At 36.9% G+C, this 288,358-nt stretch overlaps 2 protein-coding genes across 4 annotated transcripts in view; both read left to right on the forward strand.

Annotated features, from left to right (window-relative positions):
• The first annotated feature begins 65,792 nt into the window (after window positions 1–65,792).
• Window positions 65,793–192,036, forward strand: KYNU (kynureninase). Of its 2 annotated transcripts, none has more exons than XM_007539668.3 (14): window positions 65,793–66,058; window positions 74,827–75,006; window positions 86,174–86,294; window positions 103,828–103,910; window positions 113,837–113,898; window positions 120,696–120,767; window positions 122,230–122,304; window positions 124,987–125,133; window positions 143,898–143,996; window positions 145,198–145,271; window positions 177,884–177,936; window positions 180,304–180,389; window positions 190,337–190,567; window positions 191,521–192,036. In XM_007539668.3, exons 2-14 carry the CDS (start codon window positions 74,838–74,840, stop codon window positions 191,656–191,658), a joined length of 1,410 nt encoding a protein of 469 aa, XP_007539730.2. In that variant the 5' UTR covers window positions 65,793–66,058; window positions 74,827–74,837; the 3' UTR covers window positions 191,659–192,036. The 2 variants fall into 2 exon arrangements, with proteins under 2 accessions (XP_007539730.2, XP_016040385.2); XM_016184899.2 differs by having other exon boundaries at window positions 74,830–75,006.
• Window positions 192,037–235,587: 43,551 nt separating this feature from the next.
• The window catches only part of ARHGAP15 (Rho GTPase activating protein 15), a 785,763-nt gene continuing 732,992 nt past the window's right edge, over window positions 235,588–288,358 (forward strand). Inside the window, exons 1-2 of one of the 2 annotated variants that reach the window (XM_060178060.1) lie at window positions 235,588–235,712; window positions 273,415–273,596. In XM_060178060.1, coding sequence (XP_060034043.1) covers window positions 273,432–273,596 — 165 coding nt within the window. In that variant the 5' untranslated portion in view covers window positions 235,588–235,712; window positions 273,415–273,431. The remainder of the gene's footprint in view (window positions 235,713–273,414; window positions 273,597–288,358) is intronic. The other variant, XM_007539658.3, reaches the window with a different exon arrangement.

Below are 288,358 nucleotides of genomic sequence, written 5' to 3' on the forward strand. Positions count from 1 at the left end.
CTAAAAAATGGTAAACATTTTATCATGTCAACACATTATGTATTGACTTTCTATAACATATTGGTATATTTTAATAAAAAGCCTTTTAAAATCATATAAAAGAACTTAAGCCAATTCTAACCATTAGATCATCAATTAACTTGGTACAAGTTCTCTCCCTAAGTAAATAATTATAGGTACATCTGCACATGAAGAACTGACTGCTCATATGGTAAGATTTAAAACTAAACATTTTTCTTTTTTTATTTATGGGTGTGTGATGACTCCTAAAGTCACTCATATCCTAAAATTTTTCTCATTTTTTTACAAGCCTCTTAACATTTTAATGCTTGACCTGCCATAGTGAGAGCACTTTACTGACTCCTGCATTGTTTAATTATGATCCTGCTATTCAGACGTTTAAGATTAATCCCCATTGATAAAAGCCAATGCTCTCTGGCAGATTGATGTAATTCACCTGCCCATGTTTAGTAAACAAAAACATTTTTTTTCTCAATTGGTACTTTTTCTAAATTTATGTGGGCTACAGCTCAAACAAGAAAAAGCTCAAAAACCTTAGGAGTCATATGCTCTGTTTTGTTTCAATATACATCCAATCCATGTATTTTTGTTTCCTTTAGAACATTAAAAGCTCAATAAATAAATAAAGAAAGAAGGGGAATGCACCCCCCAATATTCAGTTGGCTAAAGTGTCAATGAAGTAACTATACTAAACCTTAATATTTACAAAAATTTGAATTGTCCATTTATTATATCTCATTGACAAAGCCACCCACTCTCCCAACCATAGAGACATATTTCTTCTTTTTCTCTTTTTCAACACTGGATGTCCATGTTTTGTTTTCCTTTTATTATGGTGGATAACATTATTTCTCTTGCAAAATCCGCAGAGTCCCTGTTGGCAAGTCCTTACCACAAAGGATGCCATGGCAGTATATAGTCCAGCTTACCACACCAGCCTATCCAAGTCTTCTCTTTCTGATGACCTACCACTGCTTACTTCATCCTTACATGTTTATTGACTGCTCACTTTTCTCAAAATATTCCTCATGTTCAAGGAACCTCACCTAATGTGTATGCACCTCCTCTGTTTGTGTTTTGGTACAACACCACCCTATATTTTCATGTCAATTCTTCTCTACCTGGTCCTTGCCTCCTAGTTTTGCTTGTTCCATAGCTGACCCTCTATGAAGAAGAAAAATTTCATCAGTTGACACTGACAACCACCAGAGGACCAGACGTGCTGTGTTTCTTCCCCTGGACATCACATCCACTGACTGCTTCCCTTAGACTTTCTGGTGGCGCGCTAGGACACTTTGATGCCCCTTATGGGACCCTTGATTAGGCTTTTGTTAATGATTACCTTGGGACCCTTTATTTTTAATAAGATTATTGGCTTTATAAAACAACAAATTGACTCCTTGGCACCGAAACCCTTACAAATATATTATCACAGACTTGATTTGGCTGACAGAGGCTTGGCTGAACCTGAGGGTGACAGACCTCTTTTAGGAGCTGCATAAAACTCAGATTTATGCAAGCCAGCCTTGGCATGGTGTGGGCACCGGTAAGGGGTGCAGGGCAAAGCACTGCAGGGGGAGGACCCTATAGTCCGCCTCTGAGTCCCCCGTGAAGCAAACCTGATTTGCATGGAAGTTGGTGTCGGTCATCAGAGCTCTTCGCCGTGAGTTTTCCTTACCTTAGAAATAGTGGCTCTTCCTCCCATCCCCAAAAAGACACCAAGAGCCATATAAGATGTGGGAAGATCAGTTCTATATTTACCCCGCGGGACAAATCAGGTCTTCCCTCTGGTTAATGCCCGCTTATCTCTTGATAAGATTCCTAGCTTTTACCCTCAATTTCCCGCTTCACTTAAATTGTAAAAAGGGAGGACATGCCGGGAGCCAAGACCTTAGCTAAGACTCTCATATAGCCGGTGAGAGGACATTCCGATCATTGGAACTGAGATTACCATCTAGCTGTTTGGAAAGTTGCTCACCCACCTCCCTCCCCCACTACCTTAGCAGAACTTCCTCATGGTGTGTGTTTAAAATGCGGCTACAAAATAAAATTTTCAGAGCTTGATCAGATCTCATGACGTGCTCTTGTTCTTCGTGTCTCTTGTCCCCTCCATTCTCTTGTCCCCTACCCTAGGTTTCCATCGATAACCCCGCATGCCGGGGCACTATATGTAACGTTAAATCAACATTTCTATTAAAATCATAGCCTTTAAAGGACTTATGGCAAATGCATAAAGATTCTATTTGATAGGTAAAATTCAAAGTCTGTGTAGAGACCATTTTCTTCCTATTTCATATAAAATCAGCCTACTTGTTTGTTTGCTTGTTTGTTTACTCCTGGAATCCAAGCATTTTGACAGAACATAGATTCAAAATAAATATTAATCTGTTAAGGTATACCAGCACTCTAATAATATGAGAATTTGTGAGTTAGGCATACTGTCTGGAGTCTTGACTATCCCAAAGTTTGTCCTAAATATTTTTTTTTAAGTTTCATTAATATGAATGGATTCCAAATCCAGACTATTCTTGAATTGCTCTCCCAGCATTTGATATTGAAAATAAAATTGAAATTGTAGGTTTTCTATGTTATTGTGAAAACCCTGGTAGATATTTTGTCTTGAAAAGGTGACACTGTCTGACAGCTATCAATAAGAGCCAAATGTACTTGAAAACTGTCTTTGAAAGTTTTGCTTATAGTAATTTTAGAATAGGAAATAGAATTATTGAGATGACTCTGATAACTCTGGGCTCAAGGTGCTATCAATTTCAGTGGGAAAATGAGATTAAACCTCTAAGGTAGTGTAATTCAAATACATATTGGTAATCATCATGAAACATTCCCTAAAGAAAGATGGAAAGTCTTGAGCTATTAAATAAAATTTAACTGGCTGTTGCCACACTTCTTAAGGACTTTATAACTAAAAACAAAGTATGATGAAACTGTATGCATAAGAAATATTAGGAAATTGATAGAGAACTATTGATCAAATGGGGCTAGATTTCTTTACTCTCACATGAAAATTAGCTGTGCTCAGTGTTTTTCAAAATTAAAAGAAAATTCCAACTTCCTTTAGTTCTCATAAAATCAATTGAATGGGTAGTATCTAGAATTCTATAAATGTAATAGAATAGAAGAGATAAACTAAAACTTAAAAAAAAACCCACCATCTTGTGAGGGTAAATATTCTAACATGAAACTCTTCTTGTTTTTTGTATTTTATTTTTCTTTATTATTTGTTCTTTTTTTTTTCTTCCTATTGCCACCAGCACTTTATTGCTCTAAGTTTTTCCAGTAAAAGAGACAGAGTCAGAGAGACAGAAGGAAATATACCATAGTACTGAATTTTTTTTCAGTGGGGTAAGAGCTAGCTTCAAACTTAGCTGATCATATTTATGTAAGTCAGCATAAAGTTTACCTTATTTGTGGGTCATAATAAAGTTTAAGCTAAGATAAATTAGTTTTGGTCCATATCATAAAATAATCAGTTTTTTATACTGTCTCAAAATTTCATCAGGTTATATAGTAGCCTATTATCACTCTAGACATTAACATTTAGTGGGTTTAAATGTTCAAAAGTGTAAGCAAGAGAATCATCCCTCTACAATTTTTATTCTCCCTGTATAGAAAATATGAAAGTTGGTGATATTTACCATTTGCTGTGACTTTTATAGTGCAATTTTATATACTTTGACATTGTTTTCTAGCCTTTAAGACATATCTGTTCTGGTGTCAGGCAGTGGCACATCCAGTTGAACACATATGTTATAATGCTCAAAGACCTGGCTCAGGCCCCCAGTCTCCATCTATAGGGGAGAATTTTCACAAGGGTGAAGTAGGACTGCAGGTGTCTATCTCTCTCCTTCTCTACCTCTCCCTTCCTTCTTGATTTCTCTCAGTCTCTATCCAATAAATATATAAAAAAAGGAAATGAAAAGATATCTTTAAAGAAGACACATTCGTTGTGAGCCTCATTACCAATACTGGAAGTCTTTGCAAGTTCTGCATTTCATGCATAGTACTGTTGATCTTAAAACACAAGGTTAATTTTTAGAATCTTATAGTGCAGGCTGGTCACCATATGAATTCTTTGAACATCTAAAATAAGTGATTTTTTAAATTTTATTTGCTATAAACCAAGAGTCTAACACAGTACAGCTGACTAATAGGGCAACAAAAACTGTCCCATTTTCACATTTTATCACTTCTCCTCTCCCTAGATATCATTAAAGAATACTTCTGTATTACCCCAGCCAAAAAGAAAGCTTTATGTTTAAAGTATTTGCCTATCTGCTGGTGGCCCCCACATTCCAATCTCCCTGCCTCTGCAGTTCATTTTAAGACTCTTTGGTCAGAGCATGTTATTTCCCAAATTCCTTGAAGACTTTACTTTTTGATGAGTCTTTATCTTTAGGAGAAGAGAACAAACAAGAAAACAAAGTGAGTGGAAGAGGGGTACCTCCTGTTTATAACTCCTTTAATTGGATAGTTGTGAAAATTTTCTAGAGATGCAGAGAAAGGGATTTAGATTTCAGCAGTCTAGGAAAGGACTTTCCAGCATCAGTCTTAGTCAAGTTGAAGTGATTCTGATATATAAAAGAACTGTTGTAGTTTCCTATGCGACAACTACAAGTGTAAGGTCACATTACAAGGATATGCACACCTGGTACTCTTTGAACATATAACTTTTCCTTCTTTGGGGAAAACTACCCTTCTTCCATTCTATTATTTATATAATTTCTATAATGTATATCACACCACACATTATATAACCTCTATAAATGCCTTTTCTTTGAATTGCTAAAGTTGACCTGCATCCCTAATTAAAGCCTGATTACCACTGTCTTATACATGTTAAAGTCATTTTTTCATGTTTTATAAAATAAAAATATTGACAAGATCATAGGATAAAAGGGGTACAATTCCACACAGTTCCCACCATCACAACTCTACAATCCATCCCCTCCCCTTTTAGCTTTCCTATATGCTCCCTCGGGGAGCATGGACCCAGGGTTATTATGGGGTGCAGAAAGTGGAATGTATGACTTCTATAATTGCTTCTCCACTGAACATGGGCATTGACAAGTTGATCCATACTCCCAGCGTATCTCTGGCTTCCCCTATAGGGACAAGGCTCTGGAGAGGTTGGGTTCCAGGACCAGAGCACTGTTCAGCTCTGGTTTATGGTGGCTTGGGGGATTTATGTTAAATTCTTAAACTAAATTAAGAGGTAGGAGACCTATCACTGAAATTTCTAGAAATAATGTAATTTTCCTAAACACTCATTTCCCAGAAGAAACTAAGTTTTTGTTCTACTGAATCAGAGAAACACATGAATTATTGTCAAAAATAAATATACATTTTTTAAATCTCAGTCTTCTACAAGTACATTTAGGGAACTAAAATAAAAATTCTGGTAGCAAACATTTCCCTAAATAATTTTGTAGAACAAAAACTTAGTTTCTGCAAAGACTAGGCAATATGGAGCATCACAAAAATTATTAGTAGCATAATAAACCCCTATTGGAATTTCTGACTACTAATACTACAAAAAAAAAAAAAGAATGTGTCTGAGTTGCTTTTATCCTTCAAGCCTAAGATCTTAGAATGAATATACAAGACGTAGAACCATCTCAGCACATTTGAGGAACTTCAACATGAAGCTGAACTGCCATTGTCAATGCACAGAAGCATGAACTTGAGGATAAAGATTATCATTTACTATGGATTTTTCTATATTAGTTTCTCTGCAGACAGAGACACTAATGTAATAGATTTTCACCACATTTTAATTTTTGCTATTTTCTTGATGTCTCTTTACGTAATTGCTAGTATAAATAATCTCTGTGATCAATATCTGTGGAACTCTGACCTGCTGTTCTAACCCACTGTGACCTGCTCCAAACCATTAGGAGATTTCACTTAAGAATCCTAAGAAAGGGAGTCGGGCTGTAGTGCAGCAGGCTAAGCGCAGGTGGTGCAAAGCACAAGGACCGGCATAAGGATCCCGGTTCGAACCCCGGCTCCACACCTGCAGGGGAGTCGCTTCACAGGCGGTGAAGCAGGTCTGCAGGTGTCTATCTTTCTCTCCTCCTCTCTGTCTTCACCTCCCTCTCTCCATTTCTCTCTGTCCTATCCAACAATGACAACAACAATAATAACTACAACAATAAAAAAAAAAAAAACAAGGGCAACAAAAGGAAATAAATTTAAAAAATTTTTTTAAAAATCCTAAGAAAATGAAAATTTGATTTCTTTCTCAGTACTTGCATAACGCTGAAAGCAATGAACACTTTACAGAATTATTTCTTTTAAAAAAGATATTCTGTTCTGCTTGAACTAAAATGCATTGCATTGTATTCATTAATTAATTTATCATTGTTTTGGGTATAAGTGATACAACAACAAATCTAAAGTTTCCTACTTTCATTTCAGAGGTGCAGAAAAGCACCAAAAGGTCAACAATTAAATCTATCATATAGTATCATAAATGGTTTCATGGAGGATGACCAGTGAAGACATTCTACCAGGATTCTGGCACACATGGTAGTGCTTCTATCTCTGTGTGAGTATGTTTTATTTTGCCCATACATTTAGTCTAGAAAAATATTATTTTGTTTTATTCCATATTAAATAAATTAATTCTTCTGTATTGAATAATGTCTAATGATAAAAAAAATAGTTGATGGGTTCAAGTCCCAGGTCCTCACCTACAGAAAAGTTTCATGAGAGGCAGAGTCAAGATGGTGACTTGGAGGTAGCTGCTGACGTGAGCTCCGACAACAACTGCTGGAAAGGGTAGAATACCCAGCCTTCAGCAGGATGGTGAATAAGGGGTCCTAAGTGTGACACCAAGGAGGTGACTATAGCTCAATTTGGGTTAGAAAACAGAAAAAAGAAAGGAAAATTTTTATTATTTCTGAAGCACACCTCTTTTCCCCACCCTATAACCAGACCCCAGTGCTGAGAGCTGCTACTAACAGGCTCCCCACTGAGATTTATTCTTTACCAAGATTCCTGACTTACTAAGGGTGTAATTCCAATACTTTTCCTTTCTGATTCCCTTTGCTCTTTTTTTTATTTCTAAGTGACTCAAGCTCAATTGGGATGACTAAATATCTGACCAATCAGAGCTTCATCCCACCTAGGAAGGACTACTGGGAGGTTTTGTTTTTGTTTTTGTTTTGTTTTTTTAACAGTTGGCTGTCTTTTTTCAGGCTGCCTGAGCCAATCAGGAGCCATCCAAGCTGCAGACTTGACTGTTAGGGTTTTTTACTCTGTTCTATTTTATTATTACTATTATATATACATGTGTCCCTCCCCCTTCCCCCTTTCAGGTTGACCAAAATTAACTTTTAGTGTATTTTCCATTGCTAGGTTACTGGGTGTCCTATCCATTGGGAGAGGAACTTGTTTCACTCTACCTACCTCCTCTATCCACTCTTTCTCTTATCCCCCTCCTAGCTAATTAAAAAAAAAGACTCCTTTCACTGCTCTTTTTTTTCCCTCATTCTTCTTTTCTTCCTTCCTCCTTTTTCTGCTTTCTGAATTCAATGATACTCATTTGTTAATTATTTTGGGGAAGAAATCTGACTCAGAGTAGACTCTTCTTGTGTGTGTCTCTTCTCTACTTCCATTTCTCCTCTTGCTACCCCTAGTACTTACAGTGGACAGTAGATTTGCATAATTGTCTATAATTAACATCCCTTTTTTCCTGTCTCTTTCTTTTTCATTTGGATTTTGTTGCTAATTGTTCTTGGAATGGAGGCATTGTTTGGCTAACTGGTATCATTTAAACTGCTTCAATCCTTGCTTCAGTTACTATTGTAATTTCTGAGGGTCGTGATTTCATTTGTCATAAAGGTATTTAGCATAGCGTGGTTTGTACTCAAAACACAAGAACTGAAGAACAACAGAACATAAAAATAAAAAACACATAAAAAAAGGTTCAACCAAGAGCAAATAAAACTGTTACTACAATGAATAAAGACAGGAGCCCAGAAGAAACTACAAATCAGCTAGAAGTAACCATAGATAAGAAAAGTATGCAAGCAATAGTAAACATAATCACAGAACTGAAGACAACTATGGAGGAAAGGACTAGAAGAATTAGGGAAACAACAGATGAGACGCTCAAGGAAAATACTAACTACCTTGAGGTAATTAGAGAACTGAAACCTGAAATAGCTAAACTGAAGAAAGAAGATGAGAAAAGGGAAAGCAGACTAACAGAAGCAGAAAACAGAATTAGTCATACAGATGATGAGTTAGAGAAAATTAAGAAAGAGGTAAAAGAGCTCAAAAGGAGATTGAGAGACACTGAAAACACCAACAGAGACATATGGGATGATCTGAAAAGAAGTAACATTTGTATAATTGGCCTGCCAGAGGAAGAAAGAGAGGAAGGGGAAGTAAACATTATAGAGGAAATTATAGAAGAAAAATTCCCAGACCCAAACAACAGAAAGGACATTAAGATTCAAGAGGCTCAGAGAGTCCCAAACAGAATCAGCCCAGACCTGAAGACACCAAGACACATCATAGTTACAATGAAAAGAAGTAAGGATAAAGAAAGGATCCTAAAGGCTGCAAGAGAAAAGTAGAAAGTCACATACAGGGAAAAACCCATAAGACTACCAGGAGACTTCTCCACTCAAACTCTAAAAGACAGAAGAAAATGGCAAGATATCTACCAAGCCCTGAATAAAAAAGGGTTTCAGCCAAGGATACTATATCCTGCTAGACTTTTATTCAAACTAGATGGAGGGATCAAAACCTTCTCAGACAAACAGTTAAAGTAGGCAACCATCACCAAGCCTGCCCTGAAAGAGGTTCTAAAAGACCTCTTATAAACAAGAACATCACTATAATACTTGTCATATGCCAGAGAAAATTTAAAAAATGTTGAATAATGGCACTACAATACATTAAATCCATAATATCAATAAATGTCAATGGCTTAAACTCACCCATCAAAAGGCACAGAGTGGGAAGATGGATCAGAAAACATAACCCAACCATATGCTGCTTGCAAGAATCCCATCTGACCCAAAAAGATAAACACAGACTTAAAGTGAAAGGATAGAAAACTATCATACAAGCTAATAGACCACCAAAAAAAAGGCAGGAACAGCCATTCTCATTTCTGATACAATAGATTTTAAATTAAACAAAGTAATAAAAGATAGGCAAGGCCTACATAATGATTAGCGAATCAATCAGCCAAGAAGACTTAACAATTATTAATATCTATGTACCCAATGAGGGACCATCTAAATATATCCAACATCTACTGAAAGAACTACAAAAATACATCAATAGTAATATAATAATAGTAGGAGACTTTAACACCCCACTCTCACACTTAGATCAACAAAGCAGAGAATCAATAAAGAAACAAGAGAATTAAAGGAAGAGTTGGACAGATTAGACCTCCTGGACATTTTCAGAATTCTCCACCCCAAAAAACTGGAATACACATTCTTCTCGAATCCACACAACACATACTCAAGAACAGACCACATATTAGGCCACAAAGACAACATAAACAAATTCAAGATCACTGAAATAATCCCAAATATCTTCTCAGACCACAGTGGAGTAAAGCTAACATTTAACAACAAACAGAAAATTACTAAAAGTCACAGAATTTGGAAACTAGACAACATACTGCTTAAGAACCTTGGGTCAGACACTCAAGCAAGAAATTCAAATATTCCTGGAAACAAATGAAAATGAAGACACAACCTATCAAAATATTTGGGACACAGCTAAAGCAGTATTGAGAGGGAAACCCATAGCCATACAATCACATATTAAACAACAAGAAAAAGCTCAAATAAACGGCCTTACTGCACAACTCAAGGACTTAGAGGAAGAGGAACAAAAGAACCCTAAAGCAACCAGAAGGACAGAAATCACTAAAATTAGAGCATAAATAAACAACACAAAAATAAGAGAACCATACAAAGATCAATGAAGCCAAATGTTGGTTCTTTGAAAAATTAAACAAGATTGACAAACCCCTAGCCAGAATCATTAAAAAAAGGGGGGAAACACTCATATTAATAAAATCTTAAATGATAGAGGAGATATCACAATGAACACCACAGAAATACAGAAAATAATGCAGAACTTCTATGAAGAACTATATGCCACCAAGCTACAAAATCTGGAAGAAATGGAAGAATTCCTAGAAACATATGCCCTTCCAAAACTGAACCAAGAAGAACTACAAAACCTACAACAAAAATCCTGTACCAGATGGCTTCACAAATGAATTCTAGAAAACCTTCAGGAAACAGTTAATACCCATAATTCTAAAGCTTTTCCACAAGATGGAAGAAACAAGTACACTCCCTTCCACCTTCTATGAAGCCAACATCACCCTGATACCAAAAGCAGATAGAGATAAAACAAAAAAAGGAAAACTATAGACCAATATCTCTGATGAACATAGATGCCAAAATATTAAACAAGATCTTGGCTAACCGGATACAGCAGTATATCAAAAAGATTGTTCATCAGGACCAAGTGGTATTTATTCCAGGAATGCAAGGCTGGTTGAACATCCGTAAGTCAATCAATGTCATTCACCACATCAATATAAGCAAAGCCAAAAACCACATGATTATCTCAATAGATGCAGAGAAAGCCTTTGACAAAATCCAACAAACATTCATGCTCAAAACCCTACAAAAAATGGGAATAGATGGGAAATTCTTCAAGATAGTGGAATCCATATAAAGCAACCTACAGCCAATAGCATACTCAATGGACAGAAGCTGAAAGCATTCCCCCTCACATTGGGGACTAGACAGGGCTGTCCACTATCACCATTACTCTTCAACATAGTATTGGAAATTCTTGCCATAGCAATCAGGCAAGAGAGTGAAATCAACGGAATACAGATTGGAAGGGAAGAAGTCAAGCTCTCACTATTTGCAGATGATATGATAGTATACATAGAAAAACATAAAGAAACCAGCAGAATACTACTGGAAGTTATTAGACAATATAGCAAGGTGTCAGGCTACAAAATCAATGTACAAAAATCAATGGCATTTCTTTATACAAACACTGAATCTGAAGAAGAAGACACCCAGAAACAACTCCCATTCATGGTTGCAGCAAAATCAATAAAATGCCTAGGAATAAAGTTTCCAAAGAAGTGAAAGACTTATATACTGAAAACTATTAAATCTAATCCACTGATGGTGAATTGAGCAGCTTCATCAACTGCTATATGTGTTCCTTGTAGGCAGATAACATCTGCCCGATGCTGTATCGCCAGTTGACCAATAAGAACACGTTTGGCAAAGGACAGCCCCTCAACATTGAGTTGGAGGACTCGAAGAGCAGGACCAACAGCTTGAAAGCTGTCAGGAGCTGCTTGTTGCTGGCTTTGAAAGTGACTGGGATCCATGTGGATTCAGTCGGCTAGGAAGGATCGTCAGTTTCCCCAATAAATGGGTACTCACGGGATTCACCACGAGAAGGTCGATCCAATGCATCCCATGGGATCAAGGAAGTTCATCTACGCCGATGACATCTGCTGTGCAACTCAGGCATCCAAGTTGAGGAAACACTCACGAAAGACATGTCTCTGATATCTGATTACTGTAAAAAATGGCGACTAATCCCTAGCACTGCAAAAACGGTGTCATCTGTTTTCTATCTACACCATGCCTCGGCCTCACATGAGCTTAATGTGCAGCTTGGTGGTACGAGAATCCGGCATGAAGCCCAGCCAGTCTATCTTGGCGTTACTCTCGATCGCACTCTGTCATTTCACAAACATCTCATAAAAACTGCAGCAAAGATGGGCGCGAGGAATAACATCATTGCAAGACTGGCCAGCTCCTCATGGGGTGCGAGTGCTTCCACACTACGATCATCATCTCTGGCATTATGCTATTCCACTGCAGAATACTGTGCCCCAGTATGGTTCCATAGCCCCCATGTCCACTTTGTCGATTCCAAATTATATTCCTCCATGAGGATAATTTCTGGAACCATCTGTTCCACCCCGGTTCCATGGCTGCGAGTCCTTAGCAATATCGCCCCGCCAGATATTCGTAGGGATGCGGCATCATCTAAGTTCATTTCCCACGTCTATGCTCGACCGGACCTGCCAATATACGCGGATATCTTCGCCTACCCTGTCCAACACTTGACGTCTCGTCACCCAATCTGGTCCCCTATGCCTACACTGAACTTCTCTGTTCCAGTCTCTTGGAAACAGAGCTGGCAGTCAGCTGAGGTCAAGAACAAACACCTCATCACAGACCCCTGTAAGCGTCAACCCAGCTTTGACCTAGCACGTTATGATTGGGTCCTCCTCAATTGCTATCGAACAGGCCATGGCCGGTGCGCTGCTATGTTCCATTGCTGGGGAGCCAGAGACGACCCGAATTGCCCCTGCAGCTACAGACAGACTATGACCCACATAGTCAATGACTGCCACCTCTCCAGAATCAAAGGAGGTCTCGAAACTTTACATCAGGCTCAACCTGATGCTGTTGACTGGCTACGGAAGAAGGGCAAACGCTAGAAGAAGAACTGAAAACTATGAGTCATTATTCAAGGAAATAGAAACTGACACCAAGAAATGGAAAGACATCCCATACTCATGGATTGGAAGGATAAATATCATCATAATGAATATTCTACCCAAAGCCATATACAAATTTAACTCAATACCCATCAAAGGTCCACCAAGCTTCTTTAAGAGAATAGAACAAAAACTACAATAATTTACCTGGAATCAGAAAACACCTAGAATTGCCAAAACAATCTTGATGAAAAGAAACAGAAATGGAGGCATCATACTCCCAGATCTCAAACGATATGATAAGGCCATCATCATCAAAACACCTTGGTACTGGAACAAAAATAGGCACACTGACCAGTGGAAAAGAATTGAAAGCCCATATCTAAACCCTCACACCTATGGACATCTAATCTTTGATAAGAGGGGCCAAAGTATTAAATAGAGGAAGGAGGCTCTCTTCAATAAATGGTGCTGGGGAAAATGGGTTGAATCATCCGGAAGAATGAAACTGAATACCTTATCTCATCAGAAACAAAAATCAACTCCAGATGGATCAAGGACCTGGATGTTAGACCAAACACTATCAAATACTTAGAGGAAAACATTGGTGGAACAGTTTCCCACCTAAACCTCAAGGACATCTTTGATGAAACAAACCCAATTGCAAGGAAGACTAAAGCAGAAACAAACCAATGGGACTACATCAAATTGAAAAGCTTCTGCACAGCCAAAGAAATTATCACACAAAGAGACCCCTCACAGAATGGGAGAAGATCTTCACAAGTCAGACATCACACAAGAGACTAATAACCAAAATATACAAAAAGGTCAGCAAACTTAGAACCAAAAATGCAAATGACCCCATTCAAAAATGGGCAGAGGATATGAATAGAACATTCACTCCAGAGGAGATCCAAAAGGCTAACAAATGTATGAAAATTGCTCCAGGTCGCTGATTGTCAGAGAAATGCAAATAAAGACAACATTGAGATACCACCTCATTCCTGTGAGAATGGCATACATAAAAAAGGACAGCAGCAACAAATGTTGGAGAGGCTGTGGGGACAGAGGAATGCTTCTGTGCTGCTGGTGGGAATGTAAATTGGTCCAGCCTCTCTGGAGAGCAGTCTGGAGAAATCTCACAAGGCTAGACATGGACCTTCCATATGATCCAGTAATTTCTCTCCTGTGGATATACCCCAAGGATTCCACAATGCCCAATCAAAAAGATATGTGTACACCTATGTTCATAGCAGCACAATTTGTAATAGCTAAAATCTGGAAGCAACCCAGGTGCCCAACAACAGATGATTTGCTGAGAAAGCTGTGGTATATATACACAATGGAATACTACACAGCTATTAAGAACAATGACCCCACCTTCTCTGACCCATCTTGGACAGATGTTGTATGCTTTACATTGGGTTGTTCTAGTTCTCCCCCACCAAGAGAATTGGATCAGTCCTGCTAGTTTCGCGGGCCCGCTTGGCCCCGCCCCTAGGAACCCCGAGAGGGTTCCTGAGTTTCAGAGTAAGAGAGAGTGCTTGCGCCGCCACAAAGAGACAGCAGAGTTATGTTTGGTGATTAGTTTGGTTTAGTTTATGAATCGTTGTTCCTGAATAAAGAAATACAGCTTCCTTCCCCAGCCGTGTGTCTGGTCGTCTCTGTTACCCACCCGTGAAGCTAGCCCGGCCAGCTGGAGCCATCCGAATTTTAATAACAAATGGCGCCCAACGTGGGGCTGACCTGCGCATCTCTCAGATAAGTAAAGACAATTTGGCTACCTATGCACTATGGCATTCTCTTCTGCTTGTGAAGAGATCTCCAAAGGCCTCTGCTCTTTCTTCACGAGACTGTTTTGTTGTTTCTGGAACATTTATCTTTGGACCACTCTGTGGTTTCCACTTGCTCGGGCGAACTCAGAACAGCCAGCGGGAATAGCCAGCGGGCAGGAGGCGAGGTGCGGAGCTGCTGTTTCCACCTGGTTAAGCAGCCAGCCAGCCGGCTGCACCCAGACAACCCCACGCTCCGCGCCCGCAGCCCCGCAGCCCCGCAGCCTGCAGGAGGCTGATGCCACCACGCAAGAGCCCGATGCCACCACACAGGAGCCCGACGCCAGCAAGCAGGAGGCTGACGCCACCACGCAAGAGCCCGATGCCACCACACAGGAGCCCGACGCCAACACGCTGGAGCCCAATGCCAGCATGCAGGCCAGCCCACAGGAGCCGGCTCTCCACCGCGTAGCGCAGGGCACTGGACGCGTGATCCCTCCATGCTGCTCAGCCACTGCGATCAGGGTAGCAGACATGACAGGGCCATGGGGCAGGGCCCTAGCAGCCTATCATGGCCGCCACCCCTGGAAACCTAGGCCCACGCCTTCTACAGTGCTGGCCCACCCGCCCTTATGCTATAAATTCTGGAATGATCCCAGACCTCCCAGACCCCTGGGCTCCCTGCTGAAACTGGTCACACGAGATCTCCAGCTGCCGGTCTGGTCTGAAGGCAGACAAGCTGGAGTACACAGAGATTTGTGCAGAGATGGCAACCTGCAATTCCTAGAAGTGAAGCTGCCCAAGAGACCACCACTGGACAATGCACCCCCCCAACAACTAAGACAGTACAGATTTAAATTCGTGTTTAAAATGACATGTCTTCGTAACAAAGGTTTCTCTCCTTGTGTATTAATGACCATGTTTATGTGTATGTTTAAAGTTTGGTAAACAGTAACTTTAAGGCTAAATTCTTACTAGTCAAAGTTAAATGAAAAAGGTTTTCAACGTAATTCTCATAAAATTAACTTACATTTAAAGTCTGAGGTAAAAATTAGTAAACAATCAATATATTTTAACTAAGTTCGTCTAAACAAAAGGTTAAATAGACTTGTTGATGTGTAAAACTCTCCATTACCTTCTCTATTAGAAATGGTAGATTGCACAATGGCTATGCTAATCATTCTCATGCCTGAGGTTTCCTTTCCTGCGCACACCTAGGGTGTGTCTCCATCTTGAATGGGTGTAACAAAAGGTTAAAAAGACGTTGTTGATATGTAAAAGTCTCAAATTCCTTCTCTATTAAAAACGTTAGATTGTGCTTTGGTTATGCTAATAACAAGTTTTGTTTCATAGTAAGTAAATTGCAGCCAGCTGCCTTTGAGACTCTAGGCCGTTCCCCACCCCCTTGCAAATGTCCGTCGAGACAAGTACGCCCCCCAGAGGCAAGAAATGTTTTTTTTTAATCTGATAAAGTTTTGCCCACAGAGGCAAAAGAGGCCCCCTCAGGCCTTCCCTTGGCAGCACACTGGTTCTTGTTACTTGCTTACATGTTTCTCCATGTTTGTGCCAGTTTCTTTTTAAAAAATGCCTGTATGATATATGTTTCTGTTCACCCCACACCCTTGATACTGTAGTCATTTAGTTAAAAAGAAAAGGGGGAATTGTTGTATGTTTTACATTGGGTTGTTCTATTTCTCCCCCGACAAGAGAATTGGATCAGTCCTGCTAGTTTCGCGGGCCCACTTGGCCCCGCCCTTAGGAACCCCGAGAGGGTTCCTGAGTTCCAGAGTAAAGGAGAGTGCTTGCGCCGCCGCAAAGAGACAGCAGAGTTCTGTTTGGTGATTACTTTGGTTTAGTTTATGAATCGTTGTTCCTGAATAAAGAAATACAGCTTCCCTGCCCAGCCGTGTGTCTGTCTCTGTTACCCGCCCATGAAGCTAGCCCAGCCAGCTGGAGCCATCCAAATTTTAACAACAGACAGAGCTAGAAGGAATTATGTTAAGTGAGCTAAGTCAGAAAGATAAATATGAGTATGGGATGATCCCACTCATTAACAGAAGTTGAGAAAGAAGAACAGAAAGGAAACTAAAAGCAGAATTCGACTAAATCTAGAGTATGGCACCAAAGTCAAAACCCTGGATTGAGGGAGAGATGGACAATTGGCTTCTGGTGGCAGTGGGGGGAGTGGGGGAATTTGAGCCCCTGGTTCCCCACCTGCCGGGGAGTTGCTTCACAAGAGGTGAAGCAGGTCTGCTGGTGTCTGTCTTTCTCTCCCCCTCTCTGTCTTTCCCTCCTCTTTCCATTTGTCTTTGTCTTGTCCAACAACAAGGACATCAGAAACAACAACAATAATAACTACAACAATAAAACAACAAGGGCAACAAAAGGAAAAAATAAATTTTTTTTTTAAAAATTAAAGAAAAGTTGGTATTGACCTAATTTCTAAGATATACATTTACATGGTAGATTTACTTATTCAGAGGTAAATTCAGTTATTTCTGATGTTCAAAGAAAGAGGACTATTTTTGTTGTTGTTGTTTTTCTTTCAAACTAAAGGATAGAGCAAGGTTTAAGATAATCAAACTTGATCTCTAGTTTATTCTCTGGCTTCACCTGCTTTCCATCACTTCCTGACATAGTTTAAGAAGAATTTTAATCTCATATATTCTCTGACATGGAACAATTTGATGATAACTTTAAGAAGAATTTTTTGAGAGTAATTTTTATATCACACTTGCTGAAACTTAAATTACTCTGTTTTCCTTTGAATTGCTATGGTTATGTATTTCTATTATAAACTCTTGTAAGATTTTTTTTTTACTTTTTATGCTTCTAATTCTTGCTTAAACTTGTAATATTTCTTTTAATTCTAACTGAAAATTAGTGATCTATTTTCTAAATAATTTAAAAATGCTGCTGTTTCACATTTTCTGTAGTTAGTCCTTATGCTATTTATACATAAAACAATAAAATATTTTATGACAGAGGACCTAGTTGGGGTTGTATTGTGATATGGAAAACTGAGAAATGTTATGTTATGTATCTTATGCTTTCATGTTCATATTACACACCTGAATTTAAGCTAAACAAGTTTTAAATAGTACACATATAAATGGACATTTAAAACAACTTGAATATTTTTATGAAAAAGTGTTGATTCTTTTGCAACTAATGCTGGATATATATATATATATATATATGTATATATATATACATATATATATATATCACTTTTGTTCTAGAACTTATCAAAAAATTTAATTGTCAAACAAAACTGTTTCCATGCCTTTATAATGGCAATTGAATTAGTTGGTCCTGAAGTTACTCATAAGTTTTGTTCAACATAACACATTAGAGAAGCTAGTGACCCTCTACTCAAGTTTTAATAATTTATTAGAAGGACTCACAGAGCTCAGAAGAAGAAGAAATATATATATAAATTTTATTTAAGGATGGTATGAACAATACTAACAAGCAGATGAACAGTGTGGAATCTGGGAGGCTCTTGAATACAGATTCTTCTGCCCTAGAGGAGTCGAGAAGTATTACCTCCTGTATCCTATATGGAACCAACCTGAACAATACTCATAACTCCTACTCTTGGGATCTTATTAAACCTTCTTCACACAGACAAAATAATTTAGTATCTGCATTTCTGGCCCCTCTCCTCTCACTGACGTATGGGGAGTGTGAATCACAATTTTCCAAACATCTAATTAGGGATTTATCTTTATTGTGATCAATTCCCTCTGAAAAGCCCATTCAGAGCTGCCATCACTTGACATGCTGCCAGTATTATTTATGACTCAGTAAATCATTACAGTTTGAGAAACTCCATGCCAAGAACCAGGATCAGAAAATACACACACAAGACACATACACACACACACACACACACACACACACACACACACTCACACACACACTCACACACTCACACATATGTATATGTGTTCCATTTGCTCTTTCAATTCTGCTACAGGTCTTTCAGCTAAAACAAATCTTAAATTCAGCTCAAAGTTTTCATTAATGAATAGGATTAAAGTCTTTTCTATACTGTATTTTGTAAACCTAATATGACCAACAATTTATATTGTAATGAAATATATTCAAACAGACCAAAATCTAGGAATGAAGCTCTAGTAACTTTTGAGTATGTATGAGGCCAGAAAATATTGAAAGTCAATATTTCTGTATGATTTTCTATCATTAATGGTAACTTATAGCATATTGTCACCAATTTAATAAAAAGTGTATTATCAATAAATTGTGTAAGACACTTAAATAACTTTTTGACAAAGAATTTCTGAGATAGGAACACAAATAAGGTCCAGTAGCATACAGTTAATCAATAGCAATTTTTTAAAAATCTTTGTGAAAGAGGTGTCAACATGTTCTCCTGAATATGAAGTCACTGATAATAGAGAGGCTGGTGATAATGGTTCTGTGAGTGCAATTCTGATTCAAGCAAGAATCAAGTGTCAGACTGACCTTTCAATATTATGAATATTTCTAATAGAAAATGCTACACCTCTTTGTAAGTATAATTGAAAGAACTTCCATTCTTTTCACTGACAGATGAACAGACATGCCTACTGGCTGCTCTATTTGATTGCATCAAATGTTTTTTTCATGTCTTCAGTGTGAGAGCCCTGCATTAGGGATTCAGAAACTGTGTATTCTTGTTATGCTTTTGTTGCTAGTTTAGGACAACACTCATGTCTTTAAAGATAAAGAGATGAGTCACGTGGGCTAAACATAGATATTATAGCTATTCCAAACAGACCAGAAAATCATTTTCATGTGTCAAGTATGTATATATGCTGTGACTTTCTAGAATCCAGAGATGTTGTTATAGATTCCACAATTCCAAAAGGAGAAAAGGAGTTGCTGAACAGGAGGGTTAATTTTTTTTTTCCGGTGAAAAAAAATAAATGCTAGCTATAGTATAAAATAAAAGTCAGCTTTTTCAACACAGTTGTAAAGATAGTAACAGGCTACTGTAGAGGCAGAACAGTCCCACGTGGTGCTACTGTCTCTTTCCTAAGAATTTCTTGATCATTATGCTAAATAGAGCAATATCTTGAGCTTTTCTAGAAAATGGTGGTATTTTCTTGGAATTTGGGTACCATCTTTTTTTTATAACTAAATCTGGGCATATTCTGTCAGTTCCATGGAATCATATACTATCATGGCACAACTGACAATGGTTTTTAGTATGCTAATAAGGAAATAATGAGTCTTTCCATTACATAGCTGCATAGCGGCTGCCATCTTGGCTCACACTAGACCAAACTGATTCCTGGAGATTTCCTGATTTTATCTCTGATGAGAAAGAGTTGTTGCTTTTCTTTTTCAGAACAATACTTTATCTTGAGCTTAAATAAAACTTACTTCAGAATGATAAATACTTTAGGCTGAACTTAAATAAGACTTAATTGAAGAATTTTTGTCAAACAGCTAAACTTATTCAAAAAGTAATTACCTATTATTGTTCTCAGTTTTGAATGCTAAGATGTATTTTTTTTTTCCGAAATAGTATAATACTGGTTGTTAATTTTAATTGTGTGCTCATGACTAAGGAAATTAAATTGTAATTTGTATAAGTCTGAAAGATTAGACTCTATTAAAATGTCATTTATTGCAATTTCTAGTTTTTTTTACAGGTAAATCCAATTTAATGAATCTTAAAATACTTCATGACAATAGTCAAGAAAATAGTTCAAGGTGAAATAAGAAATTTAAAAGCTAAAATATTAAAATTTTGAGAGAAAGTAGTTATATTTGTAATGTGAGAAATAAAAGTATTTCTACAGAAAACAAAGTAAGCTAAGCTAAAAATAATAAGGCAACAATAACAGCATCATAGCTGTGTGGTCCTCAAAAGGAATCATTTAAGAAGGTGGAAAAATAAACCAGATATGAATATTTATGCAATACTTATCAATTATAAAGATCTTGTATCTTAAAAATATAGTTTAAAAAAACCTAAAGCTCAAAAAATAGAAAGACAGAAAGAACAATAAGATTGGCAAAGGACTTGATGGACGTATCTCCAAAGAACATACAGCAAACATATGTTCAATATGAATTAGACATCATAAAAATGAAAATAAAGATCATTTCATTCTATTCAAACTATGTCTTCTTTTTCTTAAATTTTCTTTATTTATTATTGTATAAATACAGAGATAAATTGAGAGTGAGGAGGAGATAGAGAGGTAAAGAGACACCTGCAGTCCTGCTTCACTACCAGTGAAGCTTTCTCCCTGCAGGTGGGGATCAGGGGCTTGAACCTTGGTCCTTGTGCTCTATAATGCTTAACCTGGTGCATTACTTCCTGGCCCTTCAAACTGTGTCCTCACCTTCTTCTTCTTTTTTTCTTCTTCTCCTTCTCCTTCTCCTTCTCCTTCTCCTTCTCCTTCTCCTTCCTCTTCCTCTTCCTCTTCCTCTTCCTCTTCTCCTTCTCCTCCTCCTCCTTCTCTTCCTCCTCCTCCTCCCTCTCCCTCTCCCTCTCCTCCTTCTTCTCCTCCTTCTCCTTCTCCTTCCCCTCCTTCTCCTTCCCCTTCCCCTTCCCCTTCCCCTTCCCCTTCCCCTTCCCCTTCCCCTTCCCCTTCCCCTTCACCTCCTTCTCCTTCCCCTTCCCCTTCCCCTTCCCCTTCCCCTTCCCCTTCCCCTTCCCCTTCCCCTTCCCCTTCCCCTTCCCCTTCTCCTTCTCCTCCTCCTTCTCCTCCTCCTCCTCCTTCTCGTTCTCCTTCTTCTTGAGTTTGGTGAGCTCTTTATACCTTTTGGTCATTAGCCTCTTGTCCGATATATAGCATGTAAAAATCTTTTCTCATTCTGTAAGGGGTCTGTTTGGGTGGTGGTTTTTCTTGCTATGCAGAAGCTTTTTAATTTGGTATAGTCCCATTGGTTTGTTTTTTATTTAATCTTCTTTGTAACTGGATTTCTATCATTGAAGATGCCTTTAAATTTTAGACAGAAAAGGGTTCTGCCAATATTTTCCTCTAAGTACTTGATATTTTCTGTTCTAACATCCAAGCCCTTGAACCATTTGGAATTTGCTTTTGTGTTTGGTAAAATATAATGGTTCAGTTTCATTCTTCTGCATGTTTCAACACAATTTTTCCAACACCATTTCTTGAGGAGACTCCCCTTTCCACACTTAGTAGTCTGAGCACCTTTGTCAAAGATTAGATGTCCATAGGTGTAGGGGTTTATGTATGGTCTCTCAATTCTATTCCACTTGTCAGTGTGTCTATTTATGTTCCAGTACCAAGCAGTTTTGATTACAAGGGCCCTATCATACAGTTTGAGATCTGGGAAGTATGATGCCACAAACTATGTCTTCTAGTGGTAAATTTTATGTGTTAACATAGAGGTCATTTTTGATGAGGTTATTAATTAAACTGATGAGCTTTAAATAAAGTTTATTCTCCATAATCTGAGTACATCTTTTTCAACTAACTGAAAGTCTGACTAAAATAAAAAGATAGGCCTTCCCAACAAGACAGATTGCTTTCGGACTTCATCTGCACCATATGCTCTCCTGGGTATGCAAACTGTTGGCCTATGGGTTGAAACTACACCATCAGCTCTCCTGTGTTTCACCTGCGTTTAACCCGCTGCGCTACCGCCCTACTCTCTCCTGTGTTTCATGTCTGCTGGCCTACACTACAAATTTGAGTCTTGTCATCTTCATAATTATGTGAGTCAATTCTTTATAGTAAATATCTTTCTATATATACATTATATACACACATGCACATTCTAATGTTCCTATTCCTGGCAAACACTAAATACTGTATGCTTCAAATATTAAAAAAAAAAAAAGTATAGAGACAGTTCCCTAGTAATGTTATACACTGCATTTTCAAGGAAATCTTCCCATGTAGTTAGATTTTATTTCAAAGATTCAGAATGCATATTTCAGATATTTCCACAAGTATTATATATTTTTCCTTATGAAACTTGAATGTTCCTTCTACTAGGAAAATCAGGATTGAGGTGGCTTTTAGTCAACCCCACCAATTTATCCAATTCAAGCTTTACCCTCCTGAAAATTATGTCAATAGTCTGCATGAAATCATTCTGGTTACATGCAGGATTCACTACTCTGTGCTGACTTTGCTCAGATAGGATGGGATGGAGGGTGTTGGAACATCCAGAAGAGTAGATAAATTACCATGCATGAGACACTGTTCAAGTAAGTCCCTAGTCGCCACCTGTGCTGTTGGGGGGTGGCAGACTCACAGAGATAGAACTGTCTCTTTCTCTCTGCTACTTTTTCCTTTTTTAAAATTTCTGTCTATTAAAAAAAAATAGCCTACAGGAAAACTGGATTTCTTCTCCAGGCCATCAACCCCATTGACAACCTTGGTGGTACAAAGGGCAGAAAGAGTGTAGTCCGGGAGGTGGCACAGTGGATAAAGCATTGGAGGTCCTGAGTTCAATCAGTGGATAAAGCATGAGGTCCTGAGTTCAATCCCCAGCAGCCCATGTACCAGAGTGATGTCTGGTTCTTTCTCTCTCTCTCCTCCTATCTTTCTCATTGATAAATAAATAACATATTAAAAATTAAAATTAAAAAATAAAGAAAGAAAAAAGAGAGAGAAAAAAATGCAAGAGAGGGAGAGAAAGATGCCACAGCACTGAAGTTTCTTTCAGTGTGGTAGAGTCAGGGCTAGAAACTGGTTCATACACATGACAAACCAGGCTCATTATATAGAAAAACAACTTGAAGGCCAATTGCAATCTATTTCTAAGCAAGTATTTTAGTTTGCCCCATCTCTTAGAACATGGTCCTTATTGCTCTGCCACTAAATAACCACTTTTGTTAGTATGAATCTTCTGTGGTCTCAACTGGAAATGCATGGAGATTAGTAAGAGTTTAATAAAACATGGGAAATACATACATATATACAACATGGAGTTAGAAGAGTATAAATCCAATCCGCCTCTCACACATGATAGTTATGTGAAATCTCAGCCCACTTATTTTTTCCCATTGTTTTCTACCAGATTTCTTGGAATCTTGTTCTACACAATTTTTAATTTTTTTTTTACTATTTATTTTCCCTTTTGTTGCCCTTGTTGTTTTTAATTGTTGTTGTTATTATTATTGTTGTTGTCATTGGATAGAACAGAGAGAAATGGACTGAGGAGGGGAAAACAGAGAAGGGGAGAGAGAGACACCTGTAGACCTGCTTCACCACTTGTGAAGTGACTCCCCTGCGGTTAGGCTCGAACCGGGATCCTTATGCTGGTCCTTGAGCCTTGCGCCAGGTGCGCTTAACATGCTGCACTACCGCCCGACTTCTGGTCTACACAAATTTTAACCGTATTTGTATGTGGATTTTTATGTCCACTTTTCTGGTATTCCCTCTGATTTTTTTTTCACACTGCTATCCATATTTTTAGTATCAACTTTAATTCAGTAAGATCACTCATTTTCATCTTGGACTCCAATTCCATGATAACAGAAGAAATAATGTAGATATTAAGTAATATTTTATCCCCCCCACCCCACTGTAGGAGAAGAGTCTAATCTCTTATCTGTTTCAGATGCTCATCAATGTTTCCCAATAGTTGATTTACATATTTTGTACATGTTAAATAATCTTTCTTTAGAGACACTAGAAAGAGTGAGTCTGCTGGTAGCGCAGTGGGTTAAGCGCACGTGGTGTGAAGCCCAAGGACCTACATAAGGATCCTGGTTCCAGCCACTGGCTCCCCGCCTGTAGAGGAGTCGCTTCACAGGCAGTGAAGCAGGTCTGCAGTGGTCAATCTTTCTCTCCCATCTCTGTCTTCCCCTCGTCTCTCCATTTCTCTCTGTCCTATCTAAAAAATAAAAAGTAAAAAATAATTGTAAAAAAAGTACTAGAAAGACATTAAATATGAATCAAGTCACTCTCTAACCTACAGATCCTTTAATGTCTCCCTACTAAATGTTGAACAAAATTAGATGTTATTTTTAAAAAGCATTGTATAATCTTAATCTTGCCTACTTCTTAATTCACCTAGAGTCTCTGTCACACATTTTCCACAATTATCTAGTTACATGAAACTTTTATTCTCATCTCATCTGTCTCTATGACTGAACTAAACACAATCTTCTCAGATCCTACTTGATCAACATATTCAATATTATATTCTTTTCTTATAAATCATTATTATTTCTGCACTTAGTTTTTTTTTTACATTTACTCTGAAGCACTGAAAAAAATCATACATAAAGAATTGGAGGGGTGGTAATGGTGCACCTGATTGAGTGCATATGTTACAGTGTACAAGGATCAGTGTTCAAGCCCCTGGTCCCCACCTGCAGGGGTATACTTCCCAAATGGTAAAGCAGGACTACAGGTGTTTCTCTGTCTCTCTCCTTCCCTATCTCCCCTTTCCCTCTCAATTTCTGGCTGTCCAATAAATAAATTAAATTAAATTAAAACAATGAGCTGGGGGAAGTGAAGGAGAACAAGTAAGATTTAAATACACAAAGGGAAAAATTGCTAGCAGAGACAAGTAAGACTATTCAAATCAGGTGGAAGATGTACAGGAAGGGATAGATTTGGATCATGTTCTAAAGTGTTTTCTTTGTGCCACTAGGTGGTGAGGTCAGAAATGACAGGAAGTGCATATGTTCACCAGGCACATGTGTCCTGTACATAGGACTGTGGAAGAAAACTGTTGCATGGGAAGTGGGAGTGGTAATAGGTGTGGGCGTGGCTTAGAAAGGAGGTGAAGCTTGGATGTTCATACAGTGTTATGGCATAGTCTGGTTCACTCTCTGTTGAGGTTTATCTGCTAACACGTGAGTTAATGGCTCTTGCTCATTCTCTATCATCTCTCATGGCCCATGTGTGTTCTAATATATGGGTGTTTTCAATTGTCCTAAATAAAGTTTAAAATCCCCGACAATCATGCTTTCTCCTCAGTTCTCTGGTGGATTTATGTGTGACAAACTTTCAAACATGTGGGGAATGATATTAGTCCAATTCCCCCCAATACATAGTGATTTTTTTTTAATGGAATCATTCACCCAAATGACTATTACTTAAGACCTGAAACCATTCTTTACCAACATTGTAACATTATACTGACTTTATATACACAAATGAACAGTGTTATACAATGCAAGTCTTTCAGGGGCTATGCATTGGTGCAACTGGTAAAGTGCACATATTATAATGTGCAAGCCACTGGTCCAGCCAGCAGAGATGAAGTTTCTTTCTTTCTTTCTTTCTTTCTTTCTTTCTTTCTTTCTTTCTTTCTTTCTTTCTTTCTTTCTTTTTTCTTTCTTTCTTTTGATATTTATTTATTTATTCCCTTTTGTTGCCCTTGTTGTTTCATTGTTGTTGTTACTGATGTTGTTGTTGTTGGATAGGACAGAGTGAAATGGAGAGAGATAGGGAAGACAGAGAGGAGGAGAGGAACAGAGACACCTTCAGACCTGCTTCACTGCCTGTGAAGCAACTCCCCTTCAAGTGGGGAGCCAGGGCTCAAACCAGGATCCTTACCCTGGTCCTTGTGCTTGGCTCTACTTGCGCTTAACCTGCTGCGCTACAGCTGGACTCTCAGGGAGGAAGTTTCTAAGCAGTGTTGGGTACTGCAGATATCTCTCTGCCTCTCTCCCCTTTATTTTACTTTTACTCTTAATATCTGTCTTATCAAATTATAAAAAAATAGAATTAAAACAGTATAAGTATAAATATAGAATACTACTGTTTTGTCACATCTCAATATGTCATTGCTGCTTTTAAATATTTTTGCAAATTTTATGGGAAATGGCACCTCATTTTTATTTTAAGAGAAACTGGACATCTTTAACAATATTCAGAAGTTGTATATCAATATGTGTGAACTATCTTTTCATGTACCTTCAATTACTTTTCTATACAAATATGATCTATTTTTTTTTTACTAAGTTCAACTTGCTTTTAAATAATGTTTCTAGTGTTGACAGAGTTTAAAATGGTAGCAAAGTGAAGAATAATATGTTTATCAATACTTAAACCAAATATGATCTTTGTTCTTTATCTCCTGGTTTAAATATTGATAAACATATTATTCTCCTGAGTCCATAATCCCAGAGGGATAAGGAATAGGAAAGCTTCCAATGGAGGAGATTAGATACAGAGTCCTGCTGGTGGGAATTGTGTGGAACTGTACCCTCTTATCCAACGGACTTTCCATTCATAATTAAATCAATAAAAAAAACACTAGTTCTCAACTCAATTGTAATTTATCTTTCATGCCAATTAAATCTTTTTTTTTTTTTTCCAGTTAGTTAAGTCTATGGCGTTTTATTTATGGCTCCTCTTCATGTTGAAGCCTTAGGTCCAAAAGGACAGGGCAGCCTTTCATGGCCCTAGGGAAGGAGGTTACCAAGTTACCTGGAATTGACAAATTGCTTTTGGCTCAAGAACGGTTAATATGTTAAAACTGAATTTGGAAAACAAAAGAATGACAATCAGAGACTCAAGCACCTCTCCACAGTGCCAATTCTTTTAGTTGCTTCAAAATAACAAAGAATAGATAAAATCTGTTACAAGATTTGCCCAAGGAAGAAACTCACAGCAGGTCCAGAACACTGTGTTTCAGGATAAAAGAAGTATTGATGGTGAGAGTTCCCTATCCTGTTTACCCAGGAATCCAGGTTTTCCAAATACAACCTGTGTAAGTGCTTCCTGAAAGCAGAGGGAGAACAGGTTGATTAAATTACAGATCCTATATCCACTGCCACAGGCTCATGTTTGGTTTCCTTGTACTTAGATATTGATCAATATACACTAAGGCGTAAAATATATAGTATAAATACCTCCCTACCATAAGATGCATTTCACTTTTTAAGCCTACTCAAAATTTTATTACTTGTATATAAAATTGTATATATATATATATGTGTGTATATATATATATATATATATATATTAAATGCACCTAGCATTTATATTAATTTATCAGTCAAGCAACACTACATTTTATTCTATTTTATTTCTTTTTGTTTGTTTTTTAAATATTTATTTATTTATTCCCTTTTGTTGCCCTTATTGTTGTCATAGTTGTTGGATAGGACAGAGAGTAATAGAGGGAGGTGGGGAAGACAGAGGGGGAGAGAAAGATAGACACCTGCAGACCTGCTTCACTGTCTGTGAAGCGACTCCCCTGCAGGTGGGGAGCCTGGGACTCAACCCGGGATATTTATGCTGGTCCTTGAGCTTTGAGCCATGTGCATTTAACCCACTGTGCTATCGCCCAAGACTCCCTTTTATTTTATTTCTTAATATATTTTATTAGTGATTTAATAGTGATTTACAAGATTATAGGATAACAGGGTATAATTCCACACCATTCCCAACAACAAAGTTCTATGCCCTCACCCCTCTGCAGCAGAAACTGCCATAGTTCCCCCAAGGTCAAAGAGATGGACTGATATACATACTTTTTTTTCAAGTGCATGTCTTTCAATTCTCTATATTCACTTATGAGTGAAATCATGCCTTAGTTATCTTTCAATGCTTGATGTCTCGTCACCCAATCTGGTCCCCTACGCCTACACTGAACTTCTCTGTTCCAGACTCTTGGAAACAGAGTTGGCAGTCAGCTGAGGTAAAGAACAAACACCTCATCACAGACCCCTGCAAGCGTCAACCCGGCTTTGACCTAGCACGTTATGATTGGGCCCTCCTCAATCGCTATCGAACAGGCCATGGCCGGTGCGCTGCTATGTTCCATCGCTGGGGATCCAGAGATGACCCGAACTGCCCCTGCGGCTCCAGACAGACTATGTCCCACATAGTCAACGACTGCCACCTCTCCAGATTCAAAGGAGGTCTCGAAACTTTACATCAGGCTCAACCTGATGCTGTTGACTAGCTACGGAAGAAGGGCAAACGCTAGAAGAAGTTATCTTTCACTTCCTTATACTAAGCATAATCATTGCTAGTTCCACCCATTTAATTCCGAACACATGTTATAGTCTTTATTAAACTGTAGTACTCCACTGAGTATATATCCTATAACTTTGTTATTATTATTATTATTATTTGTATTTATAAGACTCAAATTAGCGATTTTATTTCATTGTAAAAAGCATTTTTTTCTCCCTAGCTTTATCTAAGTATCCCTCATAAAGATCACCCCTCCACCACCACCCCTTCACTCCCAACCCTCTTCCCTGGATATTTTAAACTCAATCAGGAAACTGAAAAGGCAAGAATCAAAGAAGCACATAGGCCATTTGGGAGGGAATGGTTGTTCCCATGTGGAAGCTGATGCCCATGTCCATTTTTATTCACTTATACGGCTCTGCCTGTCTCTCTTTCTTTCTTTTACTTTTTTTTAGTGATTTAATATTAATTTACAAAATTACAAGATAACAGGGGTACAACTTTGCACCTTTCCCACCACCAGTTCTGGATCCTCAATCCCTTCACTGTAAACTACAGCAGTTCTCCCAAGGTTGCTGATATGGGTTAACTATTATTTCTTTTTTTTAAAATATTTATTTTATTTATTTATTCCCTTTTGTTGCCCTTGTTGTTCTATTGTTGTAGTTATTATTGTTGTTGTTGTTGTTGGATAGGACAGAGAGAAATGGAGAGAGGAGGGGAAGACAGAGAGGAGGAGAGAAAGATAGACACCTGCAGACCTGCAGTTGTACCCCTCTTATCCTATGGTTTTTGTCAGTGTTTCCTTTTTATAAATAAAATTTTTTTTAAAAAGTTCAACTAATTTATCAAATGCAGAAAGTAAACATATATTACCCACCTAAGAAAATGAAAGCAAATAGGCAGATTTGTGTATTTGTGTACATACACTCTTAAAGCTTTGTATATTCTGCTTTCAGGTCAAAGTGAGAAAAAACAGAAGTAAGCACACCTAATTCAAGTATCTTCATTATGCTGTTGGTTTTGACATGTGATAATGCCTGGAAAAATGGTATAATAAGGACATCTAGTCCTCAAATCTCAATCTCCTTTCTCTCTCTCTCTCTCTCTCTCTCTCTCTTTCTCTCTCTTTCCGCTATGGTTATCACTGGAGCTTAATGCCAGCAGTACAAATCCATAGATCTTGGCAGCCATTTTTATTTTTTTATTTTTTCTTTCTATCATATATTCTTTTATTCCATAAGACAGAGAGAAACCAAGAGGTGAAGGAGAGATAGAGAGAAACAGAGAAAGATAAAGACTTGCAGACCTTCTTCACAGCTCTTGAACCATCCTCCTCTGCAGATGGAGAGCAGAGGCTCAAACCTCTGTCCCTGAACATGGTAATATGTGTCCTTAACTAAGTGGGTACTTGTCCCCTTCCCCAGATATCCTTTATTTATTTATTTATTCCCTTATTTATTCCCTTTTGTTGCCCTTGTTGTTTTACTGTTGTAGCTATTGATGTCATCATTATTGGATAAGAGAGAGAGAAATGGAGAGAGGAGGGGAAGACAGAGAGGGGGAGAGAAAGATAGATACTTGCAGACTGGCTTCAGCTCTTGTAAAGTGACTTCCTTGTATGTGGGGAGCCAGGGACTCAAACAGGGATCCTTCTGCTGGGCCTTGCGTTTTGAACCACATGTGCCTAACCCACTGCACCACCGCCTTACTCCCCCCAGCTATCTTTTTAAATTGAAGGTGAATTGATTAGCATGGTCCATCTCCCCCCTGGAAGTTCCTGTGAACTAACAGATAGAAATGCTTGTTAAAACAATTTTATTTCATAAATTATAGTCTTGGTATGAGTAGTTAATTTTATGAACAGTTCACAAGATAATTTTTGAGAACGCATGGTACGGAACATGTCATATTGAAAAAAAATAAAACTTCTGAGAATGTTGCTTGGGGTTTCTATATAAGTGGATTTAGTAGGTACATAAAAACTAAATTAACAAAACAAAGGAAGAGGGGAAAAAACAGCCAGCCATGTGCTATGGGTCTTAGTCCTTAAATATTTTTTACCAGTAGCTACAACACCTGTGGGTCCTGGTAGAAAGGGCATCTCTAGGTCCGTGGAGAAAATAAAATAAAATCAGATAGAATAGCAAGATTTGAAGGGGGCAAAAAATGAAAAGGGAAAAAAAGCTGAACTTCTGTCAGATGCTTAAGTAACATTACATACCCAGAATCCTTTATGAATTTACATACTTTGCTATAAGTCATGATGTCAGCCAGATGTTAATTATGTACATAGCCCATAATTCCTATTGCTTATGGTCAGTGTATTCCCAACAGTCTCATAACTAGCAAATAAATGGTCTTCATCAGCTAATGAGAACATATCCATGAGTTACATATACATCTACTAATATCAACATTGTAATGACCCTGAGTCACAGATTAGAGTGGAGTGACAGCCCATTATTTGATGCCTTTAGGATTTTACTCATAACTTTACTCATATATTAATAACTGCACAATTTGATAGTTTTGGAAGAATTAAATGAGTTTGTACTTCTATAACTATTTTCGACAGAGCAATCATTAAATAAAGTCATTATTTTACTCTTGTGCTTCTTCTTGTGGCAGTTGCTCTAGTCAGTTCTATTAAATTTCTACATGGAAAACTGCCCTGCATTCTTGCTCCCTCTCCTAAACTCAGTGTCCTCTGAACCACTGTATCTTTGAATTAGAAGAAGGTGGGAATAGGGAGAGGTGAGTCAAATATGAATATAGCCTTCCTTTTCATTATTTTGATACAAGTTACATCTGCAAAGCCCTCCTACCCTAATTGTTCTGCAGGATTGTAACATAATTGGAATTTTTGGGTAGATTTAAATGAAAGTTCATGATTAGCATCAAGATCAGCAGGGGTTTTGTTTGTTTCTCCTCCTCCTTTTTGTCTTCCTACTCCTTCTTCTCCTCCTTCCCCCCTTCTCCTTTCCCCTCTCCTTCCCCTTTTCCTCCTCCCTCTCCTTTCTTTTGGCAAATGGTAATTCCTGCGGTTCATTTTAGAATCTACTGTTCCAGAATTATCCTCAAAGAGTCTGTAACAAGCTAAATAACAACTTGACAATGACTTACAAAGTCACCTTAAGTCTTACCATCTACTAAGCAGTGGAGCAGGGAGATAGCTCACTTAGCCATGTACCAGGACATGGGTTTCAGCCCATGACCACCACACTTGAGAACTATGCACGAGGGAAGTTCATGAGTACTGAAGAATATTCTGGTAAATCTTCTCTCTTCATAAGCTTTAGCCATAGAGCCCCAGCAAATCCACAGAAGCCAATAGAGAGAACATTTGAAATGGGACATTCTGTTCTAGATACAATTATGAGATTCTCAGTGGAAAAAAAAATCCCCATTAACCTAACCAAAGATTTGTATTTTGAATTATTGCTTCTCCCCAAATCTCCCCTTTCCTCTAAGTCATTTTCAAAAGAAAATCCAATCTCTATAATATAACAGTGGCTGGAAATACTTTAACCCACTCTTAATCCTCTATAGAAAACAACTGTTTCTACCTTCTGTCTCCTCTTGCCTTCTCATTGAGACAAAAACAGTCACAACTTCACTAGAGATAGAAATCTATCTCAGTCAAATGTGCATAATTATTTATAGCAACACTGAGTCTTAGTATTTTTGTTGATGGAAGTTCTTTCCATATAAAAATGACTGTCTTCATTATAGATATCAAGCCATCTACAGATACACTAATTTATTTAAAAAATCGCTGTGACTTTGAATGATATCCTTATTACTGGAACATAATCTCAAATAAATTTTTTTTTTTTTTCATCACGACATTTTGACATTCCAGGCCAGATAGTTCAGATATTATCTTAAAAAGGGAGATACACTATAGCTTAGAAGCTTTCCATAGTGTGGTGGGAGTCAATTTCAAATCTGGGTCACTACTTATCAAAGTTGGCATTCACTCAAGTGAGCTATCTTACTGACCCCCAAGCAACATTTCTTGTTAAATGACATTTTCATAAACCTCAAAATCTGGTGTGCGAAACATTTTTTAATTATTACTATTATTAAAGAAACACTGATGCACTATACACTCTCTTTCACATGGGTCCAATATCTTATCTTTCAGTGATTGGTTGCCATGCATCCACCATCGCCTTCACCCACTAAGAAAAATAAAAGTTTTTAAAGGAGAATAAGGATTATGAAAGCAGTGATCACTGCAGAATAACAACAGATGGCATTAGTTATGGTGTGGTTTGCCCTCTGCAGTTTGTCCTATAATACACTTCCTGGGTATGATATTGCTTTTAAGAATACCACTATCTGTACTGCATCTGACAAGTGTAGAAGCTATTTAAGTGTTGAAGGTCCTAGTAAGAAATTCATTATTAGTTGCATAACTGAATATGCAAAATAAGTGAAAATGACATATGAATATATATATAATGAATCCTTGGAGAAACAAGCAGCAAAGAAAGTATGAGAGCACTGCTATACTTATGAAAGTCAATAGCTAATAAGAGAGTAGCTCCCAAATATGGGGAAAGTATATAAATATTGTTGACTGTACACCCCATTGATTTGCTGTGATCTAGGACCTATATTCAGTTTAGGAGCCTATGTGACCTCTCTATCCCTGTAGATCTGAGCTCATTCTGTGGTCATTAGTAGGAATGTTCCAAGCTGCCTCAATTTCAGGATCCATCTTCTTTAGATGTAGCATAGAGTATGTTGTCCAGCCTCCCTTCAGGATGGAACATTCTCTACCTTGGTTGATCCAAGTTGAGAGCAAGGTCCTATGGGGACCCACAAAGGGTTCTATTGTGTTGTTCCTGATAGAGATAACCTATAACAATGGAGAAAGGAATTTATTCGAAGTCTAGGCCCATCATGTCTGTTTGGGAATCTCAGGACTCCCCAAATAGGGCCCCAGCTGGTGGGGTGGCCTGACAGTAACTAAAGAGTCATCATTAAAGTATGCCAGTCTCTTGTCCTTATTCAGCTTTTGCAGTCCTTGCTTTGATGAGGTAAGCTTTGGAGTGAGTGAGGGAAGTGTAATAGGAAGCAAGTGAGGAGGGTATTTAAGTCTAAGTAGACACTATTTCATTATGAATTTTATACTGACTCACTACAGACTATTGTGTACGTTTGCTTTCGGGTATATATTTTGCCCTAATTTATGGATACATGTGAACATTTGCTCTATCTCAGGGGACCTGGTCTATATCTAGGTTTTGGGACTTTGTTAGGAAGTGAACCACCTGGAATGGAATTAGAGAATCCTTTGAAAGAAAAGGTCTCACCTGAATAATGATGCTGAAGGGTTGACATTCTGTGCCTGACATCTCTGGACACAGTCTGAAGTGAAGCATGATGAGGTGGTACTGGTTGCATTGATTAGGTTGGGATCAGCAAATACAATATCATTTGGTGTGAATTGAGAGAAGTCTGCTTCTAGTATAGCCATAGGCCCTTTGGAATATAACTAAAATATGCCTTTTAGCTATCTACAAAATGGAGACCCCCCCCAACTCCTCATCTGCACTATTCCAGCCGTTAGGTTCATGATTGGCCAACAATTTGTTTGGCTTTGTATGTTAACTGCCTTTTCAACCACCAGGTTCCAGATGCTAGCATGATGCCAACCAGACTTCCCTGGACAGAAAATCCCACCAATGTGTCCTGGAGCTCTGATTCCCCAGAATCCCACCCCACTAGGGAAAGAGAGGCAGGCTGTCAATGCCCATGTTCAATGGGGAAGCAATTACAGAAGCTAGACCTTCCACCTTCTGCATCCCACAATGACCTTTGGTCCATACTTCCAGAAGGTTAAAGAATAGGAAAGCTATCAAAGGAGGGGATGGGATACAGAGTTCTATTGATGGGAATTGTGTGGACTTGTACATTTATCCTATGGTTTTGTCAGTGTTTCCTTTTTATAAATAAAATAAAAAGAAATAGCTAATAAGAATGGACTTCAAATTGCCCATCTTTAATCTGCTCTAGTTTGCTATTTTCTTTAACTATCTTCTAGTAATGCCATATAAGTATCTTAGCTACCACTATTATTGTTCATTTATACCCAGTAAACTGTAAGTCCTATAAAGGAGGATTTTCTTCTATGAAGATTCTCAAACACTATATATAATACTTTATATTCAGCATAGTTTTTGTAAATATTTGTAAATCAAGTAACTTGTAAGTAAATGAATGAGCAAAATAACTTATAATCTGGTCATTTAAAAAGAATAAAATTGACTAAACTCTCAAAACAACATGTGACTGTTTTTTTAAAAACTATAAAAAATAATTAAATGTTTTATTTCTATTTTGGTTTTCTCCTTGGAACAAATGCTGTTAGCTTGTCAAAAAATCTGTAATGTAGTTCTCCCCAATGAAACATTAATACAATTTAAAAAATCACTGTGAACTACTTGCAAGAAAGACATTTAAATGAAAAACAAAGTTAGTAGACTACAAATAGAGTTCTCAGAAACAAAGGGAAAAGAAAACACAGAACATCAAAAAGAAGAATTTGCCTGAGAGCTCTATAGTCTGAGGTATTGAACATCTTAGCTTTTAAAATATTTGAACTCTTTCCTTTTATACTGAAGATGTACAGGTTAAGTTTTCTACTGAGATTTTGTAGGGAAGAAAATTCCTTTTATATCATGGGATATGAAATTCCGAATAACCATATATCAAATTCTTAACAGCAAATACCTTTACTTATAATTTAGTGAATATCAAAGTCATGTAAGAGTCTCATTATTTATTTGACAAATTATATATCAGATATTTTAATTTTTTGTATGCATTTAATGTTCAAGGGACTATATATATGTATATATATATGTATATATATATTTAAATTAATGATTACTTATTTTGAACAAGTAATTCAGTATGGTATCTGGTTAAAGTGAAAGAACTTTGAAAGTAGTCCTTCTCAAAAAATTATTACAAACTCACCAATAGAATATGAAGTCACGGGAGTCGGGCTGTAGCACAGCGGGTTAAGCGCAGGTGGCGCAAAGCACAAGGACCGGTGTAAGGATCCCGGCTCCCCACCAGCAGGGGAGTCACTTCACAGGCAGTGAAGCAGGTCTGCAGGTGTCTATCTTTCTCTCCTCCTCTCTGTCTTCACCTCCTCTCTCCATTTCTCTCTGTCCTATCCAACAACGACAACAACAATAATAACTACAACAATAAAATGACAAGGGCAACAAAAGGGAATAAATAAATAAAAGAAAATATTTAAAAAAAAAGAAAAAGAAAAAATATGAAGTCACTCTTCTTAAGATGAAAACATTTATACATTTTTATTTGTAACATATTTCTGAATATAAAATAAAAAGTGATTGGAGGCAGGTGATGGCGCACCTGGTTGAGCAAACATGTTACATTGTTCAAGGACTCGGGTTTAGGCCCCAGATCCCCACCTGCAGGGGGGGGGAAATGTTGGCAAATGTTGAAGCTGTAGGTCTCTCTCATTCTCTCTGCCTATCTACCTCCCCTACCTCTAGATTTCTGGCTGTTTCTATCCAATAATAATATAAAAAAAAGGATAATAAAAAAATTTAAAAAACAAATGCAAAAGGATACTGAGTAGTTTATTCAAAATTTCCATCAAGTATAAAGTTCAATCTCTATGCTGATAAATCATATTCTTCTTCATTTTCTCTATGCTATGGATTCTATTTTGTTTAAAATGGATTGTAATATGAGTTATAAATTGCATGAAACTCACAAAGCTATGTTAACAGTGCTGTTCAAGAAGAAGCATAAAGATGTAAGGAAATTGATAAAAGCCTACTCTTGTCTTACAGTCATTTGAAGATCTACACTGTGTAAAGCCATCTGTGGATATTATACTTGTGTTTTACTTATTTCTTTGGGGATTAATGCTCTTCAGTAAATACAGCTATTGGCACATGTGTAAAATTTCACAGTTTTCTGCAAAGCTCTCTTACTCATAGCCTAAGCCCTCCTCCACCACTGGTTGTCAGATAAATGAAAATAAAGACGACAGTGAGATACCACTTCACTCCTGTGAGAATGGCATACATCAGAAAGGATAGTAACAGCAAATGCTAGAGAGGTTGTGGGGGCAAAGGAACCCTCCTGCACAGCTGTTGTGAATGTAGATTGGTACACTTGTGTTTTCAAAGTACTCTTAAGTAGTCCATTTGCTAATCTATAGCTCTTCTTTTTCCCATAAAGGCCTATTTGTAAATGCAAGGAATATTCAGTAAATATTTATTAAGTAACTACTATGTGTTAGACATGTAGCTATAAAACAGGAAAGATATATTACCAATTGTGTGGAAATGCATGTATAACTAAATAGTTTTGGATAGTACACAATGCAATGAAAATTTAGATGGGGTAAGCAAATGATCTTGTTTTTTTGCTAAGACCTTGAAGGAGTTTTATCAAAGTGTAACCTCAAATTGAGGTCAGAATAAGAGAGTTTTCACAAGTTATGAGATGACTGGAGAGAATATTTATCCATGCAAAGAACACCGAGTATACTAGATAAAAATTGCAGAATGAACAGTTTTCCAAACAGAAGTACAGGATCACTGGATATGATTGAGGGAAAAGGACTACACAGTAAGTTGAAATAAGAGGACTGTTAAGAACTAAATCATGCATGGACCTGGTGTGCTGGTGACTGTGACATTTATTATTTGTTGAACTTGACTAGAGGATTTCATATCTCAAGTAACAAAAGTCTATACTTTGTTGTTGTTACTGCACCAGAGTTTTGGTTGGGGCTTAATGTCTTCACATCCAACTCACTCCTCCATCCCTTCCAGTGGCTTTTGGTTTTTTTTTTCTCTCTCTCTCTCTCTCTCCTCTCTCTCCCTCTTTTTTTTTTCTATAATGATAAAGACAAAAAGAAATAAAGTGAGAGACGGTAAGAGAGAGAGTGAATTGCAACAGCACTGTTTCATCAACTGTGAATCTTCTTTCACTACAGATGGGGACCAGGGACTTGAACTAGATATTTTTTTTTTATTTTGGGGGAAGATTAATAGTTTATAGTCCACAGTAAAATACAGTAGTTTGTACATGTGTAACATTTCTCAGTTTTCCACATAACAATCTAACCCACCACCTAGGTCTCCTCTGTCATCATGTTGAACTGGATCCTTGCACATTATAACTTACCCGCTTTATGTTTGTGTCCCAACCTGGCTCCCCAAAACTACATATTTTCTACTTCTTAAAATACCACAGCTGTATGTAGATAAACATCTGCATTACTGATAATGCCTTTGTAGTGTGAAATTGTAGTGAAAAAATTATTGAATTACTGTTGTAAATTTTCTACATATGTTATGCCTCGCATACTTAGAAATCTCAGTTTTATTCATGTGCATTATAAATACATTTTTTCATTTTATCACTAAATATTTTTATAATATGTGTCACTTCCTTAGATATATAATGAAAAATTACAGTTGCTCCAGTCCAAAGATACTGTTTTCTGTAGAAGTAACTAAATCTTGACTTATTTCAGTTCTATAACTGAAACTGGCTGATGAGGTTAGGTAAAAATAATCAATATTAGAGATTGGAGAGAGTTTATCTGTGGTGCCAGGTGGTAGCTCATCTGACTGAGTGAACGTATTACACTGCACAAGGACCCCAGTTTAAACCCCCATCTCCATCCGCAAGGGAAAAAGCTTCACAAGTGGTGAGGCAGTGCTGCAGGTGCCTCTTTATCTCCTCCTTCCTCTCAATTTCTGACTGTTCTTATCTAAGAAATAAATATAATTTTTAAAAATTAAAAAAGAGATAGTTTACCTGACAGAGCATGCATCCTACAACACACAGGCCCTTCATGCAGGCCGTGAACAATCATGCATGCTGGAGAGATGCTGTGTACCTTTCCTCTCCCTGCCTCTTTCTCTCTCTCTCTCTCTCTCTGTACTTCTCCCCTCCCTTTGAAAATAAATAATGAAAAATGGATCTGGGAGCCTCTTGACTATGTTGGGTAGATGGAAACTCTTAGTTCATTCTTCAGTGTTGCCTGAGAAAGAAGCATGGCTGACAAGACAGATTAATTGGATACTGTGCTTGCATTTTATTTTTAATTTATTTTTGTCACTGGAGTTATCACTGGGGTTCAGCACTAGCCTGACTCCACCATACCCAGGTGATCTGTCTGTCTGTCTTTTGTTGATAGAAATTAGGACACAGGGGGAGAAACAGAGAGACACTGCAACACAACTCCACTGCTTTTGGAACATCCCTGCTGTAGATACTCTCACATGGTGGAAGGGGATTGAACCCTGACTCTCATGCATGATAATATGTGTGCTTTATGATGAGTTCATTCCTAGCCCTAGTGTGCTTGCTTTTTTTTTTTTTTTTTTTTTGCCTCCAGGGTTATTGCTGGGGCTCAGCGCCTGCACCATGAATCCACTGCTCCTGGAGGCCATCTCCCCCCTTTTGTTGCCCTTGTTGTTGTAGCCTTGTTGTGGTTATTATTGTTGTTGATGATGTCTTGATGTCATTCATTGTTGAATAGGACAGAGAGAAATGGAGAGAGGAGGGGAAGACAGAGACGGGGAGAGAATGACAGACACCTGCAGACCTGCTTCACAGCTTGTGAAGCAACTCCCCTGCAGGTGGGGAGAAGGGGCTCGAACCTGGATCCTTACACTGGTCCTCACGCTTTGTACCACATAACCCACTGCGCTACCGCCAGACCCCCTGTGCTTGATTTATTATGCACAGGACCTAGGTTCAAGCTTGGCTCCTACCTTACTGAAGGAAGTTTCAGTGCTATGCAATCTTTCCCCATATGTCTCTGTCATCCTGTAGGAAAAAGTTGACCCGGAGCAGGAAATCCCAAGTGACAGCAACAAAACAATAAAATTATCTTTTTTTTTTTTTTTTTTTTTTTTTACTTTTTACTTCTTCTAAAAATATTAATCTTTGTGCTGATGGTGGTGCACCCAGAAGAGCACATGCCTTATTATGTACAGGACATACCAATAGATTCAAGTTCCCTTCTGCACCTACAACTTCCCTAGGAGTGGAGGAATCCTGCAGGTGTCTCTCTTCTCTCTCCTTCTCCCTCTCCCTCTGTATTTATTTCTGTCTCTTACCTGATAGCAAATGTAAAGAAATGGAAAAAGTAGCCACCAGGAACTGCGGAGTCATACAGTCAACAAGCCCCAGCAATAACCCTGGTGGAACAAGAAAGAAGGGGAAGAAGGAAGGGAGGAAAAAAAGGAGAATAAAGAAGGAATGAGAATGAAAATGAAAAGAAAGGAAGAAAGTAAGAAAGAAAGGAAGGAAGGAAGGAGGGAACAAAGGAAGGAAGGAAGGAAGAGGAAGAAAGAAAGAAAGCCTGTGAGCTAAAGTCAATTTAAAATCTAAACCAAAATTATGTATTACATTTAGTTTAGGCAATATATATATATATATTATCCCACTATAACAGATGTGACTTCAATAAATGATCTTGTTGACATTGTTACCTGTGTATGGATAAAAATCAATATTAACAATATCATTTACCATTGCACATTCTGACATGGACATTGTTACCATTCATAAAGTCAAGTGCAGTTTATTCTCCAACATAAGAAGCACAGCCCGTTTCTGATGAGAAACATTTTTATGTACGATTGGTTAAGTCATTTATCTTAGTGAGACATCACAAGCAGCAGACAGTCTCAGCAGGTAGATGTAGGAAAACTACCATCATTAATTATATTGAGGACTGGAATTAGGGTCCCTGAGCTTCCAGCAGCAAAGGTAATACCATTTATGATTCAAATACAATCAAGTATAGGACACTACTAATGTTTTTATAGTCATCTCTTAAAATGCAGAATCAACTTTAAGCCCACATGATGGACACTGGGATCCAGTGAAATATACAAAGCAGAGACCCTCAAATCTTCATCTGCACTATTCCAGCCTTTAGGTTCATAATCAGTCAACAATTTGTTTGGCTTTATATGTTAACTCTTCTTTAAACTACCAGGTTCCAGATGCTACCGTGATGCCAACCAGACTTCCCTGGACAAACAATCCCACCAATGTGTCCTGGAGCCCCGCTTCCCCAGAGCCCCTCCTCACTAGGGAAAGACAGAGATAGGTTAGGAGTATGGATTGACCTGCCAACAACCATGATCAGCAGGGAAATAATTACAGAAGCCAGACTTTCCACCTTCTGCACCCCATAATGTTCCTTGGTCCATGCTCCCAGAGGGATAAAGAGTAGGAAAATTATCAAGGGAGGGGATGGGATCTGGAGTTCTGGTGGTGGGAATTATGTGGAGTTGTACCCCTCTTATCCTATGGTTTTGCCAGTATTTCCTTTTTATAAATTACATATATGAAATATGGGGATGTTTAATGTGTATTTTCTAACTGCATTATTTTTGACAAGTTTCTGGACAATCACGTGTTCTTATAAGTAAATAACTTTAAGCAGTAGCTATTCAAGCAAATCAAGGTCAAATCAATATTCTAACTAGGTTTTCTCCTACATTTTGTCCCCGGTTGGACCCCTGGGCTCCCCGCCTTCAGGGGGGTCATGTCACAAGCAGTGAAGCAGGTCTGCAGGTGTCTTATCTTTCTCTCTATTTCCCCTCCACTCTCAATTTCTCTGTCCTATTCAAAAAAAGACACACACACACAAAAGGAAAAAATGGCCACAGGAGCAGTGGATTAGGTAGTGTAGGCACTAAGCCCCAGAGATAACCCTGGAGGCAAAAACAACAAAAAGGACTGTTAACTTATCAACTCATTTGGCAGGAGTACATTCACACATTGTTCTTATATCTGCTATTGGAGGGGGATTTATGATTTTTCAATGAGTACTTAGTTATACTTTTTTTTTACAGTTATTGAAGTTTTTTTTCTGACTAGCCTGCATTTCTTTCTTCCTTTCTTTTCTATTTGGTGAGTTCATTTGAAATTGGCTATGCTTATCTTTGTTTATATAAATTCCTCTTATTAATATTTTCATCCTGTCTAGACTTTTAGTCAGTTTGTCTGATTTTTTGCTCTTTAAAATTTACTAGAAATTTTACATAATAAACCATGTTCAACTTTCTTAAACTAAAGGGGGGGGGGGAACCAACAAACTATGCACTAAAATCCTGTCCCACCACCCATTCCAAGAGATTCTCATCACATAAATTAATGGACAAAAATGCACATACTTGTTATAAGTCACTTCTAGCAGATTGAACTTAAAATTTTTTTCAGTAAATGTTGCTGTAGGTAGATAGTTCACATTTCTTATCAGAAACACAAAGTTTATAATAGTCATGGGGTTGTTTCTTAGAAACAGTCATCTATAAGTAGTCACATTTACGCTAAATGTGTGTGTTTGTGTCAGAAAGTGTGTTTATAATTTAAGTGGTCAGTAGATTTCAAGTAATTTGTTATGTTCCTAAGATCACATCAAAGTATCACTGAACATTGATGAAAATAATGCGTGCATGCATATTTTTTTTCTTTCCCTCATTTTGCCATTGAGAAATTATTGGAACAGTAAAACCATTTTCCCACTTTTAATAAATATGTTGGTAAATAATATACATGCCACTTGTTTTACAAAGTACTTCAGGTCCATATAAGCACAGTTTCTTCTCTGTAAGGTGTGTGTGCTATTTAAGTTTTTTGTTGTTGTTTGTTTGTTTTAACATAATGGGAAAGACAGACAGGCAATATGAGAATACTAGATAAGTTGTGGTAGAGATGGGAGAGAATAAAGATATTTATTTCTCTATTTTACACATTCTTCTATGTTTGACTTTGCTCATAAATCAAGTATATATATATTTTACATTAGAGGCACTAATACCATCATGAATGTCTTTAAAATGTAGCAATAACAATTCTATATGATTTTTCAAGCGAAAATGTGTTCTTTTTGGGACTCTTGTTTTGATCTTTGGGATCAAAAACGGTATAATCACAATAACCCTCAGCAATTTTTATATGTCCAACCAAGTGACAACATTTTTGATAGGGGCACCTCCAACTGAACCAGTGTAGCAGATATCATACTTTCTATTCATATGCATGACCTCTACTTTTATGATGCCATCTGCAGAGAAATAAATCATCATAAAGTTGACTGAGTTTGTCCTATGTTCATCTGCTTGACTGTACTTGATGGAATTGACTGACAGTAATAAAAGGGGTTCAAAGAAGTGACATTGGTACTGTCAAGTGGGTGTCCCCTGACCTGAGATTTCCAAAGGATGGTCTGGATACAGATGGGCTCTGAGGAAAGAAGTCATGCGAAGAAATCAGGGACAGAAGGTTCAAAAAGAGAGCAGCAAGGAATCTGTGTGTGTCTTCTGTGATGGTGGCAAGGGGGTAATGTAGTGAGAGAAAAAAAAAAAAAAGAAGGCAGAAAGGGATATTTTACAACTAAAAGGTTAATCTGACTGAAGTTGTTCAGTTGGTAAATAACAGAAAATCATTTAAAACTGTAGCATTTGTTGGGTACAACAAATGACACTCTACTCTTTAACAGCTGGGAGAAAGCCCAGGCTCATCAGATAAAGAAAGGACTACAAATCCTGGAAAAGGGCAAGAGACAGGCTCACTTTATGATGGCCTTTTCGGTCACCTGAGGCCCTAGTCAGGGAATTCTAGGATTCCCCCATAGATAGTATGGGCAGATCTCCAATAGATTGCTCTCACCACCATCACTGGTCAGGAACACCATCATAAGTCCTTTTGTGGCCCTCTCCAGGACTTTGCCCTCACTATAAAGTAACAGTGGTAGGGATTGCCCCACTCTCTTAAGGAAGGCTGCATCAGCCTACTCTGCCACTCAAGGAAGACTGGTCCTGAAATGAATACAGCCTAGAATGTTTCTGGCTGTGACCATGAACTGTAAGCTCAGACTGACAGTCATACAGAGGTTACACAGGCTACTGTGCTAAATATGAATAGGTGTGGACCTTAGGTCAGGTCAATGTGATAAACAGTTAACTGTATTTATGTATTTTATTCACGCTTGGGAGCCACTATCTACCCTGATCCAGCTTTCTAGTTCTATTCTCAACTCTGACTACCTCTTCACAGACAATATTCTTAGTCTAGCTCCATGTTTAACTATCAAGCTCAAGCAAAAATTACCAAAGTCATGAGCCCCTTGGAACATACCTAAAATAGCCTTCCCAGCTTTTACCCACCCTAAAAATCCCTATTCTCATCTGTTTTATTACTATATTTTGGTTCCTGTTTATCAAACATTTTGTCCTGCCTCAAAGTTGCAGATGTTACTATGATTCCATCCTGAACTCCCTAGGCAGATGACCTCATCTGTCCTGGAACCTCAGATCTCCAGAGCCTTACCCAACTAGGGAAAAATAAAAACAGGCTGGGGGTATGGATGGACCTGTCAATGCCCGTGTCCAGTGGAAAAGCAATTACAAAAACAAGAACTTCCACTTTCTGCACCACAAAAAGAATTTTGAGGGGCTGAATGGTGACACACCTGGTTGAGCACACATGTTACAACACACCCGGTTCCAGCACCCAGTCCCCCGCCCCACAGGGGGAAAGCTTCACAAGTGGTGAAGCAGGGCTGCAGGTGCCTCTCTGTCTCTCACCCTCTCTATCCCTCCCTTCCCTCTCTATTTCTGACTGTCTCTATCCAATAAATAAATGAAGATAATAAAAAAAATTAAGAAAAAAGAATTTTGATCCATATTCCCACTGGGATGAAGCTGTTAGGGGAAGATGACTAGGGGCCTCTGAACTCTAATTCTCTCAGGACTTAGAGAGAGATGAGGAAAAAAGAAAGACATTGGAAGTAGTAATAGGTGTAGGTGTGATTAAGAAAGGAAGAGAAGGGGGGATCAGTGGTAGGGTATCCAAAGGACCAGCATAAGGATCCTGGTTCAAGCCCCCAGCTCCCCACCTGCAGGAGGGTTGCTTCAATGGCACTGAAGCAGGTCTGCATGTGTCTGTCTTTCTCTCCCCCTCTCTCTCTCCCCTCCTGTCTCAATTTCTCTGTCCTATACTACAGCAACAATAATAATAACAATGGGCAACAAAAGGGAAAAAATGGCCTCCAGGAGCAGTGGATTCTAGTGGCACCGAGCCCCAGCAGTCACCCTTGAGGCAAGAGAAAAAAAAAAAAAAAAAGAAGAGAAGGCTGTACCATAGAAAATAATGAGCAAAAATTGGATGATAGATTGTTACAGAAATAATAGTATATCTACGATCTTGGGAGAATCACTGAAATTGCCAATGGACCATTGGAGGGAATGGGGACACAGATCTCTGTAGGAATGGTGTGGAATTATTCCCCTTTTATCTTGTAATGTGGAATATATATAATTGAATCACATGAATTTACCAAAAAAAAAAAAAAAGCAGCCCAATTGTCTCTAGGCTCTAGGACTTTATAATAACCATGGTAACTATGGGGTGGGGTACAGACACAGAACTATGGGTGTGGGTTTCCTGTGGAACTATACCCTGTAATATTATAATCTTATAAACTAATTTAAAATCTAATAGAAATTACATTAAACATGCACAAAAATCTATTATTTTCCTCCTTTGTACCTGAATATAAATACAGTAACTAAACAGTTCTCTTGGTCTTTCGATCTCTTGGCTATCTGGCTTTCTCCTGCCCAGAATTACTCTTGAATTTGCACACTGTGAAAGCTGATGGTTAAAGAACAGATGATTAAAGTCTCAAAGATGATTGAAGACTCTACTTTTTCACTCTTTTTTTTTTCTATATGAATAAATAGGGCCCAAATTAGAGAACTTGAAAGAGGTAGGAAAAGAGATTCTTTCCATGTGTCATTTAATCGCAAATTCTACAATTAAAATACACACACACACACACACACACACACACACACACACACACGTATTTCATCTATCACTGGAATTTCATCCTATAACTGAACATTATGAGAACCATGAACGTCAACTGTATAATGCCTAGTACCATTGTGCATGTACTTACCTCTCCAGTACAGCTCTAGAGATGACCAGCAATAACAATTTATTTATTTATTTATTGTTGTAACTTATAAGAGCACTGCTCATCTCTGGCTTATGCTGGTGTGAGAGACTGAACCTTGTATATTTAAGCCTGAGTCATGAATGCTTAGCTGCATAATCATGATGCTCTATCCCCTGCCCAAAGGAAAATGATTGTTGCTATTTATTTTTATTTTTTAACCGGAGCACAGCTCTGCACTTGTTTATGGTGGTGCTAGGGATTGAACCAGGAACCTCTGATGCCTCCGGCATGCGCCATAACACGTTAATAGAACTCTCTGGTAAGGAAAAAAGTGGAAATGACATATAGTACGGAATACAGAAGAAAAAGTATATATGTATCAGTGATTCAACATCTATACATAATGCTTCTACTCAAGTCCATGGCCAGGAATTTGAGGAGATGCCATGGGCTATGTTTAGGAGATGGCTTGAAAATCAAACATTCATTTCATGTACTGTCAAGTGCTTATTCTAATTCTCCCAAAATACTAATATTTACTAAACATTCATTTAAGAGCAAATTTTAATATTAAAATAGTTAAATGCAAATGTTAATATGGAGTAATCATAACTGATAGTGTTAAGGAAAGATAAATTTTGGTAGAAATTTGTAGCAGATTTAAGATGTAAGAGTTTCAACATCATAAGTTATTGTGAGAGCTGGTAGGGGAGGGGGAATGTAGCGGAGACTGAAGAAAGACTGGTGAGACATTCTGGAACCAGTGAAAGAGATTCATTTCATAGCACTGCCATCAAGACAAAGCCTGAAGTAACAAAAGACGATTTAAATATTCAGCAGTTGGAAATACTGTGATTTACTCAACTCGGGTATTACAATTCAAGAGGCAAAGAGAAAAAGGTCTTTTAAAAAAGGTCATCTTTTAAAACAATTTGAAAATCAACTTTTCTATTTGTGCTCTGTTGTCATTCTGCACAAAATAGTTGTCCAAATAATGCTAAAGAATTATCATATGAGAAGAATAAAATGCCATTTTACAAGTAAAATGGAGGCTTTTCTCCTCTGAATAAGCATTGTGTTTGGAGATCCAGAATGATCAATTGCAGTCATTGAAAGAGAGTCATATTTAGAATATTGAGTTTAAGATCTATTATTTACTTAAGCTGTGTTATAAAAGTTGAAATTTTAAAACAATCCTGTGGAATCTTTGTTTTTTACAGGAGATAGCTAATAGATTGTAATATAGATTTCAAGAAAGTTTAGTATATTTCTTCAGGATACAAAATAGGCAAAGTTATATCTCTGTGTTTACATCTGAAGCTTATGTATTTTAAATGTAAATTGTTTTCTTTTAGGAAAAAAATGTTATATTGAATATTGAGGCAGAGAGATTCTGTATTTGAGTTTCATTTTTCCGGCTTCCAAAACTCATTTTCTGCCTCTAAGAGATTTACGTGAATTATTTCAAAATGTTTGTAACAAATTTGACTTTCAAGATATTTAATTTATGTAAACCATAGCTGGGATTTTCCTGTACCTATCTGAAGTTTTTACTTCATAACATGTCATGATTTTATCTATAAATGTGTCTAAGTATACATTGAATAGTAAGAAAGTATAAAACAAAGTGAATAAAGAATTCATAGTGAATTACTAAGACACAAAGTTTTAAGTAGCAAATAGTAAATATCAAAAATCCTCCTGAAATCTGTTATGGAGGCACTACGTCTGAACAATTTCAGGTTGTCGTCTAGTGCTGCCTAAAATTATCACCATTAATAACAGTGGATATTTTAAATATGCACATTTAAATGACTAGTCCTCCTTTGAAATTAATGTCCAGTAAAGCTATAGCTGAAGGCATTCATACAGCAGTTAAAAAAAAAGAGCAATTATAAGAGTAAATTATGGGTCACAGAGATTACTAACCTGAGAGGCCACTTCTTTACTATTTGTACAACCCAGGCTTGAGAGCCTGCTACACATTTAAGCGCATTATGTCTGTGGGGTAAGCTTGGTGTTATGCTCTCTCTCTTCCTCTCTGTCCTCTTTATCTCTATCTGCAAATTTTTGTGTGGCATGTTGAAGTGCCAACCTTAACAAGAAAAGTACGTAAGTTAATAGTCAATGGTATAAATATAATTTAACAGAAGTTACTTTTTTATGTAACAAAAACATAAGCTTTGCAGCTCTTTCGGCCACATGTCTCTCAAATTAGCACAGTACTTTGATCTGAGTTTTAGATGTGAATAAAGTCAAAAAGAAAATTTTCCTTAAGGGAATTCAGCACATAGAGAACAGAACAAACATGAAAACATCCCAGACATATAGATTCTTCTAGTAGTTTTGACTCTGGACTTGAATTTAAATGTAAAGTGGAAACTTAAACTGAAGAAAAATATGTAACGGTTACTCAAACTAAAAAAGAATAGTGAGGTAATTTCAATTGTATCATATTGAGATTTTCAGGTATTAATATGTCATTTAAAAATTTTCAGAGTAGTGCAATTATTAAAGAAATGAATGGTGACTTTTAAGAGTAAATTAGTGAAGCTGGAGGCAAGATGGAGACCTCCTAGCAGGGCCGTGATTATTCTCTACGAAACAGAGACAGCAAAAACTGCATGTATGAAAACTATGAGAACCAGTATTAATGGGAATAAATTATAAATTACAGAAAACCCAAAAGCAGAGGAAGAGAAACCCAGGGAACCCCTGAGAGGAGGTAAAGACAACTTAAAGGTACAGATTCCTCCCTCATGGCCTTTTGGAACCCAAAGAGAGCTAAAGCAACCAAGGCTGCACTAGGAGAATTTCCTATATCATCATCATCATCATCATTATCATCATCATCATCATCATCATCATCATCATCATCATCATCATCATCATGACACTCTGTTGGGCTGGTTTTCCCTCACCAGACATACAGAATCTCCAGATACTACCCAGGTGGTATCACACCATAGTATTCTCTGTCTGGAATATTGCTGGCTTCTAGTCCATTGTTCGGTCTTTGTCCTACAAAAGCCAGATAGTTGCTGCACAGGCATCCCTGGGAGAAGAAACTGCCACCAGTCCCCAGCCAACAGCATACCCCTCAGCAGCAGCGAGGTATCCAGATCACCACACTCACAACTGAAGCAATACTCCTGCACACCCCAATCAGCCCTTCAGGACACCTCTACTTGAGTCACCGAGCACCCCAACCAGATTTAGCTGGGAATGGCCAGCTTTGGCTCCAGATGCCCATACTCTCCTGAGGGCATCCTTGAGTAACTCTGGGACCCAGCCTTCCAAGGACATGTTCTCCAGACATTGCTGGGGCTTCTGAAGTAGAGAGAAGGAGTTCACCACCCACTTGCCTTGGCACCAGAGGCCTAAACTCTCCAAGTGTTCCATGAAGAGATATCCAGGGAAAAGCTTTATGAGTGGTGAAGCAGGCTTGCAGGTGTCTCTCTCTGTCTCTTTCCCTCTCTGTCAGCCACTTCCCTCGCAATTTCTGGCTGTCTCTATCCAATAGATAAACAAAAGATAACAATTTTGTTTTTAAAATAAGAGGTACTCAGGAAATGATTTTTAAACTAAATAGCTAATATTTGATAAATGCCTAGTCCAACGTCCTTCAGTCAATACTTCTGGTCTTGGATACATTCTTTATCAGCAAGGAATTTGGGAGAGCATTTAATATTCACTAATTTAAGTCAAATTAACTTAAAATGTATATTATCCTAGTTTCTGAATGTTTAGTCTAGGCCATAAAATTACAGTTGAAAATTAGTCCCTTTGGTGCTCTAGTAAAGTGCAAAAGCCTATCTAGGCACAGAGGAAAAGAGTTGCTATGAACAAAGAGTGATACAAGCAAGGAAGAAGAGGAAGAAGCATCATATATGTTTAGATTTTTATTGAAAACTCTCTTTTTTTCATATTTACTTATTCCCTTTTGCTGCCCTTGTTTTATTGTTGTAGTTATTGCTGTTGTTATTGTTGTTGAATAGGACAGAGAGAAATGGAGAGAGAAGGAGAAGACAGAGAGGGGGAAGAGTAAGACAGATAACTTCAGACATGCTTCACCACCTGTAAAGCGATTCCCTCACAGGTGGGGAGCCGGGGGCTCGAACCGGGATCCTTACACCAGTTCTTGAGCTTTGTACCACCTGCGTTTAACCTGCTGCACTACCACCTGACTCCCTGGAAACTTTTAATTCCTGAGGCAAAATCATTATCCCCTCTTCCTAATTTCATAGGATATCCTTTTTTAATCTGGTAATTTTCTTTGGAATTCTAATAGAGAAAATGTAAATATAAAAGTCTTTCTTTCTCTCTTTTTTTTTTCTCTCTCTCTCCTCTCTCTCTCTCTCTCTCTCTCTCCTTTATGGTGGTGAAGGGGATTGAACCTGGGACTTTGAGGAATGAGTCTCTTTGTACAACCATTATGCTGTCTTCCCCTACCCTTATATAAAAGGATTTCTTTTCCTGGAATTCATTTTTTTTTTGCCAGATATGATTCTTTGTTATTTTAATCAACAAATTTGGCTAATTAAAATGTGAATTCTAAGTTATTGTTAATATGCTAGAGCTATCCAAACTGAGCTAGCTAACCCATTTATGTAATACAATGAGGAATAGAGTTTTTCTCATATGATGTTTGTATTAAGAGGTTTTATTATATAATATATTGTTCTGTCAATTCTGTCAATAGCCTCAATTCTCATAAATATAATAGGGAACGTTCTTCTTCTTTTTTTTTCTTTTTAACAAGAGCACTGTTCAGCTCTGGCTTATGGTGGTCTGGGGGACTGAACCTGGGACTTTGGAGCCTCAGGCATGAGAGTTTGTTTGCATAACCATTATGCTATCTACCCTCCACCCAGGAATGTTCTTTTTAATAAATATTTTTATTTACTTATTATTATAGAGACAGATATTGAAAGGGGAAGGGGAGGGAGTGAGAGAGAGAGAAAGACACCTGTAGTCCTGCTTCACCACTCCTAAAGGTTTTTCCCCTGCAGGTTAGGATCAGGGGTTTGAACCTACACCCTTGCAGACTGTTGTATGTGCACTGAACTAGGTGAGCCACCACCTGGGCCCTGGAAATGTTTTTATTCTCTTCTAATTAGTATTTCAGTCAAAATAAAGAGTGCAGTAAACAGTATCAATGGACATACTAGTCATAACTAGTGAGCCATGATAAGGACTCATTTAAAGAGTAAATGCTTTGGGTCAAATCTTAGACTGAGAGTCAAAGTGGCAAAGAAGAAAATTTGCAGAAAATCTTCCTCTGAAAATATAAACACAATAAGATTTGTGGGTATACATTGGAACAGCTAGATTAATTCTACCTACCTTTGTTGGTGTGAATTGATGGGCTTCCTCAAATATTCCTATGATTTCTCATAGCAGATGCAATAACACTTTTGAAATAATTCATCAGGGATTCTGACAATAAAGGTGCTTGGAGAGTCGGGCGGTAGCACAGAGGGTTAAGCGCACGTGGAGCAAAGCGCAAGAAGCGGCTTAATGATCCGGGTTCTAGCCCCTGGCTCCCCACCTGCAGGGGAGTCGCTTCACAGGCAGTGAAGCAGGTCTGCAGGTGTCTATCTTTCTCTCCCCCTCTCTGTCTTCCCCTCCTCTCTCCATTTCTCTCTGTCCTATCTAACAATGACGACAACAATAATGACTATAACAACAATAAAAACAAGGGCAACGAAAGGGAAAATAAATAAAATTAAAAAAAAAACAAAGGAGTTTGATGAAATATATATATATATCTTAGTGTTTACAACTAGAGTTTAATAATTGCTAAATCATTTTGCTTGTCTAATGGTTTCTCAAAAAAAATCTTTATTTTGCCTGTGTATTTATTTATTCACTTATTTATTTTTCATTTTCAGAGTTTCACCTTGCTTGAATTTTTTTTCTTTTTTGGGGGGGCTGGGGGGAGTGACAGAGACACAGGGGCAACAGGGAGGAAAGAAATCAAGAAATGGAAACACAAAAACGTTTTCAAACGCAGTGAAGCTGGGCTTAGGCCTGGATCACACACATGGTAAAGTAGTGCACAATCTAAGTTCGCTATTTTTCCAGCCTAACAGTCTATTATATTTGTGAGTTTCTTTTAATTTATCAAATACTATTTGCTTTAATAAAATTTCCCTACTTCATTTTTTTTTTTTTACTTTGAGATTTCTTTACATTAAAATACGATTTTCTGCTCACAATGCTTCTTTTAAACCAACTTAAATATTGGAAGTATTTCAGCTTACTTTCCTATTTGAGAAAGCAAAACTAGATCCATGAATACAGGAGACCTAAAATACTTGTTTTTTAAAATCTCAATTCTTTTTATTACTGAAGGGGTTAGTACTTTACAGTGTATTCATTGACATAAGCAGGCAATTTCATTATGTAGCAGACTCTCAAATTTTTCTCTGTCTCCTTCCTGCTCCTCCCGACTCACAGTCCTTTGCTTTGGTGCAATACACCATGTCCAATCCATGTTTCAAAGGAAAATGTCTATTTATAACTTTCTCATTGACTTTTTGAACGTATTTGATTTATTTACTTTTATTGCCATCAGAATTATCACTGGGGCTTAGTGCTTGAACAATAAATTTACTTCTCTTGGTGGATATTTTTTGTCTCTTTTTATTTTGATAGAGATAATTTAAACTAGAGAGGCAGGAGAATAGAGAAATAGAGAGAGGGGCAGAGAGAAACCTGCTGCACTGTTTCACCTCTCTTTTCTCTTCCCTCCTGCATGGAAGGACCAGGGACTTGGACTCCAGTCCTTGAGTTTGGCGATTTCATGTGCTCTGCCAGGTGTGTCACCACCACCCCCTTTCTCCTTGATTTGTTTCTGTTCACCCTGAGACCCTGTGTTCATTCTAATAATGCTGGTAAACAAATCTCCAGACTCAACTTTTCAGTTTTGTTTCATTTTAATTTTAGCTTCCTATTCCATATCCATAATGTTTTTTTTCTTCTGATGAAATTAAAGTAGATTTTAACATATCTAATTTATCAAGTTAGTTGGTTGTTAATCTGCATGAATAGGACAGTGCAGAGGTAATCTAATCATTTACATTTTTTATAACTTGAATTCAGAAAACATTTAATTGTGTACCATTGAAAAATGCAATTAAAAAGATATATATATCTCACACTCAAGTAACACATACTCTAGAAAGGAAGGTAATCACTTATGCAAATAAATTTAAATCCAGATTTGCTAAGGGCTGCTAAAAAGAGTACAGAAAGTGCAAAAACTACAAAACCACAAGAGTGTATTTTGTTTTTTACTAGTAACACAGAGATAACCTGCAGAGTGAGACTGGAAACAAAGAAGCAGAAGACCAGATTGAGAATAGAGATTAAACTGACATTTTAACTGTGAGGGAAAAAAAAAAAAGCTAATAGGAACAAGAGTTTGCCATGTAGAGACTGTCAACAGAGAAGGCAGTTTGGATTTGTCAATTAGGACATTATTAGAACTTTGCCAGAGAGGACTTTCAGTAATATAGTAGAAATTGAAGTAAGATATAAGAAGAATTGCTGTTAAAGGGATACATAAAAGACTTTTCTACTCTGCTCTTCTCTCTGAAGCCAAAACTAAATTAGACAAGAAAGAAGAAGCCTTTCTCTTTAATGGAAACAGAAAACAGCTAGAATTGCAAATAACAAATATGGAAGAATAAAGAATACCTGAAGAATACAGACTCTGACATTTTAAATGTAACCATTGTGGGTGTAGAGACTGTATTTAGATCTTATTTTTTTAAATATTTATTTATTTTCCTTTTGTTGCCCTTGTTTTTTATTCTTGTAGTTATTATTGCTGTTGTTGATGTCGTCATTGTTTGATAGGACAGAGAAAAATGGAGAGAGGAGAGGAAGACAGAGAGGGGGAAAGACAGACGCCTTCAGACCTGTTTCACCGCCTGTGAAGAGACTCCCCTGCAGGTGGGGAGCAGCGGGGCTCGAACCGGGATCTTTATGCTGGTTCTTGAGCTTTGCACCACGTCCACTTAACCCACTGCACTACCGCCTGACTCCCTGTCCTCATAGCTTACATGAACCCTCAGATCTTCCCTAGACACATGACATGATCATACGGGAAATGAACAAAATGTTATTCAAAGAAACAGTTGTAAAATACTGGATAGGGTAGGTATCAATTTCTAAACTCCATTCCACTCTGAAGACTAGAAAGAAACTTAAGACTGGAGAAGAAAATACAGATATTAGTTATTATCATAAGTGGCTATAGTCAGTTTAGTAGTGGAGGAAAAGACAAAAGCTGTTAGCTTTACACTGAATGATAATAGTTATCTAAGTCATCGCACAACACACAAACCTGAGGTCTCCTGAACATGAATTCTAAGCCATTAGATTTACTGCTGCAGCAACAAATATACTTTGCTGTGCAGGGTAGATAAATTCCTATACCCTTTCTGGATACCTCAGTAATGTTTCTGAAGTATAGAAGATACTAATTATCTTGGAAAATATTCTATTCACTATCATATCACAGGAAGTATTATGAAACTCAGTCTAGAGCATAACCTAGGACTAGGATTGTAGTTAAGAAGAAAAGATAATATGATTTTCAAAAGACAGGGTCAGGTGGGAAACAATTCAGAGAGGAAGAAAGAATTGCTTGTGGTAAAGCACAGAAGGGATAAATCAAATTCCTGTAGTGAATTTACCATGACTGTACTCTGGCAATTAGGAAGGAAAAGAATTCCAAACAAGGAGACACCAGAGATAGACACAGGCCACACCTGAAAGAGCTTTATCCATCATACCCCATGTATAATATCACTGTTTGGGGATACCATTGAAAATGGCATTTAATTAGCATTTGAAAGCATGGCTTGAAAAACTATAGGCTGTGAATCACATGGTGTGTAGATTACAGAAAGAAACAGAGAAACAAATTGGGCAATTGACCAAAGGAAGTCATAAGGTAATGAGAAATTTGGTGGATTAGACAGGCTGTAATGGTGAATTTATAGTACTCTTAACTAAGAACTCCAAAGGGCACTTCATGCTTTCTGTAAAACCCCCAATGTGAAGGGGGAGTGTGAGATAGTATAATGGTTACACACAGAAAAAGAAAAAAAATCTCATGCCTGAGGTTTCAAAATCCAAGGTTCAATCCTCTGTATCACTAAAAATCAGAGCTGAGCAGTGTTCCTGGGGGGGAGGGGAGAATGATGACTCTATGGTTCCATCAATAAAAGTTTGTAGATATAATACAATTAAGAACAATTCCTCTTTCATATTTCTTCCTATTAAAAATAGTGGGGTTTTTTTTTTGTATTTGTTTCTTTTCTTCAATTAAAAGTTTAACGTGCTTCTTAGCTACTTATTAGTATAGTAAAATATTAACCTGTGATTGCGTCCATCTTGTGTTTGAAAAGTGAGTTCAAAAGTTCATTTTCATAAGCACAATGAAGATAGAGGGGCCTCACGTGAGGGTAATAGCTACAAGGAATTTCTTTGGAAGGAAGGCTAGGAATTGAGAAGTTAGAAGGTAAAGGATGATACAAAATGGTGTGTTGATTTTTGCATCTCTGAGGTCTTTTTTGTGTGTGTGATGACTTGTTTTTATTAAATTTTGAAAACATGAGGTTTGGATGAAAACAATTCTTTTTATTAATGATTACATAGCTGACATGAACACTCTTCTTATAGATTTGACAGAGATAGAGAAAGATAGAGACAGAGAGTGAGAAAGAAATGCCACGTAACTTCCTAGTGCCACAGTGCTTCCATGTACTCCATGCAGGGCCAGAAGGCATGCTGGAACCTGGATCCCATGGATGGCAAGGCAGTTGCCCTTGCAGGCCCTTGTGAAGATATTCCAGAGAATACAGTATTGAAAAATAGATAAGCGTTGTTATTACCACAAAACAATAAGTGGGGCATATTAAAGTTAGTGAAGAATAAATTTTAATCACTTTATTGAGGAACTGTTGATTTATAGAATTGGTGTCATAGGCGTACAAGCTCACACACACACACACACACACACACACACACACACACACTCAAATTCTTTACTTCTACTCAATCATCATCCTATTCCACCATAGGGCACTGTATCTTTACCTCTTAATGTCCTACTCCCACAACCTCTGAGGCCTGTGGTCTGCTTTGAAAGACCATAGTCTGTTATGATTTCACCCAGTGTTACCCCTTACCTTGTTTTTTGGGCCCCAACGCTATTCAAGCTACTCCTGGAATATTTTACCTTATCTCATGAGGCAAGAATTTCTATAGGAGCAATCATTTACCTTATTTGTTTGTTTGATGTATTCATTTGTGTGTCTGTTATCATTTACCCATGGTTAGGAAATTATATAGTCTGTAATATTAACATGCAGTCTTAAGGAACATAATACAAGAAATGGATGCAAGTTGTGTAAGAGAACATTTAAAGTAACAAAGACAAAGTATTAGGAGCAAAAAAAAAGTTACAAATAAGCTAGAGTAAACCTAAAGGAGTGAACAAAGAGTTAAAGCAATAAAACAAGTAACTCTAGAATAATAACAAGAAGAAACACAAGGGACATAATAAATAAAAGTGATATATAAAAGCAATAACACTGGAAAAATAATAAAAAATAATTTGAATGAGAAGTAAATAGAAACTCTGAGATGTCTCTTCATTTTTTCTATATATGAAATGGTTCTAAAATAAAATCAATATAAAAATAAAATCTTCAAAATAGATGAATAAGTTGAACGGGGAAGAAACAACTCAAAAAACTTTGCAGAAAACATGCTAAGAATAAGAATAAAACATACTAAGACATAGAAATAGTCATAATTTATTGTTAGTAAAATACATATTGAATAAAGCTATTGTGATAAAATAGATAAGTGAAATATTTCCTTAGCAAATTAAAAAATATATATTGAGGCCTAGAGAAATAACTCAGAAACTTAGCAGAGGACATGCATACATGATGCTTCTTTCACTCCTCAGTATCATATATGCCAGTTTTTCCTGTCTTCTCTCTCTCTCTCTCCTTCATTCTTTCTTTCTATCTGTCTGTCTCTATTTCTCTCTCTTCCCTTTTTATAAAATAAAATTCTTTAGGAGATAATGTATTGAAATGCCTTTTGTAAGGCCAATAAATATGAAAAATTGCTCTAAGTCATTGTCAGAGAAATGCAAATAAAGACAGCAATAAGATACCATTTCACTCTTGTGAAAATGGCATGCATCAGAAAAGGTAGCAAGGTTGTGGTGACAAAGAAGTCCTCCTGCACTGTTGGTGGAAGTGTCAATTAGTTCAACCCTTGTGGAGAGCAGTGTGGAGAACTCTCAGAAGGCTAGAAGTGGACCTACCCTATGACCATTCAATTCCTCTCCTGGGGATATATCCTAAGTAACCAAAGACACCCATCCAAAAAGATTTATGTATAACTATGTTCATAGCAGTACAGTTTGTAATAGCTAAAACCTGGAAACAACCCATGTGTCCAACAACAGATGAGTGGCTGAGTATATTTGGTATATAGACACAATGGAATACTACTCAGCTATTAAAAATGGTGAATTCACCTTCTTCACCTCATCTTGGATGGAGCTTGAAAGAATCATGTTGAGATAAGCCAGAAAGAGAAGGATGAGTATGGGATGATCCCACTCATAGACAGAAGTTGATAACTGAAAAATAAGGACAGAATGGAAAACCAAAAGCAGAAAACTTGGACTGGAATTGGTGTATTGCACCAAAGTGAAAGACTCAAAGGTAGGGAGTGGGGAGAAGGTTCAGGTCCTAGAACAAGATGGCCGAATAGGACCTGGTGGGGGGTTAGATTTTTATGTGGAAAACTGAGGAATGCTAGACATACAAACTGCTGTGTTTTTCTGTTGAATGTAAACCATCACTCCCCTTAGTAAGAAAAAAAAAACAACTTTTAGTGGATTATTTTTCTATAGATTAGTATAACATTAGCAACTATTAGGAAAGATCATCCTTTTCTGCAGACTTTAACTGAATCACTTAGGAATATTCTATTCTTTAAAGTTGATGAAACAAGTTAAGTCTTACAGACTATTCAAACATTTAATAGAATTTTATAGATTAAACTATAAAGACATTATAATATTATCTAAATTGGTATTCTCAAAATTTCCTTTTATTCACTGAGTTTTGAAAATGTATATGTTGTTGAAAAGTATCCACATAATAAAAGTATTTCTACAAAACAGGATACCATTCTCTTGTATAAATACAAATTGAATCTCAAGCAAATGTTTCCTCTTTTTCCTCTTATTTTTTATTTATTAATATACTATCCTTGTCTGTGGAGAGTCCCTTAGAATGATTCCCATTGACTCTTTTAATCTTAATCTAGCAAAGCCTTTCTACTATCTACAATATAGGGATAAGAAATCCTAGGAATTCACTGTATTCAGGAATATATGACTATGTTTAGAAAGTCACAGAAATTTTATATTAAACTTTCAAATGTGTTTAGATTCAAGACAAAGTATATACATTCAGATGCTATATACATACTCCTTTGGAGATGTTCATAGTATTCATTTGAGTTATAAATTACTTTTCCATGAAAGCATAGGAAGAAAAATTATCAAATTCCAGGGAAGCATCTCAAAGAAATGTATCTTTAAACATTTTTCCTTAACTGTTTATCTTGATAGTTGTTTTCAATTTTTTGTTCATCAGTGTGCTTAAGATGACAGTGGATTACACAATGAACTTTAGTGCATCAGGCTTAGAGATTTTCAGTTCAGTCCCCAGCACCACTATAAACCAGAGCTGAGCATTGAGCTTAACAACAAATAAAAGATATATTGTTTGTTTTGAGAGGAGGGTGTCAGAAAGAGAGTGGAACAGAGCATCGCTCAATTTTGGCACAAGGCGGAGGCAGAGATTGAATCTGAAGTCTAGGGAGTTTCCTCAAACATATAAACTGACACTCTAATCAACTGAGCTATATGGCAGACCTGTATTTATCTACTGATTTTAATAGTATGTGGGCTGTTAAGTTGAAAGAGAAATATCTCCATTATACTTTATGCTGTGGGAAAAATTCCTAGGACCTGGAAGCTTTGCTTTCCTTTTAAAAAAGTTATCTTTATTTGTTTATTAGATAAAGACAGCCAGAAATCAAGAGGTAAGTGGGAGACAGAGAGGGAGAAAGACAGAGAGACAAGACACCTGCAGCCCTGCTTCATCACGTGTGAAGCTCTCCCCCAGCAAGTGGGGATCAGGGACTTGAACTCTGGTCCTTGCATATTGTAACATGAACTCAACTCAACCAGGTGTACCACCACCTGGCCCCTAAACCTTTGCCTTTCAATGGAACTATTTGTTTTTATTCAGCATCATTTGAAACGTTGTGATGTCATAATAACAGAAAAAAAATTACTTTGAGAAAATCTAGCTGAGAAGAATAAAAGTCAGAACTATTAATACAGTGTTTATTTGAAAGCAAACCCTTTATCTGCAGTGGGAATGTTAATGGTATTTTACCAGTTAATCAAAGCTCTATGCATGCAGATTTGATTATTGTCTAACATAGAGTCAGTCAATCATGTCAAAACCAATGATATTTTAAAAATTATTTTGAAAACTAAACATGGTGTGGCTTAGCTCTGATTCTCTCATCCATTCACTATCTGTCTATAAAGTATAGAAAAATTTCTTAATTCTAGTTCTTCAGACAAATAGGCATTTTGGACAAACATTAAAAACTCATGTCCCAAAGAACTATAAAGTACTTCTGCAAGAAGCCATTATATAGGCAACCTTGAACAGCTCTGTGTATCTGACAGTGAGGGAGACCTTATGAGCTAGGAAAATGTGAATGGGTTATAGATCATTTAGTTTCCAAAATAATTTTAATCACCAACTGTTAAAATAGCATTGGCTTATATATTTCTTAGAAGCCTGGAAATAGTGCATATAGAGGATGGGAAAGTCCCTGCCCACTACCAGAACTTTTTTTTTTTTTTCAAGTCACTAGGGCTTCCACTCCAGGTAGATTTTTTTCAGCTAGAAAGGTAGGCACAGAGAAATAGCAACTACAACAATGAGTCCCATAGTGTGGTAGAGTCTGGATTTAAGCCTGGCCATTGGGTCCTGTGCATGGCAAAGCAGGCCCCCTCTTGGGTGAGTTACTTTTCCAGTTATACTGGGAATGTTTTCTAAAACCAAAATATATACTTTGTAGAAATATAGCCTACTTATTCATTAGCATATTAATTTGTTTTACTTGCCCTGATAGAGAATTAGAGAAAGAAGAAAGAGGAAGAAAAAAAAATGAAAGAGGAGAGGTGTCAGGGGATGAGAAGAAAAAAGAAAGAAAGAAAGGGAGGAGAAGAAGAGAAGGATGAGAGGGAAAGGAGAGGAAAGCAAAGTTGTGGGCTGAGGGGAGTAGAACTAAAGGAGGAGAAGGGTGGAAAAGGAAAGAGAAGAGGAAGGAACAGAGGGCAGATAGTATTCAGTAGGTATTTATTTTGATATTTATATTTTTCACAAAGTGTATAAAGATACCTTTGTATTCCTGGAAATCTGAATAGAAATTGACTAATGAGAATCTCTTGGTATGATTTTTTTTTTGGAAAGCTTATGTTATATTATTCTAAACAGTCCCAAGATGAAGAAGGGAGAAATGTACAGGGTGGTGAATGAATGGAGAGAGAGAGAGACAGAGTGAGACTGTGAAGCAGAGAGGAAGACAGAAAAGGGGAAGTTAGTCTAAGCTCAGAGTATTTTGTTGGACATAAAAATCGGGGAATTTCCTATCACTTTCATAAAGAAGAAAGAAGTGAAATCCTACTAATGACTCAGATACAATTTCTCCTATAAAAGTGAGAAGTAAACTCATCATTTTTTAAAATGTAACTTACAAAATAGAGTAGTTCAAAATTTCCTATATGCTGCAAAGGAAGAAATATAAATGTTCCTCATCCCTTCTGAGTCCTTACTAAGACCTCTGTAGCAAAAGGCAGATGAATTTGAGAACGAATCAGTTTATGAGTGTGTATATCGCATGTACACATTGGATACACACACACGCACAGGCACACGCACATGCACGCACACACACACACATTTCTGAGGTTGTTTAGAATTCAGGCTTAACTAGCATCAGTGAAAGGAAAGTAGGCAGGCAACTTAGGGATGAGTAAATGATTTTTAGGAAATACAAATAGAACTTGGAAGAATAGATGAAAGCTACAAAGTTTGTGGCAAAGTTTATTTGAATGTGATGTAAGCCTCTAGTTCTCTCAGACACTAGTCAATCTTCCCTGGGGGGGTGGTGCAGGGATTAACAAACAAACAAACAAAAGCACTCCCTTGAGGGACTGATGACAGGACAACTTCTTTTGTAATATCTGTCCCTAGAAAAAGAAAGGGACTTCAGTGAAAGTAGCTCTCCTCATTTGTTATTTTTCAAATGCTTCTGACTCTAAATGATCAATATGCCCTGGTGGGAAAGTTTGTGTCATCAAATCCTGAATTCTTTCAGCTATCTTTTCTTCATTTCCAATTTTGAAACTGCAACTTCTTGTTTGTTTGTTTATTTGTTTGTTTACCTTTATTTTCTTTATTTAATAGATAGAGACAGCCAGAAATTGAGGAAGGGGAAGATAAAGAGGAGAGAGAGAGAGAGAGAGAGAGAGACCTGCAGCATTGCTTCACCACTTGGGAAGCTTTCCAAGTGCTTGAACCTGGATCCTTACACATTGTCATGCTCAGCTAGGTGTGCGCCACCATCCACCCCCCTTGAAACTACAGCATCTAATTACTCTTCTCAAATGATCTCCTAGTTTGAGATTTTGATAGTATATATGAATTTGTGTGGAATTCATCTTTTTCTTAAACTCATTACCCATTTTTGTTCATGAAATGTTCAGTAGCACAGCGTAATAGTTGAATCTGCAGCCATGGCTTCTGTTTGTCACACAGAATTTAATTTTATCAATAATGCAGTAAACACTGTATGCTAAATGTCACTGATTTCACCACAATAGGTAAACCCTGGGTTAGAATAAAGTTCATAGATTACAAATTATCTCATGGGAGAATATCATGTCTATCCCCAATCATTAATGTTGATGGAAGTAATTTAATCTTTCAGAGAGATAAGGTTTCATATATGTTTTCAGTGCCCCTGGCATGAATTATTTTTCCTTCTATTCTGAGAGAGAGAATGAGAGAGAGGGAGAGATATCACAGCATGATAACTTTCCCTGGTGCTGGATATACCCCTGGAAAGATGTAAATTAATATACAATTCTGAATTGGCTTAGCAGTTTATTCAAAGAAGGAAAGAAAAAGAAAGTTTACTATTCTTTCTTTTCTTTCAATAGCTGACTCTAGTGGTTCTTGTTTTGCTACCCCACCCCTGTAATCTGATAGCTCATAAATAATTTCTTTATATTTGGGGGTTGCTCATGCTTATCTTGTAGGAATGTAATCTATAATTATATCTCTGGCATTTAGCTTTGCACTTGATACAAAAACACACTAATACTGTGGCATAAATTTATAAATAGTTGTTTTTTGTTTGTTTGTTTGTTACATTGATGAAATAAAGCAATTCAAATTGCTTATTCAGGGAAATACCTCAGCTTCCAGATATTGGCTTAAGACATCGTCAAGTAATAGAACTGAAATTCTAATAGCCAGCCAACTTAATTAAGAGTTTTAATAAAGAAGATTCTTGTCCTTACCTCAGGTAATGAGACAAACAAAGTTCTGAATCCACAAGGAAGACTTTAATAAATAAATAATGAATGGAGAGAAAGAGAGAAAAAATTACTCCAAAGTAGAACTCAAGACATAAACTTCTTCTTATCCACAAGAGCCCATTAGAAAGGTATATAAGCTGTGAACTTCTACCTAACTGTGGACAGTCAATTTCTTCTTTGTGGATTTGTCTTCCTTCTGTCTCACTATTGGCAGTTGATTCTTTACTGCCTGACCTTTTCCTCCCTTGGTGACTATTTACTGACTTTCTTCTTCTAATAAACTTTAACCTTTTCTGTAACTTTGTTTCCTGCCTGTTAACTGATTCTCTAGGGTGCTCCACATGTTGCTGGACAAATACATCTTAACACATATTTTAAACGAATGAAATTTTAAAAAGAAGACACTAGGTCCAAAATGAAGTTGTTTGTGCTAAGTTCCCAACCCCCTAATCTAATTAAATATAGAGCTAATCAGAAAGATAGCTCTTCCAGAACCAGAATCTTAGGTCAGTCAATAGGAAGTACCTAGTCTTCATTATTTCGGTGAGCTGTCTAATAAACCCCTACCACATCCTCAATGAATTTGACCTTGTCGTAAGCAATATGCTATTTTGTACATTAAAACCTCTTTGTCCCTGTTCCAATCTGCTTAGGCAAGTCTTCTTTTGTGTGCCATTCATTAGAGCCACTTTTTATCTTCTGTATTGACTGTTGTATAACTTATGCATCGTTGAATAAAACAAATAGTATCTATAAAAATTTGCAGAAGCGGGGGCTGGGTTGAGCACTCATGGGGTTGAGCGCACAGGTTAGAGTGCACAAGGTCTCAGGTTCAAGCCCCCAGTTCTCACCTGCATGGGAAATGTCTTGTGAGTGGTGAAGCAGAGCTGCAGGTGTCTCTCTTTCCATTATCACCTTCCCTCTCAATTTCTGGCTGTCTCTATCCAGTAAAGAAAAAAAGATAATAAAACATTAGGAAAACAAATTCACAGTGGAATTTTGTTTTTACAAGAATGGAAGAAATTAAGAAAGATTAATAAAACATAAGAAATAAGAGTATGACATAAACAACTTCCTCTATGTTCATTTTTTTCAATTTTTTTTTTTTTTTGCCTCCAGGATTATTGCTGGGGGTCGGTACCTGCACTACAAATCCACTGCTTCTGAAGGCTGTTTTTTCCCTTTTGTTGCCTCTTGTTGATTATTGTTGTTGCTGTTATTATTATTGTTCTTATTGCTGTCATTGTTGTTGGATAGGACAGAGAGAAATTGATAGAGGAGGGGAAGATAGAGAAGGGAAGAGAAAGATAGACACCTGCAGACCTGCTTCACTGCTCGTGAGGCAACCCCCTACAGGTGGGGAGCCGGGGGCTCGAACCAGGATCCTTCCGCTGGTCCATGTGCTTTGCACCATGTGCGCTTAATCCGCTGGCTAACTAATGCCCGGCCCACTCGGCGTTCATTTAAGGCATTATCCGCAATGTATATGAAAACCACCTGAATCCACCAATGGGCAAATGGTAAAGAAGTGTTATACATAATGGCATACTACTCAACTATGAAAAGTATTCCCATTTGTGAATAATATGTATGGACTGTGAGGGTGTCATGCTAAATACATCAGTCTTAATCTCTCTGCCTAGCTGTTTCTGCACCTTCACTCACCCCAAAATGGTCAGAAGTAGGTAAAATTATCTTGTCCTTGTGTTCTATGAAATACCTCTCTTCTCACTCTTTTGTCAAAGTGTGTCCCTTTTCTAAAGATTCATATATCTTTCTCTCTGGCCCAATCATTATTTGTTAGATGAAATCTTTTACCTGATATATTATGGGTGTTCAGAAAGGCACAGGGGTACAAAAGTAACTTAGATTCTATCCCGTCTTCATTGTGACATTCTTTATATGTTATGAGGAAGAGTAGCAGCATAGAGAACTAGGAAGTGAGTCTTCTTATTTCTTTTTTATTTTTTAAAGTTATAACTGTGCCTTCAGAGAGTCAAGAACCAATAATAAAAAAAAAAAGATGGGGGAGTCGGGCTGTAGCGCAGCGGGCTAAGCGCAGGTGGCGCAAAGCACAAGGACCGGCATAAGGATCCCGGTTCGAACCCCGGCTCCCCACCTGCAGGGGAGTCGCTTCACAGGCGGTGAAGCAGGTCTGCAGGTGTCTGTCTTTCTCTCCTCCTCTCTGTCTTCCCCTCCCTCTCTCCATTTCTCTCTGTCCTATCCAACAACGACAACAACAATAATAACTCCAACAATAAAACAACAAGGGCAACAAAAGGGAAAAAATAAATTAAATAAATATAAAAAAAAATTTTTTTTTTAATTAAAAAAAAAAAAAAAAAGATGGGATGCTCCTTTCCATATTATGATAAACACAAAGGCATGAGAAGTAATAATGGTTCAAGAAGCAGAGTTTATTTTTATAAAGGGAAAATGGCTACTTTTCTTTAGTCTTCTGGTTCTCCCTAGTCCTCAGCTTAAACTATTCAGCATACTTACGAGGGTCATCTTCACAGGGATATACTGAGTGGGAGATAAAAATTGTCAGTATGGGGGCTGGGCTGTAGGGTAGAGGGTTAAGCACACATGGTGCAAAACTCACCTGCGTAAGAATCCCAGTTCACCTGGCTCCCCACCTGCAAGGTGTCACTTCACAAGCACTGAAGCAGGTCTGCAGGTGTCTTTCTTTCTCTCCCCCTGTCTTCCCCTCCTCTCTCCATTTCTCTCTGTCCTACCCAGCAACAACAACATCAATAACAATAATAATCATAACCACAACAACGATGAAAACAAGGGCAACAAAAAAGGAAAATAAATAAAGTATTTAAAAATTGTCAGTCTATGTTCTCTTTATTCTCTTTACAGTAGAATAAGGAATCACCCTACTTAGATTAATTTGCCTTCATCACTTTGAGTAACTTATTTTTATCATCACTTGATAAATGAGATGAATCTTAGCACAATTAGGTATAGGATAAAGTGTTTTATAGAGAACATGGGACAAAGGTGAGTTAATTAATGTCTTTCCTCGTGTGTTGTGGAGACTCAACAAGGTGTAGTAGGACAAAATTAATTCAGTTAGTTAGACCCAGCCTTTATAGCTGCTGTCAGTTGTGACACATTTCACTCTTCTATACCTAAACGATGTTTAAATGTGAGGTTAGAGAAAAGCCCCGAATATTGAGAACAGCTGTTAACCCGAAACCAACTGTTCCTTGTTCTGCATAAATATTTCCACCTGTACCCACCCTGTGATCACTATAAAAAGGTGGGATGAGACATGATTGGGGTCACAGACTCTCCCCTTGCAGGGAAGGGTGTAGGCATCCCACGCTTAAGCTTGATAATAAAGGCTCTTGCTATTCATGCGATTCTGGTCTTCTTTGCATGAGATTGGGACTTGAACCTTTGGGCATAACATAAAGAAAAAAAAAAAAACATCATTTTCAGGAATAAGCAAGAAGAAAATAACAGGTAAGTGACATAAATAATTTGCACGAATGTAGCTTTGCAGGTGACTTTCTACTTACTCTGCAAGAATGGAGAGATTCTAACTAAAGCATTCCTGTTAAAAGCCATATCATTGATTATCATGTGAGAAATTTGCCACACTTATGACAGTGGTTGGGTAATAAGATTTTTTTATTTACAGTGCTTAGCATATTTAGACCCTAGCAAGGAATGACTAAGCATTTTTGGAATTTAGTTCAAGGAAAACCTCATTGGCTCAGTTCACAGACACAAAGAGAGTCAGACTTTTTACAGGAGTCTAAAGGGCAAAACTGCTTTGATAAAATGTGGCCTAAGCAAAGCCTCTCTAGTATTTGAGATAGCAGTTTAGGACCAGCAGTCAGTTTAGAAATTAGTCACTGGAGATTTACAGATTACTTAAAGTGGGAGGAACTAAAGTTAAAGAATTCCCCTCAGGGTGGAGTCTGCAAAGAAGAGCCTTTAATTTCTCACCCTATAGTCTGATCTATAGATTTACAAGTGATTAGAAGAGAGGTTTGTTTTTCAGGGAGCTGAGAGTTGTGGACCAGATCACAATCCTACCAGGTAAGCATTTACCAATATACTGACACTCAGTATAATCATTTACTCAATATACTGACAGAGATAATGTCTCTGCTGGTATTTCTGTTTGAGATACTTGGTTTCTTCTTTAGAATCTACTTTTAAAAAAAAATCCTTTCATATTATATTCATCAAAAAAAAAAAAAAAAGACACAATCCCCAAAAAACCCTGCCTTTGCATTTTGGGATTAAACAAAGAGATATTTAGTAATGTAACAAAAAAAGAATAAAAGTTAGTAGTATACTGCAATTTATTTACTGAAATATTTCTACATTTGAATGAAGTTAATCCTACAATTGAAGGAGTTTAAATGGTAAAACTGGATAAAACATCTGATTGTTAACTGTTTAGTTTTCCGGTAACTCGAGCTGTTTTATGCCGTACATGTATTTAGAGAAGTGAAAGTATCTATTTCTTCAGCAGGCTTTCTTCCCCTTTATTTTTATGAAATATTAGGCTCAAAAGAGAAAGTTCATACATTTTTTTTTCTATTTAACAAGAAATTTTTAAATTATTTTTTTCTATTTTTATTAGAGGAGGGGCATTTATAATGCTATGTAAGGAGTAATTCATTGATTCTACTTATATAGCGAAGTTTGGCATGTAATTCATTTAATTCTAAATGCAAAATATGCTATCCTAATAGTGAAGCTGCTAATTTTCAATGACCTTTAAAGAATGTTCTGTGAACATATATCAAATGTTTTTTCTTTGCTTTTCAATGAAAAGCAAAATACTTGTTTTAATAATTTGCTTTACATAGTTGTAAAATTTTCACTTTTGTTTAATTTGGTTATTTCAAGAAGGAAATCAGAACCTGTTTAAAGATTAATTATTGTGTACTCAGACATATATTTAACTACTTAACCTTAGATCTAGGAGTGACTTGGAGTCCATAATTCTACAAACATAGAAAAGTCTTACTATAAAGTTTTTATTACTTTAAAGTTTTATTGACAACTATCTTAATAAAGTTGTGAAAATACAATTGGCAAAAAATTCAGAAATTAAGAATAAAATGACAACTTCCATCACCAAGTATTGACATTAAAAGATGTTCTGAATATATCTTTTTACTCTCTTCATAAATGACTTTATTTCATTATTTTTATTTGACACTAATTATAATTCTCTAAAGAAACTATGTCTTAACATAGTTGGTAGCACAAAAAGTCAGATGACTTATCTATGACAATACATTTATATTCCAACCTTTCTTTTTATTTTTTCCACTAAGGTCATTGTTGAGGCATCATGCCAGCACAATTCTTTCATTCTTATTGGACATCTTTCTTTCTTTCTTTCTTTCTTTCTTTCTTTCTTTTTCTTTCTTTTTCTTTCTTTCTTTCTTCCTTCTTTCCTTCCTTCCTTTCTTTCTTTGTTTCCTTCTTTCACTCTCTTCATTTCTTTTTCCCCCTATTCTTATAGAGTGACAGAGAGCAAGAGAAAGAGAGAGAGAGAGAGAGAGAGAGAGAGAGAGAGAATAGCACTGTTCCACTGCTTATGAAGTCTCCACAGGCAGGTGCTCACTTGTGATGGCCTGGGCTCAAACTCGGGTCTACACACATGGTGAGGCATTGAGTGAGCCATTTTGCAGCATCACGTGAAACTTACAAATAAGGTTAGTACTATGAATAGATAAGTCAGATTTTAAATGTGTTTATTTAACTTGAGCATATTTCAGAATAAGGACATGTCAATTTACTTGCAAATGGTAAACCTAAACAAGGCATAAAATTATAGCTTACAAAACACTAATCATCTTGGCAGGTGGGGTGAATGCAGAAGTAAGCAACAATTATTATGTTCTAATACACTGATTCCTTGGAGGGCAACTATTGTGAGCTCTGAGGCCTGTATTTACTTTTTAAAGTGGCAGGGTAAGAGGAAGTATGCTCTTCTGCAAAGAAAGATTATTACCCACAAGCAGGTGTCTATTAGTACCATGAGGTTCTGACACCTGGGATGTGACAGGCCCAGAAGTATAATCAGACATCTTAACCTATGCATGACTGGGACTAGGTTAAAACAGTAGATAGTGATTAAAACAGTAGATAGTGTCAAAGTTTGTGATATTTTGTAGACTAATGTTCAGACAGAATTGAAAAAAAGAGAAAAAGGGAACCCCCAAAATTGATAATTTTTAATTTATATATTATTGGATAGAGACAGAGGGAAATTGAGAGGGGGTGGGGAAGAGAGAAAAAGAATCACATACTAATATTCTTAGACTACTATTTCATTGCTTCTCTCCATGATTCCTTTAAATTTTTATTTCTCATTCTACCTGAATGCATTAATAACTATTTCACAGCTCTGAGTCTGGACAGAATCAGATTTGTTGCTCAACAGAACATCATCATGACTGTTTTGTTCAGAATTTTCATAGCAAGGTACTCACAGGCCATTATGAAAATCAGTGCATTGACTTTTGTGGATTAAGTGTCCAGAGCAGAGGTCTAATAAATTGTGACCAGGATATTGATGATGTCAAATGGTAGCATCACAGTAATCTCTATTCAGAAGGCAGTTTCCTTCATTAGAAAACTATTGATTGAGACCCATTTAGAATTAAGTTATAGACATAGGATACTCCTTTACTCTCCCTCCCCCTCCACATTTTTCTAAAGTACCTAGAAGACTATATAGCAAGTAAGAATACAAGTGCTCAGGGGAGAAAGGATGGTTCCTGCATATATGACTTCACTGTACCAGGGCCAATGACTTTTTTTTTTAGTATTTTTATTTATTTATTTTCCCTATTGTTGCCATTACTGTCTTATTTTATTGTTGTAGTTATTGTTGTTATTGATGTCTTCATTGTTGGATAGGACAAAGAGAAATAGAGAAAAGGAGGGGAAGACAGAGAGGGGAGAGGAAGATAGACACCTGCAGACCTGCTTCACCACCTGTGAAGTGACTCTCCTGCAGGTGGGAAGCCAGGGACTGGAACCGGAATCCTTACACAGGTCCTTGCGCTTTGTGCCAAGTGTGCTTAACCCGCTATGCTACCGCCCGACTCCCGCCAAAGACTTTTAGTCTATTTCAGATAGAGAATAAGAAGGAGAAAGGCCGTAACACCATAGCTTCCTGAAGAGTGGCAGCTCATCCATATAGTGTATAATGATTGAACCTGGAACATATTTGTGACAAAGCACAGTCCTTACTATGTGAGCAATTGCTTTTGACTGAGTCTTTATGACAAATCCCAGGGTGAAAAATAAGGTCACATTTGAGCTAGGAATTTGAAGAGTGACTAGGATCTGAAAATATAGAAAGAAAGATAATGACACTAGAAAAGTACACATAGAAAAAATTCATGATGAGGAGAAATAATAATTTGCATTGGTGATTTAATGAAGGAACCCTCAGCACAATTGAAGTTAATTGGATGTTATTTGTGGTATCAAAGATAGGAACACACAGATAAAAGGTAGTATCCTTAAATGAATATAAAGATTGTTCATAAAAAGGAGATCCTTGACAATTGAGGGAAAAGAGAGAGAGAGAGAAACAAGCAGAAGAGGTGGGTCAAGCAATAGTGCAGAGGGTTAAGTGCATATGGTGCAAAGTGCAAAGACCTGTGTAAAGATCCAAGTTTGAGCCCCTGGCTCCCCATCTGCAGGGGGGTGCCATCACAGGCAGTGAAGCAGGTGTGCAGGTGTCTATCTTTCTCTCCCCCTGTCTTTCCCTCCTCTCTCCGTTTCTCACTATCCTATCCAACAACGGCATCAATAACAGCAATAACAATAAGAAGAGCAATGAGGGCAACAAAAATGGGGATAAAATGGTCTCCAGGAGCAGTGGATTCACAGTACAGTGTGGAGCCCCAGCAATAACCCTGGAGGCAAAAAACAAATAAAAACAAAAAAAAGCAGAAGAGTTTAAGCTTAAAAGACAGGAAATTGCTATTTTAATGTCAATGTATAACACAAACATATATTAGAACATTGTATATGCTGCCTGAGAAAAGGAATAATAGAGTAGGAGAAAGATGATTAAATTGAGATTTTTAAACCCTATTTCTGTTAGTGTAGTGGTTCATGAGATTCTGAGAGTCTAGCTATGTCTCTGAAATGAAAAATATCAAAGCCTATGATCCAATTTCTCTCTAAAATTCAGACTAACAATTTAATATCTAGCTTATATTTCTACCTATATGTTCAAAGATTTCAAATTTACCACAATCTAGATAAACCACTTATTTGTCTCTTCAACATCTTTCTCTCCTAGATATTTCTTATGCTTTACCTTTCAACATGCTTTCTTAGATTGTAAAGTTCAAAATCACATGCTTTTTTCTGTCCTTGACAGATTGTCTACATATTCTCCAAATAATATATCTCCTAATCGCTACAACTCTCTCTACCTTACCCTTTTACACACTTAATCTTCCACTGTTTTCCCTTGGCATACTGAAATTGCCTTAATTTGACTCTCTCTCTCTTTTTTTAATTATTTATTTATAAAAAGGAAACATTGGTAAAACCATAGGATAAGAGGGGTACAACTTTGCACAATTCCCACTACCAGAACTCCATATCCCATCCTCTCTCCTGATAGCTTTCCTATTCTTTAACCCTCTGGGAGTATGGACCCAAGGTTATTGTGGGTTGCAGAAAGTAGAAGGTCTGGCTTCTGTAATTGCTTCCCGGATGAACATGGGCATTGACAGGTTGATCCATATTCCCAGCCAGTCTCTCTCTTTCTCTAGAGGGGAGGGACTCTGGGGAAGCGGAGCTCCAAGGCACATTGGTGGGGTTGTCTGTCCAGGGAAGTCTGGTGGCATCCTGCTAGCATCTGCAGCGTGGTGGCTGAAAAGAGAATTAACATACAAAGTCAAACAATTTGTTGAACAGTCATGGACCTAAAGGCTGGAATAGTGCAGATGAAATGTGTGTGGGGGGGCTCCTCCATTTTGTAGATAGCTAGTAGGCATATTTTAGTTATATTCCAAAGGGCCCATGGCTATACTAGTGTTTTTTTTTTGTTTTTTTTTTTCCTGAGCCTGAAATCTGATATGCAGGCAGATCCAAGTTATAATCTGGGGAGATGATGTCATGGCTGGGAAAAGTATCAGAAAGCTGGATCAAGGAAGAGAATAGTTCCCCAATAACCCAATATGGGAAAGGGGTATAAATATTGTTGACTGTAAACCCCATCGATTTGATGTGATCTGGGGCCCATAATTAGCTTAGGAGTCAGTGTGACCTCTGCATCCCTCTAGATCTGAGCTCACATTCTGTGGTCATGAGTAGGAACATTCCATGCTGCCCCAATATCGACCTATCTTTCTCAGGTATAGCATAGAGTATGTTGTCCATCCTCCCCCCTCTCTCTCTTTTTTTAATGTTTTTTTTTTATTTATTCCCCTTTGTTGCCCTTGTTGTTTTATTGTTGTTGTTGTTGATGATGTCCTCACTGATGGATAGGACAGAAAGAAATGGAGAGAGGAGGGAAGACAGAGGGGGAAAGACAGACACCTACAGACCTGCTTCACCACCAGGGGCTCGAACTGCGATCCTTACGCCCACCCATTAATGCTTTGCACCACGTGTGCTTAACTCACTCGCTGAGCTACCTCCTGAGCCCCCCCTTTTTTTAACTCATCTGAGAATAGAAGTGATTTTTTTTCTTTCCAATTGCAGTGAAAAAGTGATTTTCATTTAATATGAGACTATATCATAGTATTTTCTTTTTTCATTATGTATTTGTGATTAATAGTGGAAATAGTGGATTAAAAAATTGTAAAATTACAGTACATAATACCACACCACACCCACTACCAAAGTTCTGTGTCCCCATCCTCCCAACTCCCTAACTGCTATAGTTCTCTAGTCTTAGAAACTGCTTGCTTACAAAATTTTTTTCTTCTGTTTATTTTGCTTGTTTCTTGTTTACAAATTCATGTGTATTAATTCTCTGGATTCCACATATGAACGAAACTGTCTGGTAGTTGGGTAATTGTTGTTCATCTCTTTACTTATTTCACTAAGAGTAATATCCTTTAGTTCTGTCCATTTTGTTCCAGAGGAAACACTCATCTGTTTTGATAGCAGAGTAAAATTCTATGGAAGATATATCCCAGAAATTGTTTAGCCAGTCATCTGCTGATAGACCTTTAGGCTACTTCCACTCTTTGGTATTGTGAATAATGCCGCTATAAATATAAAGATGGACGCGCCTTTTCAAATTAGTGTTTGCATGTCATTTGGATACATGCCTAGGGGTGGTATTGCTGGATATAAGGCAATTCCATTTTTATTCAACTACTCTCCAGATAGTCTTCCAAGGGGCTGCACCAGTTTGCATTCCCACCAGTACTGGGGCAGAGATCCTTTTGTCCACAACCTCACCAGCACTTGTTTGCCGTTTCATTGGTGTAGGCATTCTCACAGGTGTGAGATGGAATATGAATGTAGTTTTAATTTGCATCTCTCTAACACTGAATACAGTGAAGCATTTCATCATGTGTCTGTGGACCATGTGTATATCTTCTTTAGAAAACTGTTTAGTTCTTTGGCCCACTTTTTTTTATTATTGGGCTATTTATACTACTTTTATAGATATGTGACAAATTTGTATAGATATTTGATATCAGTAACTTGTCAGATGTGTAATATGCAAATGTATTCTCCCATGTACTGGGTTGCTTATTTATCCTTGTGTAGTTTGCTTTTAATGTATAGAAGCTTTTTAGCTTCATGTTATCCCACTTATTTACTCTGCCTTTCATTTTCCATACTCATGGGACTGAGTCTCCAAATACATCTCTGTTGAAGACCCTGTAAAGTTTCACTGACATTTTCTTCTATAAAATGTGAAGTATCTATTGTAATATCCAGATTACATCTATTATAATATCCAGATCTTTGATGCATTTTGATTTGATTTTGGTGGTGGTATAGTTTCACTTTTCTTTTTCTTTTTTTTTTTAATTTTAATTTATTTCAGGACTCATCTTATTCAGATGGTAGATGGAGTATGTTATCCAACCCCCCCTTCAGAGGATGGAACATTTTCTACCATTGTTGGTCCACATTGAGGACAAGGTCCTATGGGGGCCCACAAAGGGGCCCATTATGTTGTTCCTGATGTAGATGACCAGTGACAGTGGCGAAGAGGGATTTGCTAGAAGTCTAGGCTAATAATGTTTGTGTGGAAATCCCAGAACTCCTGACTAGGGCCCCAGCTGATGGGGTGGTCTGATAGTGACTAAAGAGTCATCGTTAAGGTATGCCAGTCTTCTATATTGCTAGGGTTCCCTCTGAAAGCCCTGATTTTGCCTCTAAGAGTGCAGGCACAATGACTGTTTATCAGATAAACGCTTTCTGTTAGCCTAAAGGCCTGTGGTCTGTTTATCTGGATCCAGAACATAAAGAAGCTCATAACCAAAGCCAGAAAAAGTAGCCTAAAGTTCAGATGTTTTCTGGGTGGCTGGAAATCATGGAATTTCCAGGGTTGAAATGCTGCACTTGAAGCTTCATCTACTTGAGGTACTTGTGAGGAGTTTGCACAGGGAAGGTTTAGCTGTTTTAGCATGGGTCTAAGTAAGATCTGTGAATGACAAAACTAAAAATATACCCTAGATCTTACATTAGTAATATTGACTTCAATCACAAAGAGGCTAGACAAATCAAAGTGAACCTTTAAAAGAAAACATTAAGAGTTAAGTCTAGGTAACACATTTTTAAGGTTTTGTTAGATCATCTCTAGGAAAAAAAGTTTCATTAAACATGATAACAGTTAATCTTTGGAGAAAGAACAGACTCTCTGTGGAGAAAAGCAACACTCAGCAGCTGATTAGAATTATGCAGTACAAAAAAATTAGATATATACAGCTCTCTGTATTCTTCTCGAGAGTTTACCCTTTAAGAGTACATTATAGCATTCCACAATTACTTGTCCAGAGGGGCTGTAAGGTAAGATAAGAAATGAGCCATAGTCTAGAAATATGCAGGTATGGGTGGAAGTCTTAATATTATGAGGAATGCCGTTAGTGGTAAGACTAGAGAGAAGGTATCTCATGCATATGGGTTGCCTTCTCTGTGTGCAAAGTGGCATGTATAAAGCCTAAAAAGGCAACCACAAAGACATGAAAAAATTGTAATATACCAAACTGAGGAATGTGTGTAACACCCATTGGCCACTATTTATTGATAGAAAGTTTTCTAAGACAAACACTCATAGAGGGAAGAGTAGTCATGCTTTCTATCAATAAATAGCTTGATAGTATAAGCATGAAGGAACAATGGTGTATCCCTAGACTGAAGAAATATCAAATTGTTTAACTAGGGCTTAGCAGCTTGGTTTAAAAAAAATGAGTTGCAATTACTGGGTGTTTGCTAATGAGAGAGATAATCCAGATGGAGGATGATTTTTCTACACTTTTCATGTTATATTAAGAGGAAAAGATGGAGAAGCAATACATGTCTGAAAATCTCTAATCTGGTCAGCATTTGAAAACAAAAATGAAAGAGTTAAGTTTTACTTGGAACTAACTCTGTCCTGGGCACCATTTTCTAAACTAGTCCTTTCAGTCTCCTTACGTTACTGTTATTTTCTTCATTTTGTCCACACATAACAACAACTACTCAGGCATGGGGCTTCATGCTGCTTGGTTAACAGTGTAATCTCTGAGACTGAAAAAAAAAAAAAAAAACTTAGTTAAAAGAAAAAAAAACTATATTACATTGAGAGCTAATAATTAGCAGAAAGAATGATATGGATTTCTACCTCATTTTTACAGAAGAATCTGAAATGGAATCTTCAGCTTTTGAGTTACCAGCTGACACTGTGGAACGCATTGCATCCAAACTCAGATGTCACCCAACTGATGAGAGGGTGGCCCTGCACCTTGACCAGGAGGACAAACTGAAGCACTTCAGGGATTATTTCTATATTCCTAAAGTTCAGGATTTGCCTCCAAGTAAGAATACTGGGACAGGTTTTCATTTAATTTCTTAATGTATTTCTGTTACTGCACGTGTTTATCAGAAATCTCCGAAAAGCATTGCACCATTACATAACACAGCCATTGCAATTATGTCTGAAAAGCAGCAGATTCCTGGTGCCACTAAATCAACTTGTCAGCCTACTTTAGCCTCAGATTCTTTATGTTTTCTGTCCTATTCTGAATAAAATACTTACAAAGTGCTTATACTGTCATCTGCTTTGGTGAACAATAGAGTGACTGATTGAAAATTATAGGCAGACGCATTTACTTGTTCTCTAAGCACTTAGAGCGCAAAACAACTCCTTTTCAGTAAGTGTTAGAATGTCTTTTACTTTGTGGCACCCAGTTTATGATAGCTCGATAATTGTCTTAGAGGAAATATTATTTTGGAACTTGGGGAGATTAGGAGCAATGCTATGTGAATAGCCATCTTTGTGTGTGTTGGCATGCATAGCACTGAGAAAAAAAAAACAACCAATGCCTAAGAAATATGTAAGACATTAAGAGGGCAGTAAATTGACTAATCTAGGTTCAAGAGAAGTTCTGTTTGAAAAAGTAAGCCTAGTTATATAACACAAAATGAAGAAAATCATAATTCCTTTACAGTTTGTTTTATTCCATTTTACATTAATGGGGAGGGTTAATAGGAATAAACGAAGTCTACCATAATGGGTTTTGTATACTTGTAATAGACTATAATTTCTCTTTTCCTTCAGATTAAGCAAGGCAGATAAAATTGTGAATGCTCACAGTCCAAGAGTTTAAATGCACATAATTTTAAATTGATTTTTGGTAATGCAATGTTCTTAATTGGCTTATAAATTTTGATGTAACACTGGATGACACTGGGTGGGATTATGGAAGAATTAAATAAGAAATAGTTTTATAATCAAATTAAAGTTGAATATAAAGTACAGTTGAGTTGGACTGATATACATGATAGCTATAAGAACCAAATGAGATTGAACCATAAATGATGCAATCTGAGATAACAGAAGCAAAGTTTAGATTTTCTTAAAACCTAGAATAAAGTAATATTTTATTTGAATCTGAAGGGACTTAAAATTTAAAAAAAATAATAATTTGAGCCTGGCAGTTGTACATACAACTAAGCCCACATAGTATGAAGTGCAAGGACTAAGACAAGAATCTGAATTTGAGCCCTCACTTCCCACCTGCAGAGGGTCTGCTTCACAGTGGTGAAGTAGCTCTGCAGGTGTTGCTGTTTATGTCTCTCTCTCTCTCTCTCTATCATCTATCTATCTATCTTCCCATTCTTTCTCAATTTCTCTCTGTCCTATCCAATAAAATGAAAAATTTATCTGCCAGGAGCAGTAGATTTGTGGTGCCTACACTGAGCCCCAGCGAGACCCCCTAGAACCAAAATATATATATATATTTGAGCTTGTTGAGTTCACATGTTACATGCTCAAGAGCCAAAGTTCAGACCCCCCAGTTCCCACTCGCAGGAGAAGCTTCACTAATGGTGACACAGTACTTAAGCTATCTCCCTCTTTTTCTCCTGTTCATCTCCCCTCCCCTTCAATTTTATCTAGTGATGTATAGCACACAGTGCCCAGAAACACAAAAGGGGAGTCAGTCGGTCATGGATGCCTGTGTGGATGAGTTGATCTAGTGTTCACTCCAGCACTGAGCTTCATAGGAGGTTTGATTAAGAGTAAGTCAAGAGTCAGTCTACTAGCCCTGACCTGTGACAGCCCTTCAGAGTCCCCTCTCAGTATGCAACAAGAAGTGTATATTGAGAATTAGGGATCTAGGGCTTTATGATATTTATTGAAAGTTGTAATTTTCTCAAAAGCTAACAAAATTTCTTTCTTCGTATGTGGGATAATAAGAAGTACATGAAAGGGAGCAAACAGATATACTAATAAAACTTTCTGAGAGGAAGATGTTATGACAGAGCAAAAGGAAGTTCTGGTAGAACCTTTGAGAAGTACCTGTACTGTGCACGGTCAAGGCTGTGAGGACTTGTGCACTCCAGTTTCTGTTTCTGTTTTTTTTTTTTTCATTTTCTTGTTTTTTAATTTCTGTATTGAGGGATTAATGGTTCACAGTCAACAATAAAATACAATAGTTTGTAAATGCATAACATTTCCACATAACAATACAACACCCAGTAGGTCTTCTTCTGACATCATGTTCTAGGACCTGAACACTCACACCCCTCCACACCCCCAGCCCAGAGCCTTTTACTTTGATGCAATACACCAACTCCAGTCCCATCCTCCTGTTTTTGCACTGACAGTGCAGGGGCAGCATGGAGGTCACTAGGGCAATTTTTTTTTCCAAATTTTGTTTGTATATTTAAATGTCTGACAGATTTTTCTTATTGCCTAATGTGTATTTGCAATGGAAATTTTATATTTATAAAATCTTTACTCATAAAAAGGAAACACTGACAAAAACCATAGGATAAGAGGGGTACAATTCCACACAGTTCCCACCACCAGAACTCCATATCCCCTCCCCTCCCATGATAGCTTTCCTATTCTTTATCCCTCGGGGAGTATGGACCCAGGGTCGTTATGGGGTGCAGAAGGTGGGAGGTCTGGCTTCTGTAATGGTTTCCCTGCTGAACATGGGCATTGACAGGTTGATCCATACTCCCAGCCTACCTCTCTCTTTCCCTAGTGGGGCAGGGCTCTGGGAAAGAGGGGCTCCAGGGCACATTGGTGGGGTTGTCTGCCCAGGGAAGTCTGTTTGACATCATGTTAGCATCTGGAACCTGGTGGCTGAAAGAAGAGTTAATATATAAAGCCAAAAAAAAATGTTGGTTAATCATGAACCTAAAGGCTGGAATAGTGCAGATGAAGATTTGGGGGTCTCCATTTTGTAAATAGCTAGTAGGCCTGTTTTAGTTATATTCCGAAGGGACTACAGCAAGTCTTTTTTTTTCTTATTTATTTATTTATTTTTGCCTCCAGGGTTATTGCTGGGGCTCAGTGCCTGCACTATGAATCCACTGCTCCTGGAGGCTGTTTTTCCCCCCATTTTGACGCCCTTGTTATTATTGTTGCCATTGATGTTGTTGTTGTTGGATAGGGCAGAGAGAAATGGAGAGAGGAGGGGAAGACAGAAAGGGAGTGAAAGATAAGACACCTGCAGAAATGCTTCACTGCCTGTGAATAAACTCCCCTGCAGGTGGTGAGCCGGGGGCTCAAACCATCATCCTTAGCTGGCCCTTGGCACTTTGCACCACATGCACTTAACCTGCTACACTACCACCCGACCCCCAGGACTAGGGCAATTCTACCAGAGAGAATCTGTGGGTTGTACTTCCCAAAGATCCCACTAATCTCCCAGTGGACAGTTGGAGACTAAATAGTTGTGACAAGGGATTGCAGAGTGTACAGGGTGGGAAAAAGTTACAAATCAGACAAAGAAAAAAAACTAGTTCTGTGGGACTGGAGCTTCCCTATGGTGTGAGAAAAAGATGGCTACAAGTGTTTCTGTCTAGTACCTTGAGGAAGAGTGGAGCCCAGTGTAAGGCTTGGACTTGCAGTGACTCTCTCCCTTCTCTGTGAAGTTTATGCAATGGAATCATCTAGGTCCTGGAGATTTCTGTAAAATTTCCAGAGTTTGACTGACCTAGAATTTTATTTATTTATTTATTTTTGCCTCCAGGGTTATTGCTGGAGATCAGTACCTGCACTACGAATCCACTGTTCCTGGAGGCTATTTTTCCCTTTTGTTGCCCCTTGTTGTTTATTGTTGTTGATATTATTGTTGTTATTGCTATCGTTATTGGATAGGACAGAGAGAAATGGAGAGAGGAGGGTAAGACAGAGAGGAGGAGAGAAAGATAGACACCTACAGACCTGCTTCACCACTTGTGAGTTGACCACCCTGCAGGTGGAGAGCCGGGGGCTTGAACCGGAATCCTTATGCCTGTCCTTGCACTTCGCTCCATGTGTGCTTAACCTGCTGCGCTACTGCTTGGTCCCCTGATCTAGAATATTTTGTCGATGGCAAGAACCTTGCACCTGGGCAGGGTTATGATCTCAGAGAATACCTCCAGAGACCTGACAAACATGGCTGGTGGCATAGGAGTACCCCATAGCGGAGTGTGGGGATACAACAGTGGTGACAACTGTATCCTAGATTCTTGACCAAACTGTGGCCTGGAGCAACACTGCCCTAGATTATATTGTATTATTTTATTCTTGCCACCAAGTTTAGGTTTTGGGTTCTATGCCTGCATAAATCCACTACAATTAGAAGAGGGTGAGAGACAGAGAGCCATAAAGAGAGAAGGAGAGATAGAGGGGAAAGAAAAGGAGAGACACGACATCATTGTCTCATCTCTCATGAATTCCCCCACCCCCTCCAATACGCTCCCTGACAATGGCCAAAAACTCGAACCCGAGTCCTTGTACATGCCAATGTATGTCTTCCTCTAGGTGAGCCACCTGTCAGACATCTCCTCTCTAGGATATTTGCAAGCATCAAGGACCTTACATGTGGGAGGATCTGTGAATTCTGCCTGGGAAATGAGGAGCCTTTCTCTCCTTAAGACTCTTATCTCTCCTTAAGACTTTCTGTCCTGGGTTGATCTCATTCCTGGAAGATTCGTTATTCTGTCTCCTATATTCTTGCACAGTCCCCCTATTTTCTATATGTTGAAGGTTCTCTTTATTTATTTTATGTATAGATTTATCTGAATTTTGCCACAAGTCCCTGTCATGTACCCTGAGTTACACTGACATTAAAAAATGGAGTGAGGAGGCAGCTGGCAAAATAGTCCACTTAGATTGTATACTCCTTTGTCAAGTATGTGACAAAGGAGGTTTGAGTCTGGCTACCATCTTGTTGAAAACTTTAGTGTCATGGTCTCTTTCATCCTCTGCCTCTCTGCCTTCTCTGTCTCTGTTAAAAAAAGAGGAAGAGGAAAGAGGAAAGAAAGAAGAAGGAGAGGGGAAAGGGGAGGGAAAAAAAACAAGAAGACCACATCAAACAAGGGGAGCTGCGGATGGCAGGACTGGTAAAATGCACAAGCTCTTATCGTGTGTGAGGACTCAGGTTCAAGCCCCCAGCCCTAGTTGCGTGAGTGATGTAGCAGGTTACAGGTGTCTCTATTTCAGCCTCTCTCCTCACCTCTCTCCCTATTTCTGTCTCTATCATGATTAAAATAAATGGGAAAAAATGTTAAAATAGGACATTATAAATGGCAGAGAGATTCAACTCAGTATGAAAAAGTTCACAGACTCATCTTGGGGAGAAAATTTCTAAGCATTTGGGGTAGTCCTAAACTTTACTACTTAATATAGAATTCATTATTTAGACAGAAGTAAAAGGAATAGCATATGTCAAAGGATAGGTACTTAAGATTGTCTTTTTAGTTCTGAAGTTTCAATTTGTTTTTCTTAAAAATTACTTTATTTCTCTGTAGAATAGTAAAAAAAAATATTTAATAGTATCTCCCATTAAGTACTAGATCATAGTTACAATGTTTACCTTATAGCTTTTGTCTGATCATTTTAGAATTTGTGTTCTTAAAGTGATGTCTGCTGGTTCTCTTTTCCACTGAGAGGTAAAGATATTTTTAATATGTATTCAGTTAATTAATTTTATATTGTATCCTAGACATTTCGATTATGAGACTTTGTATATTTTAAAACCCCATAGATAATCTTAATTTTTTTCCTATGGTTTGTTAAGCAAGCAATTGACCTTTATTGGTTCATTTTGTGTGTTCCTATCTATCTTCAGCAGATGATGGTTTCAGTATAAACACACATTTTCAAAGTCTTTGCAATGCTATCTATATATATGGATCTGCCTTGTGTGTATGTCACTCAGTCACCAAATCAGTACATAAGTTTAGTAGTTGATGTACTGTTAAACCATTGTGTAGGGGTGAGCTCAGGAACAGACATATAATCTTATTGAATCATTTCCTTTTTCTTAATTAAAAAATTATATTACCTTTATTTATGTATTGGGTAGGAACAGCCGGAAATGGAGAGGAGAAGGGAGAGATACAGAAAGACATTGGCAGCACAGCTTCATCACTCACAAAGCTGTGCCCCTACAGGTGGAGACTGGGGGCTTGAACTTGGGTCCTTGTTCATTGGAACTAAAGCGTTCCTGCTCTAAGGGTCCATCTCCATTATCTCCTGGCTAAAAAGACTGAGACTTAACTTGCCCACAGTGGCATGCCCACTTTGTGGCTGGACTTTCCCTCTACCACTGAGAGGGAAGAGAACAGAAAAAGAATCAAGCCAATCAAAGTTATCCTATACCTTTTGTTATCCATCCTACAATTAATCTCCTTTCTTGGTGACTTTGGTGCCTTTGCAGTTGCTTTTATCTTAATTGTCACCATTATCATAGGATCACTGTGACATGCAGTTATCATTGAAGAGCACAGCAGAATAAAGCCTACCAAATTTCCCTCTGCCTTTCTGATACAGAGAGATGTTCTTTCCTATATTTAAAGCTCAAGGAGGAACTAATGCTTTTAGGTGCTACAGAGAGTCAGACTGCTATACTGACTTTTGCATCAAGAGAAATAAATTTTATTGCAATGTGAATTCAGAATAAATAGACATAGAACATTATTTCAAATTTATCTCCTGACCTCCATTGAGTTTCAGCCTCTTAAACAGGTGGAAGGGGTGGTGGTGGTGGTGGTGTGTATGTAGGTGACCAGAAGTCAGAAAGTAGAATTTAGAGTAGTGGAAGGGTTCCAGATCTTCCAGCTGCCAGGACCATGACTCTCAAAGTTCCTTCTCGAACAAACTCTGTAACAGTTCTTACTATTCTTCACTATTTCTTGTGGGCGAGTTCAACTTAAGATGTGAGTTCCTAAAGTTGATTTTTGTCTGTAGATTTTGTTTTAGCACATTAAATATTCCTTGGAAAAGGTCTTCCTCTAAGCAGTTTATGTCTTAAGCCATACCCCTGACCTTTGGGGCAAGACTTCACTGAAAGCAAATAGGCGAGTGCTGGATTTGTACACTCCACTTTCAGTATGTAGTTTGGGTTTCTGGATGTGTTTGAATACAAGCCAGGTTAGAGGTGGAAGAAAACCATGAAAATCAATGTTAGTCTAGTGGTGTTTCAATTCTGCTTTTCTTCATGAGTTTACTGTTATCATTCACTTTGCAGACCTCTTAGATTTGAAAATGTTCCTCAGTGAATGTTTGGTTAATTCATTGTGTCAGAGTAGAAGTGCTTATTCATGTCAAGTTGTAGCTTAGCCTTTTTTAAAGCATAAAAGGCAATAAAAGGTTTTCTGAAATGAAAAAGAAACAACTTCTTAAAGCATAACTGTGTTTTAAAATAAATGTTTAACACATTTTTCAGGGACTATGCTAGAAAATGTGTCTTTTTCTCTTAGAACCAGAAGTAAAAGTAGTCCTTAAGAATTCTGAGATGCAGTTTTGTTTATATCATATAGTAAAAGTGATAAGTTCTGATCACATTGGTTTATTTATTATTGATAACTTTTGAGTCTAGTTCCTTACTGAACTATGGACACAAACATTTTTCCCAGCTAAGCAATATTCCAAATTTCCAGAATTGAATTTGTTATTTTCAGCATCAACAAACAAAATCCAACCAGATTAGTATCACAAATATTGATATTGGGACAACTTCACAATTAGACACATCTTAGTCAACAAATCCAGGATAGCTAGCTCCTTCAGATCTTCTTGGAATTGCCAAGGCTCCAATAAGCAAAAACACAAAGAAAATAAATACAAGTAGTCCATAATCAGCAACAATTTCAGGTCCACCAACCTATGAAAAGAGTGAGTGTGTGTATGAGATAGATAGATAGATAGATAGATAGATAGATAGATAGATAGATAGATAGATGGATATGGACACACAGAGAGAGACTGGGCCTTTTGCCTATGTGATATTACTGCTCTTGGAAGGAATAAGAATTCCCAATACTTTGATTTTGGTACTGGAAGATAGTAAATTACTACTGTCTAACCACCAGTGGGACTTCATTACAATCTAATACAGCAAACTTTTAAAAAAGAAGCAAGTTTCCAGTTTAAATTCTATTTATGCCAATTCCTCTCTCAGTATTGTAGAGATAATATTATATATGAATGGAACCTTTCATTTGAGGGCTTTATTACCTGCTTAGAGGAATAACAGAAAGGTTTCCATGCACTTGCCATTTTTCAAATTCCTTCAGCTAAATATACCAAGTTACCTTAATTTGAAATATTAACCCCATCACCACCAAGTATACCAGCTTATTTTTTTTTCATTAGGGTTATCACTGGGGGTTGGTTCCTACGTGATGGACAAATCCAGTGCTGCTGGTGGTCATTTTTGCCTTTTCTTTTTGATAAGACAGAAAGAAATTGAGAGGGAAGGGGGAGACAAAGTGGTAGAGAGGGAGAGATGCCTCCAGTTCTGCCCCACAGCTTCTGAAACTTCCCACTACACATGAGGTCTGGGGGCCTAAACCAGGTTCTTGTGAATGGTAGGTAACCTGTGCACTTAACTGGGTGAACCATCACCCAGTCCCTGCACCAGCTTTTTAATAACAAGCTGTATTACCATTCTTCTGCCATGAGAGAAACATGGCTCCTAAAAGTCCTGCTTGTTTTATGTTGTATGTGGAAGAGATTGATAAAGGATATCTTTATCTATGTGGGTCTTTATAAAAATATATTTTCTCTATATTCTATCCTGTCACATTACCTAATAGCGTTAGATATGCTTTGAGTTTTACTAAAAGTAAAGTTCAACCAAGATTTCTTTAAAAATGTTGTACAGTAGATGGGAAACTATCCTTTTTGGCTGCCATGGGTCAAGACAATTTGGTTTACAATTCTGCTTTTTTTTTTTTTCTCATATTGACTGATTTAAAGATTGATTCTTAAAAGAAAAGCAGTCCACTTCCTATATGTAAAAGTATTATTAGTGAAAGAACAAGACAGGGACAAAGGGAGCGGAGATCTCTGTGGCTGCTTCCTCATTGAAAGTTGACAGAGAACATGTTTAGATTTCAAATTGTTCTTTGAATACTTAGTCAAAATCTGAGTCATGGTACATAAATTAAAAGCTCCAGATTCTAAATAAGAGCCTTCAATATTCGTTCTCTAAATCAACAAAGAACTAATGAATCTAACTTAAATGCATGCAACTTAAAATAGATGCCAATGAAATTAAAAAAAAGAAGCATGATATCTATGAGGCAGTAAGATTAAGATAAATATCATGCCATTAAAAGTCTATAAAGGCTTAATTAAGTAGTCTAAAGGAAAGACAAGTATATTATCAAGTGATTCTAATGATGTCTCTGAAAGAACTCTAGTATTTCTTCCCAGAGAACTAAAATAAAATTTAAGTAACACACAGTTTTGAACATGTATGGTTTTGGACAATATGTTTCAATCATTTTACTCAGTGGTTAATAGTTTATACCATGCAGTTATTGACACATGGGTACAATCTTTCATCTTCCCAAGTATCGATAACTGCATGTTTACAACTTCTAAAAACATAGCCAGTAGGCTGAGAACTTACTGTATTTCTCTTAATTCTGGCACCTTTCTAATCCAATTAACAAAATTTTTGATTTTTCAAAAAAATTATAAGATTTGGTTCTGTCTGTTGCCTTTGGCTATCGATTATTTAGAGCAATTGCTAAATCTCTTTCCTCCTGGAGAACAACAAAGATAAACATTGTTAACAAAAGACTTTACTGCTTCAAGTTGTTTGTTAAATACAGTGTCCAGAGTGGTGGCTTGGCACAGAGTTCGGGACTTGAGTGAAGGGTTCAGTCCTAGCAGTTTTATATATGTGGGAATAGTGTCATGTTTTTTTCTTTTTCCCTCTTTTAATATTTATTTTATTTCATGTGAGATAGAGACTTACATAAGAAAGAAAATTAGATATTGGGGGGACCAGGTGGTGGCACACTCGGTAGAGCACACATGTTGCCAGGCACAAGGACTTGGGTTCAAGCCCTGCCTGTAGGAGTGAAGCTTTACAGCAGTGAAGTAGTTTTGCTGATCTCTCTCTCTCTCTCTCTCTCCCTCTTTATATATCCCTCCCTGCTTTCCACTCCATTTCTATCTCTAGTCAAATAAATAAATATAGCAAAACAAGGGATCAGATGGTGGAGCACCTGGTTGAGAGCACATGTTAAGTGCACAAGGAGCCACGTTCAAGTACCCGGTCCCCACCTGCAGAGGGAAAGTTTCTCGAGTGGTGAAGCAGTGCTGTAGGTGTCTCTCTGTCTGTCCCCCTCTCTATAACCACCTTTCCTCTCAATTTCTGGCTGTATCTATGCACTAAATAAAGATTAAAAAAACTTAAAAATATTTATAGAAAATCTTGTTTTAAAAATAAAGAAAAATGGGGAGTCAGGCAGGAGTGCAGTGGGTTAAGCGCACATGGCGCAAAGCACAAGGACCATCATACGGATCCCGGTTCAAGACCCCAGCTCCCCACCTGCAGGGGAGTCGCTTCACAGGTGGTGAAGCAGTTCTGCAGGTGTCTTTACCCATCTCTGTCTTCCCCTTCTCTCTCCATTTCTCTCTGTCCTACCCAACAATGATGACATCAATAATAACTACAACAATAAAACAAGGACAACAAAAGGAAATAAATATTTAAAAATTTTTAAAAAATAAAGAAAAATAGAAATTGAAGCCAGAGTGACACTCTAAACAAATGCAGATGGATCCTGGGGTCTCAGGCATGCAAGTCTGACTCTACTAGCTTAAACGATTTGCCTCATTTCTGCTCCGTCTCTGTCTATCTCTTTCATGCTTAAGTGAATCTTTAATATTTATTGCACATATACACATACTATACACTAAACACAATTTATATATGTTATATATATTATGTGCTTTAATATTTAATATACATTGTACATATTTTGTGTACATATAATTTATAGTTACCAATTAATTGTACATTTATAGATATGCAAACATGTATTGTGTATATATATATATATATGTATATATGAAAGTAAAAGATGAATTTTAAGAGAACATGATGATAACCTAGGAAAGAATTATAATGTATTTAGCATCTTTCTTGAAGCCAATTATGTTAATTATTTTTACTGGATTAACAATTCCACAGGAAGAATGCTTCTTAATTAAATACACATTTTTACATTTTCCAGTTGATTTATCTTTAGTGAATAAGGATGATGATGCCATCTACTTCTTGGGGAATTCTCTTGGTCTTCAACCAAAATTGGTTAAAACATACCTAGAAGAAGAACTAGACAAATGGGCAAAAATGTAAGTATCACTTCAAAACCTACCATTGAACATCTCACACAAGAAATTTAAAAGCCCCAGGGCATTGTCTAATATTTGGAAGGGTATACAGTAGTATTCAAACAAATAAGAGAAGAAAGGTAACTTGAGGATAATGTCTTTCAATACTCTTATTTTATGGGTGAACCAACTAAGAATTTGTAAATAGGGTCAATAGACAAGTTAGCGGCAAAGTTATTAGTCATTTTATTGTTTGCACATGTGTTTGTTTACTACTTATTTTCTTTTCCTCCAAAGTTATTGCTGGTACTTCAATTCTGCAAGTGAATTCCAGGTCCACTGCTCCCAGCTAACTTTTTTTCTTTTTCCTTTTTTTTTTAAACTTAGTATAGGGTGACAAAAAGAGGGTAGGGGCGGGGAGAAGAAACACTACAACATTGCTCCACTAGCCACATGGGTTGGTCAGCCACTCAAACCTTTGCCCGTGTGCAGGGTAAAGTCTTAGCCCGACCAGGTGAGTTATCTAACAGTTCTTAGTAGATTTTATTTCACTATTCAAAAGTTATTTCTTCTGAATTGCATACCTAAATCATACGTAACTACTTTACTTCTTTAATGATTAAAGAGGAAGCTAGTGTTTTAAGATTTATTTATTGATAGATGATTCTTGGCTTAGTTCTACTATGATTGTTTTTATAAGTAAGGTAACAAAAACAACACGAGTCAAGAGATAGGGTAGAATACAAGGCACTCCCCACACACACAAAAAAAGCCAAAAAACTACTGAGAGTATGTTTCATTTTGCTCTGGCTAAGTGGGCTTGCTCTTCTTCTTCTAGCATTTGCCCTTCTTCTGTAGCGTCAGGTTGAGCCTGATGTAAAGTTTCGAGACCTCCTTTGATTCTGGAGAGGTGGCAGTCGTTGACTATGTGGGTCATAGTCTGTCTGGAGCCGCAGGGGCAGTTCGGGTCGTCTCTGGCTCCCCAGCGATGGAACATAGCGGCGCACCGGCCATGGCCTGCCTGTTCGATAGCGATTGAGGAGGGCCCAATCATAACGTGCTAGGTCAAAGCCGGGTTGACGCTTGCAGGGGTCTGTGATGAGGTGTTTGTTCTTGACCTCAGCTGACTGCCAACTCTGTTTCCAAGAGTCTGGAACAGAGAAGTTCAGTGTAGGCGTAGGGGACCAGATTGGGTGATGAGACGTCAAGCGTTGGACAGGGTGGGCGAAGATATCCACGTAGATTGGCAGTTCGGTCAAGCGTAGACGTGGGAAATGAAATTAGATGATGCCGCATCCCTACGAATATCTGGCGGGGCGATGTTGCTAAGAACTGGCAGCCATGGAACCGGGGTGGAATGGATGGTTCCAGAAATTATCCTCATGGAGGAATATAATTTGGAATCGACCAAGTGGACATGGGGGCTACGGAACCATCCTGGGGCACAGTATTCTGCAGTGGAATAGCATAATGCCAGAGATAATGATCATAGTGTGGAAGCGCTCGTGCCCCATGAGGAGCTGGCCAGTCTTGCAATGATGTTATTCCTCGCGCCCACCTTTGCTGCAGTTTTTATGAGATGTTCATGAAGTGACAGGATGCGATCGAGAGTAACGCCAAGATAGACTGGCTGGGCTTCATGCCGGATTCTCGTACCACCAAGCTGCACATTAAGCTCACGCGAGGCCGAGGCATGGTGTAGATGGAAAACAGATGATACCGTTTTTGCAGTGCTAGGGATTAGTCGCCATTTTTTACAGTAATCAGATATCAGAGACATGCTTTTCGTGAGTGTTTCCTCGAGGATGTCGAACTTGGATGCCTGAGTTGCAGATGTCATCGGCGTAGATGAACTTCCTTGAAGTTTCTGGGAGGTCATTGATGTAAATATTAAATAGCGTAGGAGCCAGAACAGAGCCCTGGGGGAGGCCACTTGAGACAAGTCTCCATCTGCTAGACTTGTCACCCAGATGCACCCGGAATCTTCTGTTTTGGAGAAGAAACGATATAGTGTTGGCCACCCATGGAGGCAGGCATCTTGAGATCTTGACTAGGAGACCATGGTGCCAGACCATGTCATAGGCTGCTGTGAGATCAACAAAGACAGCACCTGTCTTTAAATTCTTCTGGAATCCATTTTCAATGTAAGTTGAGAGGGCCAGGACTTGTTCGCAGGTAGATCTTCCTGGGCGGAAACCAGCTTGGGCGGGTGATAGGAATTTCTCTGTAAGAGGAGAAATACGTGACAGAAGCAGCCTCACAAGGAGTTTGTAACACACGGAGAGGAGAGAAATTGGTCCATAGCTGGAGGCCAGTGTTGGGTCTTTCTTTGGTTTCAAAACTGCTATTATCTTGGCATGACGCCAAATTTTGGGCATAGACTCAGATTCCAAGATGTGGGACAGGAATGAAGTGAGCCACTTCTTTGCTGCGGGGCCCAAGTTAAGAATGAGTTCTGGGGTGATGTTATCATAGCCAGCAGCCGTTCTACAAAATGGCTTGCTCTACAAAATGGGAATATTTGCTCTACAAAATGGGAATATTAAATTGAAATCCTTTATCTCATCTGCTCCACTTTGACTCTTCTGTGAAACCATCCATAATAACTGCTTACTTGAATGCTAACCCTTTTCATACCCAATCTTTTCAGTCACTCTAATATTAATTACTTTGTGAGTTCTTGTTCTAGGATAGACATCATAAAAGTTTCTATTTTCTCACATCTTATGATATTAGCTATATTGTAAATTTCTTTAGAAAAACAACCTAATTGTGCTGTTGTTGTTGTTGTTCTTATTATTATTTTATTATTATTATTGTTATTATTATTACTTCAGTGGTTATCACTGGGGCTCAGTGCCAGCAATACGAATCCCCTGCTCCTGGTGGACATTTTTTTCCATTTTATTGTATATAGCAGAGAGAAATTGAAAGGGGTGGGGGAGAGAGAGAGAAAGATAGACACCTACAGACCTGCTTCAACATTAGTGAAGCTTCTCCCCTACAGGTAGGGAGCTGCAGGCTCAAACCCAGGTCCTTGCTAAGTTCCTTGTGCTTAGTATTGTGTGTCTAACTGGATGAGGCACCACCCAACCTTCTCCTTTTTTTTAAGTTATTTTCAAAATGTGTGTTTAATTATGGTTTATAAAATTTTAAGGTTACAGGATATAGTTCCACACTGAACCCACCACCACCAAAGTTAACCAACTATAATCTCTATACAATATCATCCTCCCATCATAATTTTTACAAAGTCTTAAGAGATAGTTCACCTTTTTTTAAATCAGTTACATGTATTAATTCTCTAGATTCCACATATTAGTGAAACCATCCAGTAGTTGCCTTTAACCTCTCTATTTATTTTGCTAAGCCTAGTCACCCTGAGTTTCATCTATTCTGTCCCAAATGACAAACTGGAATCTTTTCAGGTTGCAGGGTAGTGCTCGACGGAGTATATACTCCATAGCTTCTTTATCCAGTCATCTGTCTGTGAATAGTTAGGCTGTCTCCAATCGTGAATAGCGCAGTTATGAGATGCATATAGACCTTTGAATTAGTGTTTCATGCCCTTTGGATAAAAACTCAACAATGGTGTTACTGGATCATAAGGTATTTCAATTTGTGTTTATTTAAGGACTCGATATAGTTTTCCAAAGAGATTGCATCTGTTTACATCTCTCTCTCTATTTAGTATATTTTAATTTAATGAGTGAATACAGAATGAAAAGGAGAGAGAGAGAGAGAGAGAAATAAAGACCAACCAGAGCACTGATTTATAGTGGTGCTTTGGATTGAACCTGGGACCTCAGAGCCTCAGGCATAAAAGTCTTTTGCATAAGCATTATGCTATCTACCCCAGTTCCAGAATCCCTTTTTCTTCACAAGTTCCCGACATTTGTCATTTCCTGTTGTGTTGGTGTAGGCTATTCTCATAGGTGTGAGCTGGAATCCTAGTGTAGTTTTAATTTGCATTTCTCTAATGATAAAGTGAAGTGAAACATTTCCTTATGTCTGTGAACCATATGTAGCTCTTCTTTAGAAAACTCTTTAGCCTTTAAAATTTGGCATTAGAATTGGGGAGGCGCATGGGTGCTGCATTATTTACTGAATTATTTCAACATGTGCAATTTGATTGTTTCAGTTTTCTTTTCTTTTTTCTTTCTTTTCTTTTCTTTTTTTTTTTTTTTTTACCACTAGGGTTATTGTTAGGGCTCTGCATCTGAACAAATCCAGTGCTCCCAGTGGATTTATTTCTTTTCTTTCTCCCATTCTCTCATTCTTCCTCTCTCCCTTTTTCCCTTTATTTTTCTACTCTTTCTTTCTTTCTTTCTTTTGTTCCCTTTTCTTTTTACTTGATAAGACACAGAGAAATTGGGGGTGTGTGGACATAGAGAGGAAGAGAGGAAGAGAGGAAGAAAATCATCTGAATTCACACTTACTGCTCATGAAGCTCCCTCCCTGCAGGTAGGAACCTGGGACTTGCGCCTGCATCTTAGAGCATGGTAATGTGTGTGCTCAGTCTGATGTGCCAAGTCACTCCCTTCAGTTGTCTTTTTTTTCCCCCACACTTTTTATTTCAGAGAGAGAGAGAGAGAGAGAGAAATTTGGGTAGATAGGGAGCACTGTTTTCTGATCAAGTTGCCCCTTGGTGCTGTGATATTGCAGTGTCATGTCAGGTATCAAACTTGTCTCCTCAAGTATAGTGGGACTTGTGCTTCACTGGATAAGCTAATTCCAGGATTGAAACTAAGAATATCCATTTAAAATATTAATACCTATTTAAGATATATCTATTATTCATTAAGCCTTAAAGAGTCAGGACTATGTCGTCTAACCCAACAAGAATACTGAGAAAATACTGACAAATTCTCAGAAAACCAGACAGTTCTATCCATCTTCATTTTGCTAGTCTTTCATAGTTGGAGGAGAATCTCTTTTTAAAAGTTTAGTTTATACTAATAGTAGTTACTGCCATGTCTACTGACTAATACTGCATAGTTCTATTTTATTTAATTTGGATAGAGACAGAGAGAGATTGAGAGGGAAGCGTGTGTGTGTGTGTGTGTGTGTGTGTGTGTGTGTGTGTGTGTGAGAGAGAGAGAGAGAGAGAGAGAGAGAGAGAGAAAGAGAAAGAGGGAAGGAAGGACGAAAGGAGAGAGGAGAGTGAGACAGAGAGAGAGATCTGAAGCACTGTTTTAGTGCTCATGAAGCTTCCTCCCTGCAAATGGGGACTAGGATTGAACCCATGCCATTGAGCATAACATATACACTCCTCTACATGTGTCACAACCTAGCCCCACTGTGAAGGTCTTAGTTTTAGTGGTTCAAGATCTAAGTTCACAACTTAATGCAAGAATATTGAAAGTCTATATAATTTATTAAACTGTTGAAACTTAATATGCATAACTATTATACATAAATTGAAAAATAAATATCACATATGGAAGCATTTTGAATTAGCAAGTTTAGTATTTAAAAAATGAGGGTCGGAGTTATTAAAAATGGTTAATATTCAGTTTTGGCCTTAAAGTAAAAGAGAGCAGAGAATTAGATTGAATGAATCTGAACTTTAAATCATGTCCTTGCCTCTTGGATATACTCTGCAAGGTTGTGCATTTTTATCCTTTAGACAATAAAAGAAGAGATGATGCCTTGCTACCTTGTTCATGTCCTTGTGATTATTCTGCTGTAGAAAAGAACTGGTTGATTATTTTCAAAACTTTAAAGTTGTATTTCAGGAAATTACTTCTGCTGTGCTCACACTAACTCTTCTTTTTGTTACCTTTCAATTTTGTTACCTTGTGATAATAATTACATAAGCTTACATCCTTCTTATTTTTCATTAGACAGATGATTCACAGAAAGATTTACATGTTAGTACTTGAAGTCGTGTAAATTAAAAATGAGAGAAGACTTCTAAGAAAAGGGTGGGTAGGAGGTTCGTTTGTCTTTTCTGAATTTTCATTGCAGTGTTTGAACCAACCATGGTCCTGCCAGACCACTGCTGTCACTGTTGCAGTTCCATTTTATCCTGCTCTTCTCTTTACATATTCCACTTCATTTTACTCTTCTCTTTACATATTTTCTCACATGTGCCTATTCAGTATTTCTTCTGTATACTTAGTTTAAAATCCTACCCTGAACTTTTCTGTCAGGTTGCGTTGCGTGGGAGAGAGAAGAGACCAGGAACGGGAGGCGGAAATCTTTATTCACGAGAACGCCCCAGAATTGGCTGTGAGCAAAGCAGTTCAGGCCACATGGAGCTAGCAAAATGACCGCCTCCCACTATGCCCACCAGCCCTTCTCCGGGTTGGGTCTGGAAAGAGAAAAGAGCAAAGAGAGCGAAAGTGGGAACAGGAGAGGCTTTTATGGGAGAATTCCAGAAGTGGCAAATCAGGATGGGATTGGGTAGGAAAGGGGGTGGAGAGAGGCAAAAGGCATGCTGGGAAGGTGGAAGCGTCCTTAGCAACTATTGCAATGGTTTTAACTGAATTAGCAATCCCTGAGCGGATAACGTGGTGGTGGTGGTGGTGGGGATATTTCAGGCAAAACAATGATTATGTAAGCAGAGCAGGGGGGCTGGCTTTAAGGCCCAACATTTTCCAGCTAAGGTCAAGTTAGTGAGAAAACTTTTTTTTTTCCTACCAATTTATAACCTAGTGTTCAACTGCCTCAAAGCTAATCAACGGAGGTAGAGAAGTCAGATTCAGGTTTATCCAGTAAGTATGCAGAAGCACTTTACCTGACAAAATGCATGAAACAGTCTGGGATTTGGGTTCATATGCACATTTAACAAAAATGGGAATTCTAGGACTTACGGAGAAAGTATGGCAAGCTCTAGCACATTTTAAAACATATTTATTTTAAAGATTTATTTATTTATTCCCATTGGTTGCACTTGTCTTATTGTAGTTATTATTGATGTTGTCGTTGTTGGATAGGGCAGAGAGAAATGGAGAGAAGAGGGGAAGATGGGGGGAGAGAAAGATAGACACCTGCAGACCTGCTTACCACCTGTGAATGGATCCCCCTGCACGTGGGGAGCTGGGGGCTCGAACTGGGATCCTTACCCAGGTTCTTGTGCTTCGTGCCACATGCGTATAACCCACTGCACTACCACCCAGCTCCCACTATTTATTTTTAATGAGAAAGATACAGAAAGAAACAGAGATGCAGGCACTGAGCTCCAGCAATAACCCTGGATGAAAAAAAAAAAAGGTACAGAGGGAGAGGGAGAGACTAGAGCACTCTTGAGCTCTAGCTTATGGTGGTACTGGGGATTGAACCTGGAACCTTTATGTGTGCCAACACCCAGCCCCACATCAAAGTTTGTGTGCATAACCATTGTGCTGTCTCCTCAGCCCTCTACTGCATTTCCCCCCCAGTCCTGATCATAATGAATAGTACTGAAATTCATCCAGGATCCACTCATGATGCATGCCACAAAAAGCCAAAGGCTTTTCTTTTTTTTTTTGCAAAAAGGGAAAATTACTTTTACCATCATTTAAACCTGCCCTGAGTGATGCTTATCAACTTCTCTATTCATTCTTTTAAGTGAACACTTTTAAAGGTAAAACGTTGGAGGTTGTAGGTAGAGGGAAATCAGGAAGTAAGTCAATGGTAGGCAGGAAATAAGCAGAAAATGTTGAAAGTGTGATAAGGTTTGAAATCATATCTATTTTTCTAATAGAGATAGAGAAGGGAAAGACTCACTCTCATTCAAGGGAGTAATAATTTCAGAAAACTTGAACGGGCCTTTAGAATACTAGACAGAAATGTTAATTCCAAAATGAAAGAAGTCTTGATGAGGAATAACATAAGAATAAGAAATGTGAAACAGTTATTGTTTGTGTCTGGAAAGCATAAGTAGACTCTTGAGGCTTTGGGGGCCAAACCCCAGACATGTGTAGTAAACCCAGATGCATTTATGTTGAAAAAGAAACACGTTCCTTACAGACTACAAGGGTGGAATTTTCATTAATCAATGCTAGACAAACTTTCCACCAGTTATAGCTCTGCTGACTGAATGCCTGATTTGTGTACTGTGGATAAAAGGGTCACCTAAGGGAGTTGCGCAGTAGCGCAGTGGTTTAAGTGCACGTGGCGCAAAGTGCAAGGACAAGCTGAAAGATCCCGTTTCAAACCCCCTGGCCTCCACCTGTAGGGGAGTCCCTTCACAGGCAGTGAAGTAGGTCTGCAGGTGTCTATCTTTCTCTCCCCCTTCTCTGTCTTCCTCTCCTCCATTTCTCTCTGTCCTATCTAACAACAATGACATCAATTACAACAATAACTACAGCAATAAAAAAAAGGATGAAATAAGATTTTGTCTCTATATTGTTTTCTTGAAACTGTTGTGAAATCCAATATTCAAACAGCTCTTCACTGGAAACACCAGTTAGCTAAGAGACACAAGTTTTTGCCAGAAAAACATTATCAACTTGAGAATATGTCACACATAGTCAAGTTGGGGGTAAGGGTTTGTAAAGGGTAGTAACTGGAGGTAAAGGGGTTCTATCAAGCAACTAGCTGCCAACTGTTATGATTGTATAAAGTATGGAGGTATATCTTTTGTAAAACTGGGAAATAACATTGTTAAGCAGTACTCTCACCCCATATCTTTGTGCCTAGTTCCTAGCTTAATATTCCTCAGCATCAGGAAGCATGGGAGTTGATATAAAAAGCATGCACATGAAGCATGCTAAATTGGATTCTTTCATGCTTCCTCAGAAACAAAACCCAGCTTGAGTGCCTCTTGGTTTATAACTCTCAGGCTCCAATCAATCACACACAAAGCAGTGATCATATTTTGCTTTGACCCACTCTTTCTCACTCTGGGATCCACACAATCAAATATTCATGTGGGGTTATAAAATTACAATTTTGGAAAGAATTGAAAATATGAGTGGAGAATGATAACATTTGGGATTTTTATAGTAAAGAAAGAGAAAAATGAAAGAAGCATTTAAAGAAAAGATTTAATTAGTATTAACATGTTTATCTCTTCTTGGCAATTAGTTACTGATTATAGCCTCTGGTAAAAGTTCATACACATCAGTCTTTGTAATTATGATGTTTTTTTCTTGTACTGGATTCTCAAAGCAATGGCTCCTAAAACAATTACTGTTTCATCTGGTGTAAAGGTCGGTTGGCCCAGCACAAACAGAAAATAAGCTTTTTTTTTTTTTCATCACAGCAACTCTGAAACTATTTTTAAAATAGCTCTACTAATGTCTGTTTTTCACAGAAGGAATAGTAAGTTGTGGCAGGTTTACCTGGGGTTTATATCAATTTCTTGTCCCCTCTTCTGTGAAAAGGATCAATCATCTCTGACTGGTAGACATTCAGGGATGAGGATTTATGGCAGTTGATTCCTTCTGGAGGCTTTGTCTTAGACAGGCTTCAGGCATTCAGAGAAAATGTCTCCATGCATTGGTTGTTTTTTCTGAGTGCCCTCAGTTCAAAAAGGTCTTAATGACAAAGGGAAAACTTCAGTGTGGCACATTCTGCCAACCTCCAGTATGAATGAAGATACACGGTATATCACATAACAAAGATTTTCCTGACATCTTGTTTGGCAAATCATCAGTCAGGTTACAGGTAGGAAAAAAAAGAGGTGTGATGCTATATATATATATCTTTATACATATTTCCTTAATGGGTAATTAATGGTTTACAATCATCAGTAAAATACAATATAATAGCATACATAAAATATAATACATAAAATACAATGGCATACATAAAATACAATACATAACATACAATAGCATGTGTACATGTTTTACATGTGTAACACTTCTCAGTTTTCCACATTAACAATTCAACCCCCACTAGGTCTTCCTCTGAAATGTTCCAGGACCTGAACCCTCTGGGTGTGATGTTATTTAAGTATGATTTGTATATTTGGGAGAGCATTTAAAATCCTCACCACTTCCATTTTGTAGGATGGTTGAAGCATAGTTCAATTCAGAAGGGAGTCACTTGCTTACTTCCTTTGACTGCCACAATAGTTATCAGTTCAAAACAATAAAATGAGGCTTATTCATAAGCAACAGAAGTGAGAATAGATTGGAGAGAGCATTCCTGGAGAGACTCATATATACTTACTGAATCGAAGATTTAAGATAAATAACCTAAATGACTTCTGGACGAGCTCTTCTTCAATCTTGCTGGAGATGGAAATAATATCATCTCTCTTGTGAGATGCAAGGCATGTGGGGTCCTGCAGTTTGCTGATTTGAATATGGTAGGACCTCTTGCTATTTTGTCCTCTCGACCTCAGTTTGAATATATATGCTCATACTTCCTAAGTACATTTTATTTATTATTGGATAGTAACAGAGAGTGACACCTGCAGCCCTGCTTCACCACTCATAAACCTTTCCCCCTGCAGGTGAGGACCAGGGGCTTGAACCTGGGTCCTTGTACACTGTGATGTAATGTGTGTGTTTAACCATGTGTGCCACCACCTTGTCTCACCCCATTACATTATTTTTACCTGAACATTCTATATATAGAAATTTCATTTTATGAGTAAATAATACTCCACAGATAATGCCACAGGATGTCTGACTCCTGTGTAATGATTTACACTGTGATTACACTTTGACTTCCATGTTCCTTTTCTTTCCAACATTTGTAAAAAGTACCTATGCTACAATGATTTTCAGCGATTTTAAATGAAAGCAATGTAATCTTCTAAACTCGAATGTATATTCTTGTAACTACTTTGTAATCGAAGTTGACTCTTCTCTAAAGGCAGGCCATTTTGAGTTTATTTGGGTAGCGCTTTCTAAATGCATTTCACTACCTCAGGCTAGCAGAGTGACAAACTGAAGAAGCAGATAGAGCCTGCTGTTTTAAAGGGAGGGAAATGCCAAAAACCTTGTGCGAGAATTGTATCCTTAAAGACCATTACCACAGTGTCAACCAGAGTAAGAAGTAGGTGGCATAATATTCTGCAGTATTAAATTCTCTGAGGCAGAACATAGCCTTTAACTGCCTAAATGTTCTAAGATGTATTACGCGATCAGGGAAGGCAATGGAGTTCTATGTGATTAAAATAAAAAAGAATCCAAGAATCGGCCTTTAACTATTATTTAATGATAATGAGTTTTATCTTTAGCATTTATATTGAAAATCAAGAAAGAGGCAAGCTTCAGGCTTGTTAATAAAAAGATGAATACTAATAACTAACAATTGCCCTTCTACTCCTTGTTAGTTCTTTTAGTCTATGTTTATTCTCTGGTTTTCCTTTAGTTGACTCAGTTTATGTGGTAAACAAAATATTAGTTTAAAATTGTGCTGTACACCACATGCTGATGGAGAGAAATTCAGCATTCTATTTACATTTAATTCTGAATTTATCACATTAAATAAGAGTAAATGCCAACCTCGTACACATGTTAGTTTATTCCTCACAATAATCCTGGTGCGTATATATTATCATTTATGTTCTTTCACCAAAAAAAAAAAAAAAAGTGTAAAATTAGATCCTACAAGACCATAGTGATGGAATGATGCTTTCACTTGACTCCTTCTCTGTTTGCTCATTAAATTAGTTGATTAAGGGGCAGGGCAGTAGCGCAGTGGGTTAAGTGCACATGGCGCCAGCATAAGGACCTGGGTAAGGATCTGGCTTTAAGCCCCCAGCTCCCCACCTGCAGGGGGGTCGCTTCACAAGTGGTGAAGCCAGTCTGCTGCAGGAGTCTGTTTTTTTCCTCCCCCTCTCTGATATGCCCTCCTTTCTCTATTTCTCTCTGTTCTAGCCAACAACAACAACAAGAACAAGAACAATAAAAAAGTTAGTTGATTGTGCTTGGGACAGTAAGACAGCTCATTACACATATATAGAATGCCTGTTTTCACATGAATATATCTCAGGTTTGTGTCCTGTCAGGACAAGGGTCTACCAAAGTACCAGAAAAAAAGTTGCTGTGTTCTCTCTTGATTGAAAAAAAAGAAAAAAAAAACAAGTCTACCCAGGAGCATAAGATTTTGCATGTGTGAGATCCTACCTCTGCAAATAAAGTAATATGTAAACATTTAGGATTTCACTGATAGACAGAAATCAATCATGGTGGAAACCAGCAAAATGACTTTACTCATCCAGTTCCCACATTTCTATAATAAAGAGGAGGAAAAAATGATTTTAAAGAATTATTTGATATTTATTTTAATGAATTTTATGAGTGATTTAATATTGATTTACAAAATTGTAAGATAATAGGGGTATAATTCCAAACAGTTCCCAATACCAGAATTCTGTGTCCCTATCCCATCTCAATTTCTTTCTGTCTAAATCCAATAATATGTAAATAAAAATATTTTTAAAAACTACATATTTATATTTTAACCCATTTTTTGTTTGATCCAGATAGCTAGATGAATAGACATCTAAGTGGCTTTATTTATTTTCGCTGTTTTTGTTATTAATAGTTTGTTACAAGACTGTAAGATTACAGTGTGTAGTTTCACACCACACTCACCGCCTAAGTTTGAATTCCCACAGTCCTACCTCTCAAAGACAACCATCATAGTTCCCACATGTCTTAAAGTTTGCTTGCTTCTGTTTTTATTTTATTTTTATTTTTTTCACAAGTTCATGTAAATTAAATATCTAGATTCCACATATTAGTGAAAGTATCTGGTAGTTATTTTTCATCATTTACTTACTGTGCTAAGTATAATCACCTCCAGTTACATCTATTTTGTCTTAAAAGACACAGTATCATCTTTTAAAAAAATTGCAGAGTAGTATTCATGGAATATATGTAACTTTCATTTCTCTAATGATAAGTGAAATAGAGCATTTGTTCATGTTTCTGTGGGACAGACCTGCTTCATACTTGTAAAGCTACCCCCTGCAGGAGGAGAACCCAGGACGCAAACCAGGATACTTGAGTGGGTCCTTATACTTTATATTATGTGCTCTTAATCCAGTGTGCCACCCTGGGAGAATATATTTGTACATTACACATTAGATAAGTAACTGATATCAAACACCTATACAGAATTGGTACAAATCTGAAAAAGGGGGTCAAGCAGTGGTGCACCTGGTTAAAAGCACACATTACAGTGTGCAAGGACCCAGGTTCAAACTTCTGGACCCCAGCTGCAAGGGGAAAGCTTTAGATGTGGTGAAGTAGGACTGCAGTTATCTGTCTCTTTCCCTATTTTCCCCTCCCCCAATGTCTCTGTCTCTAGTCAATAATAAATAAAATAAAAAGATGAAAAATACTCGGGTTTTTTTTTTCCGTGATTTAATAATGACTAAGAAGATTGCAGGATACAAAGGGTACAACACACAATTCCCACCACCAGAATTCCCTGTCCCACCCCTCTCCATTAGAAGTTTTCCTATTCTTTATTCCTCTGGGAATATGAGCCAAAATACTTTGCAGGGTGCAGAATGTGGAAGGTCTGGCTTCTGTAATGACTTCTGCACTGAACACGGATGTTACCAGGCTGACTTTTTTCCTGTTTGTTTTGGTTTGCTGATTTATGTGGATGGTTTTCTATAATGGTCCTCCCTACTGTATATATATTCCCTATTTGTCTTAGTGCTATATTTTGTTTTGTGGTTATCAAGAATATTGTATATAACTTACAATATTTACAAGAGTCTTTTTAAAGTTGTCCTTGGTTCACCAACATTGGACTGTGTAGCTCTTACTATTTTACTCTCCCCTTTCCTGTATGTTTTTCCTTATTATTGTATTCCTGGTGCTATTCTAATACTGATCATCTGAGTTTTTGAATCTTGACTTCATTTTCTTGACTATATTCCTTAATGAATTTTCTGAACTCTATTTCAGTTTTCTTATAAATGTGTCTGTTTGGTCGTATGGGGTTTCTGTCATTGCTGTGTATTTCTGTGTTTGCATATAATGTAGCTTGTTGTGCCAGCAGGAGGCGCTGTGGCTAAATGTTCAATTTCCCCGTTTATATATTTTGATGGGGAGGGGAGGTTTTATCTGAGTCACCAGGCCAGGTAGTGTCTGTGAGGTTAATATAGGGCCTCCTTGCCTCTGTTCCAACCTCTGTGGGGCAGCAATATTGGAATCTCAAGAAGTCATAGGTGTAAATTGGTGAGGTTTTAGGTGCTTTGTTTTTTTTTTTCTTTTTTCTTTTTAACAGTTTTGTGTTGCTTAAAGTTGGACCTGGAAGTGGGACGCCTAAGTAGCCAGTCTCCCAGTTTGGTGCCAGCTATCCCTGAGCACAACTTTTTAGTCCCAGGAATCGCTCCCTCACCCCTTTCCTTTCCACAAGCCACAGGTCTGTACCTGTAACTAAGGTGATTTCCTTTTTTCCCCCCATTATTTCCATTTCTCTCTCTCTCTCTCTCTCTCTCCTCTCTCTCTCTCTCTCTCTCTCTCTCTCTCTCTCTCTCTCTCTCTCTCTTTCTAATAGTTGTTTCTTTAACTAGGACCCGGAAGTACAGTGGGTCAGCTGTCACCCTCGCGGTTTGGAGACCCCAGCCTTGAGCATGGCCTTTTAGTCCCAGGAATCTCTCCCTCACCAATTTTTGCGCATAAGCTACAAGTCTCCTCTCGTCACTCACCTGTGGCTTGGAGAGTTTCAGAAGAAATCCTGGAGATGCTGTATTGAGTTTTCACGTGGTTTTCATTGCTTTTCCTAGTTGACTGGCAGGGCAAGAAGACTCAGCAGCTACTCCATAGCCACACCTCCAGGAATCTCAGTTCATCTACTTTAAATCCTTTCGAAGAATATGAGTAACACCTCAAAATGACTTAGGATTCAGGATTAAATACCACTTTAGTAGGATCTGGGAGGTAGGAAATCAGTATCTGGGTGAAGAACAAATCATTTTACAGAAGCATGAATAGGCTTTTAGAAAAACAGTAGGAATTCGGACAGTTTTTGCCAGTTTGTCTAGGTGTGATGTTTATTCTACTCTCCTTTCCTGTTACAAGAGTCAAATGGTTTGCTTGATAAAACTCCATTCAGGGAGGTTGGATGGTATAGCTGACTGACACACACATTACAGTGTGCAAGAACCCAGGTTTGAACCCCAGGTCCCCACCTGCAGGGGGAAAGTTTTGCAAGTGGTGAAGCAGGGCTGCTGATATCTCTCTGTCTCTGTCCCTCTATATCGCCCTCCTTCTCATATCCTGGCTGTCTCTATTCAATAAATAAGTAAAGATAATTTTAAAATAATAAAGATAAATTATAAGATAAAGTCTTCTAAAAAATAAAATAAAACTCTATGCAGGCAATTTATAGAAGTCAAATTTCTTCTAACAATGGGAGAGCTCAGAAAATGCTTCCATCATCGTTTATTCAAGTGTCTATCACTCAAGATAATCATTGAAACACAGAGGAGGGAGGCTGGCATTAGCGCACCGGGTTTGGCACACGTGGCAGGAAGCGCAAGGACCCCTGTAAGAATCCCTGTTTGAGCCCCCGGCTCCCCATGCATGAGCGACAGACACTTCATAAGCGCTAAAGCAGGTCTCCAAGTGTCTTTCTCTCCCCTCTCTGTCTCCTCTTCCTTTTTTGATTTCTCTCTGTCCTGTCCAACAACAAAAATAATATCAACAACAAAATAGGGAAAAATGGCCGCTATAGAAAGAAAGCGGATTCATAGTGCAGTCATAAAACCCCAGCGATAACCCTGGAGGCAAAACAAGACAAAAACACATAGAAGCATAATTTGGGGTGTTCAGCTAGCATACTCCCCTCAACTCAGGTTCACCAGCTCACCATAGCCAGCTTACTAAATTCCCCAGGATGGATTCAAATCCGGGCACATAATGTTACTTCACTCATGATCCATTGTTTAAATTCTTTATTTTTCAAATATATTTGATTTCTTCATTTGATGAAAACTTCTAGAAATTAGAACCTTTTCATATTTTGTGTTCTTTTTTAAAAAAATATTTATTTTCCCTTTTGTTGTAGTTATTATTCTTGCTGTTATTGATGTCATTGTTAGATAGGACAGAGAGAAATGGAGAGAGAAGGGGAAGACAGAGAGAGGGAGAGAAAGATAGACACCTGCAGACCTGCCTCATCGCCTGTGAAGTGACTCCCTGTGGGGAGCCAGGGGCTCCAACTGGGATTCTTACCGGTTCTTGTGCTTTGCGCCATGTGCACTTAACCCGCTGCACTACCACCCAACTCCCCATATTTTGTGTTCTTACATTATTATTACTTTAACACTTAATTATAAAATTGAGTTGAAGGATAATAGATGCAATTGCTAGAAAGTAGGTCAAAATCTACTGCTGGCTCTGATTTTTGCCAAGCTTCACTATGTACTTAAAATGTCATTTTGAGTATAATTATATCTTGAAAGCGTCTATTTAATTTATGGATTGTAACTCTATTTCAAAATTCAGTTTACAATTATTTTAGTATTTAGCTTCATAAGGATATTAAGTATATATTGATATAAATACCACTATATGGGGGGGAGGATGGGCTGTAGTGCACCAGGTTAAGTGCACATAGTTTGTAGCTCAAGGCCCCACATAAAGATCCTGGTTCAAGTCTCCAGTACCCTACCTGCGAGGGGGGAGTCACATCACAAGCGGTAAAGCAGGCCTGCTGGTGTCTTTCCCTCTCCCTCTCTATCTTCTCCTCTCTCTATTTCTCTCTGTCCTACCCAATAATAATAATAATAATAATAATAATAAATGTAGCCTCCAGGACCAGTGGATTCATAGTGACAGCACTGAACTCTAGTGATAACCCTGGAGGCATACACACACACACACACACACACACGCACACACACACGCACACGCACACGCACACACACTATATGTTACAGGTACACAATTAGAATTATCAGTAGTGTTGAAGATTGCAAAATAAAAATACAAATAAATAACATCTTAGGCCAAAAATAGAGAGAATCTATTAAATAGGATATGATCAACTGTTGTATGCTTTACATTGGGTTCTAGTTCTCCCCTGCCAAGAGAATTGGATCAGCCCAGTTAAATTTCGCGGGCCGCTTGGCCCCGCCCCGAAGGAACCCCACCAGAGTTCCAGGGTTCCTGAGTGCCAGAGTTTGAGAGTTAGAGTAAGAGAGTTCCACAGTTGAAGAGTTTCAGAGTTCCAGAGTTGGAGGGTTCCAGAGTTGCAGAGTAAGAGAGAGTGCTTGTGCTGCCACAAAGAGACAGCAGAGTTCTGTTTGGTGATTAGTTTGTCTTAGTTTATGAATCGTTGTTCCTGAATAAAAAAATACAGCTTCCCTGCCCAGCCGTATGTCTCTGGTCGTCTCTGTTACCCGCCCGTGAAGCTAGCCGGGCCGGCTGGAGCCCCCGAAATTTTAACAACAATCAACTACCCTAAAGTTCACTTCCTTTACCCATACTCATACTCAATGGAAGTCACTTCAAAAATCACAAGTTAAAAAATAAGGCTCTCAAGTTTTAATTTTGGTTTAAAAAAAAAACATCCTCTCAATTAGCTATTCAAGCATTACAAAGAATCAGTAATAAATATCCAGTTGCTAAGGTTTATCTTTCAAAAAATCACACACACAGAGTCTAAACTTGATCACTTCCCTTTTCAATTTCAGGGGAGCTTATGGTCATGAAGTGGGAAAACGACCTTGGATTACTGGAGACGAGACAATTTTAGGTCTTATGACAGACATTGTAGGTAAGTATTATCATTTTTTTGTACAAAAACTCTAAAGATATATGCATTTAGTTATGAGTACAGATTTTGAAGTCGAAAAATCTTACAAAGAACATCTTGATTTTTAATATTAACTTGTTACAGTAAAGAGTAACCATTCTTTTCATTGAGAGCTGATTGCTGTAAGTACAAAAGGGAAAAAAAAAGGGTTTTATTATTTTACCCCAATTGCATCTTGGCCAGTAATCAGAAGATAACAATCAACAGAAGCTAAGAGAGAAATGGAATTAAAGTGAAAAGAGATGGAATTTAAGTTCAGAAAGAATTATGGTAATTGACAAAAGATTCAAATCTAGGGAATATCTTATTTCTTCAAAATGATTTAGCTTTTGGTTTTGTCAGTACTGAGGTATGTTAAATATAAAATAATACCTAAGAATTCTTAGAGTTGGGAAAGTTTTTCATAACTAGAATGTAGGACTTGAGTGTGTTAGGCTCCATATCATGCCCAGAGCACTGCATATGCTAGAATAGGTCTATGCTCAGTCTTTCTTATCAAATACATCAAATTTTGAAAGAAAATAAGGAAACATTTCTCATCATTTTATCTTCACTGGTTTCTCGCTGTGGAACTAATAGATGCTAATAATCATGTAACACAAACACATATAATGTTGATTATTAAATATCAGGGAGGTAGCGTAGTGTATGAGAGTACAAGAGTTACATGTCAGAACTGAGCAGTGGTCTGGTCTGTTTGTCTTTGTCTCTTGTACCTTAAAGTAAGTAAATAAGTAAGGTTTTTTTTTTTAACAATATAAGAACATTTTCAAAATACAGTGATTGCTAAGGTAAGTGCTTCTGAAAAAAAAGTAATTCCATAAGGATCCAGGTTCGAGCCCCGGCTACCCACCTATAGGGGAGTCGCTTCACAAGCAGTGAAGCAGGTCTGCGGATGTCTTTCTCTGCCCTTTCTTGTCTTCCCCATCTCTCCATTTATCTCTGTCCTATCCGACAACAACAACAACAATAGTAACTACAACAATAAAACAACAAGGGCAACAAAAGAGAATAAATAAATGGATAAATAAGTAAAAATGCTTAAAAGTAATTCCAGTCAGTGATGAAGGACTGAAAATATATGTAAAAATACTCTCTTTTCACTGAAATCTCACTGAACAACTCTATTGTTTTATTTTATTTTATTTTTATTATTTTTTTGTTGCTGAGCCTTCAGTGCTTTGAATCGGATTTTCCAGACAGAGATAGAGAAAAGGGAAGACACTACAGCAACAAAGCTTGTTCTAATGTTGTGGGGCCAGGCTAAAGCCTGAGTCCTGCCTCTGAGATAACAAGCACACTGTTCAAGAGAGGTATTTTGACAGCTTTCACTAAACAAGTCTTAATGGAATTAGGAGAAACTTCAAAATGTGATCCCCAGAAAGCAAACAGAATGGCAAAGGATATTATTGACTTCTAGTTTAAGAAAACCTATGGTGTTCACACAAAGAACATCTGTTTTTATTCTAAGCAAAGGGAAATGTTAGAAATAATGAAAATTGACAGCTATGTAGCAATATGAAAATTAAACAGGGGCCGGGTGGTGGCCTACCTGATTGAGCATGCATATTACAATGCGCAAGGACCCAGGTTTGAGTCCTGGTCCCCATCTGTAGGGGGAAAGCTTTTCAAGTGGTGAAGCAGTGCTGCAGATGTCTCTCTGTCTCTCTTCCTCTTGATCTCTTCCTTTCCTCTAGATTTCTGGCTGTCTCTATCAAGTAAATAAAAAGATTTTAAAAATCTTAAATAAAAAAAAAAGAAAGAAAGAAAGAAAGAAAATTAGGGGTCAGGCAGTAGCACAGCGGGTTAAGCGCACATGGTGCAAAGTTCAAGGACTGGCATAAGAATCCGGGTTTGAGCCCCTGCTCCCCAACTGCGGCTGGGGGAGGGTGGGGGGAGTGGGGGGGGTTGGGAGGTCTTTTCACAAGCAGTGAAGCAGGTCTGCAGGTGTCTTTTTCTCCCCCTCTCTGTCTTCCCCTCCTCTCTCTATTTCTCTCTGCCCTATGCAATAACAATAATAACAGCAACAGCAATAAACAACAAAAGGGGAAAAATTGGCCTCCAGGAGAAAGAGATGTGCAGGCACCAAGCCCTAGTGATAACCCTGGAGGCAAAAAAAAAAAAAAAAAAAAAGAAAGAAAAAAGAAAAGAAAAACAGAAAGAAAAAAGAAAAATAAGCAGACATCTCTTGAGGTGAGAAATGGCCACTACTTCTGAAAGAAGCAGTTGGAAACCTGTGGGGGCAGTATTTAGGGACAGCAGAGAGAGAGGGAGAGGGAGAGGGAGAGGGAGAGGGAGAGGGAGAGGGAGAGGGAGAGGGAGAGGGAGAGGGAGAGAGACTGAGACTGAAGGTATAAGGTCTGAAGACAATGCTTTCACAGAAGTCCCACTGCAAATCTATGCATCCCTGAATACCTAAAACCTAGACCAGAATTTTTGTCAGAGTGGGTGAAGGTAAACACCTACCACGGTCACCATATCAGTCAGGCTCATAGAAATTGATAGTGCTTAAACTGCCAGAATGATTTTATGAACTATATGTATTTTTTCCTAAATATTTATTTATTTATTTATTCCCTTTTGTTGCCCTTGTTTTATTGTTGTAGTTATTATTATTGATGTCGTTGTTGTTGGGACAGAGAGAGGAGGGAAAAAAGACACCTGCAGACCTGCTTCATTGCCTGTGAAGTGACTCCCCTGCAGGTGGGGAGCCAGGGGCTTGAAGCGAGATCCACACGCCAGACCTTGTGCTTCGCACCACGTGCACTTAAGCTGCTGCTCTATCGCCCAACTCTTAAGACTATATGTTTTAAAGGTGGAAATGGTCACCTCTGTAGTTTCAGACTGTTTTTTAATTTTATTTTAATTTTCTTTTTCTGCTCTGAAGATAATGTATTCTTTTCTTTTTTTATTGAGGGGGTCAGTACTTTACAGTGTAGTCACCGACCTGTAAGTACAATTTCACTATGCAGCAGGACCCCGTAATTCTCTTCCACTCTTTGCCTCCTCCTTCCTGAGTTGTTTGCTTTGATGCAATGCACCATGCCCACGCCACGTTTCGCTTTATTTTCTCTCTCTCCCTGTTCCTATTAATTGCATACCACTTGATATTTGAGTTCATTTGCTATTTGTTCTCTCTTTCTTTTTTTTTTTTTTGTGCTTTATCTGACATAACACATTTTCTAGTTCCAGCTAAGATGACACAAAGGAGATGACTTCGTCAGTTTTTAGCATCTGAGTAATATACCACCAATAATAGTCAGTGACTGGGTAGCGATGCGCCTAGTAGAGCAGACATAGTGTTCAGAAACCCACGTTCAAGCCGTTGGTCTCCACGTGCAGGGGGTGAGCCTCACAAGTGGTGAAACAGGACTGCACTCTGTATCTCCATCCTACCTCCCCCTTCTCTTTCAGTGTCTCACTGTAACTAAAACAAATAAATAAAAAGAAATATACTGGAGTGGTGTGGGAGGTGGCACAGTGGATAAAGCATTGGATTCTTAAGCACGAGGTCCTGAGTTCAATCCCTGGCAGCACATGTACCAGTGTGATGTCTGTTTTTTTTTTTTCTTTCTTTCTCTCCTATCTTTCTCATTAATAAATAAATAAAAATCTTTAAAAAAAGTTAAAAAGATGCTGAATTAATTTGTTCTAAATTATATATTTTCTGCAGCTGCAGATTTTTTTTTCTTTACCAGGCTTGCTTTCACAACGTAAACTGCTCTGTAATCCTTATTTTGTACTTGATATCTATCATCTTTCATATAAGAGATAGGGAGAGAGAGAGAATCTAAAATTATGGAAGTGGACAGAAATATCATTTAGTCATATTTATTTATGAAGCAATAAACCCTGTGATAAAGATTTCTATTGACTATTTAAAAGTTTATAGCTTTATTGCAGCTTATTAAACCTGTCAGTTTTGTTGCCATACATATATATATATATATATATATATATACATACATACATATATATATACACATACATATATATATATATAATAAAGATGACTGAAATTCAGATGAACACTTCTAAAGACAATTAAAACAAATTACATATATTCATATTTCCTTACCAAAGGGCTGAACTTACTTACTGTTTAACAAGAATTTTTTTTACACTAGTTTATGGGGTTTTGTTTCTGAAATACCATACAAAGTTACAGTACACATGGTGCAAGTTCTATTTTCCAGATTTTTTCTTGGTTTTTGAACAGTATATTCATTGAATTGCACAATTTAATTGTTATAATGTGAAATATCAAATTCTAAAAGTGTGAAATATCAAAAGATATCAAATTTCTTTTTAATTGGGTAAAATTGGTTTTGTAGATATAAATTTCAATAAACACATAACTTTTCAAAGTTTCACATCTTTGCTATTATTAGGCTCTTTAAATGTGTCATGAGCAGATAAGTTGTATATTTGTGGGCTATACTGGACTTTTCAGGTTCTAAAAACCACAACTTTTATTTCACCATAAAATTTCTCAAGAAGTAGCAGGAGGATAATAAAAATTATTATATGTACAAATTGATAGATTGGAGAAAGAAAATGAACAACCATATTTATTCACAGACATAGAAAAGAATTTAAACTCCAGATGAGAAGAAAACTATTAATAAAACATTTTATATAGCGCCAACAATTCTGCAAAACATGGAACAACTTTCCTATATAATTAATGTCATATTATCAAGATGCTAGAAATAGAATTGCTGAAGAATATTATTAGTATTATTAAGCCTACTTTTCCCTGGGTACATAAAAATCACAAAGGACATGCATTTCAGCCTATAAAAATCTCTAATGTGAACATAAATTTGTTTTATGAAACTTGTGGCTGACCCTTAGAGAAGTAATAATCCCTGGACCCTCTCTTCAAGTAACTATGAATCCTCAGCCATGCACTGACCAGATCTAAAGGTCCTAAGAATTTGCTATCTGAAAATCAAAAGGAGTTTTTGGACTTACTCTAACTATTAACTGTACAGATAAATCCACTGTAACATTTTAATCTGCTTAATAGGATAAACAAAAAGTGGTTGGCATTGAATCCCTTTATCAAACTCTAAGAAAGTTGGTGCCCTGTCATCCTACTATGCAAACTATTTGAAATTAAATTAAGAGGTCCCCTGTATTTGACTTATAGGGAGTAGAAAATATAGATAATATTTCCAACTGTAATCTTGAACACAACTTTTAATTATCTTTTTCATTCAGATATGCAGATATATATATATATATATATATATATATATATATATATATATATATATATAGAGAGAGAGAGAGAGAGAGAGAGGAGTGGGGAGACAGCTTGGCACAGTACTTCAGTGTAGCACCAGGACTCTAATTTAAGCAACAAGTATAGCAAGTCAGACTCCTTCTAAATGAGTCATCATATTTTTGTAAGTGAGCACAATTTTGAAATTTATTTTTATCTAATTTAACACGTTAGCTCATTTTCTACACTACCTTACTCACTGTCATATATATATATATATATACAGTTGCTGTGAAACTATGTGAGGCAATCTAAGATCACATATGCATGAATCTTGGTATATAGTAGGAGCTCAATAAACATTAGCTTGCAAGGCATTGAGTTAAAAACTTAGTACTTGCACATAACTGATTTTCATCTTTTGATAAAGCCAAAAGTATGTTTGGTCAATAAGCACGCGGAAAGGTGCTGTTGAGATGGGACCCTTGGCTCATATCCATCTCAGATGAAGCTCTTCAAACCTTAGCAATTACTGTTGTGGGTTATAGATGACCTTTGCTTCTTCTTCACCTCTTCCTCGTCTTCCTTCTCTTCCTCCTCCTCCTCCTCCTCCTCCTTCTCCTTCTCCTTCTTTCTAACATGATTCTATGTTTACTGGGTTCTATCTCTCATCCACAACCAAACTTCTGTGTTCTCACCCTCTCACCTCCCCAAGATAACCACCAGAGTCTCCACAAGTCTTAGGAACCCTGCGTTTGGCTCTTCAGATTGCACATATGAGTGAATGAAGAATGAATCTGTACATGACCTTCTAAAGATATTCCAATGCCTAATCTGCTCTTTAAATGATGTTTTAAACAATTTCTTCCTCCAGCACTTTTTTGATGTTTCAACATTAATTCAAACATTTTCCAGAAAAAGACAAAAAAGAGGCACAATTTAAAAGCATTTACATTTGCATTTTTAATTTTTGTTTTCTTCTGCAATGCTGATGGTATGCAGTGTCACAGAACATTGATTCTCAGATTTTTGGCTAAAAAAAAGTGTAAATATCATAGAACAGTGTTGGTTTCCAAAATAAAATTTGGACCAAAAGTATATGCCAGTTTGGTAAAAGTCTTTTTAAATCACTTTTTTGATCTTAAGAATGTTTACTTCTTCTATCCCTTTATGTTCAGTAGCAAGTAAGAAGGGCATTTTGTGAAGAAGCAGATGATTGGATTTAATGTTTTTAAGGATGGATAATTTTACTGGGGAGGTGACATAGACACTATTCATGTCTGTGAAGGGTTATTTCCACCAGTTTATCTCAGTGTTTCTATGCATTCGAAAATGAAGATAGGAAAAATACAGTGTTAAAAGTACAAATCAATTAATTCAGCCCACACATCTGGTTCATCAACTTCCCACAAAAGAAAAATTCTGGATGACCCAAAATAAACATTGACCCAAAGTAAATTATTTAAAAATACTAGAGGAATCTAGTGTAATTTTAATCTGAATGGAATTACAAAAACAGGACATAATGCCCGAGCTTTTATAACTATTTCTCTCCCTTTTCTTTCATATCTTTGTTTTAATTTTGTGCTGATTTGCTTTCTTTTCTACTCACCACATCTTTAAATATCCTGATTCTACTAACTCTGCCCTTTCTTTATATTCCTTTGTGTTGCTTTCCTACTTCCACCTACTCTGCCAAAATATATTATATTTAAAGTTTTCAGAAGACATATGTTTATGTAGCTAACCCTGAGTTAATATCAGATCGATATTTTAGATAACATTTTGTTTTGAGTAACAATGAAAATGCATATGTCTTCATGCAAAGACTCTCATAGGGCTGGAGAGACAGCAAAATGATAATGCAAAAAAAGACTTTCCTTCCTGAGACACCAGAGATCCAATCCCAGCACCATTATAAGCAAGACTGAACAGTTCTCTGGTAATAAATACATATGTAAATAAATAAAGCTAGAATCATATTTTACCATACTAAAAAGACTACTCACGTTGTACGACAAGGTATATTGCGACTCTTTGCAACATTAGATTTTCATGTTTGTACCGATCTAGAATGCTCAGGAGGAATTTTATTTAGCTCTAGGAAGGTAGAATGAGTTTCCTCTTATTATTCCTTGATGTCAAACACTATTCACCTTATAGCAACCAAGGATGCATATGTAATTTAAACACTTGCCATCTGTTTGCTAATCTTTTATATTAAACCAAAATACATGTGGCCAATACAGTAAGGTTTTTTTTTTTATTAGATGAACCATGAACCTTTAAATAATTATGTTGTTATGTAAAGACTTGAGTTACATATTTCTTTTAAAAATAAATAAATAAATAAATAAATAAATAAATAAATAATATAGTAAATAGAGACAGAAATTGAGAGGGAAGGGAGATGCAGAGAGGGAGAAAGACAGAGAGCCTCCTGCAGCCCTGGTTCACAACTCAAGAAGCTTTCCCACTGCTGGTGGGGACCAGAGACTTGAACCTGGGGCCTTGTGCACTGTAATGTGTGTACTTAATCGCATGCACTATCACCTGGCCCCCCGAATTACATATTTCCAATGGCTTCTTCTTAAGTGAATTTATCTTGAAATCTAGTTTTATTTTATTTTTACATAGGGACAGAAAGGCTGAGAGAGATACCTTAGCACTGAAATTTCCCTCAATATTGGGGACAAGTCTTGAACACGGGTGTAGTAAATGACGAAGCAGTAAACCGTCCAAGTGATCTGTGTCATCAGCCCTGGAATCGACTTTCTGAATCGTCCTTCTAACTTACTGTTCATTACTTTATTTTATTTTTTAAATATGTATTTACTTATTTGACATGAAAGAGAAAGATTAAAAGAGGAAATGTAGATAGGGAGAGAGAAAAAAAGATATATGTAGTACTGTTTCACTACTCATGAAGTTTCTCCCCTGGGTCCTTGTACATGGTAATATATACACTCAACCAGGTCTGCTACAGCCTGACTCACCATTACTGTCTGTTCTTCGAAATGGGCCTCTGTCAGAAGTAGCTATGTAAATGAAAAAGTAGTACTTATGCACATTTCCTAATATCTAGTGAAGTCATACAACCCGGACATAGCTTATTTTTCTCAGCATGGGTCCAGGAATGGTAAAGATGCATAATGGCTATTATATAGGTCCAATTGACTTTAAGAGACAACATGGGCACTAAAAACAAGCAAGAGAGGGTATGTAGTAGGTACAATACAGAACCTGCCTAAAGTCCTGAGTGATGTACCAGAATGATCATGTGCCTCCCTTACTAATAAATAAGCAAGCAAACTTCACAAAAGCCAAAGTATGATTACTATATTTATTTTATACATAGCTGCACAGAATATTCAATAGTTGTTGGTATGCTTCTAAGACCCCTTCTGTTTCATTGGTTTAATATCCCCTGCTTAACACTGTATTGTATTTACATAACCACTGTATTCTATTTACATAACCACTGCAGGGCATTGGTTTAATCCCCACTGGTCCATGATGTGTTTCTGCTCCGCCCCCTCTTGTAGTGCACCCTGATTTGCACCAGTCACTTTTTGCTCCACCCTCTCTACATCACATCCTGTTTACACCCTACTTGGCAAGTATATATAAAGAAAGCATTGTGGGTTTTACTTTAGTTTTAGTTTAGTTTAGCTCGGCTTAGATTGTGCTGCATCCTGTATGAATAAAGAGATACTGCGTACAGCTCAACCATGAGTCCCTGGTCGTCTGTCTCCCGTCAGTGAAGCTCAGCCCAACAAATAGTATACTAACAATTATTTTATTATTTGACTGAGTTCTTAAATATGTGGTGTATGCTTTATTTCCAAATATGTTTGTTTCCAGTATTCAAACTATTAAATCACATTATGATTATAGAGGACTTTTCAATTTGATTTAATTTTATTATTATTTTTTTAACCAAAGAACTTCTCAGTTCTGGCTTATGGTCATATGGGGGATTGAACCTGGGACTTTGGCATGAGAGTCTCTTTGGATAACCATTATGCTATCTCCCCCACTATAGATAACTTTTTAATCAGAAAGTACATATTTAAATTAATTACAATGGATCTTAGAATGCAAATCCAGAGTTATTTACACTGTTGTAGCCAGCTTCCTAGTTCTTTGTTATTTAAACTGTTACATCCCTCACAGTAATAATAGTGAAATATGTTTGGCAAAAATGACTCCTTTTATTAAAGTTGCATTTTAATTTGACATTAGAAACAACTAGCTTTAAACATTTGATTTGCCTTAATATCTTTTTAGATTCCTTTAGGAGGTAATTCCACCATAAAAATGTTCTCTGTAGGAATTTAGCAAAGTAACTGATATTAAATACATCATTTTTAGTTTACAGAAGAAAGCAGATGCTTCATTTTCAGGTGTTATTTATGATATCAAAAATGAAATAAGCTGGCTCTGTGTAAGTGAACTCTGTATAGTTTGATATAATGAGTCAAGTGGGGAAAAGCAAACAAATAAAAAACAACTTCCTTTCTCGGTGATGACACATCAACTATTACCTTATCTTTGGAATCATTAAGGATGAAAAAGTGAAGTATCACCACTTTGTTTTTCCAAGTATCTTAGAACTAAGTAAGAATATTGAAATTATGATATGTTTGCTTCACAGGAGCCAATGAAAAAGAAATAGTTCTAATGAATGCTTTGACTATTAATTTACATCTCCTACTGGTAAGTTTCTTTTCCCACCAACATTTACTATATATTCATTTACAGAATCTGACATTTTTCTATCTTTAATTCATGAGCATCTGGTGGTTTCCTTATTTAAAATTGTGTTGTGAAGTTATTTATTCATTTATTTATTTTACTTTTACCAGGAAATGCTGGGCCACAGTAGAACAAATGGCTTCTAATAGTCATATGAGAATTGACTCTTCTAGAGAGCTTCAGAATAATGAACTATTCTTATCTTAAAACATAAAGAATAACAGTTCTGAGGCAATGGAAGCAAAACTGCTTGCAAGTATATAAAACAGTAACATATAAATGCAAGCAAAGCTCTGAACTTTCTAGGACCGTTTTCTAATGCATTGGACTTTAGCAAAGTTTGATTATATATGGATAGGTATGCTTGTGTAGAGTAATTTTGGGGAACTAGTTTTAAAAAGAACTAGAAGATAAAACACAATCAAGAACAGGAACCTATTACCTTAGATGAATTCCTGTGTTTACAATGCTTCTTATGTCCTAAATACTTAATAAATATGTATATGGTGAAATGCTAATGGATTTTTGATTTAGTATTTTGTATGCATTTTACCTCATGCTTTAATTTTCTAATTTCTTTAAATAATATTTTTGGGAAACTCATGATTAAAAATTACTCATTGAATACATAAGCAGTTTATCTTGAAATGGAGAGATATTTATCGAACTGTGCCAGTGACTATGCTTCTGGGTATTAAGTATGATAAGAGAACGCTAGCACAGCGCTGAATTTTTTGACAAAGCAAGAAAATTTCCAAGTGAGCTGTCTCGCTAGCCCAGAACTTAGCTTTGTACTGAAAATTTATTATACTGATATTGCTAATACCTTATCTATTTTTTTATTTAAGAGACAGAAGTTGAAAGGAAAGGGGAATACAGAGGGGGAGAGAGAAATACCTGCAGCACTGCTTTGCCACTTGAGAAGCTTTCCCCTTGCAGGTCCTCACCTGGGCACTTGAATCCCATTCCTTGTGCATTATTTGTATTTTCTTTAATAAACTTTATTGGGAAGTGTTTTGTGCTTTACAATATAGTCTTTACCACATAGGTACAACCTCTCTCATCTCCCCTTGATTGGTGCCTAGGAAACACAACGGGACGCCAATGTCCTTTCATCCTGATCCTCCTCCTCCTTCACTGAGTCCTCTGCTTTGGTACAATATTCCAAACTGAGTCTAAGTTTCACCATATGTTTTCCTGCATCTGTACCATAAATTTCTTAGCCATTAGTCTGGTGTTGGGTATCTGGGTTTCTTCCAAGTTCAGACTATTACAAACTCTGCTGCTATGAACATTGGCGTGCATAGCTCTTTTCAGATATGCATGTTTGTTTTCCCAGGATAGATCCCTAAGAAAGGGATTGCTAGGGTTAATAAGGTAGGTCTATTTCTAGAGTTCTGATGAATCTCTAGACCATTTTCTTTCTTTTTCTTTACTGGGGGACTAATGTTTTATAATCGACAGTAAATACAATAGTTGGTGCATGCATAACATTTCCCAGTTTTCCACATAACAATACAACCCCCTTGCACACTAAGTCCTTTGCCATCATGTTCCAGGACCTGAATCCTCCCACCCCAGAGTCTTTTACTTTAGTTCAATACACCAACTGCATTCCAAGTTCTGCCTAGTGCTTTCTCTTCTGATCTTGTTTTTCAACTTCTGCCTGTGGTTGAGATCATCCTATATTCTCCCTTCTATTTCTGACTTATTTCACTTAACATGATTTCTTCAAGCTCCATCCAAGATGGGCTGAAAATAGTGAAATCACCATTTTTATAGCTGAGTAGAATTCCATTATATATATACCACAACTCGCTCATCTGTTGTTGGACATATGGATTACTTCCAGCCTTTGACTATTACAAATTGTGCTGCTATGAACATGGGGATACACAAATCTTTTGGGATGGTGTGATTGTTTCTTTAGGGTTTATCCCCAAGAGAGTAATTGCAGGGCCATAGGATAGGTCCATTTCTAGCCTCCTGGCTCTTCTCCAGACTGCTCTTCACAGGGTTGGACTAATTTACATTCCCACCAGCATTGCAGGAGGGTTCATTTGTCCCCACAACCTCTCCAGCATTTATTGCTGCTATCTTTTCTGATGTATGAAATTCTCACAGGAGGGAAGTGGTGTGTCTGACATTCTCACAGGAGGGAAGTGGTGTGTCTCATTGTTGTCTTTATTAGCATTTCTCTGACAATCAACGATTTGGGGCATTTTTTCATATGTTTCTTGGCCTTTCAAGTCTCTTCTGTGTGAATATTCTGTCCATGTCTTCTCCCCATGTTTAGGTGGGGTCATTTGTTTTCTTGTTGTTGAGCTTGGCAAGTTATTTATATATTTTGGTTAGTAGCCTCTTGTCTGATGTATGACATGTAAAGATCTTCTCCCATTCTGTGAGGGGTCTCTTTATTTGGGTAGTGGTTTCTTTTGCTATGCAGAAACTTTTTAATTTTTTTAACTTTATTTATTTATTGGACAGAGACAGCAGAAATTGAGAGGGAAGGAGGTGATAGGAAGAGAGATAGATAGAGAGAGATACCTGCAGTACTGCTTCACCACTTGCAAAGCATTCCCCTTGTAGGTAGGGATGAGGGGCTCAAACCTGGGTCCTTGAGCACTGTAACATGTATGCTCAACCAGGTGTGCCACCACCAGGCCTCAAGAAGCTCTTTAATTTGATGTAGTCCCATTGGTTTATTCTTGCCTTAGTCTTCTTTGTAATTGGATTCCTTTCATTGAAGATGTCTTTAAAATTTAGACAGAAAAGAGTTCTGCCAATATTTTCCTCTAAGTATCTGATAGTTTGTGGTCTAACATCTAAGTCCTTGATCCACTTGGAATTTACTTTTGTATTTGGTGAAATACGGTGGTTCAGTTTCCTTCTTCTGCATGTTTCAACCCATTGTTTTCCAACACCGTTTGTTGAAGAGACTCTCCTTTTCCTACTTAATAGTCTGGTCACCTTTGTCAAAGACTAGATGTCCATAGATGTAGGGGATTACCTCTGGGCTTTCAATTCTATTTCACTGGTCAGTGTGTCTATATATGTTCCAGTACCAAGCAGATTTAATTACTGTGACCCTATAATACATTTTGAGGTCTGGGATTATTATGCCTCCAGTTTTGTTCTTTCTTCTCAGGATTGTTTTGGTAATTCTAGGTCTTTCCTGGTTCCAGATAAATGTTTGTAGCATTTGTTCTATTCTCCTAAAAAATGTGATTGGGATCTTGATGGGGATAGCATTTGTATATGGCTCTAGGTAGTATATTCATTTTAATGGTGTTAATTTTTCTATCCAAGAACATGGAATATCTTTGCACTTCTTTGTGTTTTTTTTTCTATTTCCTTGAATAGTGACTCATAATTTAAGTATACAAGCCTTTCACTTGTTTAGTTAGGTTTATTCACAGTCATTTTATTGTTTTTGTTACTATAGTAAGAGGAATTGAGTTCTGGATTTCTTCTTCCAATTTAGTGTTTTCATAAAGAAATGCCATTAACTTTTGTATGTTAATTTTATAGAATGACACCTTAGTATATTGCCTGATAATTTCCAAAAGCTTCCTGCTGGATTCTTTTTGGTTTTTCTATGTATACTGTCATATCATCTGCAAATAGGGAGAGTCTGACTTCTCTTCCAATCTGTATGCCTTTAATTCCTTGCTCCTGCCTAATTGCTATAGCAAGAACTTCCAACACTTTGTTGAATAGTAATGGTGATAGTAGGCAGCCCTGTCTAGTACCTAATCTGAGGGGAAATGTTTCCAGTTTTTCACCATTGAATATGATGTTGACTATAGGTTTGCTATATATAGACTCCACTATCTTGATGAATATTCAATCTATTCCATTTTTTAATGTTTTGATCATAAAGGGATGTTGGATTTTTTCAAAGGCTTTCTCTGCATCTACTGATAAAACCATGTGCTTTTTTTAGTCTTGCATTTATTTATGCAGTGGATCACATTGATTGATTTATGTATATTAAAACAACTTTGCATCCCTGGGATTTACCCCACTTGATCATAATGAACAATCTTTTTAATACACTGCTGTATCTGGTTGGCTGGAATTTTGTTCAATATTTTAGCATCTGTGTTCATCAGAGATAATGGTATGTCATTTTCTCTTTTTGTTGTATCCCTGTCTGCTTTTGGTATCAGAGTGATGTTGGCTTCATAGAAGCTGTAAGGGAGTATTCCTGTGTCTTCAATCTTTTGGAAGAATTTTAAAAGTAGAGGTATTAACTCTTCCTTGGAGGTTTTGTAAAATTCACTTATAAAACCATCTAGCCCAGGACTTTTAAATGTTTTTGATACCTGTTTCAATTTCCTTGGCTGTGATTGGCCTGTTCATATTTTCCAGCTCCTCTTTATTTAATTTTGGAAGTTTGTAGTTATCTAGGAACTTGTCAGTTTCTTCCAGATTCTCTAGCCTGGTGGCATGTAGCTGTTCATGGAATCCTTGCTTGCTTGATATGCTGAATTTCTGTGGTGTCTGCTATGATACCTCCTCTTTGATTTACAATTCCATTTGTTTGGATCTTGTCCCTTTTTGTGTGTGTGTGTGAGTCTGGCTAAAGGTTTGTCAATTTTGTTTACTCTTTCAAAGAACCAACATTTACTTTCGTTGATCTTTTGTATGGCTTTCTTACTTTCAATGTTATTTATTTCTGTCCTAACTTTAGTTATTTCTGTCCTTCTGGTTGCTTTAAGGTTCCTTTGTTCTTCTCCTAGGTCTTTAAGGTGCACTCTCCTAGGTGTGATCAGGTTGTTTATTTGTGCTTTTTCTTGTTTCCTAATATGTGCTAGTATGGCTATGAACTTCCCTCTCAGTACTGCCTTAACTGTGTCCCAAATATTTTGATAGCTTGTACCTTCATTTTCATTGAAATCTCAAAACATTTTGATTTCTTTGTTAATTTCCTCTTTGACCCAGTAGTTGTTAAGTAGCATGCTGTTGAGTTTCCAAATTTTGGGACTTTCACTAATTTTTTGTTTATTGTTTTGTGTTAATTTAACTCTACTGTAGCCTAAGAAAATGGTTGGGATGATTTCAATGCTCTTGAAGTTGCTGACACTGTCTTTGTGGCCTAATATATAGTCTATCCTTGAGAATGAGCCATGTGGACTTGAATAGAATGTGTATTCCAGTTTCTTGGGGTGAATGACTCTAATGTCCAATAGTTCTAGTTCATCTCTCTCTTCATTTAGCTCCCTTGGTTCTTTATTGATTTTCTGCCTGGATGATCTGTCAAGTTGAGAGAGTGGGGTGTTAAAGTCCCCTACTATTACTGTTAATATATTGCTATAACTCTTTCAGTAGATGTTTGATGTATTTAGATGGCTTCTCATTGGGTGCATAGATATTAATAATTGTTAAGTTATCTTGATTGACTGATTCTCTGAGCATTAAGTAATGTCCATCCCTATCTTATTTTAAAGTCTATCATGTCATATATGAGAATAGCTATCCCTGCCCCTTTTTGTGGTCCATTGGCTTGTATGATAGTTTTCTATCCTTTCACTTTGAGTCTGTGTTTGTCTTGTTGAGTTATGTGGGATGCCTGCAGACGGCATATGTGTTATGTTTTCTGATCCATCTTCCTACCCTGTACCTTTTATTAGGTGAATTCAGGCCATTGGCATTTATCAGTATTATAGATTGTAATTTTTAATGCCATTGTTGTAGTTTTAAGAGTGTTCTGATATATATGGCATATTTATGGTGATCTGATTATTTATAGGAGACCTCCTTGTGCATTATAATACATGTACTCAGCCAGTTGCACCACTATCCAGCCCCTTAAGAGTTATTTGATCATTTAATTTTAGGAGAAAAAAACATGCAAGAAAGAGCAAGTGAGTGGAGATGAGAGAGGGAGAGAGTAAGAGAGATACAGAGCAACATTCAGCTCTAACATATAATAATATAGCAGTGCCAGGAATTGAACCATGGACTTATGAGACCGGAGATATGTGTATCCCTGCTCAAATGCTGATCTCTTAGGACTTAAATGACATCTTTTAATTCACATACCCTCAGGTTAAACTCCTAGCTCAGCACCTGTTTGACTTTGGTTCTTTTGTTTGTTTTCTAAACATTAATTTGCTCTCTGCTAAGTGAGAATAATTAGAACCCCTTCATAGATATGCAAAGCATAAAATATGAAAATTACTTTAATAACCTGGCCAATCATTTTTACTATTAATTCTGTTAGTATCTATTCACCAGTTACTGCAGGGAAACAGAGAATGACTCCTTTGAAGTGAGTAACTTCTCTTTGGTACCTCTAGAATTGGTCATTGTTTCATGCTAAGACTAAGATAATTTCAATTGATCCTAAAGTAGTAAAGTAGTGAAGAAATTATATATGAAATCAAATTAACATTGAAAGATAATACAAATAATATAATTTAATCTTATAGCAAAGAAATTACCACTAAATACACTGGGAAGATACATTTTCAATTAAAATTTAAGTAATGTGTGAGGATTTGTTTTTATCTGATTCACATTTTCTCCTGAGTTTTCTCTTCCATTGATAAACTTAATGAGCCCATATCTTCTTCCTCTCTATAATCTCTGTCTACAAGGCTAATTGGGAAAGGTACCGTAGCACATATTTTGATGTATAATTAAATAATACCTTTAAAATGATGGAGATTATGGGAGAAAGTGTGGAATTAAATTAATAAGTGTGTAAAGTATGCATTAATGATCTTTTCAATAAATTTATTTCATTGCAGTTATCATTTTTTAAGCCTACACCAAAGCGATACAAAATTCTTCTTGAAGCCAAAGCCTTCCCTTCAGATCATGTAAGTATTCTTCAAATTATATTATTTATACATTTTCTAAAAGAGCATATCATTTGTCTGACTTGAGTATTTGTTATTCACTAGTCTTTTTCCAAGTGACTTTACTACAAAAAGGTCTGTTAAGTGCTTTTGATTTAGGCATTTCATATAGATTGCATTTTATTTCTATTGTTCAAGTAAAACGTATTGAGGGAAGACAAGATTGAATAGGAACATTGATTTACTAGTCTTTTAAAAGATATCGAATAAACTGCTGGTCTAAATCAAACACAGTTTTACATGTTTTATTAATTTTTATTGTTTTATTTTATGAAATAAAATTTATGCATACCTAGTGGTTAACCCTTTGGTTTTAAGATTAAGAATACAAGCCTGTATTTGTTCATTTGTTGTCCTAGAATCCTAAGCATAATTATTTGCACTTATTGAAAAATAGATTTGTAGAAATATACAATTGAAAAATACTAACATTGAAAAATAAATGATTACCTTCTTCACCATGGTTCAATGTTATCAAAAATTTAATTAACATGAAACTTGATTATTAGAGACTCAGACACAGATGAACGCATACTGAATATTTCAGTTTTTGTGTTAGAAAAACAATTTCTATCTTTATATAAGTGTTGTTATATTGCAGTAATTTTAGTCTAGGATTTATAATTTTAAACATTTAGTTATGTCCAAGTTAATGCTCATATGTTACTAAAAGGATCAATACTCTAATATCCAGGGTGGGGGGTTATCTTAATGATCTCTTTTTTCCATTTGTATCTTTCACTCTCAATAAAGTAAACTTCTTGAATCATATTCCTTTTACTATATAATTCTTTTTGCAGTAGACCAGCCTGTGTTTTATGTTCAAGTACAGTAAGTTCATAGTACACGTCTGCATTATTTAATGTGTAAATTCTGTTCCTTCCTTAAAGTAAGTGACTTAACATCTTACTGTTAAGCATCATAACTTCTGAAGTCTAGATGACTTCTCTCTTTTTTTTTAAATAAATATTTATTTCCTTTTGTTGCCCTTGTTTTTTTGTTGTAGTTATTATTATTATTGATATTGTTGTTGGATAGGACAGAGAGAAATGGAGAGAGGAGGGGAAGACAGAGAGGAGGAGGAGAGAAAGACACCTGCAGAACTGCTTCAACACCTGTGAAGCGACCCCCCTGCAGGTGGGGAGCCAGGGGCTCAAAACCGGATCCTTAAGCCCGTCCTTGCGTTTTGCGCCACGTGAGCTTAACCTGCTTCGCTACCGCCCGCCGCCCGACTTCTCTCTTTCTATACTATTTAGTGCTCAAATTTCTGCATGTAAATTATTAGACATTTTTAACCTCAGTCTTGAATTTAATATAGTAATCTGTTTTTTATTGTTATGCTGTCATTTTCTCCCCAGTGTTGTTTATTTCAATGTACATTTGTGCATCGAACTTGGCCTAATACATCATCCTTCTTTTTCAGTATGCAATTGAGTCACAGCTCCAACTTCATGGACTTGATGTTGAGAAGAGTATGCTGCTTATAAAGCCAAGAGAGGTACAGGAGATACATCTATAAGTATTCATTGTGTTTCTATTTAGCATTGATTTTCCTTCATTTTGTTTAATTTTATTATCCACATTATCTTTTTAGCTTTTGAAATTAGACAAATCATTGGGTGTATAATTAATTACAGCACACTTGTTTATAAATGTGTGTGGTTTTTCAGTTTCCCGTAGCAGGTGTCTGCGACACCCTCTTGTGCCTGGCTCCTATTTAGGACTCCAGCTTACTCTTCCCCCAGGACCTCTATTCTTTCCCTTCCCCAGAATCCTTTGCTTTGGTGCAATGTACCATCGCTAGTCCAAGTGTCATATATTTGTTTATTTTTCTTTGGATTGCCACCAGGATTGCGGCTGAGGCTCAGTGCTGGGGACTACCAATCCACCACTCTCAGAAGCCTGCTTTTCTTTTTCTTAGTCTTTTTTTTTCTTCCTCTTTCTTCTCCTTTCCCTTTTTCTTTTCATCTTCCCTTTTGCTTTTTGCTTTATTTCTACTATACTTGATAAGACAATGAGACATGGAGAGGGGGAGGAAGGGAGATAGAGAGGGAGAAAGTCAGAGAAAACCTGCAGACCTGCTTCACTTTTCATAAAGCATTCCCACTGCAGGTGGGGAGTGAGGGTTTGAATCCGGGTCTGTGTACATAGTAGCAATGTGTGTGCTTAACCCAGCGTGCCACCTTCTGGCTCCTGCCAGCTTTCATTTTAATGAAATTGTCAAGAAAGTATAAAAGACCTATGTATTTGTTACTGTTAAGATTATTTTAATTTAAAATAAAGTAGTTCAAATGTATGATTCCTCTACACCCACTCATGGGCTTGTGGAAAGCAAAGTAAACTTTTGTTTCTATTGTTACTACTAGAAGTTGCCATTTTCTTCAAGGTATGGGAATGAGTGGCAAATTTGAGTTTCAATTTGAAAGGTTATTGTCTGTGAATGCTGTTAAAACTGTATCAAAACAAGTGCTATTTGTTGAAATGGAATGATGCATATTTTACGTATTCTCATAAGATGAAATATGTTATAATATTTCCTTTTTTATGGACTACATTATAGAAAGAGATTGGGGTTCATGGAAAAATACGGAGTTTTACAGTTTTTTACAGAGAATCCCAGAACCACTAACCTGCTGGATTTGTAACTTTGAGAAAGTTATTCAGTTTCCCTAATTTTTTTTTATATTTAAGCCTGTAATAAAGAAAGTGAATATCATATTTAACTATACATTCAAAATCTAAAATCCTGTGTATTTTTAATATTTATTTCCTTTTGTTGCCCTTGTTGATTTATTGTTGTAGTTATTATTGTTGTTGTTATTGATGTCATCGTTGTTGGATAGGACAGAGAGAAGTGGAGAGAGGAGAGGAAGATAGAGGGGGAGGAAAAGATAGACGCCTGCAGACCTGCTTCACCGCCTGTGAAGCGACTCCCCTGCAGGCAGGGAGCCTGGGGCTCGAACTGGAATCCTTATGCCAGTCCTTGCACTTTGCGCCTCATGTGTTTAACCCGCTGCACTACCGCCCAACTCCCAGTCCTGTGTATTTTTAATAGAACATACTAAGCTTAAGTTGTATAGACTTTGATATATAAACTCCTCAACTACTATAATTTGGCAGTAGGAAATTTACAGAGAATAAATATTTTGCTTTATATATGATGCTTTCAGGCTATAATGACAATGTATTATTAACAATGATAATAATTATTAAATATCATCAGTATCGGTATTATTGTCAGTGAGTCAAAGTTTGTGCATGCGTTATTTCACCTCTCTAGGAACGGTTTTCATTCAGATAGGGAGACAGAGAGAGACAGAATGAGAGAGAGAGGTCACAGCATTAGAGCTACCCTCTACCTCCCAGTATCAAGGCACTCACACATGGTACAGGGCTCAAATCTGCACTGTGCTCATAACAAGACAGGCAGCTTGCCTGATAAACTATTCCTTCAATTCTGAACAATTATTTCCATCAAGTTGAGATACTATGAAAAACATTAAAATCTGCTCTATTCACTTATATTAGTTGACATGCAATACATTAATAAGTTTTTACAGTTGTGGGGGATTTATTACATGTCATATGTATATATTAATTTTCACTCAAGATTAATTAAGCCCCTTATGTACCACAGATTTTAATTTTAAAATAAAATAGCATGCTATAGAATCAGACTGAATGATAATTTCAAGAACACTGTTTGCATAACTAGATGACAGAAGGAAGAAAGGCAGGCAGGCAGGAAGGAAGGAAGGAAAAAAGGAAGGAAGGAAGGAAGGAAGGAAGGAGAGAAAGAAAGAAAATATCCCTTCACTGAAACATGAATTTTATTTTGACTTAATGATAATTCTTTAAAGAAATGAACTGTTTATCTGTTAAGCATTTAACAGATTAAAGGATTAATTGAAAAGCTGAAAGTCAATCAAATATACAAGGAATTGCAAATATCTTCACTTAATAAATCTCTTAATATTGTATTATTTCCTAATATTAAAACATTACCTATTCAGATATCTCACATTGCAAAATTTGTGAATATTATTAATCTGAAAAAAGACATTATATTTGATATTTTTGTGGTCTGGAAAAGCTCAGGGTGGATTTTAGGCTTGATGAAATAAAGTGACAAATTTATTATTGTGGATATGAGATTACTTTGTGTCTTACTTGACATTAGGGGGAAGGAACCTTGAGAACAGAGGATATCCTTGAAGTGATTGAGAAGGAAGGAGACTCAATTGCAGTGATCCTGTTCAGTGGGCTGCAATTTTATACTGGTCAGCTCTTTAACATCCCTGCTATCACAAAAGCTGGACAAGCAAAGGTATGCACATTTCATCCTTACCATGTCACTCCAGACACCACTTTTCTGAGGAATACTGCCTGCAATTCCTGCACTTCTAATGAAATATCTATATATATTTCTAATGATATATATATATATATATATATATATATATATATATATATATATATATATATATCTTAAATACACACACATACTCACACACACACACACAATGGAACACTACTGAGCTGTTAAAAACAATGAACTTACCTTCCTGACTTCATTCTGGATGAAGGCTGAAGGAATCATATTCAATGTGAAAGAGAAGAGGAATTTGGGATGATCTCACTCATTAGCGTAATTTTAGAAACAAAAACAGAAAAGGGGGTGGGTAGTGGCACACCTGGTTGAGCGCTAATAGTACAGTGCACAAGGATCTGGATTCGAGCCCCCCGCTCCCCACCTGCAGGGGGAAAGCTTTGCAAGTGGTGAAGCAGGGCTGCAGGTGTCTCTCTGTCTCTCTCCATCTGTATCTCCCTCTCCCCTCTTTAGTTTTCTGGCTTTTTCTACCCAATAAATACATAAAGATAATAAAAAATAAAATAAAAATAAACAGAGAAAGGAAACACAGACGTCAAACTTAGACTAGCAGTGTATTGCATCAAAGCAAAGGACTCTGGGGAAGGAGGACAGGATAAGAACATTTGGGATCCTGGTGCATGCTGATGTCAGATAACGTAAGTTGGGAGTGAGATTGTGTTTTAAACACCTATCATGAGAAGGTAACAATTGTACTCACGTGCCAACCATAGGATTATAAGCCATTCATCTTCCAATTAAAAAAAAATCTTGGGGCCCAAAGAAGGCAAGATACAGAATTAAATTATATCAGTATATTGAGGTTTAGACTTTACTAAGGAAATCATTTTCTTCCTAAATTTTTAAAAATTACTATACAACCCAAAAGGCGATACTTCAGTATATCATTAAGTCACATTAATTAATATTTTGCAATTATGTCTCTCTATATAACTGTTTCTTAAAAATGCTTTTAGAATATGTTTCCCATAGAGTAAATTAAAGGAGTAATATTCAACAGTTAAAATTTACACTTAAAATTCTTAAGTAACATTTCTATTTGATTCAGTACTTGTCATGTATTCAAAAGGTGACAGTGAAGTTTTATTCTGAACATTAATAACTTATGGGATTAATATATGTGTAAGGTCTAGTTAAGATATTCAGTTATTGAAGCTAATGAATGGAACTAATGAAAAGAAATTTAGCACCGTGATCAGCAGTCTCTAAGAATTTCCAACCATGACTTCCAACTGATTTGATGGATAACAGTGAAAGTGGTGCATTACAAAAGATATAAAGATAATGTCTTCTCAATTTAGGGACTTAATGTTAAGTACCAAAATAAAGAGAATGCAACAAAGAATCATATTTTGAAATGTTATGTAAGTAATCAGCAGTCTCTTACCCTTTTAGTGTACATGCATGTCTCATTAACCTTCAGAAATGGGCAGCAGAAAGAGGGAAAAGAAAGACCATGAGTTTTGGCATTACTCATTTGAGGATCAAAACTGGGCTTATTCTCTCAATTATTGTATGATCTTGGGCAAGTTGCATGGATTTTTAGTTCTCTGTTTTCAAAATTATTTCCTTTGTATGATAATCTACTTTATAAATTTGGTGTGACAATGGAGAATGTAAAACAGTGACTTGATCATATGCATTCAACTGTTAAGTGATGGTTTCCTACTTCTGCCTATAAATAGGGATTGTTAAAAAGAAAATTTGAGAGAAAAGGGAGATATAGAGAGGGAAAGGGAGAGGAAGAAGGGGAGGGAGAGGAAGAGGAGAAAGGGGAGAATAAGAGAGAAAGAGAGAGAGGAAGAAGAGAAGGAAGAAAGAGAGGGAGAGAGAGGAGGTAGGGGGAGGAGAAAGGGAGAGGGAGAGAGAGAAGAGAGGGGGAGGGAAGAGAGGAAGAGAGAGAGAGAGAGAGAGAACTGCTTCACTGTGCATGAAGCTTCTCCCCTCAGGTGGTGGCAAGAGGCTTGAACTCAAATTGTACACTATAACATACATGCTCATACATGTGCCACCACCTGGCCCTAAATAAATATGAATTTGTAGAAAGTTTATTATTGTGACCTTGGAGGTGGCACAGTAAGGAAAGCATTGGGTACTTAAAGATGAGGTCACTAGTTCAATCTTCCGTATTACATTTGCCAGAATGGTGCTCTGGGGCTCTTACTCTCTCACGCTTTCATTAACAAAGAAATTTTTAAGTGTCGTTTTCCTAATAAAAAGAAAATTATTTTTTGCTTAGTTATTATGAATAATTTTGTTTCTTAAATATCTTCATCAATAAAACAATTTTTCTCAGAATTCTGTACATTTTCATTCACTTAAAAAAAAATGAAGTGCCTACCAAATAAAATTCCCATGGAGTTCTCAGGCCATTCAAGCAAGGGAGAAAAGAATAGTACATCTAAATGTAACTTCACAGAAGTCTATGGGAGTGCAATGGTGAAATGAGTGACTTAGATTTAAATTTTATCAAAATGATCTTAACAGTCATTTTATCCTCACTAGACACATTTTCTTTTTTTTAAAGATGCTTTCTTTTTTTTAATATTTATTTATTTAATATTTATTTATTTATTCCTTTTTGTTGCCCTAGTTGTTTTATTGTTGTAGTTATTATTGTTGTCATCGTTGTTGGATAGGACAGAGAGAAATGGAGAGAGGAGAGGAAGACAGAGAGAGGGAGAGAAAGATAGACACCTACAGACCTGCTTCACCGCCTGTGAAGCGATGCCCCTGTAGGTGGGGAGCCAGGGGCTTGAACCGGGATCCTTAGCCAGTCCTTGCGCTTTGTGCCACGTGCACTTAACCCGCTGTGCTACCGCCTGACTCCCTCACTAGACACATTTTCTTATTCCAATTGACATTGAGAAAAGTTCCTTAAAATGTAGATGTTCATGACTCTCTTGGGTGGGTTATGAAATAAAACTAAAGAGAGAGAAGGAGAGAGAAAATTAAAGGTGTCAGTCAAGAAAGCTGTACAAAGTTTGGATATATATATATATAACCAAAATAACAGAGAAGGAGTTCCCATAAATAAACTGCTAGAATCAAAGTGCATCTGTGTTAAAGCCAAAAGGATGCTGAGATGAAGTCTTGTCAGTAGCGGTTTTGATTGTTTCCATAAATCAGCCTCCACTACCCAATGAAAGTAAACAATGTTCTTATGCATGAAAGTATTTAAACTCAACTCTGTTTTGCTAGTTTGCTTTATTTTTGGCTCTGGAGACTGTGGCACATGTAATTCTACCATCCTCGTGCTAATTTTTACGCTATATGAGACCCCAAATTTAATCCATAGCATCTTATAGAGAGACAAAGAAAACTAAGGAGAGAGGGGAAGACAAAGAAAGAATCTGCTGTACTGTTTCACCAGACAGTACTTCCTTTGTGATGCTTCCCTGTATTTCCAGGTCTCAAAGCTCAAGGTTGGTCTCAAACCAACTGAGTTCTCTTGAGTTAGTCTTTACCCTTTCCAGTCAGTCATTCCATAGTTCAAGTAACATTCATTTTGTTACTACTATTATCTCTGGGACTTCACCATTCCATGCTAACTTTCTCAGATAGAAACAGACAAGAGGCAGAGAGGGGAAAACATCACAACAATGAGACTTTTGCCAGGCACCCTCCCAGATAAACTGTATTGCAGACCCTTATTTTAATAATCCTGATTCCAAAATATGGGTTTCAGCTGACAAAACATACATCCTAATGTGAATTAGCTGGAAAAAAAAATAGGGATTTCTTTCTCTCTTTATTTGACACTGAAATTTCAAGATTGAAGGCTGCTGAGATCCACTTAGCAGATGAGCCATGTCCAAGTGCCATCTTCAGGCTTCTCTTAGATTTTTTTCTCAGGCTTCTCACATTGCAATCATGAAACAGTTGTCCCAAATCCAGATATGACAATTCTATTTAAGGCAGAGGGAAATAGTAGTGCAAATTCATCTGTCCCTTTTATACAAAGTGCAAAATCCTTCCCAGAAATATCTAGCATATTTTTCCTTATGATTCATTGTCTTCTGAAGGAGCATCTTAAAAAGAGCATGGCAGAGGAGTCGGGCGGTAGCGCAGTGGGTTAAGCGCATGTGGCGCAAAGCGCAAGGACTGGTGTAAGGATCCCAGTTCGAGCCCCCGGCTCCCCACCTGCAGGGGAGTCGCTTCACAGGCGGTGAAGCAGGTCTGTAGGTGTCTGTCTTTCTCTCCCCCTCTCTGTCTTCCCCTCCTCTCTCCATTTCTCTCTGTCTTATCCAACAACAACGACATCAGTAACAACAAAAATAATAACTACAACAATGAAACAATAAGGGCAACAAAAGAGACTAAATAAATAAATACAACAAAAATAAAAAAATAAAAAAAAAATTTAAAAAGAGCATGGCTAAATATATATTTAACCTTAGTAACTCTATAATAGAGAGGGGCCCAGAAGAAGAAGCTGGGAATAGGGTTTGGATTATCTAATTTATAATAATTCCTGTATTTTCCAAATATACCTTCATGGGTTATCATAGCTTCTAATATTTTTTTTTTTGCCTCCTGGGTTATTGCTGGGACTGACTGGGTGCCTATACCCTGAATCCACTGCTCCTGGAGGCTAATTTTTTTTCCCTTTTGTTGCCCTTGTTTTTTTTATTGTTGCTATGGTTATTATTGTTGTTTTATTGTTGTTGTTGCTGAATAGAACAGAGAGAAGTCAAGAAAAGAAGGGAAGACAGAGGGAGAGAAAGATAGACATCTGCAGACCTGCTTCACCACCTGTGAAGCAGTCCCCCTGCAGGTGGGGGATCCAGGGCTCAAACCAGGATCCTTAAGCCGGTCCTTACTCTCTGTGCTACTGCCTGACCCCTGCAATTTTTTTTTCTTTCAACCATTCTCCTTAATTTTCCTTTTCTTCTTTCTTCCCTTCCTTTCTTTTTCTTCTTGTCTTCATTTCATTTGACAAAAACTTAAAAATGTAGAGAAATATGAAAATAAGGTTTTTAAATTTATTTTTTATTAAAAAAGGATAAATTAACAAATCCATAGGGTAGGAGGGGTACAACTCCACACAATTCCCACCACCCAATTTCCATATCGCACCCCCTCCCCCGATAGCTTTCCCATTCTCTATCCCTCTGGGAGCATGGACCCAGGGCCGTTGTGGGTTGCAGAAGGTGGGAGGTCTGGCTTCTGTAATTGCTTCCCCGCTGAACATGGACGTTGACTGGTCGGTCCATACTCCCAGTCTGCCTCTCTCTCTTTCCCTAGTAGGGTGGGTCTCTGGGGAAGCAGAGCTCTAGGGGACATTGGTGGGGTCTTCAGTCTAGGGAAGCCTGGCCGGCATCCTGATGGCATCTGGAACCTGGTGGCTGAAAAGAGAGTTAACATACAAAGCCAAACAAATTGCCACTGATTTTTGTACATTGATTTTGTAGCCTGATACCTTGCTATATTGCCTAGTAACTTCCAGTAGTTTTCTGCTGGATTCTTTAGGTTTTTCTATGTATAATATCATATCATCTGCAAATAGTGAGAGCTTGACTTCCCTTCCAATCTGTATTCCTTTGATTTCTTTAATGAAATAAGCAGATAGTAAAGACAAAGCCAGACTTGGTCTTGAACTCAAATCTCTCTAGCCATTTCCAGTACAGTTTGACTTCTCTAAGTTACTTAAAGAATAGAGATAGGCTAGAGAGAGAAGGGTGAATATGGGATGATCACACTCATAGACATAAGTGGAGAAATAAGAACTGAAAGGGGAAACACAGAGCAGAACTTGGACTGGGTTGGTGAATTGTACCAAAGTAAAAGACTCTTGAGGGGGTGGTTCTGGTCTTGGTCCATGATGGCAAACGAGGACCTATGCAGGGAGTTAGTGTTTTGCAGAAGGATGATAAGTTTTACACATATACCAACAACTGTATTTATTACTGACTTTAAACCATTAATTCCCCCAATAATGAAAAAGAAACAGAGATAATAACATAATAAAATAATAAAAACATTTTGTACTTAGTAAGTACTAGGAAAAACATTAGCAATAGTTAATGTATCACAAAGCAGAAAAATGAACAAAGGGCCCATTATAAAAGAAAAAAGGATACATTACAGTTAATCATCAAATAAATCTAGTGTTCAACACTCAAATGTACACATTAAGATTACAAATTGATCCATCTAGCTTCATGGAAATTCAAAATTCTTCTTAAATACAATCTTGACATTCATGTAAGAGACAAATAATTTATCAAATCTCCCTCAGAATTATTTTGAACAGTTGAGTGAATACTTACCTGGAAGGGAGATCCCATGATCATGAAGAGTTAAATGTTCTGTAGGTGACTGCTAGGACTCAGGTTTTGAAGTGAACCTGGGACAGAAAAGTTTACCTCAGACACTGTCTACAGTGACAGAGAAGTTAGGAAGGGCTTACAGCAGCATATGACCCTTGTGGTAAGATTTTACATAGTGTAGCCAGAACTAGACCTTCTTCATGTTATTTATTGACAAAAGCATGCATTATATCTAAGTATTGAACAAGGAACAAAAAAGCCTTTTTTCAGGGGTATGCATATTATGACAGGAAATGTTTGACCACTAGGGTATTGTTCTGTAACTCATCAGAACAGGAACTGTAGCCAGAAGGAAACATAAGTGACTGAAGGTAGTCAAACATTATGTTATTCTCCATATAGCTCTCAATAACTGAAGAAATGGAAGAGTAGAAAATCAGCAGTGCAAGTTTGTATCAATAAGCAACTGGCATTATACATCGGGTCTCCAGCAAAAGGCATCTGCCCTGAAGATAGGCTCTCAGCTCTCATAGAGTATTGTAGTATAATAAAGCCAATGACAGTTTAATACAACTTAAGCAATGAATCAGTCAGGAAACTTTAGTATCAGGTATTGTATATATGCCTGTAATGTAAGTTGACATGTTCTATGAACTTTTTAGAAGCAAATTCTAAATTTATAAGGAGTTAACTAGAAACATATCTACCAGTTAATTTCAAGAAATTTTTTTTTAAATTTTTTAACCAGAACACTGTTCATCTCTGGCTTATGGTACGGGGGATTGAACCTGGGACTTTGGAGCCTCAGACATGAGAGCCTTGTCTGCATAACCATTATGCTATCTACCCTCTGCCCTTCAAGTAATAAAATTTAAGAGATTTTTCCAAAAGTGATTTTGTACTCTTCTTTGAAATAGGAGCAAGTTCAGTACATATACAAACTTGGTTGAAAAAATTACCAGTTATATTGAAAAATTAGTATCTAGAAAAATATCTTATGGGAGATTATTTTTTGTTTCTCAACCAAATGTGACTCTCTCAAGATGTATGTGCAATTACCATTTAGTGGATACATTTAATAATTTCTTTAAATCCTCATTGTAGCAGATGAGGTGCATCAAATAGATATGCAAAAATTAAAAATTTTCTCTTCAGCCCAAGAAGTCAGGCAGGCATTATCATTGTCAGAAAGGCTTTGCTTACATTTGGATTATGGTGGTATGGGGGAGTGAACCTTGGACTTTAGAGCCTAGGACATGAGAGTCTGCTTGCATAACCATTATGCTATCTCTCCTACCCTGCTTTTCCGGTTTGATAGTGAGAGCTGTGGCCAAATTTTACCTTTGCACATTAGATCTGACTTAAGATCTTTAACACACTTAAATTTTTATAGAATAACCTCAACACTGAAGTAGAATAATGCCTAATATATACACACCATTCATGTTTGTGTTGTGATATTTGTAGAATAAAATGCTGAGGGGTCAAAGAATATCTCACTAGGTAATGCCATGGTCAAGGCACAAGGTCTACAAACTTCATAAATTTGTAGTAGCATTTTACATATTTGCTTACTTTAAGTACACATGTAAACTTGTGTGTGTATGTGTGTGTGTGTGTGTGTGTGTGTGTGTGAGAGAGAGAGAGACAGACAGAGAGAGAGAGAGAGAGAGAGAGAGAGAGAGAGAGGCAGAAGACAAAGCTAATTTTATGAATTACACATTATATAAAAATCATGGTTTGGTGGAGCATGAGTTGTACCAACAGCTATCTTAGAGAAATGTGAAACTATATCTTTGTGACAACAATCCTGTAAATCAGCGTTTTGTGAAACTGAAAAATATATATATACATATGGCTGTGTTCCTATTAAATTGAATCAGAATTTTTTATGATCTTTACTCTGAAATCAAAATTTTCTTTGCAAATTAGATATCTTTTTCAATTTCTGGTTGTATTCTTTGATACACATAGGACATGCAGACTACTCATGTAAGTCATAAAATATTAAGCAAACTAAATTATGTTTGAAAAAATATTTTCCTTATCTTGGGCATCTGAAATAAATAAAGCAAACTATATTTTATATGAGGTCCTTGCCTGCTGGAAAAAAAATCAATAGAAGAAAAGAGTACTACTTAATTTGTTTTATTTTTTTCATTAGACTTTGCCTTTACTTTTGACAATAAACAGAGAAGATGTTCATTGTTTCTTCTGGTAAAAATATAGATGAAATCGTCTCTTAGATGTACATCCTTTGTTAGATGGTAACGTACTTTTACCTGCAGATTGAGTAATGTTTTAGGATCTCGAGGACTTTATATTTAGCTTTATCTCTAGCCCAAATCCTTTACTCTTTGTCTCCAAATAACATTAGCTCTATCACATAACTTCCTGACCTACAGATGCTGGTTAAATTTCAGGAGCAAAATGTTCCCTATGAGAAATGCCCCCATCTATGTTTTAGCTCTAAATTTGTTAGAATCATCAATAGATGCTTTAAGAAATCCTAGCTTTCTTAAGAAAGGATGAGTCTAATGTCTGCTGTAGTATTTTAGACAGTTGTGAATAATAAAGTATCTGATTGTATGGGTCTATGTCTGTCTCTGTCTCTCCAATCCTAAGAAAATGTCATTGATTAGTAAGTATGTTGATATTATATGTCAGACTCTGGTCTAGGTCTAGTGTGTTTCAGGCACCTGACATATACCTGTAATACGAGGTTCGAAGTCACCAAAGTTTTCACTTCTATTCGAGCACAGAGGTTTCACTGATGAATTTAAGTCAATAGCAGGTTGTTGTAATATGATCTATGGGTGTGCACATTGCAATACTATGAATTTTGGAGTGAATGGGGAAGGTCCCTCACCACTCTGGGTTTGTTTGTTTACTTATTTATTTATGAACTGAATGGAATCAGCATTCTCTTCCTTTTTGCAGGAAGGATATGACTTGATAAAGGGGAGAAAAATAGTCTGGTATGGAGATTCTAAGAACTTCTTTGGATCAGCATTTTTAACTTAAAACATTCTTCTTAGCAAAAAAATAAATAAATAAATAATAAAAATAAATAACTTCACCCCACCTGCAAAAAGGATGACTCAAGAGCACTGAAGCAGGTCTGTAGGTTTCTATCTTTCTCTCTCACTCTCTGTCTTTTCTTCTCCTTTCAATTTTTCTGTCCTATCAAATAAAATAGAAACTAAAAAAAGAAAAAATAATAACTGCCAAGAGAAATGGATTTTTATTGCTGATACCTAGTGATAATTCTGGTTACAATAAATGAAAAGTAATTTAAACTGTGTTGAATTCTTGGTAATGTTAAGAACGTATTCATTAAGTTGTCTTTAGGGGAAAATGATAACACTAAGTATTAAAAGTAGAATTATTCAGGCTTTAGTTCATTTACCCTTAAAACTAGGTCAAAACCATATACTTGTGATTTGACCCAAGCAAAAAAGTTCAAATAATGTAGGAGATAAAACACTACTCAAATTTAGAAGCTATCAGTTTTCCAGGAATCTATTCACATAAGTAGGTAACAACTCTCTGATCCCAAAGTCTTGATGCAGATGTTCCCCATGGACTATCTGGTTAGTTATGAAAATTAGATTGCTAGAATAAATTTGGGGCACTTCTCTTTTTGTCTAAGTCTGATATATAGCACCAACAAAGCTGTTAAACAATTAAATTTTCTTAGGATTGTTTTAATTGAGAAAGAGAGAGAGAGTAGAGCTCCATTCTGATATTTTACATGGTGATGAGGATCAACTCTCACATATGTTTAATTGTTTTTTCTTATATTTATTTATTTATTCATTTTCCCTTTTGTTGCCCTTTTTATTGCTATTGTAGTTATTGATGTCGTCTTTGTTAGATAGGACAGAGAGAAATGGAGAGAGGAGGGGAACACAGAGAGGGGGAAAGAAAGACAGACACCTGCAGACCTGCTTCCCTGTTTGTGAAGCAACTCCCCTGCAGGTGGGGAGCCGGGGGCTCCAACCAGGATCCTTATGCAGGTCCTTGAGCTTCGCGCCACGTGCGCTTAATTCACATATTTTAAATTATTTTATAAGGAAATAATGTTTTACAAGATATTTGTGGTCAGGAGTACAATTTTTTTCAGTCTTCCATTTATGAATACATATTATTTCAAAACTACATATTAATTTCAAAAACGGTAATGTTTTCTGTGACACAATATAATTTGGAAACATTTCCCATAATGCCACAGGTTGGCCATGTGCAATACTGAGTAGTTTCACCACTCCAATTCTGGGAAACATTTTTTTGCTTATCAGCTTGCTTATGTTCATTCCCTACCGTCTGACTTCTCACACTCTGTCACTGCTTCTCCTTCATAGTTTTCTTTAGGATAATTATAGTTAATTGACTTTCCTTTTGAAACTATGAGGGTATGTCTTGATGTAAATGGTCAACAAATCCCTTGCATTCTCTTATTCTCCTTTGCATAGGCTGATAAGTAAATGAATAATTCAGAATGAATTTCATCTTCATGTTCTATCTTACCCTTCAATTTAAACCAGAATTTTCACAGCACCAAAATAAAACGTCAACTTTAATTTCAAGTTAACAGGACTCCTTTTTAATTTAATTAATTTCTTGATTTCTGTACACACTCTTTTTCATGAAACTTGATTTTTTGATTAATAGCTTTTCTTTGTTGGATTTCTTTTCTTTTTTTCTTTTTCAAAAGTTAGTGGTCAGGTAATGGTGCAACTGGTAGAGTGCACCTGTTGCTGTACTCAAGGATTTGGGTTCAAGTCCCCAGTCCCCACTTGGAGGGAGGAAACTTCACAAACTATGAAAGAGTGCTGGAGGTGCCTCTCTCTCTCTCCCTCTCTCCCTCCCTCTTCCCTCTTGACTTTTCACTGTTCCTATCCAATAATAAGTAAATAAACTTTCTGAAAATTTCTAAGTGTGATCATGGCTCCCACAGTCTCTTGACATTGTTCCACATGAGTGACATAGAACAGTGTTCACTTTGTCAGGTCTTCTTGATATGTATAGACATACACATTGTCAGTCATTGTCTCTGGACAGTAGAGATTGATTTGTCATTATTATTTTTCTATAAACTTGCATATTAAGGATATGTTAAAAGATATGTATGAGGGCAGGGGTAGATAACATAATGGTTATGCAAAGAGACTCTCCAGCCAGAGGCTCCAAAGTCCCAGGTTCGATCCCCTGCACCATCATATATCAGAGCAGAGCAGTGCTCTGGTAAGAAAAAAAAAAGATATTTATGTAATTATTACACCTTAACCTTTAAAAGCTACAGTTATCACAAATAGGAGAAGTTCACATACAATTAGAGGGTTAGGGTTATCTATTACAAGCCTCAGCAGACTGGTTGGCACCTGTAATTTGCCCAACATCATGCTAGTGCCATTGCCAAGAACTTTCATTGTAATACGAATATTATGGGAAAGGTCATGGGGATATGAGAGATACCTTCTTATAGACACCTACCAGGGGTCTTGGGGACTACAGCCTAAGTGATTATCCTAATAGCTCAGGATAGAGGCTATATAGCAAGTTTAAAAGTGTTTTATTGAGAGTCAGTCTGTAGCGGTTAAGTGCAGGGGGTACAAAGCACAAGGACCAGTGTAAGGAAGGATCCTTGTTCGAGCCCCCAGCTCCCCACCTGCAGGGGAGTTGCTTCACAAGCGATGAAGCAGGTCTGCAGGTGTCTATCCTTCCCTCCCTCTCTCTGTCTTCCACCTCCTCTCTCCATTTCTCTCTGACCTATCCAACAACAATGACAACATTAATAACTACAGCAATAAAACAACAAGGGCAACAAGAGGGAATAAATAGAATAAAATAAATATTTTTTTAAAAAGTGTTTTATTATCTAACAAGCATAACAACATAGACCAGTTGACTATCAATTCTTCATTTTGCTACAAATGTATTGCATAACTCCCCCTTTGTCCACACTACGTTTGTTACAGTGGTCTTGGTAACTCGTAGGATTATTTTGAGTTGTGAGTATGGAGGAAATTTAATATTAGTTCAAACTAACTCTTCTATAGAATGAATCAATACAATTATTAAAATTTTAAACTTAATGAAATATTAAACTGAATGTTTCCATGTTTCATTTTAGTGAACAAATAAACAATAAATTATATCTAAGAAACTGAGCTAGCTTTTTACATGGGATACTTTAAAAAAAATTTTAAATTATTATTTATTTTCCCTTTTGTTGCCCTCATTGTTTTTATTGTTATTGTAATTATTATTGTTATTCATGATGTCATTGTTTTTGGGTAGGACAGAGATAAATGGAGACAGGAGGGGAAGACAGAGAGGGGGAGAGAAAGACACCTGCAGACCTGCTTCACTGCCTGTGAAGCGACTCCCCTGCAGGTAGGGAACTGGGGGCTCTAACCGAGATCCTTATCGGGTCCTTGTGCTTGGCACCATGTGTGCTTAACCCACTGCACTACCACCTGACCCCTTTACATGACATTCTTACCCCACCCAGCCCCTGAGTATTAAAGTTTCCTCTATTAAATTTTTTTTTAGTAATGTGCTTGTGAGAGACAAGACCACAAACATGTGATACTCAATGTTTAATTTAAATAAACTTTGTACTGTTTATTTGTTCAAGAAATTTCACTTTAAAGGAAGCCAAGTCTGAAAAAATGGTGTACCTCATGAAATTGCAACAAAAGTAAATGACCTCAAATAACAATCTCTTCAAGTTTAACTTAAATTTAGAGACTGCTTATTAAATAATTTTATTCCTACTTTACTTGCCCATAATTTACTTACTTACTAAATAATTATTTATGTTCACATTGTGTAAAAACAGAAAGCAGAAATATTGGAAGATATTCAAAAAGAGGGGGGAGGATGTATAAATAAGGGTGTTTGATGAGAGAGAGGACAGTGCTGGACAAATCACTTTTCCCACAGTAATTATGATCACAATCTGAACTTCACGGGCAAAAGAAGGGGAAAGAATGCTCAAAGAAAGGGCAAAGTTGGGGCTGGGTGGTGGCGCACCTGGTTAAGCACACATATTACAGTGAGCAAGGACCCAGGTTCGAGCCCCCAGTCCCCACCTGCAGGGGGAAAGCTTTGCAAGTGGTGAAGCAGAGCTGCAAGTGTCTATCTGTCCCTCTCTATAGCCCCCATCTCTCTTGATTTCTGGCTTTCTCTGCCTAATAAATAAAGATAATAAAAAAATAATTAAAAAAAAGAAAAGATTAAAAAACAGAAAAGATGAGGATATGTCTACTTGAGACTGGGAAATAGGTAGAACTAGTCTTTAAGAACCATATCAAGGACTGTAAATTAAATGGAAAGTTAAAAGGATGGAGATCCTTTAAAGGAAGTCTCATAATCAGGTGTGAGATGAGAAATACCCACTGAAGTAAAACAGAAGGTATTCCGAATTCCTCCAAGCTTCTGCAGTCCTCTGAGAATTGTTAATAGAAATAAGGTGGCACAGTGTGAATGGGCACTTCTATGGTAATTTAAAACTCTGTTGAAAAATATTTTACTTAAATTTGTACGAAATAAGAATTCCTGTGAGGATTATGAGTTTTCACTTACTTGTATAGTTTCACATACTTTTAGATGTACAATAATGAAAATAATAACCTAATGGTTACAAAGAGATTGTAGAGCACTATTTAGCTTCTTTTCTTTGGTCCTTTTGTTTTTAAGATGCTGCCATCTAGTGAAACTTTTTTTTTTCTTAAATCGCTTTGGGACAATCTTATTTAAATTTGTATCTACGGATCCTCAAAAATAGTTACATTTTAATAATTTAAGGTTTTCTGTCACCAGTGGGGAAAGAATTGTATGTGCATTAATACACATTGCAGAAGCAGCGTGTTCTGTTTTATGTCATACGATAGATGTGACCACAGGGCTTTTAATACTGGGATACTGTAGGTGAAGTGTCATGGTTTCTTCATTATATCATTCTTTATGAATAATTGATGATAAAATAAAACCTCATTTTTCCCTTCAATTTTCTAAGAAAAATGGAATATAAAAACACATATTAAAAGTTAGGTTATAAGACTTGCTTCATTAAAAAATAAATATAATTTTAATTAGAAGTGTCAATCAAAGAAAAAAAAGGAAAAAAGAAAAAGATTTCAAATTCAGAAATTCAGACCACTTTTTTCCCCCAAATGTAATTTCAAGTGAGAGGTGCTGAGTTTGCTCTCTGGCATCATATACGCAAGAGTGATACTCTGGTTTACCTCTTATTAATATATATATATATAGAGAGAGAGAGAGAGAGAGAGAGAGTATCTTTAGTAAAAAGACTGTCTTGAAACAAAATTGTGTGTGTAAAAACCAACATTACCACTGGCTTTCTGCAAATCTAGGTTTGGATAACCTATAAATTTAGTTATAGATTAATTCTATTTCTTCCATACTACCCCCAAAATATAGTAGAATGGCTTTCATTTACTGATGACATGCATTGCTCTTTGGTAGGGAATAAGAAAAAAGCACAAACTAGTTCCTCAAATTCTTTCTTTTGTATATTACTTTATTTTAACGAGAGTTACAGAGAAAGGCAGAGACCAGAGCACTGCTCAGCTGGCAATTAAAACTGAGACCTCAGAGCCTCAGGCATTAGAGTCTTTTGCATAGTCATTATGATGTCTCCCCAGCCCAGTAAAATGCTTTTATTAATAAAATGCTTATGCATTATATCATAATTAGCAAAATCTATAGTTAACTGGCTCTTAAATATATTGTTTCTTTATGGAAACTAGGACTGTAGGGAAAGAGTCATCAATTCTTTACTGTAACACATAATATAATAAATATTTTAGACTTAGCCATATGGTTTCTGTTCTAGCTATTGGATTTTGCTTCTGAAAGTGGCCAGAACTTTCAACAAATGAAGCTGAATTGTTCAAAAATAAATGTATTTATTAAAATGGATTATAGCTGTGTCCCTTTATTGAAGGGAAAGTACCTTTGATCATATTTTGAGGATATTTATCCTTAAGAGGTGCTACGATCAGTCTTTTATAATTTATTTACTTCTGAAACTCCTATCAATAAATTGGTTTCTCTAAGCTGTAGGAAATATCAAGTTATGAAAACATAATTTTACATGAGCACATAGTAATCAAACAATAGAAGAACTCAAAGGTTAAATATTTTTACAAAACATATTATCAGCCAATTTAATGATTAAAGTTTTTTTTTTAATTCGTGTTCATGAACAAAGTTGCCTTAACAGAAAATGTATCACCATGACATCTATGTAAATCTTTTAACATTCTGACTTGAAGAAACCAAAATAGTTTTGATGATTAGTCATTAAGTTAAAAGTTACTATTTGGGTAAAATTTGAAACATACACATTTATGGCTCTAAGTTGTGCTCCTGAGAAATGAATGAAAAGAGAGGTTAAATTTTACCTTAGAACAACAAATGCCTCTAGAAGAAAATATAAAATATGTGGAACAATACAAGAAATAAGTAACTATTACAAAATAGACTTCAGATTGTTAAGAAACCAACAGTGGCTTAGTCATTGTGTAGGGAGAACATAGGGTAGAATAGAAGTGGACTTTGAAATTCAGTACCAAACGTGGACATTTAATGAATCATCTTGATAGCAGCTGCTGTAGTATCTAGTTCAGATCTTGGTCAGATGGTCATACAATCTCACTTGTGGCATCTATGTTCATGTAAAGAGAGGTAAGGAGAGCAGCTGAGTAAGCAATTCCAGACTGAACTCAAGTAAAGACAACTCTGTATTTCTTTCAGCTTCTATCTGGGCTACCAGGTTTGCCCAAGCAAGACCTCCTCAAAATGTTGGAAGAGGATAAGAGAGAGAACAAATTACCTGGCTGATCCCTAATGAGCGAGGAATATATGCACTCCATAGTGAAAGAAACTGAAAAGTCATGTGACGAAAAACAGGAAAAGGCACAATAAACAGAACCATTAATGCAATCTATATGTATCAATGCCATATATATCACAAATCTTGATTTGATTAAATATCAATGTGAAATTGGATTAAGTTTAAATAAACTGAAAATTTCTATTGGCTCCAAGTTAGAAGGAGTAAAGTTATTGTTCTCATACTTTTTAGTAACCTGAAGATTTTGCAGTCTTTAAAAGTCATTGAGAAAATAAAAGTTTTGATATTATGTTTGAGTGTACAATATTTGTAACTAAAATGAAGTTTTAAAAGGCTTGTTTTGGGGCCAGGAGGTGGTACATGGGGTTAAGCGCACATGTTACTATGTGCAAGAGGCCTAGGTTCAAGGCCCCACTCTTCACCAGATAGTGGATGCTTCACGAGAAGTGAAACAAGCACTGCAGTTGTCTGTCTGTCTGTCTCTCTCTCTCTCTCTGTCCGTCTGTCTGCCCCTCCCTTCTCACTTTCTCTCTGTCCTATCCAATAAGAAATAGAAGGAAAAATGTATTATTATAACAGTAACAGAAACAAATATAATACATACTCAAAGAAACAATTAACTGTTGGGGAGATCATATTATATTTTCTGAGAAATTATTTTATTTGACAAATCTCTACCTTTTGGATTAGTAGAAAATAGTTGTTTTTACTTTTGTATCTGTATCTACATTGAATTTTTTTATTTTTCCCCGCATGGCTATACCAAAATGAAAGAAACTTGTCCTTGTGCAGATAGCTAGACAATATATTAGTTGTGGATATATGATATGATATTACACCAGAATTTGACAAGTGAGAATTTTGGGTGTAGTTGTTTGGAATGGAAAAAGAAACCACTGAACTGTATGTAGTTTGTAACACTAAAATATGTTTACTGGTTCTTTAACATTTGATCATGTGGAAAAATTATTTTCTGTTTTTATCATTGGGGCTTCACGTCTTTGGGAAACATCTAGATATAGAAAGTGATAGAGGGAAAGAAGGAAAGACACCATATCATGGAAGCTTCCTCCAATATAACAAGGGGAGAAAATATTGTTTAACTGACTTACATGTAGTTTCAAAATCTTTTCATCTTTTACTACAATGTGCTATATTTACAAGGTTATGTAACACAAATAAGACAAATACAACTTTTCCAAAAATTGAATTTCTCTAAAAAATTATTAGTAGTATTTTTTACCAGCGAGGTAACTCATCTGGGTAATCTACTTGCTTTGGCCATGTGTATGGACCTTGTTCAAATCTGGCCTCTGCTGCACTGGTACCATCTTCTTCCTCCCCTCCCGTTTTGTTGTCTCAATTTATCTGAGGGGGGAAAAAAACAACTTTTCTTTTTGTTGCTAGCAAATATTATGACTTGCTATAATTTCCTTCATTTGAAAAAGAATGTTGGTCAAACATACACACATGAATTACAGTGTCTTAATTGTTTTCATGTAAAAAAAATAATAAAAATGGCTAGTTCATTTAAAACTCAAACAACTACACAAGTACATTAACGTTGGAACAATTGTCATCCTTTAGTACAGTATAGTCAATTATTTTATAGTACTTCCCATGTTCAACCTTCGAAATATTAGCGCTAAAGTATTGAGATTTAATAGCCAGATTTAATCTTCCAGCTTTACCAAAGAGGTTTAAAAACAAACAAAAGAAAACAAAGAAATCAATGCTGGGAAACATGCCTGCAGCCTCTGCATGGGAAATAACACCGATGTCCACCTGACCCAAGTTTTAGTACATTTTATAGAGAGAAAGAACAATGCACTTCTCCATCCTCTATGGGGTTCTGTTGGTGCTCCGACATGGTGCTGAGAGTAAAATTCAGAGCCCAATACATAGAAAAATGGGTTCCTCCCAATGCTGTCATCTTCTGGGTCTTAATCAAGAAGTATTTTAAGTGAAATTATTTGTTTCCTTCTGCAGATAAGTGATTTTGACATGTTGTGACTGCCAGTGATGCCCACACTGCCTCAATTGATGCTAGAATGACAGTTGTTGTACCCATCACTGCTTATGAAATTGCTTTTATAAGGACTGTGTAAAGATTTAGTTATTTCATGAAATAGAGAGAGAGAGAGAGAGAGAGAGAGTGAGAGAGGGAGAGGGAGAGGGAAAAGGGAAAAGGGAAAAGGGAAAAGGGAAAAGGGAAAAGGGAAAAGGGAAAAGGGAGAGGGAAGAGGGAGAGGGAAGAGGGAGAGGGAAGAGGGAGAGGGAAGAGGGAGAGGAAGAGAGAAAGGAAACGCACCAGAGTTCCATCAAATACAGTGCCAGGATCTTGCCTCAGCCTCACACATAAAGTCATTCACTCTACCTGGAGAACTTGACCATTTTGAATTGAATGAGTTGGGTATTTTCAAGAATTGATATTCACACAGTGTAATAAATAAGCCATATTTATTTGTCATAAAAAAATCTCAAAAAGTGTTTGTACTTACAATTCCTAGTCATTGACCAGCCCTTCTGTTCTTCCCCAGGGTTGTTTTGTTGGCTTTGATCTAGCACATGCTGTTGGAAATGTTGAACTCCACTTACATGACTGGGGAGTTGATTTTGCTTGCTGGTGTTCCTATAAGGTACGGGCTAGTTAATTTCTATATATATTTTTATTCCACATTGACCTCATTCTAAATAAAAAGCAGGATACATTGGCAAGTATGATTATTCTACTTGCATTCTCCTTTGCTTTATTACTATATTTTCTGATTTTTCTTAATAATGTTATATATCGTAGATAAGTATAACAGATATTTAAAACCTGATATTTCTATGCACTAAATTCTTGAGTTTTTAGGTTATTATTTAAAAGTCAAGGGGGGACTGTGGAAAAATTCCAATATTTATATTAAATTTATTTTGATTGTCCTAATGTGATATTTCTATATGTATAAACAAAATTATAATAAAATATATATAACTAGGATCTTTCACTTGTACAACTATTCCAGATCATCTTTTTATTTATATAAAGTAAGAGAGAGAAAGAGGTCGCCACAACACCAAAGCTTCCTCCATTCCTACAATCCCTCCAATGTAGTGCTCTAGGGGCCTAAATTTGGGTTGCATGCATGCAATGCAAACATCCTACACAGTGAAATACATCTCTGGCCCTATACTGATATGTGAAGACTAAATATTTGGCAGGGAGCATATGGATGAAATCAACATTTTGCTTTTAACTTAAAATATACTTTTATGTGGTCTGGGAGGTGGTGCAGTGGTTAAGGAACTAGACTCTCAAGCATGAGATTCAATCCCCAGCAGCACATGTACCATATTGATGTCTGGCTCTTTCTCTCTCTCCTCCTACCTTTCTCATATATATACTTTTATTTGTAAATACTTTGAAACGACTGAGTCACTTATTAGCAGGAGGGAGAGAAGGAGAGAGAATCGAAGCATCACTCTGATACGTGGGATGTCAGGGATTGAACTCCAGACCTCATGCTTGAGATTCCAAAACTTTATCCACTGCACCACCACCTGGGTTCTTATACTTTCTTTTTTTTTTTTTATTTAGTAATGTAAAAAAATAAAACTATCATTTTTAAGTTTGACCCTCCATAGCAAAAGCTACTTATTCATAATTGATAATACACTTTCCATTTATTTTTCTTTGAATACAGTGATCTGATAATTTGTTTTAGAATATAATTGCTAATAATCACATACTTAAACTGGTCAAAGTTGAATTTTATTTACAAAGTCAAGGTTACATTCTTTATGTTCATTACATACTCGGGTGAACACATACAACTTAATTTATTTTTAATCCAGTATTTAAATTCAGGAGCAGGAGGTCTTGCTGGTGCCTTTGTCCATGAAAAAAATGCCCAGACGATTAAACCTGCGTGAGTACAATCTACAGATTCTTCTTTGCTTATAAATAAGTTGATTTACACTAATAATACACTTTATTTTCATGATCTCCGAGTTCCTAGGATATTATCTGATAAGAAACTAATTGTTAACAATTAGTTTATGACTTTATTAGCAGTGATGTGCTTTGTCAGAAATAAATGCCTCCGTAATGATTCAATTGGTGGAAAATGAAATTTAGTCACTAACAGGGAAGCTTCAATGTTAAAGATGAATCACTGTAATCATGGAGAGCAGATGTCCTCATGCAGAGAAACTACTTTTTTTTTTTTCTTCCAGAAACTAGACTTTAGGAAATTTTGGATTTCTCACATTGATGAATAAATCAAAGACAACCAGAACTATACCTAATAGAGTTTTACATGTGGTCTGGTATTATTAAAATTACATCTACCTTTGAAGTTAGAAACATTATATAATGGTCGTGTAAGGAATATCTTCTGCCCTAAAGAATTTTATAGTCCATGAAAACTGAAGATACTGAGAAATGAACAACAGACTGACTACATAAAAAGCAATGGTTTTCTTTTTTAAATAACTCTCCTCACTTTTTCTGAGCAAGTATAAATGCAAATGTGATACACCAACACATTTATAGATTTTTTTATTTGACTGGAGAACTAACTATTCCCTTTTATTTTTATCTGGTGTAAAGTTAAAGACATAATACTCTGAGGCTTTTTTTTTCAAAGTTGTTGTATCAGAATATGTGTGAAGGTGTGTTTATCCAGACTTTTCATAAGTAGTAATATTTAAATTGTCTTCTGAGATGCAGTCATTGAATGGGCGACATAATCTTCACAAGAAGTAAAGCTGAATTAGTAATAAAGCTTGAAGCATATCACATTCTGAGGTCCTAGGAATTTAAATCCTAGAAATGTTAAGATGACTTTCTGTATCTCATCTGATAAAGTCTAAAATGTCTTCAGGTTTTCAAAATTAAATGTAAATAGACAGAATTCTTCCTCAAATATATTTTCAGTGCATTAAATTTAGCCTCATGTCCCCAATTCAATGAAAAGAACAGAGAGTATATATTATCTTAGAGAGAAATTATGCATATTTTAAAAGTATTCTTTTCATTTTTACCAAACTCTACTAATATTATTTGAGCAAGCATGATTGTCTTTCATACAGATAATATGTCATAAGATGCTTGTTTTGTGAGAGGAGTAATCTCCCTGACTACTTACCACTTATTTAAATTGTATTAGAGGATCTGACATTTATCAGTCCAGGGAGACTGATGTGAAAGCAGGCAGAAGTGGTTAAGTAATCTACACAAATTTAGAGAAAGAGTTAGAAGTTAAGCCCTGACCTTACAACATAGGCCTGTTACACTTGACAGTTCTACCACTCATATTTGCTCATCATGGACGAGGCACTAGGAGGGGAAAATATATTTAAAAAATAATAATAAAAGTTGAAATGTGTTCAGACCTGCCTCATTTTTTTAGAACCCAACATCCTCTAGATGTTATAAGTAACCATTAAGTCTCCCAGTAGAATGAAAAGTCTGGAATGACCAGATTTGTGTCTGGTTATGTCGTAGTTCCTAAATTGGACCTGTCAGTATTCTAGGCTCTAAATAAGTAACATTATTATTCACCTCATAGGTAGGTGCTGTTAGGATAAAAGTGGAATGATGTATGTAAAGGTCTAAGCAGAGTCACTTAAGTATGATAGGTGAGCCATACAAACAGGCTGGAAGTACTTTTTACCTCACTGTAAATATGCTATTAACTTATAGACTTTTCTCTATAAAGTACCATTTCTCTAAAATAGAAAACATAAATCCTGAGGTGGCTTTGTAACCTTTAAGATGATAAATAGTTTTATACCTATAATCGAGCACCTTTCAAGAGGCTTTAAAAACTGATAGTGTAAGTCCCCTTTCCTGGAATCCTTTTTTGCATAGACCTTACCATTGTAATGATGCCCTATGTTGAATGAGGTCTTTTATGTGTGTTCATTTTATATTTTTTATTAATCTATTGTTGCATTTTAATTAACTGACTTGGGGGGACTGACTTCTCAAATTAAGAATAACTGGAAAAAAAAAGTCTCCTTACAGGAAACCCAGTAAAGGTTTGCTGTTAAAACTCCTTTTTTATGTGTTGTCAGAGTGACTAATTCTAGTGGTGCCAACTTTTAGCCTGTAGTGGAATATAACTGCCACTAATGCAAACTTTGCAAAGGCAACTTTGTTGCTTAAAAAAGGGTGACATCTAGTGGTTACATAGGTTATTTCAAATAAATAATATAAAATAACTTTTACTTTGCAATTCCAATCATTACCAAGGACTTTTCAAGTAAATATATGTGTATACCATATTTATATTGTAAAGTCTACATATTTTAAAGTATTATTGCATATGAAATACATTTTTTCTTTCATAAAATTCAACTATGTATTTATGTGCCATAATAATGAGGTAGAAAAGGATCAAGGTCAAAGTTTGGACCTTATAGATGCTTGAGTAAATAGACTATGTAACCTTCCACCTAGACCGGGGAACATAAACACTTATGGAAGAGAAAATACACCTGTATTCTAAGATCTGTAATACTGTGTCCTAAAGGCATAGGAGTCCATCTATAATTTTGAAATATCTTTTATATGATGTTTCCATTAGCAACTGGTAATTACATCTGTACTGACTAAGAAAATTTACTTCCTCTTCTTTTGTTTAAATAGTCATTTTGGCCATTGTTCAAAACTGATGGCCTAAGACTTTTTCCAAGAGCCATTTGTCAAGAAAGACAGAGAAAAGTAGAGGCCAGAGTTAAATCCACTGCATTATACGTCATAACTCAGCCTGTTATCCTCAACATGAACTTGACTTTTCAGTAGTTTAGCTTCACCTTTTCTTATTCCAGTGTTGTAGTCAAAACTTTCTATGTAGCTAAGAATTATATCAAATGAGGAGTGTCATATTGTATTTTTAAAATTTTATATTTATTTATTTATTTTCCCTTTTGTTGCCCTTGTTTTTCATTGTTGTTATAGTTATTATTGTTGTTGTACAGGACAGAGAGAAATGTAGAGAGGAGGGGAAGACAGAGTGGGAGAGAGAAAAGATAGACACCTGCAGACCTGCCTGTTCACTGCCTGTGAAGCGATTCCCTTACAGGTGGGGAGCTGGGGGCTCCAACCAGGATCCTTACGCTGGTCCTTGCGCTTTGTGCCACATGTGCTTAATCTGCTGTGCTACCACCCAGACTCCCTATATATATATTTTTTCCCTTAGGACTGATTTTAATTCACTCTACAGAGTTAATAATTCCTATTCTGATATAGGAAGAGGAATAACTGTAATTGCAAAAAAGTGACAGAAATGCTTCCATGAAAAAATAAAAAGTAACTATGTACCAAGAATTACCTTTTTTCAACTTTATAAAATTTACCACTTCCGCTTGCTTTGGAAGAGTGCTTAAGCATTTGTCTTTAGGGCATCAGCAGGCACCTGATGTTTACATAATTCCTCTGTAAGAGCCCATAGACTGAATTTTAAGATACTACCACTGAACCTCTTTATTTAAAGGTACTTGAAGATGAAAACTGAAATAAATCATATTAACACTTGTAACTCTTAATTTTACCCTCTCGAGTGAAAACATATTTGAAAACATATTTGTAGTGGAAAATCGCTTTAAACAATTTTTTTTTTTACTTTGCAGATATTGTGCTTTTTAAAATTCTTTTGATAATGTATATTAGTTTTTTTGAGTGGTTAAATATATGGGCCATTAATAATTTTGATGGAAAAGTTAACATTTCAAATCATGCCAACATATTTCCATAAGCAGCTAGAGGTGTTTGATGGAAAAGTTTAAATAAAGGTGACCTTTTAAAGACTTTTATAGGCCATGAGTCATCTTCCTTTATTGTAGCAGTGCTTGCAGATTAAAAAGAAACATTTGAAGAGACTTATTGACTTCACTACATTGTGAAGAGCTCAGAAAAATAGGTTATTATTTTCATTGTTATTATTTGACAGCTTAAAAAAGACACATCAAACAATGTCCATGAGAATTCAAGAAAGGGTGAAAATTTTATAAATAAAAATATTAATTAATTTTAGAAGACTAAGATGAAGGAAGCCTGGCAGTTGGCATAGTGATTAGGCCGATGAACTTAAAAGCATGATGTCCTGAGTTTGATCCCTGAAGTTACATATACTGGACTGATGCTCTAATTTTCTCCCCCCTCTCTTACTCTCCTCTACTAAGATATATACGTGTGTGTGTGTGTGTGTGTGTGTGTGTGTGTGTGTGTGTGTGTGTGCATTTCAAAAGGAGAAAGGTAAAAAACAAATGATTTCACTCATACATATCATATAAGATAACAAAACAAATGAAGTAAATAGAACAAGCATTTAGAGTATAAAATACACTAATTGTTACTGTAAGGGAAAAGGAAGAAGTGATGGATAAATCAAGTGAACCAGGTCAATTATATAATGAAGAATGGAATTGGACTTCTAGTGGGGAACTTAATGTAGCATAACCAGATGCTGATATATAATTCTGTTCACCAGTAATATATATAATGTTATAAACAAATGCTACTTCAGTTAAAAAGATTTTAAGTCATCATCTTAAAAGTTATGTTGCTCCATGTTTCATAGTCCAGATATAAAGAATTTTTTTCTTTTTCTTCTTTTTTTTTTATTAGAGCACTATTCAGCTCTGCTTATGGCAGTGCAAGGGATTGAAGCTGGGACTTTAAGCTTCGTGCACGAGAGTCTCTTTGAGTAACCGTTATGCTATCTACCCCCAACTTGGAGAATATCTTTTACACTTTTGTTCTGAGAACGACGATATATTTAAAATTTTTCTCCAGGCAATGGTAGAGAAATTGCATTTATAATCTAAACCTCAGGTTTACCTTCTAACATGTCATAAAGTCTTTTTGCTAAAAACTGAAAGAATGAGGAAGTGTAGAAAGCAATAGAAACTCGGGTGAATTCACAGACTGCAGATAGTTTCAAATGTGATAAGTCAATATCAATAAATGTCTCACTAAGAATTCCTACAGATTCCCTACTTTACATGTGATCTATCTCTGAACATTATTGTAGCTACTTAGCTTCTGTTTCTGTGTTGGACTTTCTGTGGGGAGGCCTCTTACCTGGGCAATAAATCCTGGCTTACCAACTCTGTTGTGCACCAAATGCGGAGGTCCAGAAGAATGTTCCTGAGCAGTAGGAGTGAGCCAGCGGAACTAACTACCCAATGCTAGTGCTGCAACAAGAGATGACCCGGGGAATGCTTCATGAACAATCCATTTATTGAACAGCAAAGCAGGGTTTATAAGGGATTGTAGGAAGAAGTGACATGTATACCATATATGGTAGGGAGGCAAAGGGTCTGGGGAGGGTCAGGACTTTTCCAGTAATTGTTGAGTAAGAGGTTTAATCAGTTAAAGGAACAAGGAAGCACCCAGCAGCCAGAGAGGGAGGGGTCCTGAGGGCAGAGAGAAGATAGATCAGATATGATCGAAGGAATGGAATGGGTGGGGAAGTAGGGAGGGGACTTTCACGCAAAACAATGATTGTGTAGATAATAAGGGAGTGGGCTATTGTGAGGCAGGGAGGCTGATAGGCGGGACAGATCCTGGAGGCCATGTCCTTCCTTGCTAGACTTCTTAGTAGAGAGAGACTGATAGGATTGGTCATGCCCCTCAGGCACCCATCTTTCAATGGGGGGGGGGTCCTGCCAAGCTCTACCCTATCCTCACAATTCCCTACATTTCTGGAGTCAGAGATTGTCTATTAACATGGGTGAAATTTTAGTCACACTTTCCTGACCTCTCAGACTGTACTAGATCTTCCCATCTCCCAAGTATCCAATGCGCTATTTTCTGCCACAAAATGAGATTGCTCATATATTTCCCTAGGTTTCCATTTATTTATTTATTTTTCTTGTTTTCCCCTGGATTTTCTCAAGACCTCAGTCTTTAGGCTTTTGTCTAGGAGTACCTCATTCATAGTCGTGATTCACAGTTAGACATGTGTTAAAGAACATTGGTTTGGGGAGCCTTGTGGTAGCGCACCGGGTTAAGTAGAATGCAAAGCACAAGGACGGGTATAAGGATTGCAGTTCAAGCCCCTGGTTCCCCACATGCCAGGGGGTCACTTCGCTAAGTGGTGAAGCAGGTCTTCAGGTGTCTTTCTCTCCAGCTCTCTGTCTTCCCCTCCTCTCTCAATTTCTCTCTGTCCTGTTCAACAACAACAGTGGAAAAAAGATGGTCAACAGGAGCAGTGGACTCACAGTGCAGGCACAGAGCCCCAGGGATAACCCTGGAGGTAAAAAAAAAAAAATTGGTTTGTATTTCTACCTCAAACTCAGCCTTTATTTTAATATTATTATAAACTTCTACAATTTCTAATTATCACAGTATTATCCCAGATCTCAAACATACATGGTAATGTTGGGAAAAAATGATTTCCATAAGAAATAATCACTAATGAAGTACCCACTTCTTCTTCTAGCATTTGCCCTTCTTCTTATAAGATTCATCTCTACTTGAACACCATTTCCATTTAATATTAATATCTATCTCTGTGAATTAGTATGAAAACAATTATTTCTTTATGATAATAGTATATTATAAATATTGATAATATAATGAAAATGAATCAGAAAGGTTTCCTATAAACAACCAGACCACCACAAATAGGACATATATCAAAACACTCTAAAACTCTACAAGAATGGCATTAAAATATCTTCAATCTTTGATATCAATAAATGTCAATGGCCTGAATTCACCTATTAAAAGACACAGAGTAGGAAGATGGATCAGAAAACACAACCCAACAATATGTTGTCTACAGGAAACTCACCTAACTCAACAAGACAAACACAGACTTAAAGTGAAAGGATGGAAAACTATCATACAAGCCAATGGCCCACAAAAAAGGGCAGGAACAGCTATTCTCATATCTGACATGATAGACTTTAAAATAGATAAGATTAAAAAAGATAGGAATGGACATTACTTAATGCTCAGAGGATCAGTCAATCAAGAGGACTTAACAATTATTAATATCTATGCACCCAATGAGAAGCCATCTAAATACATCAAACTTCTACTGAAAGAGCTACAGCAATATATTAACAGTAACACAATCATAGTAGGGGACTTCAACACCCCACTCTCTCAACTTGACAGATCATCCAGGAAGAAAATCAGTAAAGACATAAGGGAGCTAAATGAAGAGATAGATAAACTAGAACTATTGGACATTTTCAGAGTCATTCATCACAAGAAACTGGAATACACATTTTACTCAAATCCACATGGATCATTCTCAAGGATAGACCATGTGTTAGGCCACAAAGACAGCATCAGCCAATTCAAGAGCACTGAAATCATCCCAAGCATCTTCTCAGACCACATGGGAATTAAACTAACACTTAACAATCAACAAAATATTAGTAACAGTCCCAAAATGTGGAAGCTCAACAGTACACTTCTTAACAACTTCTGGGTCAAAGAGGAAATCAAGGAAGAAATCAAAATGTTTCGAGAGTTCAATGAAAATGAAGACACAAGCTATCAAAATATTTGGGACACAGCTAAAGCAGTCCTAAGAGGGAAGTTCATAGCTATACAAGCACACATTAGGAAACAAGAAAAGGCACAAATAAACAGCCTGATTGCACATCTTAAAGACCTAGAAGAAGAACAACAAAGGAATCCTAAAGCAACCAGAAGGACATAAATCACTAAAGTTAGGGCAGAAATAAATAACATTGAGAATAGGAAAACCATACAAAAGATCAATGAAAGTAAATGTTGGTTCTTCGAAAGAGTAAACAAAATCGACAAACCTTTAGCCAGACTCACAAAACAAAAAAGGGAGAAGACCCAAATAAATCGGATAGTAAATGAAAGAGGAGATATTACAACAGACACTGCAGAAATTCAACATATCATGCGAGGCTTCTATGAACAACTATATGCCACCAAGCTAGAGAACCTGGAAGAAATGAATGATTTCCTAGATACCTACCAACTTCTAAAACTAAGTAAAGAGGAAGTGGATAACATGAACAGGCCCATCACAGCTAATGAAATTGAAAGTTATCAAAAATCTTCCCAAAAATAAAAGTCCTGGACCAGATGGTTTTACAAATGAATTCTACAAAACTTTCAAAGAAGAACTAGTACCTCTACTTTTAAAAGTCTTCCAGAAGATTGAAGACACTGGAATACTCCCTGCCAGCTTCTATGAAGCCAACATTACCCTGATACCAAAAGCAGACAGGGACACAACCAAAAAAGAAAACTACAGACCAATATCTCTGATGAACATAGATGCGAAAATATTGAACAAAATACTAGCCAACCGGATACAGCAGTATATCAAAAAGATTGTTCATCATGACCAAGTGGGCTTTATCCCAGGCATGCAATGTTGGTTTAATATATGTAAATCAATCAATGTGATCCACCACATCAACAAAAGCAAGACCAAAAACCACATGGTCATATCAATAGATACAGAGAAAGCCTTTGACAAAATACAACATCCCTTTATGATCAAAACACTACAAAAAATGGGAATAGATGGAAAATTCCTCAAGATAGTGGAGTCTATATATAGCAAACCTACAGCCAACATCATAATCAATGGTGAAAAACTGGAAGCATTTCCCCTCAGATCAGGTACTAGACAGGGCTGCCCACTATCACCATTACTATTCAACATAGTGTTGGAAGTTCTTGCCATAGCAATCAGGCAGGAGCAAGGAATTAAAGGCATACAGATTGGAAGAGAAGAAGTCAAACTCTCCTTATTTGCAGATGACATGATAGTATACATGGAAAAACCTAAAGAATCCAACAAGAAGCTTTTGGAAATCATCAGGCAATACAGTAAGATGTCAGGCTATAAAATTAACATTCAAAAGTCAGTGGCATTCCTCTATGCAAACACTAAGTTAGAAGAAATTGAAATCCAGAAATCAGTCCCTTTTTCTATAGCAACAAAAACAATAAAATATCTAGGAGTAAACCTAACCAAAGAAGTGAAAGACTTGTATACTGAAAATTATGTCACTACTCAAAGAAATTGAAAAAGACACAAAGAAGTGGAAAGATATTCCATGTTCATGGGTTGGAAGAATTAACATCATCAAAATGAATATATTACCCAGAGCCATCTACAAATTTAATGCTATCCCCATCAAGATCCCAACCACATTTTTTAGGAGAATAGAACAAATGCTACAAATGTTTATCTGGAACCAGAAAAGACCTAGAATTGCCAAAACAATCTTGAGAAAAAAGAACAGAACCGGAGGCATCACACTCCCAGATCTCAAACTGTATTATAGGGCCATTGTCATCAAAACAGCTTGGTACTGGAACATGAACAGACACACTGACCAGTGGAATAGAATTGAGAGCCCAGAAATGAGGCCCCACACGTATGGACATCTAATCTTTGACAAAGGGGCCCAGACTATTACATGGGGAAAGCAGAGTCTCTTCAACAAATGGTGTTGGAAACAATGGGTTGAAACATGCAGAAGAATGAAACTGAATCACTGTATTTCACCAAATACAAAAGTAAATTCCAAGTGGATCAAGGACTTGGATGTTAGACCAGAAACTATCAGATTCTTAGAGGAAAATATTGGCAGAACTTTTTTCCGCATAAATTTTAAAGACATTTTTCAATGAAACGAATCCAATTACAAGGAAGACTAAGGCAAGTATAAACCTATAGGACTAGATCAAATTAAAAAGCTTCTTCACAGCAAAAGAAACCACTACCCAAACCAAGAGACCCCTCACAGAATGGGAGAAGATCTTTACATGCCATACATCAGATAACAGTTTAATAACCAATATATATAAAAAGTTTGCCAGACTCAACAACAAGACAACAAATAACCCCATCCAAAAATGGGGGGAGGACTTGGACAGAATATTCACCACAGAAGAGATCCAAAAGGCCGAGAAACACATGAAAAAATGCTCCAAGTCTCTGATTGTCAGAGAAATGCAAATCAAGACAACAATGAGCTATCACTTCACTCCTGTGAGAATGTCATACATCAGAAAAGGTAACAATAGCAAATGCTGGAGAGGGTACCCTGTGGGGTCACAGGAACCCTCCTGCACTGCTGGTGGGAATGTAAATTGGTCCAACCTCTGTGGAGAACAGTCTGGAGAACTCTCAGAAGGCTAGAAATGGACCTACCCTATGACCCTGCAATTCCCCTCCTGGGGATATATCCTAAGGAACCCAACACATCCATCCAAAAAGATCTGTGTACACATATGTTCTTGGCAGCACAATTTGTAATAGCCAAAACTTGGAAGCAACCCAGGTGTCCAACAACAGATGAGTGGCTGAGCAAGTTGTGGTATATATACACAATGGAATACTACTCAGCTGTTAAAAATGGTGACTTCACTGTTTTCAGCCGATCTTGGATTGACCTTGAAAAAATCATGTTGAGTGAAATAATTCAGAAACAGAAGGATGAATATGGGATGATCTCACTCTCAGGCCGAAGTTGAAAAACAAGATTAGAAAAGAAAACACAAGTCAAACCTGAAATGGAATTGGAGTATTACACCAAAGTAAAAGACTCTGGGGTGGGTGAGTGGGTGGGGAGAATACAGGTCCATGAAAAATGATGAATGAAATAGTGGGGGTTGTATTGTTAAATGGGAATCTGGGGAATGTTATGCATGTTCAAACTATTGTATTTACTGTTGAATGTAAAGCATTAATTCCCCAATAAAGAAATAAATTATTAAAAAAAAAAAAAAGAAAATGAATCAGAAAGAAAATTCACTGGTCCTGAAGGCAATGCTTTCCATTTTATTGGGTAGGACAGAAAGGAATTGAGAAATGAGGGAGAGAGAAAGATAGACACTTGTAGACCTGCTTCACATATGGTGAAGCACACCCCTTGCAGGTGGGGAAACAGGGGTTTGAACCTGGATCCTTTCATGTATCCTTGTGCTGAGTGCTATGTGTGCTTATCTAGGTGTGCTAGCACCTGGCCGCAATAAAAAAGTTGAAATCTCCATCATTTAATTATGCAGGTGGTACTGAAAAACTGCTGAATCACAAAATCGTGCAATAAGAATCTGTCAAGAGATAGAATGGGTGAAATAGAGGAAATTAGACATAGTGACTCAAATGTAAATGACTTGAATATCATACATTATTATGTTTTTTAAAATATTTATTTGTTCCCTTTTGTTGTCTTTGTTTTATTGTTGTAGTTATTATTAATGTCGTTATTGTTGGGTAGGACAGAGAAATGGTGAGAGGAAGGGAAGACAAAGAGGGGGAGAGAAAGACAGACACCTGCAGACCTGCTTCACCATTTGTGAAGAGACTTGCCTGTAGGTGGGGAGCCAGGGCCTCGAACCAGGATCCTTACTCTGGTCCTTGCTCTTTGTGCCACCTGCGCTTAACCTGCTGAGCTACCACCTGACTCCTGAATATCATAAATTAAAAGAAAAAGATGAAAAACAACAAGGGCAACAAAAGGGAAAATAAATAAATATTTTTAAAATTATTAAAAAAATAAGAAAAAGATGAATGCTTCAAAAAATTTTTTGGGCCAAGTAGATCCTAAACTGGAGTTGGCATATTGCACCAAAGTAAAAGACTCTGGGGTGGGCGGCAGGGGGAGAGAGTCCAGGTCCAAAAACGATGATAGAGGACCTAGTGGGGGTTGTATTGTTGTGTGGAAAACAGAGAAATGTTATGCATGTACAAACTATTGTATTTACTATCAAATGTAAAACATTAGTCCTCCAATAAAGAAATTTAAAAAATAAATTTTAAAAAATTGGCATAATTTCCTGTATAGTCATGCTATAATATGAAAGAGAATCTCCGTCACTTACATAGCACTTTTCAAACTATCCCTCAAATCTGTAATTGATTTATTTATTTTTAATAATTACTTTGATAATTTTAATCTAAAGTGTGTCAACTTATAAGTTAAATGGTATTTTAAATTAGTTCTCAATGGCATCTCAATCAAATATTTTTTTATTTCTCTTTCCAATATCATAAAAGGTGACTAAAATGACTACTGAGGACTAGAGAGATTGCATAAACCTATGTAAAAAGACTTATGCCTGAGCCATCGAAGATCCTAAATTCAATTCCCATCACCACCATAAGCCAGAGATGAGCATAAATCTGGTTAAAAAAAAAAAAAAAACATGACTACTGGAGCCAGTTAGTGGTGCACCTGGTTAAGTGCACACATTACAGAGCATAAGGACCCAGGTTCAAGCCCCCTGGTCCCTACCTGCAGGGGGAAAGTTTCACCAGTGGTAAAGCAGGACTGCAGATGTTTCTCTGTTTCTCTCACTCTATCTCTCTCATCCCTCCCAATTTCTCTGTCTCTATCCAATAATAAATAAAACATTTTAAAAATGACTACCAAATTAAAAAATAAATAAATATATATATTTATGTGATGTTTTCTAATATATTGTATTTCTTATTAATAATAAAGACCTACAGCAAAAATTTTTATTTATTTATTTATTTTAAAAAGGAGACATTAACAAAACCATAGGATAAGAAGGATACAACTCCACACAATTCCCACCACCAGATCTCTATATCCCATACCCTCCCCTGATAGCTTTCCTATTCTTTATCCCTCTGGGAGTATGGACCCAGGGTCATTATGGTATGCAGAACGTGGAAGGTCTGGCTTCTGTAATTGCTTCCCCACTGAATATGGGCGTTGACTGGTCGATCCATACTCCCAGTCTGTCTCTTGCTTTCTCTAGTCGGGTGGAGCTCTGGGGAATCGGAGCTCCATGACATATTGGTGGGGTTGTCTGTCCAGGGAAGTCGGTTGGAATCATGCTAGCATCTGGAACCTAGTGGCTGAAAAGAGAGTTAACATACAAAGCCAAATAAATCATTGACCAATTATGGACCTAGAGGCTGGAATACTACAGATAAAGAGTTTGGGTCCTCCATTTTGTAGATAGCAAGTAGGCATATTTTAGTTATATTCCAAAGGGCCTGTGGCTATACTAGTTTTTTTTTTCTTTCCCTGAGCCTGAAATCTGATATGCAGGTGGATCCAAATTATTGTCTGGGGAGTTGATGTCATGGCTGGAAAAGGGACAGAAAGCTGGATCACGAAAGAGAGTAGCTCCCTAATATGGGAAAGGGGTATAAATATTGTTGACTGTAAATCCCATCCATTTGATTTGTTCTGGGGCCCATATTCAGCTTAGGAGCCTATGTGACCTCTTCATCCTTGTAGATCTGAGCTCACATTGTGTGGTCATGAGTAGGAACATTCCAAGCTGCACCAATATTGACCCATCTTCCTCAGGTGTAGCATAGAGTATATTGTCCATCCTCCCTTCAGAAGATGGAACATTCTCTACCATTGTTGATTCATGTTGAGGGCAATTTCCTATGGGGGGTGCACAGAGGGGTCTATTTTGTTGTTCCTGAGAAAGATGACTGGTAACATTGGAGAGAGGGATTTATTTGAGGTCTAGGCCTATCAAGTCTGTTGGGGAGTCTCAGGACTCCCCGACTAGGGCCCCAGCTGATAGTGGCCTGATATTGACTAAACAATCATTAAAGTATGCCTGTCTCTTGCCCTTATTCAGCCTTTGCAGTCCTTGCTTTGATGAGGTGAGCTTTAGAGTAAGAGAACTGTAATAGGAAGTAGGTGAGGAGGGCATCTAAGTCTAAGTCTAATTAGATACTATTTTATTATGAACTTTATGCTGACTCACTGCAGACTATTGTGTACTTTTGCTTTCAGGTATATATTTTGCCCTAGTTTATGGATAGGTGTGAACATATGTTCTATCTCCATCCAAGTACTAACCAGGCCTGACCCTGCTTAGCTTCTGAGATCAAAGGAGATCAGGCATGTTCAGGGTGATATGGCCATAAACCATGCTCTATCCCACGGGACCTGGTCCATATCTAGGTTTTGGGACTTTGTTAGGAAGTGAACAGCCTGGAATGGAATTTGAGAATACTATGAAAGGGAAGGTCTTACCGGAGTAATGAAGCTGAAGGGTTGTCATTCCATGCCTGAAGTCTCTGGACACAATCTGAAGTGAAGCATGCTGAGGTGGTACTCCTTGCATTGATTAGGTTGGGATCAGCGGATGCAATATTATTTGGTATAAATTGAGAGAAGCATGCAGGAAAGTGTGCCCCACCCTAGATGTTCCAGGACTGGGGGAAATATAGGCTCTATAGTGGAAATATGAGATTCCTGCTGTCTTAGCGTTCAAGAAGATAATAGATAGTTATTGTTATCATCATATTATTTGGTAATTGGGTTAACTTTGAGAAATCCCTATGTTAGGATTTATTCTATCATACCCAACATCATAATGTATGTCCTTTGAAATTATTTGTATATAGTTGTGCCACCGGTTGCTTCTGTTCTCCCTGGTCTAGGCTTCTGAAAGAGTAAACATATCAAAGACTCAGCCTATGTATTAAAAAGACTCAGTCTGTGCTTTTAAAAGTTTGAGACATACAATCAATTTTCCCCCCTCATATTAAATAGTGATTTATATGACTACAAATTGATAGGAATGTACATAAACACTATTCCCACCACCAAAAGACTGTGTCCCATCCCAACTCCCCTATGCCCCCGGGAAGCTGAATATCCACCCTCAATATCACCCCAGGTTTTTTTTTCTTTTGGCTTTTGGGGCAAAGATAGCTGATCCCATGTGGAAACTGATGCCCATTTTTATTCACTTATTTTTTTTTAATTTTTATTTATAAAAAACATGCACCCCAGGGTTTTTACTTTGGTGCCCTACTCCAAATTCAGTCAAATCCTGCTTTGCGTTTCCCATTCTGTTCTTCTGTCTCAACTTCTGTTGATGAGTGGGATCATCCCATACTCATCTTTGTCTTTCTGACTTAGCTCACTTAACATAATTCTTTCTAGCTCTGTCCAAGATGGGTCAGAGACGGTGGGTTCATTGTTCTTGATAGCTGCATAGTATTCCACTGTGTAAATATACCACAGATTTCTCAGCCACTCATCTGTTGTTGGGCACCTGGGTTGCTTCCAGGTTTTAGCTATTATGAATTGTGCTGCTATGAATAAAGGAGTACACACATCTTTTTGGTTGGGTGTTATGGAGTGCTTGGGGTATATATTCCCAAGAGAGGAATTACTGGGTCATATGGAAGGTTCATGTCTAGCCTTGTGAGAGTTCTCCAGACTGCTTTCCAGAGAGGCTGGAACAATTAACATGCCCACCAGCAGTGCAGAAGGGTTCCTATGTCCCCACAGCCTCTCCAGCATTTGTTGGTGCTGTCCTTTTTGATGTATGTCATTCTTGCAGGGGTGAGGTGGTACCTCAATGTTGCCTTTATTTGCATTTCTCTGACAACCAGCGACCTGGAGGAATTTGTCACCTACAACATAATCTTACATACTTCTTATTTTATGAATTAATGATAGTGAAGTACCCAATGTACTTTTTTCCAAAATAAGTATCCTTTCTAAGGGGTTTCCTTTACCATGTTAAACAAAATGAGCCTGAGTCAAATAAGGACACATGAATAATTTTAACTAATAGATATTTTTATTCAAAATATTTCACAGATAGAAATAAGTATAGAGTATAACCTTTGACTTTTAGATCTTACAACTTTTTTGTAGAGATTCTATTTCCATAAGTCAAGTAAGTGTTTGAATATATACAAGCTTAGAATAAGTGTCAAGCAGCTGAGTGACAATGTACCTGGTTGATCGTACACGTTATAGTGTGCAAGGACCTGGCTTCAAGCCCCTGGTCTCTACCTATAGCCAGAAAGCTTCATGAATGGTAAAACAGTACTGTAGCTGTCTTTCTTTCTCTTTCTCATCACCCCCTTAATTTCTGTCTGTTTTATCAAATAAGTACATAATTATTTTTTTAAGTAGGACCCTCCAGGGACAGGAGGTGGTGCAACTGTTTGAGTGTACATGTTACAATGAGCAAGGACACGAGTTAAAATCCTGGTTCCCACCTACAGGGGGAAGCTTCTTAAGTGGTGAACTAAAGCTGCAGTTGTCTCTCTTTCTCCCTCTCTATATCCCCCTTCCTTTCGATTTCTGACTATATCAGATAAATTAAAATGCTAGGGGGCCAGATGTTGGCACACTTGGTTGAGTGCACATGTTACAGTGCACAAGGACCCAGGTTTGAACTGCCCCCACAAGGAAAGCTTCGCAAATAGTGAAGCAGTGCTGCAGGTGTCTTTATGTCTATCTCCCTCTTTATCACCCCCTTCCCTCTCAATTTCTGGCTGTCTCTATTTTATAAATAAATAAAGATAATATTTTTTTAAAAAGATAATAAATTAAAAAGCAGGAACATTAATTTTAAACATTGTGTCATGAGTCATTAAAAAAGATTCATTTTATTTATAACTTATGAGAGAGTTTCACATGAAACAGAAAGAGGGAGAATAATTCAGAGCCTCTCTCTAACACATGTAACAGAAATCAAATCAGGAACTTGAGACATGGAAGTCCAGTGCTCTATCAGTTGAAGTATCTTCCCAGATGCTCAGAGGGCAACTTTTTAATAATTTTTTTTGTGTGAATTATCATATAGCTAAATATAGACTCAATATATATTTAAATCAGAGTTAGAAAAGCTTGAGTCAGTGAATTCTCCGAGAAGTGGAATGTGACTTTAACTAAGTGAAGACATTTACTTTCGGTTACTTTGAAAGTTGAAATTGTTGCTAATGAGAGAAATTTCACATAATTCAAGGAGAACTAAACAAGTAGAGTTACTAAAATGACATTTTTTAATATCATTTATTCTCTTTTGTTGCCCTTGTTGTTTCATTGTTGTTATTGATATGGTCGTTGTTGGATAGGACAGAGAGAAATGGAGAGAGGAGGGGAAGACAGAGAGGGGGAGAGAAAGATAAACACTTGCAGACCTGCTTTACTGCTTGTGAAGCGACTCCTCTGCAGGTGGGGAGCCGAGCCAGGGTTTGAACCTTTGTCCTTATGCTGGTCCTTGTGCTTTGCACTACCTGTGCTTAACCCACTGCGCTACCACCTGACTCCCTTGAAATGGCATTCTTTAAGGAATATCTTAAGTGATCTTTTTCTTTTTATATTCTTTACTACAATTTTTATGGAATCTGTGTTGCTGAGTTAACATTTAAAGGTCTGCCTATTATAAAATTTCTTTTTTATTTCTATTGTATACTCTTTTAGAAATGACAAGCAGTGGTAAAATCCATTCTGCTACATGTTCTCAGTTACTTGCAGACCTATGTTCTTAGACCAGAATATGTATTTGCTAAATCCTAACAGTAACAGTAAGGGATCTAAAAGAAGACTAGTTGATTGAAGAAGACATGCTTGCAGTATTATTTCCCACTTAAACTAGTCTACACTCAGAAAACATTTAGATCAAGGACTCTTGAAGATCCCTCACTTTCTTGAATTGATCATTTATTAAGCAAAATCACCTGGACATTTTTTACACTTAGTTAATTTGTGGTGCTGAAATAAGACTTATACATTGAGATGTTATCACAGTTCGGAATAAATTCAGTAAACTGAGATTGGAGAGCATGTGCAAGGTCCAGGTTCCATTTAAATAAATAAATTCAGTAAACTGATTTTTTTAAATATTTATTTATTTATTTCCTTTTGTCACCCTTGTTTTATTGTTATAGTTATTGTTGTGGTTATTGATGTCATCGTTGTTGGATAGGACAGAGAGAAACGGAGAGAGGAAGGGAAGACAGAGAGGGGGAGAGAAAGACAGACACCTGCAGACCTGCTTCACCGCCTGTGAAGCGACTCCCCTGCAGGTGGGGAGCCGGGGGCTTGAACCAGGATCCTTATGCCGGTCTTTGTGCTTTGCACCATGTGTGCTGAACCCGCTATGCCACTGCCCGGCTTCCTAAACTGATTTTTTTTTTAAATTCAAGAGCTAAAGCAATCCCGACTTTTAAAACAAAGCCAAGCATAATAATTACCCATATCAGGCTGATGTATTAAGCCAACTGTTATTCACAAATCACAGCTTTCAGATAACAATGACATCATCATTCTTTTGGGAATATGTAGGCTCTTTTAGATCTCTCTCTTTCTCTCTCTCTCTCTCTTTTTTCTAAAATCGCAGTCTAGTGTCTCTGGAGATATATGAGGTCAATGAACCTTTCAAACCTGAAGAGGAAAGCTTGTCAAGGAGCTTCTGCTATTCTTTTCAAACGATTTCAAGTTTTGGTCCATAAAATGACCTTCAAAATCTGCAGTTTTTCAATTAAATATGAAATGCTAGTACTAAACATTTATTTGTTCCTGTTGAGAAAATATGCCTAACCATCTGGCTTTCTGTCGTTGCCAAAAGAGCCAGGTGCAGTGAGCAGTGCTGGGTGGAGACACGTGCAGTGTTGCTCATTATGCAGACACACAACTGTTTGGCAGGTGCTGCCAGGACAGGTGGGCCACACAAACACTGGTAATAGATTGATTAGAACAACTCTGAGCTCAGATCTATCTCTCTCTCTCTCTCTCTCTCTCTCTCTCTCTCGTGTTTCCACTACTTTAAGGATAGGGTTTAATTGGGTAGGAATGATCCTGTAGAGTTGAGATCTGTCTCCATCATGATCATTTCAGGCATCAGTCACTTTTCTTGGTCCCCATATCAATTCTTATTCCCATCAGTTTTGGTCAGGATCAGAAATTTTGCCACTGGATATGTCAGTTTCAGAATAGTCAGTCATGTGACTATTTTTTCCATTTTATTAGATTTTATAGTTATATTCTTTAGATGTTGATCCATTATTTGAGAGAAAGAAAGGATGAGGGGAGAGGGAGTCAGGAGGAGAGAGAGAGAGAAAGGCCATTGGTTCAGTATGCAGCTCTATGGATTGAACCCAGGATGATGAATTTCTCAGTAACATTCTACCAGCTGACCCACCTCTCCAGTTCCATGGCTCTTTTAAATTTATTTTTCAGGACCTCTTATTCATCTCTGAATGTTCAATAATGTTGTTCAAAATTTGATTATGAATTTATTTCAAAATTTTAAGGCAGAAATTTTCTCAATAATGAACAATTACTTTTTTCATAATATATAATGATAAGAAAATATTTAAATGTGATGGCTGAACATACAGTTATTTTTTTACTTGCAGCATAGAAGACAAACTATCTTCTACCATATGGAAGAATCTGTACTTTGCAAGTTATTCTGAAGAGAGTATGATTTGCAAAATACTTTCAAATTAAATATGTATTTCCATATGCTTCTACAAGGACCAAATATATTCATGAAAACTAGCAACAGAAACTTAAACCTTTCTCGCGTTTTATAATCAACATTACAAATAATTCTTTCCAAAGTCCTAGGTTTAGACAGCTTCTATTTTCATGTTTTAACATCAATATTAACCCAAAGAATTATAAACTAACATTTTAAGGAATTACATTTTAAAATGTATGCAGCAGATAATTTTTAATAATAAATCTTATATACCAAGATAAATTTGATTTTAGCTCTTGAAGACAGCATATTATTCTTAATGTTAAGGACAACATATTATTCTGAAACTTCATAAGGCAATTTTCATTGAATAAAATTCACGATATCAAGGTCAGTTAACATGACAGTTAACATGAGAGAAGACCTGCCTAGCCATGGGCATGACCCCGATTTGAGATGCCGACTGCACCACACTGGGAGAAATTTTAGTGCAGTGGTCTTTCACTATCTGACAGGGAAAAGAAAAAAGAATTAAAAAGAAAGAAAGAAGCTATGGTCAGGAGCTATGAATCTCTAGTAAAAACAAACAAGGAACACTTCATTATATATCAGGAAGCAAGAATATTTTTTGTAGAAGAATGCTTAGCTTACAGGATGTATTTGAATTAAATCATTTATAAAATTTGAAGATTTAATTGACGATGTTACAGAATCAAGTGAAGCATCCTTTCTTAATATTTACATGTTGGGAGGCAAAAGAGGGGAGGAGAAGTAGTTGAACTTTGTAATGGTTTCTCAAATCAGCTTCCAAAACAGCAGTATACCAGCTGAATCTGAACAGAAAGAACATTAATGAATGCATGTATGCTTTTTAAAAAGTAAAAATTATAATGACCTTTTCTAAGAGATATCATGTGATATTCATTCTGTAACCCCACAAAAAAAAGAACAGATATAAATGAAGCAGTGGAAAAGGTTAAGTGTGGATCACACAGTTATTTGGTGAACAGAGTTCCAAGCTGAGTATTTTATTAAAACTCCAAGAATGCCTGTGAAGCAGCAAGGAAGTGAGCAAGGCTGATTTAGATTGAGCAAGCTGTAAATCTGTAGCTGCAATCAGAGAAATAAAGGAAAAAAACAAAAACAAAACAGGTCCCTATAGTGTAATATAAAGATGGGAGAGTCATTGCTCATTTTGGCAGAAAAGCAACATCACCATTTTTATTTTTTTTAAATACATATTTATTTTTATGAGGAACCTACACAGACAGAAAGAATAGAGCACTGCTCATTTTTATTTTGTGGGGTGGCCAGAGATTGAACCTGGGACATCTGAGAACTTGGACACAAAAATGGATGCTCTGACGCAATGAGTTATCACCCAGTCCTGACATGCGACTTTAAAAAATGATGTTTTTGGGAGTCTGGCAGTCGCGCAGTGGGTTAAGCGCACGTGGCGCAAATCACCAGGACCTGCGTAATGATCCCAGTTCGAGCCCCCGGCTCCCCACCTGCAGCGGAGTCGCTTCACAAGCGGTGAAGCAGGTCTGCAGGTGTCTGTCTTTCTCTCCTCCTCTCTGTCTTCCCCTCCTCTCTCCATTTCTCTCTGTCCTATCCAACAACAACGACATTAATAACCACAACAATGTTAAACAACAAGGGCAACAAAAAGGAAAATAAATAAATAAATAAAAACTTAATTTAAAAAATCAATTAATTAATTAATTAAAAATGATGTTACTGTCAGTTGGAACAGTGATTCAATCAGTAGAGCACAAGCCACACATAGACTCTTTCTCTTAAATTTATTTTGGATAGAGACAGAGAGAAATTGATAAGGGGAGGGGGAGATTAAGATGGAGAGAGACACTTTTAGCACAGCATTACTGTAGGGAACCAGGTCAGGAGAGAGGTGGAGGAAAACCTTTTCTGAAACAAACCTCATTGTATCATGCTGTACAGCTATCAGAGGCAAACCTCTGCCATGTGCTATCAATTAGCTCTAGAGGCAAAACCTCCATGTGATAAGTGCTGAATAGCGCTTCTCTGAGGTACATGCAGTAAAGGACATATGTGGTCGAATATGTTCTAGCCTGCAAGAGAAGGACTGAAACCACCACCAGAAATCCTTGGAATCATGCAGGGAATGACTCATCTATTAGACATGTAAATCAGCTTTTTAATAATTACAGCAGCAGAGTATATGTTGATGTACATTTGAAATCATAATACCATGTTTTTGAGTTAGGCTTTTTTCTTTAACAAAAGATCAAAGTTACAACATCTGTGTATACAGGCAAAGGTTAGTACTTCTGTGAGTATCATTAGCCTAATGATTGACTGAATACCTCAAGTTATAATCTCCTATCTAGAAAGAGCCTGAAGGAAGTAGCATACCAAAAAGTAAGCTCATAGGGTAGCATACCAAAAAGTAAGCTCACCATGCTGGTTTTCCATACATGTGGGAACTCAACTTTCTTTTTCTTTCTACTTTGTTTCCAGTCATTAGGAGCTCTATCTGAGGTTTTCCTCATATTTGTGTTAGTATGCTACAGACATCATTATCTCTGACCTTCTCTCAGACTAGATTAGAGAGTGAGAGAATATCAGTCCATAAGACAACTAATTGCATAATTGGATGAAGAATCCAAATTCACGGGGAAGTTTGCCAAAATCTGATGTATAAATATGTCCCAATAAATGTGCTCAGTCCCAGAATGCTTTCAAGGTTTCTTACCTCAGAGTGTTTTCATATCCCTCCCTTACTTCTGACACTTGTGGAGGCTGGACTCCAGCACTGCAGAGTAGGTTTCCAAAACTTCACCACATGTGAAGCTTCCCTCCTGGCTCCTGACCACACACACAGGTGGAGACCAGGGCTTGCTGAGGTTCCTTGAACTTTGTAACATGTGCACTCAACAAGCTGTACCACAGCCTGGCCCCTCATATGCTCTCACAACTTAAATATATCTTTTAAAAATAAGTTCACCTGGTAGGTTCCCGGAAGATGGAGGACTGAGAAGCTGCTAGTGGCTTGAACTCTGACCACATCTTCTGGAAACGGTAGGATTTTCTGCCTTTAGTAGGCCAGTCAATAAGGGGTCCTAGCGGTGACACCAAGGGAGTGACTATAACTTAATTTGGATTAAAAAAGAGTAGAAAAAAAGGGGGAAATTTTTTCTTTCTGTTAAATTATTAAGCACACCTCCTCTCCCTCCCCCCCCCCATAACCAGTCCTGAGGACCAGCTCCTAGCAGGCTCCCCTGCTGAGCCTCTTTCTTTACCAAAATTCCTGTCCCACCAGGGAGTATCATTCATTCTAAGTCTATTCCCTTCTGAAACCTCTGGCCTTTTTTCTTTCTAAGTAGCCAACCCCCCATCTCACCCCCCATAGCTAATTAAATAATTAAAAATAAATAAATAAAAACTCTTTCCTTTAACTGTTCTTTTTCTTATCTTTTTCTTTTTTCTCTCTCTCTTTCTTTTTTTTTTCTTTTTATCATTCTTGTCATCCTTTCTTCCTTAATCCTACAGCTTCCAAAGCCACAAGCCCCATCCCCCACACTACCAAACATTTGGGAATTATTTTGGGGAAGAATTCTGACTCAGAGTTGGACTCTCACTGCGAGTATCTCTGCTCAACTTCCCTTCCTCCTTTAGCTACCCCTAGAATATACAGTGGATAGTAGATTTGCTTAACTGTCTATTTCAGCTATCCTTGTCTAATCCTGAGGGTTTTTTTTTTGTTTGTTTGTTTTTCTCTTTCTTAACAATCAGCTGCCTCTGATCACGAGGTTTGAGGTAATCTTGGACAGTGTTTTTTGTTTTTTTTTTACCCTGCTCTATATTATTATTAATATTATATAAAGGCATATATCTCCCCTCCCCTTTAGGTTGATCATAATTAACTCAGGGTATCTTTCATTGCTAGGGTAGTGGGCATCTTATCTATTGTGGGAGGAACTTGTCTCGTTACTTCTACCTCCTCTACAGACTCTCCCCTCCCTCCTCCTCCTAGCTAATTAAAAAAATTAAATTAAATTAAATTAAAAATAAAGTAATCAAAAAAAAAAACTTTCCTTTCACTGCTCTTTAATTACAGCTCTTTTTCTTCTCTTTTCTCTTTTCTCTCTCTTGTCTCTTTTTTCTTTTTTTCTTTTTCTTATTTATTTTTTTAATCTTGTCATACATTTCTTCCTTCCTTCTTCTTTGCCTATCTGAATTTGTGAATTATTTTGGGGAAGAACTCAGAGTGGACTCTCTATGTGTGTATCTCTGCTCTAGTTCCCTTTCCCCTCTTGTCACCCCTAGAATATACAGTGGATAGTAGATTCGCATAACTGTCTATTCTTGCTATCCCTTCTTTCTTTTCTCTTTCTTCTTCACTGGGATTTGGTTACTATTTTTTCACAGACTAGAGAAATTGTTTGGCTAACTAGTAGTGATTAAACTGCTTCAATACTTGCTTCAGTTGCTACTGTAATTCCTGTGGTTGGTGAGTGCAATTGTCATAAAGGTATTTAGTACAGTGTTGCTTGGGCTCAAGACACAACAACTAAGGAACAACAGAGCATAAAAAAAGAAACACATAAATCAAAAAAATGGGTAGATCAAAAACAAATAAAACTGCTACTCCAATGAATGAAGAGAAGAGCCCAGAAGAAACTACAAATCAGTCAGAAGTAACCATACATAAGAAAAGTATGCAAGCAATAATAAACTTATTAATCACAGAAATGAAAACAACATTGGAGGAAAGGAATGGCAGTATTAGGGAAACAACAGTTGAGACCCCTAAGGAAAATACTGATTATCTTGAGGCAATTAGAGAACTGAAAGCTGAAATATCTGTAATGAAGAAAGAAGCTGAGGCAAGGGAAAGCAGACTAACAGAAACAGAAAACAATTAGTCAGACAGAGGATGAGTTAGAGAAAACTAAGAGGTGAAAGAGCTTAAAAAGAGATTGAGAGACACTGAAAATAACAACAGAGACATATGGGATGATCTCAAAAGAAGTAACATTCGCATAATTGTCCTGCCAGAGGAAGAAAGAGAGGAAGGGGAAGCAAACATTCTAGAGGAAATAATAGAAGAAAACTTCCCAGACCTGAATAACAGAAAGGACATCAAGATTCAAGAGGCCCAGAGAGTACCAAACAGAATCAACCCAGACCTGAAGACACCAAGACACATCATAGTCACAATGAAAAGAAGTAAGGATAAAGAAAGGATCCTAAAGGCTGCACGAGAGAAACAAAAAGTCACATACAAGGGAAAACCCATAAGATTATCTGCAGACTTCTCCACTCAAACTCTAAAAGCCAGAAGAGAATGGCAAGATATCTATTGAGCCCTGAATGAAAAAGGGTTTCAACCAAGGATAATATATCCTGCTAGACTTTCATTCAAACTAGATGGAGGGATCAAAACCTTCTTAGAAAGACAACAGTTAAAGGAGGCAACCATCACCAAACCTGCCCTGAAAGAGGTTCTAAAAGACCTCTTATAAACAAGAACATCACTATAATACTGGCAATATATCAGAGCAAACAAACAAAAAAAATTTTTTTGAACAATGGCACTACAATACATTAAATCCATAATATCAATAAATGTCAATGGTTTAAGCTCACCCATCAAAAGGCACAGAGTTGGGGGATAGATCAGAAAACATAATCCAACCATATGCTGCTTGCAGGAATCCCATCTGTCACAACAAGATAAACACAGACTTAAAGTGAAAGGATGGAAAATTGTCATACAGGCTAATGGACCAAAAAAAAAAAAAGGGCAGGAACATCCATTCTCATCTCAGACACAGTAGATTTTAAATTAAATAAAGTAATAAAAGATAGGCAAGGACATTACATAATGATTAAAGGATCAATCAGCCAAGAAGACTTAACAGTTATTAACATCTATGCACCCAATGAGGGACCATCTAAATACGTCAAGCACTTACTGAAAGAATTTCAAAAATACATCAATAGTAATACAATAACAGTGGGAGACTTCAATACCCCACTCTCACACTTAGACAGATCAACAAAGCAGAGAACCAACAAAGATACAAGAGAATTGAGTGAAGAGATTGAAAGACTAGACCTCTTGGACATTTTCAGAGTCCTTCACCCCAAAAAACTGGAATACACCTTCTTTTCAAATCCACATAACACATACTCAAGGATAGACCACATGTTAGGCCACAAAGACAGCATCAATAAATTCAAGAACATTGAAATCATCCCAAGTATCTTCTCAGACCACAATGGAGTAAAACTAACATTTAACAACAAACAGAAAATTATTAAAAGTCACAGAATTTGTAAACTAAACAACATACTCCTTAAGAACCACTGGGTCAGAGATTCACTCAAGCAGGAAATTAAAATGTTCCTGGAAACAAATGAAAATGAAGACACAACCTATCAAAATATTTGGGACACAGCTAATGCAGTACTGAGAGGGAAACTTATAGCCATACAGTCACATATTAAACACCAAGAAGAAACTCAAATGAAAGACCTTACTGCACACCTCAAGGACTTAGAGGAAGAGGAACAATGGAACCCTAAAGCAACCAGAAGGACAGAAATCACTGAAGTTAGAGCAGAAATAAACAACATCAAAAATAAAAGAACCATACAAAAGATCAATGAAGCCAAATGTTGGTTCTTTGAAAGATTAAACAAAATTGACAAACCCCTAGCCAGACTCACCAAACAAAAGAGAGAAGACTCAAATTAATAGAATTGTAAACAATGGAGGAGATATCACAACTGACACCACAGAAATCCAGAGAATCCTGCGAAACTTCTATAAAGAACTATATGCCACCAAGCTAGAGAATCTGGAAGAAATGGAAGAATTCCTAGAAGCATATGCCCTTCCAAAACTGAATCAAGAAGAACTACAAAATCTAAATGCACCAATCACAGATGAAGAAATTGAAACCGTTATTAAGAACATCCCAAACAACAAAAGTCCTGGCCCAGATGGCTTCACAAACGAATTCTACAAAACTTTCAGGAAACAGTTAGTACCCATACTTCTTAAGCTTTCCATAAGATTGAAGAAACAGGAATACTCCCTTCCACCTTCTATGAAGCCAACATCACCCTGATACCAAAAGCTGATAGGGACAGAACAAAAAAGGAAAACTACAGACAAATATCTCTGATGAACATAGATGCCAAAATATTAAACAAGATCTTGGCCAACCGGATATAGCAACATATCAAAAAGATTGTTCATCACGACCAAGTGGGATTCATCCCAGGACTGCAAGGCTGGTTCAACTTCCATAGGTCAATCAATGTCATTGACCACATCAATAAAAGCAAAGCCAAAAACCACATGATTATCTCAATAGATGCAGAGAAAGCCTTTGACAAAATCCAACACCTATTCATGAGTGAGATCATCCCATATCCATTCTTTTTTTTCTGGCTTATCTCACTTAATATGACTCCTTCACCATGATGAGGTGAAGAAGATGAATTCATCATTCTTAATAGCTGAGTAGTATTCCACTTTGTATATATACCACAACTTTCTTAGTCATTCATCTGTTGTTGAACACCTAAGCTGCTTAGAGGTTTTGGCTATTACAGATTGTGCTGCTATGAGCACAGATATTTTTGGGGTGGGTATGGTATTTTTTCCTTAGGATATATACCCAGGAAAGGAATTTTAGGGTCATATGGTAGATAGGCCCTTCTGAAAATTCTCCAGCCTGGTCTTCACAGGGGTTAGACCAATTTACATTCTCACCAGAAGTGCAGGAGGGTTAATTTGCCCAGACAATCTTTCCAATATTTGTTACTATTGTTTCTGATGTGTAACATTATCACAGGGGTGAAATGGTATCTTATTGTTGCCTTTATTTGCATTTCTCTGACAGTCAGTGACTTAGAGCATACTTTTTCATATATCTGATGGCCTTTTGGATCTCTTCTTTGGTGAATATTCTGTTCCTATTCTTTCTATTTTTTGATGGGATCATTTGTGGAGCTCTTTATGTATATTTGATTATTAACCTTTTGTTTAATGTTTGGCATGTAAAGATCTCCCATTCTGTAAGAAGTCTCCTTGTTTTGGTGATGGTTTCATTTGCTAACAGAAGCTTTTCTAATTTATTCCCATTGATTTGGTTTGTTTTTGTCTTCCTTGCAATTGGACTTGTATCATTGAAGACGCCTATAACAGTTAGAAATAAATGATTACTGCCAATATTTTCCTCTAAGTATTTGGTAGTTTCTAGTTAACATCATAATCCTTGATCAGTTTGGAATTTACTTTTGTCTATGGTGAAATGTAGTGGTTCATTTTCATTCCTCTCTGTTTCAATCCAGTTTATCCAGCACAATTTGTTGAAGAGACTTTGCTTACTCCATTTCATAGTTTGGTCCCCCTTGTAAAAAAAAAATGATGTCTATAAGAGTGAGGATTTATTTCTGGGCTCCTGATTCTATTCCCAGTGTGTCTATTTTTGTTCCAGTACCAGATTGTTTTGATTATAGTGGCCCTATAATATAATTTGAAATCTGGGAGCATGATGCTTCTAGTTTTGTTATTTTTTTCTCAAGATTGCTTTGGTGATATTAGGTATTTTCTACTATTATATAAATTGTTGCAGCTTTTGTTCTATTTTTTGAGAAAAATGTGTGGGACCTTGATGGGGGTTGCATTAAATTTTCATATGATTATGAGTAGTATAGCCATCTTGATGATGTTATTCTTCCAATCCATGAACATGATCTATATTTTTATTTATTTATTTATTTATTTATTTATTTATTTATTTCCTCTTTTTGGTGGCCTTGTTGTTTTTATTGTTGCTGCAGTTATTATTGTTGTAGTTATTGATGTCACCATTGTTAAATAGAACAGAGAGAAATGGAGAGAGGAGGGGAAGACAGAGAGGGAGAGAGAAAGACAGACACCTGCAGACCTGCTTCACTGCCTGTGAAGCAACTTCCCCGTCTATGAAGTGACTCCCCTGTAGGTGGGGAGCCGGGGATTCTAACTGCGATCCTTTTCCAGTCCTTTGGCTTTGCACCATGTTCGCTTAACCCACTGCACTACCACCCAACTCCCTCCTTGTATCTTTTTCTACTAAGACTAGGAAGTTTGACAACTTTGCAATGTTCTCTAGGTGAAGAATGAATACCACATAATCTCACTCACAGGTGGGGCCTGAGAAGCAAAACAATAAGTGAAACAACAGGAAACCTGAGAATGGTGTCTCACAGCAGAACAGTAGACAGGTTGCTGAGATGTTATGAGTGATAGGAAGCTGAATACTCTCTAGTGGAGGAGGAGGATAGTTTGGTGCAGGTGGACATTTGCTGACAACATTATGAAGATGTGTAACTATCTATCTGTGAAAACAACACTGTGAGTCATAGTTCATCATTAAAAGATAAAATTAAAAATAGGTAACAACCCTTACCTTTTGCATTTTCTCAGGTATAAGATCAATGTAAATATTTATTAAAGCTTAGTTGTAAAACAATTTGTGAAAACTATTTAAATATGTAGCTTTAAATTTATCTTTATTTGTTTATTCTAGATAGAGATAGAAAACTTGAAAGGAGCAAGGAAGATAGGAAAAGAGACAGAAAATTGCATCATAACTTTTTTTTCTTAAAATAATTCAATTTTATTATTGTATATTTCTGGAGATCAAAATTTGAAATTAAAAAAGAAATTGAAATTAGCTTCATTGTGCTAATGAAAATATATTAACAAGAATCTCCTTTCTTACTGGAAGGATAATGGTTTATAGTAGAGTTTTTAGCACATAGAATTTTCCAACTTTTCATCTTACCATAATAGATATATGCAAAACACTGTCCCCCACCCTAGGCTCAATGTTTTTAAGGATAGACTGTTGTGTTTCAGCCTAAATATTTCATTTTTTAATACTATAACTATTTCTATAGCTCATACTATAACTATTTGTATAGTTTCAATACTATAACTATTTGTACAGGTATTGTTTTAGATCCATGGAAACAGTACATAATTATAGTTAGTTCTAAGTTGTGTCCTTAACAGAAAAAGGACACAGTGGTAGAAAATATGAGAGAAGTGAAAGAAGAAGAAGTGAAAGAAAAAAGAAAAGAGAGAGAAATATACTCAAATAAGTAGCATATTCTAAACATAGACTTCACATATTACATGTATGATAATGAATTATCAAATTGTCATTATGAACGCTATCTTTCATGAAAATCTGCTTGCTAGGAAAAGACAGTGATCTATTTTTATCTTTTATTTATTTATTTATTTATTGGATGAGACTGCCAGGAATTGAGAGTGAAGGGGTGATAGTGAGGGAGAGAGACAGAGAGATACTTTCAGCCCTGATTCACCACTCACAAAGCTTTTCCCCTGCAGATGGAGAACAGGAACTCTAAGCTGGATCCTTGTACATTATAACATGTGTGCTTAACCAGATGTGCCACCACCCAGTCCCCTATGATCTAACTTTTTCACATATTAGATTTTCTCCAGTGATCAACTGCATATCTTATTTATTTATTTATTTATTTATTTATAAAAAGGAAACACTGACAAAAGCATAGGATAAGAGGGATACAACTCCACACAATTCCCACTACTAGAACTCCATATCCCACCACCTTCCCTGATAGCTTTCTTATCCTTTAACCCTCTGGGAGTATGGACCCAAGGACATTGTGGGATGAAGAAGGTGGAAGGTCTGGCTTCTGTGATTGCTTCCCTGCTGAACATGGGCATTGACAGGTTGATCCATACTCCCAGCCTGCCTCTCTCTTTCTATAGTCAGGTGGGGCTCTGGGAAAGCGGAGCTCCAGGACACATTGGTGGGGTTGTCTGTCCAGGGAAGTCTGGTTGGCATAATGCTGGCATCTGGAACCTGGTGGCTGAAAAGAAAGTTTACATACAAAGCCAAACAAATTGTTGAACATTCATAGACCTAAAGGCTGGAATAGTGCAGATGAAGATTTGCGGGGGAGGGGGGGTGTCTCCATTTTGTAGATAGCTAGTAGGCATATTTTAGTTATATTCCAAAGGACCTGTGGCTATATGTTTATTTATTTTTTATTTTTTATCTAACATTGGCAAGAAAAAAAAGAAAAAAGAAAAAAAGGGGTGGTTGCATGCCTGGTTGAGCACACATGTTACATAGAATATGCACGGCCCTGGCTTCGAGCCCCTGGTCCCCACCTGTAGGGGAAAAGCTTCACAAGTGGTGCAACTGTGCTGCAGTCTCTGTCTCTCCCCCTTCCTCTTAATTTCTGGCCATATCTATTCAATAAATACATTTAGATATAAAGATCTTTAAAAAATGAGTGAGCTGATATGTTTAATTTTGTGACTGAGCTAACAAGAGATAAGAGACTCACAGGAAAGAGTGAAATTAAATGAATACATAAATCATTTAGTGAGTGGTAGTGTAGGTGCCACCATTAAATAGTTGCTCAGGAGATCAAAAAGAGTTTGGACATTTCATTTCATAACTCTTTGCATCCAAAATCATATTCAGTGGATCCCAGTGGCTTTCTCTTTCTGTATCTAAATATCATACTTCAAATGTGCCAGGATAAGTGGTACTTTCCATATGGTAATATTTACTTGAAATTTCTGTGAGGAAATGTCTGATGTTTAAAGAACACAAAACATACTAAAAATTTTCCTTTTGTTATTAATTGGACATCATCCAGCAGCTTTTATCAAATTATATTCATATTTTCATCTGAAGTAAATAAATAGTTATTCCAAGTAAATTAAAAATCAATACCTGTGTTGTCCGGGAGGTAGCGCAGTAGATAAAGCATTGGACTCTCAAGCATGAGGTCCTGAGTTCAGTCCCTGGCAGCACATGTACCAGAGTGATGTCTGGTTCTTTCCCTCTCTCTCCTCCTATCTTTGTCATAAATAAATAAAATCTTAAAAAAATCAATACCTGCTTGTTTTTTAATATCTTAATACTAAAAGGTAAAAACTTTTCATGTGGTAATTGGTATTGTTCATATTCAATTGATAATAGCTTCTTACAAGTTGAATTTTTTTCATTTCATTTCATTAGCCAACATCTCATTTAGATTACATTTCTTTTTTGTTTTGATTTTTGCCCTACTTATTTTCCAATTGCTGGTCTTTAAAATCAACTTTAAATGATTTCTTTTTTAAAAATATTATTTTTATTTATATATAGGATAGCAGCAGGCAGAAATTGAGAGAGAAGGAGGTGATAGAGAGGGAGGAAGACAGGGAGACACCTACAGCACTGCTTCATTACTCGCAAAGCCTTCCCCCTGCAGGTGGGGATTGGCAGCTTGAACCTGGGTCCTTGAACATTGTAACACGTCCGCTCAACCAGGTACACTACCACACAGCCCCTTTTTAGTTTGAATAATACTTTTTCATTGAGGAGAAGACATGATCAGTAACACTTTACCAAATTTTATATTTTTTTCTTTAAACTATTCTGGATATATTTCATCCGTTACACACTTACACATATACATCTCTACGATATTGATATTTTCTTCTTGTTGTTGTGTTTATATACCAAAGTTTTCTTTAGGAAGTCATTCAGATATTTTTAAACAACTATGTGCTATTTCTGTGCTTTGTTTAAAATTAAAACCATTTTGAGTTTTTTATTTGGTTGTTGGTTTTCTTAAGGTAATGCTTATTTTATTCAGTTAATGTTGCATGTTTTAGGTGATGAATTTCACATCTTGGTAAATTAAGTATTGCCTCTATACACCTCCATTTCTTTTGAGTAGGCTTATTGTTTTTTTTAAGTTATATTAATTACTTTACTCTTTTCAACTCTTTATCTTAAAAATAGTTTTATTTATTTTATTCCAGACAGAAAAGCTTATTTTTAATGTTTTTTAGTATCTTTATTTATTTGTTGGAAAGAAACATTCAGAAATTGAGAGGGAAGTGAGGAGATGAAGAGAGAGAGAGAGAGAGAGAAAGACACCCGCAACAGTCCTTAACCACTTGCGAAGATTTCCCCCTTCAGGTAAGGACCAGGGGCTCAAACCTGGATCCTTGTGAATTGTAACATGTGCATGTTTTTCTGGAGTAATCTACCTTAGAGAAACATATTAAAATAGCTCTATAGGTGATTTTACTTCACTTAAATAGTATGACTATAGATCATTTTATTTTCTTTTTATATTGTTACAGGTATAAACTTATCATATAGCATTTATATGCATATGTATTTCGCTGGAGTATACAGGTCCCAGCTCTCTAGTTCTTGTGGTTGGTTATTTTATAGACAGTAAAATCTTCAACATGGTTATTTTTATCTTTAGGTTAGTAGGATGGTTTGGCCATGAACTTAGCACCAGATTTAAAATGGATAACAGTAAGTGCATTCATTTTTACTTCATGAGTCATCTTTAACATTATCTCAGTGTCCATGTCTTTGTAAGATATGAGATTTGCATGCTTGGTGAAAAGCATACTTTGAAAATGCTACTGAGTATTCTTAAAATAAGATTGCATATTTCCACCAGGGGTGGAGATCGGACTGTAGCAGTGTGGTGAGCTTCAATGTTTAGGTTCCTCTCCTTTCCTCTCTCTTCTTTCCAGCGACTTGTACTTGGATAATTCACATTGCAAAACAGGTGATCTCGGAAGTTAGCACCAAAAATAATCATGTCTTAAATACATCAAATGCACTTGACCTATAGAACACTATAGCTTAGCTTAGCTTAGACTACCTTTAATATGCTTAGGACACTTATATTGTCCACAGCTGAGCAAATTCTTTAACACAAAGCCCATTTTGTATTGGGTTGCAAAAAAAAAAAAAACAGAAATAAGAAAATATCAAGTGTCTCAATAACTTATTCAATCAATTGTGAAACACTGAATAATTAATGTATGATCTCTCACTATTAATATAGGAAAGTCAAAGACACCATAATAAAGTCAAAAATCATTCGCTTGAACCATTGTGAACAAGGATTAAACCACATGCGAATCCTACTTATGCAGTCTATTTTTTCAAAGCTTTTATTTTTCCGTAAAGTGAGACTATACCTAATAATTCTAGTATTAAATGCGACCTTCATAATTCATTTCATTCCTATTTCTACATTAGAGTAGCATTGCAATCAAAAGCTACTCAAATCTTTATAAACGCTCGCTCTCTAGTTGACTTAATTTCATAAAGGAAATGCAGTGCAAAGTATACATCAGAATAAGGAATGGTATCTTGGGAGTGGAGGGGCTTTTTAAAAATTTTTTTAGAAAAAAAAAAGGCCATTGAGCTCCTTGGAAATAATTATGTAGTTTACATAATAGACTTTCATGGGTGAGGCTATAGAGGTCTTGGGTTTAATTCCCAGCACCATCATGAGCCAGAGCTGAGTAGTGCTCTGGTCAGGGGAAAAAAAAAAAGAAATTTAATCTTGTCTTTAAGGGCTGTGTGAATAAAAGTCTATTTATTATAAATGGGTGGTGATAGATATGAGCATTGAAGATAAATTGAAAATTTACTAGTATTTAGGACCACAAATGTTCTCTTCTATACAAAGGGAAGTGAGGTGTTGTCACAGGACTTCACACTTCCTAGATGAATTTTTCAGATAGAAAAAAAAAGGCAAGGGGGCTGGGTGGTAGTGCATCGGGTTAAGTGCACATGGCACAAGGCACAAGGACTGCCTTAAAAAATCTCAGTTTGAGCCCCTCGCTCCCCACCTGCAGGGGAGTCGCTTCAAAAGCAGTGAAGCAGGTCTGCAGGTGTCTATCTTTCTCTCCCCATCTCTGTCTTCTCATCCTCTCTCAATTACTCTGTCCTATCCAACAACAGCAATAAGGGCAAAAAAAGGGAAAAAATGCCCTCCAGGAGCAGTGGATTTGTAATGCAGGAACCAAGCCCTAGTGATAATCCTAGAGGTAAAATAAATAAATAAATAAATAAATAAATAAATAAATAAATAAATAAGAAAGGCAAAGACAGAAGGAAAGCTACCATGGTACCAAAATATCTCCCCAGTGCTATAGGGACTGGGTCTTGCACATAAAACAGTATGTTGAAGATATATATATATATATATATATATATATATATATATATATATATTAATTTTATTTATGAAATGGAAATATTGACAAGACCATAGAATAAGAGGGGTTAAATTCGACATAATTCCCACCACTAGAATTCCCTATCCCTCCTCTCCCTTGATAGCTTCCCTATTCTATATCCCTCTGGGTGTATGGACGCAAGGTCATTATGGGGTGCAGAAGGTGGAAGGTCTGGCTTTTGTAATTGCTTCCCCACTGAACATGGGCATTGGCAGGTTGATCCATACTCCCAGCCTGCCTCTCTCTTTCCCTAGTGGGGCAGGGCTCTGGGGAAGTGGGGCTCTAAGACACATTGGTGGGGTCATCTGCCCAGGGAAGTCTGGTTGGCATCATGGTAGCTATTGGAACCTGGTGGCTGAAAAAGAGTTAAAAATATAAAGTAGAACAAATTGTTGACTAATCATGAACCTAAAGGCAAGAGTATTGCAGATGAAGATTTGGTGTCTCCATTTTAGAAAAAGTTAATAGGTCTCTTTCAGGTATATTCTAAGGGGTCCACAAGAACTATCTTTATAGCCAAGAATTCCTGTTAAATATCTCAGGAATTTTATATACAACTTTACTATTATGAAAAAAGTTCACAATGCCAAGTTTTTAAGGAATAGTCTTTAATAATGAGATGATGTTGATTTCTTAGAACTGCAGCTAATTCCTGGTGCGAATGGATTCCGAATTTCCAATCCTCCCATTTTGTTGGTATGTTCCTTGCATGCTAGCTTAGAGGTAAGTGATCTGTTTCAACTCCCCCACATTTTTGCTTTTACTTTACACAATTGTGCTATGTCCCAGTTTCCTCATTACTTATCAGCAAGATTGATATGACTGCAAAATCAATAGGCAAAAGGAAGTATTTGTTAGAACAGTGAGAATATACCAGTTATTACTCTTTTTCTCTCTTCTTTCTTTCCATCTTTCTCTTTCTTTCTTTCTTTCTTTCTTTCTTTCTTTCTTTCTTTCTTTCTCCCTTTCTGTCTCTTTCTTTCTCCCTTTCTCTCTTCCTTCCTTCCTTCCTTCTTTCTTCTTTCTTTCTTTCTTTCTTTCTTTCTTTCTTTCTTTCTTTCTTTCTTTCTTTCTTTTCTTTTTTTCTTTCTTTACCATACTTCCAGGTTTCAGTGCCTGCACTATGACTCAAACAACCATACCTTGATTTTTTTTTTGCAATTTTTTCTTTTGATAGAGTATACTATGGAGGCGGGGTGGGGTGGGGTGGGGGAGGGACTTCAACAGCCCTTTAATAGTCGGGAAGCAGCCACTTGAAGTTGGGAACTGGAGGCTTGAACCCAGATATTCATGTATGACCATGTGTGTGCTTTACCAGCTCCACCACCACCAGGCTCCTCACCTTTTGTTGTCACCTGCAATTCCCAACACCCTGTTTGGCGTATGATGGGCAATTAATAGATTATTAAGTGGAGCTCATCTAGAGGCATGTTTTTATGTCAACTTTAAAAATGTCAACTTGCCAATTTACTAAAATAAGCACATGGTACTTAATTCTTCATTCAGTCATTCAGCATTTTTTTCTAAAGAGGGTATTTTGTGCTAGACATGATTAACAAGGATTATGTTTCTTCCCATTCTGAGGACTTTTTCTTAATGTCAGTAGAAAGCTATTTATAAATGCTTTCTACTGACATTAAGAAACTAAATTACTTTCTTTTTTTTACTCACTTCTTTTTTTTAATTTATTTTTTATTTAAGAAAGGATAAATTAATAAAACCATAGGGTAGGAGGGGTACAACTCCACACAATTCCCACCACCCAATCTCCATATCCCATCCCCTCCCCTGACAGCTTTCCCATTCTCTATCCCTCTGGGAGCATGGATCCAGGGTCATTGTGGGTTGCAGAAGGTGGAAGGTCTGGCTTCTGTAATTGCTTCCCTGCTAAACATGGACGTTGACTGGTTGGTCCATACTCCCAGTCTGCCTCTCTCTTTCCCTAGTTCTATATAATAGGTTGATAGATACCCTTATTCCTGTCTATATTATAGCTATTAAAGTATAACCTAATTATTTAGAAATTAATTAACTTTAGAGTGTAATATATTTAAATACAGTGTTAATGTATTAAAATAGATTAATATATACTATAGATATTAAGGTAGAATCTTTATATACATATATGAAGTAAAATATATTGCAAATAAATGTTTCTATTGAAAATAAATATTTATATGAACAGTTGGAAATTTTAAATACAAACTTATTCAAAAACAGTTTGTTTTTATTGGAAGTTTCCTAAAGGCTTCTATTTTTGGTTTTTATTTCATGTAATGTTTTAAGGGTTTCAACACAAATGGCTAAATCATCCCAAATCCCGTCTAAACCTACATACAAGGATTCTGAGAACACTAACAGCAGTTTCTTATGTTGGTCACTGGAGGGCAGTGTCAATTTCCTCTGTTTTTATGTAAATTCACCTCTAGATTTGTGGTAACCAACTCATTTCATCCCAATTTAAAGTGCAGATAATCACTCTGACCACTAGATGGCACTTGTGCTGTTTTCACTTATTGGCATTTTGTTTTATTTTATGTTTTTCTATCCTTTTTATTTATTTATTGTTTAAAAATTGAAAATAGACACAGTAACAATATTTTTCAGCTAGTGGCATTTTTGAAGCTAGTTTTTTTTAGAGGGACATATCTACTTAACAAATCAGAACAGTTGAATTGATTTTATAATAAACTCTAGGACAAATCTCTTATTAAGCAATTATACATAAAGCATCTTTATTTGTTCTTAACATTTATTTCAGAAATAAGGTGAGCTACTACCTGTTTCCTCTGTATTTTCTTAGTTTTGCAGCGAACTTCTCAGCTATATTAAAAAAATATTCCCTAGAAACTCTCTCACTTTGATATGATCTCTGAAATGGATTCACCTTCTTTCTGTATTAACTCCTATGCCATGAGATAAGTCAGATTCTTACTTTTCCAATGATTAGTTTTCTACCACACTGTATTACAGTTACTTGGAGAAATTATTAAGTCTCAGGTAGAAAAAAAAGTTTCATCTTTTTCTTTAATTTCTAAACTTTAATGTAACAAAAAAAAAATCCTAAAAGTCACCATGAGAATACACACTTTTCTAGAGATTAATGTGTATATGGTTGGTTGCTTTACCAGAGCACTGCTCTGTTCTGGCTCATGGTGGTGCAGGGGATTGAACCTGGGATAGAGCTTTATGTTAGATAGGCATTTCTCTGAGGCCAAATGGAAATATCTGCCATAAGTCATTCATTCTTGAGATTATGTTTTAATAATAAAAAAAACTCTTTAAATAATCACAATTTTCTGTTGGGGAGAATGTTTTCAAAATTCATTCTCTCCTTTATAAACTGAAAAGTTATGCAGTAGCCCCTGCCACTGCTTTTAATCAGCAGCTAAAATTAGAAGTTAGGTGGTCAGGCGGGAGGGAGCACAGTGGGTTAAGCGCACATGGCACAAAGCACAAGGATTCAGGTTCCTGCCTCAGCTCCCCATCTGTGGGGGGTGGGGGGGTCACTTCACAAGCCATGAAGCAGGTCTACAGGTGTCTATCTTTCTCTCCCCCTCTGTCTTCCCTTCCTCTCTCCATTTCTCACTGTCCTATCCAACAACAATGACATCAATAATAACAATAACCACAACAATGATTTTAAAAAATGGGGGGGGGGCAACAAAAGGGAAAAAATAATCTCCAGGAGCATTAGATCTGTGAGGCAGGCACAAACCCCAGCAATAACCCTGGAGGCAAAAAAGAAAAAAGAGAAGAAAAAAACTAGAAGTTAAATGTTCTGCTTGCTAGACATTCCTGAGTTTGTCCTGTGTCAGCTTCAGTAAATTACTTTATTTCTTATAGCATTTATTTCAAAGTTACTATAGAAGACAGCATGCAAAATATGTGTAGGAGCAAGAATTAAATGCGTGACTCAAAAAACTTTGCTTTCTAGATTTCCCTTGTAACATATTTTACATGATCAGATAGCAACAGGAAGATAGATTCTTTATTCAAGAATTATTGTACATACATATGAGCACAGCTTTTAAATATATTTTCTTCAATATTGATAGAGCTTTCTTTTTACTTGCATGTGCAATGAATGATACCATGAGAGATAATAACATATATTCAGTATCAGATTGTCCTTTTCTTAATACTATTGACTTGCAATGATTAAAAACAGAACAACTTTTTTGTTATTCTAGCAATCTTTTTAAAAAAATTACTATTTATAAAATGGAAATATTGACAAGACTATAGGATAACGGAACTACATTTCCACACAGTGCCCACCCCCAGAGCTCCATATCCCATCCCCTCCCGTGATAGCTTCCCTATTCTTTATCCCTCTGGAAGTATGGAGCCAGGATCATTGCAGGGTGCAGAAAATGGAAGGTCTGGCTTCTGTAATTGCTTCTCTGCTGAACATGGACGTTGGCAGGTGGATCCATACTCCCAACCTGTCTCTCTCTTTCCCTAGTGGGGCAGGGGTCTGGAGAGGCTGAGCTCCAGACACATGGTGGGGTCTTCTTCCCAGGAAAGTCAGGTTGGCATCACGGTATCATCTGGAACCTGGTGGCTGGAAAAGAGTTAAGTTATAAAGCTGAACAAATTGTTGATGAATCATGAATCTAAAGGCAAGAATATTATGGAAGAATATTTGGGGTATTCATTTTGAAAAAAGCTAGTAGGTCTATTTTAGGTATATTCCAAGGGACCCATGGCTTTACTAGTTTTTCCTGAGTCTGGCATCTAATATACAGGCAGACCCAGGTTATTATCTGGGGAGATGGTGTCATAGTTGGAAAAAGGACTAGAAAACTGGATCAGGGAAGAGAGTAGCTCCTAAATATGGGGAAAATATACAAATATTGTTAACTGTAAGCCCTATTTATTATAGCTGGGGCCTATAGTCAGCATAGGAGCCTATGTACCTCTGCATTTCTGTAAGTCTAAAAATCACATTCTGTGGTCATGACTAGGAACATTCCAGGCTGCACTAATTTCAGGACCCATCTTCCTCAGGTAGTAGGTAGAGTATATTGTCCAATCTCCCTTTGGGGAATGGAACATTCCCTACCATTGTTGATCCACATTGATGGCAAGGTCCTATAGGGGCCCACAAAAGGGTCCATTATGTTGTTCTTGGAGGAGATGATCAGTCACAGTGGAGAGAGGAATCTGTTAGAGGTCTAGGTCCATCTTGTCTATGTGGGAACCCCAGGACTTCCTGACTAGGGCCCCAGGTGCTGGGGTGGCCTGGTAGTGAGCAAAGAGTCTTCATTAAAGTCTGCCAGTATCTTGCCCTTATTCATCTTTTGTAGTCCTTATTTTGTCTGACAAGGTGAGCTTTGAAGTGATTGAGGGACATGAAACAGGAGGTAGGTGAGGAGGGTATCTAGGTTTAAGTAGAAACTATTTCATTAGATACTTTAAGGTGTCTTAGTTCTTTCTACTTTCTTGCTTCATTTTTGACTCACTGCAAATTATTGTGCACTTTTGCTTTAAGTTATATATTTTCCCCTAACTTATGGATACATGTGCATATGCCTTATCTCCCGAGCCCTCATCTATATCTAGGTTTTGAGGTTTTGTTAAGAAGTGTGCCACCCAAAATGGAATTAATGAGCCCTATGAGCTAGGAAAGATCTCACCAGAGTAGTGATGCTGAAGGGTTGATACTCCATGCCTGAAGTCTTTGGACACAGTCTGAAATGAAGCATGTTGAGGTAGGACTGGTTGCATTGATTACACTGGGTTCAGCAGATGCAGTATCAGTTGATATGAATTGAGAAAAAGAAGCCTGCAGGAAAATGAGCCCTGCCCTAGAGGTTTGAGGCCTTGGAGAAATAATGAGCTTTATAGAGACAGGGGAAGGTTCCTGCTGTCTTAGGGTTTAAGAAGGCAATAGATAATTATCGCTATAGCCAAATTATTTGGCAATTGGGTTAACTTTGAAAATCTCATTGTTAGGATTTGCTGTATCATACAAAACCTCATGATAATTTATGTCCTTTATGCTATTTATATATAGCTGTATCTTATAAAGTAACACCACCAGTCTCTTCTGATCTTCCTGATCTAAGCTTTTAGGAGATTCAATATTTCAAAGAATAAGTCATTATTAGAAATGTATTAACAATTTGGGCACACTGTTAAAATTAAATCTGATTACCAATTTAAAGTCCTAAGTGCTTAGGTTGAAGGAACATGTACTCAGCCTATGGTCTATGCATCAAAAAGTTTGAGACATTCAATCCATTTCTCCCCTCTCATATTATTTAAATAGTGATTTGTGAAACTACAAGTTAATAGGAGTGTATATTAGCACCATCCCCCCCCCCCCACCAAAGGTCTGTGTGTTCCCTTTCCCCTTGCCCACACTCTCCACCCCCCGCCCTGTGAAACTGAACATCTACCCTCACCCTCCTCCCAGAGATTTTTACTTTGGTGCCCTACTCCAAAACTCCTGCTTTGAGTTTCCCTTTCTGATCTTCTTTCTCTAATTCTGTTTATGAGTGGGATCATCCCATACACATCTTTGTCTTTCTGACTTATCACACTTAACATAATTTCTTCTAGAAGCTCCATTTAAGATGGCTCAGAGAATGTGGGTTCATTGTTCATAGTAGATGCATAGTATCCTGTTGTGTAAATATATCACAACTTTCTCAACCGTTCACCTGCTGTTGGGCACCTGGCTTACTTGCAGGTTTTAGCCATTACAAATTGTGCTGCTATAAACAGGTGTACACATATCCTTTTGGATGGGTGTTATGGAGTCCTTACGATATACCCCTAGGAGAGAAATTACTGGACCATACGGGAGGTCCATGTCTAGCCTTGTAAGAGTTCTCTAGACTGCTTTCCAAAGAGACTGGACCAATTTACATTCACACCAGCAGGGTAGGAGGGTTCCTTTGTCCCTACAACCTCTCCAGTATTTGTTGCTGCTGTCAATTTTGATGTATGACATCCTCACAGGGGTGAGGTAGTATCTCAATGTTGTCTTTATTTGCATTTCTCTGAGAATCAGTAATCTGGAGTGATTTTTCATGTTTGTGTGTCTTTTGGATCTCCTCTGTAGTGACTATTCTGCTCATATCCTCTGCCCATTTCTGGATGGGATCATTTGCTTTTTTGTTGCTAAGTTTGGTGATCTCGTTATATACTTTGGTTATTAGTCTTCTGTCTGATGTATGGCATGTGAAGATCTCCCATTCTGTGAGGGGTCTCTATGTTTGTGTGATGGTTTCTTTTGCTGTGCAGAAACTCTTTGATTTGATGTAGTCCCATTGATTTGTTTTTGTTTTAGTCTTCTTTGCAGTTGGGTTTGTATCATTAAAGATATTCTTGAGGTTTAGGTGAGAAAGTGTTCCACCAATGTTTTCCTCTAAGTATTTGATAGTTTCTGGTTTAACATCCAGGTCTTTGATTCATTTGGAGTTGACTTTTGTTTCTGGTGAGATAATGTGATTCAGTTTTATTCTTCTGAATGTTTTAACCCAGTTTTCCCAGCACCATTATTGAAAAGAGCCACTTTCCTCCATTTAATACTTTGGACCCCCTTATAAAAAATTAGATGTCCATAGGTGTGGGGGTTTAGTTCTGGGATTTCAATTCTGTTCCACTGGTCTGTGTACCCGTTTTTGTTCCAGTACCAGGCTGTTTTAATTATTATGGCTTTATAGTATAGTTTCAGGTCTGAGAGTATGATGCCTCCATTTCTGTTTCTTTTCCTCAAGATTGTTTTGGTGACTCTTGGTGTTATCTAGTTACAGATAAATGATAGTAATTTTTTGTTCTATTTTCTTAAAGAAACTTGGTGGGACTTTGGTGGGTCACATTGGATTTGTATATGGCTCTGTGTAATATTCATTTTGATATTGATTCTTCCAGTCCATGAGTATGGGATATCTTTCCATTTCTTTGTATCATTTTCTAATTTTTGAATAGCAACTCATTGTTTTCAGTATACAAGTCTTTCACTTCTTTGGTCAGGTTTATTCCTAGATATTTTATTGATTTTTCTGCTACAATGAATGGAAGTGATTTCTATATATCCTCTTCCTTGGACTTAGTGTTTGCATATAGAAAGGCCATTGATTTTTATACATTGATTTTGTAGCCTGACAACTTGTTATATTGCCTAATGATTTCCAGAAGCTTTCTGCTGGATTCTTTAGATTTCTCTATGTATATTATCATATCGTCTGCAAATAGTGAGAGTTTGACTTCTTCCCTTCCAGTCTGTATTCCTTTGATTTCTTTCTTTTGCCTGATTGCTATGGCGAGAACTTCCAATACTATGTTGGAGAGTAATAGTGATAATGGACAGTCCTGTCTAGTTCGCGGTCTGAGGAGGATTACTTTCAGCTTCTGTCCATTGAGTATGATGTTGGCTGTAGGTTTGCTGTATATGGATTCCACTATCTTGAGGGATATTTCCATCTGTTCTTATTTTTGTAGTGTTTTGAGTACAAATGGGTGTTGGATTTTGTCACAGGCTTTCTCTGCATCTATTAAGATAGTTATATGGTTTTTGGTTTTGCTTTTATTGATGTGGTGAATGATATTGATTGATTTACGTATAACCTTGCATTGCCGGAATAAATCCCACTTGGTCATGATGAACAATCTTTTTGATATACTGCTGTATCTGGTTGGCTAGGATCTGGTTCAATATTTTAGCATCTAAGTTCATCAGAGATATTGGTCTGTAATTTTCCTTTTTTGTGTGTCTTTATCTGTTTTTGGTATCAGGGTGATGTTACTATCTAAGTTTTCAATGAAAGTGACAGTATTAACAAACAGAATGAGAAGAGTCAATTTTAATGCATAGCAAACCAGGGAAAATGTATCATGTGCTTCCTCAGAAAATTACCAGGGAACCAATTTTTAAAATTTAAGAGAAAATAGATGACAATTAAATATCATCATTTAGTTATCCTACTTAAACTTATCTAGTTTTATTTTTCTAGTTTAGCATTCATTTTACTCAGTAAGAAAAAAAAATGACCTAAAAACTTGAAACTCTGCCAAAGAATTCTGTTATAAACTGAAAATTTTTTCATTTCACTTTTCACTTTTTCTAAATTTAAAAGTATTCTTTTTATTGCTGAAAAGAGAGATAACAGAAGCAAAACAGAAAAGAGGTGTTTTGCTTTGCTTTCCCCTAAACTTCTTCTAAACCTTCCTAATATTCTTATGTGAAACCCCAAAATACACTCAGATGAATCTTTTGAGTGTCAAAGTGTAGTAGACTTTGCTGTGGCTATGATATAGACTGTAGTTTCATATTTCTAAGTTTTGTTTATTGCGAGAGTAATAATGCATTAAAATTGATACTGATATAAAATTTAGTTTCTAATTATTCAAAGAAATCTCTAAGAACAAACGTCTTTAAGAAGAAATATAAACAAGTTATATTCTCCTGAGTTTCCCAGAAAATTTCCAACATTGTTTATTAATTAAAGTATTCTCTAATTATGATTAGGATTCAAAGGGAGCCTTTGAAAAATCCCTTTCATAGTCTTTTATTCCACTCCTTAGAGTCAACTAATGTGGGTCATGCTTTGACTATCCCTGCCTTCTGTAAGAATGCTGGTTCCTGAACTGGGTTTTCTTGATCCAAAACTTGGTTGCACCTGGGTTTTAATTGTACCGACCTAATTACACTTCTTTTGGCATAAGGAATTATTCTTTAGCATAAGGAATTATTATCTGCTAAGATTCATGTAACAGGAGTTACCTAGCATTATTGTTTATACCGAGGGTCTCCTGCACATCAGAAACAATAAGCCACTACTTGTGGGTAATCTCTCCTCAGCCTCTAGGCATATTCTATGAGTCTTGTGGGAGAGAAAGACAGATTCCTTCTTCTATTTCACTTCCTTAAATTCTACTTACTAGTACTCCCATTTTCTCTTTTAGCCAAATCTATAGCCTCTGTGTAGTATAGGCCAAGGAAGTCTGTGCCTGAATGGTTTGAGTACAGTTAGAATGTCTGACCTCACATGTCACATTTATGTACAGAAATAACTTTTCATAGACATCATAAAGTCTAGGTATCACTGAATGACCCTATCTTTCCTCTGTGGCATAACTTGATACCTAAAAGGCACATTTAAGTGGCACACCAGTGCATCACACTCCATTTGTAGTTCATTCAGTTTGTACATGTAGGATATATTTTTAAACTCTACTTGACCTTAAGAGATAAGCTAGAAAAACATGTCCATTCTGACCCCTAATGTTCCAATACCAGTTATTGTGTGCCCTTGTCACTCATCTTAATATAAGGCACTTCAGGCAGCTAACGGCAGAATTTCCAGAGACCAGTGCTAGAATGATTTGCTTTCCTGACTGATAGAACTTAGTGTTATTATTTAACTATGTTTCCCTGATAGTAACATTACTGAGCCACTTTTAATAAAAAAAAAAAAACAGAAGAAACATATTTATTTATGTTTTATCCTCTTTCAGATGACAATCACAGTTTTTTTTTTTTTTTTTTGGTCACTAACTTGCTTTCAAGGCTGAACAGCTGAACAGTAAGGCAATTAAAAGAGAACTTGTATTTTACAAAAAGTGATGCTCTAAAAGAGTATATTATTGGGAAGGCTAAAATGAACTTTTCCCTTATGCAAAACTTTTGCTAACCTTTGCTTCTCTGACTGCAGATATTTAGGCAAGCCACTATGAAAGCCTTGAGGAGAAAGTCTATTTTGCTGACGGGCTATCTGGAATACTTGCTTAAGCACTACTATAGCAAAGATAATGCAAGGACCAAGAAAACTTTTGTGAACATAATTACTCCATCGCATATAGAGGATCGAGGCTGCCAGCTAACACTGACATTCTCAGTTCCAATAAAATATCTGTTCCATGAACTAGAAAAAAGAGGAGTGGTTGTAAGTATACATCCTGGTACCAGGTTTTCTCTGTGGGCCACTAATTAGGGTAAACTTTGAAAAATTTTTGTCATATTCATGATTACATGTTATTTTGCACCAATCTGTCAAGTAGTGAGGACAAAATAATTCCCAACTAATAATTAAATATTGTGTTAATTTAAGACGATAAAGAACTTCCATTTCTGATAAAAAAAAATCTTAAAATTGCATCATAGAAAACAGTTTTATGTGATTAGTTTTTTTTATAATAGCTTATAAAATAAAAATTGTCATACCACAATTAATTAGGACATGCTTTCACTAGTTTTTAGTAATAAAAAGCTAAAAATATTTTGATTGAATAAATGAAGTAAAATGGTATATCCATACAGCGTTTGTGTTGAGGGAGAAATCAGTATTATTTTGAGTTTATTGGACTAAATTCAGCTTCATCACCTCAGATAAATATATATATCACATATGATGTGCTATGTATTTCATTGATGATGTAATTTAAGGAAATAAGGTATTTATGTAGTTCTCCAAACTGTTGAGAGGCTATCCTAGATTTCAGAACAAATCAGAATATCCAAAAATCAGAATATCCAAATTCCTAGGCAGACCAATAGCTCCCTTGGATAGTGTGCTACTTGACCGTGTCCCCCAAGCACCGTATTGAAGCAAGTGTCAGTGCTGTGATCTCTTTCAGTCTCTCTTCACCTCTCTGTCTATCTAAAAAAAAGAAAGAATAAGAAGAGAAAATGTACTTTGGGTGTTCCATCTATCTTTATCTTACTATTAAGGAGAAAGTTTCAAATAACACAGAAACTATGTTTTATATAATGAGGGAAATATATTTATTATTAATGTTAAGAAAATCACTATAAACTCTAGGTGTTTTCCTTGAATGTAATTTTTTTTGATATATTAACAATACTAACATTATTGTGGCTTTATTTCTCCCCATACAGTGTGACAAAAGAGAACCAGACGGTATCCGAGTGGCTCCTGTTCCCCTCTACAATTCTTTCCATGATGTTTTTAAATTTATCCACCTGCTCACTTCTGCGCTTCAGTCGGCAGAAAGAAAAAGTGCGGGTACCTTCTAGAGCAAACAGGAAGTAATGCTGATAGGTTTTGAGGTTATTTTAGTCTTATTCTCCTAGTTTTAATTAGTGGAAGTATTTTAAAATTTACAGAGCAGAACTGACCATGGATTTTATACTTTTCAAAAAAAAAAAATCGGGAGTCGGGCGGTTTAAGTGCACATGTGGCTCCAAGGGCAAGGACCAGCTTAAGGATCCCGGTTCGAGCCCCCGGCTCCTCACCTGTAGGGAAGTTGCTTCATAGGCGGTGAAGCAGGTCTGCAGGTGTTTTTCTCTTCCCCTCTCTGTCTTCCCCTCCTCTTTCCATTTCTCTCTGTCCTATCCAACAATGACGACATCATGAACAATAATAATAACTACAACAACAATAAAAAACAAGGACAGCAAAAAGGAAAATGAATATAATAAAAAACATTTTTTAAAAGTCACAGTTTTTCTAGGAGTCTGTGAGAAATCTGCACATGTCTAATTTCTTGATGTTGGGAGGATCAAAATCTCTCTTGCCTTGTCTTAACTAGCCATCATATTTCATGGTCAGAAAAATGCTTTATGTTGATCAAATTGGTAATTTGACAAATTGATAATATATGCAGCCTTTTTGGGTCAATTTTAGAAATGCTGCATTTTTTTTTCTGATTTACCAGAGTTTTCCATTATAATTGTAGTTGATCAATCTTTCGTATTCCACCTAATTTCAATTGAAGAAGCAGAAAACACACTTTCTAGGATACTGACTTTTAAATAATTCTGACTATAGGCAAGACAAATATATTGAACAACAAAGACTATTGCTGATGTCAATATGGTCCTTATTCCATTAATTCTAATAAATATTTTTGTCATTCTACATCTAGGAAGGAGGAAATATCTTTTAATTTTGAATCAATAGCTTTTTACAGTTGCCACTGGTCACTCTTTCAGTCTGTCATCTTTGGAATTGTTGTTCCTCACAATGAAAAGGTCAAATCGTAGCTTTGATAAAAACATAACATAAAGCAAATGCAAAAGTCTTGAAAATTATATTCCTGATATTTATTATTCTGTTTTAATTTAGTATAACAAATGTTGGTTAAATTTGCAGTCATAATCTACTTGTCTGGGATGTTCCTTTACATAATGTTTCTATAACTTCTTATTTATTTAGCAAAGACTTGACCTAATATGAATTCACATTTTACTCTGTCTCTAAAACAGTGAACTAAATTATCCCAAAGGTATTTGTGATTAAGAATTCGAATCAAAAGATAAATGCTTCATCTCTCAAAATCTATCATAAGTCTTCGAACCTTTCTTACTGTGAAAACTACAGCTTAACCGAGCAAGATGAACTCCCTTCATTGTTGGCTTTTGATGTCACACACATGTTAATGAATTGGAAAAATAATGTACATTTGTAGACAGAAGCAGCAAAAAAAAAAAAAGATGAACTTTGACAGCATTACTTCCTCTCATTAAATAAATTTCAATGGAATGACTCTACATAACCACTCTGGAAGGTAGAATTAAATGCAAGTTGACTTCCTACACCAACACCAGCAAATTCTGATCTTTTACATCTGTGTCTCTATGTATATGCTTTCTCACTTACTAGAGTGACTGTATGATGATAGTTTGTTTCTTTTATCAAAGCTTCCCAGGTTTACTTTGGAAAAAAAACAACTAGCCTTTATAGATGTAAGTGTGCATAAACCTTATAACTTGACAACATTGAGTTTCATGTAGAAAGAATTATTTCTTATACCTCACAGCAGTTAGCAGGCAAAAATAATTTCAGCTTTCATGAAACATTTAGCTGAGGAAGAGGAACAGATAGTTACCAATGCAGTACCCAAATAAATATATAATTACAAATGTTAACTTTCATAATGCTTTGAAAGAAAAATCTCAGGGTTATTAGATGGTTGGGTAATGGGAAGTGCTTTTTAAGTTCTAAAATAGTTCATGTCAATCATAATAAAATCATAAATTATATATGAAAACCATTCAAAGCATAGTCAGTACTATCTACTCATCACTCAGGTTTTGAAACAGAATACCAGAAACACTTTTACTCGGCTTGCACTTTATGCTAGCACCAAATTATATTTTGTTAGTTATTTTCTTTTTAATTTTTACACATATTTAAGTGCACAGAAAATATATTAGCTGGGAGTCGGTCTGTAGCTCACCCGGTTAAGCACAGGAGGCGCCAAGCACAAGGACCTGCGTAAGGATCCTGGTTCGAGCCCCCTTCTCCCCACCTACAGGGGAGTCACTTCACAGGTGGTGAAGCAGGTCTGCAGGTGTCTTTCCCTCCCCCTCGGTCTTCCCCTCCTCTTTCCATTTCTCTCTGTCCTATCCAACAACGATGACATCAATAACAACAACAATAATAACTACAACAATAAAACAACAAGGGCAACAAAAAGGGAATAAATAAATATATGAATATTAAAAGATATTTTAAGAAAAAATATATTAGCTAATTTCACCTATGTGTGATGTGTATAAATATAATCATACTGTATACGTGATCCTGCTGCTTTAGTGCATGGGTAGATAGCATTATGGTTATGCAAAGAGACTCTCATGCCTGAGGCTCCAAAGTCATGGCCATGTTCAGTCCCCTGCACCACCATAAACCAGAACTGAGCAGTTATCTCATTAAAAAAAAAATATCTATTAAATGATCCTGCTTCTGTTACTCACCATTATAATTTGTAACACAAATATTCATTGCATGTTACTTTTCTTTCATTTTTACTGCCATTAAGATTTCTATTATATAGTTTGTGTTATAGATTCAGTTGCTACTGATAAAAATTTCCCAAATCTGTGGTTTTTTTTTTTAACATTGACAATACTACTGCTAATAGATGTCCAGAATACATAACTGAAAATTCTGGGGCAGGAGACACACATTTTCAACTTGGCATTGTAATATCAAACACTTTTCTAAAACGTTTACAGCAGTTTCCATTCCAACCAATAGAAAAACAAAATTCCTTTGTTCCAAATCCTTGCCAACTGTAGTTATTGACTTACCTTGACATATATATATATATATATATAGACATATGTATATATAATAACTACATGATTAGTAACATAACAGAAAATAACTGTCAAAACCATTTGGTCTATGAGTCTTTAAGGAGGAGACTTCTCCAGCCTTGTGTTATACTGTAAGTTTCATGAGGGCATGTTTTCTGCTTCATTTCTGCCACCAAAATACTCCTGTTCATAAGGCAGGTGCTTAGTAAATTATTATTTACTGGTTTAGAAACTATAAAATTCAGGAGGGTTATAGTTTTACATCTATGTAATGTGCATGAAACTCCCCATACTCATCACCAAAGATCTAACGCCTTCACAAGATCAGAGACTCCTCTACCTGTTACCCATACCTGCCTCCCCATCTCCTCCAATAAGCATATGTACACTTAGTTTTATTGATTTTGTGTATTTGTCTTATTTACATTGCACATGTAAGTAGAAACATCCAATGACAGTCTTTCACTTCCTTATTTCACTCAGTACAGTCATCCTGAGTTTCATCAGTTTTAACCTAGATGACAGTCAATATATTTGTTTATTTAAGAAAGGAGACATTAACAAAACTGTAGGATAGGCGGGGTACAACTCCACACAATTCCCACCCCCCCACCCCCATATCTCCATATCCCATCCCCTCCCCTGATAGCTTTCCCATTCTCTATCCCTCTGAGAACATGGACCCAGGGTCGTTGTGGGTTGCAGAAGGTGGAAGGTCTGGCTTCTGTAATTGCTTCCCCGCTGAACGTGGGCGTTGACTGGTCAATCCACACTCCTAGCCTGTCTCTCTCTTTCCCTAGTAGGTTGGGTCTCTGGGGAAGCAGAGCTCCAGGACATATTGGGGGGGGGGGTGTCAATCCAGGGAAGTCTGGTCAGAATCATGCTGGCATCCGGAACCTGGTGGCTGAAAAAAGTCAATATTTAAAAAAAAAAATTTTTTTTAATTTATTTTCACTTTTGTTGCCCTTGCTTTTCGTTGTTGTTGTTGTTGTTATTATTATTATTAATGTCATCGTTATATAGGACAGAGAGAAATGGAGAGAGGAGGGGAAGACAGGCGGAGAGAAAGATAGACACATGCAGACCTGCTTTACCGCCTGTGAAGCGACTTCCCTGCAGGTCGGGAGCCCAGGGCTTGAACTGGATCCTTATGCCAGTCCTTGGACTTTGTGCCATGTGCGCTTAACCCACTGCGCTACTGCCGGACTCCAGTCAATATATTTTTAATTACTGAGTAGTATGTATAAAAGTATACATCTCCTTACTTGACTCTTCTGTAATTCTTCGAAAACTGGGTTGAAGAGTTTTGAAAGCTATTCATTCTCCCTTTAGCTAGTCACTGTGAGTCACTTCTGACAAAAAAAAAAAAAATCACCTTAAATTCTATTTTTAGTCTTCCCAAAAACTATATTGATTAATAATGTGAAATTGAATATAGTAATCTGTGTAAACAGCAATTTGAAGTTATAAATACTCACAGGAGGGGCCAGGTGGTAGTGCACTTAGTTGAGCACACATATTGCAGTGCACAAGGACCCAGGCTCAAGCCCTGGTCCCCAACTGCTGGGGGAAAGTTTCACAAGCAGTGAAGCAGTACTGCAGGTTTCTATCTGTCTTTCTCTCTCCCTCCCTCCCCCTTCCCTCTCAAATTTGTCTTTGTCTCAATCCAATAAATAAATAAAACCCAAAATACTCACAGGATATTAGGGTTTTTTTTAATTCTTTACTAAAATGTATATGACTACAAGTTAATAGAAGTGTACATTCCCACCACCAAAAGACTGTGTCCCATCCCATCCTTTCCCCCTCCCTCTCAGTGAAGCCGAACATCCACCTCACCCTCAACCCAGAGATTTTTACTTTGGTGCCCTATTCCAAATTCAATCAAATGCTACTTTGAGGTATTAGTTTGTGTTCCTTACCTAGTAACTACCTAGTAACTTACATAGTAACTACTGGTCTGTCTCAGTAGACTTATTTATACCAGACAACCCTATAGTTATCTCATGTCCCAATTAGTTATGAAGACTGAAACTATGCATGCTAACATGTATATATTTATTTATATAACCGAAACATTTAGAATGAAAACAGACTTTGTCCCTTCACAACTTCCTGTGTTCTTTTCATTTGGAGGTTTTTTGAATGTCCTTGTTTTAGACCATCTCATTTCCAATATTCTTATTTTTTTATTATTCATTTTGTATTATCTCCTTCATTATGTTACCCTGTTAACAAGTGTTATATTCAATAAGGGCAACAAAAGGGAATAAATAATAAATAAATATAAAAAAATGAAGAAAAAAAATAAAGTGTTACATAACTAAAACAGGACAGGGGTAGATAGCATAATGGTTATGCAAAGAGACTCTCATGCCTGAGCCTCTATAATCCTGGGTTCTAATCCCCTACACCACCACACCACCGTAAACCAGATATGAGCAGCTCTGGTAAAAATAAATAATCAAAACATAAAATATTATGTTTTATGTTTTCTTATGCAGAATATGTGCAAATTATGTTTTCAGAATAACTATTGCATATCTATATAAATTCCTACTTCTTATAGTGAAGCCCTTGGAAGCTATAGTAACACAGGTTGTTTGAATAACACTAAGTTGCTCTGATTATGTAAACAATGACTGGAGAAAAGACTAGGTGTGAGGTCAATAACAATATCAGTTACAGAAATAAAGTTACTCTACAGCTATTTTCTGCTTAATAGCTTTCCACTTACTCAAGTTCAAAATATGAGTTTACATTCAAATTGTGTTATATCTTTGGTACATAAACAGAAGTTGCTAGAGCATTAATTTTACAGTTAATTGACTTTTTTTTTTTTGCAAAGTCTTGAGAAGCAAATCTACAATCACCCAAGAAAGAAGAACCACTTCACAAAATATAATAAAGGAGTCATTAGATTTGGATTTTTTTTTTTTTATCTCTAGGGTTGTCTCTGGGGCTTGGCTCGGTTCTGCACTACAAATCCACTGCTTCTGGGGGCCTTTTTTTTTTTTTTTCTGATTTTTGTTGTTATTGGATAGGACTAACAGAGTAGGGGGAGATAGGGAAGGGGAGATAGAGAGGGGAAGAAAGACAATCGCAGACTTGCTCCACTGCTTGTGAAGGGACCCCCATGCAGGTTTGGAGCCAGGGGAGGGAAGGGGGGTGCCTCTAACCTGGATCCTTGCTCAGGTCTTTATGCTTCCTACTGTACTTAGCCTGGTGAACCAGCACCCAGCCCCCGATTTGGACTTAAGTGAAGTGGACTGTGAGCCTTAGCATAACCTGTTTAAGGAAAATAGCTGACATATATCTTGCCTTCTAGCAGTATTATTATTATAAAACTCAAGATGTATTCTCAAAGAGCAAAATTATGAAGAAAATTGTTATTGAGCAATAAACTAAAACATTTCTGTTTGTTTATTATTACATTTATTATCTATTTCAATGTTCTAATTTTACATTGTTTTACACCTTGAGGTAAAATTGTAGTCTTTTTGATAGTATCACATTTTTTTAAAAATCTTAGCTTCAGTGATTACTTAATGTTGGGTAGTTGCCATCTCCCCCTGGCTTCTTCTTATCCATATGGCTATATAGGGATTTACTGATCCAAAGGTTTGGTCTATTTACATAAATCACTTTTACATAAAGCACTCCAGGGCATTGGTGGTTCAGTTATAGGATTCTCGCCTGTTCCGCCCCCTCCTTGTCACACTCTGATTTTCACCAGTCACTTTTCTCTCCACCCTCTCTATATCACATCCTGTTTCCACCCTACTTGAAGAGTATAAAAACAGCTGCTCTTCTGATTAAAGACACTTGGAAATTGCTTTCCGGCTCCGAGAGTTCCAGAGTGTATCTCCTGCGGAAGTTGGTGCAGCACGCGTTCCTGATCCCTCTCCCACACAGCAGCCTAGATCAGCTCCAGTTGAGTTCTCTCCAACCCAGAGAGCACTAGCTCGGGAAGAAGTACCCTCAGGCTATCCCGGCAACTTAATTGATTTTATATATTAGCTATGCTAAGAAAATGTTGATCTTAACAATATTAATTACCATTTTATTCCACATATGTTATACATACCAAGTGTAATTTCAAAATTAGTAATATTAAGGTGGTTATAATTATTATGACTTAAGCACTTGTGATTTTTTGTTTGTTTATAGAATGCTTTATTGTTTACTTTTATAAAAAATTTCTGATAGCTTTCCTTTTTGTAGTTATACCATGAAATATACAGTTGTGTTCATACCTCTCTTTTAAACACAGATTTGCTTTTAGATTTTAAAATTTATTTCAGAATTTTGTTAAATATTTAATTTCATATCTGAAATACTTGATATATTCATTTTTAATTTTTTAAAATTATCTTCACTTATTGGATATAGACAGCCAGAAATCAACAGAAAGGGGTTGATAGAGAGGGAGAGAGAGACCTGTCACACTGCTTCATCAGTCCTTGTAGGTGGAGACCAGGGGCTTGAACCCAGGACCCTTGCTCATTGTAACGTGCACTCATCCAGGTGTCCACCACTGGCCCCCAAGATATACTCTTTATATTCAGGAAAGTCTTAAAACTTCCTCTACTTTCTTTTTTTGGGGTGGGGAGCACTTTTCTAAGTTGAAGTTTTCATTTTTTTTAAACTTTTAATCGTGGTTTAACAATGACTAAGAAGATTATAAAAGAACAGAGTTATAACTCCACATAGTTCCTACTGTCAGAGTTCCATATCCCATCCACTCCACTGGAAACTTCCCTATTCTTTATCCCTCGAAGAGTATGAACCAAATTTCTTTATGGTATGTAGAAAGTGGAATGTCCAGTTTCTGTAATTTCTTCTCCGCGTGATAGTTACATTGGCAGGTCAATCCATACTTCTGGCCTGTTTCTATCTTTCCCTAGGAGTACAGTGCTACTTCTTTCTTTTCATTATCCTTCCCACTGTTTTTAAGTGGTTTCTACAAATTAGTTTCTCTTTCATCTATGTATCTTTCTAGCCACGTTTTTGTTTGCATTTTTCACAGAGTAATATGTTCCAAATATTTGTCTTCCACTTTGTAAATATTATTTTCTCTAAATTTAAAGTATTAAAGAAGTAATAAAACAATTAGAGAGTAATAAATTTTTAACTCAATAATATACACACTATTGATATTAAATACTATACAGTGTGCATAATATTACTATTAGGCATCAAAGAAAAAATATGAGAAACTGTACCATTGGGACATTAAATTGTACAACCTAAATCTGTTGATCAGGATTGGTACAATTAAAATTAACTCTGTCTGTAACTATGTTCCTGATGTGATGGAAAATGAGGTAGACAGTACCACTTAGGGGCCACACTCCTGAAGTGATAAAGCTGATTGCGATAACTTCTTAGGACTATTTTCCAGCTTATAAAATCTTTGAACCTTAGAAAAACAACATAAATAACCCTGCAAAAAAGCAAATATGGGCCATTCTATAGCAGCTTACTGTTTTTGTCTGTTTGTTTGTTTTTTAACAAGTCAATGATGTGCATGAATAGGAGACAGGTGAGGAAGAAAGGACTACCCTGAATTATGAGACCACAGAGAAATAACAAGCAGATCAAACTCAGCTTGCATCTTCATTCTGGGAGAATTAAGTCCACCTGGGACCAAAGATAAACTATAATCCCATTCCCCTAAAGCAGATGAAAATAATACTGTAAACACAAACTTCTCAGGAAAGACAATACAGAATTGCTGAGACTTGGTTAAATTTTCATATTTGCATATATGTACAATATTACTTTAGGTGAAAAGAATTGCATTTTTGTGCCAATATTTACCAGAGAATGATCTTAATTCTTGTCTTTCTGGGAGGTGGGAGCCCATTTATATAGCTCTCCTTGTAGTTTATTGTTTTAAAACAGCAAGCTTGTCAAGAATGGAGACATTCCTGTGATGTATGCAGTCTATGGGAGACATTTTCTCTATGAGTTAAAGTAAGTAGTTGGAACAAAGTCAGGACATAGATGCTACAGCTGGTCTGGAAAAAATGGCAATTAAGAGAGGAAAAAAAAGAACAGAAAGAGAGAATCACAGACAGTCTTTTTTTAGGTGTCAACAACAGAACCAGAATGTTTGAAACTGGTAACTGCCTCCAAATGTCACATTTTTCACTGAATTCTAAATAATATTTCTATTTTATAACTGTTACTTGGTTGCATTGATGGTCATATTAGCTTATTTCATAATATACTTATTACATATTTTAGGCAGTATATTTATCTTTCTCTTATGTTTCTCTCAATATTAGGGAAGGTTAAGAAAAATACACTAAATGCTAAAGAATATTTACTTTGGTTTTCTGCCCAGCCAGAACTGGCATATTTATTGAGTTCATGCACTTCTGCTCATTTTAATTTCCAGTACCTGTGTGACTACCTACCCATCAGAACTTTGTAATTTCTTTCAAGATTTGAATATTTTCAGCAGATAGTAAAAAAAATGAGACAATAAGAAAGCTAAGCTTTTTTTTTCTTTAGTTTTTCATTTATTCATTTTTTGGATAGAAACAGAAAGAAACTAAAAGGGAAGGGGTGATAGAGATGGAAAGAGAGAGAGAGAGAGAGACCTCTAACACTGCTTCACTGCTCATGAAACCTTTTCTCTTCAGAGGGGGACTGGGGGCCTTGACGCAGGTCCTTGTGTGTTGCAACAAGTGTGTTCAGCCAGGTGTGCCACTGGCCAGTCCCAGAAAATCTAAACATTAATATGACATTTTATCTAGGGTTCAGAGAGATAACTTTATATTAGAGCTCAGGATTTAAAAGCCTAGGACCCTAGGCATCTATGAATTTTCCAGATCCTTTGATAAGAACTGCAAATTTGGGTGCAATGCTGTTCACCAACCAATAAGTTTTGCCCCTGAACTAAATGGTTGCACCTGGTTTTTAGAGTTCCAGTTTTTAAAAATGAATAGGCACAAATGTATACATGCAACAATAATATTTAAAATGCAGGGTAGAATCCAAAAGAACCGGAAACCAGTAACACAATGGGAAATAAGAGGCGAATAAAGAGAAGAAAATCTATAATTAGTGAATTTCCAAACGAAAAAATAAGTATATATAAACCAAGAAAAAGCGCACACTGAGAGAATACAAGGGGCTAGCAAGTAGTTCGCCCAGAGAGCGTGCTCCTTTTTACCCTTGCAAGACTGGGGCTCAAGACCTACAGCCTCTACATGGCAGGAATTGTCCCTGCTGTGGGGACACATCTTCCTTGCTCTCTACGTTCCTAGCTCTGTCTCTGAAAAAAGTCAACCTCAGTAATATCTAATATACATTTATATAGATGAGCTACTGAAAATTTAAAATAGTTGATATGTTAAAATTTCAAAGGAAACTATGGCATATATATTATCTTTATCGGATAGAGACAGCCAGAAGTGAAGAGGAAAGGGGGTGAAAGAGAGGGAGAGAGACAGAGAGACACCTGCAGCCTTGTTTCACCACTCGTAAAGCTTTCCCCCTGCAGGTGGGGACCAGGGACTTGAACGCTGGTCCTTGCGCATTGTAATACATGTGCCCAACCAGGTGTGCCACCACCCGACCCCAGAAACTATGGAATATTAAGAAATACATAGATATTCCTAAAGGGGTAAAGAATGGGGAACCTACCAATAGAGAGGATAGAATACAGAACTATGGTAGTGGGAATTGTATAGAATTGTACCTGTCTTATCCCACAACCTTGCCAATCATTATTCAATCAGTAACAATAATAGTCAGAAATGTAAAATAAATAATAAATAAATACATAGAAAGGAGAGAATTATAAAAACTATACGTAATAATCTTCCCAAGAAATCTTTCCGACTGAAGGATATTCCTTGAGAAAATAAATTGGAATAAGTACTAACATAATGGTTCTCAACTTTTTAGTATAAATTACTACATGGGCAAAATGTAAAACACTGGGAATAAAAATATTTTTAGTGTGTACCAGAAGAATGGTAACATTAAGTATACCAAGCACAATAACACAGACATTTCCAACATGAAATATAAGAGATCAAAGTCAGATACCTTTTAAATTCAGATGGAACATATTTTTCAGCTGAGAATTCAATGGCAAACCAAACCATCATTATAGATGAAGGCAGAATAAAGCAGCACACAATCTAAGTGAGCTATTTTGGTGGATATATAAATATAAATACACACACACACACACACACACATATATGATTTACTATTTTTCAGAAGCTACTCGGACTCTGAGTCACAATGAAAAGCAAAAACACCACCCAAAGAAAAAAAAAGAAAGAAAAGAAAAGAATAAAAGAACAGCAATGAGATTGCCAAGATTCTCAAGTGAGCATGAAGATAAGTCCTGTTGGCAACAAGGTCATCAACCATAAAAGGAAACTACGCTAGACAGGAGCAAATGTTCATGGCGTCCTCCCCTGCACCCTTGCCATTCACAAATGAAACACTAAGGAACTGACATATGTCACTATTCTTCGAATTTTAAATTCAGTAAGAATTTAAGAATTCAAATTAGAACATACTAAACTGTTAAGCAAATGTGAAAGGAGGCAATTATCAGTTCTAAAAACTAAAGTCTTATATGAAAGAAATTATTAGAGCTAACTATGTAGAGGTCTACCCGCAAGTTCTCAGCTAAGCATCACATAAAATATTACAGAAAAGCTACGTTCTCAATATAGTTTACCATATGTCCTTATTCTTTCATATACACACAACACCAGCTGTAAATAATATTTGTGTAGTTATAAACATGAAAACAATGAATATTTATATGATTTAAATCTTGATTTTATGATATTTAAATGGTGAGGGAAAATGTACTTATCTGTGTGTGTGTGTTTTAAGGTCATAGGGGAAAAGGAAGTTTTGTAAGTAAATTATCAGTTTCTATAGTAGGAAAACTAATGTTGCAAACTTATAGAAAAAAATAGAAATAATTCATATTATTTAAAAGTAAGGGAATAGATGTAGATAGAAATAACTGAAATAATTGAGAACTGTCTACTTTATTGGTTTTTCAGATATTAAAGACAGATATGGCCAGCTCAAAGGATTATATTTTATACATGAGAGTTGAAACATGCAAAGTTGTACACAAAGTGCTGAGTTGTACACAAAGTCTTGAAACCCAGTATAGGCTTGAAATACTAACTGAAGGCCCCATTAGTCAGATTGTGTGACTTAAATATATAATGCCCTCATTCCCTGCAAAATGAGTTAGTATCACAGTAGTATTATCTCATAATGTGACTTTACCAAAGAAGTGATTTAATGGATGAAATAGCTTAGTAATATAAATCAGAAATCCATAATACTTGCCCAAGTATGTGATTATTAAGTATCCATGTAAAATACTATACTTTGATAAAAAAAAATAGAAATAAATACATAGCACATTGCATAATACAATGCATCCAAATAGTAAATTTTGAAAAATAACTATCAAAATGCATGATGGTAGAAAAGGACTTCAGGTGAGGGTGTGAAAGTTTGGTAGACACTTTCTTCTTCTAGCGTTTGCCCTTCTTCCGTAGCCAGTCAACAGCGTCAGGTTGAGCCTGATGTAAAGTTTCGAGACCTCCTTTGAATCTGGAGAGGTGGCAGTGGTAGACACTAATAGCGGGGAAATGAGAAATTGTACCTGTGTGAGACGACTGTACAGTAAACCATTAAACAGTCCATCGAATGATAAAGTAAATCAATCCTTTTAAACCACCATGCATAGCTTATTATCTAGTATCTAAGAAAGAGTATTACATAGCGCAACAAAATAGGTCATTTGCATAGTGAGCCATGGGCCCAACCCAGATTTGAGCTCAATCCCCACTGCACGGAAGGACACATCTGTGTTGTGGTCTCTTGTACTCTCTCCCATTTCTATCTAAGCAAATAAAAGCAAAAATAATGTTTTATCGTGAATGGTTTATATGTGTACACTATAACTTTCAATATATAGAGATATTGATTTAAAATGAATTAAAGTGAGTTCCTAGAAAAAGTCTCATTCATTAAGAGGAATATATATATATAATTGATTTCAAACATATGTTTGTGAGATAATTATTAATACTTATGGCAGCATTTCTTCAGTTCTGCTGAATATTAGTTGGATTATATGTTCATATAAGAGTAGAAATTCCTTTTATGTTTAAATTTAATAGTAGTAAAACACTAAATCCTTCATATAATTTAATATATACACCTTATCTTCTATAGACACTGAAATTAAAATTTCAACAAAATTTATTTTTTGTATCTTCAGTAGAGGTTCATATCAGAAAGTTTTCATGCATTAATTGTGTATAAAACATACTGTTCAGTGAGGGAAAAAAAATCAGTTGATGTTTTGATTGTGGTGGTTTTAACTGTAACAAGTAGTAAACCATGTTTGTGTTTTTATTTATATTTACAACATACAATGTAAATAAGAACACCTCCAGATAATTCTTTTGGCAAGCACAAAAGTTATTTATTTGACAGATGATATAGACAATAATGCATGGCTCATAATTAGGGAGAAAGCTGTAATTTAAGATGTTCTCATGGCATTCAAACAGTTTGTGTATAACTACACTAAGGCTGTTAGTGAGTGGCAGCTTTAAAACATTTTAAACATGGACAAAAATGAATTTTTATTATTGCAAATGAAAAAGGAAGGATTCTGGAAAAGTTAGACAACATACTGTATTGCAGGCTTGAAAAAGTCAAGGAGGAATAGTTTGATATAAATATAAAACTGCTCTTCCCTGTACATAATTATCCTGTATAATCAAAGACTGTGGAGAAAACTCAGTGTTAGAGGATAGGACTCATATGTATGAGGTCTCAGATTTGTTCTCTGGCACCCTGACCACCATAACTGTTGTTTCTCTCTTGTAAATGCCTTAAGCTATTAAAAGCATGCTTAAACGGAAAAAGAGGAGAACTACTGAATGACAGTGCAAAATATCACACACCAAATGAGGACACAGAAGTGTCTTCATATTTAAGGATATCAGAAACTCAAGGAAGAATCACAGTGAGATAGACTTATCTCTGCAAATTTATATACTTCCTGAACATTTTGAGTAACATACATCGAGTGATAAAGACTAAAATTGTGTGTATGAGAGAGAAACAGAGTTTGAAGGAGAGAAGTTACCCCCAAATCAAAGATAAATTCAGTTATTGCTACCAATTAATGACATTTCCAGTTAGGGAAGTTTTAACAAAAGGAAACTATGATAAATATAATTTTTATAGTCTCATTGGTAAGCTAGCCTTTAGTTATTTACAGCTTACCTAATCTTTTAAAGTCACATTTATGGTTTATGTATAAGATAGGAAATTATGTATGTATGTATTATAAGACAGGAAGTAATGTATGTATGCATATATTTTCATAGTTTCTCAATATATATTTGATATATTCCATTGTCTCTTAATGACTGCATAGATGTTAATAAATCCTCTTGGTTGACTGCTCCCCTGAGCATAATTTAATGCCCATTCCTATCTTTTATTATTTATTTTAAAGTCCATTGTGACAGACATGAGTATGACTGTCTCAGCCTTTTGATGGGGTTCGTTAGCTTGTGTTATGTTTTTTTCTATCCTTTCTATCACTTTGAATCTGTTTTTGTTCAATTTAGTTAGGTGGAATTCATGCAAGTAATATATAGTTGGGTTGTATTTTTTTATTCATTTTCCTACTCTTTGCTTTTCAATGTGGGATTTCTGACTAATGACATTTATTGATATTACAGTTGTAAAGTATCTCAATGCCATGTGTTATTTGTAGGAGCTTTATTAGAACCTCTTGTAGAAAAGTTTACTAACTGATTCCGTCAGTAGCTGGTTGGTACTAACCTCAGAGGTTTTTATCCCTCTAGAGTGAATGACAGTCTGGCAGAGGAGATTATTCTTGTTCAAAAGCCTTACTCATTGAGCACATGAGATAGATAGATAGATAGATAGATAGATAGATAGATAGATAGATAGATATGATCAATATATTTCCATTCCCTTCTATATTTTAGAGTTTGCATGGATATGTCCATTAATAATCTTATGAATTTTCATCCATATGAAAATTCTTTCATTTTTTTTTCATATCTTTCATTTTTATCTTGTAGTCTTCATGAACCTTTCTGTAAATACTCTGGCATTTTAATTATGATGTATGTTGGTGTACATAGATCTGGGTATATTCTATTAGGGAACCTCTAAGCTTCTTTAATCTTTATGTTCTTTTTGTATTTAGTGAAAAAAAAATTCTGTTACTATTTCATCCAGTTTAGGTTCTTCCTCTACATCTCCTTCTCAAACTTACAGGTAGACCTACAATATGTATATTGCTTCTCTGATTTTACCCCGTGTCTCTGGTGTTGATTTCAATGTGTTCTTGATGTTTTGTTTGTTTTGTTTGGTTCTTGTACTTCTTTCTTAGGTTTTTCTAATTAATTCTCCATCTTGATAATCCTGTTTTTTTTTTTTTGCCTCAGTTGTTCTGCTCTCATCTCCACTAGCTCTGTTCCTTAGTTTGGCTATTGTTTATCTTGTTAGGCTAAAATGGCTTTTAATGCACCTATTTCAGGTTTTTGGTCTTTCATTATTACTTCTGTTTCCTGCTTCCTCACATTGCTCTTCCTTCATTTCTGTCACATTTTCATTGAATGTTTTCTTCACTCCTATGACATTTGCACTGATTAATGTTTAGTTTTCATAGTTATTGCTTCTGGCTTATAAGAATTTTTTTTCTGGGATTTTGTCCTGCTTCACTGATGGAGAGATTCTTCTCTATCTTTCCATTATGTTTGGTGTCTTGTATAGTTTGTGCTGTAGATGTGTATTTTTGTTTGTTTGTACAAATATTCCCTGCAGTGTGTCTTTCTTTGTGAAGGACCTGTGAAGCCTATTTACTGTAAAAATACAACTGGGTTTCAGGTAATATTTCTTTAGGAAATCCACAGATATAGTCTAGTTGGGGTTATGCTTAATTGAGATTGATTGTAGGGCAGATAAAATTCCCTATATGGAGGTAGATCAGACCAGGAGAGCAACTCCCATGTTACAATATAATAAACTCCATGCCACAAGCTTTCTGACAGAAATATACAAGTTATTTGGATATTTCCACTGAATCTTGGGTCAGGTTTTAGATTTGATGTATAGAGACAGTAGTTGAGGCATACATTCAGTAGTAGCTGAGCTTCCACTGCAAATGTCGATCATTTTAGGGTGTAGATGCTGGCTATGGCTGCAATTACTGGCATGAGACCCTTTTAGGCCAGTGGGTGGTTGCCTGAAATTCTAGAAAAGTAAGTTAAGGGATGCCTTGGTTTCCTGTAGAGGGAGTATCCCTTAGAGTGTTACACTGCTGTTCAGGCATGGAGTAAGGTGACATCTTCACTGTTGACTTAAGGACTCCTAAAGTCAGCCATATTTTGATGTGTTTCAGGGATAAGTGATACTATTATTCTGGCATCCCTATATCTGGTAATGAGGGGTAGGATGGGGACAGCTGCTACCAAGGCAGGTGAGTTTCCTGTGCACAATTGAAGAGAAACAGACAATAAACAGAAAAGAAGAAAGAGAAGGAGAAGGAGGAGGAGGAAGAACAAACCAAAAAGCCCAACTACAACAGTAAAAGAAGCACATACAGAGAAAGAATAAACAGACTGACAGAACATACACACATTCAGAAAAGGAGAATAAGATAAACAATAAGTGTACAAACTAACAACAAAAGCTAATGTTAGTATACATATATATGCAGACCCATTGATCTAGTGATGCTAACAGGAGACCAGCAACACAGTACCAGTTGGGAAGAACATTTGTTTGATGAAGCTCCTCCAAATTCCCTAAAATCTGTTTTTGCAGGTTTCTGCTGCAGTGGTAATTGGGTAGAGCTATGGTCTGGATTGATTGAGTGGCTACCTGGTTTTTTCAGGAAGAAGATCATTAGCCTGTGGGTTGCCTCTGGCCTGATATGCAGGTCAGGACCAGTCAATGGAAGACCACACACAGTTGCACTATAATCACACTAAGCAGTAAGACTGCTCATATTCATAACCTAGTTTTTTTCCACTGCCACTACACCTGTGCTGTATTATTTATGGATCCTATTGGTGGTGTTTTCTCGAAAGACTAAATCTAGGCACACCACTAGCAGCAGGACTAGGGTAGGTCTGGAAGAAGTTTTACTCTCTGGGAGGTCTAATACCCTGGCCTCAGTTAGTTCACAGGCAGTTTACTGCAATTTCCTCCTGAGACTTACTCACAATTGGTATCCCCAAATACTCATCAGAGACAGAATACTGCTGAATGACCAGGCCTATGGAGTGTTGTATAGTCCTTTGTTTGTGTGCTGAAACACTGTTGGTTCTAGGGCAGTTGTGACCATCTTTTCTGATTCAAACAATCTAAGATAATTCATAATAAACTTTTTCCTGCTGGAATCTAAGGTGCAGTTTACTTTTGGAATGTGGTAATAAAGATTATCTGTTAGCAATGTAATACAGGTTGCCTTTGAAATACAGTGTCCAAAATATTCTCTTTCCCCATGAATCACAGGCTTCAGGAATCTGGGGCTAGGAGAGGCAACATACATACATACATACATACATACATACATCTCACCTTTGTCTTGTTCAGTACTTAGCTGTTCTGCAGTTGACATATGTTGCTGGTTTCCTCAGTGATTTCTGTATATTCTTTTCTCTGAAGCTAACTTCTTTAGTCTGTAATTTCCTTTCTACTCAAGAAGACCAGAAGCTGAAGAGATTTCTTGAGCAGAAGTTTCCAGACTTGTTTTCATGCAGACACCTTCCTTTAGAGTGGATGGAGGTGAAGAGAAACTTCAGCCATGGTAATGGCTAGTCTAGAGTGAGCATGTGGTTATGGTAACTGTGCTGTAGGAATATGGGAGACCCATTATGCTTCTTTATGAAAAGAGAAGGGAAAATACCAAGTAATCTCACTTGCAGGTAAATAAACAGGAAAAGGAATCACAAAGTTTGGACAAAGTGGGGCATATTGCACCAAAGCAATGGACTCTGGGTGGCAAGGAGTAGGAATGGAATGAAGAGAACCTTGGGGGGGGGGGTTCTTTTGCATGATGATGGAAAAGGACCTAAATTGTGGGTAAGAATGTTCTTTTTTAAAATATTTATTTATTTATTCTCTTTTGTTGCCCTTGACGTTTTTATTGTTGTTGTAGTTATTGATGTTGTTGATGTTGAAAGGACAGAGAGAAATGGAGAGAGGAGGGGAAGACAGAGAGGTGGACAGAAAGATAGACACCTGCAGACCTGCTTCACCGCTTGTGAGGCGACCCCCCCTACAGGTGGAGAGCCGGGGCTCGAACGGGGATCCTTATGCTTGTCCTTGCACTTTGTGCCACGTGTGCTTAAACCGCTGTACTACCGCCTGACTCCCTAGAATGTTTTATAGAGAAGTTTCATGGGGAGAGGAAAGATTGTACCCATGTATCAACAACTAGCTGCTCCGTAAACCATTAATCCCACAATAAAAATGGAAAAGAGAAAAAGAAAATTGAAAAATCATTTTGTGAGGTAGTCTTAAAGTGTAGTTCCACGTTTCTTTAAGTTGATCTAGTTCGTACGAAACAACTCACTTAAGTGGCAGTCATTGCAAACTAAAACATAAATCTGCTCTTCGGATGTTCCTTTTATTTAATCTGTCTTCTTGACAAAGAGTAGTAAGTGTTTCTTCATATTGTTCTCCATTGACTATGCATGTGAAAGGCACTGCAACATGGTCAGCAAACTGACCTATGGGCCACATCTAGTTAGTTCATTATATCTTTTTATTCAGCTTGCAAGCTAATAACGATTTGCATATCTTTTTGTGGCTAAAAAATGATGATAAGGTATAACATGACTCAAATTTCATTGTCAACTCTTTTAAATTAAATTCAATCTCCTGTATTTCTCTATGGTAGATCTATGGTTTCTTTTCATGACATGAAGTTAGAGTTGTGTAATTGTTACAGGGAACTCATTATCTACAAAGTCTAAAATATTTAGTCTCTGGGCTGGTCCTTTACCAAGTATTGAACCTCTGCATTAAAATATTATTTAAAAATGCTTGAACTGTTACACAATAACACATTTCTCTCATTAATATCAAACTCCTCTACATACAAATGATTTTGCTGTAATAGTTATGTTTATATGTATGGATTTTTAAATATAAATTTTCATAATATTATCTGATTAACATGCCTACCATGATTTTTTAAAGATTTATTTTATTTATTTAGTCGTCTATTTATTTTACCAGAGCACTGCTCAGCTCTAGCTTATGGTGGTGCAGGGACTTGAACCTGGGATTTTTGGAGCCTATGTATAAGAGTCTCTTTGCATAATCATCATGCTACCTACCCCTGCCCCAACACACTTTCAATTTTTTTAAAATGTAATTTTTTAAGCTTTATTTAGTAGCTTCCAAAATCCTATCTTAAATTATTTTTAAAAAATCTTCTAACTCATATTACAAATGTCAGCATTAGGTGTCAGTATTTTACATATTATTTAGTGCATGTCAATGAAAATGTATTGGAATTTTACAACTAAGGTTTTGTTGAACATTTGCAGTTCTTGTTATAATAATTGTTCTACTGCTTCTGACTTTGGCATTATTGAAATAAGTACGACATTCAAAACACATATTTCAACATTTTTTTGGTCTGTTGCTATGTGTCATGTATATCTGAATATTAATAGTATGTAACCCACTACTATTAATACAAGATCCTTTTAATATGTCCCACAAAGCTCGGAATGAAATTTCAGTATAGGAACCACTTAGGAGAAATTGTTGTTACTCCTGCTACTTTTTTTTCTTTATTGGGGATTAATGGTTTTGTAGTTAACAGTGAAATAAGGAGTTTGTGCCTGTGTAACATTTCTCAGTTTCCCACATAACAATTCAACCTCCTTAAGTCCTTTCTTTTTTGTTTTTGCCTGAAGAAATTAAGGGAGACATTAGAAGGTATCAGAAAGTAATTCAAATTCTTATCCTCAGACTAATTGTGTAATGTGGCAGTTATCTTAATCTTATTATTTATAATATTATAAAGGTTTACCCTTAACTTCTTGTTTTATAACAATTCTAGTCTATAACAATTAAATGTCTATTCCTTAATTTTCTAATTTATAGTATTACATGTGAAATGTTCTAGTTTATACTCTGCAGGGTTGCTTTGGTCATTAACAAATTGAACAGTTTCATATGTCAATGGCTGTTTCAGTAGATAGTATGCAAGTATATTATTTCCTTCTCACTGTGTCTTATGTTTTCTTTTACCTTTAAGTTATTTTGTCTATATAACATATAAAGGTGGCCTAGAATATGGTCCTCAAAAAAATAGAAATTTTCTTTAGTTATTCAATCATACGATATCTTGGTTCACTCTGAATTTATTCATGTCTGAGATATATGTCAAGGTTGTTTTATTTGTGTTCTAATCAGCAAATATGGAGTATTTTTTCCAAAAAAAAAAAAAATCAAGTATTAAATAGGACTACTTCTTTTTAAAAATTTTATTTTATTTATTTATTTATTTTCCCTTTTGTTGCCCTTTTTATTGTTGTTGATATTGATGTTATCATTGTTAGGACAGAGAGAAATGGAGAGAAGGGGAATACAGAGAGGGGGAGAGAAAGATATACACCTGCAGATCTGCTTCACCACCTGTGAAGCGACTTCCCTGCAGGTGGGGAGCAAGGGCCTCCAACTGGGATCATTCCGCTGGCCCTTGTGCTTGGAGCCACATGCGCTTAACTTGCTTCATTACCGCCCAACTCCCTTAAATAGGACTACTTCTATTATAGATAATATTATATCTATAATTCTAGAGGTACTTGGAAATGATTAATCTGAGGTCACTTTACCATTTCCATCTATGTGCAATATACTTAGTAATAAAATTACTAAAAACATAAAACTATATTAAAAACTATGAATCAGTGAGGAAAATATAAATACCCAATAAAGTAATGAACATGATGAGGCAATACATACTAATTACAGTGGTCAATAAATATTTAATGTAAAGTTCTACTCCAGTAGTGAAGAATAAAGTGAAAATGGAAAACTTGAATTGGAATAATAATTGCTGGAGGCAGGGAAGACATTTATTTGGTTACTCTTCCAATTGGGAAGTAGAGTCCAATTATTTTCCTCTTGACATTGAACTTACATTAGTGATTTCCTTGAGAAATAGAATGTAGAGCTTATGTGACTATCATAGAAACCTCTGTTTGTATTCATTAATTTTCATGCTCTCTCGGGAGTATGATTATCATAGAAGAAGTCTCACTATTTGGCTGAGAAAGCTGTGGTATATATACACAATGGAATACTATGCAGCTGTTAAGAACAATGAACCCACCTTCTCTGGCCCATATTGGACAGAACTAGAAGGAACTATGTTAAGTGAGCTAAGTCAGAAAGATAAACATGAGTATGGGATGATCCCACTCATAAAGAGAAGTTGAGACTTATCTAAATATATTATTTATTTACTTAGCTTTGGATAGGGACAGGGAGAAGTCAAGAGGACAGGGGGAGGTAGGAAGGGAGAAAGAAAGAGAGATACCTGCAGCCCTGCTTCACCACTCATGAAACTTTCCCACTGCAGGTAGGGACCAGGGGCTTGAGCCTGAATCCTTGTACACTGTAATGTGTGTGCTTAACCACATGTTGGGCCCACCCAACATGTTTCTATCTTTCCTTAGTGGGGTAAGGTGCTGGTCAGGTGAGACTTTGGGACATATTGGTGAGTTAGTTCATCTACCCAAGGAAGTCAGGATGGCATCATAGTAGCATCTAGAACTTGGTAGCTAAAAGGCGGTAAGGTATAGAGCAGGACAATGTATTTGATAAACAGGAACCAAAAGGTAGGAATAGAGCAGATGAAGTTAAAGATCTTCAGCTTGGGAAGAAACTAGGAAGTTTAAATATGTTCCAAGTGGCCCATACCTTTAGTAAATTTTGCCTAAGCCTGATAGCTAACATGCAGGTGAACTAAAATTTCTGTCTGGAAAGAGGTTGTCAGAGTTGAGAATAGGGCTAGAAAGCTGGACTAGGGCAGAGAGGAGCTCCCAAATACGAGGAAAGTATACAAATTCCATAAAGTGTTAACCCCATCAATATAACTCAGAAACCATCTATATATTCATGTTTAGCACAGGAACCTTTGTAGCCTCTGTGTCCCTGACAGTCTGAGCTCGCAGTCTATGGTCACATCTGGGAACATTCTAGGCTGCGCTCATTTCAGGACCAGTCTTCTGTGAGTGGCAGAGTAGACTGACCCAGCCTCCCTACAGAGAGTGGTGCAGTCCCTTCCATTTCTACTCTACAGTGAAGGTAAGGTCCTGGAGAGGCACACAAAAAGGCTTATGATGATGTTCCTAATGGAGGTGAACAGTGATAGTGGCGAGAGGGATCTATTAGAGAACTAGGACCATCATATCTATGTGGAAATCCAAGAATCCCCTGACTAGAACCCCAGATGAAGCCTGGTATTGAACAAAAAGGCCATCATTAAAGTTAGCCAGTTTCCTGTCCTTCTCCAGCTTTTGTAGTCCTTTATCTGAGGAGGTTAGACTTTCTCTCAGTCGTTAAATCAATTGTTATAATTTGTTGTTAAGTCATTTGTTGTAAATCATTGTCATTTGTTGTATCCAAACTTGTTTTGGTTTTATGCCATCTGGCCTCAATTTAGGGAGGAAATAGACCTGGTGTTTAAGTGGGATCCAAGTTAACCTTAAGTTTTACTGCATTTTACTCATTTGATGATTATGATAGAGGCTATCTTTGGGGACAGTAATTGTCCTTTAGTTGATATATATGTAATTTTGCCAGTATGTGTCTTGGCCAATACTATATAGTATTTCTTCTCAAGCTTAGCAGAGGGAGTGACATTAATGCTGTTGCTGTCAGGAGAGATTAGGGGATGTTTCTTATTGTATGTAGATGAGGAGATAAAATGATTGAGGGAAGTGAGTAATTGTACACTTTGTATTATTATCATTATTATTGTTATTGTTATTATCATTATTGGTTTAAACTGAACTCTGCTCAGCATTGGTTATGGTGATGCTGAGGACTGAACCTGAGCACTTTGATGCCTCAGGCAAGAAGCCTTTTTGCATAACCATTATGTTATAACCACAGCCCTAAACACTCTCCTTTATATTTTTGATGTTTTAAAATTATCTATGTATTTATTTGTTGGATAGAGACAGAGAGAAATTGAGAGGGAAGAGGGAGAGAGAAACACCTGCTGCTTTGTTTCCTCACTCTTGAAGGTTTTTCCCTGTGGGTGGAGATTAGATTAGGTGCTTGAAATTAGGTCCCTGCACATTGTAAAATGTGTCTTTTACTGAATATGCCACCATCTGGTGCCAAGCTCTAAACATTCTACTAGATAATCCTTTGAGTCTATCTCCTGACTTAACTGGAATACTAAAATTTAGATTTAACTAAAAATGCATTGTTAGTTTTAAAAATAACAGTATAAAATTAAGAGATCGGTACAAATGAAAGAATGTAAAATTCTCAGAACAGAAAGTTAAAAGATCTTTTGTTGGATGTGGTGACATGCGTTTTGTCACTGTGCTTAACATGTTTTCTAAAATAATGTGCAAGTTGCCATAATTCTCTAAATATTACATTGACTAGTTATAATACAACATTGCAATCATCACTATTCTACAAACTCTTGGGCATATAGCATAGGTCCCAGAACTATTTTGACCAGTTAGGTCATAAGTACTGATGAGGTTCGTTTTTGTTTTTACTTTTGTCTTATTTTATTTTTGTCATGCTCCAAGTTTTGCCTCAATATTGATGACACATTATTTTGGCATCCCCTAAAATCTCCACAAATGACTCATTTCTACATCAGTACTTCATGCCTTTTGATTCTTCAAGTTTATTACCTAAACTTAACTCTTCTAAGAGTTGTATGCTTCTAGTTAAGTATAAGTGAAAATTGATTGGAGTATTTCTCAGTGGAATTTTATCTGTATTTCATCATAATTGCTTCATATTTGAATAATGATAGATGAACTGCCTCATTCAATTGCAGTTTTAAGGCTTTGAAGTCACCAAAACAGCACAGAAGTTAAATCCTGAAGCCATTATTGTATCAGAAAAGACACTGGGAAGAATGAAAACTGATGGTGTTATAATTTGCTGTGGGAGAACAAGGACTAATGGATAAAACATTATTTCCTGGACAATTTCTTACCTAAGTAAGTATGACATAAAATTAGACTGGACATACATTTGCCTCCACCTACCTTCTACTTCTAGAGTAGTCTTTTATAATTATTCCACCAAATTCACACATCAGGTAAATGATACCACAATTACTTTGCCTCATGATGAACAGTTATCTCAGTAGTATTCAGCAATAATTCAGTATTTCGCCAATAGAGAGCTTATCACATCTTTTTTTCCCCTTTTTCTCTGACTTCTACATCAAGAGCTGAGTACTTATTAATATTGAAAGGAATGCATTTCAAAGTCCTCTTGTCTTAAGTGCTGAATCAAACAATATGCAAAGACTAAAAGTAAAAGAAATAAGCAGATTCTGCATTTAACTAAATATAGCCAACATTTGACAGTGGTCAGTTTATTTATCCAATTAACTATGAGACTGTATTTTAACTAAGAAATTAAATTTCTCCTAAAAAGAAACAAAAAGTTTTTAAGGGGCCTGGTGGTGGCACACCTGGTTAAGCGCACATGTTACAGTGCACAAGGACCCAAGTTGGAACCACTGGTCCCCACCTACAGGGGGAAAGCTTTGCGAGTGGTAAAGCAGGGTTGCAGGGATCTCTCTTCTTCTCTGTCTCCCCCTTCACTCTCAATTTCTGACTCTCAATTTCTATCCAATAAATAAAAATAAAATTTTTAAAGGTTTTTTAAAACCTTAAGGTACAGTGATAAGAGGTATAATGTGAGCAGAGCAAATGAAAACATGAACAACATAGCATAATTCTGGACACATAAAATCGTACGCATTAGAGGAAATATGTTCAAGAGCTATATAAATAATATGAAAATGACTGGGTCCTGGTGGAAATGGAATATGGGGCCTCCTTTGCAGGAGTTACAGTAATATATTTATTAAGCAGAGGAATCTAAGCTTTTTTTTTTTTTGCCTCCAGGGTTATCACTGAGGCTCAGTGCCTATACTATGAATCCGCTGCTTCTGGAGGACATTCTATTGACCTTGTTGTTGCTGTTGTTGTTGGATAGGACAGAGAGAAATGGAGAGAGGAGGGGGAGATAAAGAGGGGGAGAGAGGGACACCTGAAGACCTGTTTCACTGCTTGTGAAATGAAGGTGGGGAGCCTGGGACTTGAACTGGGACACTTGCAGGGGTCCTTGAGCTTTTTTCCATGTGCGCTTAACCCACTGCTGTCAATGTGACCATCCCTGATTACCCCAAATCTAGCTCCTTACTTTCTAGCCCTCACCTACCTCAAACTGTAAAAAATAAATTAATTAATTAAATGGATGCAGTTTTTGGAGGAGGAGACCCTAGTCTGATTTAATAATCTCTAACCCTCATTTCTGCCATAGAGCAGCATTCTCTTCATCCAAAATTTAATGTGACAGAATTGTCTTTCTGTGGCACCAGTCAGAAGCAGGGCCCTTTGTTGGGTTTTACTCTAATAAAAAGAAATGCAAGGGTGTGATGAAGATAGCACAGAGCTATGCAAAAGCCTCTCCTGCTGGAGGCTCTGAAATCCCAGGTTCACTCACCCACCCACCCCCATCCCCATCCAGACACACACCACCACATATACTGGATCTATGCAGCACTTTAATCTTTTAGAAGAAAGAGGAGGCAGAGGAGGAGGGGGAAGGGAAAGGGTGAAAAGAGGGGGAGCAGAGGAGAGGAGGAGAAAGAGGAGGAAGAAAAGGTCAATTTATGGAGATCTAGAATCAGTTGCAGAGCTCAACAGAGAGGAAATTCTTAAGCCTTTAGTATCTGTGCATGTTTAGAATGTCAGGAACATTAACTCCAGCTGGGCGTATGACCTTGGCCATATGGACTCTGGTAAGTTTTGTTGGAAGGTATTTCTGTATCAGATCCTTTAAAAGGAGGATTTTTAAGACAGAGGCTCCTCTAAACTCAGTTGTAAATTAGAGAACAGACCTGAGGCCTTTCATTTAAATATGAATGGTCAATGTTGCTAATCCTTTAGAAGGGTTGAAAAAAAATGAGGTCACCTTCTTTGCATTTTAAATTGTCTATTTGCTACACAACAAGAGGACTAGACTAGCCAGGCATTGACCCAGTGCTATTCTGTTAGCTTGGACCTGGGGCACAGTTTGTATTCATGACTGGCACTCTGTCATGTTTGTGGAACCACAACTGTTGAGGTCAGCAAAATGGTTCACTTAGATATGAAGCTGTTTTTGCTACATTCATGACACAGATTCAGTCTGATCCCCCTCATACTGGATGATGTCATCCTCTGTCTCTGTCTCTTTCAAAGATCTGAAAAACTCAGCCTGAAGAAGTGAAATCAGGTGCTATTTTGGAGGTAGTTATCTATTGGTGTCAGTAGCCATGTAGCCAATATCTGTGTTGTTATTATTAAATATTTTTTTATGAATGAACAAGTAGAGATAAAGAATATTGTGAAATCCTATTTAACAGCTTCCTTTATTAAGACAGAAACTTTGGTCTACATATATTATTGTTTGTTAGTGTTAAAAATATTTTATTTACACCTATTATTGGGGGAGATAAAGGAACTTTGGTCTAAATAACATGGTTAAGAAAAAAAAAACTATGTCTACAAGGGCTAGAATTCTAGTTTAATAAAGAAGTTTTAGGGGCTCTGGCGGTAACACAGTGGGCTAAGTGCACATGGCATGAAGTGCAAAGACCAGCCCAGCATAAGGAACTCGGTTTGACCCCCCAGCTCCCCACCTGAAGGGGGGGTCACTTCACAAACAGTGAAGCAGGTCTACAGGTATCTATCTTACTCTTCTACTCTCTGTCTCCCCTCCTCTCTTGATTTCACTCTGTCCTACACAACAACAATATTGATGGCAACAATAACAATAACAACAAGGGCAACAAAATGGAAAAAAATGACCTCCAGGAGCAGTTGATTGGTAGTTCAGGCACCAAGCCCCAGCAATCACTCTGGAGGGAAAAAAAAAAAAAAAAGAAAGAAAAGGAAAGAAAAGAAAAAAGAAGGGAGTCAGGCTGTAGCACAGCAGGTTAAGTGCAGGTGGCACAAAGCACAAGGACCAGCATGAGGATCCCAGTTTGAGCCCTGACTCCCCACCTGCAGGGGAGTGGCTTCACAAGTGGTGAAGCAGGTCTGCAGGTGTCTATCTTTCTCTCCCCCTCTCTGTCTTCCCCACCTCTCTCCATTTTTCTCTGTCCTATCCAACAACGACGACAACAATAATAACTACAACAATAAAACAACAAGGGCAACAAAAGGGAATAAATAAATAAAATAAATATAAAAAAAGAAAAAAGAAGAACTATAGTTTAAAATATCTATCAGTATCTTTAATAGAACAATATTTAATCATTAAAACACTTGTCTTTAAAGAAGGAACTCTGGGTTAAGAAGAAAATTCTAGTTTAATCCTGCACTGAAACAAAGGAGACCCAAACACTATTAATGGGCTTTTAAGCATATGACTGACTGGAGACCTTAGTCTAACATATAAGCTAAAGGGAGACTTTATTTAAAAAGCTAAGGAACATTGGAAAAAAGATTTGGATTTTAGAAATCATTTGAGTATCTAACCTCCATTCTCTTTCCATGGGAAAGGCTTGATAAACCAAAGATTTTCTCTTTTATTCTTTTTACTTAAAGTTTTCTATTGGTTGTGTATGGCATTGATTTCTAATATTAAATATATATTATTTTCAGATACTTGTTTCATTTTGAATAATTTTTTGTTGATGCATTTGTTCATTCTTTGGGGACAAATTAAAGAAGTGAATTCCTTGACATAATTTTTTGAAACACAGGAGAAGTTGAGAAATTTATTGTAAGTATAATGACACTTATTTTTTTTTACTAAGTCAGAGTCACATAAAAAGAATGACATTGAGAGTCTTTTGTTTGACCTTTCATTAGGGAGCATTTTCTTTTCTTTGCACTTTTTTTTTTTTGCCTCTAGGGTTATCACTGGGGTAAATCCACTGCTCCTAGAGACCATTTTTCACCTTTTGTTGCCCTTGTTGTTTATCCTCCTTGTTCTTGTTGTTGTTGTTGTTGTCGTTGGACAGAGAGAAATCGAAAGACAAGGGGAAGACAGAGAGGGGTAAAGAAAGATAGACAACTGCTGACCTGCTTTACAGCCTGTGAAGCGATCCCCCTGCAGGTGGGAGCCGGGGCTCGAACCAGGATTCTTACTTGTGCTTTGCACCTGCCCCCTCTTTGCACCTTTTGTAGAGGGTAGTAGAGACAAAAAAAAAAAAAAAAAGAGGCAGCCACTTGTTTAGGAAACAATGTTTCTATACTCCCACTTTTTTTTTTCTGCTAAAATTTTACCAGATTTTGCTAATAGAATAAGTTCTGGGTTTACTGCCTCCATATAGAATGTTCCAAGGAACCCTTGAACCTGGTATCATCCCCGTTAAGAGTTAGGTTGAAATAAAAGTCAAACTTCATGGATTGCCTTAGCTGAGACCCAAATATTTAGATAGTTCATGTCTTCATTTTCATTTGATTCGAGGAACATTTTAATTTCTTCATTAATTCCTGCTTTTACCTAGTATTTGTTAAGTAGTATACTGTTGAGTTTCCATCTTTTGGGACTTTCATTAATTTTCTGTTTGTTGTTACGTATTAGTTTAATTCCACTGTGGTCTGAGAAGATGCTTGGGATGATTTCAATGCTTTTGAATTTGGTGACTCTGTCTCTGTGGCCTAATATGTAATCTATCCTTGAGAATGTCTCCTGTGGACTTGAAAAGAATGTGTATTTCACTTTCTTAAGGTGAAGGACTCTGAAAATTTCCAACAGGTCTATTTTTTTTTGTTGTTTAATTATCTTGTTTCTTTATTAACTCTCTGCCTAGATCATCTGTCAATTTGAGAGCATGAGATGCTGAAGTGTCCTTCTATTACTATTGCTTCCTCAACACACTTATATCCACTGGCCACACATGTCCATACTCACCTGTGGCTTAGTGAGTTTCTAAAGAAATCCCAGTTGTATTTTGTTAGGTGATTTTTGTTGTCGCTTTTTCTAGTTTAACAGGGGAAAGACCTGAAACAGCTCCTACTACATAGCCACACCTCCACAAATCCTCTAGCTAGATTTTATATTTTGCTTGATTTAGTGACTTCTATAAAATATCTTACTAATTGTCTAAAGCAATATACACCTAGACATTACCTTAAAGATCAGAAAATAATGTTTCTCTATTGACCATTCTCACCTTTCTCAGTAACAGAATCTCAGTTTTTCTTTTTGATAAACATTGTGACAAGCTACACTTGTATATTTAAAATCTTATATATTTAAAATCTCTGTCCAGTAGTTGTCAATCTGATGATTGTTAAGACAAAGATTTAGCAAAGTGCTATTTTGCTTATTCTTCTTTTGCTTTTCATGAGACTCAGACATGAAGGCAGGCAGGAGCTCAGGCAGTAATCTCGAATGTAGAAAGGCAACATCAAGAATCAAAGGACTAGATGCTGACCATGCTGAACACTGGAGCTCTGTTACCAACTGTCTAATTCAAGATTTTTTTTATTGTGTGAGGAAAATTAGACCTTTATCTAAGCCACTCTTATTTGGGTATATATATATATTTTTTCTGGGTAATGTAGAATGCAAATATTAGTCATTATTATAAATGTCTTGCACTTAAAATTCAACAGAAAATAAGTAGTTGAGAATGTTTTATTTAAATGAATTGAAGCTAATAGTCTATATTTCTTTTACTATTTAGAAATAAATTTCACTAGCATTTTTTATTTGAGTTTTGTAAAAAAAAATGCAGGAAATAAATTTTTTATTTTCTAGGCATAGCTGCATCTCAGGAAGTGAACCAGGTAGTGAAGACAGATATACATATATATATATATATACTATATGCTATATAAAAGCTTTATTTGAACTGATGGCATAGTCTTGAAGAAGAAGTAAAAAGAGTAAATAGGAAGATAAAGTAGATAGTTCAGTATGAAAGAAAGAAGAAAGAGAGGAAGAAAGCCTGGAATGCTCCTAGCCTGGACCACAGACTGTGAGCTCAGCCCTACGGGGATGCAGAGGTTACATAGACTCCTGTGCTGAATAGGAGACCCAGATCACATCGATTGGGTTTACAGTTAACAATATTTATAGACTTTCCCCAAATTTGGGAGCTACTCTCTTCTCTCATCCAGCTTTCTAGTCCTTTTTCCAACTATGACACCATCTCCCCAGACAATAATTTGGGTCCACCAGCATGTTAGCTGTCAGGCTCAGGATAAAAAACTAGTAAAGTCACGGGCCCCTTGGAATATACCTAAAATAGACCTATTAGCTTTTTCTAAAGTGAAGACCCCTAAATCTTCATCTGCAATATTCTTGCCTTTAGGTTTATGACTAGTCAGCAATTTGTTCTGCTTCATATTTTTTACTCGTTTTCAGCCACCAGGTTCCAGTTGTTACCATGATGCCAGCCTGACTTCCTGGGGCAGGTAACCCCACCACTGTGTTCTGGAACCTTGCCTCCCCCCCCCCCCCCCAGAGCTCTGACCCACTAGAGAGAGACAGGCTGGGAGTATGGATCAACCTGCCAATGCTCACGTTCATGGGATAAGCAATTACAAAAGCCAGACCTTCCACTTTCTGTACCCCTGGGTCCATACTTTCTGTGACTCTGGGTCCATACTTCCAGAGGTATAAAAAATAGAAAAGTTTTCAAGGGATGGGAGGGGATAGAGAGTTCTAGTTGTGAAATTGGGAATTATGTGGAATTGTAACCCTCTTATCCTATGGTCTTGTCAATATTTCCATTTTTTAAATAAAACAAATTATAAATTAAAAACAAAAAGCAAATTTTCTATACAGGTTCCATAACTGAATGTCTACAATCAAATTTTAATGAGAGTGTTATTCTCTATTTTCAGCTTGGTATTGATATATAATTCAATATAATTTTCCACATTATACTTGAATATATAAAGAAATATATCCAAACTTAATCATTCCAATACTACAACATCAGATGAATTGACACATGCTGAGAAAAAAAATAATATCTTAGGGTGTTTTTTAATAATTTTTTTTCTCTGTCCCATGCTTAGAAAGTTAAGTTTAGAAGATTATTGATTGGATATTGAAATTTTTATTTTAAAAAATCATGACCATTATGGTACAGGGATTATACTCAGATATACTTATACTTAAGGAAAACAGAATAATATTTTATTCCATTTTCTAGTTAGTCACTAGAAAGTCTCCTAAAACTTAACCATAGAAAGATGACAGTGGGGGGTCAGGCAGTAGCACAGCAGGTTAAAGTGGCACAAAGCTCAAGGACCAGCATAAGGATCCAGGTTCTTGACCCCAGCTCCCCACCTGTAGGGGAGTTGCTTCACAGGCGGTGAAACAGGTCTGCAGGTGTCTGTCTTTCTCTCCCCCTCTCTGTCTTTCCCTCCTCTCTCCATTTCTCTATGTCCTATCCAACAACGAAGGACATCAACAATAATAATAATAACCACAACAAGGCTACAACAACAAGAGCAACAAAAGGGGAAAAAAATGGCCTCCAGGAGCGGTGTATTATTCATGGTGCAGGCACTGAGCCCCAGCGATAACCCTGGAGGCAAAAAAAAAAAAAAAAAGAAAAGAAAAAAAGAAAGGAAGATGACAGTGTTGTTTCCCATGAGCAACAATATAGGTTTTATTCACTGTATAGAATGATAAATACATTTTTGTTTTTGTTTTAATAGCTGAGCTTATCTTGAGAGTGAAACTGAAACCTAACTAATGAGTCATTATAGTATTTTTAAACTGGAAACTTGCTTCCCTCCTGCTGTCTGCAGAAATAGATTATTTCTCCTAACGTCTTGATTTGGTTATAGCCATAGTGTACATAAAAACAGATTTGATTTTCTTGGAATCAGACATAAAATGAAAGCCAAGGCCTTATCACTGAAACAAGACAGCAGTTTTGCAGAGCTGTGTACATCCTTTGAACTCAGATGACATTGTCTCAGAGGAAAAGATGTTTGATGAGTTTTTACACTTTAAAGCTCTTGCTAAGGAAAATGAGGGGAGGATCTCTTTTGGTAAAATTGAAAGGGGGATCATTTCGTCTTCAAAAGAGGAGGAAAAAGTGTCATTTTCTATTTCCCTTAAGTATCATTCTTTCAAATACTTGTGTGACAAGAGGTTCAACAGGCTTAGATTTGGGGTTTTAGTTTTCCAGAAATACATGGAGGACTTAAATGGCCAAGCACATCAAAAAGGAAGAGAGAGGAAAAGTAATCCCCTAGAAAGAATAAAATTGTGCAGCAAACTTGAAAAAAATATGCAGTTCATAGAATTACTGTGATCAAGTCTATATCCTACAATTGAAAAAGAAATAAATGACTGAAACTCAAAAATGAATTCAGTAACACTGTGTACCTCTAATTCAAGTTGCCAGTGTAAGCCAAGAGAAAGATGCCCTTTAGAGATGAAAGTCTTTTAAGGATTTATTTTATTAGATACTAAATAGAAAGTAAACATCACTCAGGAAGATAGAACACCACCTACGTACATGCCATGCTGGAAATAAAGCAGGAGCCTCATATATGAATGTCTGATGCTTTACCAGTTGAGTTACTTTCTAAATGGTGTAATAGAAAATAATAATAATAATGCATTGGTTCACCCAACAAGTAAATAATTTTGTGCCAGAGTCACTAATTGCTTTGTCCATATACAGAGAAGGAAATCAGGTGTGTAAATAAAGAATAGGTAAGTCGGGGAATTAGGAAGAACTGGTGAAGTGATCCATGACTGAAATGAGAAGTGAAAAAATAGAGTCAAAATTGGAAAGCCTGGATATGTCAAGAACTGTAAAGTGTTGGGAAATGAACGTAATTAGCATACAGCTGATAGCAGACTGACAATCAAGTCAAGAGCATACACTTGTACCCCAACCCACAAAGGTGATTATGGATGAATAGGAAGTTACTTAAGAGTGCCCCGCAGATATCAGTCCCTTTTACCTGCTTGACCTTTTGACTCTCCTCACTGCCTTTCTACTAACGCTGGAATCTGTATCATGCCATTTCCCTGGGACCACTACGTAGCTGAACATTGGTAACTAGCTTAAAGGGCTCATGACTAGACAGTTCCCTCATCTTGCTACCATGACTTTATGTACCTAAATAACCCATGTTATAATAAACCTCACGTCTGATAAACTCCCACTGAAGTCCACAGAAGTCTATTATTTTTTAATTGGCATACTGAAGATCTGAGATTTTGCTACCTAGGTAGGGTGCTGGATGAAACAGCCTCAAAGCAACTCTTAAGAGCAGTATGCATGTATTCTCTCAACATTCTGCTCAATGGTTTCATGTTGGTAACTGGATATAGGTCATAACAGAGGTATGTAATGCACAGATATGAGAAAATGTCACAGCATAGTGTTTTGGTTTTTCAAGCAGTTTGTCATGCAATATATAATCACAAACTACTAAAGTTATTCCCTTTAGTACTATAAAGCAACAAAACACCCTAAAGCTACATCACAAAGTTAGTATATAAAATTCTACTTTCTAGCATAAAAAAAACCAAAATATTTACTCATTATCTTATCAAAAATAGAATTAATTCAAGATTTAAGGTTACAATTAATCACTAATGTGATTCATGCGAAAACACAGTAGAGAGATTTCTACCCTTTTAGATTCAATGTTATATTATGACTCTCCTATTAGTGAAAATAGGAGAGTTATCATTTACCATATTTATCAGAATAGAGACACAACTGTGTCAGTATTCCCCATGAGTTCACATAAGAACCCTGATAATTTACCACATTTCTTTAAAGCTCTGCTCAAGAAACCTCAGTTCATGGAAGTCAGACTAGAACCTACCTCCTATCACAATTCTATATCTTCTATCCAGTCCCATGACATCTTCAAGTATTTTTATCAAGTGAATGGAAGCTCAATGTTTAGTTCTTTGTGTTTTGCTCTTCCCATTTTCTCTTTGCTTGCACTAGAACTCCTCGGAGACGGAATCTGTCCTTCCTCTTATTTATTCTTTGTTCATTCATAGAACTTTCCTTCCTGTCTTTGGATTTGTTCATTTTTTCTTCACATATCACTCATTCAAATTTTGGGGAGAATTTATAATTCTACTGTGTATTCTGGAATTTTTGGCTGAGAGTCCAGTATATTTGGGCTGAGAGTTCAGTATAAGTGATAGGAAGTTATAAGGGTGAATTTTGAGACATTTCGCCTCTTCACTCTTTATTTTTCTCTTTTTTTTTCCCAGCAGAACCAGGTCCTCACTCACATACAATTTCACCACTACAGGTCACTTTTTCATTGACATAGAAAATTAGAGACAAAAAGAGACACCACAGCACGGAAATCTCCTCCAGTGGCATAACACCTCCCAGGTGATGCCAGGATTCAGCCCTAGCCTCCATAGTAACACAGGTGTTCTACCAGTTGAGCTAAATTATTGGATTATCCCTTTTTTTTCAAATAAAGAATGAAAATCAGAGAGAAGGAAATGTGGTTGAGGGCACACATTACCATGCACAAGGACTCAGGTCTGAACCCCTACTCCCTCCTGCAGGGCAAACACCTGAGAAGTGGTGAAGCTGATATATGTGTATATATATGTCCCCCTTCCCTTCTTAATTTCGCTCTGTCCCACAAAGTATAATAGAAAAGGGGAAAAAATAATGGCTATTGGAAGTGGTGGATTCATAGTGCTGGCACTGAGCCCCAGCATAAAATTGATGATGAGAGAGGGAGAGAGAGAGAGAGAGAGAGAAGCAGAAGGAGGAGGAGGAGAAGAAAGAAAGAAGGAGAAGAGGAAGGAGAAGGAGGAGAAGGAGAAGAGGGAAGAGGAGGAGGAAGAGGAGGAAGAGGAGGAGGAGGAGGAGAGACACAAGAGTACTGATCCATTGCTGGTGAAGCTTCCCCTGTGCAGATGGTTTATCTGCAGGCCAGGGGCTATAAGCCAGGTGTTTGTGCATGGTAGTATGTGTTCCACTAGTGAGCTATCCCAAATTCCCTTTAAATTATTTTAAAATATATATATTTACTATTTATTTATGAAAGAGAGAGAGAGAGCGCACTTGAACCTTACCCTGGCACATTTAATGCAGAAGAATGATCTGAGAACTTTGTAAGTACTGTGTACTTGCCATGTCATTTCCAGGGAACTAACCACGCAACTAGTGGTTTGTTAAATAATTTTGCTGTAAAAATGAGAAAACAATGAAAATAAAAAGAATTATTATTTAAATGGATACAAAAATATTTTCATTTTTGCCTCAAATTCCTTTCTGAACTAAGAAATGTCTGACTTTCCAGTAAGTACAGTGCATATCTGTAGCTGAACTCTGTAATGTGTAGTGAAAGACTTCTGCACTACCATTCACTGTGAGATTCCACTCTGTCTTATCATTATATGTCACTTTCTATTATACTATGAATACATGCACATAAAGTACATACAGAGTCTACCTTTAGAGATTCCATAACATACTCGGTCCTTAGAGTGTACTAAATTATTTAAGTCAGATCCTCTTCCAAACGCCAAAATTCTGTCTATATCAAGTTCTTTGATTTCAGATAGGAAATAAATTAGTTCACTTGTGAAATGCAAATAAAATTATACTTATCAAGAATCATGTAAACATTCTACTTGAGATGATAGAAGGGAATTTATTATTTTTCTAATATTAATTTATCTGTCTTATAAGAGATATCAGAGGACAGCCAGCTCTAGCTTGCCTGCTACTGAAAATCAAACCTAGGTTTCCACCTCTTTAAGTCATGTGCTTGACTTGATAAACCACCTCTCTTGATTATTTATTTATTTATCTCTCACTTGATTATTTTCCTTTTTAAAATACTTATATTTATGTATTTGAGAAAGAAAGAATGAGCCCAAAATAATGCAAAAGGGCCCATGAGCTAGGGCTTAGGGTACATATGTATCCATAAATTGGAAGAAAATATATACCTTTAAAGCAACAGTGCACAATAGTTTGCAGTGAGTCAATAAATGCAGTAAGCAAGCAGAAAGACCTAAAAAAGACACCATAAAGTACCTAATCAAATAGTTTCTACTTAGACTTAGATATCTTCTTCACCTACCTATTACATGTCCCTCAATCACTCCAAAGCTAACCTTGTCAGATAAAGTAAGGACCACAAAAGCTGAATAAGGGCAAGAGACTGGTATACTTTAATGATGACTGTTTAGTCACTACCAGGCCACCCCATTACCTGGGACCCTAGTCAGGGAGTCCTGGGATTTTTCACACAGACATGATGGGACTAGACCTCTAACAGATCCCTTTCTCCATTGTCACTGGTCATATCCATCAGGAACAACATAATGGACCCTTTTGTGGGCCCCTATAGGACCTTGCCCTCGATGTGGATCAACAATGGTAGGGACTGTTCCATTCTCCAAAGGGAGGTTGGAAAACATATTCTTACCACTTGAGGAAGATGGGTCCTGGAATTAGTGCATCTTAGAATGTTCCAAGTCATGATCAAAGAATGTGAGCTCAGACCTACAGGGATGTAAAGATTGCATAGGCTTTTGTGCTGAATATGGGCCCCAAATCAAATCGATGGGGTTTACAGTTAATATTTGTAGACATTTCCTATATTAGGGAGCTATTCTCTTCTCTGATCCAGCCTTCTTTCTTTTTTATGTTTTTTATTATTTGTTTTCCCTTTTGTGCCCTTGTTGTTTTGTTGTTGTAGTAGTAGTTATTATTGTTGTTGTTGATATCCTCATTGTTGGACAGGATAGAGAGAAATGGAGAGAGGAGGGGAAGACAGAGAGGGGGAGAGAAAGATCTGCTGACTGCCTGTGAAGCGACTTCCCTGCAGGTGGGGAGCCGGGGAGCAGGGGAGCTGGGGGCTGCAACCGGGATCCTTACCCCAGTCCTTGTGCTTTGCTCCATGTATACTTAACCTGCTATGCTACCGCCCGACCCCTCTGATCCAGCTTTCTAGTCCATTTTCCAACTCCATCTCCCCAGACAATGCCTTGGATCCATCTGTGTGTTAGCTGTCAAGCTCAGTCAACAAACTACTAAAGTCATGGGACCCTTGGAATATACCTAAAACAGACCTATTAGCTTTTTCTAGAGATACCTCCCGCCCCCAAATCTTCATCTACAATATTCTTGCCTTTAGGATCATGATTAGTCAACAATTTGTTCTGTTTTATATCTTAACTCTTTTTTTCCAGCCACCAGGTTCCAGATGCCACCATGGTGCCAGCCTGACTTCTCAGGGCAGGCGACCCCACCAATATGTCCTGGAACCTTGCCTTCCCAGAGCCCAGTCCCACTAGAGAAAGAGAGAGACAGGTTGGGAGTATGGATCAACCCGACAATGCCTATGTTTAGTGGGGAAGCAATTACAGAAGCCAGACCTTCCACCTTCTGCACCCCATAGTGACCTTGGGTCCATACTCCCAGAGGGATCAAGAATAGGAAAGCTTCTAAGACAGAGGATGGGATATGGAGTTCCAGTGGTGGGAACTGTGTGGAATTGTACCCCTCTTATCCTTTGGTATGGTCAATATTTCCATTTTATAAATAAATAGTATGTTAAGAAAAACAATAGGGAAGTTTTCAATACAGGGGTTGGGACTCAGAACTCCGGTGGTGGGAACTGTATGGAATCAGGCTCCTATTATCTTAAAATATGAAATAACTAATATAATTATATTTAAAAACAATTGATGAGTACTACTGTACATACAGGTGTGAGTTAGTAGTTTCCTTTCTCATATTTTCATTTGTTAAACTTCTAATTTTAAAAGGTAGAAGAAATGGTTTTGTTGACTGAAAATTTACAAACTGATATGGATAGCTGCCAATCTTTAGACTGCTACATCTACTCATAACTATGGAGAGCAAACGTAAAACCAAACTGTCAACTAGTAGTTTTATCTTTTATGGCAAAATTACCTTAACATCAAACAGTTATGTAATGAAAATGGTGGCAGCAAAAAAAAAAACAGACATAATTCACTGTGCTATAATAAGAAGGTCAATCTCTGGTGTAAGCACATAATAATTATTTTTAGAAATGTATAATTTATTCATATATATATCAGTCATTTTTATTGAGTTCTGTTTTTTTTCAGGGTACAATTTGTGAATGAATTCATTTGATCCTTGCCAAAACTTTATCAGACTATGTTGACACCAGGTTCCTGAGGGTTTTCCATATTACATATTTGTGGAATTTCTTTCTTTTTAAAACATTTTTTAATCTGTATTTATTTATTGGATAAACACAGTCAGAAATCAATAGGAAGGGGGGCGGTAGGGAGGGAGAGAGACAGAGAGACACCTGTAGCACTGGTTCACCACTCTCAAAGCTATCCCCCTGCAGGTGGGGACTGGGGGCTCCTCAACCAGATGTGCCACCATCCAGCCTCAAATTTCTTCTCTGATGTTGAAGCAATGTCCATTCTGAAGTGAAAGTCACAATTATATATTCAAAGATTATTTAATTCATCTGCCATCCAGGCTCGAACTCACAGATGCATCTTCCCTGGTGGTCCAATTCAGCAAAAGGTGAGAGAGACCCACAGAGGAAAGCAGGGGCCTCAGGGATATAGGAGTTCTTGTGTGGCTTACTTCCCACAGAGTCTTATTTCAGGCTACATCTCTCTTTCTCTGTCTCTCCCTTTCTATTCGTAAATGTCAACATAGTGTGATAAAGTTTTGGAAAATTAAAAGAGTATCGTGTCACTGAAGACCATTACAACAACCAGTGGAGAAAACAGAGACAGACAGAGGTGGAAAAAGAAGCAGTGATACTGAGAAGGAGAAACACCACAGCACTGGTTCATCATTCTTGGAACTTGTCCTGGTGCCCTCATGTGGTGCTGGGGCTTAAACCCAGGTCCTTTTTGATGGTAAAATGTGTATTCTTCTTGCCATCAAGTTGCAGATGCTATTACAATTCCATTCTAACCTCTCTAGGTAGAAAATTTCACCAGTGTCACCTCTCCAGAGGCTGGGGTGTGGGTTGATCTGCCAATGTCCAGGCCCAGTGGAAAAGCCATTAGGGAGAAAGAACTCTTTCCTTCTGTACCCTCTAGGGCTCTGAACCCCAATTCCATCAGGATCTGAAACATTTGTCACCAGGAATCTTTGTCTGTAAATCATCACTGAAAGGGAAGAAAAATCTGTAAAATAAAAGTGGATGCCAGCCACTGTTTCACTTGAGAGGGAAGAGGAAAAAAGGAAAGACACATGAAAATAGTAATAGTTATAAGTGTGACTTAGAGAAGAAATAAAGGTAAGGCCACAGAAGTGAATAAAAGTGGGATACACACACACACACACACACACACACACACACACACACATATTCAACCCTTAGTTGTGAACTATTTCAGTTTTCAATGGAGAGGGATTGGGCCACAGAACTCTGTCGGTAGGAATGATGTGAAATTATACCCCTGTTGTCTTATAACTTTGTACAACTCTATTAAATTACTAATAAAATTTTTAAAAATATGTGTCCTGAAAATAAGTAGAGAGAGGGAGAGGGAGAGGGAGGGAGAGAGGGAGAGGGGGAGGGGGAGGGAGGGAGAAAGAGAGGGAGAGGGAGAGGGAGAGGGAGAGGGAGAGGGAGAGGGAGAGGGAGAGGGAGAGGGAGAGAGAGAAATGTAGGTGGAGAAAAATAACAAGCACAGACATGCTTCCAGTGCAGTGGTACAATGGGGACCAGGTTGGAACTTGGTTCTGTGTACACCAATACAGGTGTACTATCTAGGTGAGCTATTTTGCCAGTCTTAGGGTATATTTTATATTTCTGCTCTTTGCATTCAACTTAAAGATTTAATTATGCATCATTTTACTTTATTTTAAAATTTCTTATTGGGAGATTAATGTTTTACATTTGACAGTAAATAGTTTGTACATGCATAACATTTCTGTTTTCCACATAACAATACAACCCCCACTAGGTCCTCTGTCATCCTTTTTAGATTTGTATTCTCGACCCCCACCCACCCCAGAGTCTTTTAGTTTGGTGCAATACACCAATTCCAGTTCAGGTTATTATGATTTCTCTTCTGACCTTGTTCTTCAACTTCTGCCTGAGAGTGAGATCATCCCATATTCATCTTTCTGTTTCTGACTTATTTCACTTAACTTAATTTCTTCAAGCTCCATCCAAGGTTTTTATGCCTCTGTTGTTGTTTTCAGTATCTCTTAATCTGTTCTTGAGATATCTTCTTTTTTTAGTTGTCTCGAATTAATTCTGTCTTGCTAATTCTGTCTTCAACCTCATTTATTCTATTCTCTCTCTCCTGTACTGTTTTCTGTAATTCAACTATTTTGTTATCCTGTTCTGATACTGTTTTAGCTTGTTCAGCTAGTTGTGTTCTTAGCTCAGCTGTTTCAGTTTTCAACTCTCTACTAACCTTAAGATAATTAGTGTTTTTTTCCAGAGTCTCATTTGTTGTTTCTGCATTTCTGATAAAAATTCCTTCAAACTCTTTACTCACTCCTGTGACTATTTCCTTAACAAGCATTTGGATGTTGACCTCACTGTTTTGTGGTTCAACTTTTGAGGTGCTTTTAGCTGGACTCTTGACCTGGTTCATTTCTCCAATATTTTTTCTTGTTGGTTTAACCATTCTCTATATAGTATGTTATGAGATCCCTCTCAGTACTTTTCAAGTTACTGATCACTCTTGCCTGGATTGACTTGTGTCTAAATAATGTAATTAAGGAATTCACAGCTGCAGAAAATAACAGTTGTTTAATGTTATTTCAATCCCTGAGCTGGAGCACAGAGGCTGTTAAAAGCCTCTTTTTTTCTTTTTCTTCCCTGTAAGCTATGGGAGACTGAGGGCTTTTAAACTATAAGTATGCTTCTTAGCTTAATCCCTCACTCCTGACCAAGAGATAAAGGATGGTGGGGGAAAGATAGCACAGTGGTTATGCAAAGAGATTCTCACACCCCAAGGATCCAAAGCTCCAGCCTCAATTCATTGTCTCTGCCAAGCCGGGCAGCACAGGTGGGCACTGTGAGTTTCTAAACAAGTCTTGTTTATAGTCTATAGGTTTTGAGGCAATTATTCACCATGTTCTTAGCAGGAGAACAATGTGGAAAGGCCCCCACTATACAACCCCACCATGGTGTAGATCTTCTCCTGAGTTTCCTGGTCAGTTCTCTGCCCCCCATGTCAGCACAGGGCCTCCCCCCTCCTGCTCCAGCCTCTGAGGGCAGTAGCAGTGGAGACTCACAGTTGTAATTGGTGAGTCTCAGGGGAGTCCTCTCTTCCCTTCAGCCGTCCCCTTGTTGGTGGAACAGACTGGAGGTGGTGTCTCAACTGATAAACTGCCGGACTGTTACCAGCAGCTCAATCTCTCCTTAGGCTCCTCTCTGTCCAAGAGCCACATGTGTTTGCACTCACTGGTGGTTTGGTGGGTTCCTGAAGCCATTCTAGTCCTGTCTTGTTGAGGTCCCAGGTAGTCTCCTTAGGTATTTCTAGTTGACCCAGGAGAGGAGAGGAGAGAAACACAGCTGCTGTTGCTTTGTCAATTATGCATCATTTTAAAGATTAATTTCAAGTTATGTCTTTGTTCTGTTCATGCTCACTGATTATTTGTTGATGTGTATTAATAGTACTATCTTCATTATGAAAGGATCTTATGTAGAAAATAGAGATAGGTGCATGCAGTTGGAGTTCCCATACTCTATGTTAAGGAAAGGTATAATTTTGCAGTTGTTTGTTTCAAAGTCCTCCTGCTTTTGATTGTCTAAAAACAACTATATGAACAGGGGAGACTATGTAGTGCTTGCTACTAATAATAATTAGTACTACTAATAATAACCCAGGCAGAGCTGTATTTTGATCAGAAAAAAAATAAAATAAAATTAGTGTTACATAAATTTCTAGATTTTGTTCTGTCAGAATTAGAGAAGTCATTATGGATCTGATTTCTTTTTATTTCATATTAATTAAATAGTGATTTATGAGACTGCAAGTTAATAGGAGTTAAAGGAGAACACCCTTCCCACTACCAAAGGACTGTGTCCTGATCCCACCCACCCCCCAGTGAAGCTGAACATCTATTCTCACCCTCCACCCAGATATTTTTACTTTTGTGCCCTACTCCAAATTCAATCAGCTCTTCCTTTGAAGAACAGAAAGGGAAAATCAAAGCAAGATGGATCTGATTTCTTAGTGTGGCTCAGTTTTCAACTAGCCACAAAGTTGTGTGTTTTCCTTAATTGCTGTTTACAGGCTTTACATTTTTTCTTGTCTGCTTAATCCTTTTGTCTTTTGTGGCAGTTATAACCATCCCTGGGTCCCATTTTTAAGTAGGAATCAGTATTTTTTTTAATATTGGACTCTCTTTTTAAATTATCTTAATTTATTTTAATAGAATTAAACAGAAATCAGTATGATTTCTGTTTAATCAGAAATTAATTAAGGGGGTTATGGAGAGAGTAATAGACAATAGACAAAGAGACACCTGTATCACTGCTTCACCACGAGTTAAGCTTTCCCCCTGCAAGTGGGAATTGGGGACTTGAACACAGGTCCCTGCACATTGTAACATGTGAACTCAACCAGGTGTGCCATCACCCAGCCCCCCACCCCATCTTTTGCTGGTTATTTTTTTAGACACAGAAATCTCACTGTATTGGGAACATAGACATTTCAGGCATGTATCATTGAAAAGCATTGTGTATATTCTCTTTGCACTGACCAGCACCTTATTTCCCCAACCCCAACTTTTAGAGTTATCACTAGTTTGACCTTAATGTTTAATCGTTTCTTTTATTTAGTTCACCTGCTAGTGTCTACTATTTTATTTAGTTTATCTGCTGCTTTCTCATCACAGCTTACAATATTTGATTGAAATCACCTGACTGGCCAATTTGACTTTGTAAACTGTAGTTCATATTCATGATAATTGAAAGATTATTTACTAGGAACAATCTAAGTACCTATAGACTGAATGAAGGACTACAGATGTGCTTAGAAAGCTGCCCAGGAAGATATGGCATTGTGAGTGCCACCACCTTCAGAGTGTGTTTAAGTACCCTTCTCATCCCCACCCCCAGATGGCAGCAGGGCCATTGGCTGTGCTCTCTGAAGCTGCAATCTGTCCAAAGTCTCATGAGTTTACTGACTGTAGTACCACTTGGTAAATCCATCCAGGAATGAGACAAAAGTGTTTCTTTAGTGAATTAGAGGTGGCTTATTGAATTCCCAAGTGACTCAGTCAGCAATGTCCTGATAGCATGAAAATACTTAAGTCAGCCCAGGATAGCACTGGCTTCATTTTCAGCCCTGCTAGAAAACAGAGAAAGAGGAAGTTCCTTCAGATCTTAACAGCCTCCTCCCCCACCCCCTATGAATTTTGACACATTTCCCTCTATTAAATCATAATTGATGAAGGCAACTTCATAGCTGCATAGTGTTTGCAAATTGAAAATCACACTGAAAACTAGATATTGTTGACTATACATGGCAATTTCTTCAAAGGAAATAATGATGTGATGTACGTGGTTGACTGTATCTATGCAGGAAGTGGTTTAATTTAAATTATGTGTGCATGTGTTCACCCCGCCCTCCCCCCCCCCCCGTACTGAATTTAAACAGTATCCAACACAGGCCTGCTCTTACAACATGTGACTTCGCTATTTTCCGTTTTTGTTGAAAGAGTCATTAACAGTTACAAGTTGATGGCAGTTTCAGTAACAAGTCCTTCCTAAGAAAAGGTGAGTTTTAACTTTGAATTGATTGGGAAATTTAAACTTAAACTGGCAGTTTATTCCTACGCTTTGGTGTGAACTTACATTCATTTCTACAAATGTTATCTTTACACCTGTACTTGAAGATTATTGTTTTCCTTGGTGTAGAAAGTAATTTTATTTCTTACTTACTGCTGTCAAATTCTAAAATTGTTTACTAAAATTTTATACTAGACTCTTCAAACATTTTACATTAAAATATTAAAGAGAGAATAGGGCATAACTTCAGTTTGAAAATGTAGTCAAAAACAGCTAATGGAGAAAACAAGGAACTCTGAGGGTCTTACTGATTATTTTATGCAATATATAGTACTCCAGATTCAGACATTAAGAAAAAAATAGGTGTTTTGTAATAGTAAAAATCATATCTGAATTGGAATGTAAAAGATACCCATTGTGAAGTGTTTTATGTAAAAGTGAGCATAAAAATCCCTTAAGATTCTCAAATGTGTAGATTATTAAACATATTTTCAAATGCAACAAAATATTTGAAGTACAAATAAAAATTATCTAGCATGACATTTAAAATTCCTCACTACACTTTAGATATAGGGTACAATTAGAGGGAGAATCTAGTTCACAGGCAAAACTAAAGGAGAAGTTACAGTTGACTTCATTGCTGCTAGCATGTGGGAAAAGAGGCAAATTAGAAGTACTTTTTTGCTATTTGTGTAATCACATAATTTTCCTTCTTCGAAGTTTTTCAAAATAATAACCTCAGAAAGAAAAAGTGTTTGCTAGTCATAAGCTCGCAAAACTTTTCTTTTGATTCTTTGCTGTTTGAGAATATCTGTGCGCTATGAAATATGTACAGGAAAGCATTGCTAATATCAGAGACACATAAATCCAGCTATAGATTTCTGCAAGAATTTTAATAAAAGCTGCAGATATGATCCATTCTTCTGTAATATTATTTTTATTGTGCTTTTGGATGGAAGAAGTGATAGCCCCCACAACACCCATTTTTTATGTTATTAAAAATGGTTACAGGGTTGATAAGTGGTAACAATTTTCTTTTCTTTTATTGTATTCTATTGAAAGACACCTATAAATGTTTTCTGACATGGTCAATTTAGCAGGAAATTTAAACATACTGGTACACTCCATTTTATGACCTCTTCAATTGTCAATACTGATGCTTCTACTTGTTGACTATTAAAATGATCTTGAAAAAAATAGAGATTAGAACATGGTGTTCAATGCAGTTTTTATTGTTGGAGTGTCAGAAGACTTTGGTATTATGTGTCAGCTTTGATATTCTGATTAGTTTTTCAATTCGCTGCATTTCTTCACAAAGCATTATTTTAATCTGTCTTCAATAATGTGATTCTGAACCTTTGCATCTACAGAAGCTGCATAATTTAGATAGTGTGGGTTGATATGCTATTATTTTATTATAAAAGAACATCACATGAATAAACATGTAAAATACACTAGCAAGAATGAATATCCACATACGTATTTGAATTAACTAACGTTCCACTAAAGTTCTTCAAAACAGTTTCATGTTTTCCAAGTCTTGTACAAAATAACTGCTACTTATAGAAATATTAAAATAAAATGTTGTGTAATGTTTAAAATTGAGAATTAATTAAATATAGCTGGAAAGCAGTTTATAAAGAGCATCAAGTAGAGGAGATAGGTAATGTAAAAAGATATTTTTAGAATTGTTGATGAAAAAAGTAAAATATTATCTTTTTGATACACAGACTACAACTTTTTAAAAAAATCTTTTTATTGGTGTGTCAGTAGTTTGCAATATAGTTATTTATACATAGGTACAATTTCTCATCTCCCTGTGGTAAATGAACAGACTACAGTTGAGAGTGTCAACTATAAGCAAATCATAATTTACTTTATTTTGTATATTTTAAATGCATAGAAAGGAAATTCTGATGAAGAAGGAACCATATTATTGAGAAGTCATATTAAATTTGATTTGTTAAACAATACTACATTTTTATAACTGGGGGGTCAACATCCCAGCGAAATTCATAAAAGAAAAGGCATTTTTTCCTCAGTATTTCTTCTTATTTTTTCTTTATGTTTCCTTCTTTACAGCCTACTCTGTCCCTACCTAGAGTCCCCAAATTTCAGGGGTAGACCCCCACTTCAATATTTCTTTCCCACTTTTTTTTTTAACCCTCTATCAGCTGTTGGAGTATCTGTTAAAAATTGTCAGTACTAGCAAGAAGAGGCCACAGAATCTCCTCCTGCTTTCTCGTCTCACTACAGTCTCACCACCTTTCTCTTTTCTGTGAAATGTTAGTAAGATCTTTCAGTTCAGGATCTAGGAACAGCTATCTCGAAATTTTTAAATAAGCTGAAATTATTTTGAGTTTTGGTGTGTATTAAGCAAAACACCTCTCACTGAAACTAATAAGCAGAATTAAGTCAAAATTACCTCAAAAATAGATACAGGTTGGGAGTCGGGCTGTAGCACAGCAGGTTAAGCGTAGGTGGCGCTAAGCACAAGGACCGGCATAAGGATCCTGGTTCAAGCCCTGGCTCCCCACCTGCAGGTGTGTCGCTTCACAAGCGGTGAAACAGGTCTGCAGGTGTCTATCTTTCTCTCCCTCTCTCTGTCTTCCCCCTCCCCTCTCCATTTCTCTCTGTCCTATCCAACAACAATGACAACAATAATAACTACAACAATAAAACAACAAGGGCAACAAAAGGGAATAAATAAATAAAAATAAATATAAAAAAAAAGATACAGGCAAAATTATGTGACTACAATAATCCAAGAAGAGATATGCATCCAGGAGCTTAGCAAGTGGTCTAATTTCTTCATTCCATAACTATTTCACTCTACTCTGAAAAGTATCTGGTAGATGCTGTTATTGAGTTAATAAGAAAGTTTTACAGACTGGAACTTTTTTTTTTATTATTCATTTATTTATTTAAAAAGAGAGACATTAACAAACCATAGGATAGGAAGGGTACAACTCCACACAATTCCTACCACCAGATATCCATATCCCATCCCCTCCTCTGATAGCTTTTCCATTCTCTATCCCTCCTGGAGCATGGACCCAAAGTCACTGTGGGATGCAGAAGGTGAAAGGTCTGGCTTCCGTAATTGCTTTGCAGCTGAACATGGGCATTGACTGGTCAATCCATACTCCCAGTCTGCCTCTCTCTTTCCCTACTAGGGTGGGTCTCTGGGGAAGCAGAGCTCCAGGACACATTGCTGGGGTCGTCTGTCCAAGGAAGTCTGGTTGACATCATGCTGGCATCTAGAACCTGGTGGCTGAAAAGAGAGTTAACATACAAAGCCAAACAAATTGTTGAACGATTATGGACCTAAAGGCTGGAGTAGTGCAGAAGAAGTGTTGGGGGGTACTCACTGCAGACTATTGTGTACTTTTGCTCTCAGTTATATATTTTGCCCTAGTTTATGAATACATGTGAACATATGCTCTACCTCAGGGGACCTGGTCTATATTTAGGTTTTTGGACTTTGTTAGGAAGTGAACCACCTGGAATGGAATTAGAGAATACTATTTAAGGAAAGGTCTCAGCCAAGTATTGAAGCTGAAGGGTTGTCATTCTACACCTGAAATCTCTGGACACAGACAGACTGGAACTTTTAACATACTGCTATAAAAGGATGCCTCTCTTCAGTAACCACAGTGAAGAAGTAAGACTGTGATTGCACTGAATAGAATTGAGGTACAGTTACTGCAGATGTCTTAGAGTACAGACGCTTGAAAAGAGGCATCACCATGTATAGAAATTTAAATGATTTTTTTAGGAGACATGTGACATGCAATCAAAAGCCACAGAAGTCTACTGTACAGCCACATATGGTCACATTTAAAAGCATAATATACTCAAATTCTTCAAATTCTCCATTCAGACCAAAATTACAGTGTGAGTTTATAGATTTTTTTTTCAGTTTTTTATTTGAGATAAGAGCAGAGAGGCAGAGAAAGAGAGACAGAGACAGAGACCAAGACTAAAGAACCAAAGCTTCCTTTTTTTTTTTTTAGTGTGTTTATGTCTATTCTTTTTTTTTTTTTTTTTTTAAATTTTTAATTTAAGAAAGGATTAGTGAACAAAACCATAGGGTAGGAGGGGTACAACTCCACACAATTCCCACCACCCAATCTCCATAACCCACCCACTCCCATGATAGCCTTCCCATTCTCTAGCCCTCTGGGAGCATGGACCCAGGGTCATTGAGGGTTGCAGAAGGTAGCTTCCTTTTATGTGGTCCTGAACCTGGATCAAACATGGCAATTGGCAGCACACTCTCCAAGTAAGCTATTTTACTTGCATAAACTGACCCACAGTGTCAGTTTAAACTTTAGTGAATAGAACAGGATTTTAAAGAGAATTTTTCAACAGCTACTCTACCTAAGAGCTTCCCTCTACAAAGCTTTTGTTCTAAAAGCTCATACTATATAATTATGATACTAACAATATACCATAAACAAAATGAGTCAGTTATAAAAAGGATTCAGTATGTACTCCGGTAAGGTTCAGAAACTCGTAGAAATTGTCATTTTTTATATGTCAGGCAATAAGAATTTTGTAGGATTATCATTTGATCATACTCTATCAGAAATCAGGAAAGCTATAGCAGTATTCACAGTAGCTTCTAGAGAAAGTTACACTTGGGAATATTGGAAATAGTCAACAAAGAAGAAGAAGCAAGGCACAAAAACATAAGGTAACAGAGATTTTACAAAATTAACAAGATTCCTGGATTCGTAGTTCAGAAGTACAAGTAGTGGGGGCCAGGCTGTGGTGTGTGTTAAGTGCATTGTGGGTGTTAAGCACACATAGTACTATGTGGAAGCCTGCCACTTGCAAGGCATCCGCTTCACAAGTGGTGAAGGAGGTCTGCAGGTGTCTAGCTTTCTTTCCCTCTCTGTCTTTCTGTCTTTTCCTCTCCTTAATTTATCCCTGTGGGAAGTGTGTATGTGTGTGTGTGGCAGGGGTTGGTGGCCTCTAGGAGTCTTGGATTCCTAGTGCTATCATGGAGCCCCAGTGATAACCCTGGAAGCATAAATAATAAATACATAGGGGGAAAAAACAGTACAAGTTAACAGGAAGTTGGGTGAAAAAAGAGTCTGATATTATTGATACCATAAAGTGACTCATTTGAACAGGTTATTACTCAGACTTGTAAGCAACAATAGAGAAAAAAACATGAATAGATAGTTATGTTTTGCATCTCAACAGTTTATCATATAGACGAATGCCTTACTATCGGTGGCACACACTTCAAGGTTACAGTGTCTACTGCAGAATGTACTGCAGTTTGTGAAGAGCCTATTATTACAAGAACAGGTACTGGTTTACCTCACCCAGTGGCTAGAGGGTTTTTTTTTTAGTAGCCTGTAGTTATAATGATCTCTAATTTTGTTTTAGAACTGTTTTATTGGCTTATTAGTAATTTTAGGAGAGGTAATAGAAGAAAGAAAATGTTTCCAAATTAAAATAAAAACTAGATAAAATATTAGATATCAGATTATTTTTATAGGATATATATATCCTGCATGCATATTTACCAGTATGTGATTGTGCCAATAAGTGCTTTGTTCTGTTCTGTACTAGGAAGTATTGGGAACACAAAAAAATCTGTGTAATAGAACTATTTTACATGGATTAGGTAGTATAAGATACAAATACAATTTAAATAGAAGTTAATATGTGTGAATACAAGATGATGAAAATCTTAACAGAAATTGCTCTTGTCAGAGACCCTGTGATTTTATTTTATCAAGTTCAACAGCAACGTATGTCTTCAGGTTATCCATTTTCTGAGCTACATTTGATGCAGCTATACACTACTTCCCTCTTGGTTTCATCTGACTTTTGGACTGTTTCTTACAGTTTTACTCAGACTAATTGAATTCTCCTTCTGTTTCTGTCCTTCACCATTCTTCACTTTCCAATACCCTAAACTTACCTTACACTGAGTTTTCACATCTATTTTATAGTCTCAGATTATGTCTTCTAGATTGAGTAGTGGATAATATCAGTGTGGTGAGTTTAAATACTATCTATATTATAATTCGATCTCAAGACAAACTTTCTCTCTATCTCTCTCTCTCTCTCTTTTCCTTTGTCTCATAGTGACTTCAAAATAAGTATGTTCGAATATAAGGCCTTACCTGTCCTCAACCTGTCTACCACTCAATTCTGTGTCTGCATTATTTTCATCATAGTTATTTTTTAATTGCTTTTTATTTATAAAAAGGAAACATTGACAAAACCATAGATAAGAGGGGTACAACTCCACACAATTCCCACCACCTGATTTCCATATCTCATCCCCTCCCTGGATAGCTTTCCTATTCTTTAACCCTCTGGGAGTATGGACCCAAGGTCACTGTGGGATGCAGAAGGTGGAAGGTCTGGCTTCTGTAACTGCTTCCCAGCTGAACATGGGCATTGACAGGTTGATCCATACTCCCAGTCTGCCTCTTTCTTTCCCTACTAGGGTGGGTCTCTAGGGAAGTGGAGCTCCAGGACACATTGGTGGGGTTGTCTGTCCAGGGAAGCCTGGCCGACATCCTGATGGCATCTGGAACCTGGTGACTGAAAAGAGAGTTTACATACAAAGCCAAACAAATTGTTGAACAATCATGGGCCTAAAGACTGGAATAGTGAAGATGAAGAGTTAGGGGTCCTCCATTTTGTAGATAGCTAGTAGGCATATTTTAGTTATATTCCAAAGGGCCTGTGTCTATACTAGTTTTTTTTTTTTTCTGAGCCTAAAATCTGATATACAGGTGAATCAAGTTATTGTTTGGAGAGATGATATCATGGCTGGAAAAAGGACCAGAAAGCTGGATCAGGGAAGAGAGTAGCTCCCTAATATGGGAAAGGGGTATAAATATTGCTGACTGTAAACCCCATCAATTTATTTGTAGTAACATTCACCTGTCTGGAGGGCAATAATCTACAAATCAACCTCAATCCATCCTTTCCCAAAATTATATTCTATTCAATAACAGTAAGCCAAGGCTATGAAATATTGACCTGGCTCTATTGTACTTTTCTTTAAATATGACACTTGAAAACTTGAGAATAATGATTTTTTCTAATTTTGTAGTGATATTTCTGGTTTACTGATAAGCTTGCTAAGTGAGTATACCACAATAAATGCCATTTATCTTATTTCTTTAAAATATTTTTTCCTTTATTGGGGGATTAATGTTTTACATTCGACAGTAAATACAATAGTTTGTATACAAACGTTTCTCAGTTTTCCACATAATAATACAACCCCCACTAGGCCCTCTGTCATCCTGTTCTAGGGCCTGTACTCTCCCCCCCATCACCACAGGGTCTTTTACTTTGGTGCAATATACCAACTCCAGTCCAGGTTCTGCTTAGTGTTTTCTTTCTTATTTTTTTTGTTTTTTTAAAAAAACTTATTTATTTTTTCCCTTTTTTTTTTACTCTGATTTTTTTTTAATTGGGGAATTAATGTTTTACATTCAACAGTAAGTACAATAGTTTGTACATGCATAACATTCCCCAGTTTCCCATATAACAATACAACCCCCACTAGGTCCTCTGAATCCTTCCTGGACCTGTATTCTCCCCACCCACCCACCCCAGAGTCTTTTACTTTGGTGCGATATGCCAATTCCATTTCAGGTTCTACTTCTGTTTTCTTTTCTGATCATGTTTTTCAACTTCTGCCTGAGAGTGAGATCATCCCATATTCATCCTTGTGTTTCGGACTTATTTCACTTAACATGAATTTTTCAAGGTCCACAAATGTTTATATTTATGAAGAAAGAAGTGCAGATAAAGGAGATTCAATAATAGAAGCATTTAATGTTGCATTTTACACCAATAGTTCAAACTTTTTAAATCTATTATTTATCAACTCATTAAAATCCATGCATATATTTCTATATTCACAAATATTGATAGGACTAAAGAGGTAGTCTTTTAGAAGAAATGAATAAAATATTAAGCAAAGGGTAAATTCATATAAAATATCCCTAATTCTATAACTTCTTACAGCTTTTACCAGTTACTCAAGAATTCTCCAGACTCATTTCCCTGCTTCTACCTTTGCTACAATAGTCATTCACAAGAAGTGGTCAGATTAACCTTAACCAATACAGTATCCTTCTACTAAAATATTTCAGATAACTTTCTATTCTTCATTTTAAAAATATTTTATTTGCTTTATTTTAATGAAAGAAATAGAGGCAAAGACAGAAATATACAGAGAGCCAAAGAGACTAGAGCACTGCTCAGCTCTGTCTCACAGCGGGGCCAGGGACTGAAACTAGGACCTCAGAACATCAGGCATAAACATCTTTTGTGTAACAATCATGCTGTCTAGTAGATCTTTCTATTACTCTTCAGGTTTAAGCACTCTCCTCTTATTATTTTCAGGTTTCTACCCATCTCATTATTATGCATTTGTTTTCCTAAATAGTATCTTGGATATAAGAAATTCTTTAGACACCTCCAAATTGTTCAGTAGTTATCTTTACCTTAAAATAAATCACTGAAAATAGTATTGACCTGATGTGAATTCCGTGTCTGAGAAACAGGATACATTTAGGAGTGGAAAACTAGAAACATATTTCAAGCAAATGACGTATTTCTGGATACATTTTAGATAAACTACAGTGAGAATCGTTTGGTTTGGAATGTAGGGTCCAATATATGCCTGTTGTCTTTTGAAATTCAGAGAAAATAACCCGTTTGAAAATGCATCCTCAGGCTGGCGAAATAACTCTTGGATAGCGTGCTGCTCTGTGCATGACCCAAGTTAGCACACAGCCCCTATTATGTTGAAGGAAACTATGGTCTCTTCCCCTCTCTATGTCTCTTTTTGACTTTCTGCCTCTTTATCTAAAAAAAAAGAAAAAAAAAAAAAAGTAAACACTAACCACGTCTACATGCTCAAATTTTAACCTATTTTGCTAAAACTTCAGTATGAAAACTGAAAAGATCTGAGAGAATGTTCTTTTCTAATCTTATGTGTAGTGTCAAATTCAGAGTCAAAATGAGATATCCTTTTCTAACACATCCAAAAGGTAGAATGCTCAGGAAATAGGGTGCTGAGTCAAGGGGAAAATTTGTTTCTGTTAATTTATGTTTCTGCTTTAGTTAGTTTTTATTAGGTCATAAGGATATGAAATCTCTTATTTACCTTTCTGCTAAATACACTGAGAAATAAAGTAATTCAAAGTCCCATATAAAAACACTTTTTGGGAGTCGGGCTGTAGCGCAGCGGGTTAAGCGCAGGTGGCGCAAAGCACAAGGACCGGCATAAGGATCCCGGTTCGAACCCCGGCTCCCCACCTGCAGGGGAGTCTCTTCACAGGCGGTGAAGTAGGTCTGCAGGTGTCTATCTTTCTCTCCTCCTCTCTGTCTTCCCCTCCTCTCCCCATTTCTCTCTGTCCTATCCAACAACGACAACAACAATAATAACTACAACAATAAAACAACAAGGGCAACAAAAGGGAATAAATAAATAAAATAAAATATTTAAAAAAACACTTTTTATCACCTTGATAGTTTTCTTGAAAGAAATGAATGATAGGCAGAAAATGAGTATTAATTATTCCAGTTGAACAACTGAACACTGAGGTAGATAGGTTCTATGGTGTTACCCAAACTAGGCAATATTCCATTCGTACAAGAAGCTTACAACAGATGTTTACATGAGATACACATTAATATCAAATAGAAAGTAATACTATTGATAATAATAAAGTTGTGGTTCATTTAATGAACATTATGTGTCAGATATTTTGCAGACCAGATAGTAATTTAGAGCCACAGAAATCAAGGGAGGAAGTTAATATTCCTGTTTTTTAAAATATTTATTTATTCATTTTCCCTTTTTGTTGCCCTTGTTGTTTTATTGTTGTAGTTATTATTGTTGTTGTTATTGATGTCGCCGTTGTTGGTTAGGACAGAGAGAAATGGAGAGAGGAGGGGGAGACAAAAATAGACACCTGCAGATCTGCTACACTGTTTTTGAAGTGACACCCCTGTAGGTGGGGAGCCAGGGGCTTGAACCGGGATCCTTACTCAGGTCGTTGAGCTTTGCACAACCTGCGCTTAACCGCTGTGCTACCACCCGACTCCCAATATTCCTGTTTTAAAGATTAGGAAGCTAATAATGTTAGTAAGTGCTCAAATTTATATTTTTTGTTCATCTGGTCACTGATTCATAGGTATGCCAGGTAATTGAAACCCATATTATTTTAACTATGCTATGCTACAATTTCTTTTTTAATTTATTTTTTGTGAGACTATAAATTAATCTGAGTGTATATTAACACTGTTCCCACCACCAAAGGTCTGTATCCCCCGCCCCCCCCCCCCCCCCGGGAAGCTGAACATTAAGCCTTAACCTATTAGAAATTATGCTACAATTTCTATCCCTGTCAAGTATTGACAGTTAAACAATACTGGGTTCTGTGCTTCCCGATAGCTGGCTGGGGTCTATAAGGATTGTGACTTGTTTCATCTCCAAAACAGTGACATTTGTGAGAAACAAACAAACAGAAAACTGGTGCATATTTACTACATATGTTGCCTTATAGAGAGATATTATAGGGTCCCGGCAGTCGTGCACCTAGTTGAGTGCACACAGTACGAAGCATTAGGACCTGCCCGCTCAAGGACCCAGGTTTGAGCCAGGGCTTCACTCCCGACTTGCAGGGGAGATACTTCACAAGTAGTGAAGCAGGTCTGCACGTGTTTCTTTTTCTGTATCCCCTCTCTTTTCAAATTTTCTGTCCTACCCAATATAATGCATAAAAAAAAAAAACTAAATAAAAGCCAGCAGGCAGTGGAGAGAGAGAATGAAAAATGAAGCAAATACAAAGAAAGAGGGAGAAAGTAAAAGATAAGAAAACATGTATTGCTTTTGTCTTTATCATCATACAAGAACCCTTTCTATTTTCCATTTTCTATCTCCTCTGGATCTTATATCTTCCTTCCAAGCTTCAATCTGCAAATCACATAGATCCATGTTTTACATTATGATATCAACTAGCCACAAAATTGCTAGTCATCAGTTTAAATGTGGGTAGGCTAAATTGAATGAAAAATCAATCCCTAATTTTGAAGATGTAAACAAAATAAGAGATAATATAAAACAAATTAGTAGTAAATTAATCAATAGTTTTACACCAATTACAAGCTGACATTATAAAATTGCTTACATATTTAGCTATACTAAAGTCCATGTTTCATTTTAGCTGTCTGCTATGATGATGAGAAAAGTTTATTTTATGTATGATTTATACCTTTTTCTTTTTCTCCTTCTCCTCATTCTTCTTTTTCTTTTTGTCATCACCAGGGCTTCTCCACTCCAGGCTGATTTTTTTTCAGACAGAGACTTAGACAGAAAGGTAGAAAGAGTGAAAGAGAACTTAACACTGAAGCTTCCTCCAATGCGGTGGAGCCTGGACTTGAACCTGGGTCTTGCACAAAGCAAAACAGTACATTATCCAAGTCAACTCTTTTGCTGGCTAGATTCACGTTTTATTTCTAATATTAGGGCCAGCTCTAGATAACCTTTTATACTCACAGGATGTCTCTGATATTTTATGTTTGAATTTAATTCCTTTAATTAAATTACTAATATCTTTTACCTTTGAAATTGAGCACTTCTCTACCAATAATTGTTACTCATTTCTGCTTGTCACTTAGTATTTCTTCTGTGAATGCCATAAGCAGTTCTAATTGACTATTTTCTTGAGATAAAACCTATAGTCTCCCAATAGAATCCTTATTCTAACTTCCATCACAATTGTTTTTATCACATAATCTGGATAAGTACTTTTGGATATTCTTTGCACATTTACTCATTTGTACAATAGAGCCAGTCAGGTGACTTTTTTTTTAAGGATATCTACCCCTTCCTTTCATTTTCAGTTACTACAGTTATCCATTAAGTATGCCTAAGCTATGGCAAAAGGGTTTTACTTGTTCTCACATTTCTATTTATCTTACCTACCCACCCTGACTTTTTTTTAATTTCAGATTCATTTTATGTCTTTAGGTTAAGACTGTGTTCAAATTATTTAATAAAAATTAAAATTCTTGGGGCTGAGCAGTGCTATACTCATCTGAGTACACGTTACCATGAGCAAGGACCTAGGTGGGAGCCTCTGTCTGCCACCTTCAGGAGGAGTTCATGAGAAGTGAGGCAGGTCTGCATGTGTCTTTCTTCAGAAACTATCTCCCCCACTTTTCTCAATTTTTCTCTGTCATATACAATAAAATGGAGGAATAGGCAAATAAGAATGCCTATTTCCTATTTATATTCTGTCTAGAGCTCTAAAAGTGATTTGCGTATTTTGAAATTGACTATGAAAGAAAATTGATCATGAAAACAGAAGCTTTTCTCTTGATAGAAGACCATGAAGTTAGAGAAATGGATTTGTTTGAAGCTACAGCTCATGATTTTTCCAAACACTAGTCTAAAACTTGACTTTCTAAAAGTCTTAAAGATATTAACAGTTTAGGCTGGGCAGTCAGAGAAGCCAAATTTCTGCTCAGGCTTCTTCCAGTTACTAAATAGTACAAATGTTGTAACATGTGTGCTCCACTCTGCTTGCCACCACCCCACCCTATGTGCTATTTTGTACGAGTTACTTCATTATCTCTAAGCCTGAGTTTCCTCATCTATAAAATGAGAAGCTTCCTCAAAAAAAAAAAAAAAATAGGAAAGGAGCATCATGATTGTAAAGCAGTTTCGCCTAGTTTGTGGCACATCATAATTACTTGGTGGGTGAGGTATGCTAACTACTATTATTGGGCAACTTTAAGTTATACTCGTGTGAGAGCAACATTCTTATAAAACCTCTTACCCATAAAACACAATAAAAATAATTAAAAACTTCAACAACCACCATGAAAATATTAAAGGTGATGTGATTGGTAGAAAAAACAGTATTCATTTTATCTGGTTATCTTGAATCAAATGATGATGCCATTTTCCTTCTGCATTAAGATATAAAATATCATGCTGGGGTAAGTTTAGTTTATGTCAATTCTAAGTATTACTATGAAATGCATTAAAAACAATCTCTTGCTATTAATTTCATTTCCTCCATATAGCTATGTGGGGGAGTGTAGTATGAACTGTATGTGGAAAAGGGAAGGAGGCTTATTTTTTTCCTGTGTTTACCAATTTTTGGTTAATATGGACATTTTCCTCCCCTCATCTCAAGATAGATCCTCACAAAAAGTAACCTTTCATTTTAAAGAACTGGTATGTATCTCACTGACCAATTGAACAAAGTGCTAGGAAGTCTTTGATTCTTGGACCTATAATTAAAATGAAGCAAATACAAACTACAGAGATAAGGAAAGGAAAAAGTAATTTTCACCCACTTTTATGTTTTATCTATCTTTTTTTTTTCTTTTTTTTGCCTAGGGTGGCAAAACTAGTTAAACTAGATGGTAAATTGCATATGCTGAAATCCTAGCAAAATGATTTTGAAAAAGAAAATAAAAAAAGGTTGTTGGGTTGTTGACAGTTTCAGGATATAGGATCTTCTCAGGTCAGATAAGTCTCTTTTGTTGGTTTTGTTTTGTTATAACCCTGGGAAATCTTTCCAGGATCTCATGTATGGAGACTGAATGAATACACCATTCTCATTTCTAATTCTCAAAACAGAATTATAATTAGCGTCTAACTAATGAAAGCAGGTGTGGCAATAGGGGAGAGATTGACAAAATCCTGGGGAGACAATGACCCTGGTGCTGTCTTTGGAAAACTGTTGATATCATACAGGCCGCCAGGCTTTGGGTTAACAGTTTGACTTTATTTTATTTTATTTATTTTTTATTTTTTTTTATAAATTTTTTAAAGACATTTTCTTTTTTTTTTTTAATTATTTTTATTTATTTATTTTATTTATTTATTCCCTTTTGTTGCCCTTGTTGTTTTATTGTTGTAGTTATCATTGTTGTTGTCGTTGTTGGATAGGACAGAGAGAAATGGAGAGAGGAGGGGAAGACAGAGAGGAGGAGAGAAAGATAGACACCTGCAGACCTGCTTCACCGCCTGTGAAGCGACTCCCCTGCAGGTGGGGAGCCGGGGTTCGAACCGGGATCCTTATGCCGGTCCTTGTGCTTTGCGCCACCTGCGCTTAACCCGTTGCGCTACAGCCCGACTCCCAACAGTTTGACTTTAAACGACCCCACCAATGTGTCCTTGAGACCCACTTGCGTAGAGCTCTGCCCCACTAGGGAAAGAGAGAAAGAGGCTGGGAGTATGGATCCACCTGTCAACTCCCATGTTCAGCGGGGAAGCAATTACAGAAGCCAGACCTTCCACCTTCTGCACCCCATAGTGACACTGAGCCCATGCTTTCAGAGGGTTAAAGAATAGGAAAGCTATCAGGGGAGGGGATGGGATATGGAGATCTGGTGGTGGCAATTATGTGGAATTTTACCCCTCATATCCTATGGACTTGCCAGTGTTTCCATTTTATAAATATATTTTTTAAAAACATGCATTAGTACTTAAGCATACTTCAAGAGTGGTAAATCGATTTACAAGGAAAGCTAGAGGTTATTTAGCAGAGAGATGAATAGATTATATGGTTTGAGGTAAGGATAAAGAATGTATTGTATCTCAGATCCATTTGACAACTTTGAGAAGTTCCAGAGAACAATCTAGTGACACTTGAGACTAGAAATCACAAACTTTCCAACATCTTGATAAACCAAATCTGTAGGAAGTGTGCATAATCTCGGAGAACTAGAGGTAGAGAATGTCAGACAGGCACCTCAAATCTGCAAGGTTTTATTTATTTATTGAGAAGTGATTGAAAGTAAAATGAGAGCACTGCGCAGGCAGATAAAACATTGGGTATTCAAACCCATCCATACCTTTACATATGTAGCCCTGTGATCTCTCCTGCCATGCTATAGCTCTCTCCCCTACATAGCTGTAAGATTTTGGACACAATACAGAGAAACTGTGTCACCAGATATAACGTCTGACCTTAAGGATCTCACAGTCAACTTAGGCAGAAGAGACACACAACTCAAATAGAGAACAGAAAACAATAGAAGTCAGAATATGCTTTTCTGCCAAAATACAATAGGAACAGTAAAAGGAAGTCAGGTCAGAAAGCATGAGTAAAGAGCATTGTACCATATTCTTGAGAATTATTGATTTTGTGAAAAAAAAAATCATAAGGATCAATGAAACATTGTTAATCTCCAATGAATACTTATAACAGTGACACAAATGGAGTCTCTTGGTTCTGTTCTCCATTCCCAATCCTACCTGCCTTAACTTTAAGATAATGAACTATGGGAAATGGTACTAATTTAATATGCAGCAGGAATTTTAAACATTCCACGTTAGGGAGGGCACACTGTTTTTAGCAGCACTATAAAAAATGTCATCTGATAAATCATATCATCTGTGTGAGTCACCTGGGCAGAAAGAATTCACTTTGTGCACAGAATGTAGAAGCTGTCCACCCACACTCATCAGTGACTTCCAGATCATCACCATACCTTGATGTGTTTTTCTTTTTTTAAAAAGAATTTACTTATTTATTAATGAGAAAGATAAGAGGAGGAGAGAGAAAGAACCAGGCATCACTCTGGTACATGTGCTGCCAGGGATTAAACTCGGGACCTCATGCTTGAGAATCCAATGCTTTATCCACTGTGCCACCTCCCGGACCACATACCTTGATGTATTTTTCTACGTGATTATTCAAGAGAAAATACAGCTACCAACCTTTATTTTAGTTTATTTCATTTCATTTCATCTTCAGGGCTCTGTTAGGGCTGGGTGCCTGCACTATGAATCCAGTGCTCCTAGAAGCCATTTCCCCCCCCCCCCCCCATTTTCTATTGGAGTGGACAGAGAGAAATTGAGAGGAGTGAGGGAGATAGAGAGCAAGAGAGAATAACACCTTCAGACTTGCTTCACTGCTTGTGAAGTGACCCCCCCCTGCAGGTGGGGAGTCAGGCGCTCAAACAGAGATCCTTGTGAGGGTCCTTGCACTTGGCACTAAATTCACTTAACCTGGTCCATCACTGCCCAAGACACCCTGCTATCCATCCTTAAAAAAATAATAAAAAAGAATTGTTACTCTGTTTTCAATTAGAAACTAACCCAACATCACATGTGTTGGGTTGAAATTGGCTGGCAGTCAGCTGGCTTCCCACCTTTTCTTTATTATCTACTCCCAATAAATCAAAAACAGAATGTACTGATATGAGAGAGTTCTCTAAGTAACTTCTATATCTACAATGATTTCTAATCAAAGTTTTAAAATTATCTAGTGCATTTTATTATTCTATAAAATATTTGTTTAGTTTTTTTTTTCTTTTCATTTAGGCTCATCTTTTTGTTCTTTTTTTGTTAGGGGGAGAGCGGGCGCTGGGAGGGTAGTGTCTAACTTATATGACTAAATTAATCTTCCCAACTGGAAGAACAAATTTTCTTCTGTTGACAAACTTCTTCAAGGAAATTGTTGTTGTCAGCAGGGTTTCACTTTTCCAAGAAAACTTTTAGTTTTTGGATAAAAAGAAATAGAAATAGGGAAATATAACCACAACACTGGTTCTTACTGCAGTGTGGTGGGTTCTGCGGTCATGTATTCATGACAAGCTAGTTAGTTGAGAACTATCTTGCCAATCCTCTTAAGACATTTTTAAATGTTCTTTTTTAAATTTTTTAAAAACTTTATTTATTGGCTAGAGATAGGCAGAAATGGAGAGGATAGGGGAAGATAGAGAGGGAAAGAGAAAGAGAGACACCGCAGCACTGCTTCACCACTTGAAAAGTTTTCCTTCTGCAGGTGGAGACCTGGGATTTGAATTGGAGTCCTTGCACATTGTAACATGTGCCTTCAGCCAGATGTGCCACTGCTTGGGCCCAAAATATTCACTCCAAGAGGTTAACTTTTATAAATAATACTAATGTAGTAATTCTGGGTTTATCTAATATTTCTGAAATTATATTATCAAGGGTATGGGATAGAAAATATACACTTATATGAATGGATACAAGGGAAGTTAAAGTAGAGGTCGATATAACTTGAGTTATGTTGATAAGAACGGCAAACTAGAAACACATGTGAATGCATACACCATGCACAGATAGAAACGTGGCATAGCTGTAGTTGTTTAACACATTCCATCACGTATGCTATCAATTCACAGATTAAAATCTCTCTTAAATCTCAGATGTAGTCATGACAGAGGACAAAATCTAGTGAAAGGAGAAAAAAAATGAGAGGAGATAATGTTGGGCAATTTTAAAATAGACAATCCTTGGGAGTCATGTCGTAGTGCAGTGGGTTAAGAGCAAGTGGCGCGAAGCTCAAGGACCAGTGTAAGAATCCTGGTTCAAGCCCCCGGCAGTAAAGCAGGTCTGCAGGTGCCTATATTTCTCTCCACCTCTCTGTCTTCCCCTCCTCTCTCTAACAATGAAAGCATCAATAACAACAACAATAATAACTATAACAACAATAAAAAATAAAAAACAAGGGCAACAAAAGGAAAAAAAAACTAAAAAAAATAGATAATCCTTGTAGCTATTCTAAACATATAAGTATCTATTCTCTTTTGATTTTGATGTGTCCAAAGGTAAATTCTACATTTAATCTTGGTGAGTAACCTAAACTAATATAAAGTAGTAGCTATGTTACTAAAAGTTGCCATTAATACTCAAGTAAATAGCCATCTCCACTTTCCTCCACCTCTTAAGAACTCCAGAACTCTACTTTGAAGGAAAGAGCAAAACAAAACTTTGAAATTGGGAACTCAATCTTCCCAATCAAGTCCTGGATTGAGGTTCTTAAAAATGAAGCTGAAACACTCTAAAAGATGAAGGCATCAAAAGAGTCTTCATTTTATCAGTCTAGAAAGAAAGGTATACATTTTAAGACAAAATAGTGGTAACATGTTGGAAGGTCTTCAAAAGACAATTAATGAAAAATCAATCAAGAACTTTCAACTTCAATGATGTGTACTGGCAATTTTGTTTTTATTTTAGTATTCATTGGTTAAGGAAAGGAAACCCTACTGTCCCCGAATTTCAGATTTAACTTGAGTGAGGGTGGAGGTAGTGTATTAAACCAATGCAAAGTACTCTGGGGAGAGTATTGGTGCGGTGAGTCTTTCAGGTCTTGGTGTATGATTATTATGTAGTGGGACTTAGACTGTGGGAAAGAGGGTTTAGCAGACGCTTATAAGGGAGAGGTGAGAAAATTACTCATGTCAATATCTGTACTCACTGTAAACTATTAACCTCTCAAAAAAAAAAGTTCCAAAATGATCATACCACAAGCAGTCAGATTTTACTGTGTAATTTTCAATATAATGTGCTTTTCAATATCTTGGTAAAATGTGAGTAAAACATCAATTTGAACACATGGAACTAGTTCTCACATAGTAAAGATCAAAAGATATTTGTTTTGATTACAGAACAAAGTACATGAAATAGTGTTGCTTCACTCAAATTATTATTATTTGTTATTACTTTATCAGAGCACTGCTCAACAATGGTTTACTGTGGTGTCAGGACTGAGCCTGGGACTTTGGAGCCTCAGATGTGAGAGTCTCTATGCATACCCATTTATGAATAAGGGAGCTCTCTAACATCTAAACACTTCAAACAGAAATTCATATCACCTTGATAAATCAAGTAACCAAATTTTCTAGTTTCAAAAAAATATATGAAATGTCTAGATGGAAAAAATTATCATCATCTTACGTAAAATACACAATTATATCCAGAAGAATGATAGTTTGAAAAAAGGCTTGATATAACCCATCTTCTTAGAACAAAACTTAGGAATAGTTTTTGCGATCTTGGATTCAGCAAGGATATTTTTTTTGTTTACATTTAACTATGTTTCATTTTTAAATAATAGATTTTGAGGTATCTTTGGTTTGTAAAACAATGGAAATTATAGAAGTTCACTTTCTCCTCTCTCCAAATGTGGCAACTCATCTCATGGCCAACTAAAGAATAAACATTCCCCCACCATAGTCCAGTGGACTGTCACAATTATAACCAAATTTCATCCCCTCCTTTCTCACCCCACCCACAACCCTTTCTTAACTTCAGTTCTGCATTCCAAGATCAAAGACTTCTCTTCATTTGACTCTGCTTCTTTCCTAACTTTGTTCACATATTTCTGCAGAAGAGAGAACATTCAATGTTTTCCTTTATATAATTCCCTCTGGTGTTTTCTCTACGGTTAATGTATTTTTAGTTCCTTTAACTGTTGCTTATGTAGCAGTTCTTTTCTTTTTCATTTTATTAGTGATTTATTATTGTTTTACAAAACTGTGAGATAACATGAGTATAATTCCACACCATTCCAAAATTTGGGGTCACCATTCCCTCCATTGGAAGCTACAACAATTCACCCAAGGTTACAGATATAGGTTGACTATTCTTTCTTTCTTTTTTTAATTTTTTTTTTTTTTAGTTTGCCACCAGGGTTATTGCTGGGACTCAGTGCCTACACTGGGCAAACGCTAGAAGAAGAAGTGCCTACACTATGAATCCACTGCTCTTGGAGGCCATTTTGTTTTCTTTGTTGTTGTTGTTGCCTTTGTTTTTATTGCTGTTGTTGTTTTTGTTTAGGACAGAGAGAAATCTAGAGAGAAGGGGAAGACAGAGAGGGGGAGAGAGAAAGGTAGACAGCTATAGAGTTGGTTCACCACTGGTGAAGCAACCCCCCTGTAGGTGGCGAGCCAGGGCTTGAACTGGGATCCTTACTGCAGTCCTTGTGCTTTGCACTGGTCCTTGTGCACTTACCTGCTATGCCACCACCCAGTCCCCCTTGACAATTATTTCTATAGCTATCTATCTTTGGTTATATATATTTGACATTTTTTTCTATGATCCTGCATCTATTCCTTTCTTTTTTAAAATTTATTTATAAAATAAAAATAGAAAATATTGACAAAACCATAGAATAAGAGGGGTGAAATTCCACACATTTCCCACCACCAGAGTTCTATATCCCATCCCCTCGTTTAGAAGCTTTCCTATTCTTTATCTCTCTGGGAATATGGACCCAGGGTCATTTTGGGGTGCATTTTGGTTTCTGTAGGTGAACATGGGCATTGACAGGTTGATCCATACTCCCATCCTGTCCCTACCTTTACCTACTGGGGCAGGGCTCTAGAGAGGTGGGGTTCCAGGGTACATTGATGAGCTTGTCTGTCCCCGTGAGTCAGGTTAACGTCATGGTAGCATCTGCAACTTGGTATTTGGGACATGTATTCCTTTGCTTCATCCTTTCTTGTGGGACTTGGTTCAGTAGTCCTTGTAAGGTGGGGTTAACTGTTGCAAATTCCTTTAGTTTTTGAATATTTGAGAAAACCTTTATTTCTCCTTCATATTTGAAGGGTAATTTTGCAAGATTCATGGCTGAAATTTTCTCTCCTTTAGACCTTTGAATATGTCATTCCACTCTCTCTTTGCCTCTAGAGTTTGTGAAGAGAAATCTGATGAAAGGCTTATAGCTCTGCCTTTATATGGAACTTCTTTCCTTTCCCTAGCAGCCAGATTTTTTTCCCCTTGTCAGTGACTTTTCATAGTTTTACAATAATGTGCCTTGGCATTGGTCTTTTTGTATTTATAAATTTGGGTGATCGTTCTTCCTCCTGAATGAGAATGTTCTGAGGGTTTCCTAAGTGAGGGAAGTTCTCAGCTAAATTTTCTCTGGGCCTTTGGCCTCATCTGCAATTGCACAGAGTTGCTACAGTCTTTCTAAATCATTTCTCTTCATCTTCAAATTAAAAGAGTGGATGACTATATCTTCTAGATCAGAGATCATTTCTTCTGAAGGTGTTGATCTACTTCTTAAACCTTCTACCTGGGCATGGATTTACTTAAATTCTTCTTTCAAGATTTGAAGATTCTTAGTGAACTCTGCTGTAAGTTCCTTTCGTGTGTTTTAATTCCATAGTAGCTGATCTTTTAATTATTGCTTAAATTCTTGGAAAGTCCTCATAATGAGCTCTGTGTCATCTGTCTCTGAGAGTCTCTCTAAGTTTGTAATTCTTGCATTGCCTCTGTTTCATTTCTGTCTGGCTGATATGGCATAGTTGGCTGTTTAGTTCTGTTTCTCTGCTTGCGCATTTTTTTGTGCTGGTTATTGATGGCCAGCAGATGGGGGGTATTGTGAACCCTAGATTTCTCTTGTTTGTATGATCTGCTGCAGGTGGGATGGGGTGGGTGGGTGGGTGGTTGCTTTGGGCTGTCTTTTTAAATTATTATTATTGGATAAAGACAGAGAGAAATTGGGATGGGAGAGGGAGGTAGGGAAAGAGAAAAAAAAAAAAAACACCTGCAGTCCTGCTTCACCATTTGTGAAGCTTTCCCCCTGCAGGTAGGGACCAGGGGTTTGAACCTTGGTCCTTGCGCACTGTAATGTGCGCTTATCCAGGTGCACCACCACCTGGCCCCGCTTTGGGCTTTCTTGTGGTCACAAATGCCCGGTTTTATGTTGTGTCTCTGCCTTAAATTCAGAAGGCTAACCACCCTCCCCCTCGAGTTAAAGAGGGAGAGGTTTTAAGCCCGTCTCTTTTCTTCCAGCACTAGGAACAATGTTACTTGCTTGCTGCTCTTAGAGTGAAATTGCCAAAATGGCGCAGTTCAGCTCCTGCGCTACCTAGAGCTCTTCTTCTTCTAGCATTTGCCCTTCTTCCGTAGCCAGTCAACAGCGTCAGGTTGAGCCTGATGTCTGCTTGTTGCTGGCTTTGAAAGTGACTGGGATCCATGTGGATTCAGTCGGCTAGGAAGGATGTTCAGTTTCCCCAATAAATGGGTACTCACGGGATGCACCACGAGAAGGTCGATCCAATGCATCCCACCTAGAGCTCTGATTTGACTTGGTGATCTTCAAGCTGCGCCCGAGCCCCTTTTTGTTGCAGCCTCACGCAAACACCCACCTGAAGCTGCAGAACTTTCAGCTTTTTTGTTTTTTTCAATAGATTCTGAAGTCAGTTGGGTCTCTTGTTGTATTTTTTTTTTCTTTTTTTTTTTTTATTTAAGAAAGGATTAATTAACAAAACCATAGGGTAGGAGGGGTACAACTCCACACAATTCCCACCGCCCAATCTCCATATCCCACCCCCTCCCCTGATAGCTTTCCCATTCTCTATCCCTCTGGGAGCATGGACCCAGGGTCATTGAGGGTTGCAGAAGGTAGAAGGTCTGGCTTCTGTAATTGCTTCCTCGCTGAACATGGGCGTTGACTGGTCGGTCCATACTCCCAGTCTGCCTCTCTCTTTCCCTGGTAGGATGGGTCTCTGGGGAAGCTGAGCTCCAGGACACATTGGTGGTGTCTTCAATCCAGGGAAGTCTGGCCGGCATCCTGATGACACCTGGAACCTGGTGACTGAAAAGAGAGTTAACATACAAAGCCAAACAAATTGTTGAGCAATCATGGACCCAAAGCTTGGAAAAGTGGAGAGGAAGTATTAGGGAGGTACTCACTGCAAACTCTAGTATACTTCTGCTTTCTTACTTTGGTGCCATACTCCAAACTCAGTCAATTTCTGCTTTGCGTTTCTACTTCTTTTTTTTTTTTTTACATGCATAACATTCCCCAGATTCCCATTTAGCAATACAACCCCCACTATTTCATTCATCATTTTTCATGGACCTGTATTCTCCCCACCCACCCACCCACCCCAGAGTCTTTTACTTTGGTGTAATACTCCAATTCCATTTCAGGTTCGACTTGTGTTTTCTTTTCTAATCTTGTTTTTTCAACTTCGGCCTGAGAGTGAGATCATCCCATATAGAAGTTCTTTATCATTTGTTCACACCTAAATGACGATCTATCTGGATAGCATAGTTTTTGGGAAGAGGTTAAGTCGTGCTAGTCCTTTTGAATTGTCAGTGTTTCTGTTCAGACATCAATTGATACTCTTATGAGAGTTCACTTGTAGGTAACTATTTTTATGTAGCTGTCTTTAATATTATCTCATATTTTTCTTTTCACGTTAGCTATTGCTGAGTCTTGTTGTCTGCACAATGATTCCATTACTCCTGGTGTCTTTTTTTTTTTTTTTCTGAAGGAAAGACACTTAAAGCACTGCTCCACTGCTCGTGAATTTTTCTCTCTACAGGTAGAGACCAGAGGCTTCAACCCAGCTCCTTGTGCAGGGTAACATATGCATTCTACTGAGTGTGCCACTGTCTGGTCCCAGTCTTTTTCATGTTAATTTTTGTGTGTGCCATGGTGAGTTTAGGTTTACATTTATTTTTCGGAGAGCTCTCTGAGTTTCCTAAATCTGCAGGTCTGTCTTCTTCAGTTTGGGGTATTTCTCAGTTAATATTTCCCCTATTAGTAGTTGTGTCCCTCTATTTTTCTTTCGGCACCCCATTAGGGCTACTGTTGTTTGTTCTCATGTTATCCAATAACTCTCATATTATTTTCATTTGTCTTAGTTCTTTTTTTCCTATTGTTATTCTTTAGATGGTACTTTTACCATGTCTTTATGTTTACCACTTTGACCTTTAGCTTCTGTCTTCTCTGTACAGTACTTTCTTTTTCTTTTAAATTTATTTATGTATTATTGGAAAAAGAAATTCAAGCGGAAGGGGGATAGAAAGAGACAGAGAGACATCTACAGGCCTGCTTACCCACTTGTGCAGCTTTCTTCCTGCAAGTGGGGACAGGGGATTGAACCTGGGACCTTGCACACTGTAGCATGTGCACTCAACCAGGTGTACCAGGCCCCCTCTATACAGTACTTTCCAGTATGCTTGCTGTATTCTTTATCTTCATGATTTCTCTTATCTTCTTTACTATTTTCTGTCATGCTGCCTTTGACTTTGTTGACATGTTCCTGCATTAATTTTTTTTTTCAAATTTTGATAAGCATCCTTAAGGCCATAGTTTGGAAATCTTTAAGAAGTTTCTATAAATATGTTGAATTTGAAATTTCCTTCTAGCTGTTCTTTTGATCCATCATTGCAGGTTTTCCCATTATATTTGAGGCCTCATGAAAACCAAAGCCAAAGGCTTGTGTTTGACTGGGCCTAGACAGTGACCAAGGATTTAAAGTCACAACTGTTTAGTTAACGCTATAGCATCAAGATGACATCAAATCAGGTGCATCACAGCAATGTGGGAGAATAGATTCTATTAGATTTTCTTCCTTTCTCCACACTAGGCTTTGTTACTATGGAAACTGAATTCTGCCATAGCTTTATCCACTAAACTACACTTAAACTATCTTGGTGACTGAAAAAGTTACTGTAGTAACTTCCATATAATTCATAACTTTTAAAAAATTTATTTATTTATTTATTCCCTTGTGTTGCCTTCTTACTTTATTGTTGTAATTATTATTGTTGCCGTCATTGTTGGATAGGACAGAGAGAAAAGGAGGAGGGGAAGACAGAGAGGAGGAGAGAAAGATAAATACCTGCAGACCTACTTTACCGCTTGCGAAGCAGCTCCCCCGCAGGTGGGGAGCTGGAGGCTTGAACTGGCATCCTTCACTGCCCCTTGTGCTTTGCTCCATGTGTGCTTAAGCCTCTGTGCTACCGCCCGACTCCCTATAATTCATCACTTTTATTGTTCATGTTCTCTTACAAATCTGTAGATACAGAATGATAATAGGACTGGAGTGCTGGGATTTGAGTTCACCCTGATTGCTGCTCACTTAATTAAAGTTCATTACGTTATGAGTTTGTGCTGACTATGCCACAAAGCAGTATGGAGTGATTTTTACCTTTGATGAGTATAGATCTCCTCGTGCCTGGATATGAGAGTTTTATTTTTTTGCTGTGGTCACTTATCTGAGATCCAAGCCAATTTCCATGAATTATTTTCCATATATGCTATGTCATCCTTTGGTTGAGACAAGGGTTTATTAAAGGGAAAAAAAATGAAAGCTCTAATCACAAAATGAAATACATAGTCAATTGAATAATATTAGAATTGGTTGTATTGTCAAATTTTAAATGGTAAACTAAAAGTTTTATTAAAGAAAACATTCCATTAAGAGAGAGTACAAAGCAATACCCCTGCAGGGAAAATATAATTATGGATTGATCTAAAGCCATCCATTAATCTATCAACCATCTAATTTATATCCAATACATATAAACCATTTATACAAATGAATAAGAAAAAGACAAAGAGCTTAAAAATTAACAATAGTCTTTCTTAGGAACTTATCAAGAGGTTGTGGCATAACAGAAAGAATATTTGATGGTTTCCAGCACTGAGTTTTTGGTGTGTTGTATACAGTTGTGTTCCATTAATGATCATTTATTAAAATTTATACACTAGCATATAATCTATTTAAAATGTATCTTATGCATGAATGTTTGAGTATGCTGAGTATTATTTATAAATATGCTAAAGGAAATATTTTGACATGTTTTATTTCAATGGCATTGTCATTGCTACAATAGATCGTGACACTACTGTCTTATCCTCAAACGTGCCCCTTTGGCACTGAAATCCAATCCAATCAATTCAGAATTTGAAGACATGAGCATTAGGGAAAGACTAATCAGACACAATGACAAGTTTACTAAATAAAACAAATGCCAGCCATATTTGGGGACTGTCAATTACTGACTTTTTAATTGCTTGTTAATTGCACAATATACAGCTTCCCCATATTTTAACCTGAGCAAGCCAAGATAGAAATAGAGGAAGCCTGGTCAATATATTACAATCAGTGTGTGATTAGATTTAACATGCGTGATAAGAGGGCTATTTCTTTTTGGAAAAAAAAATCATAGAATATAAAATTCTAGGAAACAAGCAACCATAGTTTTGCATTTGATTTTCAAGAAATAAAAAAAAAAAATCATTCCTGTTCTCAATAGAATCTGAGTGGTTTTTTTTTTTTTTTTTTAACTGTTATTTTCTAGTACTATGACTGTTATGCAACTTGTTCTATAGGAAATGTTTTCTCCTTAAGTGAGATTTCATCATTCAGTGGCCTAAGATAGTCACCTTATTTTTCCTTAATTGATACTTGTATGTAAGAGGCAGAAAATGTTTCAGCATTTCTTGCTAGATTAGGTCAAAAATGACAAAGGAAACAAAGTGAAGATTACATTGCTTATGCCCCTTTAGATTCTTGATGTATCTCAGAAGATTGTCATTTTATAAAAATCTCCATGCTGGTGAAGTATAATTACAGTGGTACAAGTATTTTGTTCCTATCTGTTTTCATTTTTTTTCCACTTACCTGACAGATCGAACTTCAGTTCCACTATTTGTAATTTTGCCTTTCTTCTATGTTTCACATAAAGTAAATTGCATTCTTGCATTAATTTTTCTTCTTTAAAGCTTCATGTTATCACTATTGTACACTGTTTACTTTTTCATTTGATTTCCTACCAGAAATATTAAGCATATACCTCAAAGTGAATATTTCTCAAATAACTCTGTACTTTTATTATAAATGTTTATAAATTGGGGCTGTGGTTTTTTTTTTATTTTGGATTCAAAGTTATTTAAGAAGCACAAAAATGAAAGAAAGAAAGAAAGAAAGAAAGAAAGAAAGAAAGAGAAAGGAAGGAAGGAAGGAAGGAAGGAAGGAAGGAAGGAAGGAAGGAAGGAAGGAAGGAAAGGAGGAAGAGGGAGTCAGGTGGTAGCACAATGGGTTAAGCACATATGGTGTAAAGCTCAAGGACCATCATAAGGATCCTGGTTCGAGCCCCCGGCTTCCCCACCTGAAGGGGGTGTCGCTTCACAAACAGTCAAGCAGGTCTGTAGGTGTCTGTCTTTCTCTCCCCCTCTCTGTCTTCCCCTCCTCTCTCCATTTCTCTGTGTCCTAGCCATCAATAACAACAACAATAATAATAAAACAAAGGCAACAAAAGAGAAAATAAATATTTTAAAAAGTTAAGAAAATAAAAAGAAAGAGAGAAAGACAGAAAGAGAGGAAGAAAAACCACCACCATTAATTGTACAGACTCCATTACTGGCAGTCCATTCTTATTGATTTCTTTAAACAAGTCTTTTGTTCATAAGGCAAACCCCAAATACAAGGGTTTCTTATCTCTCCCTAGTATTCCACATAAACTTTTCTATGATATGGGTGGCATATTTGATATGGATTCTCACATACCTCCTTTCCTTTAGACTTATGGTCTCAACATGCTCTGCTCTTGACAGACCTTCTCTGCTTTTTACCTCCTATTAATCATAAAATATCAAGATCAAATGAAACCATCTTGAAGCCCTCTCCTCTGTCATACTCCACTTTTATCAGACTCTATGATAGGCAAATGCTCAAACTCCACCCTAGTGTTCTTAGTTTTGTTTTTGCAGACTGAGAAAACCTAATAAACCTATCTCCCAGGGTTGAGGCTCAGTAAGGATGCACAATGTAAAATCAGCTATTTTACTTTCAATAGACTTAAAAGCTAAGTTGTTCAGGGAATGAGAAAGGACAATAGGATAGAAAGGCCTAAAAATGATCAAGGTTGCCTTGACATGATTTTGTGTGGGAGTTCTCCTCAAAAATATACTTTACTTGTCATTTTTCTAACTGAGGGTGCCCATGGTGCAATGACAATAACCCTTTTATAATGTACTCATATCGCTGACCTGCTAGATTTTTGTCAGTAAATGCAGCATTTTGCCCAGATTCCCTGCTACAAGTTAAATAAATGCAGAGCCTTATTATCACATTTCCTATCTGTAATACCTGCCCTGTCAAAGACAATATTACCCAATGGGGTAGCTATGGTCAAATTCCTTTACTGTGGTCTTCCTTTCTCATTATATTTGACATTTTTGAAACTGACTTTTATTGCACTCTCTGCTTATGGAAGTGGTCTGGGGAAATTAGACTTAATAGAGATGTGGAAGCCACGGGGGTGGGGGGGAGAAAGAAAAGGAAAGTAAACTGGAAGGAAACTGAAATTAAAATGTTATTTTGGTAAATGGCTGCTGTGGTAGAGATGACAAACAATTGCGATGCAAGTTAATTACTGGCCTGTCAAGACAGTGTAGCTTGAAGGTTGTGCCACATATTACTGGAGCAGCCAAGGCCACAAGCCTTTACCACAGGGGAACAAGCAGCCTGAATTCTACCACACATCAACATAAGATCTTTCCAGGGGATAAGAATGAATTTTTCAAGTAAATGCTTGTGTGTGAAGTGCCATGAGCCCTTTTGCAGCTCTCTTACATATTCTGGGAAAGGTTTAGGATCATACTGTCATAGAGTGGTCCTATGTGTTTAGGAAGAAGGTACAGTGGATTCTTGGTGGTTGGGTTGTTCATACATTCACTTTGTCACAGTGAAATACAGACTTATACCCATAGAATGGCATTTCCCTGCGATTCTCAATGTTGTCTACAGAGGTAGTACTCCTCACAAATCCTCTGCAATCACTCAAGTCATCCAAAAGAGTTGTTATACTTGGAACAATAATATTAAACATCTAAAGAAATTTCAAACTCAGTGATGGTGTAGAAGTTATTTGATCTCTGATTTCCTGATACTTGTTAGTAAAAATCCTACTGATTGTTACCTTTGCTACTATCTTGTTAAAATATGTGTTTGCTTTGTCATCTGTCTACAAGGTACATTTGTTGACTAATGGTAAACCATGAGAGCTATTATTTGAGGTTCTATCCTATATCACAAAATCCTGCTCTAAGGCAAAGCCTAGATATTTTGGAGATCTCTGCCCACAGGCAACAGAGGGTTGCATTGCCACCGCAATCACCCATAAAGCTGAATATCTGCCTGTTGCCCTAAGCGCCTAGAGATTATGCAAGTGATAGCTAGAATAAACTCCGTATCTTATGGTACTAAAAGAATGTACTTGATATGACATTTGGATAATCACAGTTTTAAGCACCCTTTCTGTGATGGTTTCTCCCTGAGAAATGATTCCAATCTTTGTATAACCATCTGTCTGAATAATGTTATGCAGTGGATAAGTTTGACAAATAAAGAGTCTTTGAAGCGTGGGATGGGGAGGGGGCACACACCTTCCACTGTCCTAGCTAGAGATATCATATGTGTGTGTCCCCACCTGTCCCTTTCTGATCAATTGTACGATGACTGGCTGTGGTTACTTTCTCTCCGCCCTGGGACACATTTAATTTCAGGGCCCTGGCAACTGGCTAATATTCTCCACCTATATAGTTTCTATACAAGGGAGAGTTTATTGTCAAGAAAAAAAAAATCCCCACTAAGATCCAAGAAAGTGATAAATACCATTTATATGAGAGGAAATAAAACATTCATTCTAAAAATTAAATACAGTATTTTTTTCATATTTAGGAAAAATGTATAAGCATCTTCAACTTTCCTTTAATGTTGGCCTTAGATGATATGAAAAGAATTTTTTACCTGCCTCTAGTTATCTTTATACATTGATAGTTTGTAGAAACAGTGATGAGGATGAGTTATACATATTTTAAAAAATAAGAAATAAGTTTGCTCAAAAGTCTCATTCTATTGTTAATGCTTTTCTATGCTTGAAACAGATTTTAATTACTTTCCAGATTTGTTTTTATCTTATATATTCAACAAAAACTATTGTTTCCACATTTGTTTCAGAAGACACGAACATATGTAAACTATCAAATAGAAGGGCCTACATGGCATTTACTTAATATAGTTACATTCTGATCATTTTATTTTCCTAATCTCTGTCAGATTTCCTTTGAAATTCTTGTTAACTTATTTTTCCAAATGTGTTTTTCGACTTCAAAAGTCTACCTACCACTAGAGCATAAAGGTCTGGGATTTCAGAACTTGGGTTTTATTTTGGAACTATTTTAACAGGCTATGGCACCTTGAGGGAGATACTTGCTTTGTCAAAGACTGAATTTCTTTCTATTTTAGCACATGGAAATTATGTTATAGTATCAATTTAATTTCTACTGACTTAAAGAATTCTTAGTATACTTCTATTTCTAATGTTGTTGATAGGTAAGAGAAGTCAAATATACACTTTCTAAATCACAGGGGCAAACTAATAGAGCCTTGGTCTAATTAACAATGTGCAACAAATAATTGATAAGAGCAGCTATAAAATTTAAGGCTGGGTAAATATTATATTCATTATTATTTGAGAATTTGCAGCGCCCGAAATAACAGCGAATCAAGTCTAGTAAACACTGTCAAAGTTTGTGCCACTCTTACAGAGTGAACTCTCCTCACTGCTTCCTGTTTTTAAAAACAGTACTAAAAGTGGAACTAGTGCAATATCACAAGCTATTCTTGCTCTTTTCTTGATACATAAAAAAATCAGGAAGTCTTGAGACACTGTGAAGTCAGTCTTAAGTGATTTACATTTCAATTTCTAACTCAGGGATATTTATGTAGAGAGTTTTGCAATAGTAATGGTTACTTTAGATACAAGCAAAATGAACCATTTCTTTTATATTGTTCATTTGCTATTTATCAAGTCTCTGTATGTCTTCTGCAGAACATAAATACAAAAGACATCAATGTTTTCTCTTAACAGTATTTAATAATGATGAATAGACAGTGTACCTATAGGAAGAATGGGCTGAATACTGAATACACATATAGATCACATGAAACTTACAGTTAATAAGACTTAGAGTTAACAAAATGCTAGATGTTACTAAGTTGTAAAGAAATAAACATAGATAAATATTATTGATTTTGCAATCTACGCTAGAAAATTGAGAGCCTATGGAGGGATGAAAACATGAATAGACCAGAATGATTCAAACTACTGTGAATATTCATAGAATAATAAAACAGGAAAACTCATAAATTGGAGTTTTTCATTGCATTTAGGAGTACTTCCAGAGACTGATGCATTTATTTTTGGAAAAACATCCATTCTCAGATGTTAGAAGCAAATTCATGATGGACCTTTGTTATGATTTCTGTGTCTTTCCTTTTATTAGTGCCACTGAGGCCTTACACATGCATTTTCACCAGTCTCAGTTGACTTTGTTTTCACTCTTTTTACTTCAGATAGAGAGAGAGAAAGAAAGAGGGAGAGACACCACAATACTAAAACATTCCTTAGGGATTTAACAGTCCTGTATGGTGCAGAAGCTCTCTGTCCAGGGCTATACATTATAAGACACATGCCCTACTAAGTGAACTATCCCTCAACACCATGAGGATTTTTTTTTAACTTATTCCCTTTTGTTGCCCTTGATGTTTCATTGTTTTAGTTATTATTGTTTTTGTTGATGATGTCATCATTGTTAGACAGGACAGAGAGAAATGGAGAGAGGAGAGGAAGACAGAGAGGGAGAAAGAAAGATATAGACACCTGCAGACCTGCTTCACCGCCTGTGAAGCGACTTCCCTGCAGGTAGGGAGCTAGGGGCTCGAACTGGGATCCTTATGCCAGTCATTGCACTTTGCCCCACCTGCTGCGCTACTGCCCGTCTCCCCAACACAGTGAGGATTTCTTTCGATTTGAGGTTGAATATTTTAGGATGGAATTTATTCTCTAGAGCCTTCTTTCATAAAGATTACCATGGCAAGACCTTGTCTAACTCTAGGAGGCAACATTTTCTGTAGTGCAAATGTTAATATCCTACCCTGATCATAAATGGTAACCCCCTTGAAGATTACACACACACACACACAATGATCAAAGCTCTTGTGTTCATATATATGTCTTCTCTGACCAATTAGAATAGTTGCCAGTTTGAATTCAAGTAAATGCTTCCCTGAGAGTTAAAAGAATGCCTTACTCATCATTTATAACATTGTATTAATTGGTTTCATCATTCCCCTCCTGCACACATCTATGTGAAATACTGGAGGATGGCGTGTTTAAATATATATAGGTAAGGAAGAAGAGATGATAAGAACTTCAGAAATGTTAGCTTTGGAAATGAAATGAGTAGGTGCTGTTTTGCCAGTCAAAATATGAAAGGAATCATAGAAAAAAAAGGGAATATTAGGAGGTAGCAGATAGGAAATAAAGAGGAGGGCTTTAAGTGGCATCCAAATACAACATGTAAAACTAAACATACCCAGAGTTTTTTGAACCTGATCTGAGAAGTCCCTAGCAGAAAAAAAATGAGAAAAAATCATCTCACACTCACAAGTGTATCATTCCCAAGATTCACAGCTACTGTCTGCCCTTTCCCTGCTTCAGATGTCTTACTTCTCTCATCATCCCTCCTCCTTTCTTTTGCACCTCCATGAGTCTTTCAAAGGTGACCACTTCCATTTTTAAAGATGTTTATTCATTTCTTCTATGTGAGATACAGAGACACACAAAGAGAAAAGCCAGAGATATTAGTGAGAGAGAGAGAACCAGAGAATCAGAGAGAAAACAGTGAGAGAGGGAAAGGAGAGGTGAGGGGAGGGGAGGGGAGGGAGAGGGGGGAAAGAGGAGGAGAGAGGGGGAGGGGAAGAAGGAAGAGCAGGTGGGGAGGGAGAGGGAGAGGGAGAGGGAGGAGGACTCAGTGGCCAGCAGTGCTGTTATCAGTTCTGGAGATTTACAAATGCAGAGAAGAATCTCTTCCCAGTGAACAACATTCCTGACTACACCTCTATGTTCAGGGACTACACCATTACATATTTATGTGTTATGCTGAGGAAAGTCATCTGCCCACTTTTTTTTTTTTAAACATCAGATCCTTTTAAACAAAAACCTGTCATAGTACTGTCTGGGGTTTACAGAATGAGATTCTTTTTTTTTTTTTTTTAATTTTTTATTTAAGAAAGGATTAGTGAACAAAGGCATAAGGTTCTTAGTAGCTCTATTACCCCTTGTTAAGTTATAAGGATGGCTACACACACACCATGCCCTCCTCTTCATGAAATATCTACCCTTTCTGTTTTTCTTGAGCTTCCTTGGTATTGTGTTTTTTCTCTATATCTGACACATTTCTTAAATACCCTGTAATTTTATAAATATCATTGGAATTTCTCTGCACTACCTTTTCCTTGACTGGCATGTCTGAGTGAGCTCCAAGATCAAAAGATTTTCTTTTGTGGACTTTCTTTCTCTCCACATGCAATTTCCCATTACTTTGATGTCATTGCACTTCTTCCCAATTAAACATGACTCTACTGATATTTAATGATTGATTTACTTTTCTACCACTGCAACCAAGCTGTAAAAGACTTGTTTTCAAAAAGGAAAAATCGGAGGAGGCTGGAAGGTGGCTCACACTTTTCTACATCAAGGACCAGTTTCAGTGACCCCTGGTCACTATGTGGGAAGGGTACCATGTAAAGGAGACACTTCATGAATGGTGGATTGATGTTGTGATATCACTTCTTTTCTTCCTGTTTCTCCTGTTCTCCGTCTCTCACCCTCTGTCTGGAAGAAAATGTGTGCAGGAGAGGTAGAGTCCTATAGATGTGATGGGCTGGTATCAAAAACAGAGGCAAAGGAAGAAGAGAAGGGCACTAAGGAAAGATAGAAACAGGCTGGGGGTATGGATTGACCTGCCAATGTCCATGTCTAGCAGAGAAACTATTACAGAGGCCAGAACTGCCACCTTTTGCATCCCATAAAGAATTTTGACCCAGAGGGATGAATGTTAAGAGAATGTGACCAGAGGGCTTGGTACTCCAATTTCATCATGACCTAGAGACAGAGAGAGAGAGAGAGAGAGAGAGAGAGAGAAAGAAGAAGAAGAAGAAGGAGAAGGAGAAGAAGGAGAAGGAGAAGGAGAAGAAGGAGGAGGAGGAGAGAAAAAGAAGAGGATGAAGAAGAGGAAGAGGAAGAAGAAGGAGGAGGAGGAGAGAAGAAGAAGAGGAAGTAGAAGGAGGAGGAGGAGGAGATGAAGATGATGATGATGAAAAATGGGAAGGACACTCAGAAGTAGTAGGTGTGACTTAGAAAGGAAAAAAGGCAGGACCAGAGTGAAAATGGGCAAACATATATAAATATAGATAGGCAGTTATAGAAGTAACAGCCCATTAGAACAAATGCAGCTTCTAATAAAGGGAATGGGGACACAGAACTCTCGTCATGTGTGGAATTATACCCCTGTTGTCTTAAGAGTTTTGTAGATAAATATTATGTCACTAATAAAAATTAAAAGAAAAGTTTCAAAACACTAAAATAAATTAGGTGGGGGGGGGAAGGAAGCTGCAATTATTAGTGGAAAAAAGTAGATTGAGAGATGGGGATATTGCCTAGCAATAATGCTGAGTTTGCATGTGTGAGGTTCAACTCATAGTATTACATATGCTAGCCTTAAGGGGTGCTCTGGTTTCTGTGATGTGAAGTTCACTCTTTTTTTTTAAATCAAATCAATCAATCTATACTTTTAAATGGGGGGGGGGATTCAAAGAGTAGAACAGGCACTTCAAACCAGGGAATACCACCAACATCATTTTGCTCCATTTTGACTCAGTCTGATTTTGAACTTGAACTAGTATTATCAGGAATAACAAATAATAAATCAACTACTTGCCTCCCACCAAAAAAAAAAAAAAAGAGGAGGAGAAAACAAATCTATCTCCAGAATCTGATTTCATGCTTATCACTCAGAAGAATATTAGCAAATGTTGAATGAATTTGGATATATGTTTCTACATGGAGGAGGCTCTAAGAGAAGGTTTTAAGTCAGCAAAACAGATCATTGGCCACAGTGCCTTCCATGCTATGTATGTGACTAGAGTTGGAACTAGGCTTCACCACACTGCAGAAAACTTCAGCCCTTCGAGAGCTTCCTCTCTCCCCCTGAAGAAGTGAAGCCCCAGGGGCTCAGGCGGTGGCAAGCCTGGTTAAGCTCACAAAGGACCCACTCAAGGATCCAGATTTGACCCTCCAGCTCTCCGCCTGCAGGGAGTGGCAAAGCAGGTCTGCAGTTGTCTCTCTTTTTCTCTCCTCTCTATCACTATTCCCCTTACCCTCTCAGTTTCTCTCTATCCTATCAAATAAAATGGGAAAAATGGCCACCTGTAATCTCCTCAAAGAGATATAGTGAACAATTATGAAATAGTTATCAGGTAAATGCTTTTGTAGAACAAAGTACAAGGGACACGTACAAATGAGAATAAGCATATTTCAATGGAGTATCATCAACAAACTACAAGGGTGAAATTTAGACAGATGGAAATGATAGCTAGAGGTAGAGTGAAAAAAAAAGAGGGATAATATTACCACTGTGGTTTAAGAGATCAGGCCCATGGAAAATCTGGGAAAAGAGGTTGTTGATATCTTTTCTAGGGCATGTCCCTAAGAAAGCTAACAAGAAAGCTAGCTAAGAGATTCAAGAAACACCAGCATTCTGATAGTAACACATCACTAGGCAAATTATGACTTTACGTTAAAAAATAGTTACACAGGAATACAAATTTTTTATTTAACACTGAAAATGTTACATACAATGTAAGATTAGCATGTTCTATGAATGGCACATAGCCAGGGTATGTAAATTTAATGAAGATTGTTCAGAAGATAATAACTTTAATCTGAGTGATTGCTCTCACCAGTATAGTAAACACACCATTCTTAGAAGACTTATTAAATACTGACTTATTTCCTATGTTATTACTTGATCACTATTAATTTGAAGCAGCACATTTTTTCCTATTATAACATTTCCTTTTGTTTTTTTAAGTTTTACTTACTTACTTGTTTATTATTGGATAGAGATAGAGAGAAATTGAAAAGGAAGGGGGAGGGGAGATAGGGAAAGAGACAGACACCTGCAGCCCTGTTTCACCACTTGTGAAGCTTTCCTCCTGCAGGTGAGGACCTTGAACTAGGATCCTTGTGTTCTGTAATGTGTGCACTTAACCAGGTGTGCCACCACCTGGTCCCCTATGATATTTTCTAATTACTTAGTATGATTATTCTGACCCTATTACCTGCCCAATTTGGGGTAGTAATATAGCAGTCTCCTTGAAAATAATCCTTCCCACCTTCTGCACCCCATAAAGATCTTGGGATCCATACTCCCAGAAGGGTAAAGGCTAGGGAACCCTTCCAATGGAGGGGAGGGGATATGGAACTCTGGTGGTGGGGATTGTGTGGAATTGTACCCCTTCTAATACCATAATCTTATCAATAATTACTAAATCACTAGATAAATAAATAAATAAATAAATAAATAAGAAAATAATCCTTCCTCACATAAGCAACATTTTTTGCTAACGTGTAAGATGTGCCCAAGCTTATGTTAAATGTCTATATTGACATGAATTGATCAGGCTAGAGTAAAAAGTGTTTCTACAGAAGAAAAAGAATGAATACTGGATAATCTCACTTACAGATGGAATCTTAGAAATGAAATTCGATGGACTGTGATCAATTGCACCAGAGCAGAGGGCTCAGATGTAGACAGCTGAAGTGTAGGATTTGGAGATCCAGTGTTTAGAGAAGGATGCTTATGTGGTGTATTAGGTGAATTGTGCTGACATGTATCATGGGGAGATGGAATTGTAACCCCATGATGACAACACTCCTATAAATCAGCATTTCTTTCATACAATGATACAAACAACAACAACAGTTGCATGCCATGGGCAGGACAGATAACAGCATAATGGTTATGCAAAAGACGTTCATGCCTGAGGCTCTGAGGTCCCACAAACAATTTCCAGCATTACCATTTGTCAGAGCTGAATAGTGCTCTGGTAGTATCTGTCTATCTATCTATCTATCTATCTATCTATCTATCTATCTACCTATCATCTATTTGCATACCTATCATCTATCTGACTATCATATATATATTGTCTACCTATCTTTCTCTAGGTATGTTTCTCATTAAAATAGATATTTAAAAAAATTCATATAACTATTTAAATGTGAAAATAAAAGAAGAAAATTAGCTTTTAGATGTTAGAAATTCTATGTCCATCACAATTATTCTTATCTGACTCTGATAATATGTTCACCTGAGGAACTTTGGTTGAAAAGACAGAACAGTTGAAAGAATGATGGATTTCAGGAGACAGCTAAAACTCTCTCAGTCCACATAGTGATACTGCTATAGTACATTTCTTGTCTTTTTTTAAAAAAATGAATTCTGTTTTTTTTTCTTTTCATATTGCCCCTTTAAAATGTATCCCCACTGAAATGTCCTACCCTAATCAGACTCCTATTAAAATATAAAGATAAATAGTGTTGGCTTTCTCTTTCTTCATATCTTCATAAGTACATCATCCAGGTAAACAAATAACTCTAATTTAATAGGCAGATAGCAGTTGAAAAGTAAGTTCATTTCCCTCTGTGGTTATTGTGAGTGGGGCTGAGCACCATGCTAATTGAGTTGATGCATTTGAGAGTAGACAAGAAAAATCTAGTTGCTCTGATGTTAATCTTACTCACTTGTAGGTGATTTTATTAACAAAGTTTTTTTTTCCCCCTGCAAGAAAGATGGTGTGTGTGTGTGTGTGTGTGTGTGTGTGTGTGTGTGTGTGTGCAGGTGGGGTAAGATGGGGTGAATTAATGATCACTTGCTAGAAATGAACATGATACGTAGCAGCTTCACTTCTACATGAGGAAGACTGTAATATTGCCATTAGTGGTGCTTAAGTGGAATTAGAAACTCCCCAGAATATCGGCATGCTAACTGTGAGGTCTGAAGTCCTCTGGCACATGCAGTACTGTCCACACAGAAACCCTGATTGATGAAAACAACTACTTCTCACAACTCAAAGAGATAGAGACTCTTTCATTTTTGTGACTTTGTGGTTAATAGGAATGTGTACTCACCAGTCATTTTTCGTGGAAATGTACCTATGTAGACTAAAAGAATGCTTTCTGTTTTAGCAGGATACCACTGTACTATGCAGAAATCGACAAACTCCGATACCTCTGTGGAAATGCTGAGTTCCACCTGCCAAGGCACTGGAGCTGTGCAAATGAGAATCAAAAATGCCAACAGCCACCATGACAGGCTGAGCCAAAGTAAATCCATGATCCTAACGGATGTTGGGAAGGTCACTGAACCTGTAAGTCAAATACCCCAAGTTCTCTAATATAGAATTATACATATATAAACACAATGCAATCTCATTTTATTATTTTCCTAATGTGCATAAAAACTGCTTTTTGTAATGCATTTTATCTTGCCTACTTATAGTCATAATAGTATTCCCACATGTTAGAAAAGAGCTGGGCTTAATCCAGAGTGATAAAGTGGATTTGGAGCTAGACTGAAGAGCACCTTTGACTCATTTTAAAGGCCTCTACTATCATGCTTCAGTGTCATAAAAATAATGAGGTTATGCTAGCATGTGGTGTTTGTACTTCCAAATACAGTACATCACTTTGAAAAGCCAGAGGCTAAAATTAGCTAAGAATGAACTAGGGGAAAAAAAATTCTTTGTGAAAAAAAATTTTTTTTCTTAAAAGCTCACTATATAACATATAACATTAAAAGTTGAAATTTGATTTGAAATCATCTATGGCAATTGAAATAGCATAGAGATTTAAGGTTTGGAGAGGAAGCCATTTTGTGTCAATACTATGTCATTAAGAAGATTTGAAATAAAATAGTTAGAGATGAACTCTACTGCCAATTGCGTCCCTGCCCCTGCACACATCCTGAGCTACTAAACACACTGATTGTGATGAGTCTCCTCTGGTTAATTTTCTTCCATAATGGTGGTAACTTGCAGCTGAGGCCATATGATGTTACAAAATTATTTATGCAATGTTAGCCACTCTTTTGGACCTCAGATGCATTTTGTTTCTCACAGTGAGATCAAGAGCAAGAAATAGGTTAACTGGGGACAGACAGCGAGCCCCAGTCACCCTACAGGAACTATTGTGAGCTATTAATTGAGTGTCCTGTTAATATTGTAGGGACCTATCAAATATTCAGCTCCCTAACTGAGTTATTAAATGAGATAAACTTGGCGCAAAGCGCAAGGACTGGCATAAGGATCCCGGTTTGAGCCCCCGGCTCCCCACCTGCAGGGGGGTCACTTCACAGGCGGTGAAGCAGGTCTGCAGGTGTCTTTCTCTCCCCTTCTCTGTCTTCCCCTTCTCTCTCCATTTCTCTCTGTCCTATCTAACAATGACGACACCAATAACAACAACAACAACTACAACAACAATGAAAAACAACAAGGGAAACAAAAGGGAAAAAAATAAAAAGAATTATTTATAAAAAAAAAAGAGATAAACTTGCTTAGTAGAATGTTACCAATTATATTTATTTATGATTTCCAATTGAACTTCAAGAGCAAAATTAACCTGAACCAATCTCAAGAGCTTAAGAAATATTGAATTTAATCATTCTTCAGGTTTTATACACTAATTTAGTAGGAAGAAGTCAGCAATTGTATTTTGGGAGTGTGAAATGTAACCTTAGATAAGGTTTGGAGAGAAGGAGAGATACAGTTTTCTTTATTTACTCTCTCATTCAAAAGTATTGTCTGCTGGGAGTCACAACACCGCCAGCCTGCCTTTTCTTTTCAACCATTAAAAATGTTCCTCAACTATGAACTTAAGTCAGTGGTTAGAGTAAATTATTGGAATCTCTATAATGTATTATCAGTAAGAACTGTACCTTTGAAAAAGTTTAAAAGTTAAGTATATTTAATGATGCCTAACATATTTTATTGGCTGTGTTTAACAAAAGGCACTATGCCGCAGTTGTTTTTGACAAGCATGAAAACATCACAGCATGAGACTGCAAAAGGAATTATGGAGAGAAATTACAAGTGATCCATCTCTCAATGAATTATCCACCTCAATAGCCCGCAGAACTCAGCTACCAATTAACACCTACTTTATTACATGTTGGGATGTACTTAATAACTTTCATGTGTTTATGCACTATTACCTTGACTGATGCCTCTTGTACAATTAGGCATAATTGGCATATCAATATGCAAAAGTTAAAAGGATTAACCCTCTTAAAACTAATGAGCATTTCTGTATCCAGCTGCTAAATGAGACAAAATTAGCATTTTTCACTTTTGGGCAGGATTTTATCATGCAGTTTCTCATTGTTGGTATTACCTTGTTACATAACTTTAGTTTAGAGGGTTATGTGCTGGACTGCTAGAGAATAAGAGTTTTCCAAAGTTAAATTAGCTATAATTATCCCAGCTTTTGTTTCCGCATTCTTAGTCTAAGCAATATGGATTCCTCGATAAGGAACAAAAATAAAAGTTACTTTTGGTTATGTGTGCTCAGTGCATAATTATATAAAAGGGGTATTTTCGTGAGGCTATGTCATTTCACTGAAAAAAAAAAAAAAACTTGGCTCAGAGATACAGTATTGAAAGCTTGCCATAGCACTAATTTTCTTTCTGTCTCAGTTCTTTTCATCTCTTTTTTCCATGCACAATTTTCTGACTAGATACAGACAGAATATAAAGTATTTTGGCATATTTATTCAAACAAGCCTGTTAAAGATATCTGCTCAAGCTAAACTAAGAACTTGATTTTTCAGGAGTTGGAGATTAGGGTGAGGTCAATGGGGGCGATTTTGGGATCTAGGCAAAGCAGCAGAAGACATATACTAAAATGTATGTGCATGTTCATATGCACGGTTTGTTGCAACAGATGTATATATTTATCTGTACAGAAAAAGACTGAGCATAGACACTTCATATATGTTACTCATACTGTTTAATATATATGGCATACATAAAATACTTTACTGGCATAATAATTACAGAGCTTTAATATAACTATAATAGAACAAGGATCTGTTACTACATTCATAATTATTTGACTTACTACAAAAATGATAAAGAGTTCTAGGGTAGAATCAGGTTTACAATATTGCCATCAATTAGTAAATTCTTACTTGTACTTTGCATAATTAAAGTATCTTTAATACGACTATGAACACAGAATCCACTATAAAAATCTCCTATATATGTACAAATATCTTTATATCTTAAGTCAAAAACATTTTGCATACCATTGTAAATTTTTATTTGACCTTAAGCTGTGTAAGCACAGGTAAATGTACTTGTTTAGTTACTTTTTAAAAAAAAATTTTCTGAGTACTTTACAGAAACATTTCAATGAAATAGGTATCAATATTCCATTTATATAACTTTAAACATTAAGAAATCACTCTTATGTGGTTAATAAGATCAGTCTCTCTCTCTCTCTCTTGTAATTTAAGGAGTCTGTTTGCTTTCTGGAAAATACTAGCAAGTAGGAATGGCTTTGGACAGGGAAGGATATGGTTAGCAAGAAAATAGCCTATTTGTAAGCGAGATTCAGAGACCTCTGCTTGGTGGAGAAGGAAAGCTCTTTGGTCTCAGTGATTTGTTGTCTCATCTTGAGCACCAGAGTGAGACCTCTTAAAGGTGAACTGCTTATTTACTTGAATGTAGTAAACACAGAAGCAGAAGGCTTAGTACGTGAGCTTAAATGGGGCAAGTGAAGTGTGCCTCTTTAAGGGCTGAAAAGGCTAATGTACAATCCAGCAGAGCTAATGCAAAAGTACTTAATGTGGCTTTGATGTTATTTATAAGAATGTTCCAGCCTACAAGACAGTTTAGAATAGATATTAATGAAGAGTTTCAATAGCCCAAATCAAGAAAACTGCAGACCCAGGATCTGTTGGCAGAAGCTTTTTTTCAGCATTTAATGTGCGTGTCTTAAACAGAGTGGATGAATATTCACCATTTACATCTTGTGAACCCCCTAAGAAGTATATTATGTCTCTCATTGCCACCATGGACAGGGGAATATATATTTTATTAGTGTTCTGATAAACACCCAGGTCACCCTTTCTAAACATTAGCAATCGCTACTCTTTTTACTTTTGTTAACAGACTACGCTGCTTCATTTTTCTTTTTAATATATTATATGGGGAGAGAGGAAACAATTTTCTTTTGTTTCTTACTTCTGTGATTATAGGACACTTGCCAAAGTTGTGGCTAGCCAAAGAAGCAGACATAAAAAAAATTGCTACTAAAAATACAAGCCGCCTGCGTAGCAGAGTTATTGAGAAATATTATGGGACTGTAAGACTTGTCCATGTTTACTTCAAAGGAAACTTATAGTTAGGTTTGAGACTCTATTTGTATAAAGTGTCCTGAAGTGGATTCTGATATTTAATTAAAATGACACTAAATCACATTGAATTGATAAGACTTGGCATCTCAAACAAAGGTAATTGCCCGTATTGGTTTTGTGCAAAAATAGCACTGCTTGAAAAATATGCAGCCAACACAGACTGTCAACTCCATTTATAGATCAATATGTGAAAACCATTGATCAGGCAGGCATGTATAACAGTAACACTTTGCATTTATTTGTTGTTTTTATACCACATTAAAACTTACAGGATTATAGGCTTCCTAAATATTTTGACTTCCTCATAAATATATGATCTGTTGCATGTTAATTAAATGAGAGTCTGCAGCCATTTCTAAAATTGTTTTTAGTTTGATGATTTCCTTTTATTGCTGTGGATCATATGATCTGAAAAATGGATTAGCTTCCTTCTGCATACAATTATTAAAGCTTATTTTAATGTGTCCTATTTAGTGTAAGATGCAACTGCCTTCTTGCTTTGAAAAATATAGATACAGACAATTATTTTCTCTAAATGAGTGGCTGATTTTTTTTTTATTAACTGGGTATTCTCAGTATTCAGGATAGAATTATTTCCAGACACACTTTTCACACCCTTGATTTCTCTGATAGTCTGATAGCATTTCTTTTTAATTTTCTTTCTGTGTAGTTCTGTGATACAGCATCTGATCAAACACTATGTAAAAAATAAAATGATTATTTCAACTGAATTCTAGACACATACAAATATGATTTGGATTATATTTTTTTTCTTATTTGAGAATCAAGCTTATGAGCTGTTCTCATATACAGCCTTCTGCACTTAAATCTTTCTTATCTCATCAATGTAAGGACAGTGCTTTGTTCCTAATCTTTATTGGACTATTGTGGATGACATTTGTAAGCCATTTTGGTTTATAAGGAAAGGCTGGAGGACAGTGTTGTGAGACTCCATAGATCCAAGCCTCAGATATGACTACGCAATAATGTATCTTCCACTGCAATTTTCTTTACCACTGAGAGGTCAATTTTACTGAGAAATCCCTTTATACCCTCTATATACAGTGAGTGCTACTGCATTCAAGGAACACTGGGATTTATATACTATGTTAAAGCAATAATAATAATAATAGAAACAGGATTTCAGAAATGTAGGAGGGGAAAATGCTCTTAGAAAGTCCAAGACTTACCTAAGGTAACCCATCTGCTATGGAGTAGGTAAATTTCATTATTAGCTAGAATTTTGACTTTTATACATCCTGCCTTGGGGGGTGGGGAGGGGATAAAACATACACCACCAGAGACTTCTTTCCTTGTTACCATCCCATGTCATTTCATGCTGAGAAATCTTTCATTCTGTTTACCAAGCACAAAACGGATTTGCCAAAAGGTTCCAAAGTTTATGACAACAATGTACAGTCTGTACGTCAAGGAATGAACCCAGGGTTCTTGAATTCACGTATGCGGCTGCTGCTTGTTTCCATTTTAACTTGGGCATAACTAAATTTGTTTATAATCTCCTACTGATTGAACATGGCGCTGAATGTACATGAAATACATTTTTTTGAAAGTTAGTCCTCTGATTACTAATTTGAATCCAAAACTCTAACCTTGTTAGCATCTGGACTTATTTCCATAATAACAACCCCTTCAGAACCTACAAAGTAATGAATAATTGACAACAAATGAAATGTTTTGATAGTTGTCGGCACAAAGCATGTTTAATGTTTTGTGTTGCTTCCTAGCTAATTATGTAGATGACACATTTGTCAGACCTTGACTGCCATTAGAAACGTGTTTCCAGAGGGGAGAAAAACAGGCTATTCATAGAGTAATTAACTAGAATGCTCAATGACCTGTGAGAGATTCAAATCGCTGCCAGTTCAGACATTGTTTTGTTACAGAAGCAGAGGGGTAATTAAAATTCCAAATTACAGTCCTATGATGGAGCATTTGTTTGTTGACAGTATACTCTTACTTTAGTTTGTTAATTCTTTTTTTTTTAAATTGCTTCTAATCCATTTTATAGCTTTAGGAGTTCCGTCTTTGAATTTACTGACAACTAATATTATGGTAAATTGTACTTTAGTGGAGTACTGAGTGCCTCACAGTTTCAAGAGAGCACAGAGTGGGCGGATGAAATAGCTCCTTCCCTAAAGTGACATATCAGGTGCTATCAGTGGGAAATGGCACTAAGGTGGAACATCTTGTTAAGCACTGTGTTTCCAATTCTGCATTAGGGAGACACTTCCTACTAGGAAATACAGAGACAAAGGGAAAGCAATGATGTATAACTGAAAAGGAGAAGGAAACCTAATCTCCCAACCAGAAATAACTGATGAAGGGAGTTGGTCACCAAGAAGTAGAGAAAGGAAGATAAAACTGAAAATGTTTTGGGGAAGGGTGTTGATTTCAATGCAGAGATGCAATAGAGTGTAGAAAAACTCTCAAAGACCACTCAGAAAGAAGGGCATGCTCTACAGCATTGTCTCCCATCTTAAATAAGTAACAGAATGCAGAATAATAGGTATCATCCGTGAACTTTTTTCTGAAGGTATTGTTGGCATAATTTTCAAGTTGGAATGCTAACGTTTTGGGCATAATTTACAAGTCTGAAATGCTAACATAGCCTTAAGAATGCAGCCAAGTGAAATATTTATTTAGGTTGCTGAAAGTGAGAATATAGTTTTACTAAAAAGACCTGACAGAAGTCGTACGGTGTTTGACGCAGCCGAGCTGACAGAGGCATCCAGTGAGCGTTGATTATCCCGAAGTCACTGTCAGCTAGGATTGATTTTCACTTTCTCCGTTTATGTAACGGTTCCTGTAATACAGCTGACCCTGAATCACGTTACCTTGTCATTTCTCAACATGGATCAAGAAGAGATGAGCTGAAAATAGCTAGATACTGACCTTGAACTTGCCAGAAAAGTGAGACATGACAGTGAGGTTTTTCTGTAGTTCATGTACAAAAATTAAGGCAAATTGCTCTTCTGTCAAGTTCACTATAACAGCACAAGGGGGCAGAGCAGGACTAGAGATTACAGGGAAAATGGCTTCTATACCAGTACATAGTGGCTCTGAAATACAAGGTTAGAGTCAGAGGTCTCATTTTTACATCTTAGTGTAGACGTAAAGAATCACTGATGAATCAAAATCTCAGGTCCCCTGATGTTCATAATCAGTAATCTAAAGTGTACATTCTAATTAAAAAAGGTAACCCGCTTCTCTGTGTGGCGGTGGCTATGCCACTGTGCTAAATTATTTGCACCGTCTCTTATTTGACTTCTATTATGTTCTTCACCCTTAAAGTAACTTTGGAAGCAGAGTCAGTATTATTGAGAGGTTTACAGCAAATTCCTGAGTTACTACTTATCATGTTAGGTATACTTATACCAGAAGATGACATCAGTTTTTTGGTGTTTTTTTTTTTCTTTTTTGTCAAAAGTTCCCAAATAAAATAAAATTGGCTGTGTTATGTGATAATGTGTAAAAACAAAAATGTAAAGTGGAAAAAATTTGCCACTTCAGTTATGCTATGCCTTGTATGTGTTCCCATTTTACTATCTGGTCTCAAAAAATGGACTCTAATATATCATCAGCGTGGATGGGATTAGTCTAAAAATATACTGAATATGAAATTGTTATTTCTTTATTTTTTTTTCCTTTCGTTGCCCTTGTTGTTCATCATTGTCAGGTCGTTGTTGTTGTTATTGCTGTCATTGTTGTTGGATAGGACAGAGAGAAATAGAGAGAGGAGGGGAAGACAGAGAGGGGGAGAGAAAGACACCTGCAGACCTGCTTCACCACCTGTGAAGTGACTCCCCTGCAGGTGGGGAGCCGGGGGCTCGAACCAGTTCCGGGTCTGTGTGCTGTCCACCATTTGTGCTTAACCTACTGCGCTACCGCCAGGCTCCCTGAAATTGTTCTTTACTTGTTAGTACTGCACTCCAGATGTCAAATGAATCAGAGACTAGAAATAGGTTGAGAAATTAAAAAATCACTGACTTTGATATTCCTGGGCTTATTAGTGTCTTTCTTATATAAAAGTCAAATTGCATCTTATATGTATGCGTGCAGCATAGAACACTGCAGACTTCCACAGCAGCAAGATCCTTTCTTGTATATAATAGTTTATTTTCTGAAAATATAATTTATGGTCACATACATACATCTCTTTTGTACATATGTAAATATTTAGTGTATATGCATCTCTAATATCTTAGATGATGTGTACATACTATTTACGTATTTTAAACATTTTCATCTTCTGGAAAGAATATACACATGTATAGATTTACAAGTTGTCAATATTCCTGATGATAAAAGGACAAGCTGACAGAGTTAGGATTTGAGCTATAAGTCGAATTCCCATATGTCTCAAGGACAGAGATAAAATGGAGGTCACTCTGTCCTCAAGAATGACTTAAAAATATTCACAGTAGTCATGTCATCACAGAATTGTGTTTTTTCTTTTAAAGATTTTATTTATTTATTTATTTATTTGTGAGAAAAATAGGAGGAGAGAGAAAGAACCAGACATCACTCTGGTACATGTGCTGCTAGGAGTTGAACTTGAGACGTCATACTTGAGAGCTCAGTATCTTATCCACTGCGCCACCTCCTGTACCCTGAATTTTGTAACATCTTCTTGCTTGACTCATGTAGAGAAGAATGAATGGTTTTGTGTTTCAAATATAAGTCCTCTGTTTAGAAGAATTTGGTGTGTGTGTGTGTGTGTGTGTGTGTCCTCTTAGGTTGGTTGGTGGTACAATTGCAGCTACATACTTGTGCTTCAAACTGACATTTTTGAAAAGATAATCTGGAGCAATAGCAGCGTTCTGCTCGAGTTGTATAGTCTACATTGTATTCCTGTTCCTTCAAATGTGCAAAGCACTCCAGTGTGTGCTCTCCCAAGTGGCTAGAAACCCATTCCTAAACGGTTACTAGCTACAGCTTCTCAGGTCAGGTCAGACTAAAGGTGTTGGCTACTAAACCACTACCCCATGGTTGTTGATTTAGTTCCTCTTTCTTTTAGTATATGAGGCTTTTAATAAGGGACTCTGGTCCCTGATGCATTCAGATTCATTTTATTGTTGCTATCTGTTTAATTACCCTCTTAGGTTTGTGTTGGGAAGCATAAAAGTATTTTTCTCTAGCTTTTGAACCCCTCGGTTCCTAAAGAGATGTGCCAGTTTTCAAAGAGTGTATTAAAAACTGATAAGTAGAACCATCTTCAAACAGTAACGTGCAAGGGAAAGGTATAAGTTTTACATTATAGTATGTTGCAAATCATCAGAAAATATATATATAGCAATGTGACTGTCTCTACCAGAAATGAGACTGTCTTCTCTGCATGTATTCTTGTGTTTCTCCTTTGAAATGATAGATTTTTATGATTCCTGTACACTTACAATGCATTTGCAATAAGTTTATTAGTCTTTTTTTAATTTTTAAAAATTATTTATTTGCTGGATAGAGACAATCAGAAGTTGGGGGGGAGAGGTAGGGAGAGAGACAGAGAGACACCTGTAGCCCTGCTTCACCACTCTCAAAGCTTTCCTCCTGCAGGTGGAGACTGGGGGCTCAAACCCGGGTCCTTGTGCATTGTAACATGTGCACTCAACCAGGTGCGCCACCACCCGGACCCCTTGCAATATATTTATTAAGATACAAATGGGGGGGATACAAATACCTGGGTGGTAGCACAGAGAGTTAAGCGCACGTGGCGCATAGCGCAAGGACCAGCATAGGGATCCCGGTTCTAGGGTTAGAGCTCCTGGATCCCCACCCGCAGGGGAGTCCCTTCACAGGCCATGAAGCCGGTCTGCAGGTGTCTCTCTTTCTCTCCCCCTCTCTGTCTTCCCCTCCTATCTCTATTTCTCTTTCCTATCCAACAATGATGACATCAATAACAACAACAATAATAAAAAACAAGGGCAACAAAAGGGAAATAAAATAAATATAAAAAAGATACAAATAGGGGATGTGAATAGCAAGATGTATAGTTATTGTTTATCAAACTCGTTTAAAGATATGTGAAGGTAAAGAGGTAGCACAATCATAAATGAGGCTAGAAAATGGGTTTTGTGATAAAACCCAGAGAAAATTCAGAGGTAACTTGATCCTCTTCCTCTTCATCCTCTGTGTTATGATTTGTTTCATCATTTTACCCCAGGGAAATGATGGTGTGCTATTTCTAGTGATCATCACAGTCTCCGTTGCATATTGTATTTTTCACATACAAATACCTTTGCTAGTAAGAATTAAACTGCCTTGTGTTCATTTATATACAAATTATTATTTTTTTTTAATTTAATTTCGTCTGTTGTCAATAGGATTTCCCTGCTCTGGGCCATTTTTTTTTTTCCCAGAAAGAAGCAGAGGGAGAGGGAAAGCGGGAACAGTATCACACTACCAAAGCTTGCACCACTTCTGTGAGGACCAGGTTCAAATCAGGGCCATGTGAATGGAAAAACAGTCGCTCTTAAGGATGAGCTGCTCTCTAGTCCTCAGAATTATACTACAGACCAACATTTAGATGACAGAATTTGAAAAGCTTAAAAAGAAAAAAAAAGTCAAGAGTTTATTCGCTTTTATTTATGTTTTACATAAAAAGTAAAAATATAAATGGTGAATGAATTGGGACTCCACATATGAGTCCTACGACTGAGCAATTTCCCTAATTTTACATATATATTTTTTTCATTTATCTATATATGTTTATTTATCTGCTTTCTGGTCTTACTTGTTATAAGTAAGCTGTTACTAGAAATCCATCTTATTTCTCAATAAAGGGGAAAAGAAAGGAAACTATAAAAGCAGTATATAAATATATATTTTGAGAAGTACCATAGTGAGAAAATATGAATATTTTGTGAGATAATATCTTAAATTTGTGAGATACCCTCCCTCTTCAATTTATTTTATTTAAAAAAATACATATTTTGTTTTTAAGAGACACAAGAAAGGAAGAGATAGAGAAAATAGGTCCATCACTACACTGCTACACCATTCATTAGCATTCCCCTAGTGTATCCATACTTTACTTCCTTTTCTCTCTATTTCTTTCTTTCTTTCTTTCTTTCTTTCTTTCTTTCTTTCTTTCTTTCTTTTTTCTAGATAGGGAAAGAGAGGCAGAGAAAGAGAGAGACAGAGAGAGAGGCCACAACACCAGTTTCCTTCAGTGCTGCAGGAACTAGGCTAAAACCTGGGCTGTGCACTAGTTCAGTGAGTTATTTCACCAGCCCAGATTCGGGTCTTGAACCCAGAAACCTCGTGCATAGTAAGACATAGACTCCATTGTTGAACTATCTCCCAGCCCTGAAAGTCAAGTATTTTCCTTGAAAATCAGGTTTTTAAAATAGCAAAATCTTTAAATGTCTGATTCAGTAACAACACACACCCCTAGCCCACCACCACCAAATAAATAAACCAGATGATCTTACTTCCTAAGTCAAACAAAAAAGCCAAGCCCCCCCCCCCAGGCGGGGGGGGGAGGAGCAGAGGGCCCTCACATGCGTGTGTGGTGCAGACCCTCAAGCTCAGAAGCCGGTCCCATCCCCGTCTTCTGCCATGGCTCCCTGGACCTCTCCGTCGGTGCACGGAACCCAGACGGGTACTCTGTCCCCTGCTGTTGGGTCCCAGGACCAAGGGACGCCAGTACCCTGTGCAAGGACCAATAAGGTGCCCAGCCCCCATGTGGGAGCAGGTGTGTGGGTGTCTGCCTGCTGGGTGGCCCCTGCTGTCTCAGGGTCTCTCTTTCCTCTTTTTTTTTTTAACACACCCTCCTCTCCTCCCCAAGTCAGGAAAGCAGTCTGTGGACCTGAGTGGCACAGAGACTCGCCTGTGTCTCTAGGTGGGTGCTGTCAGTGTGGGGGGAGCAGGGAGGGGCAGTGCTTCTGGACAAGTGGACTTTGGTGGATTTTTGTTTGTTTGTTTATTTTTTTTTTGCATGTTTAACCTGCGAGTTCCCGTCCCTTGGGAAGATCATGGACTCTGAATCCGAGCTCGACCTTTGAATCGTGCCCACTGAGTTAGAGGGGAGGTTGGGGGCAGGGGGGAGAGGGTCTTGGCACCCCAGGAGTTCCGACTCGCTGGGACTGAAGTTGTCCCCCCGGCCGGGCTCCGGACTTGATTTTTGCTGACCGTAACTGAGCAACTGTAAATGACTGCTATATTCATGTTTCAAAGCACTGGGATAGTCTAACTTGTAATTAATTATGTTTGCCGATTACCTGTTGGAGAGGAATCTGTGTCTGGACAGCTATGGGAACTATTCAACTGTACAGAATATTATTCATGACAGCTTTGTACTGTGGAATGTGCTTAAATAAAAACAACAACAAGTTTGACCCTTGTCCAATAAATCGCTAAGTAATGAAAAAAAAAAAAAAGCCAAATGGCTATTCATGTTTTATTTTTCTTTATTCTTTAGGAACTTGTTTCATTAAGTCCACATATGTCCCCAAGATGAGAAGAGATTAGATTTTAAAAGTATTGAAGAATCGTGGTCTTGATTCTGAATGTGTCCTTTCTCAATGTTACAAGCATCCAAAGCCACATTTCCTTTCTTTATATAAAACCTTCATGAAGAAACTGATGCCATTCTTGCCTCATGATCTTATATTATTTCTGTGGAAGAGGAAGAATAATGATGACACTAACTTTCTCTACTTTTGGACACCTGACCTGCTTTCTTTACCACAGGGTATAAGGAAGCTGCAGTCTTTTGCTTTCCAATGAGAAGGGACATGTGTCTCCTTGCATTGAATTGTCTTAGATCATATCATGTAGCACAAAGTGACCCAATGCAGGAAGACAGGAAAGCAAAGTGACAGTTTTGTTTGTTCAAATACATATATACACCAACATCAAAGCATGGGACAAATCCTAGAGGCCTATAGTGCCAGATCATAGAAATTATTCAGCAAGAGCTGATCATCTGTAACTTAAAACAAATGTAGTCAAAACATGTTTTCTGTAATAAGCAGTGAAAGAGTAATAAACGAATACATTGAGCAATAGTTAGATAAACAGACTGAAACTATTTCTGTTTTTTAAAATCCATGAGGAAGAGAGTCTGGCTGATACTTGCTAATACATCACACACTGTGGTCTTATCTATTGATCACATCCTGACAATGGATAACCTTTCACAGCAACTTCCTCCTTTACCATGAATTATTGACAGTACTAATGCCAATAACACAGCTCAAACCAAATTGTTGGATGTGCTAGTCTTAAATTCAATGCTTAAATATCAAAGTTGAAAAAAATGAAAAAAGAATAGTACCTTTTTTTGTCTTTAAAAGGATAATGAGTTAATTATCCTTATTACCACCTACAACACATTTTGAGAAATGAAACCTTAAGTGACGATCAAAATTGTGATTTAACATAGTATCCTATATTTTATATAAAAATAGAAAAAAAAGTTCTTCTAACTACCTGCTTGAGGTGTTCACATTAATGATTCCCTGCTCACAAGTGTTCATCATCTCAACTCTGCCCTTGTTTATATCTTTTGAAAAGTGTCCAATGTAAAAGTGAGTGAACAGGTCAACATTTGTGAATCCATTCTCTTATTCTGAGTTGTTTCTGGGTTTTTTTTTTTGGCACCTACTACTTGTCCAACATGTCTTTGAAAGATTTTTTTTTTGGAGGGTGGGGGATGTTAACACCCAAATGAGGTAGCTTTCTTATCTGGTGATAACTGAGGCTAAGCCTCAATTCACTTTGTAGACATTCTTATTGGAACCAGCAACTTCTCACTTTCAGTATTATTATCAGCATGAAATACTTCGACTGTGGTTAAAAGAATGCACAAAATACTTAAAATTGAACTGTGAAATAAGGGAACTTACTATGTTTCTAAGGATGCATTTCTATGGTTTCTAAACTTCAAAAGAAACATTTTAATTTGAAGTCAAGGACTCACACTTGATTTTAATCTATTTTAAATTCTTTTTTAAATTTTTTTGCCTCCAGGGTTATTGCTAGGGCTCAGTGTCTGCACTACAAATCCACTGCTCCTGGAGGCCATTTTTTCCCTTTTGTTGCCCTTGTTGTTTATCGGTGTTATTATTACTATTATTGTTGTCATTGTTGGACAGAGAGAAATCAAGAGAGGAGGGGACAGAGAGGGTGAGAGAAATATAGACCTGCCTCACCGCCTGTGAAACAACTCCCCTGCAGGTGGGAAGCTGGAGGCTTGAACCAGTATCCTTACACCAGTCCTTGGGGTTTGCGCCACGTGCACTTAACTGCCTGGCCCCCTATTTTAAATTCTTGTTTATACATTTTGAGCTATGTTTATGACTTGTCTCCTTTGGAATACTTGAGTGATGACAATAATGATTTTTGTAGAAAAGGGGCCATACTTCTGAGCAATTTCATTCCTCTAGAATGCAGAGAGAGATAAAAACACCACAGTACCCTAATACTTCCATAGTTTCATGAAGGCTTCCACCTGGACTACGTACATGTCAAGGCATGCCTCTTAAATTTCTTACATAGCGAGCTATATCTCCAGATCTTAAAATACTGTCTTTTTTAAATGTTTTATATTTATTTATTTATTTATTCCCTTTTTGTTGCCCTTGTTTTATTGTTGTTAATGATGTCATTATTGTTGGATAGGACAGAGAGAAATGGAGAGTGGAGGGGAAAACAGAGAGGGGAGAGAAAGATAGACACCTACAGACCTGCTTCACT

Source organism: Erinaceus europaeus, chromosome 18 (assembly GCF_950295315.1).
Source record: "Erinaceus europaeus chromosome 18, mEriEur2.1, whole genome shotgun sequence".
Classification (NCBI taxonomy): Eukaryota; Metazoa; Chordata; class Mammalia; order Eulipotyphla; family Erinaceidae; genus Erinaceus; species Erinaceus europaeus.

Bases quoted from the DNA above. Each gene is read 5' to 3' on its own strand.
- KYNU (XM_007539668.3), top strand. From the start codon at position 74,838: ATGGAATCTTCAGCTTTTGAGTTACCAGCTGACACTGTGGAACGCATT. The intron at 75,007-86,173 runs GTAAGAATACTG...TACATTTTCCAG, and splicing joins AGTTCAGGATTTGCCTCCAA to TTGATTTATCTTTAGTGAAT. The intron at 177,937-180,303 runs GTAAGTGCATTC...TTGATTTCTTAG, and splicing joins CAGATTTAAAATGGATAACA to AACTGCAGCTAATTCCTGGT.